The 284174-nt window shown below is 37.2% G+C and overlaps 6 protein-coding genes, 2 long non-coding RNA genes, 4 other non-coding genes and 2 pseudogenes across 21 annotated transcripts in view; 8 read left to right on the top strand and 6 right to left on the bottom strand.

Moving 5' to 3' along the window:
* The first annotated feature begins 2341 nt into the window (after positions 1–2341).
* On the top strand, positions 2342–9742 carry LOC104587036 (uncharacterized). Its single transcript, XM_010244468.3, has 11 exons — positions 2342–2638; positions 2809–2889; positions 3782–3877; positions 4031–4114; positions 4241–4310; positions 5908–5990; positions 8034–8113; positions 8205–8303; positions 8420–8528; positions 9312–9401; positions 9507–9742. Exons 1-11 carry the CDS (start codon positions 2411–2413, stop codon positions 9543–9545), a joined length of 1059 nt encoding a protein of 352 aa, XP_010242770.1. The 5' UTR covers positions 2342–2410; the 3' UTR covers positions 9546–9742.
* A 25530-nt stretch (positions 9743–35272) lies between these two features.
* On the top strand, positions 35273–81648 carry LOC104587037 (magnesium transporter MRS2-F-like). The gene is made up of 6 exons (XM_010244469.2): positions 35273–35874; positions 37724–38005; positions 46303–46431; positions 54867–55012; positions 74891–75020; positions 81284–81648. The coding sequence occupies exons 1-6, from the start codon at positions 35491–35493 to the stop codon at positions 81560–81562; spliced, it is 1350 nt and encodes a 449-aa protein (XP_010242771.1). The 5' UTR covers positions 35273–35490; the 3' UTR covers positions 81563–81648.
* A 4965-nt stretch (positions 81649–86613) lies between these two features.
* LOC104587039 (RNA demethylase ALKBH9B-like) lies at positions 86614–89597 on the top strand. Of its 5 annotated transcripts, XM_088887295.1 has the most exons (8): positions 86615–86744; positions 86837–87074; positions 87581–87699; positions 87799–88144; positions 88319–88404; positions 88544–88854; positions 88973–89044; positions 89152–89597. In XM_088887295.1, exons 2-8 carry the CDS (start codon positions 86906–86908, stop codon positions 89441–89443), a joined length of 1395 nt encoding a protein of 464 aa, XP_088743421.1. In that variant the 5' UTR covers positions 86615–86744; positions 86837–86905; the 3' UTR covers positions 89444–89597. The 5 variants fall into 5 exon arrangements, 4 of the variants coding, with proteins under 4 accessions (XP_010242776.1, XP_088743421.1, XP_010242777.1 ...); XM_010244474.3 differs by having other exon boundaries at positions 86614–86744; positions 87581–88144; XM_010244475.3 differs by lacking the exon at positions 86615–86744 and having other exon boundaries at positions 86779–87074.
* Positions 89598–100720: 11123 nt separating this feature from the next.
* Positions 100721–101779, bottom strand: LOC104587040 (putative protein phosphatase 2C 52; annotated as a pseudogene).
* A 2317-nt stretch (positions 101780–104096) lies between these two features.
* Positions 104097–199291, top strand: LOC104587041 (ARM repeat superfamily protein). Of its 6 annotated transcripts, XM_010244476.3 has the most exons (32): positions 104097–104378; positions 108322–108519; positions 108626–108807; positions 113363–113483; positions 127588–127809; positions 128244–128460; positions 128555–128700; positions 128786–128943; positions 129290–129439; positions 129517–129565; positions 130007–130195; positions 137060–137239; positions 145981–146123; positions 151790–151916; positions 156447–156596; positions 156691–156759; positions 166327–166463; positions 168438–168555; positions 171842–171976; positions 172079–172284; positions 172368–172515; positions 172637–172777; positions 172872–172955; positions 173051–173554; positions 173647–173714; positions 173834–173885; positions 187551–187637; positions 187708–187736; positions 195567–195608; positions 195695–195828; positions 198847–198926; positions 199019–199291. In XM_010244476.3, the coding sequence occupies exons 1-32, from the start codon at positions 104286–104288 to the stop codon at positions 199049–199051; spliced, it is 4392 nt and encodes a 1463-aa protein (XP_010242778.1). In that variant the 5' UTR covers positions 104097–104285; the 3' UTR covers positions 199052–199291. The 6 variants fall into 6 exon arrangements, 4 of the variants coding, with proteins under 4 accessions (XP_010242778.1, XP_010242780.1, XP_010242782.1 ...); XR_016076292.1 differs by lacking the exon at positions 187708–187736; XM_010244478.3 differs by lacking the exon at positions 195567–195608.
* Positions 199292–209236: 9945 nt separating this feature from the next.
* Positions 209237–210782, top strand: LOC104587072 (putative aspartic proteinase GIP2 pseudogene; annotated as a pseudogene).
* A 12603-nt stretch (positions 210783–223385) lies between these two features.
* Positions 223386–225081, bottom strand: LOC104587042 (uncharacterized). The gene is made up of 2 exons (XR_733543.3): positions 224741–225081; positions 223386–224003 (listed from the first exon to the last, which is right to left on the bottom strand). It is a non-coding gene; the product is annotated as an uncharacterized LOC104587042 (long non-coding RNA).
* Positions 223870–223954, bottom strand: LOC148791488 (small nucleolar RNA R44/J54/Z268 family). Its single transcript, XR_016076991.1, has one exon. It is a non-coding gene; the product is annotated as a small nucleolar RNA R44/J54/Z268 family (small nucleolar RNA).
* LOC148791487 (small nucleolar RNA Z267) lies at positions 224165–224235 on the bottom strand. The gene has a single exon (XR_016076982.1). It is a non-coding gene; the product is annotated as a small nucleolar RNA Z267 (small nucleolar RNA).
* On the bottom strand, positions 224333–224418 carry LOC148791486 (small nucleolar RNA R44/J54/Z268 family). Its single transcript, XR_016076993.1, has one exon. It is a non-coding gene; the product is annotated as a small nucleolar RNA R44/J54/Z268 family (small nucleolar RNA).
* Positions 224531–224602, bottom strand: LOC148791485 (small nucleolar RNA Z267). The gene has a single exon (XR_016076983.1). It is a non-coding gene; the product is annotated as a small nucleolar RNA Z267 (small nucleolar RNA).
* A 13851-nt stretch (positions 225082–238932) lies between the features above and the next one.
* LOC104587043 (Amino acid dehydrogenase family protein) lies at positions 238933–251479 on the top strand. Its single transcript, XM_010244481.3, has 6 exons — positions 238933–239766; positions 248510–248677; positions 249257–249440; positions 249734–249891; positions 250225–250437; positions 251070–251479. The coding sequence occupies exons 2-6, from the start codon at positions 248564–248566 to the stop codon at positions 251298–251300; spliced, it is 900 nt and encodes a 299-aa protein (XP_010242783.1). The 5' UTR covers positions 238933–239766; positions 248510–248563; the 3' UTR covers positions 251301–251479.
* Positions 251480–257302: 5823 nt separating this feature from the next.
* LOC148791484 (uncharacterized) lies at positions 257303–261242 on the top strand. The gene is made up of 2 exons (XR_016076612.1): positions 257303–257438; positions 260977–261242. It is a non-coding gene; the product is annotated as an uncharacterized LOC148791484 (long non-coding RNA).
* Positions 261243–278160: 16918 nt separating this feature from the next.
* LOC104587044 (uncharacterized) overlaps positions 278161–284174 on the top strand; it is a 6655-nt gene continuing 641 nt past the window's right edge. Inside the window, exons 1-8 of the mRNA XM_010244483.3 lie at positions 278161–278274; positions 278380–278754; positions 280672–281163; positions 281356–281502; positions 283216–283341; positions 283417–283464; positions 283629–284068; positions 284146–284174. The exon at positions 284146–284174 is cut by the window's right edge and continues 641 nt beyond it. Coding sequence (XP_010242785.1) covers positions 278400–278754; positions 280672–281163; positions 281356–281502; positions 283216–283341; positions 283417–283464; positions 283629–284068; positions 284146–284174 — 1637 coding nt within the window. The 5' untranslated portion in view covers positions 278161–278274; positions 278380–278399. The remainder of the gene's footprint in view (positions 278275–278379; positions 278755–280671; positions 281164–281355; positions 281503–283215; positions 283342–283416; positions 283465–283628; positions 284069–284145) is intronic.

Here is a 284174-nt window from a genome sequence, read left to right as displayed (position 1 = left end):
TTGAAGTATGATAAATTTGTGTTTGCAAATAGAACCCTTGCGATTAGAGGTGTAAATCGGGTCAGGTCACATGAAATTGGACCGGCCCAGCCCAGCATGGCACGACAGCCCATGTGTCGTGCCAGGCCTGACACAATGGTCCGTGCCGTGCTAAACCGGGGGTTCGTAGCTCACGGTCCAGCACGACATGACATGACGGCCCGCGTGCGGACATCAGCCCATGGCGTTGCTGGTCATGGCCTGTAGGGCCCGTAGTGGGCCACGCTCGACCTATTCGAAAACTAGTCGTTGGGTCCCCCCCCCCCCCCCTAAACGGCTAGTTTCAGCTTTTTGGAGGTGGGGTTTTACATAAATACCCCCCTAACAGCTATATAGGGGGTATTTATGTATTTTGCTTATGGATGGTAGAAAAATGACACAAATACCCCCCAACAACTATATAACAACTAGTTTAGGGGGTTTTTTGGGTAAATTTATAATAACTTTACAATGACCAAAATACCCCTCCTAACAACTAAAAAACAGTTAGTTTTTTAGGGTATTTTGGGCAATAGAATTATTTTCAATTCTTATAAATAGCCCTATGGCCCCTATCCTCCACCATTCTTCTCATCACACCAATTCAACAATTCTCTTATTCTCTTAATCTCTTCAGTCGTTCTTCTCTCAGTCTCTCATACATTCTCTGCAATTTGAGTGAACTCTGATAGTCTCATAGTCTGATTGGCTAATTGTCTAATTCTACAAGTTAGCAATTTGGGAGGCTTGGAGCCTTGAACGTTGTCACGTTGAAAGACTTTAACCGTTGAAATCAAGTTGGGATTTTGAACCAGCAATCAGGGGTAAGTCCAATAAATTAATTTCATTTTTTTAGAATTAAAAATAAAGGCCAACTCTTCCCAAAACCCCAAGTTTAATAGCCCGATTTAGAAAATATTTAAAATAGAGGATGTTGAAGGGAAGGGGAAAATAGTAGTTTGCCAAAAATGTAGAAAAGACTTTAACTATTGTAGCAAGGGTGGTACTGGCCATTTGACCAAACATTTTCTCACACATGAGAAGGAAGAAGAAATAACCCACAATTTAAATGAATTATTGAAATAATGGAAAATAAATTTTAAAAATATTGGGAGAAGTCAGAGAACATTTCTCACCGCCAATCCCACCATGGCACATGATCCATGATCTATTAACCCCTCCGATGTCTACAGGCTACAGTTCCATCGGAGTCTTGTTTAGTTGTTTTAGTGCAGGACCTACAGGTACCATTATACCAGGGTTGGCTAAATGCAGTCATGATGCATAATATATATTACAACTTTACAATTACAAGACAAAGGAGTTAGGAGGGCATGATACTTCTACATACACCGGATATTTCACCTAAAGTAGATGATGAAAGCGTGAATGCTTTCATCATAATTCATAATGTATATGTAAATTTTGTTTAAATTGTAAATTTTAACAAATAACCCACATTTTTTTTCAATTTATTGTAAGTTTTGTTTTAATTTTATTTAATTTATTTGCTATTAATGTAATTTTATATTTTCAATTTGTAACTATATTGTATTTTATATTTTATTATATTAATTTATATTTTCAATTTGTAACTATTAATGAAATATTTTCATATTTCATTCATCCAAGTATGATTGTATGAAGTATCCAATCATTGTATATTTCAATATTTGTATGCTTTGTAATTTGTATCATCATTCATTCAAATTTTAATGAAATAAAATTCCTATTTGAATTGTTTTTACTTTTATTTATTTATTTTTTATGTAATCATAAATTCGTAATCCATAAGACCATAACCATATCCATATCCATTCAGTCTAGGTCTAGCCCAGTTTGGCCTAGGCCCAAGGCTTGCTCTATGGCCCAGCCCGACACGGCCTAAGCCCACGACATAGCCTGTAGCTTGGCTCTGCCTAGGTTGGCAACATGACACGGGCCCACACAGGCCTGGGCCATAGACTATGTCGGGCCGACCCTCAGAATTTTCATCGAGGAGGGAGGCACAGCCCGCACTTTGCATGGCCGCCTACAGGCCGTGCCATGCCGGCCCGATACGTCGCACTTTACACCTCTACTTATGATGTCTGCCCATACTTGCAAATAGAACCCTTACAATGCATGTCGGGAGGTTTTTCCTTCTCGTTTTCTTTTGGACTTTGCTACTGTAGATAAATATTTTATAATGATATATATTTTGCTTTTAGTGATAAAAAATTAGTTTTTAATATTTTTAATTATGACATCACGGGTCGACCCCGTTCGACCCGGGCGGTCGAATCGCTCACCTGGACCCGGAGTGAAAAAGGGTGGGAAGAGGCAACCTTGAGTATGACTGTTTTCTCTTTCTGCATTGTTGTGACTTGTGAGAAGGAAAAGGCAGAGAACGATGGGTGGGAAGAGGAAGAAGGGAGAAAGCGATGTTGTTGGAGTCGGAGAAGGAGAAGAAGAGCAGCAGCAGCAGAAGAAGAGGCAGATGCTTCCATCGCTGATAAAGAACAAAGAGAAGAGATCTGCTGTTCATGCCAAGCTCAAGCACGAGAAGAAGCTCGAGAAGCGAAAAAAGCTTAAGGCTCGTGATGCTGCAGAAAAAAGAGCTCTCGAACTTGGCGAGGAGGTATTTTTCGTATCCCTTCGCCTTTTCTTCTTCAAACTCCAACTTTCTTTGAACCATGAAGAGAAGAGTAAAATAATATGCCCTGCTGGTGTTTAGGGTTTAGGATTTTGATATTTAGATGATTGAAGGTGAAATTTTTAATACATGTTTTGTTTTAATCTTTTATACAGCCTCCGCCAAAGAAGATCCCTCGTACGATTGAGAACACCAGAGAGTTCGACGAGACAGTCTGCAAGCCCGATGACGAAGAGGTTTGAATTCTCTGTTGTTTCTTGTTTTTCCTTGGACTAAAAGGAAGAATAGATGGATCACTTGAATGCAGAGATAATCGGAAGATTTATTGCAATGAACTAAACGGTCATGTACAACTATTATTTTCTTTCTTTTTTTTTTTTTTTTTCTGTCACAGACGATAGTGCTCTATTACTTTGTTTACGTTTGCAAACAATTAGTTCACTCCGAGGAGTTAATGGTAGGCATCTGTAACTAGAATACAAGCATCAGCACTCAGTATTAGAGAAAAAGAAGAATAATTGCTGGAAGTGGTTTGTAGATAACATTTTTATGGGAAAAATTGAAAACTTTTATCGACATTAAAAAACTAAAGATTAAGCGTCAACAATTTGGTCCCCATCTCCGTTAATAGTTAAACAATTGCTAAACTAACTGCCTATGACCACAAGTCTCTGAAATGGTATAGGATGATAATATGATAGAAAGGTAGAAATCTGAGAAAAGCGACTTACTAGAGAATAGAGGAATTTTGTAAACTCATACAGCCCAAAGCTGTTGAGCTACAAGGAAATATTACCTAACTGATATCATTTTTTTGATAAGTACCTAAATGATATCGTTTATTGAAATTTGTTGAGTCTAGTGAGGAGTGAGTTGCTTCTTATTTGTACGATAATGAACCATTTCTTTTTTGATTGGTATAAATTAGCTTCTCATGCTTCATAATAGTTGTTTGTTGTTGTTATTTATCAAGAAAAAAAGTTGTTTGTCGTTTGAATTTTATTTATTATGGAGGCAAACTTGTACTGAGGGTCATATTGTTTCTTTTCTGAAAATATCTGTTTCTTGTTTCTTTATTATGTTGTATATTCATTGCTCTTTAACATGTTAACCATGATTTATATGCAGCTGTTTGCCGGAAATGATGCAGATGAATTTAGTTCAATTCTTAAAAGGGAATGCACTCCAAAGATATTGATCACCACATGTCGTTTTAACTCTACTGTATATTCCTCATCCCTCTTTATTGATTGTACATAGCATGGAAGCTACTGTACTTTCATAGATTTCTAAAATTTCAAAGGTATTATTATATCATTTGCAAAGTCTATTTTTTGAACAGTTGCTGATTTATTGCATATTTTACTTAATTCACAGAGAGGGCCTGCTTTTATCTCAGAGCTGCTTTCAATCATTCCAAATGCCCACTATTATAAGAGAGGGACCTATGACTTGAAAAAGGTGCTGTGTCTTTGAAGTGTAGCATGTTGTAATATTGTATTACTTAATAATCTGGGTCACTGGGTACAATGTTCTATAGAAGGCATTTTTTTTATAATTTGTGTGTATGTTTCTTGTGTGACACAGATTGTGGAATATGCAAAAAGCAAGGACTTCACTTCAATCATAGTTGTCCACACTAATCGTAGAGAACCAGGTATCAGTTAGTGTTTGCCTATATCCCCAAAGATGCTTTGAATATGTTTTTTTTTTCTTTTTTTAATTTTTATGATGACCAGTAACAGAAATCAAGCTTAATTAATTAGAAATATAAAGTACAACAAGGAGTTGCAGGAATACAAGTCATAGAAGAAACATGAGCATAGCCCCTGCTATCTCACCCCATTACTTGCTTTACTACAGCTGAGCCCAAAACATATCTTGCCTAGTGGCCATAGTTTTCAAGGCGCCAAGGTGAGGCTAGGCGACTGGGGGGCGCCTAGTCGCCTAGGCGATGGATTTTTTATGTTAAAAACATAGATCCTAGGGTAGTTCCCTAGGTACCATAACCATATTTCTTTAATAATTATTCATGATTTTCATAAGAAAAGTATAAATTTCATATTAAAAAAAATATAGGGGCTGAACCCTTATTTTTGTTATAGGAAAAGAAGAAAATAAAAAGTATTGGCAGTAGTAGTAGTAGAAGAAGAATATATGGAAAAGGAAAATGTGCTGATTAGATAAAATTTTTAGTTCCCTTACTTATTGGTTCAGGTTTTTAAGTCTTTGAGGGTTCAATACAGCATTTAGCAATATTTGTGTTGATTAAACCCTAATGAATAAGAAAATAATAAAAGGAAATTAGTATATAAACACACAAAATGATTATTTTAGTTTAATAATGTCTATTTTATAATTATAATCTCAAAAAAGAATGTATAAAAACGTATTTTATAGTAGGAAGTAGAAAACTGTTAGGCGATTAGGCGAGGCGAGCCTCAAAGGGCGCCTTGTCGCCTAGGCGTTGCCTTGACAACTATGGTAGTGGCCCCTTGTTTTGCTAAGCCATTAGCCAAGCTGTTGGCTGATCTTTATGCCCACTGTATTACCAATTGCTTCTCTCTAGAATGCCAGTCAAAACCTCTTATTTCATTTCTGTAGTTCCAGTTTGCTGCAATCCTTCTTGATAGCCAGCTTATAATCACTTTAAAGTCTCCTTCTATAACCAGTTTATCAATTTTCAGTTCCTTTGCCTTTTGCACCCCATACATTGCTGCCTTGAGTTCTGCTTCATGGAGTCTCCTCCAATTGGGCCTGAGTACATTGCAAGTAGGACACAATTCCCATCTCTTATTACTCCCCCTATTCCAGAAGGACCAGGATTCCCCATTACTTCTCCCATCAAAGTTCAGCTTTTCCCATCCCCTTTCTAGTACTTCCAAATCTTTTCCACCTTTGGTTTCCTAGAAGAGGAGGCTCCCATCAAAGATGCTTTGAATATGTCCTCAGTTTGTTCAATTGTTATTTTATGGTTGTGTCTTGATATGTCATATCTTGAACTTATTAAGATGAATTTTTATATGTGAACCCAAAACCCATCACAAGGATTTAGTGTATTAAACTAATATACACCCAAATGAATGATTGATGTCATGATCTATTCTCCTATAAAATTTGTATTAGTGATCCATAGTTATCCATTTCTATGCAACTATGTATATTTCTGTGAAATCTGTTTCTATTTTTCATGTTTTGTGTTAATAATATCTTCCTTTTGGTTACTGATATTTGAAGCCTCCTTTATACTGTAGATGCTCTCCTGATCATTACTCTACCTGATGGACCAACTGCACATTTCAAGCTCTCGAATCTAGTTTTGCGCAAAGATATCAAGGTATTTCATGGACATGCATGGTCTCACAGGCATGCACTTCTGTACTTTTCTTTTGATAATTTTTTTATCAATAATGATAAACTTTTATTAAAATTGTGGAAAAGATGGTGCCCAACATTTCAAGGATTTCGAAGTGAAATCTGAATACAAAAAAAAAAAAAAAATCTTACAGCTTAAAGCTGTCATACGTAAAAGACAAAAGACAAAAAACAAAAACTTATTACTATTCTGTCTCCGCTTCTAAAACTCCAAGACGTTATACTCTGTCCACACCACTTCTAGCTGAAGAATCTGTTATATCAATTGCAGGTCTAGTTACCCATCTTAAATAGCAATTCAGGTTGACCGCTAGATTTTGTGCTTCTCTCAACCTGAATCTCAAAGGCCACGGGGCTTCCTCCATTGGGGTGCAAGTTAGGCAGGGTTAGGTCGGGTCAAGGCCAATCCTAACCCAACCTTAGTTGTTGAACCTCCAGCTGATGACTTTGGTTGGGCTAACCCAATTTCTTCACTTTGTTTTGCCCAAAAGGCATTCTCACTTCTTAACTTTCTTTATCTTAGGATTGGTTAATTAAGGTTAACTATATACAGGGACAAAGTTATGATGCTTTTGGAGTTCCATACTTATATTATACTATAAAGTTTTTACCTTTAAAATTAAAATTATTGATACATATACATGCATACATGCAAATTTATGTGATATTTATATACAAATATGAAGACATGTCAGGTTAGGTTGCCCAAGGCCTTAGCCCTAACCCAACCCAAAGTTAAGGCTGGTACATATTTTTCAACCCTAACCCTAAACTAACCTTCAATCCACCCCAGTTTTTTCAGGTTGAGTTTATGTGAGCCCGGCTCAACTTGCACCCCTAATCTCTTGTTGTAAGTCAACCTATCACTACTTGGCATATGCCCTTGACAAACAAATCCCTACATCCCCCAGCATGGCAAATTTAAGACCTTTTGGGAGAGGTAACTGTTCAGACCCTAGTGACTTGCCTTCTCCAGTTCTCCTACAGGTCCAGGAAAACTTAATAGCATGCTACAACTATGTTCTCTGAAGATTCTACCAATTCCAGATTGTTCAGGGTTCTCTAGGCAGCAGCCATCAAATTAATTTTAGTCTTCCTTCCTCTGGATCTGTCCAATGGCTCAAATCTTGATTATCTATCACTCTTCTATTAGAATGACTTGCAGTTGGACCTTTTCAAAATTGCATCCATTTTATCCCGTTTTTTAATGAAGTTGAAGATGGAAGGGGCTTACAAGCCTGTCAGTGTGCAAAAGGAGCATAGAGAGAAGCATTCTCCCTGGGAAAAAACAAAATACAGCCTAGGATCCCTATATTCGAAAGGGTGGAGGGTGGACAATCTTCATTCCTTTGAACTCCTACAGAAAATTAATGGTTTGCCTTCTCCTGCATTATGGAACTTGTGTTGAAATCCTTGGATTCACAATGACAAAAAAGGCACACACCTAGGTGAAGCATAATGGTTAGCTCATAAAAAAAATGCAGGCGAACCCCCTGGATTCGCAAATGGTTAATCCTCACGAACCCCCTGGATTTGCATTGAACACAATTAACTAGTAGGGAGTATCATTTTAATTATCCATACAATACTCCTAAAACAAATGGTTAATTCATCAGACTTGTTCCATGAACTAGTGATAAGGTTCTGAGCAAAGTCAGTAGAAATGAAGTTTTTTTCTTTTCAAAGAAAGAACATGGAAGATACTCCTTATGGTATGACATGAAAAGGATGTTAAGGATTTTGAAGGCCTGAACAGGATGCCCACAATTCGCTATTCTAAAATTGCAAGTGTGGTTTTCTCATTTTTCCAGGATAGTGAATGGGTCATACTTCTTAATTCCCAATGGATGTTAGTTTCAACTAAGTAATAAGCAAGATATATGACAGAGGATGAACTTTCTAGATGTTGACAAGCAACTTCCATTCTTGGCTTACTATTTCAAGTATGAGTTCCTGGGGTTGCAATGGGTTGAAACTAATTGTTGGAATATTTATATGCTTGCAGAACCATGGTAATCCAACAAGTCATAAGCCTGAACTAGTATTGACAAACTTTACAACACGCCTGGGTCATCGTATTGGCAGGTGAAGATATGATTGCCTGAAATGTAGTTTCATTTGAAGTATGGCTTCTATTTTCTAGCCACTTTTGTTTTTGAATGATTTAAATTATTAGGTTTATACAATCACTTTTCCCTCAAGACCCAAATTTCCGTGGTCGGCGAGTTGTAACCTTTCACAATCAGCGAGACTTTATATTCTTTCGCCACCATAGGTATGTCTCTATTTGCTGTTTACAAACATAAGGAGTTTGACTGTTCTTGCAGGAGGCTTTTGCAATTAGATATATTTACAATATGGTGACGACAAATCTTTCTTTTGTGTAACTAGGTATATCTTTGAGACAAAAGAAATAAAACAGAGCAATTCAGATGATAAAAAGTTCAAGGATGCCAAAGATGAGAAAATACCTCAAGAGAAAGTGATTGCACGTCTTCAGGTTTCACATTGACTGATCTTTTACTTTATTATTTTTTTTGGATAAGTAGTTAAAAGAATGAATGAAGATTTATCAAAAAAAAAAGAAGAAAGAATGAATGAAGATAAATTGCAAAGGTTACTGCCCCAATAAAAAAGGGTCTAAAACAGGCTGATTAAAAAAAAGGTCTAAAACATGATCTTTGTTACTAAGTACACTTGTCTTTTTGTACTAACCAGACAAAAAAAGCTATTCATCCTGTACATTAACTGTTTGTCTATGTCAAATAAGGTAGGAGATAAAATGGAAATGTTACATAGAAGTGTCCTCAAGAACCCATGTCAGACTATTTATCCAAAAAAAAAAAAGAACCCATGTCAGACTCTGTCTTGTATGAGTACATGCAACATTGTGGACAACTAAAAGTTTAAGCAAAGTCTTATCAATGACATGATCAAGTAGACATTATTTATCTTCCAAGATTGACTTGTTTCTTGCCAAATATATCAGCAAATGGCAAAGGAAACAAGGTTCCTTCATATATGATCATCAGTGCCGCGAACTTTCAGTGACCATTTAAGTATGACCTAAGGCTGCTTGGGTTGCCTCAAATCTGTTTATTTTATTTAACAATTTATATTACCTTATTTTTGCTTCAAAGTCTACCATTTTCTGAGTCAGCTTGATGAGGAAGATAATGGGCTGTAGATCAGGGATAACATTATTTTCTGTTAGCAGCCAATAATTATAGTTCAGTGACCTTACAACCATCTCCCCACCCCATAAAAATATAAACAAATGCAGGAGTGTGGCCCTCGCTTCACGCTGAAATTGATTAGTCTGCAGCATGGAACATTTGACACCAAGGGTGGCGAATACGAGTGGGTTCACAAGGTAATATATTAATTCCTTTCCAAAACTTGGTAAAATTAATTACATCATACAATATTTTTTTGACCATATACTCACTACCTACGCATGGCTTCTTGTCAACTTTAGCCGGAGATGGATACAAGTCGGAGGAGATTTTTTCTCTGACTTAGCTTGGAGAATTTTTCTTCGTGGTTCTACACTTGCATTGGAGAGAAGAGAATATTTTCAGGCTCGGAAGATTTTGTCCCCTTTCTTCCAGAGATTTTTTAATCTCTTGTGCGCTAAGTTCTTATGCGAGTCTTTGAGTGTTCTAAATTTTGTTGACCAATCTGAGATGAATAAAAGGTGATTTTCGCAGTAAATTATTTGGCCCTATTATTGTACTACTTTATGCAAATGATGAACCAATCTCATCTCACCATACCTCGAGTGGTATTAGGTGGGAATAGCTTAGAGCCGACCTTGTATGCGGTTTCAGTGATCACTCCCTGTAAGGAATCAAACCTCCTTTCCACCACTAGGGCCTCTATCTGTGTACTCGTCAGAAAAGAATTAAAACATTCATGATGCTGGAAGACGTGTACCGGAAAAGGTTGAGACTTTGATAAATTAAAACCAATGTTTTAAAAATCGACCTGGAACCAGAATCGTTATGGCCACCGGTTTCTGGGACGATGGTTTGACCATCCAGTGTGAATGGATTGCCCGTTCTGATATAAAAAATTTAAAATTAAAATAAAAAACAGCCAAAAACTGTTGAATGGGTTGAAAGGATTGACGGTTTGACTATCCGGATCAATGGCTCATTGACCGATTCAATGGTTTTGGCCGAAGATTGGGTTTGGGGGAAAATAAAACCGGTTGCCTGGATGGTTTCTGGTCCAAATGATTTGAATGTCTGGGTCAACGATGGTTCAAAAACATTGATTAAAAATTAAAACCTTTGTGAATTTCGATGAAAAGCAATGCCTTTATTAAGTTTTTCTCTTATCATAATCGAACCCTTTGTAAAGCTATGTGAGGTGGACACCAACAGGAGGTAACTATAATCTGAGCATCACCTTCAATAATAATGTTTTCAGCAAGAGAAGCCCTTCAACCAACAGGAGGTTAACTATAATCTGAGCATCACCCCTTCAATAATAATGTTTTCAGCAAGAGATGTCCCTTTAACCAACAGGAGGTTAACTATAATCTGAGCATCACACCTTCAATAATAATGTTTTCAGCAAGAGATGTCCCTTCAACCAACAGGAGGTTAACTATAATCTGAGCACCACACCTTCAATAATAATGTTTTCAGCATGACCAACCCTACTACCTGCAGAAGTAGAACTGTGGGCCACATCAACATTACTTTTAATGCAACTTGGAGAAGGGGGAGACCAATGAATAGCAGGGGCTCTATGAATGAATTGAGGGAAGTTCTTTAACGAAATTAATGAAATTCCTATCCATTTATTTGCGGTGAAATTTTCATTTGCATCAGTGATCATGCATAGGAGTACAAATGGACTAAATGTAAATTTTGGCTTTTTTTTTATTTGACTTCAGTTTGTGTGTAATAGAGCATCTATTTATTTGTTAGGAGTAAAATGATAAGGTCCCCACTTTATATGAAAGAGACTGAAGGCAAGAGAAAGGTTTATTTGCTAGGAATAAGGTAGGAAGCAAATTCATGTAATCTCTACTTTTATACGAGAGAGAACCAAAGAGGAAGGTGGTCCAAAATTTTCATCAGTATATATGTTGATAGACTTCCACAGAAAGCAGAAGGCAAATTACAAATTTCAAAGCTTAATTCTGCCTCAATAGCCTTTGCAACTGAGCATGTTTTCTGTTATTTTCTTTTTTTTTTTAATTTCTCTGACGTGATGGTTAATTCTCAAATTGTTGATAGACCTTCACAGAAGTAGCAAGGAAAATGGAAAGTTTCCAGGCTTAGTTGTGGCTTACTAGCCTCTACAATTTTTCTGTGACATGCAATTCTTCTCAAATTGTTGTTAGACTTCCACGGAGAATGTATATATAGTAAGGAAAATGGAAATTTCCCAAATCAATCCTGCCTTACTTAGCCTTCTAGAATGCACTAGAACTTTTTCTCTTAAATTCAATGGAATGCAGGGCTTTTCAAATTGTTGATGCAAAGAAAACAGAATGCAGAAGGTTCTCGGACTTTAACTCTCCCTTACCAGCCTCAAGAATCAAGGACTAATTCTGCCAATGGTCATGCCGTTGAAGGATATGTTCCAAAGTAGATTGTAGTTTTCAGCATCATCTTCCATCAATCTGCTTCCTTGATGCAGTAGGGTGAACTCTTCTCCAACAGCATTTTAATTTCTTTTCAATCTGGTGATCCTTTGGAAACATTGCTCCATTACATGAGCACATATTATATTCTGATGCAATTCTGGGCATAAATTTTCAAGCATGAGCAAGAACCAGCTCCTATTTTCTGTTCTGAATCAGAATGCTTCTCGATCAATTGAACGAGTTTTGCTCTTCCCAAGGCCACCATGTCAAAACAAGGGCAATGCCAAAGATATCTTCATGATAACAATGGAAACTTGTCAACTCCAACACTTGCTGAATGAACTACAATAAATAAATTAGCACTTAGACGTTTAATGTTAGTGCCCATTTGGGAGGGCTGAAGCGCACCAGTCATTTGTGAGCACCCACACGGACAGCCTATAAGTTATGTTTGGTGAAAAATCCAAAGTCCCAAACCGACTGTCAATCAGTCATTTGAAGGGTTATCTGCTTCAGCCTCTTTTAATAACATCCGGGGAGCTTCAAGGTAACTGAATCAGCCTAGATGAATCTTCAGTTAAACCCTCCCAAACGGTCGCCTAGTGCCCATTTGGAGGGGATGAAACGATGGTTTTTTTCTTGGCCTTCCAATTTTCATATTAGGCCCCACATATAAGTTATGTTTGGTGAAAAAATCCAAAAATAGGGGGTGCAACTTGGGTAGGTTCAAGTTAGATCTTTTTTTCAAAATTTTTAAGGGCCCCGCCCAAAGGCCCCGAGTCCAAAGCAGTGTAAAATGCTAATTCAAGGCCAACCCAAACGCCCCGAGTTCAAAATTTAGAAAGGCTATTTGCTTCAGCTTCTTTGGTTGGCCTGTCCCGGTCCTTAAAAGCAGTTTAACCAGCTTAGCTGGATTTTCAGCTTAACTCTCCCCAACAGGCCTTTGAGCTACCTTACGCATGAATCCTTGCATCTTCACTTTGCGCCTCAGATCCTTCGCTGCGATTTCTTCAAATATGGCCATCCACTATGATTCAACCATTGAGAGATTTTCAAGACACCAGTGACAGGAAAAAAAAACCTAGAAACTATGTGGAACGTCCTAATACTTGAAAGCTACAACAAGCAAATGGGCTTGAGGTGGTGCTACCTTGAATATTTTTAATTTTCTGGATACCTTAGTACCCTAGGCTCAGTTTGGGAAGAATATAAATACAAATATATATAATATTTACAAAACAATATATAAGGTTTTTGTATTATACACATTACAGCAAGGTTCAAAGTATCGGCCTATATCGGCCGATATGTATCATGCCGATGGTTTCTTGATACACCCTTACAGGGATTATATTGGGTCAGGCCATGATTCAGAGGATAGTCGGGACTTAAACCAACCCCTTTGAATCAATTTTGAAAAAATAAATAAATGAAACATAAAATAAGCACCATCGGCTTATTGGCCTGCATCGATACTTTAAACCTTACATTGCATAACACATACACAAAGATGCCAAGACAAAATAGATTCTATACCTAGACAGATGACTAAAGAAACCATAGCAAAACTCTTTTTGTAACAAATCTTAGACTAAAAGTGAGGCCCAATATATATATATATATATACATTTTTTTTTCGGGTAGGAATAGCTAGCACTGGTTGATCGGGTCATCAAGTAATAAAGGATCAAGTCACCGTGAATGAAATCGCCTTGTATTTGAAAAATAAAAGGGGGACTGGTAGGCTTCGTTTTGGTAAAAGCTTTTCAATGCAAAAATCTGAATCAGATACAAATTTGCACCTGGTTCAATTCTACATCCATTTATGATCATGATTTGCACTTTTATCTGTTGCAGAATTTGCATTTTTGTCTTATTTCCACCCATTAGATAGTGCAAATTTTGCATCTAATACTGATGAAAAATTTACACCACCTTCCTACTTTGGTTCTTCACATATCAAAAGTGGGGACTATGTCAATATGCTTCCTGCCTTACTCATAAGTAGGGTGAGTATGAGTCAGTTAAGTTTGTCTCCATGGCATGGTAGAACCTGAAATTTACCATATAGCGGTTAGTTCCAAGTTTTTGGATTGAAAGATAACCTATCAAGATCGGTTCTGGCCTTGGTGGCCTTGGTGGTTCTAGGGTCTACTTCGGACCTCAGCGAGACCTTTGTGGTGTTGAGGAAGTACAACATGAAACTTAATCCTAACAATGTGCTTTTGGCGTCACCTCAGGCAAGTTTTTGGGTTTCGTCGTCACTCAACGAGGCATAGAGGCCAATTCAGAGAAGATTCGGGCTATACATGACATGGAGCCACCTCGATCCATCAAAGAAACGCAAAGGTTCGCCGGTTGAGTGGCTGCCCTCAACCGATTCATGTCGAAGTCGGCAGGTCGCTGCATACCATTCTTTTGAGTCGTCAAGAAGCTGAAGGACTTCTAGTGGATCGAAGAATGCTAGAAATCCTTTGACAAGATAAAGTCCTACCTTGCTTCGCCCCCTCTGCTCACACGGCCTCTTCCGGAAGAGACCTAGCTCCAGCTCTATTCTAGTGTGAGAAGACAAAGGAGTGCAGAGGCTGATCTACTATGTCAGTAAGGTCCTTTGCGACGCCGAGACCAAATACCTCGAGGTGGAAAAGCTATCATTCGCATTAGTGGTCTCGGCCAAAAAACTCAGGCTCTACTTCCAAGCTCACAACATCACGGTGTTGATTAGCAAACCTCTCAAGTTTGTACTCTCCAAGCCTAAGACCTCGGGTCAATTGACCAAGTGGGTCATTGAATTGTCCGAGTTTGACCTACACTACCAATTGAGGCCTGCCATCAAAGCACAAGCCTTGCCAGATTTCTTGATGGAGTGCACGTTCACCAAAAACCTCGCCGGGTTCTCGTAAAACATGAGGGACCTCGGCTAATCTGGAAGCTATTTGTGGATGGGTCCTCTAATGCTAAAGGGAGTAGAGCAAGCCTCATACTTCTCACCCCGGACAACAACGAGGTGGAATATGCAGTAAGATTCGGTTTCCCGGTCTCCAACAATGAAGTCGAGTACGAGGCCTTACTCGTCGGACTACAACTTGCCAAAAACCTCGAAGCCGAGCACCAAATTTGGCTAAGTACTTGGTGATGAACCAAGCGAATGGGGAATACAAAGCCAAAGAACCAAATTTGGCTAAGTACTTAGCCTAAGTGCGAGAGGTCGAGAGCTAGCCCACCACGTTCAACACCTTGCCCTACAACAAGTTCCACGAGCCAAGAACATGAGGGGCTGACACCCTATCTAAGTTGGCGAGTATCTCGAGACCATCCTTCGACCACACTATGTGTGTTGAGAAGCTAATGCAACCCAGTATTGAAGAGATGCAAATGCTTCCATTCCAAGCCGAGTCCTATTGGATGGACCCCATCCTCGTCTATTTGTAGTATGAGCAACTTCCCTTCAACAAGAATGAAGTGAGAAGAGTCTAGTGGTAGGCAGCCTACTATGTTGTGCTTGAAAGAAAACATTATAGGAAGTCCTTTACCTTACCATACCTCTGATGCCTCCGCCGAGAGGAGGGCGAGTACATGCTCCGAGAGATCCACGAAAGCATATGTGGCAATCACCTCAGAGGCAGAGCCTTAGCACAAAAAATACTAAGGCAAGGATATTTTTGGCCGACCATATAAAAAGATGCCACCAAGCTAGTGCAAAAGTGTGGTCGATGTCAGAGACACTCCAACATCTCCCATAAGCTAGCCACAACCCTCTCAACCCTCAATAATCCATGGACCTTCTTCAAGTGAGGAATGGATCTCCTTGGACTCTTCCCTTAAGCCACTAGGAATAGAAAATACCACATCATCGCAATAGACTACTTCACCAAGTGGGTCGAAGATGAGCCCTTGGTGACCATCACAACCAAAATGATCCAAAACTTCTTCTAGAAGAATGTCATCTGTCGCTTCGGCATCCCCCACATGCTCGTCAATGATAATGGAAAGCAGTTCAATGATGCAAGGTTTAGAGAACAACGTGCAAGCCTCGGCATTAAACAACAACACACCTCGGTAGGCTACCCCCAAACTATATATAACAAGGATTTTATATAGTTTTTTAATGCATTACCTTAAGAAATTAATTATTTCTTTTGATTTTACTTGTTATATTTTATTTACATATATAAGAGATCTACTTAGTAATTAAATATTAGTATATTACTAAAAAGAACCCGTTCACATATTCATTTTTGGCCCATTCCTTCGTTTCTCCTTTTTCCTTAACAGTCCCGCATTTCTCCCTTACCCCTTTTCATCCCTTCCATGTAGTAACGTGGCAGTCTTCTCTTTTTTACTAGAGACCCACTCCAACTCTCTCTCTTTCTCTCTCTCTCTCTCTCATGCTCCCAGCCACTTAATCAACCCCTTCCTAAAGTTTCTCCTAAACCATCTCTCTAACCTAAAATTCATCATAAAACACCTATTAATCTAAATTACATGCCCAATAAACCATCTAAAAACCAAAAATATGGTTAAATTAATTAGTTAAACTAATTTGGGTAGTTAAATTAATTTGTGAAATGTTTTTTAAATTTTCAATTACCACTGATATTATTGAATATTATTCAGTAAATATCAACACCTAAACTATAATTTTTTGTGATTTTGGTAAATTGGAAAACTAAATCACTAAAAATGACTTGATGAAAATTACTGATTTTGGTAATTTAATTTCAGAAAGTATTGAAAATTAATTATTAAAATCAATAATTACTGAAAAATTAATAATTAATTAAAATATTAATAAATACAAATTTAATAATTAAAGAGTATAGGCAATTTTACATTTACAGTAATTTTGATATTATCAGTAATATTTTAGCTTTCAATAAATACAAATTTATTTTTTATATTTTCAGTAGTTTTGATATTTACTATAAGTTTTGAGCTATAATTAGTGATTTTAGTAATTTAATTTGGTGAAAGATAAATTATAAAACTTCCAAGTATTCAAATAAATAATTAGAAGATTTTAATAATTCCCATAAGTATTGAATACTACATTTATAATTAGCACAATTATTGAAACTATAGTTATGGGTTTAGAGGGTGTTATGTGTTTGGGGGTTGACCCCCGGGTTTTAAATTAATCCTGTCTCTAACCATGATCCCCATCGAGAAAAAATTAAGCTTGCATCCCCACCTCCCTAGTCCCCGATGGAGATGGGTTCCCCATTGGGGACCTGAATCCCCGAATTTTTTAATTAAAATTTTGTTTTCATAAAGGTATATTTATTTAAAATAAATGAAAAGTTAAAATGTAAATAATATTTTAAATATATTTTGATATATATAATATAAATAACATGAATATTATTATATATTTTATATAATACACACATATATACATATAAACACAATTTCAGAGATTAGTTAATATTCATACACCCAATACTAAACGTGGAAAAGAAAGTCATGTTCATATATTCTTTTTATTGTTTACATAGGAGTTAAAAGAAGACAATGATGATGATGATGAGGAGGAGGAGGAGGAGGTGGTTGTCACGGAAGTGGAGGAAGAAGAAGAAGAAGAAGATGATGATGATGATGATGATGATGACGAGGATGAGGATGAGCAAGATGAGGAGGAGGATGAGGATGATCAAAATTATTATATAGTTTGATCATTTGTATAGTTTAATTCAATGAAGCATAGGCATTAGCTTTCTTTGAGGATTTTCTTGAGCAAAGATTTGTTTGGGTTGAACTTATTTTCTGGTGGAAGATGATGCTTTCCAAATTATGAAGTCTCCGTTTGTTTGTGGTGTGAATTTCATTTGCAAATTATTATTGCTTCATATTTAACTTTGTCGTTTTTATTTGTGAGAAGTAAAAAGAAATGGTCCCCACTTTATAAGAAAGAGAATGGAAATAGGAGGGTAGCTTATTAAGCACTAAGGTAGGAGGTGAGGTGATGTGGTCCCCACTATATGAGAGAAATGAGGTAAGACAAAGAGGGTGCAAAATTTAAATCAGTTTTTGGGATGCAAAATTTGCACTACTAGTGAGTGAGTGGAAGGGAGACAACAAAAAATACAATTTTTTTTATCAAATAGGAGTACAAATAATAATTAGAAACAGATGGATGCAAAACTTAATCAGGTGCAGAAACTAGTTCAAATTTACATTTCAAACAAAAAAGAGATTAAGCTTCTGAATAAGGGTATTGTGGGCATTTGCTTGCAGCTTTCATGTAGGAAGACGTTCCCACATAGCTAGGTTATATATTGCACCACCGCAAAGTGGCAATGCAGGGATTCATTGGTAAGGTAGCTCATCACTTTTTATAACAATAAACGGCCTGTTTGGGAGGGTTGAGCTGAAGATCCAGCTAAACTTGTTCAACAGCTTTGAAGCACTAGGACAATCAAAGAAGCTGAAGCTGACACCCCCTCTAATGACCTTTGCCTTTGGGCCTTGGGTTGGCCTCCAATTTAGCATTTTACACTGCTTTGGACCTGGGACCTTGGGTCGAGCCCATTCAAAATTTGAAGAAAAAGTCCAACTTGAATCTACCCAAGTTGCACCCGATCTCCGGATTTTAATTTCACCAAACAAAACTTGTAGGCTATTCATGTGGGGCCCACTATGGAAAGCCAAAAAACCATTGTTTCAGCCCTTCCAAATGGGCATTAGGGGGCTGTTTGGGAGGCTTTAACAGAAGATTCATCTAGGCCGACTCAGCTCCTTTGAAGCACCCCGGATGTGCGCTATTAAAAGAGGCTGAAACAGAGAGTCCTTCAATTGATTGACTGATGGTCAATTTGGGCCTTTGGATTTTTCACCAAACATAACTTATAGGATGTCCGTGTGGTGCCCACCTCATATGGCCAGAAGCTGATGTGCCTCAACCCTCCCAAACGGGCACTAAAATTAAACATCTAAGTGCTAATTGACGACTTATTGTAATTCATTCAGCAAGTGTTGCAGTTGAGAAGTTGCCATGGTTTATCATGAAGATATCTTTGGATTTGCCCTTGTTTTGACATGGTGGCCTTGGGAAGAGCGAAACTCGTTCAATTAGCCTACAAAGGTAAGTTGATCGAGAAGCATTCTGATTCAGAACAGAAAATAGGAGCTGGTTCTTGCTCGTGGTTGAAGATTTATGCCCAGAGTTGCATCAGAATATAATGTGCTCATTTAAAGGAGCAATGTTTCCAAAGGATCACCAGATTGAAAAGAAATTAAAATGCTGATAAAGCTCTGGAGTCTGCATTGGAGAAGAGTTCACCCTACTGCATCAAGGAATTAAGTAGATTGATGGAAAGATGATGCTGAAGACTACAATCTACTTTGGAACATATCCTTCAACAGCATGAACATTGGCAGAATTAGTCCTTGATTCTAGAGGCTGGTAAGGGGGAGTTAAGTCCGAAAACCTGCCATTTGCATTCTGTTTTCTTTGCATCAACAATTTGAAAAGCACTGCATTCCATTGAATTTAAGAGAAAAGGTTCTAGTGCATTCTAGAAGGCTAAGTTAGAATTGATTTGCTGGGAAATTTCCATTTACTTGCTATATATACATTCTCTGTGGAAGTCTAACAACAATTTGAGAATGTCACAGAAAAATTGTAGAGGCTAGTAAGCCACAACTAAGCCTAGAAATTTTCTATTTTCCTTGCTACTTCTGTGGAGGTCTATTAACAATTTGAGAATTAATCATTACATGTCACAAAAAGAAAAGAAAAGAAAAGAAAAAGTGCCCAGTTGAAAAGGCTACTGAAGCAGAATTAAGCCTTGAAATTTGTAATTTGCCTTCTGTTTTCTCTGAAAACCTATCAACATATATATTGATGAAAATTTTGGATCACCTTCCTCTTTGGTTCTCTCTGGTATAAAAGTGGAGAGACCACAAGAATTTGCTTCCTACCTTATTCCTGGCAAATAAATCCTTCTCTTGCCTTCGGTCTGTTTCATATAAAGTGGGGGGACCCTATCACAATTTTACTCCTAAATTTTGTTAACAACTTTCCCTCAACTCTCTCTTATTTCCTATCAAACCAAACATAGCCTAACCAATCTCTAATGCCACTTCGTTTGTGTACGTGACTCATTGTAGCAATCTCTCTTTAGTATATACTATCTTCAATTGGGCGAAGCCAAATTGGTTCCAACCCAAACATTATTTTTGGGTTAATCATTCTATTAATGTTTGTTAGTTTTTATTATGGCTAAATATATTCTATGCTGAACTTAAATGAATTTTATTTTTATTATTTTTTTGTTAGATACACTTGTTTTGGTTTTTACTATTTTTTATACTTAATTAATTTTCATTTAAAGAATTTAAATATAGGTACACCATGCAAATAATAATTTAAAATTAAATGACTAATTTAAAACATGTACTGAAATATTGTTCATATATACTTACTAATACTTCTTAAGTTTTTTAGTATTATTTGTTATTATCTTAACTTTTCTAATTTATTTTAATATTGTATACTATTAATTATTATTTTTACTATTATTATATATCTAATTTTTATTAACTTAATATATTGGCATGGCATAATTTAGGAATGGCAATGGAGTGGGCTTGGGGGACCATACTTCCCATCCTTGTCCCCCCAATTTCATTCTTTGTAACTCCCCATCCCCATCTCCAATCTTTGTCGGGGTGAAAAATGAACCTCCATCCCCTATTGGGACAGGGTCTATTTGGGTTCTTTAATCCCCATTTTATTTAATTAAAAGCTCACTTCGAGAAAATTATTTACTCAAAAAAGGAACAATTAAGTATTCTAAATTGGTTTTCCACTTAATTATCATCATTAATCCCCAAAATAATATAGAATTGAAATTTTATTAACATATGTAATCGCATTATTATAATTATACAAAATTATTTTCAAAATTTGTCCTAACAAATTCCCTATCAAGGAAACCAAATACCCAGTTAATTTAAGTTGACAAAGTTAATTTAAATTTTAAAAAGATTGATATTAAATTTAAAAATTAAAATAATAAATAATAAATAAAAGATAAACTATTGCATTTTTCAAACAATATGTCTCTCAAAGCAATGAGTTACATATACATAATAAAATAATAAATTAAGAGAGAATGTTAAAACCCCTTAACAACTATTCTAACCGACCTAGTTATTAAAAGGTAATAGGGATGGTAATTGGTGAAAATTTTGTCCCATCTTTCACAAATCTACATTTATAGTTGTCATTATCCACACATTGTACATCCATTTCTAACACTAGTGCAATTCATCAAGTTACGTGTCAAGCCTAACATAGTATTGGGCAAAATTCTGCAATCAACAAAGTTGAAAAGTTTCCGAAGAAACCTTATGTGAGATAGTAAAACATCGAATAGAGAAAGACGTGTGGTTTTTGAAAAGCTTGTGTGTGCATTTGCTTGATTCACGCTCTTTAAATAATTTCTAAAGAGTCATGGAACAGAGGAAGGTGTTGGTTTATAAAATGTTGAACAGTCATAATTTCAAATACTATGACGACTAAAAGGGTAGTTAACAGTTAATGACTATTAACTTTGAATAGTGCATCTTGATCACATTAGATCGAATCGTGACTGTTGAAAAACCTCACACCAAAAGTCAAAGCCACCCTTCACGAGCCATGCGGGTCGAAACGACTACAAACAAAGTGTGCCTCTAAAGTGCCTCATTATAATGCACACACGTGTGTGCACGTTGTGTAGTAGCAAGCCTCCATACTCTCCTCTTTATTTATAAGGAGTGCAAATAAACTCCTATTTAAAAGTTCAAAACAAGTTTTGCAATTTTCCAATGCGGGACAAGTTGAAAATTAGTTTTAGTAAAAGAAAAATCTATTTTCTAAGACGTGTGTAGTTTTTTTTTATGTAATTGAGCAATCAAACCCCATTGGATTTAATCTCTCTAATGTGATTAAAATCCAACAATCCCCAACTTTGATTGATCAATTTCATAAATTTCACTTGATTCAATTTACTATGACATAATTACGCATACAAAAGGTGTTTTATAACTTAAACCTTCAATTAGTATAGATATCTCAGAGTCTTGTCAAAGTTATTGGTGACAAAACCTTAAACCAATTACTCTTAAGACAGATTGGAGATACCCATACACATAAAAATGTCCTATCTCTACAAGAGTTCCAAAATTTTGCTCAGCACTGTTACGACCATGTGCTTGTTTTCTGGTTTTATGAACAATCTCAATAGTAAATCCAAGCTCTCATGAGAAGCGATACTACTTCTATGTTCACATATGTGAAGTTCTACTATGTGTTCTTTTACTTGACACATTTCAAAACTTCACTAAGAATTTAATTCAACCTTTCATCATAACGAACAACATTGTTTAAGTTGCAATCGGAAATTTCTCAATGTCAATGCTAACAATCACATCGCATTAACTTGTTGTTACTTGTTAAACCCAATATTGATGTTTTCAGTTCAGGTTAAATTACCATTACTAGTGACTAAGTTAAGGGTTTTAATCTCATCTCTTTAGTTATTGTTCTTACCAATTCTCTGGGAAAACCTTTGGTAAAAGGATCAACCAAGTTTTTACTTAACCTTACATAAGTTATAATGATGACTCCACCTTGAATCAATTGCCTAACAAGTTCATGTCTCAAACTTATATGTTTGAACCTACCATTGTAGGTACCACTATAGGCTCTCAACAGAGTTGCTTCACTATCACAATAAATGGAAATTTGATGCATATGATTAGGCCAAAGTTTTATATCTAGTAATAAATTCATAATCCATTCAATCTCATTTCTAGCAACCGCTAAGGCTATGAATTTGGATTCCATGGTCGAGTATATACAACTTTGTCTCTTGGATGCCCAAGAGATCGTACCCCCACTAAAGACAAAAATCCATCGAGAGATGGACTTATTATCTCCATTACCGATAATCCAACTTGCATCAATGTACCCTTCTAGTACAGCTGGATAATCATAATAAAAGAAGACAAGTTCTAAAGTTTTTTTGAGGTACCCAATAACTCTCCCAATTGCCTTCCAATGCTCTGCACCAGGATTACTTGTAAACCGACTAAATTTTCCCCTGAACTAGCATACTCAAGTTGTGCAATTACTCTACCAGAATTTTCTAGTAGCTTTATACTAGAGTTATATGGTGTGTTATATTCTTTAAATCCTAAATGCTTAAAATTTTCAAATATTCTCTCAAAATAATGTGATTGGCTTATGCATAAAACACCCCATTGCGCCACACACACGTGCACACGTGTGTTGCAATGTGGGATAAGTTGAAAACTGGTTTTAGTAAGAGAAAATTATTTTCCAAGACGTGTACAAATTTTTTTATGTAATTGATCAATCAAACCCCATTGGATTTAATCTCTCTAACGAAATTAAAATTCAAAGCCATGGCTTCTTTCCACAATTTTTATGGCTTCACAGCATCTTTTCAAGCCGAATTTGGGGCCCTTCTTGATGGTCTGCTTGTCGCAATATGAACTTGCTATCCATTGAAATCGAGAGTGACAATAAATCCCTCGTAGAGAAAACGAATGATACTTCTTCCTCTCCTTGGATCCTAGCTTACACTGTGATGAAGATGAAATCTCTTTCAGGAAGGCAACAAATGCACTGATTACCTAACCAAGAAAGGGATTGGCGAGGTATCCTTTGCTCTCTTTTCCTCCCCCTTGATCATCTCCAGAGAATTTGGTACCCTATGTGCCAAAGATTTTCATGGTATCCCCTCTAAGGAATTTACGAGGCATCCTTGATTTGCTCTCTTTGTTTCATCTTTTTTATCCATCTACATTTTGGTGTCAAGAGGTGCTTAATTCCCTCTCTTGTTTTTCGACGTACTCTTTGGTCACTGATTAGAACCAAACACAAATTAAAGTTAGCCTTGGAGAATTGCAGTTCATTAGAGACAAGCCAAAAAATTCAGTAGATCTGGAGATGCTAGTGGATCGCATTACCATGGAGATTAGAGTTACAGCAAGTGCACGTTCAAATACAAATGTTACTGCGCCACAATTGGCTGTGAACCTGCCTGACCCTCGTTACTTTACATAATAATGGAGAATTTTGCAATTTTATGGTTGCTAATTCTGGCATATCTTTCCCTACATCCACGTACGTTAATGATTTTGGAACGTGGTGGGATGGTGGTAACCGGTAAGAATGAATCACTAATGATACGGGGAACAACTATAGGAAATGTTTTTGGACCCCTGATCAGGACTTAGGGTGGTTTCCAGGGAAATCTGAAAATCTGGGGATTGGAGACAGGGTGCGGATGTATTTACCCATCCTGCTTGACTATATTATATTACATAATATATATAATACTATTAATATATGTTAATATATATTATGTTATATGATAATATTATATACTACATTATATTATATTATATTATATTATATTACATAAAATAAAATAATTTTAGATAAGTTTTAAAAAAATTAAAAAATTAATTTACAAGTATGCAAGTCAAAATGACCTAGGCAGAGTGGAGCAAAGAGGATGGATTAGAATTTCTATTCCCAATGGGGTTCAGGGTGGGAAACGGGACAGGGCATTTGAGTTCAGGGTTGGGGATGGGGCATGCAAAACCTAGCCCCACCCACCCCATTACTAATCCTAATTATTCATTATATGGAATCTAAACATGATTATGTTTCCTCTAACCCTAATAATGTTCTTATTTTGAATGGAGAACCTCCCATAGTGATTGATGAAACTGATATGAGGAAAATCATGCTTGATAAGAAAAGCAAAAGAGCACATATGAAGAATTGCATGAAAATTTGATGGGCTGAAGCACTGGCCTACTGCAGTAACTCTTTCAAGTAATGGCTGAACTAGACTGAAGAAGCAAGTTCGATCGCATTGGGACGACTCTTGATAGAAGCTCATCTGATAATTTTCTTACACAGGTTGAGCTGGCAGGGCTCAAACCGTTCAATGGTTTGGTCAGTTTTTATTTTTTTATTTTTTTGTTAGAACGGACTATCTATTCAGTTCAAACGATTGGGCCATTCAACCCAGGAATCAGACCCCTAATCGGTTCATTGTCTGATTTGATTTTAAAAACTTTTGACACCAAATCACATCACTTTGGAAAATTGAAGGCTACTATATTGAAATTATTCCTTCCTCGAGCTTGTCTGGTGGCATCTGCTTTGGCTATTTAAAAGAAGCATGGTTTTCAAAATTAGACCGGATCGGATGATCGGACCGAAAAAACTGGGAACCAGTTATCTGACCGGTTCTGTTTTTCCCAAAAACCAGATTTTTCTCCAAAACCGTTGATTGTGGTCAGTGAACTGCTGAACCGGACGGTTAATCATTCGAATTGTTCAAGCGGTTTTAATTATTTTTTATTTTTTTTTGTCAGAACGAACTGAACATTCAAATTAAAGAGTCAGACCATTTGAAGTGGTAACCGGACCCTTGACCGGTTCGATCACCTATTCGTTTTTAAAAACCATCAAAAGAAATGGCGATTGATTTAATAAAAATTAAATTGCTGATCATGCAGTGTTTTGCTCTATTAAAAACGGTGAGGTCTGAAGTGGGATCTCATCTGCTATTATCTGCACCCTTCCTATCAAGCTCCCAGTAACTTTTTAGACGAAAGAGGTTATTGATTTTTGTGCTAGCTCAATAAAGCCCGTATGTATCTGTGGCGATCCATTTACTAGAAGCCAGACAAATTTATTAATTAGCTTGAGTACTTTTGGATGAATGTCATCTTGTTGTCCTTGGTTTCTTGGGCCCTCCATTTACTTGGTCCAACAAATGAAACCTAAGTGACTTAATTTAAAAATGACTCGATCGATTCATCATTTCCTTGCAATGGATTGCGGCCTTTCCAAAATTAATTGAACTAACTTCTGAATGCGGGCATTTAGTAAATGAAGACTCGTCTTTCTTGATTTCTCAAATCCTTTAGATTCAATCAAATTTTAAATTTTCTTGGATTTCTCTCCCCTTATCTCCCTAATTATTGAATTTAAATATTTTCAACTTTCTAGTGTCAGGAACTTGGAATGAGAACTTTATTCACTCTCTATTTCCTCGCTACCGAAATTCTAGGAACACCTGTCTATCCTACTAATAGTGATACTTCCTGGATTTGGCAAAGCCATAGATCTGGAAAATATTCGGTAAAGGAAAATTATAAGAATGAAATACAAATATTTCTTCTGAATATCACTCCTGATTTAAAATTGTCTCACAAAAATCTGGAAATTATCTATCCCTTCTCATTTCCAATTATTCTTATGGGGAATCATTAACAATTTCATCCCAGTAAAAGAACTCCTTTGTTTAGAAGATCATCAAAAACTGTGTTTTCTGCAATTCTGAAATAGAACCCTCAACCCATTTGTTTCTTAATTGTCAATTTGTTTAAGCTGTTCTCTTCGCCAATCCTTAGAATCTTCTACTGCAACATGTTTTTCAAAATTCCTAGGTTGCAGGCATTCAAAAGTTGCATAATTTAATCCCTGATCAATCTCTTTTTATGCATGTTCGGGGTTGGATTACCATGGCATGTTATTATATTTGGTTTGCTCGAAATGAAAATCCTTTCAAAATAAACAAATCTTACCTTTTTCAATTGCAAAGATTGTCAATCACTCTTTTCACCTCTCCATGGTTGCGTTTATGAATCTCAATCTCTTTTAAATCAACCAAGAGAAAGCAATTTCTCTCTTCTTATAAGTCAGACTACAGATTTTATTATGTTTACAGATGCAGGAATATTTTCAAAATCTCTATTTACCTATCGCTTCATCATTTTATCTTGAAATTTGTCTTGTATGAAAATAATTGGAGGACAAATCTCTCAAGTTAATTTTGTCATTCAATCTGAACTATTTGCTATTTTGTAGGTTTTACTGGAATTACAAAACTGGAATTTTGATGATATCTGTCTATGTTCAGATGCTCAGAAGCTTACAAGAGCCTTTACACAGCATGTGGATACTCCCTGGTCTTGCCAAGGGCTTTTGTCGAAAACCAGGATGTTACTAAGAACCTCCATAACGTTAACTTTTGTTATGTAAATAGAATGTTTAACAAATCAGCCCATGTGGTATCCCAATTAGCTAAATCTTACTCTTCATCTTCTTTTGCAAGTTCAGATTATCTAGAAGGGATACCTAGGGTTGGCGACTTTGTTTCCCTTTCTGTGTATTAATATAGGATTCACCTTTCAGAAAAAAAAAAAATTCATTCAGGCCCTCCATTAACTTTATTCCATGCAGTTTTGGAGTTAATGGTAGTAAGGGTGTCAATGGGACGGTTTTGGATTGGACCCCATCCAGTCCAAAATATTTATTAGATTGGATTGGACTTAGTCCATCCATAATAAATTTATATTGGATTGGGTTAGATTAAGTCAATATCTGGCCCATTAATATAAGATAAGAATATAGGTGTCAATGGACCAGATTTGAGTTGAAATCAATCTAAATTAAAACAAATTCGAACAAATTGGATGATCCAAACTCTAAACATTGAATTGGACCAGTCCAAAATTGTCCAAAACATTCATTGTATAGGACTGGACCTGGTCCATTTGTAATGGACTCACATTGGATTGGATCATATTGCACCAAAATCCAGTCCAATTGACACCCCTAAATGGCACAATATCTGAAAAAGTGCAATATACCCTTCTAAATCTATGCACCCGGGGTCAGCATATAACTGGAAATTTTGCGAAGCATATTGGTGACATTGAGAAAAATTATTAGATGTCCAGAAAAAAACCTACTTTAGAGGAAAGTTATTTCCCCTGAAAGGAGATTAAAAGAGGAAGTAGAACTCTGTCTGATCTGTGAAGAAACATACTAGAAAGAAAGAAGCCGCATCAATTGGGCACTTGAGGGTGATCGTTGTACATGTTTCTTCCACATAGCAGCATCGAACAATGGAAATGGCACATGGACCAGCAATGAGAATGAAATCTCAACCATTCTCACCTCCCGCTTTCAGTCTCTCTTCCAATCCAACTGGTCAGAGTCTGACTCCCTCAATCTACATATGCCCCAGCCATTACATCGAGTGTCAGATATGGATAATTAGGCTCTTATGCACATCCCAAATGATGAAGTTAAAAATTGCAGTTTTTTGTATTAGACCTTGGAAGGCACCAAGTCCAAATTGGTGTTCATGCAGCTATACTACAAAAGAATTAGAGTACTATGGAGGATCGGTCTGAGGCAGTTTAATCATCTCTAAAGCAGCAGTATGTCAGAACCACTGGCTTAGAGTGAATAAAGGTGATAGTTACGACTGCCGCCTTAGGCCTGTCAAAATGTTATATGTGTTCTTAGGCAGCGGTTCAAATCGCCGGTTTAGGTCCTACATGACCACCACCTTAGGCCTTGTTTATAGCCAACCTGGCAGTCATGCAACCGCCGGTTTAGATATATATTTCATTTTTATAATATCAAATTAATTCCAACATTCTTTTCTATACTTGAACTTTAGTTCCAACATTCATCAATTTAAAAACTGTTTAATACAAATCTCATGGCAATTAATACATAAAAAACAATTTAAATAAAAAATGCAATTTATAACAAAATTTATTAATTGAGTTATTAATTATTCTAATATCCAAAACAATTTGTTTAAATGCAATATTCGGCTGACATATAAAAGGTTTAAGGAATTTAAAAAAAAAATCAATTTCTTGAATAATATAACACATCTTCCAATACAAATCCACTTAACATAATGGTTGAACATGCAAATCATAACATATAAATTGTTAGAGAATGTAAAGTAGATGAGATATCAACAAAAAATGTATAAAAACAGGACAATGAGGGAGGCAGTCATGATAATATATCTTAAAATTTTGTAGGTAAAATTAACACCTAAACCCGTATTGACCAACCCAATATGGTAATTGTGCTGGGTTAGAATTAAAAACCATGGGTTGAAATTCAGTTAGGATTAGGGTTGAGGTTTCAACACATTGGATTGGGGTAGTCCCTGGCGATAAGCATCAATAAATTAGGAGTTATGGGATTGGATGTATGAGTTTCTAGAAATCACTGAAGCATATATCAGCAGGGTATTAAGGTCGTATAAGGGATAATGACTTCATTGGAGCATAGTTACCATCTGTTCTTGGAAGTTTATGATGGAGATGGTTCATTAAAAAAGGATGTGCACGTTCATTAGGCTACTCAAACCTCGAGGTGGAGAAAAATTCACTTGATAACTAGCCTTACCATCAAATAAGTATCATTTATATAACTAACAAATACTACCAATTTTGTACCTGTAGGTTAGTGATATTTCAAGTTGAACAAATTCTAACTGTATCTGTGCAAAGTACCTCGACCTTGCGTCTGTTCCCACTTTGTAATCTTGTCATCAGTATGACTTATTAACACTCTCACAGCATTCGACCTTGCGTCTGTTCTTTTAGTTCAAGCATGGCTAGGTAAGTTTTTTGTTTTTCTTTGTTATTTGCTAGTAGTTCTCTGCTACTAGAAGAAAACCGTGAACTATCCACTAGATTTTCCCCTTGGTTCATAGCATACCTTTGGTTTGAACCCAATGCTAAATTTATGCTCCCATGAAAGCAGTGGCTTTTCGTCGTGGAGTAGAGATTGAACCTTCGATGCTTGGTTGTAGTCTTTTATATCATCAATATTCTTAGGTTCACTGCAACCATGCCAACCATCTATGTGCATCATGCATAAACCCTGACTCACACCTTCCAAAATTAACACTCTTAGAAATCGTGTTTCTTGGAATATTTGGATAACGATAGTGTGTTTTATAAAATGTTGATGGGAGTGGGTAATGGGTACTTCCAGAATGTATTCAAATACAATTGGAGCTGGGTAGTAAGCAGTGGAGCTAACTATTGGTCTAGTGTTTACTACATTGTGTTGTTACAAGGAGGAAAGATTCAAAAAAAATGCTGGATTGGCATTTATTATTTGTAGTCAGGATTTCAGAGGCTTTTGGAGTTGCCAAGGTGCCTCAACTTTGTGCATATGCATGTCTCTGTGTCTAGATTATATAATTGCCAACTCAGTTGCAACATACTTGCAAATAGAAACATCATAATCATGTTTCAGTAAAATAGATAAAAATTGGAAAATCTATTCATGGTTGAATGGTTCTAATTTCCGAATATGTGTCTTAGGCTCAGTTTGGAACGAGTACAAACAACCAATCAACTTGGAATTTTGAGTGTTCACACTCCTAGATTTTCTCTAATTATAAGCATAAGAAATTAAATTTAATATCGGGAGACCTATTTACAAGGACGCTCCATATGAAAGGGAAACTTACTGCCTTTTCCAAACGGATAAATAATAACTCTTGAATGTGTAATGTAATAATGTTTTTTTCCAAATATTCAAAATGTCAGCATCAACATCAAAGATCAATTCCTCTGCTGCATATTTGTCCCATTTTACCTCTAACGATTTTTTCATTGATGCTTCACCTATTAAGTCTACTCCCTTTATCTTCTCTTGATAACCAACAAAGATATAAAAGAAAATATTAAAAAAGAGTAAAAGATAAGAACACAAAAAGCACCTCTAAAATCAAAGGCAGATGCATAAGAGAAATCCTTGAAGCCACAAGCTTTTAAAAAATGAGAAAAAAAATATATATAGGAAAAAAGACTCAGCTATGTTGTTCAATACTAAGACAAGAAAGGTTAAAAGCAACATACATGCAGATCCAAGTAAACAGAATTGAGTTTACAAAGTAAACTCTGTGAAATTTGGTTTCAGTGCTCAGTGGAATTTGATTCAGATTTAGTACTTGGTGGTTTATTTATGTGAATGGTGGAATTTGATAAATAATGAGAAATATTTCTATATATTGCTTGTACAGTTATAATTGAAGAGTTAATAGATAATGATAAATAAATCATCATATTTAATGCAGTAAAACGACAAATCTAAACAGAAACAAAGTATAGGGGATATGATACAGGAGAAAGCAAATATTCTTTAACAGATAAGTTTGTAGAAATTTAAAGTGGAGAAGAGACCCTCAATTACAAGTTTGTGGTGTACGTTTGTACTTATAAACTACACTTGAGTGCACAAGTAAAAAACAAAATCATAATATCTTCTTCAATTCCTTAAACATGGATGACCAATAAATCTACAAGGTTGCATACATTATTGTAGACATCCTAAAAAAAATGGTAGAATTGCTTTCCTTCCAAACCCTTCAAAAGTTGGCAAAAGGAAGAAAAGATATAGATACAAGGAAAACCAATAGAACATATACAGTAGAGGAACAATAAAGAAATAGGTCATAAATTGACTCTGTCTTCTCTCAATTTACAAACTTCACAATAAATACGTAAACCACCAAACATTTTACCGATTGTCATTCACAAATTATCTTACCTCTAACAAAAGTAGTATCTTTTAGCCAGAACTATTTATGCAACAAAGTTTATCTTCACAGTACAAGACCATGTATAACTAGTAAAATGGGCATTGGATGGATAACTTGGAATGGCAACGGGGCGGGTTCAGGGCGGGGATTACATTCCCCATCCCTGACCCCTACGGGGAATTCACCCGAATTCCCCATCTTCTCTCTTTTTATTTTAATTAAAATTTTCATGTACTACTAAAAAATTAGAAACTCTCTTGTATCCAACAGGATACAGAGAAGATATTCAGGCAGCTTAAAGGCTGACTGAACACTAAGATAGTTCCCTCAAGGCCTTAAATCTCTATAACTGAATATGTTGAAAAAGTTTGATGAAATTGACAACCATGAGATTTAATAAGCTGTAACCACTTAAAACAAAATGATTAAGATAAAACAGGTTTGGGAAAAAAAAACTGAATCAAAACTTACGGGTGTCAATGTTGGACAAGGGCGACAGCGACGGCGGCAAGGAGCGTTGCAAGAGTTGAGAGAAAGACTGAGAGTATGAGATACTAAAACTGAGAGAGAGAGAAAGAGAGAGAGAGGACCGTTGTGAGAGTTGAGGTCGGCAAGGGCGACGACGACGGCAACGATGACGAAGGTTGAAGGAAGATCTTTGAGTATCTCTTCTCTGTCCTTTGTCGAGACTCGAGTATCTCTGTCCTCTCCTCTGTCTGATGTCCGACGGGCAACGGGGCAAGTGGCGACAGTCAATGGTCGGTGAATCGGTGACGAAGACGAAGCTAGGGTTCAGTCATCTCTCTTCTCTCTATCGAAGACTCGAAATCGATTTTTAGTCGAAGGGTTTTACTAATTACTATTGAAGTGTTTTAGTGTTTTACTTTTTTATGTTTTAATCTTTTAAAAAAGTGAATAGTAAGCTAATAATTATTATAATTATATAATATATTATATTATATATATAATTTATAATTATAATATTAATCGGGGCGGGGATTGCATTCCCCATCCCCATTCCCGAACCCGATTGGGGATTCAGGGATCCCCATCCCCGACCCTGACCCTACCAAAGTACCCCCATATCCGAGCCCATTGGATCGGAGAACCCGGGTACCCATCAGGGACGAGGAAAATTGCCACCCCTATGGATAACACGAATTGGTATACTTTGAAAGATCAACAAGTGTTGCATTCCAGGAGGTTGAGCCTTTCAATTCTAGGAGAAGAAAAACAATTTTTGTTTCCATAATAAGTACCAGCTAGTGTACCCTTCAATTGCATGATAATCGTCAGCAACAATAGTAATAAAACCTCTATACCAACTCAACTTGCCAGCTATGGAAGATTTGTTCCACCATTCCATTACCTAAGGCTATTGTATTAAAGCATCAATTGGTGACTTCAACATGTAGCAAACCAATCCTAATCTTTATTGTACATAGGCAACCCATCTCAAATGACTATGGGCAAGCTTCTCTAAAAGGTATTTGTCATTCTGTTCTTAAGTCTATCTTCTCACCTATAGGCTTCTAGCAAACTAGCAATAATTCCCAATTTAACACAGTTGTACACAACATGGTACATAATTAAGCAAATAAGACAATTCAAAGCACGATCTAGTACATTATTCTAGCAAGCTATTAAAAGCTCTCATTCTGTATTATGTGATTGTTGTTTCATCCTTCTCTGCAATCTGTGTTATAAGATGTTTTCGACATATCACATTCCTTTGCATTAACAGTACGATGCTAGAAAATTCATTTCTTCAATTCTATGTCTAGTAATACTAGGGAAGCAAAAGTTAGTGTTAGAAACTGGAGAGATTTGTTGAAGCAGAAGGAGATGAAGTAATCAATGAATTGCATGAAAAGGCCAAAAGAAAGGAAGGAGAGAGAGAGAGATCAAAGAAAAAAAAAGCTTGGCATCCTAGAGATCATATCTTTACTAGGTCCTATAGATCCAAGAAAAGAGCATTCAATAGGAAATTAAGTGAAGCTACCAAAACCTTAGCATTAAAGGGAGATAAGTCATCACTAGACTCACTACTACTAGCCAAACACTTCTCATGACAGATATCCTATCAATGAGGGCTATAAAATTGCAAAACTATGAGTTATCAATGCCCTAAAACTGTCATAACTTGCCAACCATGCTTGCAATTATGGGCCATGGTGGAGGAAGAACAGGTCTTATGGTCATGATATTCATTATTGATGAAAGGGGTCATGTGGTTCTTGTTCAAACTCTCTATGTAGGAGCACAAGAGTGCTGCAAGCTTCTTTTGTTGGTGTGGATCCTCTTGTTTCACAGTTTTAGTCACCAATAAGCATTTGTTGAACCCACTGTCTTATTGGACTGTCCAACCCGAACTGGATTGGACTGATCCAATCCACTGTCTTATTGGACAATACAACCAGGATTGGATTGGACAGGTCCAATACATTGTCTTATTGGATAGTCCAACCTGAACTGGATTGGACTGATCCAGTCCATTGTCTTATTATACAGTCCAACCTGGACTGGATTAGACTGGACTAATCCATTGTCTTATTGGACTGTTCAACCCGGACTAGTCCAATCCACTGACTTATTGGAGTGTCCAATTTGTTCAATTTGGTTTTAATTCAGATTGTGTCCAACCCAAACATGGTCCATTGACCACTCCAATCTTATCTTCTATCAATAGACAGATATTGGTTCAACCCAACTCAATCCAATATAAACCATTACAAATGGACTAGGTCCAATAGAGTCCAAATTTTATAAAAAAATATTATAAGAAAAAACTACTTATGAAGCAAAAACGTCCTACCCAGATGCATGGCATATGCTCCAATATCTTGAAACAAATCATTTGCTTAGTCAAATTACATAGACACAAATATTTTGCAAATTAAATAAGTTAATTATAGAGCATTTGCCATAATGAGTTATGAGTAGTTCATTGTTCCAAAATAGTTGTAGACCTCCAAACCGTGCATTCATATTTTTTGAAATAATTGGATTCACTAAAATCAATGAATCCAAAATTCAATTCTAAAATCACTTATTTTGTGCAAATACATAGATAGGATCAAGCTAAATTATGAAAGATGAGTTGAAACCTTTTAGAGAACTGGTGCATATTGCTTAACATATAGACATTTTATCTTTTTTCACTATGGCATCTCAAACATTTTATCTAGCATTTAAAGAACCACAAACCAAATTGAACCATTTTAGTAGTTTGGACATTCAATTTATGGTTTACACATAGTCTGCTCTTTGAATTATTGAACTGCTTTATGGGCATTTTGGTTGTTCTCTTTGCATAGTTACTATTTAGTCTAATAAATTAATGGCTCTTATTCCCTTTACATTTCTTTAGCAAGTCAACGGCATGATGGCCATAAAGCATAATTTAACATGATCAAATGATAATTGATCAGACAATTTTTCCAACTGAATTGGAACGAATAAACCCCTCCCCCCTCTTTCTTTCTTTTTTTTTTTTTTTTTGATAAAACCAGAATGGGGCTACACAGAACGGGGCACATCCCCAGAAATCAAAACAAGTGATTACATTGGGAGGAATAAGAATGGAGCTGAGAGAAAGTTCGAATACTAGATTGTCCGTTTTAAAATTCTAGTTACTTAGATTATGGCATTTACAAAGTTCGAATACTAGATTGTCCGTTTTAAAATTCTAGTAATAAATTGGCATTGGGCCTAAGTACAGGATATCTATCAGTAATTTTTCCTTTAGAAAAAGTACAAATATAAATATATACAAAATATAAAATTTTATACTTTTTTTTCTGAAATAAAGGTTTTATACTCAAAATTTATTTGTACTCCTTCCAAACTGAGCAAACGAGTTCGGATGGGCTCCCACTTAACGCGCCCGACAGGCACATCCGCCCGTGCAATTGTAACATCTCCTAGGAGATGTTCTAAATACACGAGGGATGTGCCTATTGGGCACGGGTGGGGCGCCCGTTCGATAAGGCTCGAGCCTTGGAGCTTATCCAATGCACTGGATTTCTTCTGGATCCCTGAACCTAATTATATCTACGCCCAACACGCGTATCGTCAACTGTTCGCAACTGACACCAAATTCTTGAGGTAATTGGATCGGACGGTTTAGATCTTGCGCAAATTCCTTTTATACACACTTATTTATCAATTCGAAATTCCGTTAATGCAGGTATATGTGCCACTTGGATCACCACGAGATATAGCACTTTCCGAATTTGGCGGGAATCTTAAAAGTTCTCTCTTTCTCTCTCCCTTGAGTCTCTTTCCTCTTCCTGCGCCCTAGCTACACATCCCCCTTCCAGACCAGTTTTCGATTTTTACTCCATTTTTTCTCACTTATTGATCGAATTACAGATCCTTAGGGTTTAATGAGCAATCGATTTGCAACATTCCTAGTGAACTAAAGCCAGAAGGGTAAGATGAAGTCACCCAAAGTCTCTTCAGATGAGGAATTCAACCAAACCCCATTCATTCCACCGCAGACAAGGCGGAAGGGGATAGGAACCAGGACATGGCTTGTGATCTCGGAGTTTGGGCAATCTCACGTTGAGGAGGTTGGCAAGCATGTTATCATGAAGAGGACGGGGCTCCCGGCTCGCGATCTTAGGGTTCTTGATCCGATGCTTTCCTATCCTTCCTCGATTCTTGGAAGGGAGAGGGCGATTGTCATCAATCTGGAACACATCAAAGCAATAATCACAGCGACAGAGGTTTTCGTGCTTAATTCTAAGGATCCAATTGTCGTTCCCTTCATTCAGGATCTTCAGAAACGTGTTTCATATTTTCATGGGGCGCCTAAACATGTAAAGCTAGCAACATGTTTGTGCACTATCAACTCATGATACTGAAAACTTGTATTGTTTTATATATAATTGAGTTAACTTTGGATGACTGCCAATCAAGAAGATTATTTTTCTTTTATTATTTCTTTTTCTTCGAGAGTATCTCCTCCCATTTTGACTCAACCATGGAATCCTTAGTTTGTGTCATGGTGCTGCAGAGAGATCCCTCTATTCTTTTTCGATGACCTTTCCCAACAATTTTTTTTTTTCAAGTTTCACACTTTGCATTATCTCCTGGATTCAGTGAACATCAAAGTTCCAATTATTCATACTCAATCATCTGTAAAATTTTCCTCCATACCAAGTTAAATCAATAGTGAACTGATCAGATATTATTTTATATATGGTTAGAGGAGCATAGCAGAAGGATGAGATGGGTACTTTGGTCTTTCATACTGCATCCTCCGGAAGTTAATCATTCCTCTAACTACATCTTTGACACGTAGATGGTGATTTGTTTTTTCTTTTTCTTCTGAAGAAGGAAATTGGATCATTTTTTATTTTAATGAAAAATGAATGTGCTTGAGAGGATGTACAGAGGGAGACAAAATATAATATTGCAACCCTGTACAAAGAACTAGGCAGGTATAGAATTATAACTGCACAGAAATACCCTTCTAATGCCCTATCTAGATAACTTGTTAGCTACAGTGTTGTGCTCTTTAGGAATCAAGCATACTTGTTTAGGAATAAGATGAGATTGTCTCTAATCTCAATATTGTAATGGGCCAATCCTCAAGGGCCAGAAGCATAATTTTGGCCAACCTGATACTTTGATAGCATTAGCTGCTTCACCAAGAACAGTGAAAGAGGAAGAATGCATTCTTTTAACAATCTTTGGTTCATAAGAAGGGAAACCTTCTCATCCTTGGAACCTTTTTTAACCCCACTTGGCTACTGACAGCTCAAATAGTAGAATCATTATGCCTTCCTTTAGGGGGTAGGGATCTGCTACCAACAGAACACTCCAACACTGTCCCAACTGGCCACTGCGACCACACATTGGGAACATCTCACTTGTCATTCATGGGGAGATGTTCCCAGTGTGTGAATGTAATGACTTGTTGGGACAGTGTTAGTAGCAGATATGAACTCTCTTTTAGGACCACCTCTATTCTGGTTGACCCAGGTATACCATGTGAGCTGCCATCAGAATTTAGCATTATCTGCTCTAGGGACACGGGATAGGAGTGGATGGGGAAAAGTTATGAGATTATTTAAGGATCGCAGCAAGTTACATGGTGCATTAAGAAGAGTCCCTGCATATAGAAAAGTTTCTTCTGTATCATTTTCTTTGTTATTGGTGCATGTGGAGGAACCACTCAAATAATATTCAGGTTTATTGCCAGAACTACCTTGAGAAAAAGGGGGCTGTTTCAGTGGTATAGAATTTGGTTTGACCTAGTTGTTTTGGGAATTTTGATATTAATCCACAAATTAGGGCCTCATATTAGGGAAACCCTATCAATATGGTCATGTTTAAACATTAACAAATGTTTGTATTTAAAGAATAACTCAAACCTACCTTTACCTATCAAACTTGTTTGTTCTACTTCATTGTGCCCATGTTTAATACATTCTAGAAGCACTGGTATAATATATGTGGGTTGTTAAATAGCTTGTGGACGAGCAATTTTGAGCAATAACTTTAACTCCATGGAGTCAATTAGCAAGTAAATCTTCATTCTAAAACAATTTCTTTTCAGTGGAGTATAGAATCTCACAAGTAAGAAAGCATCTTTCTCATTGAAGTAAAACATTTCATAGGTCTATAATATATATTTATTGGATTTGCTTTGTTTGTTCAAAGGTGACAGAGAGCAGTGATACTGATCTGGAGGTTGCAGCCACAGCATCATCTGACACACCATTATTTCATGTTCACAGTGTATTAATAAAGCCATCCAGCCAGAATATTTCTGAGCAACTTCATGATTCACTTGGCATCTCTGTGCCTCATTCTGAAATGAAAGACAGCAGTCCAAAGTCCACAACAGATGCACCAGTAGGTGCTGGTACCAAGGTGTTACCATTTGAGTTCATAGCACTTGAAGCTTGCCTTGAATCTGCTTGTAGGTGCCTTGATTCTGAGGTATTTATTTTACCATTTAACTGCTCTTGATCACACTATCAATAATAAATCTTTTATCATTTAATCTGAGGCAACAACTAGCCAGTATTTCTTGTGCATATCTCTTTGCTCGTATGTATATATTCCTTTCTATTTGGAAAGATATTTAAAACGTGCATTTTAATTCATTCAATGCTAGGTCACATGCACATTTTTGGAGACTCTAAGACATGTTGGACTGTAGTAATAAGGGAGAAATGAAACATGTTGACTTAATCTTCCATATTAGGTTTAGAAAGATGACAGGAACTCTACAAAATTTCAAATCAAGCCTCTACGAAAGAGATTTCCAATCTGGCTTATTTCTCATTAAAAATGATTGCAAATCTTTTACTGCAAAAGATTAAATATCTTACCTAGCTTTGAAGGATTTGCTCAACTAATAAATAACTACTACTGCCAATCTTGTTTATTCCTTGATCTCTGGACCAGGGAACATCTATTTTAGCATTTAGTCAAGGAATTCAAGGTATTAGACTGATGAGTAATCAGCTATATTATTGAAACCATATAAGCCCCTAGCATCTTCATCAATACAATAACAGTACATAGTTCAAGGGGGAATCTGCAGGGTACTCCGTTACCTATGATAGTCTTAGCTATAGGGGGTCTTAGGAGGGGTAGACTGAACATGAATCTAACCTTTGGCATTTTTTTTTTTCAAAAAGTGACTGCTCTAAGACTTGAACCAACATTATACAAAAGGCAAAATATGGCTACGAACAAGATGAAGCAAGGTGACTAACCACTATTAATTTTTCTCCAAACATCAGAGAGATCCAAAAACAATGAAAAAGAGACATGGCCTGCATTTTCCTCACAGGAAATAATGCATCCATTATCCTATATGACATACAACCAGATACACCTTGTTATTTCCCCACTAATCCAAACTAGTGGAGTGAAGGCACCTGAAATTTAGTAGACATCCCAAGTCCTATCACAGGCGAGGTTCAAAGTATAAATACTCTTAGCATATTGAGAGTTTATTTATGTCAATACTCTTTTTTTTTTGGTTTGGTAAAAATTTTGAAGCTGAAATGAGGAGTGTGAAAGGCTGGTTTGTGGCGATTGTGGAAATGCTTGATGATAGCAGAAGACAGTTGTTGTATGTACCGGTAGGAAGAAAGAGAACAGGGTGGAGATTGTTTGCAGACTTACTACAGGAATTCCTGTTCATTCTGGAAGAAGGAAAAATTCCAAAAAACCTGCAATGGCCCAGTGGCCTCTGACGAGCAAAGTTACAGAGAACAATTGAAGGAGGAAAAATCAAAGAAAGGAATCCCACAAGCTATCGTCTGTAACACTACTAGAAGTCAGAGGATGTTCTTGGAAGTGGAGAATGGAGCCTGGGAGAAGAATTTGATCTTAACATCGGTCAAAAGAATTACTGATTGGGGAAGGATCTTGGAAGCGATTATGGAGAGATTTAGATTAAAGGGCCCTGTGAATATCAAGTCCTTCGATAATTCAAAGGTTGTGTTATTTGGAGTTGACGAAGACGTTGTGATTTCCACTACTGAAATGGTGGACTCTCCATATGGCTTGGTAAAGGCAGAGGTCTGGCATATGTCCTGTAATCAGAACCCTATCACTGTAGAAAATCTTGCGATTCAGCTTGTGGGTCTCCCCTTCAATCTTTGGAATGTGGAAACACTTGAAGGATTGATACGGATTTTGGGTGGAGCATTGACTGCTTATAATCTTCAAGATCTACACACTGCAAGACTCAGAATTGTGGGATTGAAGCCTGAAGATGTCCCTGGATACATAAGTCTTCTCGCAGATGGTCTCTAGTTGAAGGTCTGGGTTTTGTTGGAAATTGAAACGTCACTTTGGACGAAATTTTCTAAGGTAGGAAGACAATGATTTTCAGGAGGGATGGGTTACACGTGGAGGGGATAGAACAGACAAAAGTTTAAAGGCTATTGGTCGAAGTTCGAAGGAATTTGTAGAGACTGCACGCGGGTCTGACGAAAAGGAAATGTGCCTTGTAAAGTTTGTAATTCAAATGTAATTGAATTAGGTGAGTCTCACACGATTCGAAGGACACGTGGCGCGTCCTCCGAATGCGCGAACTGTGCCCTGACAAATCGTGTTTGGACTGAAGACGAAGTCGAATTAGGTGCAAAATTAAGGATGGCAATTTTCCCCATTTTGCCGTGGGGATCTGCCCCGAATGGGGTAAAGATGGGGATTATTTTTCTCCATGGGGATGGGGAAATTTTCATCCCTGTTAGCGGGGCAGGGAGTGCTTCATCCTTGTTAGCGGGAACGGGGCGGGGACGGGAAAGGCACTCCCTGCCCCGCAGGGACCTCAATCCCTATTTTGTGGGATCTCCACTAATATATATGTATATATGTATACATACGTTATATATGTAAATATGTAAGTATACATCTATATATTAATATTTTTAAAAAGATGGTTGAATATGTTTGAATATTTTCTAATACGATTGTAAATGTTAATTATTTTATTTTTATTTTTTAAATAAAATGAAAACAAAAACAAAATGATTAGCATTATAAAGAATCACGGGGAATGGGGATCCTCGTGGGAATGGGGATGGGGATAACCTTGTTCTCGTTAGTAAGGACGGGGATGGGGATTTTTGCAGGCTCCCCGTCCCTGCCCCGCACCGTTGCCATTCCTATGCAAAATCTTATGATGAGGCTATCATGGGCAGTGCCATGTCACATAAAGCTTTGGGACCACCGACCACAAACTTAAGGGCCTGTTCGTTTCTCTGAAGTCTGACATCTGAAAGTGTAATAATTACACTAAGAGGTATATTGGTATTGGTGAACTTTTCATTCTTCTGAACTCTGAATGCAAAGAATGTTGTTCTGAATTCTGAAAGCTATCAAATATCCATTTTGACCCCATATATGATAGTTTTTGTTTGTCTTTTTTAGAGTATCATTGGAAAACAAAAAGTTGTATGATTATACTTTAAAAGACAAGAGATAAGAGAAAACGAATAATCAATTTTATTTTAAAGTTAAAAGATTCTTCTTAAGAGATAAGAGTTAAGAGAAAACAAACATGTCCTTAAAATCTATTGAGAGGTGGCTCGAATCAATTTAAATTAAAAAAATGGGATCGGATGAAAAGTGTCACCAGGTTAAGAAAAGCAGGTCATGTGATTATTAAGGATAAAGGCGTTTGAACTAGGGGTGTCAACGGTATTCAAAAATTCGAATTCGAATTCAACACCAAAATTAATAATCGAATTCGAATAATTCGAATAGCGTGAACGGTCGAATTCGAATATACATCTTGTATCGGTTAAATTATCGAATCGAATAAATTATCTAATCGAATTCGAATATAAGTTGATTCGATTCGATAATTATCCGAATTCGATTATTATAATATAAATATAATATATTATTTATAAGTATCACCGCTTTTTATAAAAGAAACATGAATATCTTCGAAACTTGGCCAAACCGCCCAAGTGTCTATAACTTTTTTATATCATATAAAAAGAGAAATATTACTTCTGCCCATACAACCTACCCCATCTCATCTCCGCCCTTTAGTACTTATTCTTTCTAATCTCTGACCTCTAACCAGTTTCGAACTTTTCCATTTCCCTCCCTTCTACCTTCTTCCCCTCGCGTCTGGGTTTACTAACGCCATGAATTGAAGAAGCAACAGCCTGTAGAAGTCTCTCTTCTCTCTCTCCCCTCCCTCATCTCTTGCTTTCTCTACGTTATCGAAAACTTTTTATTTATTCTAGATTTTATTAGTTTTTTGTTTTTTGTTTTTATTTTTCTCCTTATTCTTCGTCTGTCGTCATCATTTATAGAAACAGGTTTGTCTCCATAGATCGTTAAAAATGAAATATGATATTTTCTTCTTTGTCTCTCCTCTCCCTCATCTCTCTTGCTTTCTCTACGTTACCGAAGGCTTATTATTTATTATAGATTTTATTAGCTTTTTGTTTTATTGTTATTTTTCCCCTTGTTCTTCGTCTGTCTTCATCTTTATAGAATCAGGTTTCTCTCCATAGATTGTTAAAAATGAAATAATATATTTTCTCCTTTCTCTCTAGTTCATTCAAAGGGAATGAGAGTGTTCGATTGTTATGTTTCAAGAATTAGGTTTAATCCATCGAATTCGAATTAACCAAATATTCAATTATCTAAGTCAAATTCGAATTCAGTTTTTACTTTTGATTATCCGTCGAATATCTAACCGAATTCGAATATAACATGATCCGATTCGAATTCGCTCCGTTTACACGCCTATTTGAGCGGCTCGACAGGAGACGTGTTACTTTTATCTGTCATCATCTTCCTCCGTCCAGGGGCTCGCGTCTCGTCCAAGTGAAGCCCCAGATGGAGCTGAAGCTCACAACGTTGAACTAGTTAAGGGAAGAAAGAAAAATTAGAGGAGGAAGAAATATAATAGAGTCTACAAGAAAATGGTGTTAGATCTTAATAGTCCAAAGTTTAAAAGAAATGTGATGCTGATTAGAAGTGCTTCGAGTGAAAGCAGAAAGAGTAAGGGAGAAAGGTGGAACTGGGTGATCTCCAAGTATGATAAGAGCGGTAAGAATAGTTTTATTGGTCAAACAGGCGTGAATCTTGTAAGTTTCCCAACTTCTTCAGCGAATGAAGAGTCTGGTTTCTGCCCTCTGGGTGGTAGAGTTTGCCAAGATATTTTGTTACTCTATTGAGCTCGAGGTTTCAAATGTGAACAAGCATGAACTTTGGAAAGCCTGTTGTATTGACTTCGGAAGTGGACTTCTCTACGGGTTTACAGAGGCTAGAAGGGGGGAAGGAGGAGGTTGGGAAAGGTCGTGTTTCTGCTGGTGATGAACATGAGAGAAAAGATGAGAATAAGGGGAAAGCGGAAAGGGGAAACAGGTGATGGTGAAGGCATCAGGACTCTGGTTTTCACCTCGAGGAGGTGACGACAAGAAGGCTAGGTGTTGATTTGGGCCGAAGGAGCAAGCCTGATGAAAAGGAAGAGAACCAGATAAGCGAGGTATCACATAGTTTGAAAAATCATAATGTAATGCATGTGACAAATATATTCTCGAGGCGTAGGACCTATGGATAACTACAAATGGGTTTATATGAGGAAAAGATTAAGAGGCAACGGGATATCTGGCACAGACAATAGGGGACAATGATGCAGAGCCAGCCAGTGGCCTCCCATTCAGGGAAGGAGCAACAGAACAATCTGAGTGATGTTGACTCTTTCTGGTAAGAGCGAGACAATGCAAAATAATGACGACGCTAACACCAAGACAGGGTGTGGGACACTATAATTTGGTGGATAGAGAGGTCACGATTGGAAAGAGTCTGGGTTTGTTTTTCTGGGGTGGTGAGGAGTTTGCTGGAAGGGCCTTTGAGGAGGTTGAAAGAAGGAAAAGGGAAGATAAGGTGAACAAAAACACTCATCGGGAAGGTGACAAGCGTTGGGATGAAAAGGATGATTTCGTGGAGGAAGATTGAGGTCTTGGTCATGGAGCAAGGAGGGATTAAGTTTCTGTTCAAGGGTGGGGTTGGATGTATTTGCTCTCATAGGGATGTGTTTGGGTTGTTTCCTTGGCCTTTGCTTAAGATTCTCTCAAAAGAATTCACATCTCCGCCCCACAAGGGTTCGCCTCACAACGCCCCACAGAACATCCCTGCCATGTATTGGGAACATCTCCCGATGATGACATCATCGGTTCCGGTACTATCGTCGGGAGATGTTCCCAATACACGGTGGGGATGTGCTGTGGGGTGGCCCCTTGTGGGGTGGAGATTTGAACTCTTTTGAGAGAATCTTAAAGTTGTTATGGGCCCGGGCGTAGGATCTCGTCACGGGTCGGTCCACGGGGAGAACCTCTAGTTTCCCCTTGCCCCTCCCTTTGCATGCTGACCCTATCGTAGTGACCTAAGGGGTGATTTGTCCAAGAGACCACCCTAACTCTCTTTTACCCTTCTCTTTGACTGAAATTTTGGATGCCTTTATTCAATAATAGTGTCTCCTTAAATAGGAGATTACAAGAGTCCTGCTCTTAGGGAGACTCCTTGATGAATAGGGAGACCTCCAACTCTATCTTGATAAGATAAGACTGATAAGATAAGATGTCTCTCTTAATCCTAATCTAATAAGATAAGATAATCTCTCTTAATCCTAATCTAATAAGATAAGATAATCTCTCTTAATCCTAATCTAATAAGATAAGATAAGATAATCTAATCTACTAACTTAATAAGATAAGAATAACGAGATAGTCTAATCTAATATGCTGAATGGATAAGACTGTTGCTGCCGAATTGGGTAGGATGAGAACACCGGATCATTGCTGCTGTTGCTCCCAATACGCGTCCACATCAAAAGTTTTGTTAGTTGCTTGGTTTTATTGGGTTTTAGTATGGGACTCTTGAGATTTTTGTTGGGTTCTTTGGGTTTGCTTCCTCTTTGGTTGATGTCTTATCACCTTCCTATTGTATTCTATTTTCTTTTTTCTATTGAATTTTTATTGTTATTCTTCAAAAAAGATAATTTGAAAGAAGACATGTTAAATAAGTTATTAATATTTAAAACAATTAAAGTGATCCTAAAAACTGATACATATCATAAAATACGCCACAATACATATTGATACTTTGAACCAGTGATTTAAAAGGCGCGCCTAGGTGCACAGGCAAGGCGCATTTTGGGCTATGTGCCTTGCCCAGGTCCTAGGCGCACCTCTTTCAAAAGGTGCGCGCCTGGTGCACCTTGCGCCTCATCCCAGGCATGCGCCTTTTTAAAATTTTGCGCGTTTTGCTTTTCTTTGAGTTTAACGGCTGGGTCAGGGGCTCCGCCCTTGGACCCCTGACCACGCCCCTCAAGGCAAGCCCAGACAAGTCTATGTTAGGGTCTGAAATTCATATTTTTCACATAAAAAATAATGATTTTACAACTTTCATTGCCTTTTAAGAAGATATTTTATTGCAATGAATGAATGAACAACATAAACAAATAGGGGGTTCTCTCCGCTCCGGTTCGCTCCCTTTGCTCGCTCACCGAAGCGAGCAATGTTTGAAAATGCTTTAGAATAAGTATTTTTTTTTATGTGAGAATAAGCATTTTTTATGTGAGAAATAAGAATTTCAGACCCTAACTTAGACTTTTTCAGGCTTGCCTCGAGGGGCGTGGTACAAAGGCGACTCAGAATCAAGAATGCAATATGTTTTACCATACATTAGCTACTTGAAACAATGCAATTAAGGAGAAAAAGTGATTGTGGGTTTTACATGCTTGAAAATGTTTTATATGTTTGCTTTTATTTTTAAATTTTCATTTGAATACACTTTATATGTTATGTTTATGTATTTTAATTTTAGATAATAGGTTTTTTAAATAATTTATTTTAAAATTTAAGTTTATATTTTTATTAACATTATGTTTAGTATTTTTAAATTTTTTTGCATTTTTTTTTAATTTTTGGCATTTTTTTTTGGAATTTTCTGACTTTTTTTTTTATTTTTTAGCTTTTTTTTTATTTTTTTGTAATTTTGCTTCTTTCTTAAAAAGGTGCGCGCCTCGCCTTGCGTCTCAGGCGCAAATTGGCCCTTGCGCTTTTTTTGCGCCTTGCGCTTTTAAAACACTGCTTTGAACCTTGATCATAAAGATTTCTGATGAAAGATATGGCCATTGTTTCCAATGTCAGCAAAGTTTCTCTGAATTCTCACCCTTTCACTTGGGGCAACATGAAACAGTCCTAGAATCCATTGCCATTAGTTCAATGATGTATTGAGAATATTATGAAAACCATTGTCAGGTTTAACCACTAATACTCAAAATTTCCAACTGTCAACCAAGCTTTCTGAAATTTCAGTGAGTTATTGGAAATTCCTTGTTGATGAAATCAATGATAAGTTTAACAATCAAATGTTTTCAGTAACCTTCGGTGCTGCTGGTGTGGCCCATGCTACAGCTTCTGCCATCGATATTTATTTTGAAATATCCCAACAATTCTTTCCTTCCATACATGGTATACAGTTGCGTTGAATGAAACCTTCTGATCTGAGCCTTAATCAAGGAACTTATATCAGCTTTTGGAGCATAGGCAATATTATATTCCCATTAGTTATTGCAAGATATCCATTTTATGTCTTTCTTTATTTATGTTAAATGTTTATATATTTCTGATTATGAAAAGGCTACCCAGTTTTACTAATTTCTTTATAGTTTTTCTAATTTTTCTCAGCAAATATTAGAAAATTCTTATCAAATTGTATGTGAACATTCATATCAGACTTCCACATTGGAGCAAGAGGCATATCCAGCTTTTGATGAATTAACATCTAAAATCAGCACTCTTAATCTTGAACGTGTGAGACAACTAAAAAGTCGTCTAGTTGCAATATCTGGCCGTGTGCAGAAGGTATATGAGAGTATGTTGTTCAATAGATTGTTATTGTTGTTGTTGCTGTTGTTACTATTGCATATTTGAGTAATTTATATTTCATTTTCTTAGATCTTTTCATTTTTTGAATTTGAAGGACTGATTTTGTTCTGTTTATTGGGTTTATTTAATGGAATTGTAATTACTGTAGGAATGTTTACTTCATACCTAGAGCAATTTTGTTTAGGAATATCAAGTCGTAGTTTAATTATAATAGAAATGTTTATTCATTTTCAGCATCTACAAACTTATGCATTCCATTTCTGCACTTAGTAAATCTTCCTCTAAAAGGGGGAAGAAAAGAACAAATTTTCATATTTAGGAAAGAGTAATTGCAAGACAGAATGGATAACTTATTCACTATTGATCTTCCTGAGGAGAATAGAGCTCTAGATAGTTGAATTTCTATGATATATCAAAAACATTTTATGAGAAAGCTTCTTTGGGGTTGTGTGGTTTATGTGGACAAATTACTTTCAATACCTTTTTGAGCCTGCCTTTTACCTTTTAGTTCCAATGGATGTTATTGTTTTTCCTCCAATATCTATAGATTAATATTTAGGATGAAATACTATATGTTTCCATGCTATCATATGCATGTTTAATCATGTTGAATATATGTTATTGGCCTTCCAGCGTCTAGAATATTTATTGTTCAACTTTGCATGTATCTTACTTGTTGATTTGTAGTCCGTAGTATAGATAGATAAAGTATCCATTTCTGCATCACCTGATGATTATTTCTAGTCATGTAAAAACACAAAAAAGTGCATGTTTTAAATATTTCTTTGGCCTTCCAACTTTCCATACTTCATCTTATATTTGCTGGTATATCCATGTTTTCATATGTATGATATGAAAAAAAGTTGATACTCTTGACACTGAAACTGTAATCCTTGTCAGTGAGAAACTAGTGATAGAAACATATAAAAGCTACTTGTTCGAGGATTCCTTAGAGTTTAAAAACAATACCATGTTAGGGAGATCCACTGCCATGGTTATTATCATAATTCCCATATTCAGTCTCCAAAGAAGGTGCACAATCTTATTGAGACATGTTAATGCATTTACCTGTGAATTCTCAATAGGAAATTTGTCTTTAGAAAAACATTTGAAAATTATTTAATTAAATAAGGCTATGGTTAGTACCAATCTTTTTCTTTTTTACTTGAGAACTCAGTTCCCTTTTGTGGTATGCCTTAAATTTAGAAAAAAGCAAAATGTATACGAAAAGCATACAAGCATTACTGGCCAAGAAGAAGCAAAGAAAGAAGGTCTGCATGGTAGAAAAAAATAAAAAAATAAAGGAATACATGGTGGGGATAGTGTCAATTAGGGCTGTTCACGGGTCGGGTTGGGTCGGTTTACAGGGGTTTTCCCAACCGACCCGACCTGGTCGGGTTACATGAGGTGGAAACCGAAACCGACCCACTGATAGGCAAAACCGACCTGGTTGGTTTGAGTCGGGTTGGGTCAGTTTGGGTCGGTTTCGGTTTTGCTCCTGTACAAAAATGATAGAGAAGCCTAGAACTAGAAGGACACCTAATTCTAATTGTAATTGCCTAATGGGTTGCCTATTTGGTGTAAAAGACTAGAAATTAGGATAGATACAATTTAGTTAAGTAAGAACTAGAAGATAGGGCTGTTCTAGTTCTAGTAGAAGACTAGTTAAGTAGGAAACTAGGAACTACTGAACTAGAAAACTAATTGGTTTGGTTTGGTTCGGGTCGGTTTCGGTTTTCACATAAGAAAACCGAAACTGACCCGATATATCGGTTTATGATTTTGCCCAACCCGAAACCGACCGGTGCTGATAAAAACCCGGCCAACTCAGGTTGGGTCGGTTCGGGTTGGTCGGGTTGGGCCTTCTTATGAACAGCCCTAGTGTCAATCATTTATGTGTTTATATAAATACATTAGTCATGTTAGAAGTGGTATATTGTACTGTGGTAGGCAGCACGACAGATTTGTCCTCCTACTTCTAGATAACTAAAGAGGGGAGACTCCTCCCCTCTTGCGGGAGCTTGGTGAAGGAAGAAAGGACCATTTGGTTAGGTGGGATTTAGTGTGTAGGTTTGGGTATAGGAAGAAAAATATGGCTTTGCTAGGTAAGTGGTTGTGGAGGTGGCCTCTTGAGAGGGAGAGGCTTTAGCATAAGGTTGTAGGAAGTATCCGTGGTTGTGCAGATAATGGTTGGGATGCTGGTGTATCTTGGTGGTCCACCTTGAACTCTCCATGGAAGGCTATAAATGAGGTTCTCCCCCACTTTTTGAGCCTCGTCGGGTATTACATTTGCTCTAGTGATAATTTTTTTTTTTTTTTTTTCTAGGAAGACATCCTGATTGGTAACTTTGCCCTAAAGGACCAATTTCCTTTGTATTCTATTTCTCTCTTTAAAAATGAACGCATTCAAAGCTTTGTGTCCCTTTCTCATTCTTGGGGTTTTAATTGGAACTTGGGTTTTAGGAGAGACTTGAGGGTTTCAGAGATTGGTTGTGTGGCCTTGCTTCTCAAGACTCTTGAACCTATTTGCTTGGACCCCTCTAAACCTGATGTGCATTGTTTAGACCCCCAACTCTTTGGGTTCTTTCTCTTGTGCCTCATTTTTCTCTTCCTTGTGTTCTGTTTCTAACCCCTAGTTATCTTTTTGTAAGGAAATTTGGTCTAGACCAATTCCTCCTTGATTCCATTCAAGAGTGAAGAAGAGAAGAGAAGAAGATAAGAAGAAGAAGAAGGAAGAGAAGAGAAGAGAAGATGGAGATCGAATTATTTATTTTGGCGGCGCTAGACTTTTCATTTAAATATTAGGGCGACAAAAAAAGAGATAAAAAATAAAAGAAAAGACATAAGTGCCCTTGCGGCACATAACTAAGATTACATCACTCCCCCTCAAGTTGGGGCGTAGATATCAATCACCCCAACTTGTCACAAAGATTATAGTATCACATGGAGTTTAATCCTTTGGTAAGGATGTCTGCAAGTTGTCCCTCAAAGCTGATGTAGGGAGTGCAAACTTATCCTTTTTCCAATTTTTCCCTGATTAAGTGTTTGTCAACCTCTATATGTTTAGTTCTATCATGGAGATAGGATTGGCTGCAATGTTGATGGCTGCCTTATTGTCACAGTAGAGTGACATAGGGTCACTGAAAGGAAAGCCCAATTCACCCAAGAGGTTCTTTATCCATAGAAGTTCTACCACACCATGAGACATGGCCTTGTATTCAGCTTCTGCACTCAATTTGGCCACCACACTTTGTTTTTTACTCCTCCAAGTAACAAGATTTCCCCAAACAAAGGCACAATAGTTACTAGTTGATTTTTTGTCATCCATAGAACCAGCCCAATCTACATCAGTGTAAACCTCAACTTTCATATGTCCATGTTTTTCAAATAGGAGTCTAGTCCCAGGGATTTTTAAATACCTAAGAACTCTGTATGCTGCCTCCAAGTATGTGGTCCTGGGAGCATGCATAAATTGACTAAGGACTCTTATTGCCAACACAATGTCAGGTCTTGTCATAGATAGGTAGAGAAGTCCGCCCACCAATTTTTGATACTGCTTTGCGTCTGCTATGGGCTCATCACTACAATCCCCAAGTCTGTGATTCACATCTATAGGAGTGTCAGCAGGTTTTGCTCCAAGCTTCCCCGTGTCTTTCAAGAGATCTATAATATATTTCCTCTGGGAGATGAAGATACCCTGATTTGAGCGGGCAACTTCAATTCCAAGGAAATAACGTAAAGGTCCCAAATTCTTCACTTCAAACTAAGTAGCCAAGAATCTCTTCAATCTCTGTATCTCTGAGTCCCATTCACCAGTGATAAAAATGTCATCGGCATACACAATTAAAACTGCCATTCTTCATTGTTCTCTCTTCACAAAGAGTGTGTGATCAGACTGGCACTGCTTAAAGCCCATCTGTTGAACTACTTTGTGGAACCTACTGAACCAGGTCCTTGGATATTGTTTTAAGCCATATAGAGATTTCTTCCGTCTGCAAACTTTCTACTCATTTCCCTTAGCACAAAAACCTGGAGGTTGGGTCATGCACACTTCTTCTTCTAAGTCACCATTCAAAAAGGCATTTTTAATGTCCTGTTGATGAAGATCCCAATCTAAATTTGTTGCTAAAGAAAGGAGAACTCGAATAGAATTCATTTTTGCTATAGGTGCAAAGGTTTCTGCATAATCAACTCCATACACCTGTGAAAAACCTTTTGCAACTAGCCGGCCCTTGTATCTTTGCATTGTGCCATCTGCCTTATGTTTCACAGAGAATACCCATTTGCACCCCACAGGTTCCTTTCCCTCAAGAAGATCTACCAACTCCCACATGATATTTTTGTGAAGGGCATTGATCTCCTCCTTCCTTGCATCTGTCCACTCAAGAATAAGTAAAGCTTCTTCAACACTCTTGAGAAGGGAAACACTGTCAATAGCAGAGAGAAAAGCACGGAAAGAGGGTGAAACATTCTCATAGGATAAGGAGTGAGCCATTGGGTGGTGTGTGTGGTGCATGATCTGACACCCTTCCTCTTAGCAATTGGAAGGTCTAGATCACAATTAGAAGTATCAATATCAATGGGTTAAGGGACATTAACTAGAACAATAGTACCTGGATGTAGTGATGGATTCAATCCTTGAGAGTTTGATGGCATAGGTTACATAGCTTTAGGATGCTGTATGTCTATTGAACTTTGTTGACCCTGGCCTTGACTTTTGTAACGCTGTCTACGAAAGACCCGAAATAGAGGAGGGTCAGGAGGAGAAGGCAACAAAACCTGTCTCTATTTCTCCTCACTTGGACTCTCCCCTTGAGGAGAAGCAGGGAAGAAGGACACATCTTCAAAGAAAGAAACATCCATGGATACAAAGTACTTTTTGGAAATAGGGTCAAAGCAACGATAACCCTTTTGGGAAAGGGGGTAGCCAAGGAAAACACAAACAATGGCTTTGGGATCTAGCTTCCCGCGGGTAGGAGACAAATCATGGACAAAACATTTACACCCAAAGACACGCATAGGGATAGGAAACAATGGAGCAGTGGGGAAGATAAGCTGCAGTCATAACAACATCCACCCAAAATCTTTTGGGAACATTCATGTGTATCAGTAACCCCCGAGCAACCTCTAGAAGATTACGGTTCTTTCTCTTTGCAACCCCATTCTATTGAGGGGTTCTAGCACAAGAGCTACGATGAAGAGAGCTACAAGTTTCAAAAAATTCAGTGAGGTCACCATGAAAATACTCTTTGGCATTGTCTAATTGGAAAATTCTAATCTCTGTTTGAAATTGTGTGTACACCATACGTTGGAATGCTTTCACAAGTTTAGGAACTTCTTCTCGAAAGTGCATAGGGTACACCTACGTGTATCGAGAGAAGTCATCAATGAAAGATATGAAGTATCTGTAACCATTCTCCATTGGAATATTTATAGGTCCCCAAACATCATAATACACAATGGAAAAAGAAACATCTGATCTTTTATTACGTAAAGGAAATGAAGTTCTACAATGTTTACTTAGCTGACACACTTGACACTGAAAATCATCTGATATAGACTTAAACATTTTTGGAAACAAGTACTTTAAAGACTCAAAGCACATATGACCCAAATGATTGTGCCACAAAGTAACTTAACTTTTATTTGACTGACTCAAAGACTCTGAGGCTGCAAGACCAACTTTATTCTCCAGCACATAGAGACAATTCACCATGTTCCCTTTACCAATCGTCCTCCCAGAGGCCAAATCCTGGAAGATGCAAGATTGAGGAAAAAAGGTCATTGAGCAGTTCAAAGAGTGTGTAATGCTACTAATAGAAAGCAGATTAATAGGCAGTTTTGGAACATGTAAAACATTGGATAGAGGTAAGCTGAATGGCAAAGATATAGATCCTCGACCAGCAATGGAGGAGAAGGATCCATCGGCTAACATCACTTTATCTTTGCCAGAAAGAAGGGTGTATTATTGGAAAAAGGTTGACTTACCAGTCATGTGATTGGAAGCACCAAAATCAATAATCCATGGAGATTTGGAGGTATCAGTAGACACATGGAATGCAGAAGCTAAGTTACTTGAGGTAGAAGCAAAGGAGGTTGAAGGAGTGGGCCCAGAATCTGCTTGTGTGAGAGCCCTACCATATTGTTCCAAATGGTCATAGAAGGCAGAGATAATATTTTCCTTGAGATCAGACCTAGGGGGGCAATCCTGAGAATTCACAATAGTTCCTCCACTCTGCAACGTGAGAGGCCAAGTTAGCCAAGGTGAATTTCTTCTGATTTGGTTTCTTGTTCTGTTTTTGAGCTGATTTCTTATTTAACTCTTGTGCCCACTTTGGCTTTCCATGCAATTCCCAACATGTCTCCTGTGTGTGTTAGGATTTCTGACAATGAGTGCACCACAGTTTTTTATCATCAACCCTTTTCTGACCATCTCCCTTTCTTGCTGAATTGGTATTACTTCTTGCAACTAAGGCAATGGTCTCCCCCTTGGGAGGATTCATGGCAGATTTTCTACTTTTTTTGGACTGGACTAGAGCATACACCTCTTGGACAGAAGGAAGGTCCTTACTACCCAAAATTTGAACTCGAATTGGTTCGTACATAGGATTAATCCCTAACAAAAAGGCAAACGCCCGCTGCTGTGACACTAACTGTTTGTAAGCTTTGGCATCATTTTCACTTTCCCAGTTAATGTTCTGATAGTAATCTAACTCTTTCCAGATAGATCTAACTCTTATTAAGGCTGCAACTTGTGCCTCTGTGGTTGAAGTTTCCACCTTGTACCTTTCTTCTGTTTCTCTTAATTTCAATAAAAATTCATATATTATCAATAAAAAAGAAGGGAAATCTTGTAATTTAATTCATTTTTTATTATAAAATGGGCATATGTAGAGAATTTGTAGAGAATCTCCACCAGTTATTTCTTCTCTCTTTCTTTCTCCTATTCTTCTCTCCTCTTCTTTATTCCTTCTTTCTTTTCTTTTCTGATCTATAAATCTATTATAAAGGACACAATCTGTCATATCTAGCAGAGATTGTAGGCCTGAAACATTGTATCAAAGCATGCCTGAATCAGATTAAGACCTACAATCTAAATATGTAACAAACTAGAGTTATATGATATATATGCTCTGGATTGAGAGGGAGTGTTAGAAGTGGTATATTGTATTTGGACTTTGGAGTAAGTGGCAGGGCAGATTTGTCCTTTACCCCCGGATTACTAAAGAGGGGATTGTTATGTTACTTAGTTTTCTATTACAAATAGAAGTGGGAAAAGGTAGAGATAAACACTATCCACACCAGTTGCTTCTCTCTTTCTTTCTTGGTTTCTCCTATTCTTCTCTTCTCTTTGCTCTTTTTTCTTCTGACCTACAACCTATAGGATATAATCAGTCTCTTTTCCCAAGTGGATGATTAAAAAATTGGATTCTGAGAGTTGTTAACTATTTCTTTATGTTTGTACTTTGGATGATTTTTTCTCATCAGGGAGATCTCTTCATATCTATTATAGTTATTACTATTTTTTTCTTAATAATTGTTTTCAAGCCTAAAATGGGGGCAAAAAAATATCCGTTCTAGAAAGAACTTGGGCATTCTAACCATTCATCTTACTAAAAATGAAGTATCATGAACAACCATAGGTGATAATGTAGGACCTTATATATATAAAAGAGAAAGACAAGAACCCCACTTCATTAATAAAACAAGGAAAATGATTTAATAATAGAAAGGTATTGCTTTCATCCAAAAAGCACATGATTATCAACATCATATTCCATACAACATGCACATCAATAAATCCTAAGTATTTTTCTTTTAAGCTGCCCTTTCTCTCTCTCTCTCTCTCTCTCTCTCTCTCTCTTTTTATCAAAATGAATATTATGTTCTATTACCTTGTATCATTAAAAACTTGTTGCTTCCTCGTGTCATATAAAATTTGACCAGCCTTTAGTGGCAATGATACTGGATAAACCAGGAATTTGGTGTAACTTTCTCATGTTTGGTTTGGTTTCCATACTCGGTTTTCCTTAAAAATTTATTCCTCATATTACTTGAACATCTAATGAAAGGTTACCATTATTGAGGGATTCCCTGATTTTAGCATCTAGTTCACAATTAATAGGATGGCTATTTCTTTGTATGAAAATTGGGGGGGGGTCTAAATTCTACAGGCTAATTCATTGTCAGTTTGTCTATGCCAATTCAACTGAAAATTTCAACAATCTTTGATGAGAATGATACAACAAATTTCCTTCATGAATGCCTGTTATGGAAGAATAGGAATAAAAATAGATTCCATTTTCTTCTGAATTCATATTCCTATACTGCATGTTTGTTCCAACATGTTGTCATTTTTTTAACAATATAAATTGTTTCTTTTTCTTTTTACTACTTTCTGTGTTCTTTAGGTGAGAGATGAACTTGAACATCTATTGGATGATGACAATGATATGGCTGAGATGTATTTGACAAAGAAACTTCTCCCTCAGCCATTGGAACAAACCTCCCCAAGGGAAGAACAAGATTATGATGCATATGACTTGATGGATGAAAGGTGACTATTATTATTATCATGTAAATGTAATATAGAAACATACAATTAGACAATCTTCTCAAAGTATTTTTATTTTAGATCATTAACACTACCATGTACTACTTGCATTGATCAATATTTCACATTCATGCCAGAATTTGATATTGTAGGTTACATCTATGCAATCTATATATGGGTTGTTGGTTCCTAGAAGTATAAAGCCACCGATCCAACTGTAGTTCTCGGTTATTGGCCCCTAAGAGGAACTGAGATAATTTTTTTAATAAAAGAAAGTTTCATTAAAATAAAAAAAAAGAGGTTCATGAAAGAGACAAGGGATAAGAATCATCATAGAAGATATAATTTTTTTTTTGTCAACCAGAAATTTTCATTAATTAATGAAGAAGATACAAGTGAGCATCCTGGAGAGAGATAAACTCTCTTAACTCTCTCCAAGTGAGAATCCCGAGCATAAGTTGTATTTGACAAAGGGAAGGGAAACTTGAAGAATATCATGGTGAAGCTCTTGTTGCTCTATTCCACAGTCCAGTAGTATTCCATCCATTGGCTGCAAGCCCATGAATACTAATAATCACCTTTGCCCACAATGTGTCCTTTTTAGTCAGCAATCTCCACAATCATTTCCCTAAAAGATCCATGTTCGTCTTCTAGATATTTCCAACACCAAGACCTCCAAATTTCTTACTTCTCACCACCTCCCAGCTAACCCTAATTAGTTTTTTCCAATTTTTCATTCCTAGAATTTTAAAAACTGACAGGTAGTACATAGGCAAATTAGCCAAAAAGACTTAATCAATGTAATTCTTCCCCCTAAAGACAAATAGCTTTTCTTCTAAGATGCTAACCTTTAGTAAATCTTTCTGCCGCTGGGTCCCAAAAACTTGCACATCTTGGATTATCACCCAAAGGAAGCCCCAAATCAATCAAAGGACATTAAGCCACCACACAACTTAAGATTTCAGCATTATCTGGTATCTACCTCTGATCCATATTAATCCCTGCAATGCAGCTTTTATCAAGATTCACCTTTAAATTTGACATTCTCTTAAATAATTGGACCACCAATTTCAAATTCTGTGTCCACCTCCTATCTCCCCCTTCATAGAACAAGATAGTATCATTTGCAAACTGTAAATGGGTGATTGGCACACCTTCCCTACCTACCCTCCATCCTTTCACTAAATTCCTAGAATCCACCCTAGGGATTTGTCTTCCAAGAACATCAGCAATCAAAGTGAAAAGGAAAGGAGAGAGAGGGTCCTCTTGCCTAATTCCCCTAAGAGCCTGGAAATGATCAACATCTTTCCCATTCACCAAAACAGAATAGTGACAAGTCCTGATACACCCCTTAATTCATTTACACCATCTGTCTCCGAACCCAAAGCTCTTTTCTTTTTGATGAATAATAGTAAGTTTATTGATTCATAAGCAATTAGAGTGAGTTCATACATCATCCCAACGAGAGGCGCGAGCTGCAACCCCTCCTTGAAACTTACAAGTAAACTAGGAAAGAAAAACAAGAATCGCCCACCACAACTGAGCCCAAAATAATTCTTCCCTATTTACCCCTTGCTTAGCTAACACATCTGACAAAATAATTCCTTGTCAACCAACTAAATTTCTTCATTTCATTCTTGTATCGCCACATAGCCTCTTCAGAATTTTTCAACCAACCCACCACCACTTTGGAATCCCCCTCGATTATTAGGTGTTGTACCCCCAGCTGGTTTGCAAATTGGATCCCTTGTACAGTAGCTAAAAGTTTTGCCCTGATGGAATTCCCAATTCCTAAAGGACCTGAGTAGAGCAACAAAATCTCTCCCTTCTCATTTCTCAAAGCACCCCCCACTCCGGATAATCCTGGATTACCCATGCTGCTTCCATCAAAGTTCAACTTAATTGAGCCTTCGGGTGGAGGAGACCGGCTTGTAATTGATTTGGCCTTTAAAGATGAACACCTTGCTACTGCTGACCAATTTCTCCAAATGTCATTAAAGGAGAATTGATGAAAGATTTCCAAGGTCTTCAGCCAATGTATTGCCCTGTTTAACACACAGTCTTTCAAATCTTGGCTGTTCCTTTCCTTATCTTGAAAAATTCTGAGATTCCTTTCTTCCCAAAGAGCACATCTCCACATAATTTTCCCTATTTTTGTAGGCCAATAAAAGGTAGAATGGTTGAAGAGCATGTGAACTTCTGCTGGTAGACTCCAACTACCCCCAAGCAACGAAAGTAGCCAAGCCCAAAGGTCTGCAGAAAAGGGACAAGATACTAATAGATGGTAACAATCCTCACCGTGAGCTCTACAGAGGATACACCAATTAGGAGAAATACAGAGAAAAGGTCTTCTCTTTTGTAGGTTGTCTAAAGAGTTTACTTTCCCATGGAAAACTTTCCAACAAAAAGCCATAATTTTTGGGGGAACTGGCTTACACCAAATTTCTTTTGACGGAAAGGGTTGGTGAGTAGGAAGTTGAGAGATGGACTTGAAAAAAGAAGCACAAGTGAAGGTTCCATTGGGTCTAGGAGTCTAAACCCTCTTATCTGGCTTGGAGGGATCCAAACAAACCTGATTAAGACACCCAAGCAACAAAGAAAGAGACTCAATTTCAGCATCCCTAAGTCCTCTACGAAACCCAAAATCCCAAGTAGGATCTAAGGGTGTTCCCAAAGGTGAGACAAATTTTGAGACCACCTCTTTTTTGTACAAAGAAATAGAAAAAAGCGAAGGGAACAAATCCTTTAATGGTGAGTCTCCTACCCAAATATCCTCCCAAAAAAGGATAGAGTTGCCAGAACAAACTTCATACCTGATAAAATTGAGGAATTGAGGAAGGGTGTTGTGAATAGCCTTCCAAGGTGCTGCTAGGTTAGCTTGCCTCGATACACCAGCATCCCATCCATTCTCTGACCTCCCATGAATGCTTCCCACCACCTCATGCCACAATCTCTCTCTTTCCAAAGGCCATCTCCACAACCATTTCCCTAACAGAGCTTGATTCTTTCTAGTTACCCTCCCAATTCCCAAACCCCCCTCTTCTTTACTTCTGCAAACAATTTCCCAATTAACCAAATGATCATTTCTCTCTTGTCCCGGCTCCCATAAGAAGTCTCTCATCAACTTCTCTAGCTTCCTAGCTTCCCTAATTGGTATCCTAAAGACAGACAAATAATAGGTAGGTAAGTTAGCCAAGGTAGCTCTTATTAGGGTAATTCTTCCTCCTAAAGAGATATAGTTCCTCTTCCATGAGACTAATCTCTTCTCAAACTTTTCTAACACTGGGGTCCAAAATCTACTCTCCCTAGGATTTGCCCCTAAAGGAAGCCCTAAATATGACATAGGCCAAGCAGAGGTGGAACGCTCAAGACACTCCGCAATAGCCTCGACCTCCCCTACCTCCAAATTTATACCTGCTACGCAACTCTTTTCCAGATTTATTCTCAAATTATAGACACTTTCAAATCCTTTTATTAGCTCCTTTAGGTTTGCTACCTTTTCACTAAGACCTCATTCACAAAAAATCATTAGGTCGTCTGCAAACTGAAGGTGGGTGACGGGGACTTGGTGTCTCCCTATTCTCCAACCCCTAATGGCATCTTTGTTGTCAGCCTTAGTAATGATCCTACTAATCACATCAGCTACTAAGGTAAAATGGAAGGGTGAAAGTGGATCCCCTTGCCTGACACCCCTGCAAGCTGGAAAAAAATCCCTCACCGTACCATTTACTAGAATAGAGTAGTGACAAGTGATACACCCAAAGATCCAACTACACCACTTGTCCCCAAATCCACCATTTCGCATAACCTCTAATAGAAACTCCCAGTCCACCAAATCATAGGCCTTTTCAAGATCCAATTTACAAATGAATCATTTCCTACTAGACCTTTTCATTTCCTCTACACACTCATTCGCAATTAAAATCTGATCTGTTATTTGTCACCCTTGAATGAAAGCCCCCTATGTTTCACTAATGATGGTAGGGAGGACTGTTTTGATCCTCAATGAGAGCACTTTAGCCAGAATTTTATAGATGCTTGTCACCAGACTAATAGGCCTATAATCTTTTGGGTGGTTGGCATCATTCTTCTTAGGTATCAAGGCCAAAAAGGTGGCATTAATTCCAGGGCTTATAGTGTGATTGTCTGCAAATTCCTTAAAGACTTTAGCTAGATCCTCTTTCAACACCTCCTAACAGTCTTGATAAAAACCCATTGTAAATCCATCTGGACCTGGAGCTTTGGATCTATCCATTAGAAAGACAGCTTTCTTAATCTCTTCTTCCTCGAAATCCCTTTCGAGCCACCTTGCCACTTCATCAATCTTGGCCAATCCACCCTTTCCATGACTGTTCTCTCACTCAAAGGCCTTCTATAAATCGATTCGAAGTGGTCCACAAATTTTCTGGCTACGTCATCCTGGTTGGTAATCACCTCCTCTCCTATCTCTAGCTTGGTCACAAAATTCTTTCTTCGTCTCCCATTTGCCAAATCATGGAAGAATCTAGTGTTTCCATCACCTTCCTTAATCCACTTGTGTCTAGATTTTTGTCTCCAATTGATTTCTTCCCTCAATAACACTTCTTCCAATTCCTTTTTTAATTGTCTCCTTAGCACTCTATCCTCCTCGGTCAGCCCATTGTGAGATTTCTTTACATCCAATTTCTCTATTCGAGAGATTAGGCCCAATTTTTGCTCCTCAATTCTACCAAACTGATCTCTATTCCACTCTTTTATTTTGGCTCTCAACTTTTTTAATTTCTTATGGAACTTGATCCCCTTCCATCTTACCCCCCTCTCCTCCTCACCCGACCACTCCTTCACTTTTTTCACAAAATTTGGATGGGTAAGCCACATATTTTCGAATCTAAAAGGTTTGGGTCCTATAGGAAAAGACTCGGTTTCTATTTGGATAGGACAGTGATCGGAGGTGACCTTGGGTAATGCCCTAGCAACCAAGTTTTCCAAACTATTCTCCCAGGCAAGGTTAAAAAGGAATCTATCCAACTTCGAGCACAAAGGGGTTTCCTGAAGGTTGGACCATGTGTAACTGGCTTGCAATAGAGGTATTTCCTTCAGTTCACAATCTTCAATAAAACCATTAAATTTCCTCATGCTTGTTGAGATTACCTGTTGGGGATTACTGGTTTCATCAGAGAATCTAGACCTCCAAAAACTCCTAACCCATCTCCCATCTAATTCCATCAGTTTGGATTCTTGTAACAGCACTATCAGGTTTTTCCCTTCGGAGTAGGTCTTTGATCGTCCTTCTCTTCCTTGCACTCCCTAACCCTCTTACATTCCAGCTAATAATTTTCATCGATACAAAATAGCAAAGGAACCCAATAAGAGGCAATATTCTCCTCATTTTAGGCCCTTCCTCCTATCCCCTCTACCACTAAATTCTAAATCCCCCTCAATGTCTGAAATTAGCCTTTCCACTTCAGATCTTTTTTTCTTATTTGTTCCTCTTTTTCCCCCCTTCCCAATTTCTCCATCCTTTCCAGCCAATGTTTGAGAAAGAATTTTACCCTTATCACACTTATTTTGGCTAGAGCATCTTTCTACGAGTCCTTCCTTTTTATTTTATTCCTCCATCATTGTACAGATCATCTCCCAAATTCTATCCGCCTCCCCCTTACTACTTCCTTCCAACACCCTCTCTCCTCCTTCCACTATCACCCTCTCTCTTGCATCAGAAACTCTTGGATGGGAAGCTGGGATATCTGTTGCAGGCAAAGCAAACAAGTCAGTACCGAAAACAGAATTGACACCCATACCTGAAAGAACGGGGGTAGGACTAGAATCACTAGAAATGACTTCCTGACAGTCGGCAAATGGTTTTAAAGCCGTTCCCCTTTTTGGACAAGGTTGTGAAGTAGACATGGTGAAAGAATCACTTCCTGACGACCTACCCACTTGGAAAACCTTTCTATGTGTTTCCGACACTGGAATGCCCGCATCCATCCTCACGTTCGATTCTTGTTCCTCTCCACCAACATCCTGTAATTCATTAGACTCAGGGTCAGCTCCCTTGACGAAGGGAGGAGGAGTTTTCACAGCTTTAGAACCAATTTCTTCACCATTCCTAGTCTTCCTGCCACCTGCCTCTTCATTCTCTTCCTCTAAAACCAACAATTCTGTATACAAACTTTCTATTTCAAGAAGATCCTTGTTGCTTTTCGGAGACAAACTTCCCAGACTTAGCGTTTCGTCTCTATCAGAATCGTCATTACTGTTTTGTTCACTCAACCAATCTTCAAGCCTTGTTCTGTTCTCATCACTGGGCTTCAGGTATCTCGGGTTGCGCCTATCTGGTGAGAGACGGTTCGCCAGGTTGGAAGGGACCCACTGTAGAGAGCCTCGAGACTGCGAATCTTGAGACTTTTTTGCGCCTGCTCTGTTCGGTCGAGAGGAAGGGTTCGGGGTTGAAGAAGATAGACGCTTTATCTCGTCTATCAACTCATCCCTCTTCCCAGTCACGTGCTTACTTAATGTGTCCCTCGGCCCATCTGTCTTATAATGGGCCTTGGGCTCAAGACTATAGTAGCCCAACTCCTTTACTTGAGAAGCCTTCTCCGGCCCATCATAAATGGGATCCACTCGATTGGGCCCTTCTTTTCGTCCCACGTGACCACTTAAAGAGTCACGCCCCCCTGTTTTAATGGTCGAACCAGCAACCTTCCCTGTCTGAAATTGCTGGTTCAGCCTTCTCCCTTTCAACACTAGAAGCTTTTTGTCTTTTTCCCCTGACACCACCTGCGCAAAGGATCTGCCATTTGTCATAACCTCTTCTTGCTTTCTCCAGGTTTGACCTTCCAACTGCCCCAAAGCTTTTTGGCTTCCCAGAATTTGTTGGCCGTTTTTAGTGAAACATCCCTTCCCATTTGAATTACCCAATCTCACAAGTCCATGTAGTGCTTCTTCTTCCTCCTTCTCCCCTCCTACCAAACGAGCCTCCTTCCACAGCCCTGCTTCAATGGAGGAAGCTAACCACACAGAGACAAAGCTCCCCTCTGTTCGTACCTCTACCTTTCGTGGAATTTCTTCTGGCTTCACACCACTTAGCAGGATTGCTACTGAATAGAGATCGCCCCAGAAAGCACCTTTCAAGATTCCTCCACACAACACAGCTATAGACTCTGCTATTTCTTGTTTCCATAGATGGAATGGCAAGCCTATTACACGCACCACCACACCATCTTCAACAAAAAAATCCTTGGAGTTGGATGTTGGATTCCATTTGAAGACTGTGAATGATCCGAACTCAGCCTGAACATTGATAGCTAATATTTCCAAATCATTCTCTAATGGATCTAGGATGGCTTTACAGTTATCGAAGGGGGTTACTATGAAAACACTCTTCAACTTCAACCTGGTTGCCAGTAAGTCAGCTACCCTCCTCCAATCATTAACCTTTTCCTTGGCTTGTATCACAAACTTACTATCCCACTCCTCTCTCTCTCTAAACCTCCCACCATTCTGCAATGGCCTTTTGTTTTTGCCATGACCACTGGCCCTTGTTGTACCCTGCTGTTACTGAAATAAGCCTTCTCCTCCCTTATGGAGGCTTTTTTCCCATTTGCTACTCTTTGAGCTAAGAACTCTTTGAGCAACCAGTCAACTTCCCCCCAGCCTTGGTTCTGTTTTCCTGCTGGTAGACACACCAGTTGCCTTTGTCCCTTACCAAAAAATTCAGCCAAAGCTATGAAGAGCCCCTTTCTATTCCTCTTACATTCAACAACATATCTTCTCCCTTCTAGTGTACTAAAATCCTGCCAGTTTATCTGCTTAACTTTTGAACAGGCTCCAGCTATGAACTTTCTCAGCCACTCGATCATTTCTAATCCTTCCAGCAATATTGTACCCTTTTTCGCTTCCCTTACCTTCAGGCTTACCTTCCCCTTGATTCTCATCTCTTCGAACAGGAGATTTTTTGCTTTTATCTTCAAGGATCTCCTCCACTGACCTGCCTGCACAAACTCCATGTCCCTCAAGTCACCAGCCTTATTTCCAGTGACAACTACCGCATGGCAAATGAAGTTTTTTCCCTACAAGTCTCCGAACCCAAAGCTCTTTAAAACCTCTAAAAGACAATCCCAATGCACTAAATCATAGGCCTTCTCTAGATCAACTTTACAAACAAAACATTTTTTTCCCACCTTTTTCATCTCTTTAACACTTTCATAAGCTATAAGAATCTGATCAATGATTTGTCTTTGTTTCACAAATTCCCCTTGATTTGGGGAAACAGTGGAAGGGAGAACATGCCTTATTCTATGAGAAAGCACCTTTGCAATAATTTTGTAAAGACTATTCACCAAATTGATGGGTCTAAAATCCTTAGGGTGTACAACATCATCCTTCTTCACAATTAGGGCAATGAATGTTGAGGTTAAACTTGGATTAATCGCACCTTTCTTAGAAAATTCATTGAAAACTCCTTGAACATCATTTTTTAGGATCTCCTAAAAATCTTGATAAAATGCCATTGTGAAACCATCCAACCTAGGAGCTTTTGATCTATCCATAAAAAAATTGCATCTCTAATCTCTTCCAAATCAAAACTCCTCTCCACCCAATTCTTAAGATCTTTTGATAATCTCGGCCACTCTAACCCATCCAGCCACACCTTACCCCTTAAAGGCCTCCTAAAAATAGATTTAAAATGGTACACAAATGCCTTTTCAATCTCACTTTGTTGGGTAATGGTTTCCCCATTCACCTCCAATTTAGAAATGAAATTCTTTCTTTTCCAAACCATTTGACAAGGCATGAAAAAATTTAGTAATACTATCTCCTTCCTTAACCCACTTATACCTAGATTTTTTCTCCAACTGATCTCCTCCTTAAATAACACATCCAACTTCTTCCTAAGGGATCATTTCAAGTCCTTATCTTCCTCTCCAAAGGATCCATTTCCTTCTTTAACATCCAGCTCCTCAATTTGGCTAATTAACTCTTGTTCTCTTTCTTCAAGTCTCCCAAACTGGTGGATATTTCATTCTTTTATTTTGGCTCTCAAATCCTTCAACTTCCAATGGAATAACATGTCCTTCCACTTAACCCTCGGCTGACTTCCTTCCCACCATTCCTTGACTTTCTCTAGAAAACCATTATGGCAGAGCCACATATTCTCAAATCTGAACGGGGTGGGGCCACTTCCTCTAAAATCTTTCTTGACAATGGGAATAGGCCAATGGTCCAAAGTCACCCTAGGTAAAGCTCTCAAGACCATACTTCTCCAGTATTCTTCCCAACCCAAAGTAAACAAAATCTATCTAACTTGGAGCAAATTGGATTAGTTTAGAGATTGGACCAAGTGAACTTATGGTATGAGAGAGGAAACTCCTTAAGCTCAAAGTCATTAATAAATTGATTGAATTTCCTCATACCAGTGTTGTTTGTTTGTCTTATATTATTGGACTCCTCAACAAATTTGATCACATTAAATTCACCCCCTAAACACCAAGGTCCATCCCACATCCCTGTAATATCACCCAACTCCTTCCACATTTGATTTCTTTCTTTCTTTTTTGATAGTTAAAATTCATTAATATTTCATTGTGGCATGAGATTGATCACTTGGAGACACTTGAATGGGAGAAGCAAAAGGATGCAACAATTTATAACAAGCTGGTGGAAAGAAATAGAGTTTTTGAATTCTTAGTTGACTGAAATCTGAATATGATATTGTAAGACAACAACTCCTCCCTAGGGAAAGTGTTACTTTGTTTCAAGCCTATTCTCTGGTGCATAGGGAGGAGAGTACAAGGAAAGTTATGCTACAAAATTCTCTAATAGAATCGGCCTTAGAAGCTATGAAGCAGAAGCATGGTGGTGATAAGGAGAAAGAGGTGAGGAAGGAAGAAAAAAGGGAAGTGATCTATGACTATTGCAAGAAACCTAGACACACCAAAGACACTTGCTAGAAGCTTTATCCTCATTTGGTGCTTGCAAGACTTAAGAATAAGAAGGGGAGTGCAAATGCAGCTAGTACTACATATGCCTCTTCTTCTTCTGGGGCTAGACATACTTCCTTAGATGCCTTGGCTGTAGTTAGAGCAGCTCTGACACAATTGGAGAATGATGCTATAGTTAGAGCTACTTCTTTTGGCATTACAGACCACCTCAGTTTACCTCTGCTCCCTTCACTTCTACCTTAGCTTTTGCAAATTCAGGTACAAGAGCTACTACTTATCATGCCTCGACTCCAATCCAGGTAACACTAATCTTCTTTGGATTGTAGATTCGGGTGCCTCTAACCATATGACCAATTTACCCCCATTATTTACCTCTTATCATTTGTCCTTATGTAGAGACAAAGTCCTTGTAGCTGATGGCTCTCTTGTTCCCATTCCCATTTCTCTTGGAGTATTTTGGTAAACCCTTAAATTCGTACTTACTTGAGTATGGGGTTATTCACCAGAGCACTTGTCCTTATACCCCTTAGCAAAATGGAGTAGCTAAGAGAAAAAGTAGACATTCTAGAAGTTGTAAGAAGCATTATGCCCAATTCAAATGTTTCTATATGCTTTTGGGGGCATGCAATTAACACAACTATGTATCTCATTAACCGAGTTGCTTCTTGTGTTCTTGGTGAAAGCTCCTTTCACCCTTTTATACCCCAACAAAGATTTGTTTCATTCTAAATTTGATCTAACTCTACTAAATGCATATTTCTTGTATATGCACAAAATTAAAAGGAATATTGCTGTTATGATCATTTTTCTAGCTCTCAATTTGCGTCTATGGATGTTACTTCTTTGACGATGTCCCTTATTATTTGGGGTTTCATCTCAGGGGTAGAGAGGTGAGAAGGGTGTTTTGCTCTTGAGCATGTCCCTTAGTTGATTCTCCTTGAGACTCTCTTCAATGCTTCCTATGATGCCTTCATTTCCTCCGACGAACATCACAACAGAACAGATTCAAAAGAACTAAGACAAATCCATAAGTCTACCACCTACAACAAAGAGGAACCAAATGGAGGGCGAGTTCGAAGTAGTGGGAAGGTGGAGAAAGGAAGTTTCGTTCAAAGCAAAGCATTACAAACTAGAAGAAGTGAAAACGAGGTCTCTGGTGTTCCTGAAGATAAGAGAAGAATAAAGAGCCACAGTGTATCTCCAAAGGAGGTAGTAGCCTGGCTGAAAGGCTTCCTAGACGTAGCTTTAGTGTCAAGGAAAACGCAAGCCTAGAAAAACTCAATCAAAATCACTGGAAAGGTGTTTGTAGCTGAACTTCGACTAAATAGGAAGGGCTGGTTTGCAACAGTCTCAGAATGGTTCGGCGAAGGTAGATGACAAATGATTTATATCCCCATGGGAAAACAAAGTAAGGGGTGGATGTTGTTCGTAAGGGAGTTGCAGATTTGCTTATGGAGAAATGAAGACAGACCAAGGAATATCCAACCCAACCAAGCACCGGAAAATCAACCACATACAGTTGGTGAAAAGGAAATTGCAGGGAAGGAAGACCAAACATACGAGAACTGGCGTAAAAAATATGTGATACTTGCAAACAAAAGAATAGGTGGTTGGGAATGTGTCGCAGAGGAGATTAAATTAAAGCTGAAAGTGGGAGGATGTTTCGCTCTTCGACCGTTTCAAGAAGACAAGGCACTTCTAGAACTAGAAGTAGACAAGCGGATGGAAGAAATACATGCACTTCCCATTCAGACTTCTGAAGGAGTAATGGTGATCAGTCAGTGGTGTTCGAATGCTAATCGTGTAGATCAGACAGAAATTTTCCACATCAAAGTGCTAGGGCTCCCATTTCATCTTTGGTCCCTTGTAAACTTCAAGAAAATCGCAGCTATGTGCGGCGGAGTCCTGGAGGAATTGGACTTGTCCAATCTCAGTGCAGCTTCGATGAAACTGGGGGTAGTTAAAGTAGAGCCAATACCAAGAACAGTGAGGTTAAAGGTAGGTGAAACGCATGAGGTAGTCTGGTTGCTGTCGTTGGTGGAGGAGAGACTATAGAAGCCTGTAGGAGGTAGAAGATGATGACGTGGCAAGGATCAAAAAAGGGGGAAGAAAGGAGGAGAAGTCTGATTGTTTTTACAAGGAGAAGGCAAATGGGCAGACTGTAGACTCGAAAGAGGACGGTCAGAATTCTAAAGAGGGATTAGAATCTGGGCCATCCATCTCAGATCAAGGGGCTACTAAAAGGTCCTATGCTGATGTGGCAGATGGAGGGGGCGGAAATAAAGGGAAAAAGGGCACCAAAATTGGACCCAGGGATTAAACCGGTCGAACCAAACAATTTAAATAGGTCACGTGACCACTTAAAAACACATGTGAGCAGGCCGACCCAAAGGCTTGGGGACGGTTGCAGGGGTCTATCATCGTCCAAATAAACCCCTGCAACCTCCTCAATTGCAGCGGTTGCGGAAAATTTTTTCAAGACCCCTCTGAAAGCAGTCGGTGACGCTGGTGTAGGAACTGCCCAGTCGGAGAGCAACTGGAAGTGGAAGCCGGTTGAGAAAACAAACTCCACAACCCCAGAAGCCGAACCCGAAATTTAACGGGTCCGAGCGTGAAGACTCTGAGGAAGAAGACGATTGGGAAGATCCAAGGCAAGAAGATGTTTGGCACGATGAAAGTAGCATCGAAAGTGTTTTACCCACTAAAACTTTCAATCTGTGGAACGATGAGATAATAGGGACGCAAATACTATTTGAAGAACCCTCTAGAGCCCCTGTGTCGGCCCCAGAAGAAGAAACAATGGTGAGACTTGCCTCATCCTCTAAGGTGGACCTAGGTGTAGCTAACAGTGATCCAAGAGAAATACCAAGGGAGACACAAGATTAGGATATTCAAGACAGAGAACCGGATATCAGCACTACCTGAAGCAAAGATACACAAGAGAAACAAAATTTAGACACTATCCCAGCTTTACCTGCCAAGGACTCTCACTCAGTTGGCTTTGATCGAAGGAAGGATTTGGACTTGTCGAATCAGGGAACCCCCTATACTTTTATCTCCCGTTCCATCTTCCTTTCCTTTGCTTCCTTTTAAAGAGGTCTCTAATTTGTGTTTGGCTACCTATGCAGGTCCTGTCAGAACCCCACATACAATGAAACTCTCAATTCGAAGTGCCACAGCCTTGGAGCCAAAGAATCTGTTGGTTGATAGGGTAGAGGAAGAGAGGGCTAGGGTTGTATTGTTAATCCTGAAAGTTCTAGAAGACCCAACCTTAGGTTTGGATTGTGCTGATGCTAGCCTAAACCAACTCACTATCCAGACAAAGCCAACCCAGAACGAGACCTTGGAGGGAACAAAGGAAGGTAGGCAGGAGGGGAAGGAGGGGTTAGAAGGAGATAGGATGGGCGGTACAAAGGCAGAAGGAAAGAAGGTTTACATGAGAAAAAAGAGTAAGCAAAGGAAAAGGAAAATGAGTGAGATTGAGAAGCTTAAGAGTGGAATAAATTATGAGGAGGAGAATAGGAAGAAAAGAAGAGGGGAGTGTTGAGAAGTACCAACCTAGGGGTGTCACAAATCACTAAGATGAAAACAGTAAGTACCAACCTAGGTGTTCACAATCAGGAATGCATTCAAGAAAGAAAAATCAGACTTTATCATGATTCAAGAAACCAAATTATCAGAGCTGAACAAAAGGTGGATAAGGAGCATTTGGGGAGCCAGGGGTTTGAGCTGGTCATATACACCCTCATGGGGAGCTTTAGGGGGAATTCTGACCATATGGAGGAATGAGGAAATGGAATGCATGGAAGAATTGATTGGCCAGTATTCAATCTCCCTAAAAATTAAAAGAAAGTCGAACGAAAGAGAATGGGCATTAACAAATGTGTATGGCCCTAATTCTTACAGAGACAGAAAAGCTTTCTAGGAGGAATTATGTGCTATCAAGGGAGTGTGGGATGGTTTGTGGTGTGTGGGGGTTGATTTTAACGTCATCAGGTATTTGAGGGAATCAAACAACCCGAAGCAGGGATTTACTACTAGCATGAGGAAGTTCAATAAGCTAATAGATTCTCTGGAATTAAGAAACCCCCCTTGCTTCAGGTGGATTATACTTGGTCAAACTTTCAATCCCCCCAACCTGTTCCAAACTAGACAGATTCCCCATATCTCCTGAGTGGGAAGAAATGTGGGGATCCTTAATAGCAAGAGGTTTACCTAGAGTTACTTCAGACCATTGCCCTATTTGTATTGAGAAAGAAATCCTAGGGGGAGGCCCTTCTCCTTTCAGATTTGAGAATATGTGGTTTGAAGATCCTACATTTAAGGCTAGGCTAGTGGAGTGGTGAGAGGCACTCAGACCTTTGGGGAGGTTGAAAATGGTAGGTTTCTCCAGGAAATTGAAGAGGCTAAAAGAAAAAATGAAAGAATGGAACAAAGACCATTTCGGAAGGGTAGAGGAAATAAAAGATAACTTGGTGGGGAGGATTCAGGAGCTAGATAGGAAAGAGGCTCTCAGAGTCATTTCAGAAGAAGAAAGAGGGGAAAGATGGAATCAAAAGCAAAAACTAGAAGAGATAGTACAAAAGGAGGAGATTTTTTGGAGACAGAAATAAAGGTGTCAGTGGCTTACAGAGGGGGATGGAAACACTAAGTTTTTTCACTCTCTTGCAATTGGAAGGAGAAAGAAGAACTTAATCCTTAGTGTGGAGGAGGAGGGACAAGTGGTAAGAGAAAGTCAGGGGATTACAAGGATTTTCATAAATCATTTTAAGGAAATTTTCTCAAGCCCGCATTGAGTGTTGCCAAAATTGCTAGAGCTGGAAGGGGATGTTCTGTCAGAAGAGCAATCTCTTGCCCTAGAAAGGAGATTTTCTCTACAAGAAATCAAGGAAGCTATTTTTTGAATGGACAGATCTAAAGCCCCTAGGTCGGATGGTTTCTCCATGGCTTTCTATCAAGTGTGTTGGGATATGGTGAAACCAGACATCTTGGAAGTCTTTAATGAAATTTTCTCCAAAGGGTAGGTATCACTAGGAGCAAATGCCACATTTATCACTTTGATTCCAAAGAAGAGGGAGGCCAAAACTCCTAAAGACTTTAGACCAATATGTCTCAATGGGAGTGTTTACAAAATTCTATCAAAGGTCTTAGCAGAAAGACTAAAAAAGGTGTTAGCCTCGATCATCTCTCCTTTCCAAAGAGCTTTTGTAGAAGGAAGGTAGATTGTGGATCAAATCTTGGTGGCTAATGAATGCGTCGAGGAAAGAGAAAGGGTAGAGAAAAGGGGCTGGTTTGTAATGTAGATCTAGAAAAAGCCTTCGACTTGGTTAATTGGGAAGTCCTTCTAAAAGTATTAGAATGACTGGATTTGGAGATAGATGGAGGGCTTGGATCAAAGGATGTTTAAGTTCAGCTCATTACTCAATTCTAATCAATGGTACAACAAAGGATTTCTTCCCGGCCAGGAGAGGAATTAGGCAAGGTGACCCCCTATCCCCATTCTTGTTTACCCTAGTGGCAGAAGTGTTGAGTAGAATGGTGGCAAAAGTTGATGCTCAAGGCCTTATCAAAGGTTGGAGGGTAGGTAGAAATTGAGTGATTGTTACCCATCTCCAATTTGCAGATGACACCATATTTTTTTTGTGAAGGAAACAATGAGGAAGTGGTGGAAAATTTGAGGATGTTGAATAATTTTGTGGAAGTAACAGGCTGAGGATAAATTGGACCAAAAGTGGAACTGTAGGGGTCAATTTGGAGGAAGGAGAACTAATAAGATTTGCGGAGATCTTGGGGTGCAAGATCAGAAGCTGGCCTATTAGTTACCTAGATTTACCCTTAGGAGGAAATCCCAAGTCAGTTGGGTTCTGGAAACCAGTTTTAGAAAAGTTTGATAGGAAGTTATCACTTTGGAAGAATAACCTTGATAGGAAGGACCACTTGATCAAGTGGGACCAGGTTAGTAAACCGAAGGAACAAGGGCGTTTAGGAATTGGGCGACAGATCTACTAGGTAAGTGGCTTTGGAGGTTTCCCTTCGAGAGCGACAGATTGTGGCCCAAAGTGATTGAGAGCATTCATGGGGTGGCTGGAAATGGCTGCGATGCAAAAGTTTCCCCTCACAGTTCTTCAACTTCTCCTTGGAAAGCAATCCATGAAATCTACCCTACTTTCCTCAATTCCATCAGGTTCGATGTGGGACAAGGTACTAGAATTTTGTTTTGGGAAGATCTTTGGATAGGGGAAACCCCACTAAAAGACCAATTCCCTGATCCATTTGCGCTATCTAATCTTAAGGGGGAAGCTATATCCATGTTGCGATCATCGTGTCCAAACGGTGTTAACTAGAATTTGGGCTTTAGAAGGGGACTAAGGGAAAATGAGTGTGAATCTTTAATTTGATTGCTAGACCTCCTAGGTAAAATCCACTTGGACCCTTCGTTGGAAGACTCTAGAATCTGGGTAGGCTCTCCAAATGGCCTCTTTTCTTGCTCCTCTTTCTTCAAAGTACTTGCTTCCCCCAACCTTCTAGGTGGGGTTTTCCTTGTGAAAGAAATTTGGTGCAAGCCTATTCCCCCGAAGATCCAAGCCATCTACTGGAAAATATTCCTTGGTAAGGTAAACACTTGTAATATGCTACAGAAAAGAAGGCCATATATTTGCCTTTCTCATGTGTGTTCATTGTGTAAGGGAAGTGGTGAGACCTTTACTCATTTAATGATATCCTGTTCTTTTTTGCATCGAATTTGGGAATTCTTTTGTACTCTCTTTGGTTGTAAGTGGGTTCCCCCTCAAAATGTGGTAGGACTCTTCAACCATGATTTCTTGAGCGAAAGAAAAGAGGGATGATAATGTGGAAAGCAACAAAGGCAGCAATTTGCTGGGTAACATGGGAAGAGAGGAACAACAGAATTTTCTTGGAAAAAAGTAGAACAATAGAGGAAGTGATTGATAGTATCAAGGTGAAAGTAGCCCATTGGGTAAAGCCCTTGGATAGCTTTCAAGTCTTCTCAGTCGCAGACATTCTAAGAACATGGTCCAAAGTAGCACAATCTTCGAGAGTAAGAGATATAGTAAGGCTGGAGTGGAAACTACCAGAAGGCAATAAAGTAAAGCTGAATTTTGATGGGTGCTTGTTTGGAAATCCAAGCATCTCAGGAATAGGAGTATTAAGAAACTCTGACAGAAGGATATTGGGTATGTTCTTAGGACCGATTGGCAATGGAAACTTGCTGAAGGCTGAACTATTGACATTACTACAAGGGTTAAAGCTAGCCAAACAACTAGGATGTAGACATGTTGAAGTGGAGGGAGGCTCAAAAGTAGTAATTTCATGGGCAACAAATAGCAGCCATACCCCATGGAAGTTTAAACATGTGATTAGGGAAGTGAAGAAAATTGCAAAGGAGGTTGAGGCTGAATTTAAATGGGTCTGAAGTGCAAATGGGCTAGCTGATGGATTAGCCAAACAGGGGGCATTGAGACAGCAATTATTTTGGGCTGCACTGTAATGAGGGGTAGGATAGAGTGATTAAAAGGGATCAACAGTCCCATCACCAAGTTGTATAAACTGCTTACAATCTGAATTTTAATAAAATACTTTTTTACTGATAAAAAAAAGGATGTTTTGCTCCTGAAGTTCCCATGCTCATTCTTGTTCTTGAAAGGGAGTTATGTAATGAAGGTGATAGTTAGAAATTTAAGGAGTTGTAGGTTTCTCAGACGGTGGAGGCAAGTTGATTTTGGTTCTCATGAGTAGCCCAAGCCCGTTACAATCTCCTCTGTGATGCTAGATTCAGATGCCACAACATCACCTGCACCTCCGACCCTATATCTTCCACCACAAAGCCTCTATGACCTTGACCTTCCTATTGCAGCTCGCAAGGGAAAGCGGAGATGCGCTACCTCCGCTACCATTGCATATCTTAGTTTCTTTCCTATGACCATCTTTCACCGTCATATAAAACCTATTTGGCATCATTTTTTGCTATATCCATTCCTAAGACTGTGCAGGAAGCTCTGTTTGTGCCTAAGTGGAAGAATGCAATGAGGGAGGATATGAATGCACTTATCAAGAATAAGACATGGGAATTGGTTGATCAGCCAGAAGGAAAGAAGCCAATTGGGTGTAAATGGGTGCTCACAATGAAGTATAATGCAAATGGCTCAGTAATCTCGGTGCCACCTAAATAGGTGTTGAGCCCCCAGTAATCACTAGTGATTACTAGGGCATACTTGTCAATCCTTAATGTTTGTATCTTGGTGCCACCTAAGCAGGGGCATACTTGTCGATCCTTGTATTTTTTGTAGTATTTTCATTTAAATAACATCAAGGAGCTGGAGAGTAGTAGTTACCACCCATTCTTTCTCTTCTCTTGGCTAAGAATCTTCACAACAAACAGATCTTGGCCTTCTTAATCAGTGTCTAAAAAAGAATAGAAGATAGAAGAAGAAAGAGAGTAGGTTGAACCAAGTATTCTTGGTTTAGTGTTGTGATACCATGTATTCTTACCTGCGTTAAGGTTTAGAGCAAAAGGAAGAAAGAAATAGGGTAAAATATGAAAACATCCACTGATGTTTCTGTCAATCATAAGAACCTCCCCTGATATTTTACTTTTACAAAAGTCTCCCCTGTAGTATTGAAAAAACCTGCAGTTTTAGTTGTTGTCTTGGATGGAAAACATTGGCTCAATGCATTAGTTTTTCAAAAGTACACATTTTACCCTTATATCAGAAGAAAGTTTATTAAAATACCACCAAAAGAACTTTTCTCTTTTAATTAAAAAAAAAAAATCTCTTTAAGTCAGATTGAAAAGAATAAAATAATTTTCTCTTTAAAAACATTGGGTCTAGTGAAGTCTAGAAGGGTAAATTTGGCATTTCGAATTATATTGAAAGATGCCCTAATAAGTTGTAAGGGTCACTTGTAAATTTAAAGTCTCCATTACTGGGACAAAGATGGAAGGGGGGTAACTGCAGGTTTTTGTGGAACTACAGGGCATAGTTGTCAAGGTGACACCTTAATCAACACAAACATTGTTAACTGCTGTGTTGAACCCATGGTTCAAAGCGCCCCCGTCGCCTTGGCGCCTTAAAAGCTATGCTACAGGGGAGGTTTTCTGTTAAAGTGAAACCTCAGAGAAGGTTATTATGATTGTCAGAAACTTCAATGGAGGTTTTTATATTTTATCCAAAGAAATAAGAGAGAGCAGACTAGATGGGCAGCAAAAGTGTTCTCAGCAGGCCCTAAAGAAGCTTTTATATTAAAAGAATAAAAGAAAGTGAAAATACAATTGTACCCCAGGTTAGTTAGGGCACAGTTAACACTAAATAAAAATAGTTTAGGCACAATAGCTTCTGGCCCAACCCAGCAATACAACAAATAACATAAGAATAAAGAGGCGTAATGACTTGATCAACCATTACAACATGGATATTAAAGGATCCTATAAACCAGCATATTTGTCCAGGCCATGGTTTGTGTTAACTAGGACGTTTTGGTATTGATGCCGTTTATCTAATAAGTGTTTTGTACAATTTTGTCTCGAAAATTGGGACAAAATCTGCTTTAAACATTTTTTGATAACTCAGTGGCTCTAGGCACAACTAGATGCCATTAGGTGCCATATAAGCCACAGTAAAAAAAATGCCCCTGAAAATGAAAAGCATCATTTATGGCACTTTTCTGATAAACAGCTCTCACATAAATCAAGACACGTTTATCAATTAAACGGCTCAACCAACCATCATTTTTGGTGTTTTCTGTTAAATGCCTATATGGTGCTGAGCTGGTGTCAGCGGTCCAAAAAACGCCGTTGATACCAAACATCATCCCAGTGATGAAAACTATACTTGCTGAATTCAGGATAGTACCATAGAGATTGCTTGTGAAAATCTCATAGAAAAATTAACATTTCTTACTGGAATTACTTATTTTTCGTTATGCTTTTTGTCATTTTCAGGGCTGAAGACTCTAGGACTGAAAATGGCAGTGACAGCTCCTCTGGTTTTAAGCCAAACATTGAAGAACTGGAGATGCTTTTAGAAGCCTACTTTGCTCAAATAGATGGTGTTCTAAACAAACTATCTACTGTATGTAGTTTCTTTTTCATTCTCTCTTATTACTGTGTTTAACTAATCCACAAGCCCATTCAAATGTTTATTGCATAATAGGGGTGCAACTGTCCTATTTACCTGTAAATATTTATTTTGGGGACAATTAGAAACTTGGGAATTTGTAAAAGATGTGAATGATTTCAGATTTACATAGATCATCCTGCAAAAAGATGTTAAGATACTTGGAGTGGATTGGTTGTCTTCTTTTGTTTTGTTTTGTTTTTTTTTGATGAATGATTGGTTGTCTTCTTTCTTTTATTCTTTTTCCTCTTTTTAGTGATAAGAATATAGGGAGAGACTTGTGATTTCTTATTTGTTTCTTCCTCCTCCTATCAAGATATAAAGTGCCTTTAGGAGGCCCTTGTTGAATTCAGATTAATGTTTGATGGCATCTCCTTTAGACATCATGACAGGAGAATTGTCTGGGGTTCTGAGACATCAAAACAGTAGAACTGTCTAGACCATGACATTATTGACAGTCTAAGGATTACAAGAAGGAAGCAGTAGCCATCTCTAACAGTTGAAGGTGATTTGTTCAGTTCAAGCAGATGATTTACCGACATTTGGCATGAAAGTAGGAGAAGAAAAAGAAATATGGACTATTAGAACTGCCATGAGACAGAAAACTGACTAAACATTGATTCAAAATCTCATTCTCTTTTATTTTGGGTGGTGGGATATTTCAAGAATTTCTTATGTTCATTGATAATTTTCCAAGGTGGGGGCTTCTTGGACAAGAAATATATAGAGACTAGAGAGAGAGAGAGAGAGTTTTCCCTGCCTTTTTAATGCTCTGAAATTTATGTAAAGGGGAGACCCTTTTTATACCTTGCAAATGTCATGTGAACTTTTTTTTGGGTCAATGAAATATGTTTTTTTTTTATCTTTGTAGAGCTTCTATTTGAGGTAGTCATCTAGTGTTGTTAGATAGTTGTATTTAGTCCAAGCTTTCAGGGATTCTTTGTCTTCATATTTTTAAGTCGTTTAGAATTGCAAGAGTTTCTGAACACCTGTAGTTAGTGATATCTTTTTGGGTTTTTTTTTTTTTTTGAAAGGTCTTTTTGGGGTTAATGTTGTGTTTTTCATTGTTAGAGGTGTATCTGTTGTGATTCTTGGGCTGCAAAACCTGTATACCACTAGTATACCTTCTTTTTCTTTTAATAAATTTTATTTTACTATAAACAAAAAAAAAGGTTTTTGAAGGTCCAAAATCAAAATTAGGGAGTCTGACATATTTGGCATGCAAGTATGAATTGTAAATAAAATAATGAACTTGAGTTGTCTTAACATCAGCATTTTCTTTAAGTGTCATATTGTTATGTTAGTTATTTTTATCTAAGCCCCACGAGCATTCAATCTTTGGATAAAATTAATTCTTTTACATTAGTCACTTAGTTGCTTCTTTTGCAGTGTTAGAAGTATATCTAATTTACCCAACTCATCCTATTGGATGCAACAAGCTTAGTACTTATCATGTACCATTTTTACACCTTTCTATGGTTGGCTTATTTATTTTTTTCTGTTTTTTTGGTTCCATGAGCCTACACAATGGGGGGTATGCCATCCCCTGTTGCCTAGAAAGACAACTCAAGAGGGGGTGAATTGGGTTGTTACCTATCCTTGGTCTTGTTTTCATTTTTAAACTTGAACCTTACCAACCAGCTGGTTGGTAAGGTCTCCTGCTGGTCTGCTGGTTATAGCAGAGACTTGGGATTGAATCCCGCCTGCGCCTGGGTTGGGGGATGGGCTACCCCCGTTTTGTAGCCCTTCAAATGATATCAGAAAAAAAAAATTCCATCACTCTTGACAACAGTGATAGCAATATTGAATCAAACTACTTTTAAGAGCAGAACTGGTCAAGATAGTGAGCTTGTTGAGATCTTTCAATTTCCTAGGTGAATCTTAAACAATTAATCATCACTAAGCACGCTACAATTTATAGTGGTTCAGCCTACCTGAACTACATCCACTCCCCAAGGAACCCCCTTGATTATTTCCACCAACTGATCTGTTTCACATCATAGGCACTGATCAGACCCTTACACCACCTAATTTCATACTAACAAAACCTGTACCACTACTCCACCCTTCTCACTCGCAGACACTGCTCTGTCCTTCACCAAGGACTCACAACTAATTAATTATGAAGGTGACAGTTACACCTGATCAAACGTAATGAAGTTGGTCTCACCACTTTACATCAAATGATAAAAATGTTAAAGAACATTACGTGGCCCTAAATGACATGATACAACAATTAAAGTGCAAGTAAAATCCCTTCAAGAATAGATATTACCATTGTAGCTCAAACCTATTTAGCAACAAATGCAAGAGGCTTGGGCTTCAAGGAGCTTCCAAAAATCTCTCTCTCTCTCTCTCTCTCTCTAGGCCATGTTTGGTTTGAAGGAAAATGTAGGGAAAGGAAGGGAAAGTTAGGGAAACCTTTACAAACCTTGTATTGGTTTCCCTGTCTTTCTTTTCCTTACCCTACCTTTTCCTTCAAACCAAACATAGCCTTAAGGCTTATGGAGCTTCACAAGATCTCATCATATTTTGGTGCAAGCTCTCTCTTGCAACCTGATTCTACCTAGGGGATAAGGAGTTTCAAATGATCCCAAAGGGCTTTTGGCACAAGCTCATTAAATCAACTAATTTTAGCATAGGAAGTAAAGAGCTTCAAAAGATTTCTCAAGGTTTTGGACTGAAGCTCTTCCAAAAATTTCCCCTGTCTGTCCTTTTTTTTCATTTTCAAAGATTGAAATTCAAAAAGTCCTTTTCCAATTTGGTCAATTTGGGTTTTTATTGTAGAGGTTCTTCGGTGATTGTTGGAGCAAAAAACTAGGTATTAAATGCACTTTTGAATCATTTAAAATTGATCGTTAAAACAGGGGAGTCATCTCCTCCTGGGCAGGGAACATCTTATTTTTGTTGATGAAATTTTAGTGAATGAGTCATCCCCTCGTGATCAGAACTCATTTCCTGACAACCTGAACTTGGAAATTCAAATTTTCTTTGACAAAACCATTCCAAATCATTTCTAAGCCCAATCCAACTATTTTCCAAGGTCAAGGGAAATTAGAGAAACCTCCTAATGTTCGATTTAACCCTTCTTGATCCCTTAATTCATGCATTTGTGTTGACTTACACGGAATACTCTAAGAAGCCGAATTTAACATTTCAGCACTTCTACTTGCTCTTCTTTTTGGCTTGGACACTTTATTTCTTGAGTAGAAACATTTCTTCTTCTCTTGATGGCCTTTAGGATGATTAACTTTTTGTAGCACTTGAACAATGAATTTTTGCAACTTAAATTGCATAAGGCTGCAAGGCTTGAATTCAGAAATCTTTCTTTTTTTTCTTGCACTTAGCTTGCTCTTCGTTGAAGCTTGAACAAGCAACACTCCTTTCTTCCTTCTCTTGCAAGCCTCTAGATTATGAACCACTTGCAGCACATTTGAATTGCTTGATCGTCAATGATTTTCACAAGAGCATATTCTCCTGCAGACCATCATGAATATACTCCAAACTTCTTGAGTTTATAATGGATACAAAGACTAAATGTTCAATTAGATCAAACCTCTTGTGATGAGTTTGTTATCATCTAAACACATATGGTATTTGACCTAAGGTCAACATGTCAAAACCCCCAAACCCATAACCCCCCCGCCCAAACCTTTGTGCAAGTGGGATTTGATCTCAAGTCTCCACTACAACCAGCCAGATACCTTACCAACTTTTCCAGCTTATTTACTTTTTTGCTTGAATGACTATTACAACTTACAGGAGCATGTTTTCCAATTACCTCATCTCATTACCATTCTAAGACTAAAATCCTTCTATGGATATCTAGTTAATATTCAGCTACTATTTATCTGATTGAATATAACAGTTCTTTTTTATTTAAGAAATCATCGCTTCATGCCAAGATATATAGGAGATGTATAACATATTTAATTTGGGGGTGGTTCTGCTACTCAAGCCATTAAGGAGGGTGAATGACCAAGAAATCTTCCATGTGGCAAATTGGTTTGGGACTCAAAATGGTTCCACAGTTCTCACCACAGAAAAGAAAAGGGGAAATCTGACTGAAACCCAATCCACAAATTTTTACTTCACTGTGCACACAACAATTTAAAACTTACAACACTCCCACATATGACACCATACCCCCCCCCCCCTCCTTGTGTTGGCATTAATTCCCCCCAATGTCACTGTTACGGTGAAGTAAAAATTTGTACAGTGGGGGTAAATGAAGATTCCCCAAAAAACTGTCATTTGGTCAAAAGAAACCAAACCTTTAGGACAATTTTAATATTAAAATATTGAACTCACAAAGAACAACATCAATTGTCAAAAACACTGATAGAAGGTGAAGCACAAGGCTCATGTGGATGGGAGTATTGAACATGTGGTCAGTCAAGAGGGTTGCCTACTTGGTAGATGGCACAAATTGGATGCACACACAAATATATGTAACTCCTAGAGCCATAGCCTACCAAACTTTTTAATAACCTAAATATATTTTGGGGTTGGTAAAAGGTAACTGTTAGGCTTCCAATTCCAGATTGTTCGAGTAAGGACAGCACAACTAAACCAATACAAAAGGTGTATTCTAGAAGGAAGCCATGCCAGCTTACTCCCTCAATCACCTAACCGAAAGAATCTAAGTAGTTACGGCCAACTGGACTCTGTTGTAAGAACAAAACCATATAATAAAGAATGAATTGAAGAGGGGGTACAGATCTTAAATATATTGAAGAAAACATTGTTGTCTTTTCAATGTGTTTAGGAAGCTATGGTTCTTTTAAGTAAGGAAATTAGAACTGTTTGACTAATTAAAGGCAAGGATTAAAGTATTGATATTGGGAGTATCCGCATCCATGGTCATGGATATGAGATAAGCCACAAATGGGTACATATTCCATGAGTTGTGTGTGTCCGCATGATACACCTCTGCATCAAGCCATATCGCACTATATTAGTGGATACGGTCCGATATGCACCAATATGGAAGCACATTTGTGCCTAGTTTGACACAATTGTATATTGACTGCTTTTGGATTGTTTTTCGTCTTTAATAAAAATTAAAAAATATAGCTATAAAAACTGAAATAAATAATTTAAGATTTAAGTTTTCCAAAAAAATTAATAAAACTAAAAATTATAAAATAATATATTTCATCAACCTTGAATGATTTATATATTTTATTTTACACATAATTATATGCTAAAATAAAGCATAGTTATTATTTGAAAAAAAAATAGTTATTATTATAAAAATGCTAAATCAATAAAATTTCCCAACAAAGTTAATGGAAAATAGAAAATTATAATTATAAAAACTGAAATGAATAATTAAAATTTAATTTCCCCAAAAAATTATAAATAATTTATTTCATCTACCTTAAATGATTCATATGTTTTATTTTACAGTTATATGTTAAAATGAAGACATATTTATTATTTAAAAAAAGTTATTGTTTATATAAATATACTAAATTAATAAATATTCCCAAAAAATTAATAAAAAATGAAATAGAGTGACAATTATTGTATGATTTTGAATGTTCTAGAGTATGGTGTTGTTGATTGTAATGTTTCTCTTCATATAACCTATTGAAGTATGCATTTTATATGTTTATAACTTATTCATAGATAATTCGGCTTTTGATTTAGTGTTATTAATGAATTTATGTGATTATGTATGTGTTTCCCTAGTGTATCCAAGAAGTTCTATATCTTTCATTCATATCCATGTGTGTTTCCAAAGCGTATCCGTATTTGTATCCGTAGCTAACTTGTCCGATACGATACCCAATACCGATACTTTGATCCTTGATTAAAGGCATTGAATTTTGTGTATTACAATATGACCTTAGGGATTTAATCTTTAGGATTTTTTGACTTATTTTGTTTTTCTTTGTTATGAAGTGGAAAGCTAAAGAATTGTCTGAACTTTTTCTTTTCTTTAAGATATGATATTAGTAGAGATTTGAAAATGAGTGACCAAAGAGAAGTTTCAGCATAGAGAAAACGGATTGTTAATTAACTTTGATATAAAATCGATATGCATCAAGATAAGTGCAGAAGTAGTGCTTTCTACCATTAATAACCAACCATGCTGGAGAACTTTGTAATGTCATATTTTCAATATATACAGTACTAACTTTTCAAATCTACCTCCATTTTTTAGTTCATTACTAATATTTTCTCTTAATGTTTGTTATGGTCGTGACAAGATGAGAGAATATGTGGATGACACAGAGGACTATGTGAACATAATGTTGGATGACAAGCAGAATCAGTTGTTGCAGATGGGGGTAATCCTCAGTACAGCAAACATGGTTCTTAACATAGGCATTGTTATTGTGGGTTTGTTTGGCATGAATATTCACATTGCCCTCTTTGATGGTGAGCCCAAACAGTTCTGGGAAACTACCTTTGGTACCATTGGAGGTTGTGTGGCTTTGTATCTCATAGCTTTCAGGTGGGGTAAGACCAAAGGACTGCTGGCATAACAAACTTCTCTTGATTAAATATCCTCATTTATGAGTTGAATGATCAATCTATTACTCGAAATAATTGGAATCAAGTTTTCATGTCTGCATCGATAAAGGTTTTTATATGCATGAACTTAGTTAACCAACCATTCTTTTACTTTTTTTTCCCTTCAGGAGAGAGGGAAGAGGATTACTCGTACCTAATAAATTGAGCTGAAGATTTGAATTATTTTCTATTTGTATTTTTGTTCCTTTAAGTCATCTATAGTGAGCCATGTCATGGAGCTCTATGCAACAGGACTCTTGCAACTTCATTCTAGAAAATGTTTTTCATCATCTCTATTCCCAGTATTTTTACCAGTCTTATTTTCTAAGTGAAGCCAAACATAGTGAATTAACAACTATCTATGGATTGCTTAGTAAGCCTTTGCTCTATTGACTAGTGAGCCTTTAAGTTTTCTGGCTATCTAACACAACTACAAATTGAGTTCTGTATTTCAAGTTTTAAATGTTGATAGACATTTGGAAGTATACAAGGTTAAAAATCAGAATCTGAACATCTCTTAAAGAGATTAACTTTGGATAATACCTAATTGATCACCTTGAACCACAGGCAAAACTTGCAGTAGTTTATCTGATTATCTCAGCATCATGTCAAACTAGATATAATAATAATAATAACTAATAGAAAGAAAATAAGAAAATATTAAATTATTTCTGAAGAAAATTGAAAGACTCCAAGTCACGAAAAATAGATAATTATCACAGCATCATGAATTCTGCATTGTTTTGGTCCCTGGTAAACTTTGAACTGTTATTTCATGAGCCATTTTTAACTAGAGAAGAGGAAGGAGATGATGAGAAGTGGAAATTGGACAATTGTGACCAACAAAAATAGGGCATCTATTCCCAAATCAATAGGTATCTATTAATAATTGGTGCCTAATCCAATGTAATGTGAGCAAGTTTCAACAGTTTTACTGATAGGGTATCTATTAATGATAGAAATTGAATTCTACAAACTTTATTTTGATTAGGGCTTCCCTTTTTGTCTTGTTAGTTGTTACCAAGGTTCAAAGTATCGATACGTGTCATGCCAATGGCTTACTGATATGCCCCTCCAGGGGTTGTATTGGATCAGCCACCGGTTCAGATGGTAGCCAGGCCTTAAACCAATCCCTCTGAACCAGTTTCGAAAAAAATAAATAAAATGTAAAAAATAATGTACCAACACAGGCCGATATGCCGCATGTTGATATTTAGAACCTTGTTTGTTACATTGTGGTTGTTGTTTCAAAGCACTGTAAAGACTAGATAGCTTTCATTATTAAATGAAGTCTTGAATTTACTCTACAGAATTCATTGCAATTTTATTTTAGGGCAAATTCCCGATTAGTAGTTTAGTACCCTGTACTTTGGGTCTAGCGTCACTTTCCCAAACTTTAAAACATGACAATTCAGTAATCAGTATCCAAACTTTCAAAACATGTCAATCTAATGTCTATTAACCAACCATTAAGTGGCATTTGAAAAGACACAGATGCCCTTCAAGTGTCACCTAATTTTCTTTATCAACCATCCAAATGTTGACAAAAAATGAACAGTCACAAATCCTTGTCTTTTTTGTTTAAGAAAGTTGGAGTCACCTAAAAGCTCACAAAAAGGAAAGAAAATAAAGAATACAGACTATGCAGCTTGGAACAAAAGATTAAGTGCAAAATCATGAACAATTGATGGGGCAGCTCTTATTCTTCTCTCAGATCCTATGTTAAGCGCCCTCTTCATCTTCCACAAGTAGGGGATCTAATAAAGGAACCTCCCCAGCCCACACTCGATGTTGCTAATGTTGTTGCCGCCGAGACCACCTGGAGCAACGTTAAGGAACGGGTAGGCCTTGAAGCCTACATTGGAGACGGCCTTCATTTTGAAAGGGTAGACGTAGAAATAGAAATACTACAAAAGTAGGGTGATATGCTCTGGGTGGAGCTGCTTTTTATGCTGATAAAGAGATGGAGACACTTGAGAAGAAAGGTAGAAATACTACAATAAGTATTAAGCATGGCATTTTGTCTGTACAGTAAAAATATATCATTCACTAATTTGCTCTTTTGGGGGGGAATGGTCATTAATTGCTGATATTGGCTAAACCTGCTAGGAACAGGTTTTATAACATGGACTGGTAATAATCAATCGGAAACAACTTCGACAGCTACCCATAGGGCGAGCTCTTCACGTCTCACCTGGAGGATTTCCCCGGCCATGGCATCTTCAACGTTCTGTAAGGTTCAGCGAAAGACGGCAAGCTCCGAATTCAGCACAAAATCGCTTAGGAACTTTGCCATGGACATTGTGAATGAGGATGTCCTCAGTAGGTTGGTTCCTCTGCTAAGAAAAGCCAGTGAGCAGAAGCTTGTCGTTGGCATGCAAGATATCAGCGTTTTGCATTCGATCACGTTTGTAAATTAGCCTTTAACGTTGATTCAGCTTGTCAGCGGCGACAACACTGCCTGCATCAGTTTTTAGTTTTGATCCATTGGCGCCATGGATGTGGTTATCGTTCATTCCTAGATGTCATTTGTACTGATGGCTTATTAACACTAGTTATTAAATTGACATGTTTTGAAAGTTCTCACACTGAATTGTGGCATTTTTAAAGTTTGGCTACCAAAATAACATTAGGCCCCAAGTACAAAATATTAATTGGGAATTTTTTCTTTATTTTATGTATTCAAGAGTTTATTTATGAAAACAAAACAGATATCTTGTTTCATATTTCCACTAGTTATAATAAAATTGGGGAATCTGACATACAACTAACCAATGAAAATTCGTTAAAATTCATAGCTCACGTTTGAAAGCTTTGACCAATCAAAACCATCTTGTATTTTAGTGAATTTTCATTGGTTAGTGTATGGAGAGAGAGAAGCAAGATGTATAAACTCAATCGTCGAAAATGTTGAGTATTTTTTTGTGCTTTACAAGAGTTATGATAGAGTTTGTTTTTCTTCTCCTTAACTCCATGTACAGATGTACTCCCCAAATTTGCAACTCATGGTGGTCCTAAGGTTGAGTGCTATCTGTTCAATTAAACAACATTGTTTGTAGAAACGCTGTATATGTTTTCCTTTATTTTATGTTTAATTTAAGATTAGTTCGTTGAAAACTGAAAAGTATAGCCATGAGCCCATGATGATGAAGAAACAATCAAATAGAAAAACTGGATATATAACCTCACTACTTTTGTCATTGCTCCAACTCCCAAGCTTAAAGATGTTTATAATGGGTTTGGAATACCCATTTATTTTCTATAAGCTGCATGACCATGACCGAATTGCTCTACTCATTTGAGGCCAGTTCAATCCGATCCAGTTCGACAGTTCGACCATGGCCCAAACCTTTACCCATTCTGACACCGTTTTTATACTCAGAAGTCGGAATGAACCAGTAGAGGGTTTGGTCTAACTAATCCAGGACTCACTATCTTTAGCCGGTCCGATTCTCTTGGCCCATCAACTTTCCATTACATCACTTGGGAACTCAGGATTAAGTGGGCTTATCATAGAGCTTGAAAGGAGATCAAATCAGCCCCCACAACGTTTCACAGTACATCCCTGCTCTGTATTAGAAACATCTCCTATAATAATATCATAAATGATGATGTCATTATCGAGAAATATTCTCAATACACGGGCGGCGGGATTGCTGTGGCACATTGTGGGAGGCAATCATGTTGGGATTGATTTGAACTCCCAAGGCAATCGGATCGGCTGCCCATAGAGCATGCCCCACAGCCCATTCCCTCCATGCAATGGAAACATCTCCCATGCTTGTCAAGGGGAGGTACTCCCAATACATGGATGGGATTGGCTGTGGACCATGCTCTGTGGGCAGTAAATCCCGTCCCCCTCCCAAGCCACTCAATGGGAGTCATCCTAAGTGTGGCTCTCACAAGACCCTGTTCACACCGTTCCTGCAAGGCCACAACCTGTTTATAGTCGTGCATTTAGAATATCTCCATATTTGTATGACTTTTTATGAGAGATATTTCTGATACGAGTTCGAATCTATTCCTTAAAGAGCATGCCTCACACCAATCTTAGAGCCAAGTATCGGACGTATTGTATCAGTATCGTTAGTGTCCGATATGGAATACGCTACGATTAGAAATGTATCTTGTTAGTCGTGCGTATTGGGCTGATACGGGTGTGTATCGGTCTGTATCGTACTGTATCGGTTGATACACATCGATACGGACCGATATAATATATATATATATATATATATATATATATATTAATTTACATTACATAAATCATATTTATTATTTAGAAAATAAAAACATTGTTTATAAAATATTTAAGAATATAATCTTAACTTGAATCTATCAAATCTACTAATTTACATTTATACCAAAAAAATATTTTTAATTAGAAAATTATAGGAATAAAAATATAATAATAGAATAATCATTTTAAAAATTAAAAATTATGAATTTGTATATGATATGTATCTTAGAAAATTTAATAGATTTGATATATTTTAAGTTAAGATTATACATTTTATAAATTATTAATGGATATTTTAATTTATATAGATAATTCAATATTCGGTTGACCTCTTTGTTAATATAAAGTAAAAATAGTAAAATAAAAAATAATTGATATAATAATTAAAATATAATAGGAAGTATATTTTACATTTTAGATTCTTGATTGATATGTTATCAATAAAATTATATGATATTTATGCATCATATTATATTAATTATAATATATTTTTTATATATTATTAAAATATACATTTTTACGTATTTATATATTATTTATGGTTATTTAACTTAAAATTTAATATTATTAATATATTATAAAATTTTTATATATTTCCCTAATATATTCATATAATCCGAATCCGTATCCATATACTACTTTAATCCTTACTTACGACATGTTACATCAACATCGAGGACATCACGAGTATTTATTTTCATTATTTATGGGGGAGATGTTTCCAATACAAACGTGGGATGTGGAGGTCGGTGTGAGGGTGAGGCGCGTTTGGTGAGGCCTAAAATCCAACGACCATGACAATAATTAACGATCGGTCTTCAGTCCTACCAATCCAGATTAAACGAGGTCATACGCCGTTGTTTCACTAAATTCTACCACCTTCTACATCAAAAACCGTTAGAGCTTCGCCCCTGGTTTGTGAAAAAATCAATCGCTTTTCTCTGATTTTTGCCTCCCTCTCAGAGCATCTCTATGGATTTTAGAGCCATTTGTCTGTTTCTCTCAGGAGTTCTTCTTTTATATCAGAAAGAGAAAGAAAGATCGAGATTGCCCTTGCGAAACTTGGTTGGAGACAATGACCACCCATGATTTTTCTGGTAATATACTCGACTCCGTCGGCGACTCTGTTCTCCTAATTCTTCAGCAACTTGGGCGAAAGGAGATCGTCAATCTCTTGTCTGATGGATTCTGCAAACAATGCAAAGATTTGTTGCACCACCGCATTCAGAATCTCTCTCAAAATGGTAACTAATTTTTTACTCTCTTTGATTTCCTTCGTATGTTATTTGATGAGATGTTTCTCTCTCTTTTTTCTGTAATCTTCGATTCTGTTGGTGAATTACAGATTTAGTTTCACGGGTTTTCTTCTTTTTTTTTTTACTTTTTAATTTTAACAATAGCTTCAGTCGTGCATGGTTGCGAATAGACTCATTGGGACCCTCTATGTGTGCCAAAAAGCTTCTAGTATTTTACTGTTTTTAATCAAATCCGAATATGCTCCGGGGATTGCACTGCTTCGTTAACAGTAAAGTTGTTGTTGCTATGTGCTAATGAGTCTGTCGTCCATCTTAATCCCTTCTTTTTGATTGTTTTCTAGCTTATTGAAATAATTCGGTTGTGACAATTTATGTCTAGTGACTCTGGGCCCGTGTCCTGATTTCTGAAAGATTCGTTTGGTTCTGTGTTCATATTTAAACGAGCACTTGATTAAGTTCAAGGAACTTTGATGCAACCCTTTTGAAATTTGTAGGAAGAGTAGATGAGATCTCCTTGCCCGACTGTGGCGATTCTGAGAGTTCGATAGCATTTGGTCGTGAGGATTCATCAAACTTGTACTTTCCGGATATCAACTCTGTATCTCCAATTCAGGTGTCTCACTCTAACCATCATGAAAGCTCAGACCCAAGTGAGGAATCTCCCTCTTCTGCGAGGTGCCATGCGCATGTCACTGATTTCTCGCCTGTGCAGGAAAGCAGCCACAGACAACAATATTCATTTGATCACCCGGGTTGCGAAGTAACATGGGATGATGAAGAATCAGGTGAAGCCTTGGTCATGGTTGACAATGCAGTGGAAGGTGATGAGGTGATACAGAAGGGTCCTAGTTTATCGAGGGAGCAGAGAGAACGGATAAGGCTGTCACAAGTTGGCAGAAAGAAGGAGTTTGTTTATATTGAGAAGATTCGTGGAAAATCTGTAAATATACTTCAAGGGCTTGAGCTTCACACTCGAGTTTTTAGTGCTGTGGAGCAGAAGAAGATTGTTGATTATGTCTACAGCCTACAGGACATAGGACGGAAGGGGCAACTTAAAGGTACAGATATATAATGCTCTCTGATTCTTTCTCTTTTGCTCTGAGTTCCAATTTAAAATGAACCAACCCATCCATTTTATTTGAAATTTCAATATTTTCATTGGCTCTTCTACATGAAATCAAGCAACAAATTTCGACTCATTCTGTTTTTACTTCTTATTGGAAAACTTACAGCACGTACATACTCAGAACCAAGAAAATGGATGCGAGGTAAAGGTCGTGTCACAATTCAATTCGGATGTTGTTACAATTATGCGGTGGTAGGTTCAGGCTCATCAATTCTAGTCGCAGATCTTACATGTTTTTGCTTAGATTTCTGTACTACTGTTAAGTCTTGTTATTCTCTTTTTCTTTAGATTACTCTGAAGCATCTCCTTACTGTAAATCTCCTTTAATCAGGATAAAAATGAGAACCCACCAGGTATACTACGAGATGAAGAGGTTGATCCCATTCCTCCCATGTTCAAGACAATCATCAAGAGGCTAGTTAGGTGGCATGTCCTGCCCCCAACATGTGTGCCCAATAGCTGCATCGTAAACATCTATGATGAAGGAGACTGCATTCCTCCTCATATTGATCACCATGATTTTCTGCGTCCCTTCTGTGTAATCTCATTCTTGAGTGAGTGCAATATCTTATTTGGTTCAAGCTTGAAGGTTGAGGGCCCAGGAGAATTCTCTGGTCCTGTTTCAATACCTCTGCCTGTTGGGTATGTTATAATCCTGCTTCTCCCTGAATTCGGTATCCTTGCATTTCAGTTGTTGATGCACCTGATAGGAGTTGGAGAACAGAAAATTTAGTTCGATGGCTTTACATATTCTTTGCAGGTCTGTATTCATCATGAATGGGAATGGAGCAGACATTGCTAAACACTGTGTTCCTGCTGTCCCCACAAAAAGGTAGCTTTCTTTTTTTCTGTTTTACAACAAAAGAGAGTTCAGACTTTTCTTTCATGCAACCTCTATATGGCATAATCCTCTTATATCTTACTACTTGTTCTCTGCAGAATTTCCATCACTTTTAGGAAGATGGATGATAGCAAAGTACCAGACAACTACTTCCCAGACCCAGAGTTGGAAGACCTCCAGCCTCTTGTATATGCACCTCTCACAAACTCATCTGTTCAGCAAGATCAACATTCCCATCAAGAACAACATAATATACAGCTCCCTGAGTATATATCCAGGGTTATAAATGAGACAAACTGCAGCCCCTTTCACTCGGGAAAGGAGGCATTCCCCCCATTTGGCAGTTTGGGCTTGAAGAATAGACCCGGAGCAATTAAGAACAGATCATAGCGATGAGATTCTGATTTTCCTTTTTCTACAGCTTCACATCTCCTTTGTTCTTCATGGATGATCGTTAATGATGAACATTTTCCATTCTACATTCATATATGTGAACCGAGTGGTTTCTATAAAAGACCAATGTCATTATAATTTAATGCCTGAAGATCCACTCTGTGACTGAAATAGTTAACGAGATTGAGTTGGTAACCAGAATCCAAAGGAACAGAACAGATTCATAGTCCTAAACACGTTTCATATCAACTGATCTGAATGGCTTTGCTCACCAAACCTGTTAATGGCCAACAGATTCAGATTCCTACCCATTACCACCTCTATCTTAGATGGCTTATTCCCTCCAAATTTCTGAATAATTTTAATTCTATATAGTGTTCTTAGTTCATAAGTAGAAATTAAAATTTCAATTATGTAAAAATATTGTAAGATCATGGCTGTGATTTAGTGTTTATAATTGCAAAACTTATAATAACCGAGTAAAACTTATTATCAAATAGATGGATTATGTTGAAGGGAGAAGAAAATAATAACCGGGTAAAATAACCCATTTTAATTAACCTTAATTTATCAATGTAGCTGTGACACCGTATCAATGGGAGAGTCCAATTGGCCCATATGGCCCCACTGTAAGCTCAAAAGAAAAGTCCCCTGTGCAGGCTAGACGTTGGCCACTATGTACAGGAGATGGTCTCAGTATGCGGTTGTGAGGAATAAATCTGGACTCTCTCCAACTTTCTCCTTAGGCCACATCAGCAAGGTTTTGTCCCAAGTTTGGATCTCTTGGCAACAAATTGCGTTCCAATACCTTTTCAACATAATTCGATAGCGCATATCTCATACATGACAGGTTCCAGTTTTGTTTTATGGTGGATTCCAGGGAAAAGTGTGATATCGAATCATGTTGAAAGGGTGTTGAAATGTATTTTGTTACCTTCCCATTTCCCCTTCCATGAAAGAAAATCACGATTTGTTTTTTAAGAGACTTTTCCTTTTTCAATTAACTCTTCCCCCTCTCTTGCCCATAGATTTCTCTTCATTAGATTTGGATAAATGTGTTTCCTTTAGAGTACAAATACAAATATGTACAATAGAAATACATATAAAATAATGCAAAATACAAGGTTTTGCACTATATATTTGTATTTGTATTCCATCCAAACTGAGCCTAAGGCTGCTCCACTTGGTAGCAAGGCCAATTTTATTCGCATTAGTGCGAATGTATGAAAGTGCAAATGAAAAGAATGCAAATTCTGGTCTAATTTTGTTTCAGGTTTTTCTTTATTCTGCTTCAAATCTTATTTTACTTCATTTGTACTGCAATTAAACAAAAATAAGATAAATTTTGAAACAAAATTAAATCAGACTTTACATCCAAATCATTTGCACTACCATAATTTTACACCAGTGCAATTTTATTTGCATTGCAACCAAATGCAACCTAAAGCACAAATTTCTCATTCTCCATTCTTGGATGATGGAGAACGTTTGCTTCCATACTGAACAGTGGAAGAAGATGATGCCCATGACATCTTCACCCACGAAGCCTTCGCCTACATTAGACTTTCCTAAGAGAGTTTATATAGCTGAGGTAGCATGGTTCAATTGCTCCTCCAAGAACTGAGATTGGTTTTACATACTTTCAATTATTAACCTTCTGTACTGCAACCACAATCCTGCGATAAGGAAGAGGATTGTAATGAAATCCCAATTAAAAAACGAAGTGTGACTACAACTTGTTCCAGGCTTCTTCCATCTTAAAGGAGGCTGCAGGAGCTGACAAAGAGGAGATTGGGTAGGTGATTATATTCACTCCTAAGTAAGCATAACTACTGCTCTTCCTTTGGAACCCACTTGCCTATTTCGCAAGAATTTTAACTTCATCTTTCGTCTCAGCATATTTATATTTTCTCCGGTTTGATTCTTTTTTGTTCTCTGTTATTTTTTCATTTTGGTTCTATGTATAAATTATAAAGACGATGTTTGAAGTTTGAAGGTGCTCACGAGATTCCCATGGATGGTCATGGGCCATTCAATGGAGTTCAAATCAGCCCCCCACAATGTCCTATGGCACATCCCTGCCGTGTATTAAGAACATCTCCCGATGATAACATCATCATTCCTGGTATTATCTTCGGGAAATGTTTTAAATACACGACAAGAATGTACTGTGACACGTTGTTGGGGGCCAATTCGGTCTCCATTCGCATGTATATACTTTTTGTTATCCTGGGCACCCCACCAAAAATCGCTTTCCCATTGAACTGATCTCTTTGCAACATTTAGAAGAACATAGTCTTATAGACTTAAGGTAATTGGGAATTGTTGAAACTATGCTCTTCAACGTGACTGTTCTTCCTGCATGAGAGGTATCTACCTTTTCACCCCAAAAGGCGGTTTTTAATTTTATCTATCAATAATTCACATTCAGCCTTGAGGCCTTGGGATTCTTGTAGATAGCAGCCAAGGTATTTTTCATGTGGTGGCATCAAATGTACATTTAATAAACCTAGGATACGTTGTAAGTATTGTTACTGAATAGGATGAAAGACTTTTCAAAGTTAACCATCTGTCCGGACCATAAGACAAATTTGTGAGAATATACAATGATTAAGAAATTTCACAAGTATCACCATAGCCAAAAAGGAGAGTATCATTGGTGAACAAATGATTCATTTTAAAGCTATCATTCCTGAAACGGATCCCATAGAGATCATGAGCATCTAACTTACTATGAAGCTTATGTGATATAACATCTATGGCCAAAATAAAGAGATATGGGATAATGGGCATCCTTGCCTTGGTCCTCTATGTGGAATAAAAGAGGTTGAAGTATGACAATTAACTAGAATAGAGGACACTAGAGACATACAGCAGACAACAAGATCGCAAAGTTGGTCCGAAAAACCTCTAAGTTGGAGTACTTTAATAAAAAAACCCCATTCTAATCTATCATAGGCCTTAGAAAGGTCTGTCAAATTGCAATCGTTGTTGCAAATTCCACTCATTTCCCTTTCATATTATATGACACTTTGATGTATTTCCCATCAGAATTAGTAAAGTTAAATCACTTAATTATAATATATATATATATATAAGTATCCCTTTTTAAATTAACTTACCGAAGACTTCTTCCTTTTTTGGTGATGATCACTAATGGGATAACTGAAGTATTTCCTAGTGAGAAGCAATAGAGGTATTTTTGGGTCGATTGGGTTTTAAGAGGAAATGGGCAAGAAAAAGAAAATAGAGAAAGTTTATTGGGGTATTTTGATAATTTAACGCTTTCTTCCATCTGACTTAACAATTGAGGGGGTATTTGTTGCAACATAAAAGTTTAGGGGGTCTTTATTACAAATTAAAGTATAAGGGGTCTTTGTCACTGACCCCATAGGAGCTCTTTGTAATTTACACTTTTTCACTACGAACTTCAGATTTATTTAGGAATGTAAAAATGTCTAATATAGTTTGGGCCAAGTGGCCAACACGCACCCAATCATCAAATGAATTATAACGAAGTTTCCACATAGCTAGAGTGTGGGCCTATTTGATGAGTCCCCAATTTTTAGGTGATTATATTTTTGGAGGATGACATGGCATCCAACATGTCTCCAAAAAAAGGATGATTCCAAGAAAAAATAATCACCTTTTGGTACCAAACAAATTGCTTACATGGCATAAATGATACCAAACAACAATTTTTGGTAATTTAAAAAAATCACCAATTCTAGAAATCATGACTTCTGGATAATTAAGGAGGAATCATCATCGATACCAAACATCACCCAAATGGCTCCACCTCCACAGAGGGATCATCTTCTCGTCATTCATATTGACTATTGCAGCTAGATAGTTCCCTTTGATAATAATTCTATCCTCCGCAAACTAAGAAACAAGTTCCACCGTCTAAAGCAAGTTGTGTAGTTCTGAGCCTTCTGGATTTGCTCAACCATAGTCGTTGATCTTGCTCTGAGAAAGTTTTCTTAAGGCTATGTTTGATTTGAGGGAAAAAGTAGGGAAAGGTAGGGAAACCTATACAAGTTTTGTAAAGGTTTCCCTTCCTTTCCCTACTTTTTCCTTCAAACCAAACACAGCCTAAGTATCAAGTATCAACCTAAACACAGGTTGTAGCCCCTGTCCATCTTTGCATGCCCCATCGAAATAGATCGTGATCGAAGATAAGGGGGGTTATGATCTCATTAACAGGTAACTGTGCCACAAGTTTCATCCAACTAGTCATCTTATCCACCAGAGACTTAATTCGGTGAATGATAGCTCAAGGTGATGCATTTGCACCATTGAAAAGGGCATTATTACAAGTAGACCAAATCGACCACAAGTAGATACACTATATCTATAATAGATTGAAACCATCTTCATTCATCTAAAATGTTACACGTTCGGATTAGTTCATGGATCTAGTCCAAGATTGAACACTTTCAGATCTTCAGCCTAGAAGTACTCCAAAAAAAATAGTTCTTGAAATTGAGTAGAGCCAAAAGAGGTGCTCCATTGATTCTTCTTGGATCTTACACCATGGGTCTTTCCATATGTGAATCTTCCTTCCATTGCCTACTCGTAAACAGCAACCCACTCTCAGGATCCCCTTAACCTTGCACAAACCTTTCCAGAACATCGAGCCATGAGACTTCACAGTCAAGTTTAGAAAGTCATCCTTTACACAATATCTATTAATTGAACTTGGCTTAAAATAAATCCCAAAAATATTTTGAAGATGTAAAGATTTGAATCACCACCTTGTTGGGCCTAGTGGGCATGAAGGGCCCTTGTCGACCAGAGGTGAAAACAGTTGTAAAAAGCTTGTAGAGATGCTGGAGTGAACATCAAGATGGTCATTGGAGACAATATTTTCACTGCAAGAGATATTGCCATCAAATGTGGGATACTTGAACCTGATGAAGAAGCGAACAAAGAAGACAAGCTCACCTTTATGGCATTTATTTTCTGCATTATTAAGCCATCAGGGCCCATACTAGGTGGGTTGTGGCTAAGTGCCCCAATTTTCATTTCTTGGTATTATTGTCAGACATTATGACTAAGTACATTTGCTGTAGGTTGTGGCTTAACATTTCCCTACCGTCTTTTGTTATGTTCTAGCTTTGTGTCTTTCCTCTTAAGGGTATCTTGTTCTGCTATATGTTATCTTTTAGCTTGCATTTGGCTTGTAGATGGGACAAATTCTCTTTTATCTTTGCTTCATTTAATGCGATCAACATTTATATTTCAGACAATTGAAGCTCTCTCATCTGTTCCAACTCCTGAACTAGCATTAAGATTATTGGTTGGACCCTATGTCTTGCTTATTTATATTGGTTCTATCCTTGGTATCCAAGCGGCCAATGACTGCGATCTTGAACCTGCTGCATATGAATTCTTCACTCAAGCTGGGAACTATGCCCTTTCCCTAGAAATTGACCCTTGAATCTTTATTTCTTCTATTAGATGCATCCAGTTTTGTTCACATGTTATTTCCCTTTTCTTTCCTAGGATTCTAAAGCACAGGTGACTGCAATACACCTAATAATAGGGACCCTTCAGAGAATGAATATACTTGGTGTAGAGAACAGGGATACTTTAACACATAAGGCCACTGGGGTAAAAATTTGAGCATTCATCTGTTTCCCGAGGTTTGTTATCATATTAACAAAATCCAATGATATTACTGCATGGGCAGTATTCAGTAAAGCTTTTGAAGAAGCCTGATCAGTGCAGAGCGGTTTATGCATGCTCACATCTCTTCTGGGTTGATGATCTGGCCAAACCAATTTTGAGCTGAAAAGCTTGTGCAGGCTGCATGTTTGATATGCTTTTGTTGGACGAAACAGCTTTAGATGGTACTATATCTGCATGCATGATGGGATACTGACCAAGCCTTCTTTTGTTTATTCTTTTTATTTTTGTGCAAAATGACAGTTCCCAAGCTCAAACCTGTGTCCTCGAGCTTGTAAGCCTGAGGTTTTACCATTACTCAAAACAATTGCATAAAGTGGTTGATGTTTTAATTCTCTCTCTTTAATCGTTTTTTCCCTATCCCAGAGTCATACTTTGCTTAAAGCGTGCTTTAAGAATTGCGAATGCTGCTAAACAGATGGCTATGGCTAATGTGACACGGGGTAGCAATGGACCTGTCACACTTCTTGTTATTCTTTTAATATATTTTGCTTGTTCTGTTATAATGGACTTGGTAATAATCCTGCTCTTATCTTATTTCAGGTACCTCTACTTCTTTAAAAAGGCCAATCCGCAAATTTCTAGTGCAGCAATCCAGGACCGGGTTAAGTTAATAAAAACCGAGATGCAAAGTGATACAGCAACACCAGATCCATCTACAAATGCTTTCTTTTCCAACAGCCTGCGCTGCATCCAGTTTCAGAAACAAAAAGGTGGTACAGTGGGCGAAAAATCTGAGTCCATCAAGGTGTAATGCACAGAAAAAGAATACGTACGACCCAGATGTAAAAGTGAGAGAAAACAAGGTCAAAATCATTGTGAAGAAAACATTTCTTGGACAAACCAAGAATTTATCAAATTGAAATTAAGATGAATTTGTGATTCAAATATTTTGAACAATGAATGGGTTTTTTAATTTTATTTATAATTGATTTTTTATTTTTTATTTCATTTCAATTTAAGTGAATATAGAGAAAATAGGTTATTTGAAGCAAATTAGAAAAAATTAAAAAAAAAAAGTTAATATGAAAAAAAATATGGCTTTAGCAGCAGTTGTGATTGCCGCTAAAGATGTTCTTGACTATGGCTAAAAATACGCACCAGACTTATAGCGGCAGTCAGTTTATTATTAGCGGTAGTCGCAAATTTGTACCGGTAGCCTTAAAAACTGCCGCTATAACTTTTAGCGATAGTTCTTTTAATGGTTGTTTGCCGGCTGCCGGTAACGTCTCTAGTGGCAGTTTTAGGAACCTTTAGCGGCAGTTTGGACTACCGCTAAAAGTCATTTTTCTTGTAGTGATTCTCATTTATATTTAAATCCTCAAAATACCATTTTCTTGTTTATTTAAATGATTAATGCTTTGGTTAATTTTCTAAATATAATATTGAAGCCCTCTCAGCTGCTTTAATAGATCCTTGTAAATTTCTAGATGGATTCAATATTTAGATGAAATGGTAGAGGTTCTTCATAGCTTAGGTAACCAATTGGACTTCACGGTGCCAACAAAATCTTTACAACCAATTGGACTTCCTAGGTGCAATAAGATGTTTACAATAGTTGGACTTCACATGGGTGCTAACAAGAATTTCCCGGACAGACTCAACCAATACAATGTTCAATCACAAAACACTCAAATGCAAATATAATACATATATAAACAATGAAATCATATTATAAAACCTCTACAAAGGTAGGTATACAAATATAGTACAAACTATTCAAATGTAAGAAAAAGCACAAACACTAATGGGGCATTGAACCGTAAGAGATTAAGGCCATGTTTGGTTCACTGCTCTGGGCCTCATTCTCTAAATTCTTGCTCATTCTAGGCAAGAATGAAAAACATTCAAGTGTTTGGTTACAAAATTCTTACCAAGGGCCACATTCTTTTTAGAATGAAAAATTAGTTCCATATAGCACAAAAATTGAGTAGCCTACAGCATAAAAAATAATCATGCTCCATCTTGCTCATTTCATTCTTTGAGGAAATTCTGCCTACAAAACTGTTGCCATAGATGTTTACTTTTGCAAAAGCACTTTTACAAAAGTACTTTTATGAAAACACTTTTATGAAAGTATTTTTACATGAAACCACTTTTACAAAAGTAATTTATGGAAGTACTTTCACAAAAGCGCTTTTACAAAAGTACTTCTATAAAAGCATTTTTATGAAAGCACTTTTATAAAAGTACTTTACTAAAGCACTTTTAAGAAAGCACTTTAATAAAATCACTCTTACGAAAACACTTACAAAAGCACTTTTATGAAAGTACTTTTATAAAAACACTTATGGAAGCACTTTTATAAAAGTACTTTTATAAAAGCACTTTACTAAAGTACTTTTACAAAAGAACTTTTATGAAAGTACTTTTATAAAAGCACTTTACTAAAGTACTTTTACAAAAGAACTTTTATAAAAGTGCTTTTATAAAAGCACTTTTACAAAAGCATGTTTACAAAAGTACTTTTATGAAAGCACTTTTACGAAAACACTTTTAGTGAAGTACTTTTAGGAAAGCACTTTTATAAAAGGACTTCTACGAAAGCACTTCTACGAAAGTACTGCTACAAAAGCACTTTTATGGAAGTACTTTTACGAAAGCTCTTTTATGAAAGCACTTTTACGGAAGTACTTTTACAAAAGCACCTTTAAGAAAGTACTTTTACAAAACATCTATGCCAACTAGTAAACATTAATTGTTGGAGACCTAGGCTGGCAGTTTGTGAATACCGGGACAATTTTCTTTTTTTTTTTAAAGAATGAAAATGAGCAATATGACACTTGTTAGTCTGAAAAGAATTCATTTTTAGGAAAAAAGTGTTTGGTTCATAGCAATATTTTCTCATTCTACCTACTTTTATCCATTCTTGTCCATTTTAGAATTTCATCTTGGGTAAGAATGAGAAAGAATGAGAATTGAACCAAACATGGCCTTAAATGACTCTTAGAGATAATCAATGAAGCATAACTAGCTCTTACAAGTTTTCTCTAAGGATGATTTTCTTAGCTCATAATTTATTTACTTAAGAATGCTCTCTTTTTATTGCCCTCTATGAACTTTTTACTCTTCATCACAATCTACTTCCTTAAGATTTTCATCTCAAACACATGTACTTAGCATGAATCATGCTTAAAGGGAATATGGTTATTATAGATCCATTTAGAAGACATTAATCCATTCTTACCAAAAGAAGAAAGAGCCATTGAGCCTTCAAATGGTCAAAAAACTTATTGTATTTCATAAAGTGGTTAACTAGTTTGAACTAATAGTTGAATGTTTCAACCTTTTTAGGAGTTAGTTGTCGACTAATAGCTTTGGGTAACTACCACTCACAAGAAAGAATATTTTCTCTCTGGTAGTCAACTACTACCTCTTGGTAGTTGACTGCTACAACCTTTCTAGGAGTTATAGTCGACTAATGGCTTTAGGTAGTCGACTACTACTCACAAGAGTGAATCAGGAAGCCAACTACTAATCACAAGAGATAATCTTTTCTCTTCAATAATTGACTACTTGGTTTACTTAAGTTCTTGGTTGTCATGGATAGTTGCATATCCCTTCTTCATTAGTTGACTACTAGCCAAGTGTGACACACTAAGCTCAACTGTCATGGGTAGTTGATTACTAGCTAGGTATGACACACTAGGCTCAGTTATCATAGGTAGTTGACTACTACATGAATAGTCAACTACTTAGTAACACTAGTCTCAACTATCGTAGATACTGCATTGCGGGCACTTTAGTTGTGACACCTAAAGTCTAGAAATCATTAGGCCTCTACTGTTAGAAATTTCAATTAGCTTAGATAAAGCTTGGGGAAAGCCTAACCACCTAAAACTAATTTTACCATTGGTCTCTAAGGTCATAGTAATTTAGAGGTTAGTCATAGCTAAGCTCAATATTGTGTATATTGCAAATGATTACATCAAGTCCTAATTAAATAAAACAAATGGAAACCACTAGAGCTTGATATCTTCTTCTTCTTCTTGTTATCATTATAGCATTTATTTCTTTTCTTTTTATGACTTGGAGAGTGTTCAATCCATCATTTCGCTTTAGTTGCTCATTTATGCCTCAAGTTATCATTTGTTTCATCATGTTATTTGAGTTCAAGTAATGATTCATTTTCTGCAACTACACACTTATTTTTCCACATTGTTAGTACTCTCAATGAGTTTGCTATCATCAAAACATATAGGGTCAACAATTAGTTATGATAGATAGGAATTTAAGGTTTCATTTGGTTTTCTTGGTTTATTGGAGAAAAGAGTGGATCATTTCTATGTTTTAAGATGGAGAGAGATATTCATTTTCAAGTTTGAGTGGATTGTTTTTGTTGGATTTTTGAATTATGATGAACTCCGAACTAAAATTGTTGTTGCAGTTTTGTGTAATGAACTTGAGTTTCTAAGGGTCTTAGTGGATTAATATAAAGGAGGTGCATTTTTATCCATATATTTTGAGTTTTTTCTAGTAATTTTCTCCATGTATCTAAAAGAAACATATTTAAATAAACATGTTTTCCTATGTCAATGAAATGATTCTTATTATTTTACCTGGTTGCATTTAGAGAACATGGAGATATTTTTGTGTCAATTAAGGTTTAAGAGAAAATGGGCAAGGAAAAGAAATAAGAAAAGTTTAGGTGGGTATTTTGGAAATTTAATGTAGTTTATCATCTGAGTTAATGGGTAGGGGGCATTTCTCGCAAAGTGAAAGTTTAGGGATGTAATTGTCTCTAATCCCATAGTACAAGAGGGTTTTTTTTTTTTTGTAATTTACACTAAAAAGTGTTACTTGACATATAGTACTATATACTTAACAAAAAAAAAAAAAAGAATCTATTAAACCCGATAACATATATGGCTATCTAAAATGTGATTCTTAATGTTGTTAAATGTTTTTTAAAGAATAGTTTTTTTTTTTTTAATTTAACTAATCTTGACAGGGCAGGTTTTGGTTCCAAGGTTCCAAAAACCTGTAACCAACCCCTACAGCTACAGGGTAGGTTTTAAGTTATGCATTCGAACCAAACTTAATCAACCCATGCTCACCCTAATTGTTTGGAAATTGACTTAAAGTACCCCAAGTTTTATGACAATTGACTAAATCCTCTTACTGTTAACATTTATTAACGCAAAGATGAAAAAAACTATTTTACTCATTATTCTTCTTTAAATTTTCAAAATAAAACATTTCCAGAAATTAATAAAATACAGTTTAAACATTCACTTATATTTATTAGTATTAAACATCAACGGAATAGGAGGAGTTGGGGAGGGAGGCCACCATGTCATCGTCATTCATCCATTGATTCCCCATATATATATATATATATATATACAAACTTTCAAGTTTGCAAGGGTTCAAATTTTAAACCCAGAAAAACAAACTCTCCGATTTCAGATATGCAAGAGTCCAAAGTGATGATTAAGGCTCCATTTGGAAGGAATATAAATACAAATATGCAGAGTACTATAGAAAATAATACAAAATACAAGGTTTTGTACTCTACATATTTGTATTTATACTCCTTCCAAACTGAGCCTAAGCGATTTCAATCACTGAAACTGCTCTTCGTTAAAATTTATCATCTATCTCTTGTTCCTGAATCTCCAGTTCTACCACTACAAACTGCTTCAATGAGAGGTCACCAAAAGCTTGGGACATTGCCAACACCCCTCCAACTCTCCATGTTCTTGCTCACATAACAACCCCTCCAGTACTTTCAATTCTCTTCTGCTCATCAATTCAATTTGGTTTATGATCTTTAGATAGAGGTATATCTTTTCCTTCTTTTGATGCAACTGCTCGTGAATCTCCAACATATAAATGGCTGCCAACCAAAACTGATGCTGAGATTGTATAACTATCATCCTTGCAAATATTGCTTTGAGCTTCCAAGAAGTCTATATCAGTCTTTTGATATGTTTCACTTATAGTCAATTTGGTATTAGTTATTAATTGTAGATGCCTCGTGAGATTCTCAAAAAGGCGTTCCTTCAAAAACTCAACAGCATGAGAACCACCATGACGATCAAATATCCCAAGCAAACAATTTGTTTTCCCACCAATCTTTGACATTTTAACATCATACAAGTCCTCCATTCTAGCTCTCTTCCCCCTAAAACTTGAATAGCCACAACTCAACTCCTTGTCTCTGTTTCTTCTTCAATTTTGGGTCTCAGTATCAACCCTTCATATGGGTACCACGTCTCAGAAATCTGAACCACTCTTCTAGTAGTTAACACATAATACAAATCCTAATTATAACCAACTTTCAACGACTCAACCTTCTTAGAGGGAAAAAAAAAACTTAGCGAAGTTATTGTTAATATATAAACTCTAATCCTAGAGGCTAAAGATTTTTATGGATCTGAATCAAATCAGTATGTGAGAAGTGATAAAAGGGTAACTGGATAAGGAGGTTGAGCATATTACAAGTCATAGCATTTGATTAGCAGTTGGCATTTAAATCTTTGCCATGAACTTGAAGGGCCTGTCTGATAAGCATTTTCATCCACGCTAGCAGCTAACTGCTACTGTATGTTTAAGTTTTTATTAGAGAATATTGCTGTGAAAATTAAAACGCTAGCTTTTGTTCTGATTTAATTACATTTTGAATATGGCTAGCTCCATGGAAAAGTATCTCGGTGATGGTGGGCTTGAAACAGCTGGTGGGTACACTGGATTTGTGGGGTCTCTAATGCTGGCAGATGATTCAAATGATGGATTTGGAAGTGGGAAGATGAAGTGTTTTGGGATCCGGATGTTTGGAGACTTGTGGAAGAAGAAGGGGCAGAAAGCGGTCATACCCATGCCTCTCTACTGTTTGACAACGGCACCGGCATTTCACAGCTTTGCGTTTCATGGTGGGTACACCATCTGATGTGCATCATGCTTATACAAGGATGTTAAGTTTTTAATTTGAAGAATAATAAAGGGCAAATTGACTATAAAAGGATAATATTGGATTTTAAAAAAAATTATATATCAGGTGGTATCACATGTGCATGGATTATGATGGAATCATCCCTTAAATAAGCTGAAACATCAAAAAGTTGTTTCCTCCAACAGCTCTTGGAGTTGTTGTAGTTCAAATAATGTGACGTTTAATCAGCTTATTACATGGCAAGTTACAGACATGATTCAAGGGGATGGGAGTCAATCCTCACAAAATTTGCACTCACACCGTTGCACCACACTTATATAGCAGTGCATTTGGAACATCTACTTACATTTTTCATACATGGGAACATGTTCCCGGGCTATAAGTGTTGTGAGGATGGTGTGAGTATAAATTATGTGAGTGCTGAATCTGGATTTATGATTCAAATATAATTTTTCCTATAATGCTTAATAGCATTCATCCATACCAAACGTGTATTAGGATGAAACGAACACGCTATGCATGGGGTGGTGTGGCGTGTTTATTTCATCCTCGATTTTAACTTAAACTTCCCATGTTCTCATATTTTGCATAATTTTATGTGGACAATGAATTCTTTAGTCATCCAATATGTACTAGGGGTAAGCATGGGTCGTTTCAATTGGGTTTCATGGCAAAATTTGGAATCTACCCTATAGAGTTTGGTTCTATGTTTTTGGGACTGGAATCTATCCTGTGATGGTTGGTTTCGGCCTTGGTGGTTCTGGGGCCGGTTCCAAGGTCTACCCGTGGAACATGTTCTTTCCTTACTCCTCATCTTTCAAAAAAAAAAGAAAAAAAAACATGTTCTTTGAAAACTTGATTTTCAATAAATATAATATATAGTTTAGAACTTATATTATCTTTATTGATTAAATTGAATAATTTAATATGTAGATTATCATTATATAGTTTAAAACTTATGCTTTAAATTTAAATTTTGTAAATATTACCTTTTACATTACTTATTATACACATTCAAATATTAAAATGAAAAGAAATGATCATATAATTTAAGTAACTCAATGATCTAGTGAGATCATGACCTTTGTAATCATGAGTGTTTGGATTATATCTTCACATCATCAAAAGTATTTTGGGGTTTATTTCAAGACAAATTCGGTTCTAAGGTAGGTTCCACCAAAATCAATTCCATCAAGACCAACCAAGATTGGTTCCATTTGATTCCGAGTAGAACCTACCTATTTGCTCATCCCTTATATGCACCACCTGGTAAGAGTGTCAATGGACTGATTTTGGATTGGACCCTAAAATCAATTTGGATGGATTGGACAGACCAACAAGACATATTGGATTGGACCTAGTCTGTCCATAACAAATTTATATTGGATTGGATTGGTTTAAGCCAATATCTAGTCCATTGATATAAGATAAGAATATATGTGTCAATGAATTGGATTTGGGTTGAAATCAATCTAAATCAAAATGAATTTAAACAGATTGGATGGTCTAGACATTGAATTGGACCAGTCCAATTGATCCAAAACATTCATTAGATTGGACTAGACCTGATCCATTTATAATGGACTCACATTGAACTGAATCGGATTGGACCAAATCCAGTCCAATTGACACCTCTACCACCTGGCGAGTTAACAAAGCTGCAACCAGGTCGGTTCAGATCATAATAGCCATATCCGACAGATCCAGCCATTAAAAACTCGAATCCGAATCTGAAGACTGAAATCTGATCTAGGGAGTTCGGATTAGATTTGAATATGGTCGGACTTGTAAAAAATAAATTTAGAGATGAATATGATATATTGGATTTATTAATTACAAATTTGGTATATATATATATATAAATGGATCATCCGAATGTAAAATAATTGGATAGGATATCGGATTGGGGTTCCGGAATGTCGGATTCCATTGAACAGCCCTACAACGTTCCAAGTTTCTTCAAACGGGCATCTCCTGTCACGTGAGAGAGAGTCAGAGTCAGAGTCAGAGAGAGAGAGAGAGGTGTTGCGCGTGCCCGCGCGTTCCAAGCCTCCAACTACAATCTACAGGCGGGAAACCTACCGCTTTAACCCCTCCCCCCTTTCTCTCGTTCTCTCTCTTCTGGTGCTGTTTGAGTAACTTTAGTTTCTCTCACAGAAGCAGCTCCACTCCAAAGTAGTCAAACTTCGAACAATCTAAATAGAACCCTATTCCGATGTTTACATGGCAAGAGAAACCTAAGTGTGCTTAGCAATGGTTTCTGCAGAGAAGGTTGTATCTGATATTGGCAAGCGCCTTGCTCAGCAGACTCGCCCGAATAAAGATTTTCTGGTGAAATTGCTCAGAGTAAGTGAAATTTCTCTCCGTTACCTTTCAGTACTATTGTTTAATTGTGTCAATTTCTTGGTTAAACTTTGTTTCTGACTCGAAAACGGCACCACGTCGATGATAGTATCATGGCTCTTGATGAATATGGTTGTTCTGGGGACGTGTTCGTTGATTTTTCATGTTTTCCAATGGGTTTTTGTCAATTTAACCAAGGAACTTGATCTAAGAACGCCCCATCTTTTTTTGTTGCATCTCTCTTAATCGTTACCTTTTATTCTGTGCCATTGTATAAATGGAGTCTGTATTTTGTGTTTCTAATTAGTAATATATATTGCTAGATTTCTTGGAATCAAATGTCTCTCTATGTGCTTGACTTGTCACAGTAATATGTGTTAGACTGACAGCCTTTGCCTACTTGCTAACTGGAACAGATCCAATAAACAATGGGTCACAGTATTATGTCTAAATTGGAATAATAAAATATCAGAGTCCCCTTTTGGGAAGTTCAAATGGTTGAACAACTGTTACATAGAGGCGTTCAAAGTGATGATTTGTAATTTTGGAGAGTTGATGCAGTGCGCACTTTGGTAAATCCACCTGATTCATAATGTAGTTCCACATGCATTTTGGAGAGTTGGATACAAGTTGGCTCTTGGGCACGTGTCAACTTGTGAGTCCCCTCCAAAATGTATGGTGTTTTCAATATTGCTTCTCTTGTCTTTTTGATGTGACTTCGAGGGGGGTGGGTTAGATGGCATCCTCTCATCTATCAATTTACTTACTAGAGAGTACACACATTGGTTAAGAAGTATCAACTATCTGGGATCTTTGGTTCATCATATGCAATTATTAGTGGATAAAGAGCCAAGAGTACATGTTATGGATAGGTATAAGCAACACTTGGATGTCTTCTTAGACAAAATGATCAAACTTTATTGTGAAGAATTACAGCCTAGGGTGAAGTTGGGAGTAAACCATCATAGAGATCCACTCAGGGATGAAATTGCAAAGTTCACAGAAAAAAGTTGGTGATAGAAAGGTATAATAATCATGGTTTTAAAAAACGACCCGAAAACGGAACCGTTATGGCCACTGGTTTTCGAGTTGATGGTCCGACTATTCGGTTCGAATGGACGGCCCGTTCTGACAAAAGAATTAAAAGAATAAAAAACAATTAGAAATAAAAATGACCAAAAATTGTTGAACAGGTCGATGGGTTGACGGTTTGATCGCCTGGGTCAACGGGTTGTTGAGTTTTTCAACGGTTTTTGGCCAGGGACCGGGTTTGGGGTAAAACAGAAACGGTTTCCTGGATGGTTCCCGGGCCGAATGGTCTGACCATCCAAGTCAATGACGGTTTAAAAACCATGATAATGATTGACCCTTGAATTATTCAGCAAGAGTTCTGTTGAAAACTGCAAAAGTTTTTGTTTTTACTTGTAAAATAAAATTCCAAATGGTAGAAGGTGACTCTAAAACAGTGGTGTGACGGCTGAAACATAGTACTGGCAAGGGCGACCACCGAGTGATTTAAAAGGCTTGCCTAGGCACATAGGTGAAGCGCATTTTGGGGTATGCACCTCGCCCAGGTCCTAGGCACACCCCTTTCAAAAGGTGCATGTCTGGTGTGCCTAGGCATGCACATTTTGAGACAAGCAAAGCAACTGGCAAGGGTGATCACCTAGTGATTTAAAAGGCACACCTAGGTGCACATGCGAGGCACATTTTGGGGTATGCACCTCGCCCAGGTCCTAGGCACACCCCTTTCAAAAGGTGCACGTCTGGTGCGCCTAGGCATGCGCCTGATGCGTCTTGTGCCTCAGCCCAGGCATGCGCCTTTTTAAAATTTTGCGCTTTTTGCTTTTTTTCTTTTTTTTTTTTTTGAATCTAACGACTGGGCGAGGGACCCCTGACCATGCCCCTCGAGGCAAGCCCGAACAAGTCTATGTTAGGGTCTGAAATTCTTATTTCTCACATAAAAAATAATGATTTTATAACTTTCATTACCTTTTAAGAAGATATTTTATTGCAATGAATGAATGAACAACATTGGCAAATAGGGGTTTTACTCCGCTTGTTCATTCATTCATTGCAATAAAATATCTTCTTAAAAGGTAATGAAAGTTATAAAGTCATTATTTTTTATGTGAGGAATAAGAATTTCAGACCCTAACATAGACTTGTTTGGGCTTGCCTCGAGGGGCGTGGTACAAAGGCGACTCATATAGAATCAAGAATGCAATATGTTTTACATCACATTAGCTACTTGAAGCAATGCAGTTAAGGAAAAAAAGAGATTGTGGGTTTTACATGCTTGAAAATGCTTTATATGTTTGCTTTTATTTTTAAATTTTCATTTGAATACGTTTTACATGTTATGTTTATGTATATTAATCTTAGATAATAGGTTTTTTTTAAACATTTATTTTAAAATTTAAGTTTATTATTTTTTATTAACATTATGTTTAATATTTTTTGATTTTTTTGCATTTTTTAATTTTTTTTGAAATTTCTGACTTTTTTTTTGATTTTTTAGCTTTTGTTTTTTTTTTTTGTAATTTCGCGCCTAGCTTAAAAAGGCATGCGCCTCAGGCGCAAATTGGCCCTTGTGCTTTTTTTGCGCCTTGCGCTTTTAAAACAAGAAGCCTATGAAGATCCTTTCTTATAGAAGTTCCCAAAGGATTTTTCAAAGATAATGTTGATCATTTTTATTGATTTTCATGGGAGTATTTCTAATTGCAAAAGCTACTACCAGAACCTAGAGTGATGAGATTGTATTCTGAAAACATTACGGATTACATGTCCAAATGTTCAATTCAACCTCCAAAGAAATTTTATTCTTAGATGGGAGGGCATTATGAAGTTTGAAGTGATCTTACATGCATATTAAGGTGATAGAATATCAACATTCAAGCAACTAGTAGAGGCAGGATGGTTGAATTGAGGAAAAAGAGGTCTGAGACAGTCAAACTTTTTCTTGATGCTTAAGATCATTAAAACTCAAGCTTGAGTTCTAAGGAGGGATTGATGCAAATCATTTAAAAGGGTGTTTTGTCTTTTGACATCTAGGGGTGAAATAGGAATCTTATTTAAAGATTTACATCAAAATGGGGATGTTAAATAAAAGCCAGATCACTTAATGCATGTCTTAGCATGTATGCCTTCTAAACCTTTAAAGAAGTTTGTTGGGTCAAGGGTCAGGTCTAGAAATCAGAATAAATCTGTAAGTCTCATATATGATTAATGACTTAGAAGATGTAGTCATCTTCCAATTCTTTGAATGAGTTTTGTGATGTTTCCAAGGTAATACTTAGCTACTAAAGAATGCATCTGGACCTAGGAAACACAACAGTAATGTATGTCTAGAATCTCCCTAGAGAGTGTATATATGGGGTTTTATGAAGTCATTTGCAGTCAGTCTTCTCTTGCTTCTCTTGCTATTCTGCTTCTTCTTGAATGTTATGTTCTTTCTTTCTTTCTTTTTTGCGTGTGCGGATGAATTTACAGTCCTTTGATGTTACTCTGCTCAACATGCCTTCCAGAAAATTTCATTCCACATGATGGTAGGTCTTTTCCAAACCAACTGGCAGATGATGGGCTTTTTACTAATTTGCACAAATCAATCCAGAATTACTGAAAAGGGGAAAATTGGAAGCTTATGTTTGGTTTTAGTCATTATGGCTCCAAACATTTCTTATGGGGAGAAAACTATGAAATCTCCTTGTGAATATTGGTGGTCACCAGGAACAGAAGTCACTGTTATTCCACTACTGTCTTGACACATACATAGTAGGCTTCACATGCTTGGTTCTTAAAGTTTGTGTGAATGAAGTACGCAAAAATGAGTATGGTGTTGTATATGATTAGAACTGTTGCTTGATGTTTTAAGAGGCTGCATTGATGTTGTTAACAGGTTGTCTATTACTTATTCTAATTACTTTATTTATTTATTTTTTTGTAGCAAGCTGCGAGTGCTTTATCAGAATTAAGTCAGTCTTCGTCACTGCAGCATGCAATAGAGCCTTTAAGTGATTTTCTTGTCCAGAAGAGCCTGCTTCAGCATAAGGATAGAGACATTAGACTTCTTGTAGCCACATGTTTCAGTGAAATTATTCGTGTCTTGGCTCCTGATCCACATTATAGTGATGAAACATTAAGGGTAATGGGTCATATTTTGATTCATGTTGCTTGCTTAACCTTCTTCATATCTATTCTTGTTGTGTATCCCAAGATATATTTACACAACGTTTTTGGTTTTGATTCAGGACATTTTTAAGCTTATTGTCAGTACGTTTGTGGAGCTATCAGATACCACAAGCCCATATTTCACAAGGAGGGTCAGAATATTGGAGACTGTTGCTGCACTCAAATGTTGTGTGTTAATGTTGGACATTGGTTGTGAGGATTTAGTTTTGGAGACATTTAATATCTTTTTCTCTGTTGTGAGGTATGGCTTGAACTTCTGGCATCCAAGTACAGAGGAAAAAAATGCATTATTTGGTTTTCTGTCAAATTGGAGGATTTATTTGAAGGACAATTCATATTCTTTGATGTTTGGTTTATAGCAAAACACCTATAAGGTGAATCTTTTTTCATAACTTGAATAGAAACCTAGGAGAACAACCTCAACTAACTTTTGGACAGAAAAATAGTAATGCAATTTATCTGATGTCTCCGAAGAGACATCTAACTTCATAAAGCTCAACTTTGATGGGAGCTTCATTGGCAACACGGGATTGGCTGGAATAGGGGGAGTCTTCAGGAATTGAGAAGGAAGAGTGGTGGCCTTGTATTCAGGTCCTTTGGAGCATGGGGACGCACTGACAGCAGAAATGGGAAGCTTATTGCAGGGATTAAAACTTGCCAAACAATTTGGGTTCCACAATCTAGAAGTGGAAGGGGATTCTCAGGTGGTCATTTCCTGGACAAGATGCAATACCCAAATCCCTTGGGTTTTCTGATACAAATTTTGAGAGATTGAGAGCTTAAATGTGTCTTTCAAATGGGTAAGAAGAACAGCAAATGGAATGGCAGATACTCTAGCAAACCAAGGGGCTTTAAGACACTTCTGTAATCTTCAAGCTTCATTAGTAAAATTTCTTTTTACTGATAAGAAAAAAGTATTTCAGCCCTTGGCAGTTGAGGCATCATATTGGAGAGGCTAAGGCCTTGACACCCTTGGCTCCTGGAGTGAAACAACTTGTTCTTATGGATTTTCTTGGTTTATATGACTGATAGGTTGGTGGGGTTTGGTGGGCTGAGTTGTAGTGGGATTTATCTATCATAGTTTGATTTACTTTGGTGTGCTGGGACATGCACACACATATTTGGGTTGTTTGTTGAAGCAGTGGCTAGTAAGATCCAGGCCTCCCCTTGATAGATAGGTGCCAGAGGTTGGGCAAGTGAAGTCTTCAAAAGAAAATCATTTGTTTGGATAAATGTTTTTGGAATTCCACTACATGCGTGGAGTACCCAAACATTTAGATTGATTGGTGACACTTACGGGAAATTTGAGAGATTTGATTTTCACAATAAACTGCGGTTTCAGGTTCAGTTTGCAAGAATACTGATTGAAGTTGAAGACCTCAGTCTGATCACTGCAAGAATTGACTTATCTCATGCAGGAAAGCATTTTGAATTGAGGGTTGTGCCTGAAGGAACAGACCCTATGTTTCCCTTCACAAAATCACTAGGGGAAGAGAGAGCTAATAGGGTTTCTTTAATTGAAGATTAGAGGATACAGGGGGGTGGGGAAGAAGGACAGGTTGAGGCGAGTTGAGGGAGGAGGGAAATCAGGGATGAAGATGAAAGATCAGGAAGGGATAAGGGCAAGTTGGTAAGTTTAGAAGGTTAAAAGGATAGGGCAAGAAGAGGCTTTAATTCTACTCCTGTGGTTGCTTTGTAGGAATTGCAGACCGGATTTTCTCATATTTTCCTATCAAAAATTCTAAAAAAAAAGCACCCAAAAGATTCAATTGCCCTTCAAATTATTACAAAAAAGTCTAAAATCTAGCAGGGTCTCACCCATAAGTTTGGAATGCTTGGTGTGTTGTGATCATAATTATCATCTTTTCATTAATTAGTATAATTCAATGTTTCCAAAAGAAAAAAACTCTAATATTTTCCTTGATCAAAATATAGTCTTCTTAGTGGTAGAAGGCCGTCTATTCGCATATATGACCAATGACATCACCAAGCCTTGCCTGTTGTTCAATCAGCAGAGAAGGATCAAGAGATTTCTTTGTGTAGGTGATTCTATTAGATGGAGGAGAGAAATGGAAGAAGAGCTCTCCTCAACAGTGAAATGGAGGAGATAGACGGATATCGAAGCTAAGAAATTCTGTTGGAGAAGACAAAATCAATGGAAGGTGGATTTTAAAAATTAGGGAGGAAAGAGAGCTACCATCTTAGTAGTTGAAGAGGCGATTGGATGGTTGAAGGACTTTATGGATGGAGCAGTATTCTCCATCAAAAAACAAGGATGGAAAAGTTCAATGGGAGTAGCTGATAATAAATTTGAAGCGGAAATAAGGAGGAATGTGAAAGGTTGGTTTGTGGCGGTTGTGGAAACATTTGGTGATAACAGAAGACAGTTTTGTGTGTACTGGAGGGAAGAAAGAGAACATGGTGGCGCCTGTTTGCAGATTTGTTGCAGGAGTTCTTGTTCATTCTGGAAGAAAGACAAACTCCAATAATTTGCAACGTTCCAGTGGTCTCTGACGAGCAAAGCTTCAGGAAACAGCTGAAGGAGGAAAAATAAAAAAAAGGAATCCCAAAAGCTATCGTCTGTAACAATATCAGAAATCAGAGGATGTTATTGGAGAAAGGAGCCTGGGAGAAAAATGTGATTTTATCATCCGACAAAAGAATTACTGATTGGCGAAGGATCTTGGAGGCGATTGTGGAGAGCTTTAGACTAAAGGGCCATGTGAGTGTCAAGCCCTTCAATGATTTGAAGGCTGTGTTATTTGGGCTTGACGAAGATGTTGAGATTCCCACTACTGAAATTGTGGACTCTCCAGATGGCTTGGTAAATGCGGAGGTCTGACATATATCCTGTAATCAGATACCCATCTCTGTAGAAAATCTTGAGATTAAGCTCGTGGGTCTCCCCTTTAATCTTTGGAACATGGAAACCATTGAAAGATTGATACAGATTCTGGGTGGAGCGTTGATTGCTTATAATTTTCAAGATCTGCACGCTGCGAGACTCAGAATTGCAGGATTGAAGCCTGAAGACGTTCCTAGATGCATTAGTCTGCTTGCAGATGACCTCTGGTTGAAGGTCTGGGTTTTGTTGGAAGCCAAAATGTGTCTATGGGTGAAATGCTCTAAGGTTGAAGACAATGACTTGCTAGAGGTATGGGTTACGTGGAGGGGATATGACAGACAATGGTTCAAAGACTATTGACCGAAGTTAGAAGGAAGTTGTAGCGATTGCACACGGGCCTGACAGGAAGGAAATGCCTAATAAAGTCTGCAGTTCAAATTTAATTTAGGCGAAAAGTCTTATGTTGAGGCTATTATGGGCAATGCGCCAGTGCCACGTCACCAAAAGTTTCTGGACCACATAGTTTTAAGTATTCTGGAAGATGGCCAGAACCGGTTTGAGCTAAAAAATCGGGACTGGATGCAGGTCCTGGTCAGGTCAGCAATAGTAGGTAATGTGATTACTTGAGTAGTCATGTGACTCGAGGGGAAGGGCCTATCAGCGGCTTGATGGGAGACGGGTTGCCTTGTCTATCATCGCCTACACTGTCCAGGGGATCAGTTTGAAACTTGCGTCATGGACAAATGCAGTTCCAGATGAAGATGAGGATCGTAATGGTGAAATGGTTAAGGGAAAGAAGAAAAATCAGAGGAGAAAGTTAAAAGATTACAGGAGAAAGGCCTTAGATATTCACAGACCAAAGATTAAGAGAATTGGGTCAATGATGAGAAGTGCTCCGAATGAGAGCAGAAAAAGTAAGAGAGAAATGTGGATTTGGGTGACCGCCAAATATGACAAGCGGCAAGAAGAGTCTCATTGGTGAAATAGGCATGAATCATATGCGAGCAGCCCAACTAATTTAGCGAATAAAGAACTTGATAGTTGTACTCTGGGCGGCAGAGGTGCCGAGGTTTTTTGCAACTCAGCTGTGTCCGAAGTTTCAGATGGGAGCAGGCAGGACTCTAGAAAGTCTACTGTTTTGTCGTCAGGAGTGGATCTCCATGGGTTTTCGTATGGAACTCTTGAGATCTTTGATGGTTTCTTTGGGTTTTTTCCTCTTTGGGTGATGTCTTATTGACTCTTATCACCTTCCTATTGTATTCTATTTTCTTTTTTCTAGTGAATTTTTATCTTATTCTTCAATTTTTTTTTTCTATTGAATTAGTTCAAATGTGATAAGAAAAGAGAAAGAAGAGAGAAAGAGAGATGGGAGAAACATAGAATGAGAGAAATTGGTGAGAAAAGAGAGCTTAGGGCCTGTCGCCCAAGCATTAGCATTTGTACTGTACTAGTTGATAACCACCCTGTGCTCAGTACAGAGCAGCTATACCTACATATTTTGTTTGGGACCCATAATCCATGCGGTAAATTTATGCTGTTTTTTTATTTGATTTAGGAGACCAAATTAGGCTTGATTTGTAATTAACAGCATGCTTTATTTAAAAGAATGGGACCTACACCAATATAATGCATTGAAAGTCTTTGTGCTGTTTTTTTAATTTTAATTAGGAAACTAAATTAGATTTGACTTTTGTTTTAAAGATCATCATCATCAAAGCTTTATCCCTACTCTGCCATTGTTAATTTTTCTTACACTGCTGGTCCCCAGCTGGTTAAAGGAGAGTCTGAGTTAAAATTTATTCACCCTTTTATGAGTGGGATTCTAACCATTTGTTTGAAGGAGAAGCCCTCTTGTTTACAACCCTGTGCAGCTGTTTTTTAATTTTTATTTAGGCTTTTGACAAAGTATCCTTTAGCCAATGTTAGTAATGGTTGAATAATTGTTGTACAGAGAACATCATCAACAGAGTGTATCTGAAGCTATGTTATCTATAATGACACTTATTTTGGAGGAGAAAGTTTCCCAACCTCTTTTGGATGTGATTCTGCGAAGTCTTCTGAAGGATGAAAAGGTATCCATTTAGTGGCATATTTTTGTTATTCACATCCTGCTTTAGATTCTTGATCTTTGAAACAGAAACTTATTTATGATCTATCTATTAGAAATGTTTAGGGCTGTCAATAGGTTGGGTCCGACTTGGTGGACCCAAACCGATTGGTTTGGTCCTGATATATTGTCCCGATTATTATTGGTTTGGAACCGCTTCTACCCAGTTCTGAACCGATTCAGACCCGACCTGAGCTATATTATATATTAAATGTATAATATATGACATAAATTAATAATATATATATATATATATAATATTTTCAACAGGTTTATTATAATTGGGTCCATTGGGTCAGGACCCAATTGTCCCCAGAACCGATTGGTTCGGTTCTGGGTCTAAAATTACAGATCCTATCGGGTCTGGTTCGGTTCTGGGTTCTTAGTGTTTCTTGTCAGGTCGGTTCTAGTTCTACCTGGACCTGACCCAGACCCAACCCATTGGCAGCCCTAGAATTTCGTTTTTTTTTTATACATTCACTTAGAAACTATTGTCTGGCTTTCCTTGCTGTTTTAAAATTTATCATGCTGAACATTTCTTTTTAGCAAGATTTTTAGAAGAAGCTTTTTGATGTAATTTTTTTTTTTGGATAAGTAGTGAAATTTTATTAATAGAATTCAATAAATTCAAACAACACAAGCATCACTTAGAGGCATGGGATGCGACCTCTCCCATCATAATAAGAAAGTATGAATTACAAGTGAGCCCAATACAATTGATCCTTATTCACTCCTTGCTTAGGTATTGTTTCAGCCACTCCATTAGCTTACCTCCTCCCCCATTGTATCATCAAAGTCATGTTTCTTGTTAACCATTTTACCTTTCAAAAAAAAAAAAAATTAACTTGTTAATTTCATCCCTGTAACTCCAAAATTATAAACTCCGGTTTCTTCAGCCATCCCACCACCAGCTTTGAGTCACCTTCAATCATCAAATTTTCCAGATTCAGTTCATTCGCAGTCTATATTCCTTGTATTGCAGCAAGCCGTTCAGCTCTAATAGAGTCCTGCACTTCCATTGGATCCGAGAACAACACAATGACATGTCCTTTGTTATCTCTCAGAAGTCAGAACCCTCCTATTCCAGAGGTACCTAGGTTGCCTTGACTATTCCCATCAAAGTTCAATTTCATGTATCCTTCACGAGGCATCCACACTTAATTTGCCCTTTCCTCTTTAGAAGAGCTTATTTCCACCACATTTTCCTTCACAGCTTCCTTACTTCTCTCCTCTAAAAAAATCTTGCATTCCTTTCTTCCTTGATAGTCCAAATCTATGTTGCTGTCTTACTTTCCTTTCTGCTATTGTGTATGATATGTTACTCCTGGTTTCTTATAAACATGCTTGATCAAAATGTTGAAGTGGTGGGGCCTAAAGAGGGGTCATGTTGTGTATTCTTGCTCTACTAAATACAAGATTTCAGGTCAATGGAATGATAAAGGAGGGCAGTGAAATCCTGCTGATTCCTCCTTCTCCCTCCCCTTGGCTAAATAAATTTGAATTTCTTGGTAAGTAGTTTTAGCTTTAACAATTTTATAAAGCCAGATCATTAAGTCTTTTTTTTTTGTAATAAGTAAAAAAGGAATTTTATTGAATAAGAAAAGAGATAATGAGGAACAAAAAAGACAAAAATACCCAACCCACCACTTGTTTCCATTGCACACTCCCCTCAACCAACCAAAAGACTCCTAAACCCAATAGAACACAACTGTAAAACAAAACCCTCTATCATTCACCAATCTGTGATAGAACTTTCATTATTCATCGGGTACTTCAGTTCTAATTCCTGAAACGATTTTCTTGTGTTATCTTCCCCTCCTAAAACATATAAACCCAACTTCTTGTCACACAGTCAGTTCATACAAGAGAGCTCAACAAGTTTAGGGTGAAAACAGAATCAATCGATCCCACCCTAGAGAGTCAGAATATATTTATATGAAATATGTATATTTATAGAAAGGCTCTTGTGGGGCAAAGAAGAGAAAATAAGAGAGAGAATTTACAAGATAGTGTACAACAAGGACTATAGTAATAAGGTGCAACATCAGGATTCTTTGCACTCCCCCTCAAATTGATGTGAGTGCATTAGCATCAGTTTGCCCATAAGAAATAGATGCATGGATCTCGTCATGGCCTTGGTGACTATGTCAACAATCTATATTTTTTGAGGCCACATGAGAAGAGAGATAGAGGTAGCAAGAATCTTTATAGCACGGTTGTTGTGTACATGCAGAGGGATATGTGTAGAGATAGGATGACCAAGTGTTATGGGCCCGCGAATAGGATCTCGTCACGGGTCGGTCCACGGGGAAAACCTCTTGTTTTCCCTTGTTCCTCCCTTTCCTTGAAGAACCTATCTTGCCGCCCTAAAGGTGATTTGTTCAAGAGATCACCAACTCTCCTTTGCTCTCTTTCTTGCCTGAAATTTTCGATACCTTTATTGAATAATATCAGCTCCTTAAATAGGAGATTACAAGAGGTAGAATCCTACTTTTAGGAGGACTCCTTGCTAATCTATTACTCTATCCTATTAAATTGATAAGATAAGACTGAAATGATAAGATAAGATAAGATTTCCTTAATCTATCCTACTGAACTGATAAGATAAGATAAGATAAGACTCCCTTAATCTATCCTACTGAACTGATAAGATAAGATAAGACTCCCTTAATCTATCCTACTGAACTGATAAGATAAGATAAGACTCCCTACTAATCCATACTACTGAACTGATAAGATAAGAATACTGAATAGATAAGACTCCTACTAATCCCTGCTACTGAAAGCAGATAAGGTAAGAATACTGAATAGATAAGATAGGATGAGAACACTAAATTGCTGCTGCTGAGAACACTAAATTACTGCTGCTGCTGCACTAAATTACTGCTGCTGCTGCCGGCGCCCACATCACCAAGGTCTTTAAGTAGTGATTTAAGCCAAGCAATTTCATTGCACACTGACGACATTGCCCTGTATTTAGCTTCTGTGGAGGACTGGGAGACAGTTTGTTGTTTTTTGCATTTCCATGAGATGAAGAGAATCACCCATGAAAACACACCACCTAGTAGTGGAGCAACGAGTTTCGAGATAGCTTGCCCAATCAGCATCAGCATAGCCCTCAAATGGATAGGAAAAGATGAGGAAAAGAATAGTCCTTGTGATAAAGAGCCACAAACATAATGGATAAGCCGATGTACAACAACCAGATGGGGTTGACTTGGAGTAGAGACAAACTTACTGACAACCTGAAATCTGACTGACAACCTGAACCGCATGAGAGATGTCAAGTCGAGTCATAGTAAGATAGATAAGGGACCCCATAAGTTGACAATAGATGGAGGCATCAGTGATTAAGGGACCTTCTGATTTGGATAATTTAACATTCAGCTCCAAGGGAGTATCAACCTTGCTTATTATCAGTAAGGCCGGCCAACTTGACAAGATCCGAAGCATATTTGTGTAGGCAAATGAAATATTCCCTATGATTTCTTTGGACTTCAAGTCTTAAGAAATAGGTGAGAGAACCCAAGTCTTTCATGTGAAAGGATTTGTGAAGAAGAGACTTGAGGTCTTGAATTCCTTCTATACCATCTCTAGTCAACAACGTGCCATCCACATACAAGAGGAGAACTGTAATACCCTGAGGCCTTTTCCGAACAAAGAGAGAATGATTAGAATCACTTTGATTATACCCAACATCCACAACGACATCTATGAATTTCTCAAACCATGCCTGAGAGGCCTACTTCAGCCCATAGAGAGATTTCTTCAAGTGACAAACAAGAGATGGATCACTACAGTACCCCAGAGGGGATTTCATGTACACTGTTTCCTTTAAATGCCCGTGTAGAAAGGCATTTTTCACATCTAAATGATAGGCCAAGAGTGCACCACAGAGAGGGATAAAAGAACATGAATTGTAGTGATCTTGGCAACCGGAGCAAATGTTTCCTCATAATCAAGCCATACTCTTGTGTATAACCCTGAGCCGTAAGACGGGCTTTGTATCGATCTAAGGAGCCATCGGATTTCAACTTGATAGAATAAACCCACTTGCTCCCAATAAGAGAGCCATTAGAAAGAACTGGGATAAGGTCCCAAGTGTCATTCTCATGTAAGGTTTTTTGATTTGAAGATAGCGATCGGGTGGTCTAGAAACACGAGTAGAATGTTGCAAAGGAATAGATGGAACAATAGATAGGGGCGAGCACTATTCGGTTAAAACCGAAAATTTTGGTTTCGATTTTTTCATTTATTTGGTTAAATCGGTTCGACTAATTTGGTTTTCAGTTTTGGGTTTTAGAATTAGAAATTCGGTTAACCAAATTAACCGAACTTTCTATTATTATATATAATATATAATATATTATATATTTATACATTAATATATAATAAAATGAAATTTGATTTCATAATATATAATATATTATATGTTATAGTATATATAACAAAGTATATATTATTAAAATTCGGTTTTAACCAAAATAACTGAAAATTTCAGTTTCGATTTTTATTTTTTAGTTTGCTTTTTAACTGAATAAACCAAATGCTCATCCCTAACAATAAAAGAATTTGAAACAGAGGTATCACTTACGGGGTTATCGGTTGCGGGCTGAGGATGTGGACGGGGAGGAAGGGGGGTTCGTAGGTGTAGGTGCTGAATCACAAACTCACTTGCGAGAGAGGACGAGAAGATTCTTCACTGCTGTTGAAGGTGGGGCATCCTGTGAATCAAAGTTATACAAAACAGAAACAGAAGGTGCAAATAACTTGGTTACTCTTGAAAAAAAGGAAATATGCTCAAGAAAAATGACATTCCGAGAAATACGGAGGCGATGCATAGAAGGATTGTAGCAAAGAAATCCTTTGTGGTTGGGACTATACCCCACAAAGGCACTCATAACTGACAGAGCTAAGAGTTTATAACGTTCCTAAGAGGGAAGATATACATAATATAAGCACCCAAAAACATGAAGGTTGGAGAGATTGGGAGGACAACCAAATAGTTTTTGATGAGGAGATAAGTTAGCCAGAACAGATGAATGAACACAATTAATTAGATGCACAGCTGTACTAGCTGCCTCCACCCAAAATAAAGATGGTGCATGTGACTCTTGAAGAAGAGTTCTCACAACATTGAGGATGTGCCCATTCTTGCGTTCTGCCTAACCATTTTGCTGAGTATGAACTAGTACCAGCCCAGATACTAGGGGGATCTGCTCTTCCATCTTTAGAGGAGGTGCTTGCTCGTCTTCGGAGGGCTTCCATTGGATCTATGGATTCTAATGTCTCAGATAAATCAGCATTTGCAGTGTCGAGAGGTCGAGGTGGCAAAAGTGGGGCTTGAGAAGCCCAGCCTGGCAGGAGTGGTAGTGGTGGATCTACACATATCCGTGGTGGTGGTCGTACTGGAGGCAGAGATTCAGGGGGAGCTCGTGGTAGAGGACGTGGCTCGGGTCCACGGAAGTGTACTCATTGTGGTTTGGATGGACATACTATTAACTACTGCTATGACTTACATGGTCCTCCCTCGACGTGGGCCAACCATGCCATGACTAGTGACACCAGTTTCAGCTCTAGACAGGAGAACCGGTCAGCTGACCCGATGCCTTCTACTCCCTCAGATGGTCCAGGCAAGGAGATGGTGAGTGTTCCTCGGGATGAGTATGAAAGATTTGTTCAATCCAAGTCGTAGCAGAACACAACTACCTTTGCACACTCAAGTATGGCTTGTTTGGTATTCACACCCAACCCCTGGATTATTGATTCTGGAGCCTCCGATCACATGACGGGAACTCCAGGTGTGTTTTCATCTCTCACTCATTGCTCAACATCACAATCTGTTACTCTTGCTAATGGCTCCACATCATCTATCTGTGGTGTTGGTAATGTTGACCTAGACCCTGTATCCCTATCCTCTGTTTTATATGTACCTAAGCTTCCATTTAATCTTATGTCTGTTAGTAAGCTGACCAAGTCCCTTAAGTGCTCCATCACATTTTACCCTTCTATGTGTGTTTTTCAGGATCTCAAGACGGGGATGAAAATTGGTGGAGGGCATGAAGCCGGTGGACTGTATTATCTTGATGGTGGTGGACGAACGTCAACGGCCCTTCAGTCATCCATTTCTCCTCTCCAGTGGCATTGTAGATTTGGTCATCCTTCGCTGAGAGTGTTGCAGTCCTTAGTCCCTTCATTGAGTCAACTTTCTGTTTTAGATTGTGAGTCATGTCAATTTGGGAAACACCATCGTGTTCCCTTTCATTCTAGGGTCGATAACCGTGTGTCGAGTCTTTTTTCTTTAATTCATTCAGATGTTTGGGGTCCTTATAAAGTGATGTCATATAATGGATACAAATATTTTGTTATTTTTGTTGATGACTGTTCAAGAATGACGTGGCTCTATTTAATGAAAGAAAGAAGTGAATTATTTGCCATCTTCCAGAAATTTTATGCTGAGATCCGCAATCAATTTGGCGTTCACATCAAAATTTTCCGTTCTGATAATGGTTGTGAATACTTGTCTTCATCTTTTCAAGAATACTTGGACCAACATGGCATTATACACCAAACTTCATGTACCTACACTCCGCAACAAAATGGGGTTGCTGAGAGAAAGAACCGCCATCTTGTAGAAACGGCACGCTCCCTCATGCACCACATGAATGTTCCCAAAACCTTTTGGAGCGATGCAATGCTCACCTCTTGTTTCTTAATTAATCGGATGCCCACGTCTATCCTTGATGGTCAATCTCCTTTTAGTGTCTTATTCCCCAACATGTCTCCATTTCCGCTTTCTCCTCGGGTATTTGGGTGTGTCAGTTTCGTTCATAATTTGGGTCCCGGGACTAACAAGTTAGATGCGCATTCCCTGAAGTGTATCTTCCTTGGCTATTCCCGAACTCAGAAAGGGTACAAGTGTTATCATCCCAGTTCTTGTCGTTCCTTGGTATGTGCTGATGTTACATTCTTCGAGTCTACTCCGTTCTTCGTGGGGTCCGGTGCTGCTGCTTCCTCCACATCACCACCTCCTCTTCCTCTTCCTGTGGCTGATCCACCTCCTCTGGTTCCAGTCATGCCTAACGTCCTTGCCTCCGGTGCCACCGTCTGTTGACCGTCCACCCATCCGTCACGTGTATACACATCGCCCGCGTGTACCGGCTGCTGCTCCTCCAGCTTCATCACCGTCGACAGATCCAGCTCCAGCTCCGACACCAGCCTCCGACCTAGATCTTTCTATTGCCTTCTGGAAAGGTAAACGTGCTTGCGCCCTTCACCTTATTTCCAATTTTGTTTCACTTACCCACCTCTCCGCCTCCCATTGCCAGTTCATCTCTTTGTTATCCTCCGTGGTTGTTCCTAAGGATGTCCAGGAAGCCCTTACCTCTCTAGAGTGGTGCCGTGCTATTGGAAGAAGAGCTCTCTGCTCTGCATCATAATCACACTTGGGATCTCACCGCTCTTCCTCCTGGGAAGCAAGCTGTCGGTTGTAAGTGGGTGTATAGTGTTAAGTACTTCCCAGATGGTCATGTTGAGCGCCTGAAGGCGCGACTGGTTGCCAAAGGGTACTCCCAAACCTATGGCATTGACTACACAGAGACATTCTCCCCGGTTGCTAAGATAGGGTCAGTTCGTGTCGTCATCTCCCTTGCAGCTATGTATGATTGGCCTCTTCATCAGCTAGATATCAAAAATGCCTTTTTGCATGGTGATTTGTTCGAGGATGTCTACATGGAGCAACCACCAGGGTTTGTTGCTCAGGGGGAGGATGGTAAGGTATGCAGACTTAAGAAGGCTATTTATGGAGTTAAACAGTTCCCTCGAGCATGGTTTGGTAGGTTCAGTGAGGTGGTCAAGAAGTTTGGTATGAAACAGTGCCAAGTTGATCACTCTGTCTTCAGTTTTGACTCTTCGGTAGGCAAAATAATATTGGTGGTGTATGTGGATGATATCGTTGTGACTGAGAATGATAAAATGGGCATTGACAGATTGAAGGCATTCCTATAGAAACACTTTCAGACAAAGGACCTTGGCAAGTTGAAATATTTTTTGGGCATAGAGGTAGCAAGATCTAAGCATGGCATTAATTTGTGTCAGAGGAAATATGTGCTTGATTTACTGGAAGAAACAGGGTTGTTGGGTACTAAACCGGTTGAGACACCTATGGAAACAAATACGAGGCTGAGCAGTGATATAGGTGAAGTATTTGAAGACCCTGGCAGATACCGACGACTTGTAGGCAAACTAAACTATCTAACCATTACTCGGCCAGATATTTCATTTGCGGTTAGTGTGGTGAGTCAGTTCATGCAGAAACCTTTGGTCCCACATTGGAATGCAGTGCTAAGGATTGTGAGGTATTTGAAAGGAGCTCCTGGTCGTGGTTTGCTGTACAGGAGTGGTGGAAAAGTGGTAGTAGAAGGATACACCGATGCTGATTGGGCAGGTTCTATGTCTGATAGACGATCTACCACAGGCTATTGTACCTTTCTGGGGGGTAACTTGGTAACGTGGAAAAGTAAGAAGCAAACAGTTGTGGCAAGAAGCAGTGCAGAAGCAGAATATAGGGCCATGGCACATACTGCTTGTGAATTAGTGTGGCTGAGGAACCTTCTACAGGAGATAGGATATGACATCAGTACTCCAATGAAGCTCTATTGTGACAATCTGGCAGCGGTTCATATTCTCTTCCAATCCGGTGTTTCATGAAAGAACCAAGCACATCGAAGTTGACTGTCATTTTGTAAGAGAGAAGGTGCTGAATGGGGTGATAGAAACTGCATATGTTAGTACGGGAAACCAGTGGGCAGACTTGTTTACAAAAGGTTTGAGTCGGGGGAGAGTGGACTACATATGTAACAAGCTGGGATTATATGATATATACTCACCAGCTTGAGGGGGAGTGTTAGTGGTGTTAGTGAAGGGGTATTTCGGTCTTTGTACTTGTTGAGAATGTTGATGTGTACTGTTATGTTAGTTCGAATGCCTCTTACTTAAAGAAGGGCACTTAAGTCTTTTCCAATAAGTTAATAATATAATAACAAGTCTGGCCGAATCTAGGGATAACTTTTTCTCTAATTCGAACCAGCCCTTCTCTCTTTTCTTTCTTCTTCTTTCTTCTCCTACTTCTTGCTATTTACTTTACTTTACAGTCAACGAACAAGACAAAATTCTAGGGCAGGTCAAACTTCAATAGTTACAACATAAAAGAGTGGTCCCAAGAGTCAAAAATAGGAAAGAAGATGTAAGAAACATAAATCAGTCTCTATAGATTAAGCGGGCAGTTTTGGGGGCCGGGGGAGGAGAAAAACTAATGAGAGACTTTCTCTGGGAGCCGGGGGAGGAGAAAAACTAATGAGAGACTTTCTCTGGGAGCCGGGGGAGGAGAAGAAGGCCCATAGGGTGGGGTGGGAGATGGTTTGTAGGAGTAAGAGGGAGGGAGGTTTGGGTATCGGGAATTTAAGGAATAGGAACTTGGCTCTTCTGGGGAAATGGCTTTGGAGGTTCTCATTGGAGAAGGACAAACTTTAGGTGAAGATAGAGGAAAGAATTTATGGGGTTGCAACAAATGGATGGGACTCTGGGATTCTGGCAAGGAGTACAAGAGCATCTCCTTAGAAAGCTATTCTACCTTTGTTCTCTCCATGGATCAGGTATGACTTGCACTCAAGCAATCTCATTAATTTTTGGGAACATGTTTGGATTGGGGATTCCTCCCTAAAAGACCAATTCCTAAGCCTTTTTGCTCTTTCCACTTTTAAAAATGAACTGGTGTCTTCATTCATTGTTCCTTCTAATTCTATTTCTGGGGTCAACTGGAACTTGGGCTTGTGAAGAGAAATCAGGGACGCAGAGCTTGATGGTATCTCATCATTGTTATCCATTCTCGAAGGGGTGTTCCTAGAGCCAACATAGGCAGATAGTAGAATTTGGACTCTCACCCCCTCTGGTTCTTTTACTTGTGCCTCTTTCTTTAGCGCTCTCACACATTCTTCTTCTATAGGCTTGTCTTTCCCTGTTAAAGAGGTGTGGTGTCATCCTATACCTCCTAAGGTTGGGAGTTTCTGTTGGGAAGCCTTTCTGGAAAGAGTTAACACAATAGATTTACTTCAAAGAGAAAGACCCAATAGTTGTTTTTGTCCTCACTGGTGTCTCCTCTGTAAAGCCGATGGTGAGTTTGGATATCACTTACTAATCTCCTATTGGTTCACTAACATCATTTGAGAGTGGTGTACTTCTTTGTCTGGGTGCAGGTGGACCTTCCCTTCGAATGTACAAAGCCTATTCACGTGTATGCCGTTTCGGCCAACAAAAAGGGCCAAGTTTATGTGGAGGTGTATGAGGGCTGTAGTCTGTTGGACTATTTGAAAGGAGAGAAATTCACGAATATTTATAGATAAGGAGAGAAGTTTGGAAGCAATGCTAGAGGTCATCCACATTAGGGTTATACACTGGCTGAAAACCTTGGCTTTGTTCGCAGAATTCTCAGTTGATGAACTACAAAGAAAGTGGAAGGTGATAGCAGAACGTGTTCCAATGAGGAAGGCCTCAAATGTTTGTTGGATCCCCCCACCCCATGACTTTGTTAAACTGAACTTTGATGACAACAGCTTGGGCAATCCAGGGCCATCCGGAATAGGAGGAGTAATAAGAGATGAACAAGGGAAGGTGTTGGCTATGTATTCTGGACCAGTTGGGGTGGGAGGTTTTTTGAGAGCTGAGATTCTTGCAACTCTTGAAGGGGTACAAAGAATCAAAGATATGCATATTAACAAGTTGATCATAGAAGGAGATTCTGAAGTGGTGGTAAACTGGTTGAAAGAGGATAGTCTTAGACTTTGGAATTACAGTAATGAAAAGAGGAAATCCAATACAAGTGGGTAAAAAGAAGTCCGAACTTTTTGGCAGATGGTCTAGCTAGACAAGGGGTGAACAGACATTCTATTTTTTGGGTTGTCTTGTAATTTTTTTTCTTTTGATGCTTAATGGTTGTTCTTGGGAGCTAAGATTGTTTAGCCCCCTTGCCCTGTAATTTTCTCATATTTTTAATATTAATTCAATCCACAGTTATTGATCAGAATAAAAAAAAAGATTAAACGGGTAGTTTTTTTAATGGATAGATCCAAGGCTCCAAGCCTATGGATTTTTATCAGAATTGTTGGGAAGTACTGAAAGATGATCTTTGTGATGTCTTTAAGGAGTTTTCAAATAACCATATAGTCAACCCAGGAGTTTAATGTCACTTTCTTGGCTTTAGTCCCTAAGAGTCTGATGCTAATCACCCGAAAGGCTTTGAACTAATCGTTTTGGTGAGTAGTATTTAAAAAATTATAGCCAAAGTCCTTTCTTTGAGGATTAAAGAGGTCCTCCCTTTTCTCATTAGTCAAACGCAAGGTGCTTTCATACATGGAAGACAAATAACTGATTAGATTTTGGTTGCTAATGAATGTGGAGGAGCTGAGGAGATCTAGGCAAAAGGACTTTCTTTGTAATTGGACCTTGAAAAAGCTTATGATTGGGTGGACTAGGAGTTTTTATTAGGTGTTGAGAAGTAGAACTACATCTCTTTGGGAGGGCGTATTACTTTGATTAGGGCTATTCTTTTCAATTTACCAACCTAGTTCCTCTGCTAGGGAAATGGTTGTGGAGATTTGGGCAAGAGAGAGAGAGAGGGAGGCTTTATGGAGGAGGGTGGTGGTGGGAAAATATTGAGTGACAAGGCTTGGGTAAGAACCAAGGGAAGTAAGAAGTTCTTATGGGGTAAGTGTTTGGAAAGGAATCACGGGCTTTAATCAGGAATTTAGGAGTTTGGTCAGGCTCAAAGTGGGAGATGGCTCTAGAGTTAGGTTTTGGGAAGATTATACTGGCTGACAGAACAACAAATCACAATGGATCAGTGTTATGAGTGGAGAGGGGAGCAGCTGATTTGGAATCCAAAATTCAGAAGACCTTTACTTGACCAAGAAGTGGAAGAATGTATCTTACTACTGTAAAAATTAGATGGTACCAGCATCTCTAGGTCCACTGAAGATGGCCTATGGTGGAAAGATTGCAGAGAAGGAAGGTTCTCTGTGAAGTCATTCTACAATGCATTAACAAGTCAAGGTATGGAGTCAGACCAGATAAAAGGTGTCTGGGGTAACCCAGTACCCCCAAGGGTAGAATCCTTCACTTGGTTGGTAGCACATGACAGAACCCTTACCACTGACCGCCTGAAGTTTAGGGGATTGCAGTTAGCAAGCTGCTGTTACTTATGCAACATGGAGGAAGAAACAGTCCTTCACTTGTTCTTCTCATGCAGTATAGCAAACTTCATTCAGAAGTTCTTCTCCTTCTTATTCGGATTGAGTGTCTTCCAATCTTTGTCTCCAGCAAAGATCTTTTCCAATTCCAAGTGGTCAAAACTCAAAGGAAGTAAGAAAGATAGAATACTATGGAGATGTATTCCATCTGCAGTATGCTGGTCCATATGGAAAGAGAGAACCAGAAAGGTGTTTGAGGACAAGTCGAAAAGCATTGAATATCTGGTAGCAGCAGTGGGCAACCTGATTTCAGATTAGGTCCTTAGGCTTCCAGATTTCGAATAAGTGAACAAATCTTGTTGGAGAACTTTTGGAGTACTCTTGAATTGCATCCTTGTAATGATTATTCATTTTCAGTTTGATCACTAGTTTGTATTTGGTTTGTCAAATTGACAACCATCTGATATGAGATGTACTCCTTTTTTAGTTTAATGAAATTTCTATTTACCCTTAAAAACATATTGAAGTTGATAGACATTTCATACGGGAAAGAGTTGCATCTGGAGATGTTTGCCTACCGTTTAATGCCTCTGAAGAATAGTTAGCTGATGTTTAGACTGAAGGAGTTCCCAAGGCCAAGTTACAACAGTATGTAAGCAAGATGAGCATGATTGACATCTATACTCAGCTTAAGGGGGAGTGTAGAGATAATGGGCCAACCACCTGTTCTTTGTATTCTTTCTTTTTTATATTTATGTTTTATTATTGTATCTTATTCATATGTGCCTATTAGCTACGTGTCTTTATATTTACCAAGCTGCTGCCCTACTAAGGGTATTTTTTTTTTTTGTAAATTAACATTCTTTTTAGTAAAAGGAATCAAATAACGATTTGGGGACTGGAGAGAGCTACGATTTCTCTCTTCTTCCACCTTCTCTTCTCTCTTGGTCTGATCTTCCTCATTTTTTTGATTAGTCCACCTTTTATTGCTGTTTTATTTTCTTCTTTTTCAAGCCATCAAGGTGAGGCTAGGTGACAGGGGGGCAGCAATCGACAGCCATCTTTCACTATTAATTATCTATAATCTTCATAAAAAAGTATAACCTTCATACTCAAATATAGAAGAAAATAACATATTTGTGGGAATAAAAAAGAAGAAAAGAAAATGCAGAAAATATAGGGGCTGACCCCTGTTTTTATCCTAGGAAAAGAAGAGGGATATAAACTCACAAAATGAATATTTTAATTTAATAATATGCATATTATTATTATAATCTAAAAAATATAAGAAAAATTTCATAGTGCACTGTACAAAATATCTGTGTTAAAGTGAGGTGACCCTCCATGGGTGTCTTATTGCCTAGGTGTTGCCTTGACAAGTATGGGAAAATTGATTACCTTGAAGATATATAGAGTAACCACGGACATGTGTGATGGAGCAATGATCGGTGTTGGAACACCTTGCATATATCAGAGTTTTTAGTTGCAATGGTGCTTCATTAAGGATTACTTTCTTAGTCCATATTCTTGTCTGATTCTTCTATGATTGTAGTTTCCAAATAACTTTAACCTTAACTAGCCAATATATGGCTGCTGTTTTGTTTTTCTTACTCTAATAAATCTGCTTTCTTTCCTTCTATGGTTATTTCTGTTTGTTTGTTATGTTACATTTCTTTGGTCAAGTTCATATTGAATTGCCACCAATTTAACTAATATTTCTTTAAGTGCAACTTCAAGGAAATGCGGGTATCTTAATGCTATCATGAATAGGATTGCTCTATGTTATATTCAAGGATGCTTTCTAACAAGAAGGTTTATTATTTGCAGGCTGCACCTATTGCTTCCTTTAGGCTTGCTGTTTCTGTCATTCAACAATGCACTGACAAGCTAGAGCCCTTTGTTAGAGGTTTCTTAACATCTTGCATTCTGGACAGAGATGCTGTAGGGAGTGATCTTAAAGATTTTTATCATGAAATTATCTTTGAAATTTTCCAATGTGCTCCTCAGATGCTTCTTGCTGTTATCCCAAACTTGACGCATGAACTATTAGTATGTTGTCACTCTTTAATATTTGGTGAAGCCATTAACTAATATCACTTACCGACATATGGTCCATTTTTCTAAGAAAGTGTAAGAGTGGATGTAATGGACTCTTCTTGGGGGTGTTTGGTGCAGTGGCGTTGCATTGCTGTGCGTTTTGGGTTGATCAATACAAATTTGTAAGAAATGTGTGTTGCCATGCCATACATGAGTGTTACTTCAGATAAAAAAATGTGTGTGAGAAACATCAAATTTGACCTTTTATGTAGAAATAGCAATTTTATCGATCAACTCAAAATGTTTTCAACCCAAAATGCAACAGCAACACAACACCATTTACCAAACACCCCCTTGATTCTTTTGCAGAAATTTTGTTCTGAAATGCGTGTCTTTAGTTGTTTCTTTTATTGCCAGTTCCTTTAGTGACTGTGGTTTATTGGCAGACTGATCAGGTTGATGTCCGTATAAAATCTGTCAATTTGCTTGGAAAGCTTTTTGCACTGCCTGAGCATCATGTTGCACAACAATATCGTCAACTCTTTTTTGAGTTTTTGAAAAGATTTTCTGACAAGTCTTCTGAAGTTAGAATTGCTGCCCTACAATGTGCTAAAGCTTGCTACATGGCTAATTCCTCTGGGACAGAATCACTTGAAGTCCTCAGTAAGCAATCGGGCACTAACTTTGCTTTTTTCTGGTGCAATTAAATGAGGGAGGCATTTCTAAAACATGCTTCACATGTTGTGACTTGTTGCAGCTGCCCTTGAAGGACGACTATTGGATTTTGATGATAAAGTGAGGATTCAGGCAGTTATTGTAGTCTGTGATATGGCGAAATCAAACCTGAAACTCATTCCTACTGAGCTTATTTCACGGGCTGCAGAGAGACTTAGGGACAAGAAGGTGAATTTGGTCTCCTAACCATTTCTTCTCTAGGTTGTTAATTGGAATTTTTGTATTGATTTCAAGTTATCTCTTTTGCCATTAGGTTTCTGTTAGAAAGATTGCCATGCAGAAGTTGCTAGAACTTTATCGGTATTACTGTAGCAAGTGTTCAGAAGGTCTCTTCACACTCAGTGAACACTTTGAACAGATTCCATGCAAAGTTTTGATGCTCTGCTATGATAAAGATTGTAAGGAGTTCCGGTATGGTTGTCTACACATTTTGTCTGGTTAAATCCAAGGATTAAAATATGGCCGATGCTCCTTGTTTTTTCTTTTTTTTTTCTTTTTTCTTTTATATGTATTAGAGGGTCCCACCCATCATTCTTTAATGTTTTAAAGTTTTTAAAAAACCTTTGTATCGGTGTATCCAAGCACATCTAGGTACACCAACACCTATACGATACACCCCGTATCAGGCGTATTGTATTGATATTTTAATCCTTGGTTAAACCTATATGGGGTGTATTGTATCAGTATTTTAGTTCTTGCTTAAACCTACTGACATTCTTGTAGTTGGAGTCACAATTTGTTTTAACAATTTTCTCAGGCCTCAAAGCATGGAGCTTGTGCTTGCTGAGGATCTATTTCCGGCTTCCCTTTCCATTGAGGAGAGGACAAGACATTGGATCTCTTTGTTCTCACATTTTGCACCTCCTCATATAAAGGCATTAAACTCCATTTTGTCTCAGAAGAGGAGGTATTGATACTCAACTGGGGCTCTAAATAGTTGTGCAAAGTTTTTTTTCTTCATGCATATTTATTTCCTCATTCCAGGTTGCAGATGGAGATGCAAGTTTATTTGACCCTCCGAAAACAAGAAAAGGTATATCATAGTGCTTTTCCAATTGGTAGAAGGTAGACAAAGAAATGCTGAAGAATGCATTTTCTGTCTGAAATATTATATATGCATGAATTTATTTCCTAAAGCCTCTGCTTAATAGGGATAACCATTTATGGTATGGACTTCATATAAGGAATTTATTCTTTTGGTCTTGTTCTTGAATTCTGAGTTATTTTCATCATGGTTTTATACATCCCATGAGGGCTTTGTTTTGGGTATGCATTAAACATTTCTTATGTGTTCATATTGTCTAAGTTGAGCAGCATTGCAACCCCTTTCTTGTAGTGTTCCTTTGTATCTTGTTGGAAGGGTACTTATGCATATGATAGAGGTAGATTTGATATGAATAAATGCATATCCATGTAATCTATGTATTTCTTATATGTATATTAATTTGACAGCATGCATTAATGGATGTTTCAGGAGAATGATTTGGAAGAAATGCAAAAGAGAATTAGAAACTCATTTGTGAAAATGTCTGCATCCTTTGCTGATCCAACTAAAGCAGAAGAATGCTTTCAAAAACTGCACACAGTGAAAGACAATAACATTTTTACATCATTGCAGCAGTTGTTGGATGGAGGATCAATTATAACTGCAAAATTCACTATAGTGAGTTGGTATTTGAATGCATTTGTGCTCTCTTTATGCTCATTGAAATTTCATATCTGGATTGGATTATTTGGGATCATATCTGGAACTTAATAATTGTATTTATCAATCAAATTTCCCTTGTATGGTTCTCTCTCTCTCTCATTTAGTAAGTAGTGATATTTATTCACTATTGGGAAAGGTTGACAAATACAAGAGTAGAAAGACATAAAAATGATGGATGGGGTGCCAACACAAAAGATCTCAATGACCCCACCCCTTTACACAGGTTTTGTATTGTATTTGTCATTGAAATTTCCATTGTTTGCCCGTCTTCTCTGTCCATTAATGGTGAAATTGACCAACTCTTGAGAAGAGGTAACAAATACAAGAGGGGAAAAACGAATACACAAGAAAACACAAAAGGGGTGGGGGTGAGCCACCACAAAAGACCTTGATGACCCCACCTCTTTCCAGATATAAAATAGTAGGGGTGCTCATAGTTTGTTTAACCGAACCATGGGCTTATTTTCTGAACTGAACTGGTAGCACTGGTTTTTGGAAAACCATGAATGAAACTGAACCAAAACCAATCAGTTAACTGGTTGATTGGTTCATGTCTTTGGTTTTTTGTTTTTCTGATATTTATAATATAAATTATAAATAAATAATGTAAATACTATATAATATATTATATTATAAATAGTAAATAATATATTATATATTATAAATATATGTTTATAATATAGATAATATAAAATATATGAGGCTAGGCAATAGGGGGTGCCTTCTCGCCTAGTTGCCTAGGCGGGTACCTAGATGTTGCCAAGGTGATGGATTTTTTAAGTGAAAAACATATATCCTGGGGTAGTTCCCTAGGTTCTGTAACCATATTTTCTTAATAATTATCCATAATTTTCATAAGAAAAATATAAACTTCATGTTAAAGTATAGAAAATCGGCATATTCATGAGAAGAAAAAGAAGGAAGAAAAGAAAGTTCAAAAGATGTAGGAGTTGAACTCCTATTTTTGTTATAAGAAAAAGAAGAAAAGAAAAGGTGGAAGAAAAATAAGAAGAAGAAGATGTGAAAGAAGAAAATGTGTTGATTAGACAAAATTTTAACTTCTTCCTTATTGGTTCAGGTTTTGAAGTCTTTGGGGGTTCAATACAACAATTATTGATTAAAAAAAATACAAGCAATGTCTGTGTTGACTAAACCCTAACAAATTAGAAAATAGTAAAAAGAAATTAGTATATAAACACAAAAGATGAATATTTTAGTTAAATAATACCTATTTTATAATTATAATCTCGAAAATTAAGAATATAAAAGTATTCTATAACACAACATAACTTGTCTCGCCCAAAAGAAATTTCGAAGTTCAAGTTTGCAACACCGAAGAACACAATGGCAGGAAGGAAAATTAGTTCAGGAGAAGGAGAGTCGGCAAGAGAAAGTATCCGAGGCTTAATAGACCAAATTTTAAAAGGAGTGGAATAACAAGGAGAATCTCGACTATGGTCAAGGAAAGAAAAGGAGGAAGATGGATTTGGGTGATCACCGAGTTTGACAAAAATGGTAGGAAGAGGATAGTAGGTGGAACAGGAGCGACTTTCGTCGACTACACATATCCTTCCGTGACTAGTGATGCCGGACATTTTTCTTAGGTCGGTAGGGATCTTGATGGGATTAGTGGTTCCTCCAAGCCCGGGGTATATTCGGTGTGAGGCTGGAAAATTAGATTCAACGACACCAGGAAAGCTTGTCTATGTGGAATTAGAGAGGCTGAAAGGGGGGGAGGAGGCCGTTCAGAAAAGGAATGTTAGTGCTGATGGTGAGCTGGAAAATGAAGGTGAGGTTACAGGAAAGGAAGTTTCAGCTGGTGGAGAATCCCCTGAAGGACAGGGTGAAAACTTTGTAGAGGACTGCTGGCTTTACGAGGAGGTAAAGGGTGGAAGGTTGGGTGTTGATTTGGGCCAAGGGAGCAAAATTGAGGAGGAGGAACAAACTAACAGGATAGTCTACAAGAAATTACGTAGTCTGAGAAACCATAACATCGTAAATGTGACGGAGATTTTCTCAAGGCTAAAAATGGGCTTGGTGGGGGCAGGACCTACAAAAAATACAAATGGGTGTACAGGAGGAAAAGAGTGAGAGGCAATGGGACATTTGGTACTGATCAAAGGGAGGCAATGGAGCAAGTTCAGTCTTTGGTCCCTCTTCAGATGAACACCAGGAAAGCAAGCTGAGTGGGGTCGGGCATGACTATGGTGCAAACAGGTTGCCGTAGAGTAGTGATATTACTGATGAAGATTCAGGTGGTGTTGTTCCCCAGAAATTAGTGGAGAGAGAGGTTATGATTGGGAAAAGTTTGGATCTGTTTTTCTTGGGGGGTAAGGGGTTTGCTAGGAGGGCCTTTGAGGAATTTGAAAAAAAGGAAAAAGGAAGAGAAACTGAAGAAAAAAGTCCATCCGGAAGGAAGCAAGGGAGGGTTTTTGATTTGGGTCAGTTAATGGGCCGGTGGTCCTTGTTTCAATGGGGATCTGTTTTGGGTATGTTCAGGGTATTGTGCTCAGATTTGGTTGGGTTTTTATGTTTGTAAGCTGTGCGATTTTCGGCCATTTTGGGTGTATGAGGGTGTGATTGCTCTTTGGTGATATCTTTTCACCTCTAATGTATTTCATTTCCTTTTTATTTTAATGATTTTTTCTTTATCCTTGAAAAAAAAGACATACAAAACTACTTGGAAATTAGGTGAGGCAAGCGACAAGGGTGCCTTGTCACCTGGCGCTCCCCTTGACAACTGTGTCTAAGCAAGGCTAGGCAAAAGCCACAGGGCACCCAAGTGCCTAGGTGACACCTAGGTGATGGAATTTGAACATATTAGTTTTATTAAATTTTTACTTTTCCTACACATTTTAAAACTACTTCATTGGTTTTCTATCCTAACTAGAAAGCATGTACACTAACTATTAACACTAGAATCATTCAAATGCGTTTAAATTTTATATAAAAATATTAAAGCATAAATTATTATCAATTTATCATGTATTCATGTTCAACATTTAAATATATTATTTTCAATAAAAAGGAGTCAAAACCAACTACACTAAAAGAATAAACTAATAAGTACTATAATTATTTTAAGTTCACATATTCATACCTTTGAGGTGAATGTTGAGTATTGTCCTCCTTGAGTGCCATCCCTTCTCTCATAGCTTTGCCTTTAACAAAACAAAAAAGAAAAGTCCCTAATAAATTAAACAAATAGGAGAAACATTAAAAATTTACAACAAATGAACAAAGAATAAAATGTCCAAATTATCCAATAATAATTAAATTCAACCAATCAAACCCTCAAGGTCTAAAGGAATCAAACACATACCTTGATTGAAAGTTTGATATTTAGGCATTTAATAGGAACTACGTAGGAACCAAATCAAGCAATGAATAAAACAATAACAAAAAAATGGCAATACCAACTCATTTATTTAGGAACCTAAATTAAACAACATATAATATAAGTGCAAATTCATTGGACAAACAGAATACATGCAAGAAAAAAACATGAAAACATAATGAATAGAGGGGAATGATTATGATCCAGTCCCACAAGCAAGTCGTTGTCCATTTACTTAATTTTTACTACTTGCTAGTAAAGAAATTAATACAGATTACAGCCTTTTGTTTACAAAACAGGGGGTGGATCTCCTATTTTTTCACAGAAAAATTTAAAGAAAAACAGGGGATGAAGCCCTTGTTTTTTGTTCGAATAAGAAGATGAAGAGGTTTGAAAGAAAAGAAGAATAAGAAAATAAAAAGAAAAGAATGAAGAGAAAAAAATATAAATGGATCAAAACAAAGGGGGAGGAACCCTTATTTTTGCATTTGAAATTGAAGAGAAGAAAAAAATCTGGACTTTTGCGTTTGGGTAGTTCGGTTTGTCTGGTCCTTTGGACTTGGATGCTAGAGTTTGGGTGGAGGGCGGGCTGAAAAAATACTTATTAAAGATAGGCACCTGCCTAGTACTCTGGGTGGGCACCTTATGATAAATTGTATAGTCGACTGGTAGAGGCGAACCTAGGAAACTGCCTAATCGCCTAGGCATCGCTTTAACAACTATGCTTCTTGTCTTACAGTTTGAAGTTAAAGATCTTGGCCCTTCGAAATACTTTGGCATTGAAGTTGCTTAATCTGACAAAGGTATCTTTATTTCCCAAAGGAAATATATTTTTGACTGGTTGCAGGACATTGGGAAATTGGGATATAAAGCAGCCAAAACTCCTATAAATCCAAGTCATAATCTTGGGAACTGTGAAGGTGAGACTGTCTCAAATGTTCATCAGTATCATAGACTTATTGGGAAGCTTTTATATCTTTCCATGACTATACCTAACATTGTGTTTGCTGTGATTCGGTGTTTTAAAAGTGCAAGGCATAGGGGTCAATTTGCACTTGAGGCGCAAGGCGAGGCACGTGCCTTTTTGATGCAAGGCGCAAAAATACAAAAAAATGCTAAAAAAATAATAAAAAGTCAGAAAATTCAAAAAAAAATGCCAAAAATTAAAAAAATAAAAAACTATTAAACATAACATTAATAAAAAATATAAACTTAAATTTTTAAAATAAATGTTTTAAAAACCTATTATCTAAAATTAAAATACATAAACATAAGATGTGAAGCATATTCAAATGAGAATTTAAAAATAAAATCAAATATATAAAACATTTTCAAGCATGTAAAACCTCTAATGTCTTTTTTCACTCAATTGCTTTACTTCAAGTAGCTAATGTAATGTAAAACATATTACATTCCTGATTCTATGAGCCGCCTTTGTGCCACGCCCCTCGAGGCAAGCTCAAACAAGTCCACGTTAGGTCTTAAATTCTTAGTTTTCATACAAAAAATAATGATTTATAGTTTTAATTTCTTTTTAAGAAGACATTTTATTAGGATGAATGAATGAACAACATTACCAAATTGGGGGTTCTTGGAGCTCCTGTGGGCGTGGCACGGGGGACCGGGGGCAGAGCCCCCGGCCCAACCGCTATGTTCAGAAAAAGAAAGAAGCATCAAATTTTCAAAAGGCGCACGCCTGGGCTGAGGCGCAAGGCATGTGCCTTTTGAAAGGGCTGCACCTAGGACCTAGGCGAGGCGCATACCCTAAAATACGCCTCGCCTGTGCGCCTAGGCACGCCTTTTAAATAACTGCTGTGATTGTACTGATTCAGTACATGCACTCACCTCTCACTTCAAGGCCGTCAAGAGGGTTCTACCTACTTAAAAAGGTACTTGGGTAGATGTCTTTTCATTACTAAACATGACCATACCAATGTGGAAGGCTATGCTGATGCTAACTGGGCCAGTTCTATCGATGAAAGATGGTCTATCATTGGTTACTGCACCTTTGTAGGAGGAAATTTGGTCTCTTGGTGGATTAAGAAGCAGTTTGTGGTAGCAAAGTCAAGTGCAGAAGTTGAGTTTAGGGTTATGTCTCAAGGAGTTGCTGAACTGTTGTGGTTAAAAAATCTTCTTTTCGAGTAGTTTGTGGAATTCAGGTCCCATGTCATTATATTATGACATTAAGGTGGCAATCAGCATTGCTCACAATCCTGTTCTCCATGAGCGAACCAAACACATTGAGATTGACACTTCATCTGTGAAGAGTGGAAATGAGTGAAATCTGTATACTGTTTGTTGAATGAAAGGAGCAAGTGGCTGATGTTTTTACATAAGGTCTGACTTCCTAGCGTCATGAAGAGTTATGTAACAAGTTGGGTATGCTTGATATCTACAACTCAACTTGAGGGCGATATCTACAACTCAACTTGAGGGCGAGTGTTGTAAGGTGGGTTTTATTGTATGTTTTAGGTGTAGGGGCTTTCCTTTAATTTTCTTATTCTCAGGGACCTCTCTATAGTATTCAATATTTTAATATAAAAGGATCAGAGGTATCTGCCACTGACATAAGACGTTATTCTTCTAATTTCTGTCTTTTCTTCTTCTCTTCTCTTCATTCTTCTCTTTCTCTTGGTTTTCTTTGATAGATTGTGGTGTGTTATTTGGTGATTCATTCTTTCCTTGATGTGCAAGAAACAATAAACTGTTTCCAAATCCTCTACTGAAGCTGAGTATCAAGCCATACTTTCTGTTTGCCATGAAATTATATGGCTTAAGGCCTTACTTCAGGAGTTGGGAATAGATCATCTATCTCCGGTGCCCCTCTTTGCTGACAATTTGAGTGCAATAAAGATTGCTACAAATCCAGTTTTTCCGTGAGTTGACCAAGCACATAGAAGCTAATTGTCATTTTATTAGAGATCAATACATTGCTGGCCACGCAACTTTTCCAAATTTCTCTTCTGGACTCCACTAGCCGACCTCCTTACTAAAGCAATGACATGAGCTAGTCATCATTAGACACACCCATGAAATCTGTTTTATCTCTTGTACGACTTATCCCTGACACTCTGAACTTTGACTTCTGTGCCCCAACAATGGTCAATTAAGGCCCAACTTTAGGCTGTAGTCAAAGGCCCCTTGAAGCCATTTTGAAGCTCCACAAAGAGCCACCAATCATAAAAATTGTTTTGCATACATGCTCCTTTTTTTCTGTGGCTGTGATTGAGTGCTATTTCTCCTACACAAGCAATCTCACTTCTGGAGGTTGTGTTCTTGATATGGTTAATATGATCTTTTTAAATAGGATAATAGGATTATAAACCTTTTGTAGTATCATCTTTTTGTATGTATTGACACTGAGATTTATCTTGCTTATTCCTGGTCCATAGAAATTTAAGAACCCTTCTCTCACTCTCTTCCTCCCCTCACTGCCAATTGTTTGTGTCAATTTCTAATGATGCTACTAACTTGCTTTTCAGGATAAGTTTCTCAAATTGATGGGTGATAAACAGTTGCATAATGAATTCTTGAGAATGCTCTCTGCAAAATGCTTGCATAATATATTTAGCTCGGACCATATACATTGTATTCTGGATTGTCTTGCCAGGAAAGATGTTGGAAATAAACATTTGGAGGCATCTTCAGTCAACCTTCTCATGGTAAGAGCATTAGTTACTTAGCATGCATGATATGATTCACATACAAAGCAAATAATTGATAATTATTACCAGTTTATAGTGTTGCATGTGTACATAATGTATAGAAATGTGACAATTCCACAGTAATGCTGATAATGTCTCTCACCACATGTTTTTTTCTTTTTGTTATTCATCATCTTTTAATTGTTGTGAAGGTTTCAATTTTTTTTTTAACTTTTAAATTGAGTATTTGTTATTGAGAATGAGTGGGTTCTCATAACTGGTCTAAAGTTTGTTTTTTTGAATGAATAACCTTCTATTTAAGTGGGGTTCAAATTTGTCAAATTTCTACATGTCAACTTTGTTATTTGATAGATTTCATAGACAACTGAAAGTTACAAGTGGAACGGGCTAGAAGAGCTAGGGGTAGGCCAAAGAGGACATGGGTAAATGTAGTAAGAAATGATTTAAGCACTAATAATTTAATGGTGGATATGATTTTAAATAGAGTGGATTGGCGAAACAGGATTCTTGTAGCCGATCCCATATAGTTGAGATAAGGCTTGGATGATGATGGTGATGATTAGACAACTGAAAAAGCGTACTTAATTTCTTTTGGAGAATATATGATTTTGTCCTTGATAAAGAAGCTGACATTTTGTTTACATAAATAAGTGGTTACACTAAGACAATGTTTTAAAAGGTGTGCCTCCAGGTGAGGCACCCTCAAAATGCCTTGAGGCGTATGCTAAGAGGCATTGATGCCTCTGAGGCGTATGCCTCAAATGCCTTTTGCATGTGGTGTATGTCTCTGGTGTGCTTCATGCACGCTTCATAGTTCATACAGAAAGAAAGTAAAGAAAGAAAGGGAAAGAAATTCACTTGCTCACCTCTGCTTCAATAGAACCTCCCTTTCAGATAGCATTATGCATCTTCATTCTTCTTCTTCTTCTTCTTCTTCTTCTTCCTCCTCCTCCTACGCCTCTTGCATTCTGAACTATGCCTCATGTCATGTCCCATATTTTAAAACATTGATTAAACCTACCAATTCTGGCCTGGGCTTAACATTTTTTGGTGTGTTTTTATTTGGTGGGGGGGGGGGGATTGGGCTGCCTGGCCTTAAGGTGGGTCCTGACCAGGTCACTGAACCTGCAAACTTGTTGGTTAGGATGTGTATGCAGTATTTGTTTTTTTGGTAGAATCATTTTACATTTTTGTTAACCATCGAGAAAGGTTAGAAGATGCAAAAAGGAAAAAAGCAAAAGGGAAGAGAACAACAAAGGGTGACATCTAAAGAATAATAATCCATACAAAGATATAGGGCGGAGTACTCTTAGACCTATTCAGACAGATTGCAGAAATTCCAACTAGAAATCCCAAGAATCTCACCAACTACAAAACCAACCATTCCATAAACCATAGTCCTTAGAAACAACACCAACAAAACCAAGAAGGAAGCTCAATTTAGTTTTTTAGGTTACATTTGGGGTGTAAGCTAGACTATCAATGTCTAGCTTTATTGTTTCTTTAGAATTTAGAATTTTGTTTTTCATTTGTCATATGCTTTTTCCTCCTGTCTTAATAACATTGGGAAAACCACAGAAGAATTAAAACAAAAGAAAGTAGTAGCAGCTACAACTGGTCAAGCAGCAAGAAGAGGAGAAAAAAACTAAAATAGATAATTGACTTAGGGTTGCTCAAATCTTACAAGATCATAGAAGTTTCTCTCTAAGAAGAAAATAGAATTCAATGCCAAAATTGCTTTTCATGTCATTATTCACATCTCTACATATAAAATTCTCAAAGGCCCTACAAAACAGAAGACAAATGTAAAACTCCTATTTGTACCTTTAAAGCTTACACTCTAGTGGACTGGACCTTACGTTCAAATGCTGAAATAGCCCCAAAATCTGTAATTCTATGAATTTCGTAAACTGACCTAATCTCCACAGAGACATCTCTTGGACCTTATTTGATCCCTCTTAATTTAAATAAAAAATAACAGTAAACTCCCTTGGCTTGGTCCCTTGGTCCATGTTCTAGTGGTCCCCACTGGTATGATCAGTTTAGTTTAGTCTCTTCTCTCTCTCTCTCTCTCTCTCTCTTTCTCGCTCGCTCGCTCGCTCTCAGAAAAAGGTCACTTATTTTCAGTTGCAGAAGCAGAAACTAGCTTCTATCCATTTATCAGATGATGCTTTTCTATGGTTGTTCTAAGTGTATATTGTATAAACATAGGTAGCACTTGGAAGACTTATAGAACCATCACATATCCAAAGTCGAGGTCTATCTACCACTCAGATGAACATATACGAGATGCTGAGTAGATCCCAACATCTGAAACTGGTTATTACTGAAAACCCAGTCAAGCGACAATTTTTTTTTTTTTTTTTCAAAAATAGGAAAATGGGCTATCCAGTGGGGTATCTCTCCAAACCCCCAAGTCCTGTTCAAAGAGAAAGAGAAAGAGAAAGCTGTTGAACTAGAGAGTCTAAACCCTCCTAGTTGACCATAATCTCTATTATATTAAAATAAGGGTGCAAAGTCAAATAACTTAAGTATGGGACAAGAAAAATAAACAAACAAAACAGAATTGCCACATCACTACACTACCTAAACTATAATGAAAAGACTAAGTTATCCTTACTCGATCAACTCTAACACTCCCCCTCAAGCTGGATAATATATGTCATAATCCCAGCTTGTTACATATATGGTTCACTCCCCTTGAACTCAAACCTTTTGTGAATAAGTCTGCCCATTGATCACCTGAACTCACATGTTTTGTTCTTATCTCTCCACCAAGGACTTTTTCCCTCACAAAATGGCAATCAACCTCTACGTGTTTTGTCCTTTCATGGAAAACCGGAATAGATGATATGTGGATTGCAGCTTGGTTGTCATAGTACAATCTCATAGCTTTGCTCATTGAGAATCCAACTTCTTGCAGAAGATATTTTAGTCATACTAATTCACATGTGGTGTGTGCCATGTCCTTGTTTTCAGCTTCATCACTACTCCTTGCCACAACAGTTTACTTCTTACTCTTCCACGTCATCAAGTTTTCTCCAAGAAATGTGTAATAACCTGTAGTGGATCTCCTTTTAGACACTGAGCATGCCCAATCTGCATCTATATACCCAACTATCTCAAGTCTTCCCCCTGGTTTGTACAACAACCCGCGACCTGGAGCTCTCTTCAAGTACCGTACAATTCTAAGAACTGCATCCCAGTGAGGTACTTGGGGGGTTTTGCATAAATTGGCTCACCACACTAACAACAAAGGAGATGTTTGGTCTGGTAATGGTTAGGTAGTTTAGCTTCCCCACTAACCGTCTATATCTTCTAGGATCTTCAAACATTTCACCTGCATCACTGCTTAACTTAGCATTTGGTTCCATGGATTTTTAGCTGGTTTCGCACCTAACAATCCCGTTTCTTCTATTAGATCAAGAACATATTTTCTTTGGCACAAATTTATACCTTGTTTTGACCTGGCAACTTCTATACCCAAGAAGTACTTCCCAAGATCTTTTGTTTGGAAATGTTCTCGCAGAAAGGCCTTTAGTCTGTCAATCCCTAATCTGTCACTACCAGTTATATATCATCCACATAAACCACTAATAAAATCTTTCCGGCTTCAAAATCATAGTTGAACACTCAGTGGTGGACTTGACATTGTTTCATTCCAAAAATTTTCACCACTTCACTAAACTTCCCAAACCAAGCACGAGGAGACTGTTTCAGCCCATAAATTGACTTCTTGAGCCTACACACTTTACCATCCTCCCCCTGAGCAACAAACCCTGGTGGTTGTTCCATATAGACCTCCTCCAAAAGGTCACCACAGGGGAAGGTGTTTTTAATGTCAAGCTGAGACAAAGGCCAATCAAACATAACTGTCAAGGAAATCAAGACACGAACTGAACCAATCTTAGCCACATGGGAGAAGGTTTCCATATAATCCACCCCATATAACTGAGAATAACCTTCAACAACCGGTTAAGCCTTCAACCATTCCACACTACCATCTAGTAAATATTTAACAGTATACACCCATTTACAACCTACAACATGCTTACTAGGAGGAAGAGTGGTGAGCTCCCACGTGTGATTGTGTTGAAGAGTAGAGAATTTCCTCTTCCATTGTTTGATGCCACCCCGGTGAAGTAAGAGCCTCCTGGACATCCTTGGGTATAGATATAGAGGACAACAAAGAAACAAACTAGTGATGTGAAGTGGAAAGGTGAGACAAACATAATTGGAAATGGGATGGAAGGTACAACTACATATACCTTTCCATAATGCAGTGGGGAGATCAAGTTTAGAAGAGGTAGGCAACTCTGGGACAGGAGCAACTACAAGATCCGCAGACAACGTAGAAGTCAGAGGAGGTGCCGGTGTCTATCGATGAGTATACACGTGCCGGATCGGTGGTCATTCAGTAGGAATCTGCATTGGAGGAGGTGAAGGGTTAGGCATAACAGGAACAACTGGGATGGGATCACCAACCGGAAGAGGAAGAGGGATCAATGGTGAAGAGGACGGTACATCAGGGCCCAAGAATGACACAAACTCAAAAAAGATGACATTAGGCCTGACAAATGACTTCTGAGTGATAGGATTGTAAACACTTATACCCTTTCTAGGTCCAAGAATAGCTAAGAAAGATACACTTGATAGAACGTGCATCCTGCTTGTCTAAACTAGGGCCCAGATTATGAACAAAGCACACACACCCAAAGACCCTGGGAGTTAATGGAAAGGGAGACAAAGTGGGAAACAAAATAGAAAAGGGAGAACGACCATGAAGAATGAAGGAGGGCATCCGATTAATGAGAAACAAGCTGTAAGCATTGTGTCACTCCGAAAACGTTTAAGAATGTTCATATGATGAAGGATAGACCAAGTAGTCTCAAGAAGATGGTGGTTCTTTCGTTCAACCACCCCATTTTGTTGAGGGGTGGATGCACACGAAGTCTGATGAATGATGCCATGTTCCAAATATTGTTGAAAGGAAGTAAGAAATAATTCACGACCATTATCAGAACGAAGAACTTTTATTGGAACACCAATTGCGTACGTATTTCAGCATGGAATTTTTGAAAAATAGAAAACAACTCACTCATTTCTTTCATTAAATAAATCCATGTCATCCTTGAACAATCATCAATAAAAATGACAAAATACTTGTAACAGTTATATGACTCAACTTTAATTGGTCCCCAAACATCTGAATGGAGTAAAGCAAAAGGACTCAACATATGACTATCAACCCCAGACTGAAGGAAACCCGATGGTGTTTCCCATACTGGCATGACTCACACTACAAAGAAGATAAATGACTCAAAGAAGTAACTAGTAGCTTGAGAGCCTTGAGAAATGGATGTCCCAACCGACAATGCCATTGGAGAGGAGTCAAAGGAAGTTTGAAGTGCAACTGAAGATCCACCACTGTCAAGATAATGCAATCCACCGGCTTCATGCCCTCCACGAATCTTCTTCCCCGTCTTGAGATCCTGAAAAACACAAGATCAAGGGTAAAAAGTGATAGAGCAATTAAGGGCGTTAGTTAATTTACTAACAGACATGAGGTTGAATGGAAATTTAGGCACATATAGAACAAATGATAAAGAAAGCGATGCAGTGTCAACGTTACTAACAACACAAATGGGGGAAGAAGAACCATAGGCCAGGGTAACAGTTTATGATGTGGAAGTTTTAGAGAGGGAAGAAAACACACATGGAGTCCTGGTCATGTGATCAAAGGCTCCGGAATCAATAATCCAGTGAGAAGGTTTGGATGCCAGACAGGTCATACCTGAGTGTGCAAGAGTAGCAGTGTTGTGTTGTGAAGTGGCTTGAAGGAACCTCTCATTCTCATCTCGTGGTACACTCATCATCTCCTTCTCGGAAGCAGATGTAGATGTGGAAGGTGTTTGATCTGTCTATTGGTTATCACTCACATCACCACCACTAGCAACTGCATGATTAGCCCATGTAGAGGGTGGGCCATGTAGATCATAACAGCAATTAATTGTATGTCCGTCTTTGCCACAATTTGTACACTTTCGAATAGTGTGCTCTCTTCCTCTACCATGGCCTCCCCCTAAGTCACGACCTCCACCACTTCCACCACCACGACCAAAACATGGGACTACTACGGCCTCCTTGAAATGTATGTCCTCCCCCTCTAGTGCCACGCCCACTTTTTCTCGCTACAACAAACACTTGTTTGTCAGACGTTGTGGTACTCTCTGTGGGTTCGAAGGAAATCCTACGAAGTCGAGCAAAGACCTCCTCAAGTGTAGGAAGAGCAGAACCTCCCAATATTTGTGCTCTAGCCGGTTCATATTCTGATTTCAGCCCCACTATGAACCTTGTTACATCAAGTTGCTCCCTTTGTTGTTGCTGAATTTTAACATCTGAAGTTAGGAGATGATAGACACTAAGTTCATTTATGAGGTTTCTCATACTGGCATAATACTCTTCAAGGGTTTGATTTCCTTGCTGCAAATTAAATACTCCTGATAGAGTTGATACACTCTCGTAGTATTATCTTGTCCTGAATAGAGCTTTTTTTGGCATGTTCCCATATTTCCTTGGCTGTATCTAAGAACATAAAGTTTACACTTATCTTGGGTTCCATATTGTTCCATAGCCATGTCATAATTTGGGCATCCTCTTGTTCCCAATCATCAATCCCTAGAGAGTCGACTGATGGTTTATCCTCCTTCACATGTTTCATCTTCCTCTTGGCCTTGAGAAAAATCTCCACCGACTTGGCCCATGGCACATAATTTTCACCATTAAGTTAAATTGATGTCATCAGCACACCTAATTCTGCTATTCAATCAACACTGCTGCAATCTGCACATCACCTTATGGCACTTTCTCAACCAGCCACCACAAAAAAAAAAAACTCAGGCACATTCAACCATCTCCTTCATATAAAAAACTGGTTGCTCACACCACTACTGTTAACCGCACTATTTCTCACATCACCATTCAAAGACAGAAAACCCCCTCTTGAAACTGCTCAGTAGAGGGTCTGTAACACAACAAACACCACCACACAACCACTAGGGCTGTCACTCATGGTGACAGCAATCTGAGAACTACTCACTTAGGGCTGCCGCACCTTCCTAACACCTGTAATGGGGATTGCGGCTGTCCTGGACTGCCAAAAAAGGGTTGCCGCAGCCTTCTATCTGTGTAACTCAGATTGCACCCCAGATAAAAGGAGAAAAGAATAATAGAAGAGATCGCAGGTCCAGGAACTTGAGATCACAGCTTTCCTCTCTTTTATTTAGGGCTCTGATACCATGTTTTAATGGTTCAGATAAGTCCTGTTCAAAGAGAAAGAGAAAGAAGAAGAAGAAGAAAGCTGACCATAATCCCTATTATATTAAAATAAGGGTACAAAGTCAAATATACCCCTACTTAAGTATGGGACAAGAAAAATAAAAAAACAAAACAGAATTGCCACATCACTACACTACTTAAACTATAATGAAAAGACTAAGTTACCCTTACATGACCAACTCTAACGCCCTCTAACCCTGGTGAAGGTGGGAATCTAATCTAGGTCTCCACTACAACCATCTAGAGATCTTACCAGAAAGCCAGTTGGCACCTTCCTCTACAGTCAACCTGGAATCTTCTTTCAATTGTGCTTCTTTACCCGGGAGTAGTCATGTAATTTTATTTGCATCACTTAAATTCTCTGTTCAGTTTCTGGTTAAGAAAAATAGCCTCCACTGCTCTCACCATCACCCAAACAATGTTTCATTGTTGTTCCCTATGATTTCTTTTACCACTCCTGCCTTGATCTCCCTTTTTCTGCTTCCCTAGGGCTTGAATAGGGTACAATCAACCAAATAAAAGCTGCTCAGAATCTACTCCAGTTTACTTACCTTCTATACATTCACTACCATCTCCCTCCTCATGTGTCAAACAACCACCTTCTTTAGCCTGCACCTCCTTAGATGCTTAAATTGTTTCTGACATGCTCTGCTTTTCTTAGGTATTTACATGTAATTGTTTTCTGATTTCCAATTTTAATATTTTTCTATTATGGTTTTGTTTGTTTCACCATGACATAAGCTGAAAAGTTTTCAACATATGAAATTTTAATTATATATCTGCTTCTTTTAAAGCCAAAATTTGTCTTCTACCTATTTTACATGGAAAAGAACACGGCCTAAAGAGAGACTGAAACGAAAAAATGGTTTTGAAAGGACTGAACACAATTCACAATGATGAAAACTTTGAACAAGTAAAACTGGGCTAAGGTGCAACTTTGTATATATTTAAAATGTTAGTACTATATATTTTAATAGACATAATATGAAAAATTTTGAGTAAATGAAACAATTTTAGGCCAAGCTTAGCAAAAATGAGCCTGAGCTGAACCTAAGCTCAGAAATTAGTTCATGAGCCTGAGACAAGCAGGGGAAAGCTTGGATTATTGACACCAAAGATAGCATCATGTTTAATGTTCTACTTGGCATGATTATTGTTTTTTTAGAGTTAAATTAGAAGAGAAGGTAATGGATATAATGCCATACAACCAACTAATGTGCCATGTGACTTATCTTTTATTCCACCCTATTGACTGTTATAATTGAAAATGAAACTAGCTATTTATATTTTAGTTTCTATTTTTTACCAGTTGCTTCATTTTTCTGTGAATGCTGTTGTATAAGTACATTTCTTAGTTGTAAAATTCTGTCACTTACTTTGTTCTTTCACATTGTCTGAAGACTGTTTTAAGCATTTTTCCATCACTACTAAGAGGAGCAGAGAAGCAGTTTCAGGCATTTTTATTGGAAGAGGATAACCCATTTCAGGACAAACTGCTTCAGGTTTTAGCAAAGGCTGGCCCTCATATTTCTATCAAGTTTAGGTACTCAAGTCAACTCAACTAAGCCTTGTCCTAACTATATGTTGTTGGCTACTGGCTACATGAACTCTGTTCTGCCATTCTGCTCTGTTCAGTGCCAGATACTTTTGGTTTCCTGTAATTCTGCTCTACTGTTGTGGATTTTAATGAGCATCCTAAGATTGTCTCATTTAATATGTTTTTTTTTTTTTTCTGTTTTTAGATGATAACTGTGTGGAGAGTATTGGTGTAGGCTAATATTGTAGCCTGTGCTGCATTGTATCTTTTATTACTTTATTTTTTTCTTTCAGCCCCTACAAGGGCTTTCTTGTAATCCTTTTGGCCTATAAGGGCCTTCTTGTAAATTCTTTAAGCTCATGTGGGTTTACTTGTAAAGCATATTCAAAGGAGAATTTAAAAATAAAATCAAACATATAAAACGTTTTCAAGCTTGTAAAACCCACAATCACTTATTTTTTTCTGAATTGCATTACTTCAACTAGCTCATGTGATGTAAAACATATTACATTCCTGATTCTACGAGCCGCTTTTGTGCCACGCCCCTTGTGGTAAGCCCGAACAAGTCCATGTTAGGGTCTTAAATTCTTAGTTCTCACACAAAAAATAATGATTTTATAGTTTTAATTGCTTTTTAAGAAGATATTTTATTAGGACTAATGAACAAACAACATTACTAAATAGGGGGTTGTTTGTGTGAGAACTAAGAATTTAAGACCCTAACATGGACTTGTTTGGGCTTCCCTTGGGGGTCGTGGCACTAGGGTTTGGGGGCTCTGCCCCTGACCCAGCCACTAGACTCAAAAAAAGCAAAAGAGCGTCAAATTTTCAAAAGGTGCACGCCTGGGTTGAGGGACAAGGCGCACACCTAGGCGTACCAGGCGCATGCCTAGGCGCACCAGGTGTGCGCCTTTTGAAAGGGATGCGCCTAAGACCTAGGCGAGACACCTACCTTAAAATGTGCCTTGCCTGTGCACCTAGGCACGCCTGAGGTGTGTCTTTTAAATCACTGATCCCACAAGACCAGAAAATAGTGCAATGATACTCCCTTCTTTGTTTCTCACACCATTCCTATGCCTGAAGGGGTGCTGAGAAACCATTTGACACAAGCTCCATCTTTCTGGGTATTTTTCTGGTTTCACACCATTGAGCTTTAAGGCAGCTAAATGAAGATCACAAGAAAAAACACCGACCAACCAGGCATTTTATATGGATGCCAAAGATTCAAAAATTTCTTTGTTGCACAAATGAAACAGTAGCCCAATGTTATCTTCAACACCAGCCTCTTTTGAATTAGATATAGGGCACCATTTTGAAATTGTCACAGAACCAGAGCTAGATTTGATGCTTACTATGTCTAAGTCTTTCTTATTATCCTGTAAATCGATTAACGCCTTACATCTTTCAAAGGGGGATAATGGATCTTTATAAGTTTGACTCCTTCAAACTGCTTCTACTACTAGCTTCCAATCTAGTGGTTGCTTCTTATGTTGAACCACCCACTTCTTTTTCCACTCCTCCAAACCTTTGTTAACAATAATCCTACATCTCTGAATACCCTTTCCAATCATCATTGAAACATCTTTGTGGGCCTTCTGCATCTCCATTTCCTCATCTAGTTCTATATTAGAGACTCGGGCTTCTTATTATCCGTTCTACTTTAAAAACTCTCTAAGAACTGTTGGTATCTCCTTCTATCCCTCACCTTTCCTCCTCTGGTTCTCCATGAATCTTTATCGTTAGATTTTCTCTCAACTTTAAACTCTCTTTCTTAATCTTCGTACTCCTATAGGTAACTTTTCTTCTTTGAGATAAGGCTTCTCCCACAAACCCTAAAACTATTCTATTGCTTATTTTCCCACTAGCAACACCATCGAAATATTCATCCTCCTTACCTTCAAGGTGAGCTTACCTTGAGTTCTGAAGCTCTCTAACAATAGAGTCTTGGCTTCTACTTTCACCACTAGTCTCCATCTCCTAGTCTTCATGAAGTTTTCCATCTTCCCTTACAAAAATTTACTTATCAGGAACCATTAACTAACTCTAATCCCACACGTAGTCTTAAGTTCAAGGCCCCACATCAACTTTTGTTTCCCAAGTCCCCATTGTTCTCTATCCCTGTTCATATTTTTGGTTGCTGATGTTTCATCTAGGATTTGTCACCATCTCGTTGTAAACTTGACCTGTGTTCCATTTCATGGTGTACATTCATTTCTATGGATGTATCCTTTGTTGAGTCTCAATCATTCTCTCTTGCTTCTTAAGGGGATAATAGTACTCTGGAGGAGAAGAATGTTCTTGTTCTTTCTATTCCTGTTCCATTTGTTGTTTCTCCTATTCCGTTTGTTGCTTCTCATCATTCTCGTGTTTGTGCCCTTGTTCAATGTGTTTACACTCGGCCTAGATCTTGTTCTCGTCCTACACATTGTTAGTAGGAGCAACAGAAATCACTAGGTGAAGACGTACTTGAGACTGCATCTCCTAAGCCAGTGGACTCTCAGGAGGTAAACCTGAAGAGTATTGCATGTCCTGTTGAACTAGGTAATGTTTCCTTAAGTCACCGTAATTGTGATCTTGATCTCCCTATTGCTATTCGTAAAGGTAGTCATTCATGCACTACCATGGTTTAAAATGTCCCTAATTTTCTAATATTTCCATGGGTAGCAACACTAAATTTTACTCGAACTGGCATATTCCCCAATGAACACTACTATCACTATGCGGAGTACAAGAGATAGTTTCCATGACATACATATTCCCTAGTGAACACTACTAGCACTATATAGAGTGGAAGAGATAGTATTATAAAATAAATTGGTGATAATATTGTAGATATGTGGGGTAACAATGTTATTGTTCACCTAGCTTACATGATTACCACTTTGAGCTAGCTAATATTCATTTCAAGCATGAAGTTAAATATTAGTTTATCTTTGTCTAATAGATTATTTAGTTGATTTATTACAACCATTTACATTTTTTGTGAGTTGAAAATTTTCTTTAACTCATTCTATCATGAAGCTCCGAATCCTAAGGTTTACAAGGCAACTTCTGAATGTATTCTTTTGTTTACAAACTTAGTTTCTTAGCTTTGTTTACAAACCTATTCTTCTTTTATCATTTCATAAAATATCATTCTATATTTTGCATATTTACAATGTTTTCACCACGTCTACAATTTTTACAATATTTCCATATGATATTTTTGACATTTCCAACATGTTTCTTATATTTGGGCGACTGAAATTTTAAACATTGTGCACTACTTAGCATCCTATTAGCCATTTCACCACTTGTAGCAACTTGTCTCCTTCTCATTGTTGCTTTCTTTCTTCTATATTTTGTTCCTAAGTCTGTTGCAGTGGTCCTAAACTCTCCTGAGTGGAAGAATGCAATGTTATAGGAAATTGATGCTCTTTGTAAGAATTGCACATGGGATTTGGTTGACCTTCTTGAAGGGAAAAACTTGTGGGGTGCAAGGTGGTGTTTGTAGCGAAGCATCATGTTGATGGTTTAGTGGAAAGGTATAAAACCAGGTTGGTGGCTAAGGGCTTCTCCTAGACATATGGTATTGATTACATGGAGGCGTTCACTCCAGTTGCTCAGATGAACTCTATTTGTGTTTTTCTCTCCCTCGCTACTATATTTAACTGGTAGTTACATCAATTGGATGTTAAGAATGCCTTCTCAGATGGTGGTGTTTGTAGCGAAGCATCATGTTGATGGTTTAGTGGAAAGGTATAAAACCAGGTTGGTGGCTAAGGGCTTCTCCTAGACATATGGTATTGATTACATGGAGGCGTTCACTCCAGTTGCTCAGATGAACTCTATTTGTGTTTTTCTCTCCCTCGCTACTATATTTAACTGGTAGTTACATCAATTGGATGTTAAGAATGCCTTCTTAGATGGTGATCTTGAGGAGGAAGTATACATAGTTTAACCTTTGGGTTACTTTTTTTTCAAAGGAAATAGAGGGAAAAGTATGTCATCTCAAGAAGTCGTATGGCCAAAAAAAACTCCCAGGGTTTGGTTTGGTAGGTTCAATAATACAGTCAAGTAGGTTGGCTTTAGATAGTGCCAGAGTGACCTTACTCTGTTAAGAGAGAAGGTGTTCTAGTAGATATACTTATTTTGCATGTGGATGACATTGTTATTACAGGAAACTGGGAGTCAAAGATACAAAAACTAAAGAATTTTTTGGGATCTCAGTTTGAAGTTAAAGATCTAGGCCCCCTAAAGTATTTTCGTGGGATTGAAGTTTCAAGGTTAGACAAGGGCATCTTTATTTTCCAGAGGAAGTACATCCTAGATTTCCTACAAGACACTAGTAAACTCAGAGTTAAACCAGCAAATACTCCAATTGATGTTAATCACAAAGTTGGGGAAGAAGGTGGTGACCCCCTCTCTAACATGTGACAATTTTAAAGACTTATTGGGAGATTTCTGTACTTGTCTATGTACAGCAAGGATATAGCCTATGCAATCGGCGTGTTAAGCCAGTATATGCATGCTCCAGAACCATTCATCTTGCTGTAGTAGAAAGAGTCCTTAGGTACTTGTAGAAGTTCCTTGGTAAAGGTATTCTCTTCACCAAGCATGGCCCGTTGAGGGTAGGGACATTTATTGATGCTGATTGGATAGGTTTAGTCAATGACAGATGATCTATCGCAGGTCATTGTACTTTTGTTGGGGGGGTAATTTGGTGACTTGGAGAAGAAGCAAGCCATGGTTTCTAGGTCTAGTGCAGAGGCTGAGTATAGGGCCATGGCTCATGGGGTGGTTGAAGAATACGCTAATGGTGTTGGGAGTGGAAGTTCAGCATCCAATGTCATTGTATTGTGACAACAAGGCAGTGATTAGTATAGCCTACAATCCTATGATGCATGAGAGGACAAAGTATATTGAAGTAGACAAGCACTTCCAATTTTGAGAAGATTGAAGTGGGTGAAGTTTGCATTCTGTATGTTAACTCTGTTGATCAATTAGGTGATACTTTCACCAAAGGTGTGGCAAGTACCCAGCATGCTAACATTTGTACCAAGTTGGGAATGATAGATATATACAGCCCAACTCTAAGGGAGTGTTGTTAGGACTGTTGATGTTAATATATTGTAATCAGGGGTACTTATGTAAATTTTTTTGAACCTGAGGGGTACTTGTGTAATTTTTCACACCTTTTAAACAAGTCAGTCTGGGTGCCGCCATGCACAATTTTCGCCAAACACTCTCTCTTTTTCCTGTCGTTTCTTCTTTTTTCTCTTCTCTTTGAATCTAGAGATATCTCTTCCTTATTGTTATGATATGAACAGAAATATGCATTGGTGATGTTAATTTATTAATTATTACCTTCTTTTGTAGGATGTAGGTAATGCGTGAATATTATTTAATATGCAAGGTAGTGAGCATGCTTTTTGTTAATGTTTAGCACGTAGAACTTATGAATTGGGACTCCACTTTGCTTGTTGACATGGTTAATTGCAAAAAGCTTCAAATGTTTGATTGTTTGCCTTTGGAGATATTGCTTGGATGCTTTATTTTTTGAAATATTTGTAACCGAGGGCATGTGTCTTATACATAATACATATTTTCAATTTATCTTTTATCTTTTGCACATGTATGTATATATAGCAAATCAGTTTCAATGCCAATAATAAACACATTGGTCTTTGCAGTGATATTTATCATCCATTGGAGAGGTTATGTTTGGAAGGTACTCGTGTGCAGGCAAAATTTTCTATTGCTGCAATCGCGTCATTAGCTGGTCCTTCTGATCAATTAGTTTTCCCTAAATTGTGCAAGGTACATTTATGCCCAAGTCAACTGTTATCTTCCATAATTTATGTTTGTTATCTGTGGCTCGTCAACTGTTATCTTCCAGTGCTGATTTAATTTTTCAAGGTGTGGTCTGTGTTTTGTATGCTTTGTGGTTTCTAGTATGCATCTTGCTAATACAGTTCTATGCTAATGGAATGATAATCTATTCCTCACCTATAACCTGAGCTTGGTGAGAAATGGAACCAGGAACTAATGCAAAACATTGACATTTGATTGTGGCTGTAATGGGGAAGGGTTCTCAAGCCTGTTTGGAAACAGGTAAAGAAGTTAGTAAGGAAGTTACTAGTTAGTGTTATGAACATCAAATATGTTTAAATGAAAATACTAAATGTCAATTTTGGGAAAATATAGATGGATTAGTTCAATAAAATTCCAAATGGATTTTGATAATTTCTATAGGATTGCTAATTAGTGTTCTGGGCTCAGTTGTAACTCTAACTTCTATTCATGGGGGCTCAAGCCTCAGTTGGGGAGATAAGAAAGTTTATCTCCTCCGTTGTAATTAATATTTCTGATTGATTAATGAAATGTGCTATTGATAAAGAAAAAAAAAAAATCTATAGGAGAGGATCTCTTAATGGTTACATTAGGAAAGGAATATGATAGGGTGCATGGAGGCTGTAGGTTTTGGGAGAGAAATGAACATTTAGTAATATTTAAAAGTGGATCAAAATTGAGAAATATATTGTTTCTTACTAGGAGAACAAAATGTAAAATATACAAGGACTACTAAAGTTGCTACAAGGGAAAACTTAAACACAGAATGTAGGTTAATGGTTTTAGATTTTCTGTTAAAAGAGATAAGAAAATATATGAAGAATTAGTTGGTGGAATCTAAAAGTAAAAATTATTACAATACAAGAATAAGTTAATAATAAAAGGACATAAAATTTGGATAAATTGACCAATGATATGTAGCTTGAAATGGCCAACTGTATGACAATAGAAAAAGAGGTTTATATGAAAAAATTAGCAAAAGAGGTTTAAGTAAATCAAATTGAAATGGCATGCCATTAAGGAAACTAGGTGATGGAATGAAGAGTTACAAAAATGTAATTGGGGCCAATTTATAAGATATGATGTCTTATCTGGTAGGTGGTAACGGAACAAAATTCTGGGAAGATCTTTGTGCAAGGAATTGCCTTCTAGGAACAAGTTTCCTTCCATTTATTCTATTTCTCCATGTAAACATAAACCAGTCTTATGTTGTGGTTCACTTTTTGACCAAAGCTTAGCTTGGGATCTGTTTTAATAAGAGGACTGGGGGACTTTGAGACATTTGATGCTCTTCCACTCCTTGATTCCTTGGAAGGTGTCTTCCTTGAGCCCTCTGGCCCTGATTGTAGGATTTGCACATTGAACTCTTTGATCTCCTTCATTTATCATTACTTTTCTATGGCATTGGCTTGAGACCCCTATTCTCAATTAGTTTGTCATATGAGTGACATTTAGTAGAGGCCTATGCTGCCTAAAATTAGAGCATTTAATTGGGAGGTTTATCATGATAAAATAAATGCTTGTGAGAATCTTCAAAGGGGACCCTACTTATATCTTTTGCCTTATTTGTGCATCTTGTGTGAAGAAAATGGTGAGAATGCTTTTTCATCTACTAATCTCTTGCCAACTTGTGTTTGCCATCTGGGAGTTCTCTTTATTTGGATGCAGGCGAACTCTCCTTGGAGATCCCAAAAGCTTATTCAGCACATCCTTCTTTTCTCTTAAAAAAAGAGGTAAAGTCATTAGGAATGTATGGGGCCAGCTGTATTTTTCTATGTTTACCAAGAGAGAAATGCAAGACTATTCAAAGAGAAAGCTTGGAGTGAAAAAGCCATTATTTATTGAGAACATCACTGTTAAGGTTGCACATTTGGTGAAGATTATGGAAGTTTTTGCACCTTTGACAACTGATGACGTCTTTCATAACCAGCAGCAATTGGCTTCTTCCTCTTTGGCAAGAACTATGCAATTCATATCTTACAGTTACCACCCCAAAACTTTACAAAATTGTGCTTTGTTGGCTGCAGTCTAGGGAGTTCAAGTCCTTTTGCAGTAGGAGGATTTTTAAGAAATTGGGCTGTATTACAACTTACAATGATTAAGAATTGCCAAGTCCCTATACTATGGGAACATGCTTGAAGAGGACTAGCATTGTTACCACTGGATGAATAAGAAGGAACCGGGTGGGTTCATGGAGGCATAGACACATGCTAAGGGAGGTTAAAGAGTTGGAAAAAGAGCTGAAAACAAATTTTAAGTGGGTACTGTGTTCTGCCAACAGCATAATGGATGGACTAGCAAGGGAAGGGGCAACTAGAAGTTAGTTGTACTAGTGTCAAGTTCCCCAAGGGTGGGGGGGGGTTGTAATTGACTAATTTAAGTGGTGGCTAGCTATCAAATAATGGTGCCTGGCACTTTGTAGATGCAAAAGTTTAACATTTTTTTTTTTATAGTTAGAAAACCTTTTCTTTCTATTTAAAAAGAATGAATAGTGAATACATGTTTTGAGGCCCTAATATATGTAGGCGAAGACTACTGTCTATTCCCAAGAATTGATCAAATTACAGCTGATCCAAAAACATTTCTTCCATATATACCCCTTCTTTAGAAAAGCATTAGCCATGGCATTTGCAGATCTCTGCGTCCATTGCAAAGGTGTGCCTTACTGTCTTGTCAGCCATTAGTTTCTTCAGTGATTGGTCTGTATTTCCAAAGTACTTTGCTGTTGTTCATTATCCAGCAAACCACTACTTTGGTGCCTCTTTCAACTGCAATATTTCTGAAATTCATCATCTTTGTGAGTCATCATCAATACAGACAACAAACACCTCTGCTCTTAGTGGATACCAACTTCCAATAGGACCTGAAAATAAAGCCAAGGCCAATCCAAAACTCAATAGTTACTGATCAAAAAAATGTAATTGGGGTGGAATGAACATGGTATGTAGTTAGACAAAAGACTAAAAATGCAGGAAACTCTAAAACATTGAAAGTTGCAAAAGATGGTGCTAAAAAAGGCAATGCATGAAGCTAAGCTTAATGCATATTATGAATTTTATCATAAGCTATGCACCAAAGAGGAAGAAATGGAATTTATAAATTTGCGAAGATGTGAGGAAGAAATGGATCATGTTTGACACATTAAAGATGAGTATCAAGGAATTTTGGTAAAAGATGAGGAAATCAAGAAAGGATGGTTGAACTCTTTTAAAAATTTTTTAAGTGAAGTACATATAGAGGGGGTAAACTGTGGAAGGATTTGTAATTCTGGTATATCTTGAAATTATAGGTATGTGCAAAATTAGAAATTTTTGAGGTGAAGGATTCTTTAAAAAATAAAAAGAAGGGAAAATCTTTAGGAATTGATGTCATCCCGATACAAATGTAGAAACATATGGGATAGGTAGGCTTGTTATGGTCAACTAAACTATTATACAAGATAACGGAAAATATAGAAAATGCCATGTGGGTGGAGAAAGAGTAATTGTGCAATTTGTGAGCTACTCTATGACACTTTGGGAGAGAGTGATTGTGCAAAGCCTATAGCAAATAATGAGTAATTTGGAAAACTTGTTTCGTTTTATGACATGGAGATCAACCATGCAAGGTATTTCTTTTATTGAGGTGATCAATATAAAAGTTTTAGGAGAAGAGAGATTTTCATACGAGGGATTTAGAGAAAGCATATGATAGAGTCCCTAGAGGGAAAATACGAGGATTTTGGAAAAGAAAAAGGTATTGAATTGGTACATTGACCTAATTAAAGACATGCATGAACCTATGGTGGTGCAATGACCATTTTTAGAACATGTGGGCTTATACTTGGACTTCATCAATGGTTAGCAGTTAGCCCTTATTTGTTTGCACTAATCATGGATGAATTGACCGAGCATATTTAGAGGAGGTCCTGGAGATTAAGAGATACCACTGTTGTAAAAGGTTCTGGAGGCTTGACTCCATGCAAGATGCTAAGAAAATGCATGGAGGCACATATTGGAATCATATGCTTGAGGTGTGTGTCTCTATATGCATCTATTGTGCTTTATATAGGTGTATGCCTCATATTCTCTTACCTTTTAAGCTATTTTTTTTTATAATAGAAATGTTATAAATAGAATTGACACAACCATTTTATTGTGTTCCCCATTATATATTAACATAACACAGAGGAGGAAAACCCTCCAAATGTGTTTATTTTAATATTATAATAAAATGTTAAAAAGAGAAGTGGAGGCACCATAGCTTTGATTTCTTTTAATGCATTACATTCATTTGAATATGAGATAAACACACTTTGTTTATGTTATCATTGTGCAGTTTACGTGAATTGTTAATTCTGAAATGGGATTTGCAACTTTATCAGTGATATATTGATGTGATTTTTATGTGTTTTATTTACATATGCACATATACATGCGTGCATACATAGATACAATGTATAAACATGCTGATTTTGGACGAATATTTAATTATTTTACTTGTGTAATGCATGTCCAGAAGCTTGTAGATTCTCTTCATACTGGGCAGAATATACCAACTGTTTTTCAGTCTTTGGGTTGTATTGCACAATATTCTGTATCAACATTTGAGGCTTGGGAGAAAGAAATTACTCTATATATAGTTGACATGCTATTCCACAACAACAATGTAAGTGACAACAGAACATCATTAGGAAGATTTTTTGTTTTGTACTTAGAAGCCTATAATCTATGTAAATGACCAATGTGAATGTGCTGTACAGTTGCATGACTCAGATGATCTAGCCTTGTTGGATGAAGATTCTGGATGCAGTGCTTCTTGCAAACTAAAGGTGTATAGAAGGAAGATCTCTCTCTCTCTCTCTCTCTCTCTCTCTCTTTCTCTCCCTCTACCGTGTGTGTAAACATATGTCTCTTGTATGTATGTTTGGTTTTTGGATGCATTTGGATTTTATGCTTTTAATTTCTTTTTTGTTCATACTGGATGATTAGAATTTTATTACTTATAAAGAAAAGCTAGGAGTTACAATAAAGCAAGTGGAAGGAAGTGGCTGGTGAGTTGAGGAGGAAGTGGTTGATTCTGCTCCTTTCAAGGTGATCTATAGACAAGACTGGTCCCCACATGCAAGAGGCTTTTGTAAATCTGAATTTTGATGGTAGCAGTGAAGATAATCCAGATCCTCAGGTATTGGAGGAGTATTCAGAAATGAGGAAGGAAAAATTGTTGCTCTATTCTCTGGTCCAATAGGGGTGGGTGATGCCTTAAGAGCTGAAATTTTTGCTGTCGTGGAAGGAATTCATAAAGCAAAGGAATTGGATATTTGCAAGCTTTCAATTGGGGGAGACTCTAAGTTGGTGATTAGCTGGTTGCAAAAGGAAGAAATTGTCTATTTTGGGCTTGTTTGTAATTTGTACTTTTTGGGCTTGTTTGTAACCCCATTGGAGGTTACTCTACAATGGGGTGGGAAGAAATTGTCTATTTTGGGCTTGTTTGTAATTTGTACTTTTTTCGAGAGAGTTAAGAGAGTTTACCTCTCCCTTAGGTAACTAGGTAACTAGGCAACAAGGCACTCCCTTTTCACCTAGAACTAGTTGGTGATCTCATTGGATGGAGTCTCGCTATGACTCCACACTAGAGGGTTCTTGCGAGGGACCTATACTGAGCAATGGGTATCCAAGAAGGCACTTGGGGGGAAACACATAATTGCATAAGGAAACCATGATGGGTTGTACTTCATGCCTGCATGGGCATATGTTATTCCAGTGTCTCCTAAAAATGTGTCTAACAACCTCGTGGTCCCTAAGACACATGCCTATTGAGGAGAAAAAGGTGGGATTTGCTCCCTTCATGTTCCTTTAGAGGAAGAAGATTTTGGATTATGCAAGGCCATGCATGTAGCATGGCTCCTCGATTCTATAAATAGGAGGCGAGGACCCTGGTGAAGGGACCCTTTTCCCTTAGCCATTTTTGCTTGTAATTCCCTTCTATTGCTCAACTTTTCCCAGATCTCTTCCCTTAGCTCTCTTCAGCTTTCGGCATCCTTAATCTCAACTTCAGAACCTACAGACCATCCTCATCCATCGGCTTACGGAGAGTACAAACTTTTCGTAGAAGGGGGAGAGCTCTCTGGAAATAGTTCCTTGTGCAATCTGTTGGTGCATTTGGAGGGAAAGGAACAACTGAATTCTTGAAGACTTTTCTTGCTAATTGAGAATCTTTGTGGTAAAGTCAAGAGCAATATTGTTAAAATCTTATGATTTACGACACGGTTCACAATTTGAATCATGAATCCCAAGGGTTTCAATTTGAATGAGTAGAAGTTCAGGACTGTTATCAGTCTTGAACCCTAATGGATTTCAGGATAAAAAATAAGAAGGTAAGAGGAAAGAAGAGGAAGAGGGAGGAGAAGCAGTAGAACACAAGAGTTGAAAGGAGGAGCAGAAGCTTAATGTTCTGCTGCCGCCACTTTAATTAATATTTATAGGTTATGCTCATTACATGGAAAGGACAGATCTGCCCTTAGTCTTTACATAAACAAATCAAAATAAAACTGAAATAATAAGTAACAAATAACAACTGAAACAACTAAATAACCAATAGCTAACCCTAGGAAGACTAGAACACCTTCTACCCTACAAGTACAGTGGGACCGTAGCAGTGGGGCCCACATCAGTGTTCTCTACACTCCCCCTCAAGTTGGGAATAAATGTTTATCATTCCCAACTTGGATAGATCTGCCTCTAGCTTCTTCCGTGGTACAGCTTTGGTGAGGATATCTGCCAGCTGCATGTTGGAGGTGATGTATGGGAGGCACACTTCTTGTGATGAGACCCTCTCTCATACAAAGTGTCGATCAACTTCAATATGTTTAGTTCTGTCATGCTGCACCGGGTTGTGTGCTATATTAATAGCCGCTTGATTATCACAATACAGCATCAGGGGCTTCTCATACTCAATACCCAACTCCTCAAGTAGTGATCTCAGCCAAAGAATTTCAGCCACTCCATTAGCCATTGACCTGTACTCAGCTTCAGCACTGGATCGGGAGACAACACTCTGTTTCTTACTCCTCCAAGAGACCAGGTTACCTCCCACAAGAGCACAGTATCCAGAGGTAGACCTTCTGTCATCAACACTCCCAGCCCAATTGACATCCGTATAGACTTCCACCTTCATGTGGTCATTGTTCTTGAACAGTATACCTCTACCCGGGCATCTCTTCAAGTATGCTAGTATTCTTTCTGTTGCTTGAAGGTGCGTGGTTCTAGGAGAATGCATGTACTGACTGACAACACTAACGGCATAACTGATATCTGGTCGAGTGAGGCATAGATATAGGAGCTTTCCCACTAACTGCTGGAATATAACTTTGTCTTCAAGCAGCTCCCCACTCTCTGCACTAATCCTGTGGTTCTGTTCAATGGGTGTATCTGCAGGTTTGACACCCAGCTTTCCAGTTTCAGCCAACAGATTTAAAGCATATTTCCTCTGAGAGACAAAGATCCCTTGTTTAGATCTAGCAACCTCAATACCCAAAAAATACCATAGTGTACCCAGGTCTTTCACCTCAAACTCTTGAAGGAGTTGTTTGAGGGACTCAATCTCATGGTTGTCATTTCCTGTCACCACAATATCATCAACATATACTGCAAGTAGTGTCAGTGACGACTTCACCCTCTTGATGAACAGTGTATGATCTGACTGGGCCTGTACATAACCGAACTTCCCAAGAGCTAGTTTGAATCTGTCGAACCAAACTCTAGGTGACTACTTCAAACCATACAATGCCTTATTGAGCCGGCAGACCTTCTTACCTGCCTCTATATCATAGAATCTAGGAGGCAACTGCATGTAAACCTCTTCCTGCAAGTCCCCATTCAGGAAGGCATTCTTAACATCCATATGGTACAAAGGCCAAGTGTAGCTTGCTGCAAGAGATAATAGAACCCGAATGGTGGTCATCTTGGCTACCGGGGCAAATGTCTCCAAGTAATCTATACCATTAGTCTGAGTGAACCCTTTTGCAACTAGCCGAGCTTTGTACCTCTCAATGGAACCATCCGCATTGTGCTTCATAGTAAATACCCACCTGCATCCAATTGGTTTCTTTCCTTTGGGCAAGTCAACTAGCTCCCAAGTATTATTTTTCAACAGGGCATCCATTTCAACTTGCATTGCACCTCTCCACTCCAGGACTGATAGGGCTTCTTGCACTGTTCTCGGAATAGGGACATCAGCAACGGAGGTGAGATAGGACCTGTAGAAGGGAGATAGGCGATCATAGGACAAAAACTGGGAGATGCAGTGGGCTGTAGATGTGGTGCAATGCCGTTTTCCTTTACAGAGGGCAATGGGAAGGTCAAGGTCATCTGCAGAGGGTGAGGTAGCAACAATGGAAGGAGTCTCTGTGGGCCCTGGGACTGTAATATCTGGACTTGGAGCCACAGAAGAGGTTGGAGCTGGCCGGGACTGCTGATGATCGGGATCAACCTGCCTGCATCGCCTGTGATAGACTCTCAACTCCCGATCCCTCTAACCACCCTCGCTACTGCAGCCCTCATCACCAACTGGAATAGGTAAGGGAACAACCCCAAAAGTATTAACCCTGTCCTCATTGCACTCCCCCTGAAGAAAACGACCCAAATCTCCATGCTCACTACTCTCCCCCTAAGGAGAGACCCGAGAATAGTAGGGTGTCTCCTCAAAGAAAGTGACATCCATGGATACAAACTTCTTCCCTGAGACAGGATCATAACAACAATAACCCTTTTGAGTTTGTGCATAACCAAGAAAGATGCATTTGGAGGCCTTGGGTTCAAACTTGGAGTGATGGGGACCGAGAAGTGAAGGGATGAAAGATCCATCGTATGGATGCCCAAAGATTGCGGAATAAGGGGGCAAATTTCAAAAATTTTTCTCTCCCTTCAACTGGGAATCACATTCCCTATTTAGAAAATCATATTTTCAAGGATCATTCTTGAACCTTAAACTGAACCAGATCTGAACCAAAAGGAGTAGGAGAGAATTATACCTGATACGGAGAAGTAGTATCTCCCAATGGAGGTGTTCATGCCCAAGGAAGGATCCAAAGACTGCTCCCACTGAAGATGGCGCAGTGCAGGATGGAGCAGAATCAACAGTGTTCTTCTCCAAGAACTCTGTCCTTCGCAAGAATCAGCAGGATGGTACGTGAGCACAGCTTCCTTTCAATCCTTTCTCAAAGAACTGATGTCAAGATCCAATCTTGACTTCTCCCGCAACTGGAGATCGAACTGGCAAACAGGGCGGCAAGAACAGGGAGGCGGCAAGAGAGTATTCGCAGGGTGCAGAATTCTCTCTTCTTGTTTTCAGCACTGAAGGAAATCTGATGTGTGTATCTCTTAGGCTGCTGCCCCCTTCTTTTGTTAACCTAAAAGATCAGCTCCTAATCCAATTAGGAGCAGCTTATCCAAATCATATTTGGATAAGATTTCTCTTTAGGTGATAGGGATAAACCCTTATCTTATCTGCAGATTAAATTAGCTTTCTCCTAATCTCATTAGGAGGTTTCTAGATCTGAATCATATTCAGATCTGGACTCTCTGAGTGGATAGGATTAAGACCCTATCCTATCTGCTAATCCATCTCAGAATTCGCCCCTTTAATTAACTAAATGAATAGCCCAGTTTGAAATGGGCTTTAGGCCCATTAAGCTTATGTGCTCACTTAACCTTCCTAACTGCTGCCCAGTTGGGCTTCCTTGTATGGCGTGGGACCCAAACATTGATCTACACATCAGCCACATGGGTTCGGCCCAGCCTTTGTTACAAGGTCTGGCCGAATACACTGTTAAAGACAGTGCACCCCCTGAAACCCATCGAATGGGCTCTATGGGCCCATCACTTACCCTAAGTGGTCCCTGGGCCAAGCCACCTTGTAACACCCAGGGACTGTGGGCAGATGCAAGATTAGCCCATCAGGTATTATCCTCAATGGTCTTACACTTAACCTCTCAGCTCATAATGATCATACACTGCCCGACAAGAGAGGACCTCTCCCTCGGCTGCAAGGAACAATGTTGCACTCTTTACTTGTATGGATCCCGGGAATTAAAACCTTTTTGCAAACATTTTAGAAACCATAGTATATACTTTTATATCTCATATAAAATATACTTTGCAAAAATAAATCTCAATGGTTGAAATCGGCTGCCGGCAGTCTTGGTTTCCATCAGTGAGAGTGCATCCCCGATCATTACCTTTGTCCGACAAAGGGGCTGATCCTGTCACTATGATCACCCACTCAGATGAATTCTCGGACTGTCCCAACATACCCAGGTTTTGACCCCCGCTAAGGATCTCACTGATTGGTACATCAAAGACAACCCGATCCGACACCTAGTGCAGTATCATAATCGAGTCTAGGGGTCGGGTGTAACTTTCCAGTTTTGCCCATCAATCTCCAAGGTCCAGGGCAATACTGGAAATCTGGTCCAGTTCATAGATTCAATTAATCCTACACTGTATGTGCCTAGGGTCTCACCCTGGCAGCTGAGACAGGCCACCCCAACCGACTTGGTGGCACCACAATGTCAGCCTTGTCAGGATAGGTCTCTCCAGACCAACCCACTGGCTGTGAACATTCTAAACTAACACGAGTCTCATTGAGTGTCCAGTTTAAGGGTATTACACAGAAACATACCAAGGGAACATGAATCAAATATGCACTTTTATTCATTTACAATAAACTCATAAAGTACATCATTCTGATTGAAGCTAAGGGCATACAAAACTGTCTAACAAGAGGCTGAACAAAACAGGTACAACCAAATGTTTTGAGGGGAATAGTGAACAACTCCTCATTGGGGTATAGAAGGGAAAAAGGAGGTTTCATATCAAGAACCCGGGAAGGAATCCGATTAATAAGATATATCGCCGTAAGGATAGCATCACCCCAGAAGCGAATAGGGACATTGGAGGTAAACATAATACTTCTAGCCACCTCCAAGATGTGCCTATTCTTCCTTTCTGCAACCCCATTCTGCTGAGGTGTATGAGGGCAAGTGCTATGGTGGATAACCCCATGATTAAGGAGGTACAATGCCAATGGCTTAGCAAAGTATTCCTTTGCATTATCAGATCTAAGCACTTTGATCCTGGCATCAAACTGGGTTAGGATCATTTGGTGGAAGTTTTGGGTCAGGCAGGCACCTCATCTCGTGAACGCATAAGATAAATCCAAGAAAACCGGGTGTGGTCATCAACAAATAACAAAAAATATCTATACCCACCCATAGAAGGAATGTGATATGGCCCCCAAACATCAGTATGCACAATATCAAAAGAACTATTATTCCTTTTATTACTCAATGAATAAGAGTTTCTACAATGTTTAGCAAACTCACAACTTTCACACTTCAACTGAGATGACTCAACAGAGTCAAACAAAGTAGGAAACAAACTCTTCAAGGACCGAAAAGATAAATGACCCAATCGGTTATGCCAAAGCATAACCGGACTCACAACCTGAGAAACAAGTAACTTCTTATCCACTGACTCTTCCCGACGAGAACTCTCCCCGAGCAGATAGATCCCATTCGTCTCACGGCCAGTCCCAATCACCTTCTTCGTCTCCAGGTCCTGAAAAACACATCGGTCAGGAAAGAAAGTTACTGAGCAGTTCAAATGTTTGGTAATACTACTAACGGAAAGGAGGTTAGTATCCAGTTTAGGAACATGCAAGACAGAGGACAAGGATATAGTATCCGACAGTTTGATGTCACTCTTGCCAGAAATAGGGACAAGAGAGCCATCAACTATAGATACTTTATCCCTACCAGAAGATAAGTAATAAGTAGTAAACAAAGAGGGCAAGCTAGTCATATGGTCGGATGCACCTGAATCTATTACCCAACAAGGTTCAGTAGTACCTGGAGCGGAGGCATGGTAGGCTGAGGCTTGAGTACCTGAGTGTGCAAAGGCTGATGTGATCGGGGCTGACGATGACTGCGATAACTGAGCTGAACTGCCAACTTCCTTCTCCAATTGTATTAGAGCAGCCCGAACTGCAGCTAAGGTCTCTAATGGTGTGCCTCTTGTGCCAGATGAGGATGTTGAATCAGTAGTCATAGCCACATGAGCATTACCCTTTTTATTTCTCAACTTTGTCAGGACCAAATGTGAATGCAGCTTCCAACATGTTTCTTTTGTGTGTTTAGGTTTCTTGCAATGCTCACACACCACGTCCCTTTTATCTTTCTTCTTTCTGTCCCTCTCCGAATCACCCCCTGTTTTGGGTTTGACAGCTACCAAGGCAGGTGTAAGCGGCTGAGGTTGCATCATGACTTTCCTCTTGGTCTCTTCACTGTGCACTAAGGAGTATGCCTGAGAGAGGGTCACACTATCTTTGGTCAAAATCTGCTGCCTCACAATATCATATTCTGAATTCAGTCCTACCAGGAACTCAAACACTTTGTTTGTCTCGATGTGCTTTCTATGTATCTGAGCATCTTTGGGACTCTCCCACTCAAGAGTCTCTAAGTGATCAATCTCATGCCACAGGGACTTCAAGGTAGAGATGTAGACCGACACCGGTTTCTCTCCTTGTTTAAGGGAATTCACCTCACATTTCAATTCATATGCTCTGGCAACATTAAGGGGTTGGGAGTAAGTCTCTTTCATCACATCCCATATCTCCTTGGCTGTCTTTGCCCATAAGTAATTTCGGCTGATATGGGGCTGCATAGAATTACAGAGCCATGTCATAACCAAGTAGTTTTCTTGGACCCACTTGGTATACATAGGGTCTCCCTTGGAAGGTTCTGCCACATCTCCCAAGAGATACCCTACTTTGCCCCTTCCCCCAATAGCCATCATGGTTGATTGGGCCCATTCCAAATAGTTTGATCCATCAAACTTTACGGTTGTAATCTGAAAACCTGTCTCAGAACCACCACCATAACTACTGTTCCCAAAACTGCCTTCTGCCTGATTCTTAAACTCCATTTCGGTCAAGAACCAGAAGTCTCAAAATTAGGTTTACTACAGTCAAAACCAGCACTAGGACTACCAACCACAATCACAAAATCAGTATAGAACCAATCTGTACTCACGGTAGATGTGCATGAAACATGTATAAAACTGATCTGAAATCAATAACCACACACAACAGCAACAGTCCGAACTGTTTTCACCCCTTTAGAAGTGTTCGAAACCCCAAAAGAAAACTGAAAAACAGTTTGAAGAACAATCTGATATGCGCTGAAGCCAATTTGAGGTTTTAATCAGTCCTAGAAGCCGTACACTCTAGACAGTACCATACGGATAAGGTTTGTATTAGGGTTAATATGAAACCCTAAAACTAATCAATGTTGAGGAGAACTATTAGGGTTTGCTGCAGGGATAAGATCACAAGGTTCAGTCCAATACTAGGGTTTGCCGCAGGGATAAGACAAAACCCTAGAGAATAGAGAGATAAAACCCTAGAGTGGTTCGGCCACCCTTGCTGGATAGGTCCAACCTATCTTCTCTGATATTACTTCTCTCATAAAATAAAAGACTTACAATAGGATGCAGTTCGCTGCCTACCAAGGTTACCCGAACCCTAACCTTCTCTGATTCTTCCTGATCACCAACTCGCTGCAACTGTGGCACTTCTTCAAACAGCTGCTAATCCTCTGGAGATCTCCAAGAACCAGTCAACGAACTCTGCTTTCTCAGCTTCCAGCCTTAGATGGTTCTCATGTGGCGGCTGCACTAGACTCACATGAGAAACCCTAGCTCTGATACCAAGTAGAAGTTCAGGACTGTTATCAGTCTTGAACCCTAATGGATTTCATGATCGAAAATAAGAAGAAAGGTAAGAGGAAGGAAGAGGAAGAGGGAGGAGAAGCAGTAGAACACAAGAGTTGAAAGGAGGAGCAGAAGCTTAATGTGCTGCCGCCACTTTAATTAATATTTATAGGTTATGCTCATTACATGGTTCAAGTCCCGGCGACCCTCTGAACATTGTCTGACCCGATACAACCCCTGTAGGGGTGTATCGGGAAGCCATCGGCACGATAAGTATCGGCAGATACGGGCCGATATGTGTCGATACTTTGAACCCTGCTCATATCATGCGCTTTCATCTTGTTTTTGAAGCTAAATGTCATTTATCAAGACTTGTGTATTTCCTAATTTAATTAAAATAAGTTGAGCAGATTTTTTATAGCATAATTTGTTACATACCATTTTACATATTTTAAAAGTATTATTGCTATAGAGTACATTTAAAAGTATCATGCAGTATTATAGTCTCCAACACCTGTATGCTAAGCAATTATGTGTATCTGGGTATCATGGACTATTTATAATTATACTTTGGCTTTGAAGTGATACTTTATTTTGTTCCTTCTGGTTTAATGGTATGCACTTTACAGATTTGTGGACTGAAAGCACTTGTGAAAAGTTTTTTGCCACATCAAGGAGCTCATGTCAAATATGAAGTTAGGGAACTGCTGAATATTTTATTGAAGATGCTACCTGAAGGTGATATTTCGGGTGATATCATCTTAAGGTGTGATATCTAATCAATATGCAAAGTTGGATTCTTTAACTTTTTAAGTTAGCAGCTCACTGTCATAACAATTTATTGTTGTTATTCTTCATTGTCAATTGTAAAGCTTCATATTTATTGAAAAATAACCCAAAATTTACAGCCAATCTCAGCCCTTGTACAACAAAAGAAAAAGGTTTAGCACTAGAGGAGTTGCCATTTCCAGTTGTGCCTGTACCAATCGCTAGCACCTCTAAAAGTTCCTTTAATACCTTGGGTGGTAAACTTCTGAAAGAATGCATTCAATCTTCTTGCTCATATATAATTTTAATCAACATTTGCATATATAGTGCACCCCTTTTAGTGTGCACTTGCACATTAGTCCAAAGTTTTTTGTGTCATTATGCTAGGCCTGATTGTCTAGCCTTGTTGGGCCTGGCCTGCAAATTTCCGGGCTTGGGCCTTGCCGCCTTGGTTTTGTGTAAAACCTGCTCCAGCCCAGAAATTTGCAGGCCAGCCCAGGGCCTAATACTTCGGGCCTAGCCTGGCCAACCAGGCTTGGAATCTATCTATCTAATATATATATATACTAAAACAAGGAAGTTAATCTTTTTTTTCCTTTTCTTGAATTTTTTATTTTATATTATTCCATGTCATTTTTTGCAGACAACCAATAGATATAAAGAAAGATAGAGTAGATTTTCTTATGTCTAGCCATGTGACACCACCATCCCCTTTACTAGAGTCTCACTCCAATTCCCTTCTATTCTCTCCACTTTCCCAACAAACCCATTATTCTCTCCTAAATTATCTCTAATTCCTATTTATCCTCTCCCCCACTTTCTCATCTATATTTATCTAAAGAAAGTTTGAATTAAAGAATTATTTAAATATTATAACGAAATTATGTAATAACTTTAAAATATTTATGAAAAACACAAAATAATTATAATAGATTTAATAATATTTGTATTATTAATAATTTTATATTTTTACGAAATTCATAAAGAAATTATGTAATAACAACATAAATTCTAATTTTACAAATTATTCAATTTAATTACTGAATAATATTTTAAAAAATTATTTAAAATGTATTTAAATAATAAAAATTAAAATGTAAAAAAATGTTATTGAAATATTTAAACAACTAAATATATTAAATAAAAGAAATACTAAAAATGGCTAAATAATTATATCACAAAATATTTAATATTATGTAATGACTCTAAAATAAGTAAAGCTTAAATAACGAAAATTTTAAATATTTAAATAACTAAATATTTTAAATAAAGAAATATTTAACATAACTAAATTGTAAATATTTAAAATAACGAAATTAAGTAATAAATTTAAAAAAATTTCTTAAAAGTAGAAAAATTATTATAATAGTTTTCATAATATTTGTGTTAATAATATATATATATATATATGTATACATGTAGGGGTGTCAATTGAACTGGATTTGGTCTAATCCAATCCAGTCCAATGTGAGTCCATTACAAATGGACCAGGTCCACTCCAATCCAATGAATATTTTGGACCGGTCCAATTCAATGTCTGGACCATTCAATCTGTTCAAATTTGTTTTAATTTAGACTGGTTCCAACCCAAATCTGGTCTATTGACACCTATATTCTTATCTTCTATCAATGGACCAGATATTGGCTCAATCCAACCCGATCCAATATAAATTCATTACGGATGGGCCAGGTCCAATCCAATCCAATAAATACTTTGGACCATTAAGTCTGGACTGGTTCAATTCAATATGTTTGGTTGGTCCATTCAGTCCGTCCAAATTGATTTTTGTTTGGACAGGGTCCAACTCAAAACCGGTCCATTGACACCCTACATACATGCATGCATACAAATTATGCACTCACTGATTAATATTTCCACAATTTGGTTATGTCTAATCTGCAACCGTTTGATCAGATTGTAGAGGCAGGTTGTTCGTATGGTTAATTTCTTTGTGGATATTATGCAATGCAGTGAAAATGACAAGGCTCATATCAGACTAGCTGCTGCAATGTCAGTTCTCCGGCTTGCTAGAAGATGGGATTTTCATATACCACCTCAGATTTTTCACATAACTGTTCTGAAAGCTATGGTATGCATATCACTGTACTGTTGTTCATACAAACAAATAACATGATGTGTCTAGTAATCAGAATAGTAAACTAAAATATGAAAGGTTTATTGGTTGCTGTTCACAAGTCATTTGAAATAGATGGGTACTCTACATGTTGTTTGGGACCTGCCTGCAAAATGTATATTGAAAGCTCCAGACTTTTTTGGTCTTTCTATTTTTCTACTTTTTGGCAGCTGCCAAATTGTTCAAAACAATAGAAAATTGTGTTTGTGTCATATGTGCTTCTTTAGTCCTATAAAGGCCAGATGCTTGTAAGATTTGTTTGGTACTTGGTCTGTAAGGGGCTATTTATATCTGTGGCCATCAGAATCCCGAATTTTAATTGACTCTTGGGTCTAGGTGACTTTGGTCTTATGGATCTCTTGAAGCATAAGACTTTCAACCATAAATATATGTAAATATTTAAAAATCCATGACAATAGGTAGTTAAACTGGTTCCTTTCTGAAACATAATGTAAACAAGTAGAATTCTATCTTCAAGATTGCTTATCATCTTGGAGAAGGTTTCGGGAATTGTAGTTTCTTATATTTTGCTATTAATGCACCTTAAATCAAGATGATATGGTAAAGCCCTTTAAATCTTCCATTTTCAACTGGAATTGTTGGCTGGTGCATTTTATAAAACAAGAAGCTGGTACCTGGTAGTACAATGGACAATTTCTACAATGGATTGTCTATGTTGATAGTAAAATGGTCAGTCCTTCTAAACCCCTCCTTTTCATGCATTGTAAAGCAATGGAATTGTCCTATATTCCTGTTATCTTTTATAACTCATGTTTTATAATTGGTCAAATTGAATAGGAAACTCTAGAATCGTTAAAGCTGTTTATCTTCTTACTGTGTTAGAGGTAGAGGAATTGATTGATCCTTTGAAGCATGGACTACTATCAAAGGCTATTTCTTGATGATATTATATCTATATTAATTTGCATTGGATGTTGAACAATGAAGTAATAATTGGTTCTTAGAAATTTTTGATGCCTTTTTGTTATAGTACCTATGGAGATTTTTTCAAAGTGTAGATATGTTGATATGACAAAGGCATGCTGTAGAACAAGAATTTGTATGAAAACTAAGTACCATCGTGTGGGATACAGAACCTGCCAAAAAGTAACATTGCAAGAAGGTTAATGTAGAACAAACCTAGGGATGGCCAAATCTCTCGAATGATGTGAAATGGTTAAAAAATGAAAAATAATGATCAAAAGAGGAGTGCTACATAGGAAATTTGTGAGAGGAGTTCCTTATCCCTAGTCAAGTATGGGGTCATAGGCCTTCAATGGTGTTACACCAAAGAAAAAATGTTTCAGAATTTCACCCTTGTAAAGATTCCAACGAAAAAAACAAAGTTATTCTTGATTTTGTCAATCTCTTTTATGACGATCTGAACCTTATATAGACTTTGCTAACCTAGAGGTCCTGGACTCTTAAACACTCTGAACTCTCATACTTATGGATGAAACATTTTTATTGGTAACTTTAAAGATTTATTAAATATGACCAAAAGAATATTTTATAATCATAGAAGTGCCTAGAGCCCAGATTTTAGGTCAGCATTTGCCACCTAACCCTTCTTTTACATATTACATACAATCAGTAGGAGGTAACTCCCCAAAATAGCTGATTGCTGGCCATTACTTGTTTTGCTAGTGCATCATCCCACCCATTGGAAGACATGCGTAGTCCACATTAAAACTGCCCCATTTCCCTTGACAGCTCTCTTATCTTCCTTGAAGCATGTTGGTTCTGCCATGAACCATGGTTATTACCCTTAAACAAGCTCATAACCACCCTAGAGTCACATTCCACCACCATATTGCTCAAGTAATACTAGTATATCGACATTGCTGCCAAGGTTTAAAATGTTGGTTTCGGTGGAAATATTGGTTGTCCAAATATAGGAAACATGTTGGAAATATTGTAAAAATTATAAACATGGTGGAAACATTGTAAAATATGTGAAGAATGTAGAATGATATTTTATGAAATGATAAAAGAAGCATAGGCACACCTTTTTAAATTATTATCTTATTCCAAATCATTAAACAAAGCTAAGAAACTAAGGTTATAGACAAAGAATATGTTTTGAAGTTGTCTTGTAAACCTTAAGGTTCAAAATTACGTGATAGAATGAGATAAAGCAAATTTTTAACTCATAAAAAGTGCAAATGGCTCTAATAGGTCAACCAAATAATCTATCACACAAACAAAAATTAATCTTTAATTTCATGTTTGTAATGGATATCAAGCTGGCTCAAGTGGTGATCATGTAAGTTTGGCAAGTAATAACATTGATACTCCACATATTTAAAATATCGTCACCAACTTATAATACTATCTCTTGTATTTCTCATAGTGCTGGTAGTGTTTATTGGGGAACATGTTGATTCCAGTAAATCTCTTGTACTTCACATATTGTTGGTAGTATTCACTGGGGAATATGTCATTCCAATAAAATTTCGTTTCGCTACCCATGGAAATGGGAATATGTTGTGGAAATATTAGGAAATTTAGGACTATTTTAAACCTTGATTATTGTTTCTGAACACCCTAGCTATACTGGAGTTTCCAAGATTGCCCATACTATATCCCTTAAAATTTAACTATATGACATAAGATTGGGCTCTGTTCATTCCACAGCCATGGGTGCTCTGCTAGCCAATGAATGTTTTACAATGTGCCACTGTCTGGTGCATAGTTTTGAAGGCTCCAAGGCGAGGCTAGGTGACAGGGGGGTGCCTTGTCACTTTGGCACCTGCCTAGGTGATGGACTTTTTTAAGTTAAAAACATCTATCCTAGGGTAGCTACTTAGCTTTCTGTAGAGGTTTTCCTTCAATTTCCCTCTAATGAAACTCTGGAGTAATTTTGCCTATTAGCTTTATGGAGAGAGTAAATTTTCCCATTCCATGAGTATGCTAATATTTGCCATCATTTTTAGTCATGTGTCTTTCTAAATATATACACATATTGCCAATCTATTAATTATCTGATTATTTTTCTCATGTAATTTGCATTAAAGGTATGCAATAATTATTGTTTTCAATATTCATTATCATTGAAAACCATGATTTTTGCGTTTCTCTGCTTGGTTGTTGTTTGTTTCCTAATTCAGTTTGAAGTTCAAATCATTCTGCCTTACCTAGCTACACTTTGTACTTTTACCAAAAACGAAAGTTACACTTCTTTATATGATACTTTTAACTTGCTTACTTTTGTAACCTGTTATCTTCTGTGATATTTCAGGATCCCTCATCTCTTGTACGAAGATCATTTCTAGATAAAATACATAAGCTTTTGAAGGAACATGCTATTCCTACCAGATATGCATGTGCTTTAGCATTAGGTGCTTCAGATTGTCTTGAAGATATCCGAGCTGATGTATGTTTGTCTTTTAGATGTATATTTACTCTTTTGTCAATTCTGCTTTTCTTCATAGTTACCACTGTTTTCTGAAATTGATATGCTTTTTGCCTGTCCTAGTCTTTGAAGTATCTAGCCGAATTTATCGAGGATTACAGTAAAGAGGCGAGGATCTGCCAAACTTCTACAGTTCAGGATTTAAAAGGAAGAACAATGACAGTTTATCCTGAATACGTGGTGGTCTTCCTTATCCATGTTCTTGCTCATGATGATGGTTTCCCTTCTGATAACAATCAAAGTGAAGAAAATTTTGCTCAGTTTTGCAGGTAGTAAATGCATTTGTCTGGTTACAGCACATAAATTCAGGAATATTAAACCATAATAATGTTTTTTTCTATTTTTTGGGCAGCCCCTTATTTGTCTTCTTGCAAGCATTAATCAATGCTAGCTCCATTGATAGCAGTAAGAATGTTGTTAGCGATACCGTCTCATATCTACTAAGTATTCTTCATGCTGTTAAGAAGGCAGAAGATGCTGTCGATATTCATAAGACTCCTGTACGTGTTTTAGATCCATGTTTTGAAAAGAAAGATATGTTTTGTAGATCTTCTATAGGAAAACTTTTGTTTCATGAGCTTTGCTTCCTATTTACTAATAATTGCATTCTTTGTATTACAGAAGCTGCATATCCTGGCAGACATAGGTCTTTTCATTATAAAATCATTGAGTCATAATTGCATGTTCTCATCTCAAACTTCAGCAGTGGTCTTGTTGCCATCATCTTTCTACAAAGTTGGCATCGATGTTAAATGTGGGAAAGTAAGTTATTTAGCAGATTAAATTTGATTTCTATGAAAAAAAGAAAAAAGTCATCTGTCTTTGTCCAAGGCTTAGTATTATTTGTCATCTGCAGGCTAATTCAAGTTGCCTTGGTGAATGCTCTTTTGGTAAAAATTTCATTGACAGGCTCCTTCATATGTTTGAACCTCATACTCGGGTAGCTTGTTAGTGGCCTTTTTGACTTGCAAATGGCTTAGACAAATACCTCACAGGTTTGATGTTCTAATAGAATGTTTCTTTTTTATGTTTCAGCCTGCTAGCCCTGTTGCTAAACGTGGTAGGAAATTTAAAGACGACAGCATGCAGGCGGATGTGATAAAGTGCAATATGATGAATTTTCCATCATACAAACAACCTAATTCTTTGGCAAGGAACAAAGAAATAACAGAGAAATCTCAGGTGCAAGGAGGAGAACACCATAAAACCGTCAGGCAGGAAAGTACTAGAACAAAGATAAAACAGGCACATTCTCCAAATAAATCAAAATCAATGGGAATGACTAGTGAGAGTTCTATTAGTGAGAATAAGAAGGGATGGTCTGAAATCACTGAAGAAAAATTGGGGAAGAAACATCAAGTTTCATCTTTTTCTTGCTCATTAGCTACAGAGCATTCATTATCAGAGTCACAGGCCTCTGCCCACAAAGGTTTAAGAAACTGCCACTCTTTGGAAGAAGCTGAGATGGAAAATAGTGGTGTTCTTTCTGATCATTCTAAAATTTCAAAAATCAATAGTCAGGAGTATTTGTCATCAAAGGTAAACAAATCCCATGCCCTTAGTATCATTGTAAATGTTCCCTTGGTGCATAATTTAATCTCTGAATGGACAATAATTTATGTAATAAGTAGGGAATTAGAGGTAAAGGTGAGATGCTAATTGGACAGCGAGTCAAAATATGGTCTCCAGTTGATAAATGGTGAGGATCAGTAACTGAAGGGGCCAACTCTGTTTTAATGTTAACTAGTCTACTCTATTTGTTGTATTGGAATTATTCTAGTTTCTATACTCATAATTATTGTGTTGGATTTCTTCTAGTTTCTATTTAGGCACTGTCAATGGGTTCAATTGTCAAAACAGTACTCACAAGGTAACTCACTGCAATAATGAGTAATATTTTTATTTGTTCTTTAATGCTTTGGATTCTTGTTACCATTCACAACATTGGAAACATCTCAATTGCTATGTTGACAATACATTTGGTCACTATAGAAAACTAATCTGTTTACTTTAGTGAGTTTCTTTTTCTTGATTCATGACCAATGCTTTACTGCCAACATAAAATTTTTAACCCTTTTGTTCAATTCTCTGTTCTCCGGTGCTTTTTATCTGAATAAAGTTAATAGATTAAAACCATTTCTTGAGTTGTTTTGCCCTCTTTTTTGTCATGACTTGCTAGCTTTACATCCCTGTGACTTTGTAAGGTATCTAGCAACTACAGAACCCTTAATGCAGTACACACTAGATAAATCCTGTATTTTACCTTCTCTATGTTCTATTTAAATCCTGACAGATAAAACTATCAGATAAAATCCTAACACCAGGACAGGGTGTGGGACTCTCCAGAATTTGGTGGATAGAGACGTCAATGATTGGAAAGAGTCAGGGTTTGTTTTTCTTGGGTGGTGAGGAGTTTGCTAGAAGGGCCTTTGAGGAGGTTGAAAGAAGGAAAAGGGAAGAGAAGGTGAACAAAAAAGTTCATCGGGAAGGTGACAAGTGTTGAGACGAAGATGTTTCAAGCCGAGAGGCAAGGTTCTAAATATCAATACGCCCGATACGCCGGTAGGGGCGTACCGGTACTGCTTTTTTATTTTTTAACTTTTTTTTTCAAATCCGGTTCAGGGGGGCCGGTTTAAGGTTCCTCCACCCCCTGAACCTGTCAAAACCCTGATACACCCTCTGTAGGGGCGTATCGGGGTGCTCCCGATACAATACGTATTGGCTGATACGTTTCGATTTTTTGAACCTTGCTGGGAGGATGAGTTTATGGAGGAAGATTGAGGTTTTGGTCGTGGAGCAAGGAGGGATTAAGTTTCTGTTCAGGGGTGGGGTTGGATGTATTCACTTCCATGGGGATTTTTTTTGGGTCGTTTCCTTGGCCTTTGCTTGAGATTGGTGTTTTGGGTTTTAGTATGGGAGTCTTGAGATCTTTGTTGGGTTCCTTGGGTTTGCTTCCTCTTCGGGTGATGTCTTATTACCTTTCTATTGTATTCTATTTTCCTTGTTCTAATGAATTTTTATTTTTATTCTTCAAAAAAAATGTCTTCTTAAATCTCATTTTCTACATGAAATTTTGCAGAAAGAAAAAGGAAAAATTTTTGTATTGATGGCTTGTTTGGGACTTCTTGTTATCAAGATCAGAATCAATAATCCTGATAAAGAGGTCTTGACAAAGAGGGGAGAGATTGATAGTGAGATATGATGGAACTTTGGACAAGGAGAAGGGGCAGGAGTTGGATTGGCAAGCACTGCCTTGACTGGAACCTTTTGAGTCACCTTCCTTTAATTGACCGGGACGATCTTCTCATAATTAGTTGTCATCATTGATATCACATCCTTTAGATTGTTGAGGACCTTATGCATCTCGATTTCAACTTGTCCATAAGACCCTTGAATCTGGACATAAGTCAAGCTATGGGCCTCTATTCTATCAAATAGTCCCTCCTTGACTCGACTATGACCTTGCCCTCAAAGTTGGTAGTTGGTTACTACCAAACAAAGGCCATATAATCCTCCCAAGTAGCGTCCTCCTTAGGAAAATGCTTCCAAGCCACCAAGACTTTAGTGAACCTTCTCCCTCAATAGATCCAATGGTAATGCAATATCTCTAGTTGTTGAGGTTGTAGATCCCCATTTGCATTGAAATTGGAGAGAGTAATCAAGATGGGAGTATTGTTTCCCACATTATGCTTCAGTAAAGATACATGGAAGACCTGGTGTAGTTGAAAAGTAGGAGGTAGAGCCAAATGGTAAGTTACTGGACCAATGCACTTTATAATACGAAATGGGCTGAAAAAGCAAAGAGCCAATTTGGGCCTGTTGCACCTTGCTACCAAGACTTGACAATAAAGTTGTAATTTGAGTTAAAACCATGTCCCCATCTGGTAAGGACTACCTGTGTTTCTGGTCATATTGCACCTTCATCTGCCCACTTCAAATGATCCTTTAAGGACTTTAGCATTTCATCTCTCTAAAGAAGCTACTCTTCCACCTAAGCAATAATTGCTGACCTGTTTTCATAAGGGAATATGGATGGTGGGTCTCATCCATATAAAGCCTTGAATTGGCTCATTATGTTGTACCATAGCTTGGCCCATGACAACTAATCTACCCACCACTTGGGTCTTTCTCCTGTGAAGCTTCACAAATAAGTTTCCAAGCATCTATTCACAACCTTAGATTGCCCATCAGTTTGGGGATGATAGCTTACAGTGGCCCATCTTGGTACCTTGAACCTTGAATTACTCAATCCAAAAATGGCTCATAAAGGTCGAATCTCTATCTGTGATAATAGAAGGTGGTGTGCCTTACTGTACGGTAATCTCTTGCACAAAAACTCTTGCTACTTGAGCTGTGGAGTAAAGATGAGAGAGAATAGCAAAATGACCATACTTGGTTGGTCTATTGACCACCACCGTGATAATGGACTTTACTGCTATAATCGGCAGGCCTATTGTAATATCCATAGTTATTTCATCCCACACCTGTTCAAGGATGGGGAGGGGCTGAAGGAGACTTGCAGTTGCCTAAGTGTCGGCCTTATTTCTTTGGAAAATAGAACATTGTGTTACATAATGCATTTGTAGGTTTGCAGAACCCCTAAATGTCTACTAAGTGATGATTCATGAAAATAGGTGCAACACTTCCTTGAGAAGAGATCCAGCCACCAACACCAAGCAACACTTGTGGAACAGATTTGAGCTCTTTAGAGTGTACCTTGGAGCAATGGTGGGTCAGCTTGCAACTCCAATCTAATGTGGGCCAAGGAACTATGGTTCCGGGTTTCCTCTTTGAGCTTCTTAGCAAGTGAAAAAATGAGCCTAGATTTGAGCAACAAAGACAATTCATGGGCCTTGGAGAGGGCATTAGCCACTCGTTTGTTGGGCATGGTTTATGCTCCACCTTATAGTCGAAATCCAGCAACTTATATAGCCAACATTGTTGGTCTAGACTATGAGCCTGCTGTTCCAGAAGATATTTCAAACTTTGGTGGATGGTGCAGATGACAAAAAGATGGCCCAACAAGTAAGATCACCATTTATGATAGATAGAGCAATGACCATAAGTTCCCTGTCATAAATAGACTTTATCTAGGTTTGAGGAGCCAAGGCCTTGCTGAAATAGGTGATGGGCCTTCCCTATTGCATAAGAACAATTCTGTTCCCGTTCTTCAATGCATCACATTATATGATGAACTCTTTAGAGAAGTTGGTAAACTGAGTGTGTGAGGGGAGGAAATGACCTTCTTGAGAGATTCAAAGGCCTTTTGAGCCTACTCCCCCCACAAGGAGTTCTTATTAAGCACTTGGGTTAGGGGGTCCGTAGACGGTCCATAATGGGGAATGAATAGCTTGTTAAGCCCAAGAAGCCCCTAAGGCTTTTGACAGAATTGGGCTTGGGCCATTTAACCATGCTTAATCTTCTCTAGGTTGGCCATCACCTGTCCAGTACACACAATGTGACCCAAGTAGTGTACACAAGTCTTCCTGAAAAGACCCAAGTAGTGTACCTGGTTCTCAACAAACCAGGTGTCACCTTAAGATATTGCAAGTGAGAAGGCCAATTACTACTATGTTCCAATATGTCATCAAAAAGCACCAAGATAAATGGCAAAAAAAAAAGGATGGAACACATCATTCATCAAGGACTAGAAGGTGGAGGGAGCATTGGTCAGACCAAATGGCATGACTAGGAACTCATAGTGCCCCTCATGTGTCCCGAATGCTGTTTTATGGACATCTTCTGGGTGTACCCAGAAATTATGGTTGTTAGCCCGTAAGTCTAGATTAGAAAACATAGTGGCTGCTCTTAGTTCATCTATCACTAGGATTGGAAAACGTTCTTTAATAGTGATTTGATTTAGGGCCCTATAGTCCATACAAAACCTCTAAGTACCATCCTTTTCTCCGGACAAGAACGGGGGCCAAGTATGGGGTAGAACTGGACTGAATCAGGCCCTTCTCAAGCATATCAGTCACCATCCTTTTGATCTTTGCCTTCTAAAGGAGCATATACGGATAAGGTTTAACATTGGCTAGGCTTGAACCTAGCATGATAGATATTCGGTGGTCTTGGGTTTGGGGAGGTGGTAAACCTTCTATCTCTTGGAATACATCTATATACTCCTAGAGAAGTTGTTGTAACACTACTTCCTCAGGTGGGGTGTTAGTGGGAAGTTGCTTAAACGGTAATTCTGGGCTGGAGAGCTTCAGGCCCATGTACAAATATTGGGCAGTCCATGTTTTGGCAAAGTTTAAGTACAGCCTTACAATCTTCTTGTTGGAGTGCTCCCTGTAGGGAACCTTGCAACTAGTAATTGCGGCTGTCTAGTGAAAAGGCCATAGTCAACTTAGCCCAAGTTGCCACAACCATTGTATATCCAAAATCATATCTGCTCTGCTAAATTCAAGGGATGGAGATCCACCATTAGCTTAATTCCTTGGACTTGGAGCTCAACAGCTCTGTACAGCCCTTCACACCAATTTGTGCCCTCTTGTAGCATGGACCAAGAAGGTTTCCAGGGGTTAACTGGTAGACTGAGTTGCTTGCCAAAATATTTGTGATAATGTTTAAAGAACTACAACTGTCTACTAGCATTGAAATGGACCTCCCTTTGATCATCCCATAAATTCCTGTGGTCTGGGGGGGAACTGAACCAGTTAGAGCTTGTAATGAGATTTTTGGTATCTCATTCCCAACACCATCAAGTCCCTCTCCGTCAGCTCTAGGAGATGTATCTTCTTCAACATTTGCCTCATTAGATTGCAACAAATACAATCTTGGGTTTTTGCAGCGATGACCTGGGCCAATCCATTTGGGGGCGGCTAAACCTGGAGTGGTGGTTCAATACCGGCCCAATTGGCCTGTTAAACCACCTCAACCAATTCAACCTCTTCTCATGACAAGTGATACTGGCTGCAGCCATGACTATGGTGACTTCAATTCTAATGTCTTCCCCCAAACCTCCCACAAAACAACCAACAAGAGCCTTCTCAGGCCACCCATACCCCAAGAAGCAAGTCTCTTGAACTTGTTTTGTTAGTCCTTCACATACCCCATCTGTTTATGCTTAGCCAAGGCCTCGTCAAAGTCTTCATAGCTGGATGGCCCAAACCATGAGTATATTAGCTCCGTTGAAATCAGAACAATTGATCTGAGGTGGGGAGTGCCAGTAACATTGGTACCATAGAATGGCCTCCCCTTGAAGGTACACAAAAGCTAGTGGCACTTGTTGGTGGCTGTAATGATTTATGGAGAGTGGGAGAGAGAGAGAGAGAGAATGAGAAGAGAAAGAGAAGAAAAAGAGAGGTACAATTGAGAGAAAATAGATGCTACTGGCTGTCGCCAGTCTTCTATTTATATTAACTTAATAAAGGAACAGAAATTACAAGTATGCCCCTGGTGGCACATCTTAGAACTAAAAATAATAAGAAAAAACAAGTAACTAACTGACAGTATCCTAAGAAGTCAGCCTACTAACAGCAGCTATAAAGTAACAATTAAATAAGCCTTACAACACTCCCCCTCAAGTTGGGCTGAATATGTCTATCATGCCCAGCTTGTCACATAACTCATTGTGCTGCGAGCATGGAAGTCCCTTTGTGAGAACATCAGCAAGTTGTTCCTTGGAGTTGACATAAGGAATGCAAATTTCCCTTTTCTCCAATTTTTCCCTTATGAAGTGTTTGTCCACCTCAATGTGCTTGGTCCTCTCATGTAGGACAGGGTTGCTGGCGATGTTTATTGCAGCCTTGTTGTCACAGTAAAGTGACATAGGACTATGAACAACAACTCCAAGCTCCCCTAGAAGATTCTTTAGCCAAAGGACTTCAGCCACCCCATGTGCCATAGCTCTATATTCAGCTTCCATGCTTGACCTAGCTACCACACTTTGTTTCTTGCTTTTCCAGGTCACCAGATTTCCTCCCACAAATGTGCAATACCCACTAGTGGACTTTCTGTCATCCACAGCTCCTGTCCAATCAGCATCTGTAAAGACTTCCACCTTTAGGTGATTGTGTTTACTGAATAGTAGGCCTGTTTCGGGATATTTCTTCAAGTATTTAAGAACTCTCTCTGTTGCCTCCATGTGTGGTTTCTTAGGAGAGTGCATGAATTGGCTTAGGACCCCAACGGAATAGGCAATGTCTGGACGGGTCATTGACAAATAAATCAGCTTTCCCACTAACCTTTGGAACTATTTCACATCTTTTAGAGGTTCACCAACACAGTCACCTAACTTGTGGTCTGCATCCATAGGAGTATCTGCCGGCCTTGCACCTAATTTGCATGTATCCTGTAATAGATCAAGGGTGTATTTCCTTTCAGAGACAAAGATACCCTTTTCTGAGTGAGCAACTTCAATCCCAAGGAAATACTTCAGGGGGCCTAGATCTTTCACTTCAAATTTAGATGCAAGGAATTGTTTCAAGTTCTGTATCTCTGAGCTCCAACTTCCTATAATGATGATATCATCCACATATACTATCAATACAGCAATTTGTTCCTAACATCTCTTCACAAAGAGTGTATGATCAGACTAACATTGTTTGAAGCCCATCTATTGAACTTCCATGTGAAACTTACTGAACCAGGCTCTGGGAGACTGTTTTAAGCCATAAAGAGACTTTCGCAGCTTGCACACCTTATTTTCACTCCCCTTGGCACAGAATCCAGGGGGTTGAACCATGTATACTTCCTCCTCTAAGTCACCATTCAGAAAAGCATTCTTTATGTCCAGTTGATGCAATTCCCAATCAAGATTAGCAGCTAAGGACAGGAGAACCCTAATTGAATTCATCTTAGCCACTGGGGCAAAAGTCTCATCATAGTCAACCTCGTATACTTGTGTGTACCCTTTGGCTACTAATCTTGCTTTGTACCTTTCAATTGTTCCATCTGCCTTGTGCTTAACCGTGAACACCCATTTACACCCCACAGGGTCTTTCCCCTTTGGAAGATCCACCAATTCCCAAGTTTGATTTTTGTGAAGAGCATTAATCTCCTCATTCATGGCATTTGTCCATTCAGGGCATTTTAAGACTTCTACAACATTTCTGGGAACAGGGATGCAATCATTTGCAGATAGGAAGGCACAGTATGAGGGGGAAATGTGATCATAGGAGACAAAATGGGCAATGGGGTGTTTGGTAGTGCATGACTTGACTCCCTTTCGTTGGGCAATAGGAATGTCAAGGTCATCCACAGTAGGAGCAGGGTTAGGGGGTGGACTTAACTCCTGGGAGTCTAATGGTATCGGTTGTTCAGTGTTTGGTTGCTCCATTATCTCTATCACACTGCTGATCTCTACGACGTGTACGTTGGAAGACACGGAAGGGAGTAAGGTCCGAAATAGAAGGAAGAGATACCTGGACCTGCTTCTCCTCTTCCACACTACTACTCTCTCCCTGAGGAGAAGAAGGGAAGAATGGCTCAGACTCAAAGAATGACACATCCATAAACACAAAAAACTTACGACTAACTGGATCAAAGCACCGATACCCTTTTTGAGAGGAGGGATACCCCAAAAAGACACAAGGAATGGACCGAGGGTCTAACTTACCTCGGGATGGAGACAAGTCATGGACAAAGGCACGACAACCAAAGACTCTCATGGGGATGGAAAATAAAGGAGACTGAAGGTACAATAACTGATGAGGGGCCATGTAGTTCAGCACCTTGGAGGGCATGCGATTGATGACATAAGCAGCTGTAAGTATAGCATCCACCCAAAACTTTTTTGGAACATTCATCTGTAACATCATCCCGCGAGCTACCTCAAGGAGGTGTCTGTTTTTCCTTTCTGCAACACCATTTTGTTGTGGTGTTCTGGCGCATGAGCTCCTATGAATAGATCCGTGGGAGGCAAAGAACTCATTGAGCTCCCCATGGAAGTATTCCTTTGCATTATCAGATTGGAAGATCTGTATTTCAACATGGAACTACGTAAACACCATCCTCTGGAAGTCTTTCACTATCTTTGGAACTTCGTCTCTACTACGCATAGGAATTACCCATGTATAGCGAGAGTAATCATTGATCAATGTGATAAAGTACTTATATCCGCCCTCAGAGATTACATTGGTAGGCCCCCATACATCAGAATACACAACATGAAAAGGAACATTTGATCTTTTCTTACTTGAGTGAAAAGTTGTTCTACACTGTTGGCTCAACTGACACGTTTGACACATGAACTCTGACACTAAACATGACTTAAATAAAACTGGAAACAAAGACTTTATTATTTTGAAAGAAGCATGACCTAAACGACTATGCCACAAAAAAATTTGACTCTTATTTGACTGACTATGTGACTCTGAGGATGACACCGAGAAACTAGCTTTTGAGAATGTAGAGACAATCCAATAGGCTTCCTCTACCAATCGTCCTCCCAGAAGTTAGGTCCTGAAAAACACGAGTCAGCAAAAAAGGTCACGCTACAATTCAAGGAGCTTGTAATGCTACTAATTGAAAGCAAATTTATAGGAAGTTGAGGGACATGCAATACACAATTCAGGTTAAGGCCATTGGGAAGAGATATGGATCCTTGGCCTGCAATGGAGGAAAAAGAACCATCTGCAAGTCTCACTCTATCCCTTCCTGACAAAAGGCTATAAGACTGAAACAAGTTCGGCTTACCGGTCATGTGGTTGGAGGCCCTTGAGTCAATGATCCAAGGGGAATCCGTGGGAGTGACGTGGAATGCAGAAGCCGTATTACTTGAAGTAGATGCAAATGAAGTAGAGGAAGTACCAGTGACTGAACTGTCCATTTGCCGCAAAGCCCTACCATAAGATTCCAGGTGCTCTCTGAAGGAATTCATTATATCTTCCTTGGGGTCAGACTTATTAGGGTGGTCCCGGGTACTACCGGCGACCTGAGTATCTTGGGTTGCCACATGTGTTGTGTTCATTTTCTTCTTACCTTAACCTTTACCCTGTTCTTGATTCTTTGTTGCCCACTTGGGTTTACCGTGGATGTCCCAACAAGTGTCACGTTGACGGGTTGTCGAAGCCCTCAGATTTAATTCTAGTTCCACTCTACGAGTAAAATTGTAGTAATAGTGGTACCAGGTCGAATCCCACAGGGAGCAAGTAATTAATTTCTCAGCCAAGCGCACAATTTAAAGAGTGGGAATTTCAAATAATTAAATTTCTAAACAATTAACACAAAATAGCAAATAACAATTAACAAGGAAAATTTCAGTCTTACCAAACTCTGATCCAAGGGTTCAATTTGAGTCAATTGATCACTGATCCTAGGCTAAAAATAGCGATCTTGCAATTCAAGCATTTAACTTTTAGATTTATTAGGATAGCTATAATAAACCTTATACCTTCCTAGTTTAGTTGACCAAACCTAGCATTCAATCAACACTTATCATTAACCGACTGGGCACGATAGCATTCCATATCAATTAATGATAGCAATACATTTTATGAAAACAGTTAAAACAAAATAAAAATAATTGAGATAGCTGCAATTATTAAATTTTGTTCCGTTGATTCCCTTTAGGTCAAAACATGCCAACACATTGGTCAAAGGCTATCACGAACAATTGACCCACAAAGATATTGACCTAATTGCTACTTGTACCACTATTCGTGACAATTACAGATCACCGAATCATGGATAGCCGTAGGAAGATCAATATTAATTAATTTGTTAGATTAATCATCAACTTCCATAAAAATATGCAGAAGAATAAACAAATACTTGAATTAAAGGCAAGAATTTAAATTAAGCACATAACCTCACGGTGACACAATTGAACCAAAAATTCCCCTTGAATCAGAAAAGAGAAGCTCAGCCACTCATGGTTGTCATCTCCTTGCCGCCGCCTTCCTCTTTTTCTCTTTCTTGCTTTGCTTCCAAGATGGATTGATTGATTGATTGATGCCCAAAGTTAAGCCCCCCCCCCCCCCCCTTTATATAGCTTTAGGAGGAGGGGTTGTTTCCAATTCCTTTTAGGAGTTCATTCTCAAAAATAGAAAGTCCTAATTAGTTTTGATCTAACCCTATCCTATCTCTTATCTAGTAATCTCAATCTTCTTTATCTTTCTAGGATTACATTTGAAATTTAAATCTGATAAGACTCTTTATTCTTGAATTCGAGTTGGGCTTCTTTAATAAATTGGGCTGCTACAAGGCTTTTCTACAAATTGGGCTTCAGCTATGAACTGGGCTTCTCTACGAATTTGCTTCATCTTTGGGCCCGATTTTGACCTCAATGCAGACCGAATCTGTCAAAACCCAGAACATGAAAGTTGTGGAGTTCTCCCTTATCTTTCTGGTGCATCTTGAATCATCCCAATCGGAATCCAGATGTGAGAGTTATGCCCAGATTACTGAACGGTGCCGAAACTGTGCAAAATCATCCGATTAGCCTTGTTTCCCTCATGCTGCCTTCTTGCTTGCCCTGAATCGAAATACAAGAATAGTGAGTCCAATTAGGTACTAATTAAGTATAAAAGATTGAATATTGAGGGATAAAAATATGATAATTTTTATTCTTATCACACGTGTATGTCGTGAATGCCGACAGTGGGTACAGAACAACTTATCTTTATCATTAGTCTTCTTAGTGTCACTTTTCTTTCCCGTGAAGTTATTATTCATTGCAGCCAAAGCAACTTGCTGCTCCCCCTCAGCTGTAACCATTACATTCCGCCTGCTTTCTTCCGATTGAACAAGGGAGTATACCTCGTGAACCGTAGGCAACTCTTTGCTTCCTAGGATCTGTACCCTCAACGGTTCATATGCAGGGTTCAGTCCCAACAAGAAAGCAAACACACGTTGCTGAGAGACCAGCTTCCTGTAGGCCTTAGCATCATCATCATCATGTTTCCACTCTATAGCCTGATAATGATCCAATTCTTTCCATATGGAGATAAGGGCTGAATAATATGAAGACAAACTATAGTTTCCCTGTTTACATGTTGAGGATTCAGCTTGTAACTAGTAAACCTTGGCATAATGCCTTTGCTCAGAATAGGTAGTTCTGGCTTGTTCCCAGATATCACTAGCGGTGTCTGCCCACATAAAGTTCTTCACATCAAGTTCCATGGCTGCGAGGAGCAAAGACATCACCATATTGTTTTCTTGGTCCCACCTATCACGTTCATCCGTCTCACCCTTGGGTTCTTTCACCTTTCCATTAATGTAACCAGCTTTACCCCTTGCTGTTAGATAGAGTTTTACGCTCTTAGCCCACTCCAGGTAGTTCAGACCGTTTAAAGGGGTAATTGGCATGGGAACAACCATGTTTTCACCTCCCATATCCGCTGTGCTGCAGGTTGGTGTATCCCCCGATGAAGCTGATTCATAATTTGCCATCGGATACTACTGAAAAACAATCCAAACACCACCCAACTACACTGCAGCCACAATCAGAATACCAACCCTCAAGGAATTTACTTCTAGGATGTGAGCAAGAGAACAAAAAACACTATTGAAAACAACTCTGAGAAGGTTCAGTCAACACAACCAGTCATTAAACAAGCCCGGTAATCAGTTCAACACCACCAAGACAGACATTACTATCAGTCTGACTGTAGTTCATACAGTCTAACCATCAAACATCCAAACAAATACCTATATAACCAAGGAATGAGCCCTACACACCATCGGCCAAAGAAGACTGAAACAAAAAACACACCTGTTCAGCACTTGTATGAAGGTGCTAACCTGAACTTGACTTCACGGCATCGAACAGAGGAGGAAGGGAGTCTGTACCAGCATCGCCCTTCTCCGACTAGGGTTTTCTTGGTATTACAACCAAGGAAAAAAAAAACCACAGAAACTGCCGCCAGAAAACTGCTAGGGTTTCCACAGAAACTGCCGCCAGAAACTGCTAGGATTTCCACCAGAAATCTACTAGGGTTTCCCTATCTTCCACGTCCAAAACTTTTAAAGAAGGAGACCTTGCTCAAAACAGGAGGGATCGTAGGTCTTTTACAGCCCAGAAAACCTGCTCTGATACCATGTAATGATTTATGGAGAGTGGGAGAGAGAGAGAGAGAGAGAGAGAGAGAAAGAGAAGAAAAAGAGAGGTACGATTGAGAGAAAAAAGATGCTACTGGCTGTCGCCAGTCTTCTATTTATATTAACTTAATAAAGGAACAGAAATTACAAGTATGCCCCTGGCTGCACATCTTAGAACTAAAATAATAAGAAAAAAACAAGTAACTAACTGACAGTATCCTAAGAAGTCAGCCTACTAACAGCAGCTATAAAGTAACAATTAAATAAGCCTTACAACAGTGGCCAGGTACTTCATGAATCTCAAAATATCTTTCAACTGGGATCATCGTTTAAAAACAATAGGGAATATACTTTCAGTGGTTTGCTGAAGTCAAAGTTAGATCATGAGTGCTGCCCTGATTAGAACCTTCTGAGTCACCTCCCTTTTAACTGAAAGAGACAATCTTCTCATAATTGGTTGCCATCATTGAGATCACCTCCTTTAGATTTCTGAGGACCATATGCATCTCAGTCTTGATCTTGTCCATATTACCCTCGACTCCAGACAATAAAGTGTTCAGCATCTTCAACCACCGGAGCTTCCATTACTAGTGGATGAGCTTTGATACCAATTGGTGAGATACTACTTACCTCAAGGGTCCCTTCAAGGTAGACCCAACCTCCTGAAGGAATGAAAAGGGGGAAGGAGAAGAAGGGAAGAGGAAATTGGATAAAAAAACCCTTATGCCCCTGCCAATTCTTCTGTGTGCTATATATATTGTTTAAATGAATTAATGCTCACACAATACATGCTTAGCTCTTGATGTGCGGCTGACGGGCTTCCTAATGTAAATATACTTAACTGGAGGATGTGCATGCACTGAAGAGTTAGGTGCTTCATGGACTGCTTCCTGAGCATGGGCCTGAAGTTGATTGTGGCCCATATACTGATCCTGAGTCAAGCCTTGGGCCTGGATTCTATCATCTTATTACCCTTTTAGAGGCTAATTTTTCTCTGTTTTCTGAGACTGCAGTTTTCTTGATTATACTTAAGTGATGATAAGGAAGTGGTCTGCATTATAACCTATATATCATCTTCTTTCTATATTTAGGAGTTACCCCTTTATTCAAAAGTAATAGAGTTTTACCAGTTCACTTTTACCTGCTATAGCTTCCTTGAAATGAATGCCTTTATTTTAATACCTCCAATGATGAATATATATTACCTTTACTGTTCTTGCACTTCATCAGAAAAATATATAAAAATTAGTTTTCTTAATTTTTTGAATGAGGTATTAGTTTTGTGTTGTTTAATTATTCTTCCCACAAAATTTTGCATTGTCATTTGTATTTTGCCCCCTTCCAGTCATTGTGATCGAGAAACATAATTCTCTTCATTTGGGATTTTTTTGTTAATAAAAAGTGAATTCTTTTGAGATTTTATGGTCTTAGCTATGATGTTTTGATTTACATCCTTTGCTGGTTTTATTTTATTTTATTTTATTATTTTGGTGTATATGCTTGAGTTCTCCTTGCCTAATATGTCTTTTGACTTTGACGTGATTGAAAGGTTGCTTATGATAGTGGGGAAATTGAAATGTTGCACTTGGCCAATGAGAGTTGGGAGATAGTAAGCAATTCTCCATTGCATGAGAAGGTATGCTTAGGATAATCTGATTGTTTTTGAATATTTGCATTTGTCTTACAAGGGTATTTTATCAACACAGGAAAAGGACAAGTTTCATTTAAGGCATTGGTAAGCCAGCTAATACTCTTAATATTTTTTTGTTGTTTTTGATTGTCATGTTACTATATCTTGCCATCCTCGTGTTATTCTACTGGATGTTCTCCATGGAATTTGCTTACTGTTTGTATGGTGTTGAATCATCATCATCATCCAAGCCTTGTCCCAGCTATATGTGTTGGCTACATAAATCCTGTTTCACCATTCCATTCTGTTCAGTGCCATATCATTTGTTTGAATAATGGCCATGGTGTTTTGCAAAGGAAAGAGAAATAATGAGGAGAGAATTTACATACTAAAGTTAAATGGACAAATTCTGCTCCTGCTTGAATAAATTTCCGGCTTATTTCTAAGTGGTTAATTGTGTATGGAATAATGAAAATTATGATTATAAGTGATGTTTCCAACTTTCCATATGAAACTTGTGACGTAATTGAGTGTGGATTAGCTGAATGCAGATCGCTGTGGAGTGATAAAGTTCAGACTTGCACTAGATTTCTGTTAAAATTAGAGGAAGATTAGAGGAGATAGAGGAGAGAAGAAGAGAAGAAGGAAAGAAGAGAAGAAAAGGAAGGTGAAGAAGAAAACCGGTTCGAACAAGAGAGAAAAATACCTCTCTCTAGTCGGCCAGGTTATATTTATGTTTCTATTAGAATAAAACAAAAAGACTATTATGTCCCTACTTAAGTATGGGACACATCAGCTTAAATATAAATAGGACTAAATTACCCCTATGCAGTTGACACCAACACTCCCCCTCAAGATGGTGAGTATATATCATATAGTTCCAGCTTGTTACATATGTAGTCCATTCTTCCCCGACTTAATCATTTGGTGAATAAGTCTGCCCATTGACTTTTTGTGTTAACATATGCAGTATCTATCACTCCACTAAGCACCTTCTCTCTCACAAGGTGACAATCAACTTCTATATGCTTTGTTCTCTCATGAAACACTGGATTAAGAAGAGATGTGGACTGCAGATTGGTTGTCACAATAAAGCTTCATTGGAGTGTCAATGGAATATTCCATCTCCTATAGAAGACTCTTCAACCACACCAATTCACAAGTGGTATGTGCCATGGCTTTGTATTCAGCTTCTGCACTTCTTCTTGCCACAATTACCTGTTTCTTACTTTTCCATGTCACCAAATTACCCCCAAGAAAGGTCCAATAACTTGTAGTGGATCTTCTATCAGATATAGAACCAACCCAATCACCATCGGTGTATCCCTCTATTTCAAGATTTCCTCCACTCTTGTATATTATGCCACAACCAGGAGCTCCCTTCAAATACCTTACAATCCTTAGAACTGCATCACAATGTGGAACCTGAGGTTTCTACATAAACCGACTCACCACACTAACTGCAAATGAAATATCCAGTCAAGTAATGGTTAGGTAATTTAGCTTACCCACCAACTGCCTGTACCTTCTAGGATCCTCAAACTCCTCACCCATGTCACTACTCAACTTGGTATTTGGTTTCATAGGTGTTTCAGCCAGTTTGGCACCTAACAATCTTGTCTCTAACAAATCAAGAACATACTTCCTCTAGCATAAGTTAATACCATGCCTAGACCATGCTACTTCTATCCCCAAGAAGTATTTTAATTTACCAAGGTCTTTTGTTTGAAAGTGCTCTTGCAAAAAGGTCTTCAGCCTATCAATCCCCAATCTATCACTGTTGGTAATGACAATGTCATCTACATATACCACCAATAAAATCTTCCCAGCATGTGAATCATGGCTGAATATTGAGTGATCAGCCTGACACTGCTTCATACCAAACTTTATCATTTCAATGAATCTACCAAACCACGCATGGGGGGACTGTTTAAGTCCATAAATGGCCTTCTTTAGTCTACACACCTTACCATCCTCCTCCTAAGCAACAAACCTTGGTGGTTGTTCCATATAGACCTCCTCAAGAAGATCACCATGTAAAAAGGCAATCTTGATGTGAAGCTGAAATAGAGGCCATTCATACATAGCAGCTAGAGATATCATAACACGAACTGAACCAATTTTAGCAATAGGAGACAAGGTCTTTGTATAGTCAATACCATATGTTTGAGAGTATCCTTTGGCAACCAGTGTAGCTTTCAACTACTCTACACTACCATTAGGTAATTACTTAACAGTGTATACCCACTTACAACCTACAGCATGCTTACCAGGAGGAAGCGTGGTGAGATCCCACGTATGATTATGAGCTAAAGCAGAGAGTTCTTTCATTGCATGGCACCACCCTAGAGAGGCAAGGGCTTCTTGGACATCCATAGGGATAGAAATAGAAGGCAACAGAGAAACAAACTAGTGATGGGAAGCAGAAAGGTGAGAGACAGAAACATAATTAGAAATGGGATGAAGTGTGCAACCGCGTTTACCTTTCCGCAAGGTTATAGGAAGGTCATGGTCAAAAACAGGAGGTGGGGCTGCTGTGGTAACAACTGTAGGATCTTTCAACGATGACGAAGCTAGAGGAGTTGGTACATGTTGATGCATATACAGTTGACGGATGGGTGGCCGGCCATTCAACAGGAAGTTGCACCGGAGGCAAGAACTTAGTTACAACTGGAACAAGTGGAATGGAATCCTCAACAGGAACTAGAAGAGGAGGAGGTGAAGAAGAAGAAGGGACACCACCTGACCTAGAGAAAAAATAGAGTAGACTCAAAGAAAGTAACATCAGGACACACAAAGGAACGTCGAGAACTAGGGTTATAACACTTGTACCCTTTCTAGGTTCAGGAATAGCCAAGGAAGATACACTTAGTGGATCGTGCATCTAATTTGTCCATTCCAAGTCCAAGTCCAAGATTATGAACAAAGCATACACACCCGAAAACCTTGGGAGTAAGAGAAAATGGAGACAAGGTAGGGAACAAGGTGGTGAAAGGAGAATGACCTTCAAGGATAAGTGTGGGCATCCAGTTAATTAGGAAGCAAGATGTAAGAACATCACTCCAAAAATGTTTAGGTACATTCATATGGTGCATAAGGGACCGGGTAGTTTCCAAAAGATGACGGTTCTTTGTCTCAGCTACCCCATTCTATTGTAGGGTGTAGGTACATGAAGTCTGATGGATAATGTCATGTTGTTCCAAATACTCCTGAAACGGTGTATAAAAGTACTCTCAACCATTATCAGAACGAAGAATCTTAATGTGTACACCAAATTGGTTGCGAGTTTCAGCATGAAATTTTTGGAAGATGGATTCATTAGGTAAGGCTACGTCATCCTTGAATAATCATCAACAAAAATAACAAAGTATTTGTAGCCATTGTACGACATTATTCTATTTGGACCCCAAATATCTAAATGCACTAAAGAAAATGGCTCGACATACGATCATCAACCCTAGGACTAACAGGAACACGATAATGTTTCCCCAACTGACACAACTCACAATCTAGAACAGAAAGATGACTCAACGATAGAATAAGTGATGGATGACCAAGTCTATAGTGCCACTAAAGAGGAGAAAGGGATGTCTGAAGGGTTTTTGTCAAACCACCACCACCACCATCAAGATAATATAGTCCACCAGTTTCATGCCCTCCACCAATCTTCTTCCCCGCCTTGAGATCCTAAAAGACACAAGAAGAAGGGTAAAAGGTGATAGAGAAATTAAGAGACTTGGTTAGCTTACTAACAGACATATAATTAAAATGGAATTTGGGAACATACAGAACTGAGGACAGAGAAAAAGGGTCTATGTCAACATTACCAACACCACGAATGGAGGATGTGGAACCATTAGCAAGAGTAATAGACTATGATGTGGAGCACTATGAATGGGAAGAAAACACACCCGGAGTCCTAGTCATATGATCGGAAGCTCCAGAGTCGATAATCCAGGAGGTGGGTTTTGATGCCAGACAAGCCATACCTGAATCTGCAAGAGTAGCTATATTCTGTTGAGAGGTGGTCTGGATAAACCGCTCATACTCATTACCTGGGATATTTATCATCTCCTTCCCGGAGACATCTATAGATGTAAAGGGCATCTAATCAGCTTGTTGGATATCCTGTCTTGAACTACCATCACTGGCCACTACATGATTTGCCCAAGTTGAAGGTGGGCCATGGAAACCATAACAAAAGTTAATGGTGTGCCTTTCCATACCACAATGAGTACACCTCCTTGGACCATTACCGCATCCTCTACCATGAGCTCCCCCTGAATCCCGGCCTCCAACACGTCCACCATTACGACTATACATGGGTCCACCACCACCACAACCATACATGAATCCATCCACTACTACCACTACGGCCAGGCTGAACTCCCGTATCTGAATTCGTCCCCCTTTTTTTCGTATATCAAGCTTCTAAATCACTTTTCACCACACTCCACACTAGTGGAACCACCTACAGTCACAACATTTTTTTCCAGCAATACCACTCACTGATTTCTTCACTTTCAACACCACAACACATTGCACACTAGTGGAACCACCTATAGTCACAATTTTCAGCAATGCCTGTTGCTGATTTCTTTACTTTCAGCACCAGACAACTACCTGAATACACATCATTGTCACGGGGGTAGTCTTACAGCGGAAGAAACCCGTGCGGCGTCCAGGCCAAGGCAGGCCAGGACAAGCCTGATGTGTGCTTGGGGCTAGGAGTTGCTCGATGAGATGGCTCCACTGAGTTCATTAGCACTAGATCATGACCTCAGTTCGCATGGTCGGGGCTCTCTTCTGGCTCTAGCCGGTCCATGGGAGGCGCCTCTTACGTGCTAAAGGGGGACAGCCATGATGAGAGGCGACTGGGCGCCGATGAGAGGGACTCCTATATGCCGATGATGTAGGCACCAGATGTGCCGATGGTGCTAGGCAACCGCTGGGCCGAAACACACCCGTGCGCTAAGGGCAATGAGATAGCTCGATCAGCTTGGGCAAGGGGCTGGCGAGGTGTAGGGACATGCTTAAGCCAGACCCACAGGCCAAGCCTCCCTTCAGTGAGCGGAGGCACAGTGCCAGTCTATGCACTGTCCCCATGAGCATGTGTGCGCCCATGACGAACCCTGATAGCCATGCTAGCCATTAACCAGGGCCGACCCACAAGGAATGTTGGTCTAGGAGTGCCAAGGTCAGGCACCCAAGGAGGTTGACCACCCCTCCTCAAAGAATGCGTTAAGCTTTTGGTGATCTGCCTAAAGAAGACGTGAGTTTCCCCAATAATCTTACTGGAAAAAATGACAATGATGTCCCTTAACGTAAGCCCGCCAAGCGTAGGCAAGGCTAAGTCTGTGTTAGACCGTGACATCATAGCACTAGCAACTCACCAATCCACACTGAAACACACATATGTCCCACCTATTTGATCACCAAAAAAACAGCCTAACACTCAGCTGTTCACTGCACCACCTGAAACAGCCCCCTTTGTACCATCGATTAGAGGGTTTCCTACAAACACCCACTAAACTACTGACAGGAGGCATGAAAACCTCCAAAAGGAAAGGGTGATCACTCCTTTTCAGCCATTTTTCCTATCTCCAACTGATAATAAGGAAAACTGTAAAACCCTAGGCTGAATGGCAAGAGAACAGAATTCTGGGCAGATGTAGCTCTGATGCCATGATAAAGTTCAGACCTGCACTAGAATTCTGTTAAAATTAGAGGAAGATTAGAGGAGATAGAGGAGATAAGAAGAGAAGGGAAGAAGAGAAGAAAAGAAAGGTGAAGAAAACTGGTTTGAACAAGGGAGAAAAATACCTCTCTCTAGTCGGCCAGGTTATATTTATGTTTCTATTAGAATAAAACATGAGGACTATTATGTCCCTACTTAAGTATGGGACACATCACTTAACATAAACATTACACATCAGCTTAAATATAAATAGAAGGACTAAACTACCCCTATACAGTCGACACTAACATGGAGTGTGATGTGGAACCAATTATGGCCCTCCACATCGTATTTACTCCATGCCATCTCTTGTGTGCAAGTTCCCAAGTGTGACAAACACCTGATGGGAGATGTATTCAAAAATTTTTTTTCTTTTTAAATTCTTTATTCTTTTATTTCTTTCATTTTGTTATTTTTTTTTCCTGTGAATGACTCATTCCACCATGTTCTCTTGGCCGCCATTAATGGATGTTTAATAAGTGTTGCTCCATTATATTTTGAAATACGTCTTAATAGAGTGTGGCTACTGTGTGCTCAAGAAAGGAGAGAAGAGGATAATGGTGGACATTGAGGGTTATTGGTGGGGGAGACTCCTGATGTGACTTGTGACTGGGACAGAGAGGTAGAGACGAAAGCAAAAGGAAAGAGGGGAGAAGAAGGGATAAGGTTTACAAAGAAAGAAAATAAGAATTTAGAAATTAAAAAAAAAGGAAAACAAAAAAGGATTTTCAATAATATCCTGTCAATTGTCATTAAGGAGAACTCACACATGGAAGATGACATGAACATGTAAATATAACGTGGAATCCTGTAATTGGTTCCACAACCCGCTCCACAGCTATCTGCAGCTAATCCGAATCTGATATAATTGTCTTGATATATACTACTAGACTTTTACTATTTCTCAATACAAAATAGTATGAAATAGAAATATGATGATGATGTATGTCAGCATGGATCATATTCAATATATTATAGGGCTTATTTATCAAAAAACACTGCCTAACCAGCACCCACTTAAAGTGCTTAGGTAACAAAGTGTTACCTTGTCACCTGGTCTTGCCTTGCCACCTTGAGAACTATTATTTTGTGCTACCATTTTCTTTGTTTTTCATTCCCAAATGGATCATACTGCAATGTTGTGGCCCCAAACAGTCATTGTTTCAAATTGTACTATTGTATGTTCAAATGGTTAAATTGGACCAGTGGGTACAACTCCTAATAGAAGACCTAATGCCCTATTATATGTTCATTAGATTTACTGAGTCCTATTCAACATCTATTGCCCTACAATCCTGCCTAAAGATCTTTCAGTCACATTATAAGCATAATGGTATAAAAATGCCCCGCATAGAAAAGTCTAATCACAGATGATAAGCTTACAAGGTACAAGAGTGGTTTTAAATGAGCACAAGTAAATAGAATTTCCAACATTCAAAGACTTGGAAGCTTGTACAAATGCTTATGGCTTCTCAATGGATTGGGTTATGGTTAGGAAAGGATTCAGCACCTTGAAAAGAAGGGATTTTATGTTTAAATGGATTATTTCTTTAGGTAAAGGGGGTAGTGCAATTTGAAGTCTATATTTGGAGGTTTTGTTGCCTCTTTCTTTATATTAATAAAATTATTTGACTGCTCATAAAAAAAGATATCAATGGTATGGAAAATAAAATTAGTATCATCATGATCATAAGGGTTTTCAATGCTAGCTGCCAACCTGATACAACCCTCCTTTATCTGTGCTCGGGACCAGCTGTCAACTTGACACAGCCCAAATTTTTGGAATGTATAACCCTAATATCCTAAATTTATAACTCATGGTTTCATAGATCTAACCTAATGTCTTTACATTTACCTAAAATTTATCCAAGTGTAAACTAAATTACTTAGAGGTGATGGAATAATGTACAAAAGCTGAGTTGAATATAGTGGTTCTTAGAATCTAATATTTTGATGACTTGACTAGCTTCATGCATCATGGCTTCATAGACCTAATGTAATGTTTACTTAGAGGTGAAATAAATAATGTACAATAACTGATTTGAATATATTTGTCCTAGGATCTGATGTTTTGATGACTAGCTTCATTTCTTAAATTACAGATGATATTATTGAAGGTTAATGAAAAGTATTTTAGTTACCTTTCACATTGACAGCCATTGGACAGAAGAATTCAATCTTGTCATTCTGTTCTGCAGGAAATGCCTAGAAGGATGTAGTGAAGCAAAGGCTTCATATTGGTTAGAATTTAGAAATGATTGGTCCAGTTACTCTGGCTTTTGTAATGCTACTCTGTTAAAATGAACTTTTGGATGACTTATTGCAGTGATCCTGGAGTAGACTCTTCAATCAGTCTTGAGGAAATTGTTGATACTTTTGGTGATAAAACTATTGGGAAGACAAGTTTACCAAGTGAGAGAAAGGAAAGCATTGATAATGGAAAAATTCCTTCTTCTGCAGGTATTATTTCTAGCATTACTTGTTTATAGTAATTTAACATTACACTTTGAGCTTTTATCAAAAAAAAAAAAACATTACACTTTGAGCTTGCCTTGTGCATCTTACATAAGAGAGACATACTGTTATCCAATCAAGGATAGGTTCTTCCATGAGAAAGAAGAATTTCTCATTGATGGATTGATGTAGGACATGGAGAAAGTCTCACTATGGTGAATGTGGTGGGAAGAAGAGGTTGAATTAAGGATCTGAATTATAAGAGAAAGATTCAGATTTGAATAGAAAATAGCAAGAGAATAAAAGGTGTGCTCTTAGAAGGAGAGAGAAAAGGTAGAGAAAGATACACTCTCACCTCTAGACCAAGGTTTAAAATATCAATACGCCGATAGAGGCGTATCGGGCAGTATCAATAGCTTTTTTTTTAGTTTTCTTTCCAAATCTGGTTCAGAGTGGCCAGTTTAAGGTCCGTCCACCCCATGAACTGGCTGGAACCCTGAAACACCCCCTATAGGGGCATATCGGGAAGCCCTTGATATGATACGTATCGGCCTATACGGCCCTATACGTATCAGAATTTTGAACATTGCTATAGACAACCTCAAATAAACTTTTCGTGATATTAAACATGAGGGCTTAGATCTTCATGTATAGACTCCAATTTTGATTAGGAAATAAACCTAAAACAAATTTTAACTATAAAACTTAGGCAACCCTATAGGGAACCAACCCATTGGAACCAAGGATCAAAGTATTGGTATCTAGGGGTGTAAACAGATCAAATTTGAATTGAATAAGGCAATATCCAAATTTGATTCAATATCCGATGGATATTGAAAATTAATATTCGAATTCAAATTAGATTAAATATTTGATTTAATTTAAATTCAACCAATTAATTATTTTTGGTAATTAATAAATATATAAATAAATATTTTATTTATATAAAGTATATCAATATATAAATTATTTATATAATTTAATTATTATATATATTTATTATATATAAACACTTAAATACTTTATATATTATATATAAGAATTAAATAATTGGTCGAATTCGGATATTTCTCAATCAAATCAGGTCACATCCAAATTCGACCGATTACGATATTCAAATTATCCAAATTCGATTTGCTTATGTCGAATCTTGAATTTGAAATCGGATTTTCGAATATCGTCGACACCCCTATCGGTATCAAGTATTGTATTGGACAACTCGAATACAGATACAGATATGCTTTGGAAATGCATGGTTACAGACAAAAAATATAGAAACGCTTCGATACGCTAGGGAAACACATACAAATTCCATAAATATATTAATAACACTAAATTTAAAATCAAATAGCCTGAAATAATGTATAAATACATAGGAAATGGATATTTTAATGGTATATGTGAAAAAATATATTACAATTAATATAGTGTGATGCATAAATATCATATAATTTTAATGATAATGCATGAATGAAGAGTCCAAGACACATAACATATGCACATATTATATTGTAATTATTTTCTATTTTACTATTTTTTTGCTTTTTTACATTAACAAAAAAATTCAACCAAATATTAAATTCTCAAATGTAAATTAAAATATCAATTAATAATTTATAAATATATATATATATATATTCAATTCAAAATATATGAAGTCTGTTAGAATTTCTAAGATACATATATACACAAATTTTTAATTACTAATATAATTATGAGATTATTAATATTTTTGTTTCTATAGTTTTTCTAAAATTAAAAACCATTTTTGGTAAAAATGTTAATTAGTAGAGTTGATAGATTCTATCTATTATATATACTAAAACGGGAAGGGTTGGGGTCTGGGCAACATGGTCATTTTTACGTGTAGGAAATGGTATTCGCATGTAAATTTGATTCAACCGTGCTAATTTTGCTCAAATGAAGGTCCATTTCATCTTTCACTTCTCCTTTAAACAATCTAATTAAAATGAAGGTCCATTCTGAAATATTTTGTAAACATTTTTTATTTTTGTAATATTTAATATGTTGTTTTTTAATGTAATGTAAATTAAAATATTAATTAATATACATATATATATATTAAGTATTAAAATAATTATTCTATTACTAATATTTTAGTTGCATAAATTTCTTGAGATTAAAATCGTCTTTTGATTTTAATGTGGATTTGATAGATAATTTTTTCAATTAGTTTATAAAATATGAATTTTGAATATTATTCTTTTTAATTTTTAGTTGGAATTGTTAAATATAAATATGAATTATTTATTTGGATTACATGTATGTAGATACTATATCTAATAAAAGTTATTTCATTTCAATTATTGACACAAGGATTAAGTTGGTCTAATGGTTTAGGAGTTGATTTGAAATATAGGTATTGGGCGTGTTCGGAGACTCAGGTTCGAATCACTCAAATGTCTAACTTCAGTTTTTAATAAAAAGGCATGGTGTATCGGTCCGCTGTGTCGACCCGATACACCTTGATATGCACTAAATACGCATTATTAATCTTTCAAAGCTAAATTATTGTAAAGATACGTAAAATTACTAAAAATAGCAAACACCCATTTCTTTTGATTTGTCATGTCGATTTTTTCATTGTAACAGGGGCAAAGGTATTGCTGAGATATTTGAACCTGAAAAAAAAAATTCTACTCATTTTACATTGAAACTGGAGCCTGAAGTGGTTAAATACTCTTCAGGTTTTCAATTAATTTAATATAACTTCTGTTTGCTTTTAAGAGAAAAAATAAAGGTGCAAACTAATAATGGTCTATTGAATCCCCCCACTAAAAAACATGATGAAAAAATGAAATAAAACAATCACATTTGTGATTCCATTAAAACCAAACATCTTTTCAATATTAGGTATTATAGAGCACTCATGTATCAGAGAGGCAACATGGCATCAGAACTTGCAGAGTTACTTGGTATTTCTGATGTAATAGGATAGAGGTTCTCCAATGCTTTTCTTTTTAGTATGTTTATATGAACTATGCCATTTGATTATTGGGCCAGGGAAAAGAAAGAAGGGTCAGAAACTACTAGTTTCAGCTGATACACCGGCATCAAGAGTAATTGATGCAAATGAGAATGCTGTAAGCTGTCCTATTACCTCTTTTAACGTATATTTTGGTTATTAACACTTTATCTTCTCTAGTCCTATTTGCTTATCTGGTCCTACTTGCAGATTGCTCGGAGGACACGTAGCCGGAAAGTTTGAGTAATATTTAGGTCTTTCTTTTTCTTCGCTTCATTTTTCTTTTCCATGGCCAACTAGTATTGAATTTTGAAACAGCTCCCTTACATAAATAGAACAATTTTCCTTCTGACCTGCCTCTGTAAATTTCTTTATATGTTTTTCTTTTTTTATGTTGTTATCTGCTGTATTTCTGTAGTTTCCTGAGGTGGAGGATATTGTAAATAAATGTTTTTTTTTTATATAGAAGCTGGTTCCTGTAAAGTTCTTATTAGCTTTTACATTAAATTACATTATTTAATGGTGCGTTGTCATATCCTTTTATTTATGGGTTTTCATCCGAAATTCCTTCACTTTTTTGGGATTCTCCGAGTTATACCTCCTGTCTCCAAACACCTCCCCCCCCCCCCCTCCCCCTTGTCAGATTCTCCGAGTTATTTCTATTTCATTTGTTGAACAAATGAGAAGGTAAACGGAAATGGAGTCATAATTTTAACATAGAAAAATTAGTAAGGTTGACTGGTGTCAGGGTTAACTTTGTCATTAAATAAAATATTAATGATGCATGTGAACCACTTCGGTCATGATCATTAACAGTGACCCAAGGGATGGTATAGGAATGGCAACGGGTAGGGTATCCATGCAAATTGCTCTACCCATTTCTGAATTTGTCTATGTATTCCTGATTCTAAATCCTTCAAACTTTTTCTTTCAATATCTCAAACCTGCCTATCTCAAACCCATTAAACCCATCCCAACCCGTTTCACCCGTTAAACTCTTTGACCAAATGTTTTTTACTAAAAAACAATTTCTTAATGCTTAGTGCGACTTGAACCCAGATCGATTAATAGTAGTGCCAAATCTCTTGCCTTGTGTTATTTATTAAAGTAAAATAGATTTTATTTACTTTTGTGTTCATCAAAACAATCAATACATGTATATGAGTAACAATTCCAACTAAAAATTAAAAGAAATAATATTTAAATTAGCATTTTATAACTAAATGAAATAAACAATCTATCATATCCAAATTTACATCAAATGATGATTTTAATCCCAAGAAATTTATACAAATAAAATATTAATAATAGAAAAATTATCTTAGTACTTAAAATTTATAAATTTGTGATGATATGTAATATAATAGATTCATATTTATGCATCCTGGGTATCAGGTAGTAGATACCCTAAAATCAAAATTCCAACCCATCCCAAACCCTATAGGGTTTTGATAAATGGGTCCTATTAGGGACGGTCCCTACCTGGAGCTGGAGATATTGAAAAAGTAGAAAGATCAAGAAAATCCCAGAAAAGTAGGGGAGTTCTAAGATTCGAAAAAAAAAAAAAAAAAATTAATTTTGATGAGCAAAGCAAACTTTCCATTACTTACCTAACAAACCTGTCCTTTATCTTTTTGGTGCATCATCTATCCATAATGATTCAGACACCAGATTTAGCTTTTTGGGCAACCAAGGGAGTGTTGGGCAATGTTTATGATTTTTTCTCTAAACAAACATCTGCTACATCAGCAACTGATTTGGCAATTGACTCACTTGAACCAACATAGGTTCATTTTGGGTAGCTTTTCATGATCCAAGCCTCCAAGGTGACCTACTTGATCCAGTCAACGGGTCACGGGTTACAAGTTATAATTCATGTCTGGATTCATGACTGGGTAACGGCTTACTGGTCTACTCAGTCGGTTCAATAACAGTTTGCAAACCATGTGTTAGACTAGTAAACCCAAAAACTCAAAAGATCCTAAAAACACATCAATTACATTGAATCCAAGCTTAAATTAGTGCAAGTTATCACTTATTCACTTAATTGTTTTCTTTATAAATCCTATTGGCATATAAAAATTACTAATTCTAATGGAGTCTAGCAACAGACTGACATCATTTGCGCAAGCATGCAACCATTCGTGCGTGTGACCTTTTCGGCTTCTTCCTTTTCTGCACATGAAAAAAAAGTTAAAATGAATTCAATCTTGTCTCCTTCAAGACAAGCCTTACGCCACTTTACCTATTTTCTCTGGCCAGATTTTTCCCCTCCTAAAGGCTGTGTTTGAAAACAATGCAAATAGAGTGTAAATCCTGGTTCAGGGTAAATTTGCACTCAGGTTCACTTTTGCCTGTGTTTGGCAACATTGCATTTATGCATTGACAAATAATAGACCGATACATATTTACATTGATAATAAGATGTAAAAGTACATCAATAAAAAAGAAGTAAATTTGCATTCAAGTGGACTTTTGATATATATATATATATATATATATACAGCTAAAAGTCTGTTTGATAAGGTAAATTTGTCAGTGCAAAACTAATTCAATTTTGTAATTTATATGAACTGTTTTACACTCTACATATTTGCATCATTTCCAAATGCAGCCAAAAAAGTAAAAGTATTGAGTATAGTTTGGGAAGAGTGCAAATGCAAATATGTAGAGTATATTCTGGTATATACAAATGTAAAGTTGTTTTAGCTTTGCAGTGATAAATCTACTTTCTTGCCAAACAAGTTTTAGTTGTAATGGATGCAAACATGAATCCTAAAGCAGAAATATGCCTTTTTTAACATTTGATGAACATTGAACAAATGTACATTGATTTTTTTATGTAAAATTCCTTCTCATTTTGGATGCATATATGCCATAAAAACTTACCAAATACTAGCAAAATTGAACCAGATTGCATATATGCACTGAACTGGCATTTTCACTCTTCCCAAATGGAGCTTATGACAATGGTCATAAATTCCATGACTACTGCTAAAGTAGTTTATTGGCAGCACACGTTAATGAACTTCCATCCAAACATTTTGACAGTTTTTTATAGGTTATGGTGGTTTGGACCAGTGTTCCAATACTCAGATCAGGCCAGATAGTTGGACCATGCAAACTATGAACCGGTGCCCTTTTTTATTCTCGGTTAAATGACTGTTTTCACAAGTTAATGGACTAACTTCCCGATTAATTGGAAAAACCGTAACCAATGGAGAATTCCATTTTTTGTCCGGTCCAAGTCTTACAACATTGTTTTGGATCGTTGACATATATCCAATTACACCAGCGGTTCAAACTTGTTAAATCTACATGTTTTATTGGAAAAATCTGAAAATTATAAAAATAATAACTTGTTTTAAATGATTTTCATTGTAGGAAATAAGTATACAATGGGTTTATCAGTAATCTATTAAACTAATTGCTAAAATAATAATTTATGCCACCAAATTGAATTTTTTCTTAAATTTAGGTAAATTCTAAAAATAATAATTTATTTTATATATTTTTAATGATTTTTATAATAAGAAAAAATTATAACATGATCTGTCAATGATATATCAACCTCGTTGATCTAACAACAATTTATGTCTCTTTGTAATAAATATTTAGTAAATTGAAATGAAGATACAGTATTCATGTAACCGACCCCATATACTAGGGGCAAGGCTAAGATAACACATGCTTAGGCTCCTATTTCAGGTATCTCTCCGCATGTCAGTATATATGGAGTAACTCATTTGTCAAGCATAGCTAGGGATGACAACGGGATGGGTTCATGGAGAGTTCTGTAAATTTTAGATCCTACTCGTCTCTCTAAACCTTCCAACCTGTACCTACCCCAAAACCCATAGCAAGTTGGATTTTGAAAATCCAAATCCTTCCAACCCTATTCTTCCTGCATTCAAGGGTAAGGGTGGGTTGGGTTTAGAACCCACATCTAATTTCTCATTATTTCTTTTTATATATAGGCAATAAATAAATAAAATAACACAAACAAACAACAAATTTTCCAATTAAGACATGTAAAAAATACATTAACTATTAATTAGCATTCACATAAAACTGAAAATATTATTAAATTCAACACTTAATACATAAAATTTAAGAAAAATTATAGATTAATACCATGTATTTTGGGCCTAGTGTCACCTTGGTCCCCAAACATTAAAATGTGTCAATCTAGTAAATTTCCAAAATATGCCAATTTAACACCTGTGTTAGTAGTTCATCAATCATCAGATATATGTATCAGGTGAGGACATTTGCAGTTTAAAATTTTTAAAATATCAAAACTGCCCTTCAAAAAACATTGTTCATCATCTTCTACCTTGAGACTCGAATGACACATTTCATCACATGGGCCCACTGATATGTGCGATTTTATTTTAATCAAAGAAGGATCGAGGAATGTAGATTTCGCCGGGGGAATTGTTGTCTTCCCAAAAACCGGCGTCCATGGTCCAAAGCCGGCATCCCATTGCGTTGTCATACAATGTGCCATAAGCAACACAAGAACAGTTGCTCCAACACAGCTCGTCACAGTCAACCAGTCCCATACTTGTATTTTCCACGTATCCGCTCACACACCCCCTGTTCTGTCGCCGCTTCTGCACTCCACCACCGTCTGGTTCACACACCTCATCAGTTTAGCCTTGTTGCCGCAGGAGCTATGGGGTGGACACTAAATTCTTAAGCTGAGATACTTATCATCCAATTCTTAGGATTTACACCGAGTAACCCATAACCAGCTCTGGCATGATTTGTCTTTACCTGTTAATCTGGATAATCAAACTGGTTATTCCACTTACTGGAATTACATTTCTGTTCTCCGTTTTATGTTTAGGAAAACACTGAAGATGATTTCATCAGAAAATTACATAATACTTACAGAAAAAGAATTTTTTTCTACAATTCTAAGATTGACTTATTATTTGATTAAACATGTTTTATGCAATTTACGAAATTGAAACCATCTCTGCAATGTGCAAACAAGACACCAATTTAAGCTCATTTCCAACCAGTATTTCAACTTTGAAGACATGGGCCTCCGGGGTCTCCTTCCAATGGATACGGGCATTGACGAAGACTCTGTCTCGTCTGAGAGTTGAGGGAAGCAGAGAGCACTGGTTGAGGGGAAGTTCTTGAACGGATCCCAAACGTCCAGAGAGAAGGGATCGAAGACATTGCTTCTTCTGCCACCGAAGACATCTTTCTTTTTTATTCCTGCTTGAAACTCCGAATAAAACTGAAGATCGAGGGCATCTTAGTGCAGATAAAGAACCCTTCTCTATAGTTTTGGTTCATTCTCAGATGGCTGATAAAGAAAATTAGATGACACTTAAAAGAACATTTCTATCCTTTCACATTCACATGTTACTTAATGGTGATTAACAGTTTTGTACTAAATTGACACATTTGGAAGTTAAAGTAATGGATTGAGGACAAAAGTGACACTCCCAAACTACAAAGTATTAATCTGAAATTTTCTGTAAAGTTTATATGCTTTTCAACAATATGCGAGTTTTTTTTTCTTTTTTTTTTTTGCAGGAAAATATTCATGTTCTAATATCAATTCAAAGCTACATCATAATGATCTAGAACATGGTGTCTTTTTTATTCACCATGAAAACAAGCTTTGTGCGCTAAGAGGTGAGCTAATTTGTTTTTTGTACGGGGGATATACATAAATTCTATTGTCTGAAAGTGCTGGGTCTTGGCTTGAGTGGTACCCCAGTGAAGTTGATCCACCCATGAGCAATCAAGGGAATGGTTCTTGAGTTTTTTGACCAGTCCTTTAGTATCTAAGTAGACCAGTAAATGATTGCAATTGTGACGGATTGCTGATTCCAAAACTTGAATTAAAGCTCTAATTTCTGCATCATTGCTCCCATTTGCTTTGCATGTTATTCCTTGCGCTTCTAGGATTGTTTTTTATTCTGAATTCTTGACTACATATTCAATTCTTGCCTGACTTGTTTTTTCATCAAATGAATCGTCTATGAACAAGGTAAATGAGGGAGTGACTGGATTCGACCTTGTGACAAGGTGTTTATTCTCTTTTTTTGTAGTTTCTGAGAATTCTTAAAGGATGTTGCAAGCTGATTCAATGATTTTCAAGGGGTGAATTTTTTTCTTTTGGTTCCATGCTTCCCATAACTTGTATAGTATCACCTAAAATTTGGAGAGCATGTAGCTTTTCTCCATTTTGGAGAGATGTCCTAGTAATGAGTAGAACTATTCTGTAAGGTACTGATGAAATGGTTTGTCTCTAGTGTGTTCTAGGTTTACTCCTATTTGAGCATGGCACCAAATTGCTCTAGCTAGAGGGTAGTGAAAAAACAAATGGTGAAAAGATTCAATTTCTTGTGAACATATAGCACATAGTATGTCTTGCTCTTAGAACCAGGCCTTGCATTTTTCTTTTGTTTTGGTACCCCTACGTATTGCCTTCCACATGAAAACTTGGGATCTGTATGGGAATTTTTATTTCCATAATAGCTTCCAATCAAATACTTGATTTGAAGACGAGGTGGAGGCTTGTGAGAAGGATATGTATGCTGATTTGACAGTGTATCTACCTGAGTTGTTCATTTTCCAAACAAGGGTATTTGCTTCTAGTTGTGAGTTTACCCTTATTTCAATTATATGGTTGATCGAATATGCTATAAAGTGTTGTTGGAGAGCTTGTAGATTCCATGATCCATTTGAAAGTAGCAAATCAAAAAATCTTAAGTGAGTTCGATCTTACAAACCATTATTTGATAGTTGGGGAATCCCTCCAGGTAGTGTTGGAATCCATGGATCATGCAATGCATCAATACTTAATCCATCCTTGATCAGCCAGATCACTTCCGCTTTGAGTTGTTTTATGATTTTAACTACATGTTTCCACTAGAGAGAATCATGGGCCTTTGGTTCAATCTAAAATGGGATGTGGTTTCTGATATATCTTGCTTTGATGTTTTTGGCTAGGAGTGTGTTGGGGTTGGTGAATATGCGAGTTGGGAAGAATAGGGTTTATCCTAATACTATAATTCATCTCAATGGGACAACAGTTGGAACTTAAACTTGGACCCATCAAATGATTTGTCTGAATTTATGACCCTAACATAAAGATGGCTTTTAATGGTCCTCAATTAGTCAGTTGTCAGTTCTCAACAAGTTTTTTAAAACAGTTGACCAAGTGCTTAAAAACGGTTGAGTCAGGTCCTAATTGATTCATGACAAAACCAGTGTTTTATTTTAGGGTAAAATACAAAAACCTCCCTTAAAGTTTCTAACAATCATAAAAACTTCTATAGTTTCGCTTTAACAAAAATCTCTTTTGAACTTTTAAAGAATTTGACAAAAACCTTCCATCCATTATTGATCCAAACAAAAAACGTTAAACTGATACATAAATTTTTACAAAATACCCATTTTACCCTTTTATAAAATAACTCATATTCAAGGTGTCCAAATGAAAATTTTTGCCATATCAGCCACTATGAGCCGCTTGTGAATTTCGCCCCTTAAGTATCCAACTCCGCTAAGATTTCAAAAGCAGCTTTCTTCTCCTCTTCTCTACTTCCTAGAAGTCTCTTGCTTTTATAAAAACTTGAAAGCATTTCGCTATCCTTGTGAGCTTCATCGCATTTTGGATTACATTTGCTCGTAGCTAGAACTAGAAGTCGGCTGATAGGCTCCAATTAATAACTAGATTCGTATACAAATCTGTAATAATAACCATTTCTGCTTATCTATAATTCAGATCTTCATAACAGTGTTGCCATTTCAAGCTCTCTTGACCATGCCATGCTGGTACCTTGAGAACTTTTATACAGGTTGAGGTTCGGGCTTTCCTTCCCATGAGATTCAATCAATGCAGAATTCTGAATTACAACCCCCCGTTAGCACTTATGCTCTCATTCATTTATTTCACCGTTAAATCTCTATTCCATTTTCATTTTCACTCCTATTACTTTTGTAGTAAAGTAAAGATTTCCTTGATTCTCTTTCTTTATATAAATTAACACTTTTTAGTAAAATAAAGATTTCCTTGGTTCTCTTCCATTATCTTCGTCTTACATCAATCCAAATTTTCTTTCAGGATCCATCTTTTTTCCCTTAATTTTCATCCCAAGAAAATTGCAAAAAGAAAACTCCAATTCGCCAGCAAGAATCATTTATTTCATTCGATTATCAAGGTATCATTCTTTGTTTTTTTTTTTTTTTCTTTATTTCCTTTTGCTTGATTTAAAACCATTGGGAAGACTTGTGACACCAGAAATAAGAAAAGGAAAGAAAAGAGAGAGAAAGAAAGAGAGAAAAAGAGAGAGAAAACTATATAATGAAATGGCAGAAATATTACAGGGCAAATGCTATTGTTATTATTATTATTAATTGGATTCACATGGCAATTCACGTGGGTTCTCAGTTGTCATGATGTGGCATTTTTTCATTGAAATGTATAGTATAACATATGAAAAGCATTATATATATGTATGAGTGAAGTGAGGATTAAAATTGTCATTTGTGTCAATATAAGCACTTATAGAAAAAATAACTTAACAAACATCCCAACTTCAATAAGTGCTTAAAAGCATAATAAGTGATTTAAGAAGTGGGTCACCAAAAAGCCTTAAGTGACTATTTTAACAACCACTTAATCATCAAACATGGTCTTGCTTAATTTAAAACCATTGGGAAGACTGTGACACCAAAAACAAGAAAAAGAAAGAAGAGAGAGAGAGAGACCTGTATAATGAAATGGCAGAAATATTGCAGGGCAAATGTAGTTGAGCGATGGATCTCTGACCAAGATGTAGTTGCAAAGAGATGCCAAGGGAGAAGCAAGAGAGGCTTTCAACGGGAAAGTCTTCCATAGTAACAGCAGCCTCATCTCAAGAAATTCCTTTAACAATTTGGGAATCCTATAACAGAGTACAAGGAGTATTGCAGAGACCAACAGCCATAGTAAGAAGAAGAAAAGTGAAATTTGTATTGGCCCCGCCCTAGTTGGATGGGTCCACCAAATCAATATGATGGAACATGTGCCTATTTATATATTGCCCTATGACGTTAATTTAGTACCCATTTTATTTTACAAAAGAGTAAAATGGGTATTTGAAAAAAAATTGCATCCGTTTAATATTTTCTGTCTAAGTTAATAATAAAAAGGGGTTTTTGTTGAATTCTTAAAAAATTTAGTAGAGGTTTTAGTTAAAATAAAATTATATAAGAGATTTTTATGATTGTCAAAAACTTGACAGAAGGTTTTTATATTTTACGTACCTTTATTTTATCTAAAAAACAGGGTTTACTTGAGTGAAGGTTCAATCGATTGGCCGGCTGACATCCAAAATAATTTGGTTTTGCATGCTATCTGCAGCAGGAATCAAACCCATGCTTCTTCCACCTTACCAAAAAATGGATCATCGTTACTTGATGCAACTTACTACAGAATTTTTTTCCCTAAATCAATCCAATATTTTACCCATTCTGCAATTTTTTTTGCCTTCTAAGCAACAATTTTCACTTGCAATCATTATAATTCGGAACCACAACAATAGAAAAGCAATCACTAAAATTAAATACAAAATGGTTTGACCAATCCAACTCTGGACAAACAAGGTTTGAAATTTTGGTCCAATTTCTGGCCCGGCCTTGCACAGTTGCACTTCATGAGCACCCCAATTGTCATCAGCTTTTCTTCACTCACACAATGAGAACCCGCATTGAACCTGAGCATAAAATGCAAAGCTTCTTACTGAACATTCCTAAATGAGGAAATCGTCTCAGAATCTTTGATGTATGTAGTTATGTACTGATTTTCCTTGCAGAGAGATGAAATGATGCATCATCTATAAGGAGCTACGTTTCACTCAATGACCAAAATACCCTTTCAAACTAGAAAGGAAAGATCACCAATTTTTAGGTTTGTTTTCATGGAGTGTTTGGAGCAATTAGCAAATCCCATTATTGATTAACTGGCGACTCAACTGTGGGCTTCTCCCTAATGAAAAAGAAAACAAATAATAGGGGTGTTTTTGTCCTTTTGAACAATGGTTTGGGGTGTAATCTCTTCATCTAAGAAACCCGGCCTTTTATCTATTTTTTACTGCATCAATGGCCAACTTGAAACCATGAAAATGGTTTTCGATCTCTAGCCATCCTTGTATTTTTTAATTAAGGATCTTTACCCTGGTAATTAATCTCCATATAGTTTGAGTGCTTTAATGCATTTTGTTTACTTCAAATAAATTCCAAACAACACTTTTATTTTCGTAGTTAATGGTCACGTATCTCGTCATGCAAACGGTTAAAAGTCCAAATTATTAATTCTTATCATTGCCATCTGGCAAACATCCCGTGAGTAATTTATAAAGGAATCAGCACACAACATCTATCTCATTCTGATTATCCCAATCCCAACTCTGCTTTCCTTTGCAAACGGTTAATGGCTGCTTCATCTCTTCTTCGTCTCTTCTCTTCTTCTGTTCTTCTTCTCCTCCTCCTCATCTCTCCCTCTCACTCCCTTCGCTCTTCCAAACCTCGTTCACTAGTCCTTCCAGTCAGAAAAGATGCCTGGACCTCACACTACCTCACCTACATTCACCAGAGAACTCCATCTGTTCCCGTAAAACTTGTCGTCGATCTCGGTGGCTCGTCCTTATGGGTCGACTGTGAGTCCAACTACGTTTCGTCCTCCTACTTCCCAGCTCGTTGCGGTTCAACCCAATGCTTGCTTGCTAATACTACCCGCTGCTACAGTTGCACCCGCGTCCCTGGTCCTGGTTGCAACGAAAACAGTTGCAATCACATACTGTACAACCCAATTTCTGGGGTGTTAACAGCTGGAGAGGTAGCCAGAGATGTCGTCACCCTCCAATCCACAGATGGCTTCAGCCCTGGACCCTCCACAGCTTTCCGCAGCTTTGCGTTCATATGCGCTCCAAGAGACATCTACGTCTTGAAAAACCTCGCCGGCGGTGCAAAAGGAATCGCAGGCCTTGGCTGGGCTCCTCTAGCTCTGCCATCCCAGTTGGGGTTCCACAGAAAATTTGCTCTTTGTCTATCGCCGTTGACGGAAGAGAATGGCGTCGTCATCTTCGGTGATGGGCCGTATGTGTCTGGGACGAAGCTCGTTTACACTCCTCTGATCACCAATTCTGTGAACAGAATGGGACCCTTTTTCAATGTCTGGGAACCATCCTCCGATTACTACATTGGAGTGACATCAATCCGAATCAATGGAAAGCCTGTGGCTCTGAACACATCGTTGCTTTCCATCGACAAAAAGGGTTTTGGGGGAACAAGGATCAGCACCGTTGTTCCCTACACCACTCTGGAGACCTCCATATATGAAGCTGTAACCGACGCTTTTCTCACTGAAGCTACTTCCACCGGATTCATCAGGGAGGCACCCGTTTCGCCTTTCGAGGTGTGCATCAGAGCAAATGTTCCAGGGATTGGACCTGATGATCATGTTCCTAAGCTTGATCTTGTCCTGCAGAGTGAGAGTGTGTACTGGAGGTTCGAACATCGGAACTCAATGGTGACGGTTGGAGATAGTGTGTTGTGTTTGGGAATGTTGGATGGAGGTTTGAAGCCTGAAACTTCCATTGTTATCGGCGGGCATCAGTTGGAGGACAACCTTCTGCAATTCGACCTCAGGGGCTCCAAGCTTGGGTTTAGCTCATTGCTCTCCTCTGCTGCTACGTGTTCTAGCTTCAACTTCACACGTAGTGCTGCTTGGCATTAACTTTAGGTCCTCATATTCTGTGACATGTTTCATTTATGTTTTCTGGTGTGCGTCATTGCTTGGTCATGTGAATTTCCACAGGACAAAACCCACATTTTTAAATGCTGTATGTGATTAGCTAGTTCTTCTAGTCAGCTGGTGTCATTTGCCAAGCTACATTCAATGTTGTATGAGTCAATAGTAGATATGGAACACCAAGATCTCTGGTAATTTATAGTTCTATATATGACCTATATAATTATAAACCTTAAACCTTCCATGAGTTTTCTCATAGTTATTAAAGCACCCCCCACCTTTCTGAAAAGACACCAAGTCACTAACCTCCCATGGCAAACACAAAAACCACCACCCTTCACTTATTACTCTTGTCTGTTTGTTGCCGTCAACATCTCATTACATATGACACTAAAATTCTTAAGTCAAAAGAAATAATCACTTAGGTTTAGCTTAAAAGATGAGGAAAACTAATCCTCCTAATCAAATATATCAGCCAATAACTTCTATGCATTGAAATTTTGTAAAAGAAGATATCCAACTTTGGATTACATGGCAACCTCTAACTGGGCCCAAATTTTAAGGTGGCATATCTAGAGGATAAGCTTTAGTACGATTATTTGTTTTGGTCTGCCATAAAACAAACCCATTAGAGTTACGCCAAAAATCAGGTGCTCATCCACGAGTTGGCATTTTTAGCATTACACCATATTCATATATCAAAACAAACATGTAAGGGTATTCTTGATATTTGATATTTTAATTTTAATTTTTTTTTTTATAAAACGTTTTTCTCAAGTCGAGTTCGAGTTTACGAACTTTTAACTCGAGCCGAACTCGAGCTCAAGCCTCATACTACTTTTTGGCGAATCGAACTTGAATACCTAGCTATTTGGTTTGGTTGGGCTCAAACCCACCCCTACTTGATTCTAGGTTTCTGCTACAAATTAGCTAGAGACCTTACCGCTCTTTGGTATCATTGGGATGATAAGGATTAAAACATTGGTTGGAACCTGAGTGTAGCCACTTTGTACATAACAAAATGCCAAAGGTTAAAGTGGTATCGAGCCTATCCCTCCCAAAACGGCAAGACCTAGATAGTTGGGGTAAAATGGCTTTTAAAGAAAATGATTTTCTTTTTTAAAATGGATACGGGCATCCCTCCCCATATCCCTAGACCACCCTAACCTAAGTGAAGGCAAGACTCGATCTCAGGTCTCTGTTAAAACCGGCTAGAATGCTAGAGACTTTGGCCCTATTTGGTACATCTTTTCATGCGGGCTGTTGGCTGTTTAGAAGCTCGGCAGCCCACGTTTTGGTCTTTTCCTGTTTGATTGGGAAAATATCTAACCGCCAAAAGCCACAGCCCTAAAAAGACGTCGGAAGCCCATTTCAGACTATTTTCAGGAAGTTCCAAATGGAGCTTTTTGCCTTTTTTTTTTAACTCGTCTTCGTGCGAAAAGACGCACGAATAGACCCGCCTTAACCAAACGGTCTTCAAGTTGCTAAGATCTGGATGCAAAAGCTCATATCATCTTTTAACTATCAGACCTTCCAGAAAATCTTTCAAAAAAGACTTGCTAAATGGCCCATTTATTAGTAGGCTAGTTAGCAACTTCACAATATGGTTAATTGCTAATTTTCTAGCATTATTATTGCCACCACCTACAGATTCATTTTAGTAGTCTTGAGTTCATCTATAAAGTTTATATAAAGCAAAGTATGCTACATCACATGATCTCTCTTTTCTCTAAAACCCTTTTTAATTTTCTTTTTTTTTTGAATTTTTTGTTTTTTCCCTCCTTTCCTCCTATCTATAACTCTTCCAACATGACCTATGTCCGCACATCCCCTATAAGACTGGGACTAGGGGTGATCATGGGTCAGGCCGGGCCAGGCTTTGCACTTATGATAAGGGCTATACATTAGGCCCGAGCCCGGCTCAACCCGGGGTTCCAGGCCTGAAACATAAGCCCTAACTCAGGTCCACACGGGCCCGAGCCGGGCCTGATTTTGGGCCAATGTCTTTCATATATAAAACATTACATACCTATAATATTTTATATTGAATGACATAGCATGCATATAAACTTATTTTATACATTATATAATATAAATTGTTACATATAATATAAATTATATATGTCATGTTATAATATTTATATATAAAATATATAATCTATTGTAAAATAACATGTATATATATATATACATTATACACAAAATGTGCAAGTTTAAATATATACGGGTCGGGCTGGACTTGAAGTATTAAACCCAAGCCCGGCCCTAAAATTTACGGGCCTGATATGGGTTCAAGCCTGGGCCAGGCCGGGCTGAAATGGTCACCCCTAACTGGGACCCGTCATAAGAAAACTGAGACCCACCATATATGAGATGTGCAAAAATTTGGAATGGTTTTTTGTCGGGAGATCCGGCCTCCGTTCCAAAAACCTCCCTCTACCTCAATATAAGGGAAAAAGTCAAGGGATGAATCCATGTTTATTGAAACATTTCACTCACAGGTTTGAAGAAGGAAAAAAACACATTCCACTCACAGGAATTGTTTGACGTTTGAATTTTAAAGGAAAAAAAAAACAGGTATGTTAAAGTTGCGGAAACCATCTCATTTCAAGTTTTTTACGCTTTGAAGTTTAATACTGAGCTTTCCATACAAGGATTACTATTCTCCATAAATGGTCCTCTCGCAAAGGTGCAAAACTAACAAAAAAAAGGAAAAGAAAAAAAGAAAAAAAGAAAACAGATGATTGTGTGATTCATGGGTGGAGTGTTGTTTAACCAACTATGGATGAATAAAAAAATGGTCGTAGAGTGAATGAGAAGAGCATCCGGTCAAATCCCATTCGAATGGTTAGCCTTGGGAACTGTTTAGCAGGTAGCCTTTCTAGTTTTGATATAGTCTAAGTTTTACAACATTGGGTAAAAGTACCAAATTCTGGTTTCTAATCAGTATACTAAATTTTCTCTTTAGCTATTAGAATCACTTCCATTGCTTCTTCTCATACAGCATAAATACTTCCACTTAATACAATGAAACTCATTTGAATGGTGCTGTAGTTTCAGGCACATTTCCTAAAATACTATTCAGTCAGTGTCTACATGCTATAATCGGGTTTACTACTAACATATATGCCTCATTCGTTTTTGGGTAAGTTATTTATTCGGATAAATGTAGTTACTTAGGTAAGTTTTTTTTTGGGAAACACTTAGCCAATTAAGTGTATTTATCCATGTTCTTTTATTTTCCAAGTAAAAAAGAAAATGACCATTTTAGCCATAAAAATCTATTATTAAATGGGGCATTTTTATCCCATTTAAGTGTTGAAATCTTTCCCCCCAACGGAAAAGTTATTTACCCACCTAAGAGATGGGTGTCACTTACCCGGGTAAATGGTACCTAGGAAAATAAACTTTCTCTCGTCCCCACATTAATATGAAAAAAGAACAAGGTACTATTGGTCAATGGGAACCAAAATCCCATTGACCAACTTTCCCCCTTCTCAAAATCCAAAAAAAGAACGCCCCCATAATTGTAGTGCAAATTCCAATTGTGATCTGTTCCTTGACATGATCCAAATAAAGCTGAGAAAAACCTAAAGCCAAAATTTCAAAGGAGAATGACTGGTCAGCCCAGGGGCAGAATTTGTAGATTCAAAGTATTATCGGGGTAGGTGCCAGTATGGAATTGATATCAATTCACAGGCGGACGTTGGTGCATAAAATGTGGGTTATGGTCCTTTTGAATGTTTATAACTCTGTAGTGTAAATCAAAAATCTGCATTGGACAAATCCATACTTCTCCGAAATTTCAATGGTCTATGGTGATAGCAGAGGGTGGACCCTTAATCTTAACACTAAGACAATCGCAATTGGGCCAGCTAGTTGCGATTGGATATCGCAATTGTAGAAAAGTGTCATCGCAAGTACGTAGAATTGCAAGTCACTTGGACATCTTAATGCACATTAGGTGGAATCGCATGTTACTTGGTCATGCGATAGGCTAATATCGTGGGTTGCATTGAATTGATCTCATAGATCGCAGTAGACTGGCATCATAGACTGATCTCACAAGTCTAGACTCATAGCGAGATCTCACAGGACTTAAAGATTTGCTTCTTAGGGCAGGTTGCATTGGGTTTATAGTCAACCAAGGCCCAACCCTAAAATGTAAGCCTAATCCCAGCCCAAAAGGTAAAAAAACAAAGCCTTGAATCCAAGCCCAACCAGAGCACCAAAATCAAGCCCAACCATATAAAATTTTGAGATGGGTCGATCTGGGCTTGGTGTGCTATGTTTTGCGTTTTCAGTACTTGCCAATCATTAACTTATTCTTGGGTCGAACAGAACCTCAACAATAACTCTGAGTTTTAATCCACCCATTTTTTATCACTCGTACTACATATGCGAGAACTTGATATCACTTATCCCATATATGGTACCTCCATAAGACCATAACAGATGGGTCGTTTAAGTCTGATAAATACCGGCTTAATATTAAATTTTAAAATAAACATTAGTTTTATAATTATTAAATCTAAAAATAGTTACAATAAAAGACCAATTTAAATTGTATTTAAAAATAATAAAACAATAAACAATAAAATTAATAAAATAGTTTTATTAACTTAATATCCATCTAAATTCCATTTAGAAATAATCAAATAATAAAAATAATGAGAATTAGTCTATTCATAAAACTAATTATTAATATTTGAACAAAAACAATTTAATTAATTTAAATCAGTAAAAATAAAAATATTAATAAAAGTAACAATTACAAATACAATAATAACTTTTATTAATTTCAAATTCATTTAAATACCACTTATAAAATAATAAAAATGGATTATACGATTTTATAATAATTATAATCAATTATCAAATCTTATAATAACTATCAAACTTTATTATTAATAAAAAGTTACAAATTAAAATACATTCAAGTTTCACTTAAAAATGATAAACAATTATAAATTATAAAAAAATAAAAATTAATACAAAAATGGTAAATAAATTATTAGTTTTAAAATTACTCGATTAATTTTAACTCCATTTGAATATCTTGGACTAATAACTAATTAATAGAATTAATAAAAATTAGGATAAAATATAAAAAGCTCCCCTAGGTTTTCTGAGAATCATAAAAATCTCCCCTGTATTTTGATTAAAACAAAAACTTCCCTTATAGTTTTGAATAAATAGATAGTTACCTCCCTTTCATTACTTGGTGGGACGGAAAATGCTGACATTTTTCATTTGTTTGTTTTTAAATGCCACTTTTACCCTTAAGGCTATCGGCTAAGGTGTGGAACCCAATATAACTTTACCCTTTTATTGCTCCTCTCTTTGTTTCACTTTCCACTCTTGAAGCTTTTTCATTTTTCAACTCAAGAAAGCAGGCAATATTCACCCACAGTAAATCATAGGCAGAGGTTGGTCACTTCAAAAAGTTCAAAGAACACATCATGGTTTTCAAAACCGTTCTAGACCAGATGGTCGGATCAAAAAAAACTAGGGATCAGTTAGGTGATTGATTGTATAGCTGAACTGTTCAAACCATCTAACTATTTTGACCATTTTTTTAATTTTTTGTTAGAACGGGCTATTCATTCGATTTAAATGATCGGACTGTTTGACCTAGGAACCAGACCCTGACTTTTTAATGATGATCAAAGGTGAGGTGATGTTGTCAGGATCATTTATTCATATATATGGTCCACCTATTTAGGATTTTTCCAATGGTGGTTGATGTCATTTAGTGGGATTACTGATGTACAGTAGTAGTTGTAGTACTCTGCTGCATGCATGGTGTCTTTGCAATTTGAGATAGAAGCGGCAATGTAGACTGGTGTTATGGACGCATTCGTGGGGAAGAAGTATCGCCGCCGGCAGCAGTAGTAACGTGGGACCCTCATCAGATTATCTAGCTAGCCACAGTTCATCGTACCTTATCCTTATCTTATCTGCTTTCTTACTCTTATCTTATCTGTTTCAATAAGGATTAGTATAGAGTTTGATTTATCCTAGGGAGTTTTTATCTTTCTTGAGTAGGGAGTCTTATCTAGGAGTCTTATCTATCTTATTTGTAAGCAGTTTAGTTGGTCTTATCTAGGAGTCTTATCTATCTTATTTGTAAGCAGTTTAGTTGGTCTTATCTAGGAGTCTTATCTAAGAGTCTTATCTGTAAGCAATTTAGTTATCAAGGAGTCTTCCTACAAGGAGGACTCTTACCTCTTGTAATCTCCTATTTAAGGAGCTGAAATTATTGAATAAAGATATCAAATTTCTAGTCAAGAAAGAGAGTAAAAGGAGAATTCGGTGATCTCTTGGACAAATCACTCTCTAGGACGCCAAGATAGGTTCAGCTAGGAAGGGGAGAAACAAGGGAAAACAGGAGCTTTTCCCCGTGGACTGACCCGTGACGAGATCCTATGTCTGAGCCCATAACAACTGGATTTGCAGGTGTATATGTAAATGAAGAAATTACAAAAGGTCTGTTAAATCTTCAAACACTAATTGCAAAGTAGCATAGATCAAATGTGTTTGGGTGCCCCTTTGTCAATGGAAAGAACACAATAGTTGATCGAACATATGGCAACCAGTGAGAAATCTGGTAGGTGAACTAACCAAAACAACAAAAAATGATGACTAATGTTAATATCTTGCAGGGACCAAACAACGGAGGTTAAAGCGGTGGATAAATCTTGGACTGGACTGGATGAGAAATGGTTGAATCATGGTTTTTAAAATTGGACCGGACCAGACGGTTGAACCAAAAAAACCAAAAATCAGTCTTTCATTTTTCCCCAAAACCGAATTTTTCTCAAAAATCATTGATTTTGGATAGCAAATCACTGACCCAAGCAATTAATCATTCGACCCAGGAATTGGACCCCTGACCGGTTCATTCTCCAGATCGGTTTTAAAAAACTTGGGTTGAATTACTATGGGGTTGTGACACTAATTGCAAAGCGGCACACGAGAAGGGATCCTCTCTTTTATAAGTTGAACATTCGATCTAAGTCTGGTGTAGCATGCCAAGATGAAGACAAACGTTAATGGATGATTTCTCAAAGGTCAAAGCCTATCACGGCTAGGAGGGAATGAATCAATGGGCGATAATGTGTAATTAGGGCAATTTTGTAACTTCCTTGTCTCTCTTATTGACCAAATGACGAAAGGGAGGTGACTATCAATTTATTGATAAGTATAGGGGAGGTTTTTATATTTTATTTTTATCCTAAAAATTAATACAAATTTGTATAAAATATATAATAAAATAAATTTGGAGAATAATTAAAGAAGAAAACTATTGCACTAGCTTATTATATATCATACAATTTATTGATGAGATTCAGGCCCAGTTGGGAACGAGTACAAATATAAACATGTACAATATAAATACATACAAAATGTAAGGTTTTGAGCTCTACATATTTGTATTTATACTCCGTTCAAACTGAGCCTCAACAAAAGCACTTACAAGGATAACTTATTCAGCCATAGGGGGCATCATCACAGCAATAAGTGTGAAGCAGTATTTACACCACCAAAAACGCAAAAACAAATGCAAACTGATGTTGGATTGTGGTTGTCAACCAAAGGGTTCTGATAAATACATTATCTTGTTTTGCTCCTAGAGATGTTTTTCATTATACCACATTGAGCGACGATAATTTATATATATATATATATATATATATATATATGAATAGGAAATGAATGCTCTCTGCATCCAGGAAATGGAATCTAATTCGTGTGAGTAATTATTATACTAATTTAATAATTTAATTATTACAGTAATAATTTAATACGTGAGAATAATTATTATACTAATTTAATAATTTAATTATTGCAGTAATTTAATAATTATTGATTATTACAGTAATTTAATAAATATATACTTAGTGATTATAATTAATAATTACTGTTATTATGAATATTGTTAATAACTAGATATTTACTTTAAATTAAAATTATAAATATTGTTATTAAAAATACTGTTAATAAATTTAGTAACCCGGTTTTAATAATTACTGATTATTATAGTAATTTAATAAATATATAATTACAGATTATAATTAATAATTATTGTTATTATAAATATTGTTAATAAATAGATGTTTACTTTAATTTTACTTTAAATTAGAATTATAAATACTGTTATTAATAAACACTATTAATAAATTTTGTAATTATTGTTATATAAAAAATAATTAAAAATGTTATTAAAAGTATTATTATTGATTATTTAATGAAATATTATAATTACTGACTATTACTGATAAATACTATTAATTTAATTTAATTTTGGTAATTATTAATTTAATGAATATTATTAATAAATCATATTCATAAATTTAATAATTACTGTTATATTAAAAATAACTAAATAATATTATTAAAACTATCATTAATAATTATTTAATTAAATAGTATAATTACTTACTATTATTGACAAATGTTGTTAATAACGTTTTGACAACTGATGGTTCGATCGTCCAGTTTGAACAAATGACCCGTTTTGACAATAAAAATTACAAGCAAAAAATTACAGTACCGTTCTGACCACCAGTTTTCGAGTCTACGGTTCGATTATCCAATTCGAATGGATAGTCCGTTCTGACAACAAAAATTATAGGCAAACAAGTGAGTTTGTGAGGTCCATTAAGTAGTATCATACGTGTTATGTCATTCAAACGTGTGACTCATATGACCCGAAAAAGGAACCGTTCTGGCCACCGGTTTTTGGGTTGACGGTTCGACCATTCAGTTCAAATAGATTGCCCGTTCTGACAACAAAAAATTACAAGCAAAAAATTACAGAACTGTTCTGTCCATTGGTTTTCAGGTCAACAATTTGATTGTTTGGTTTGAACGGACGACCCACTCTAACAATAAAACTTACAGGCAAAAAATTGAGTGTATAAGATCCATTGAGGAGTATCATACATGTTATGTCATTCGAGCGTGTGACTCATCGAACGGTCAAACCGATTTTGGGTCAATGGTTTGACCGTCCGACTCGAACAGATGGCTTGTTCTGACAACAAAAATTAAAAACAATAAAAAAACGACCAAAACCATTCAACAGGTCAACAAGTTGATGGTTCGAGCACTCGGGTCAATGGGTCGTTGACCAATTCAACAGTTTTTGGCCAAGGACTGGTATTGGGGTAAACGGAACTGGTTGCCTGGACAGTTCCGAATTAAAAAAAATGGACAACCCATTCTGACAACAAAAATTGCAAGCAAAAAATTGAGTGCGTGAGGTCCATTAAGTAGTATCATACGTGTTATGTCATTCAAGCACGTGACTCATATGACCTAAAAACGGAACCATTCTGGCCATTGGTTTTTGGGTCAACAATTTGACTGTTCGGTTCAAACGGAAGGCCCGTTCTAACAACAAAAATTTTAAAAAAAATAAAAAAAAATAACCAAAAACCATTGAACAGGTCAACAGTTCGACTGCCTGGGTCAATGGGTCATTAACCAATTTAATGATTTTTGGCCAGGGAAAATTAAAAAACAGCCAAAACCATTAAACGGGTCAATGGGTCGATGATTCGACCACTCGGATCAATGGGTCGTGAATCGATTCAATAATTTTTAGCCAAAGACCAAATAAATGGGTCAACGATTCCATTCCAGCCCTGCGAAGCAAGCGCCTCCGCTAGTACATGATTATTCGAATAAAGAAATTGATTTTATCATTACCAATATTACAATTTACTTGTTTAATCCATCGAAATTGAAGGACAATGTTCACCCTTGAAAATCCACCCTCGACCCCAATATTCTCTTTCTCAATAAATCTTAATCCCAATATCAGCTTTCCACCCAAACCTCGACCTTTAAATGCTTCCGGACTTCTCTCCTTTAAATGCCTCCTGACTTCCATGTCCGTGAAGAGTCCACGAGCTAGAAAACCTGACATTCCAAGTCATTGTTTTGCTTACATGGGGTAGTAGCTAATGTATAAACTAGAGTATCCTGACTTCTAGATTTTAAACAAAATATTTAATATAACTAGATTTTAAATAATTAAAATAACAAAATTATGTAATAAATTTTAAAATTTTCTTAAAAGTAAAAAATAATTATAACATAATATTCAAATTAATATAAATTTTATATTTTACAAAATTAATTATAAAATTATGTAACAATAAATAATTAATATTTTAAAATTTAAGTAATGATATTACTTAAATAACTAAATAATATTACAAATAACTAATTTCACTTATATGAATTAATAATTATAAAAATAACTTTCAAAAAATAAATATTTATTAATAATAGATTCAAAATCTTAATCTATATTTATTATGTATTTATCTATGCTAAGTGACAAATATATGTTCAATAATTATGTATAAATTTGTTTTTGTTTTGTTATTTAATAGAAAATTTTCAATAATTATTGGAGATTAAAATATTGTTATTTAACTTTTTTAAATTTAATTTATTATACTTATTGTATATATTGTATTTTTGTTATAATTTATTCATTAATATTTATTAAAGATATAACTATTATTTAAGATTAAATTATTTATTGACTAATTTAATATATTTTTTATTATTTATTGGATTTTAGTAAATATTATATTGACTGTATTTTATTAGTTATTTATTATATTTTTATTATCAATATACTTTCAATAATTATGCAATTTTGCTATAAAGTTTAAATAATTATTGAAAAATAAACTATTTTTATTTATTACTTATTATACTATTAATTTAATTGAAATTAAGCTCATTCATGGATGACGAGTTAGTTTGGCTTGGTTTTAGGATATTTGGATAACCAAAAGTGGCCTATTCAAGTAAGAGACTTGGTTACAACCAACTAACCATTAGTGAAAACTGATCAACTCAGCTTGTATTGGTTTGGGTCAATTTTCAATTTGGTCCATTGGTTAAAAAATTTAAACTTAAAAAATTAAATTTTAATTTTAAAAAATATAATGGCATTAGTAAAAAATAAATGTAAAAATTAAATTTATGATATAAACTATTTTAGAATAAGAAATATGAGAATTTTTTCACTTTCTCGTATTAACAATTACATAAAAATTATAAAATATTAATATATATCTATGGTTAGATCGTTCGATTTTGGTCAAACTACAAATGGCCAGAAAAAAACCAATCAAACCTAGTCAAGTTATGACCAACTGGGACTAAGTTGATATTATTATTTTCATCTTGTAAAAATATTAAAGTGTACAGAATATAAATAATTATTAATTATTAAAAAATTTTAAAAATATAAAACAATTATACACTATTACTTTTTCTATTGTTTAACTCACTTTAACAAATAAGCAAACTATAGTTAGAGGTGTCAACTGGATTGGATTTGCTCCAACTCAATCCAATCCAATGTGTGTCAACTTACAAATGGACTAGACACAATCCAATCTAAATCTAATACAAACCAAATCCAATCCAATCCATTAAAATGTAAATTGATGGATTGGATCAAATCCAAACAAAATGAAAATTCAAAATTTATATAATAAAATAGAATATGTAAAAAATTAGAAAACTATATTAAAATAAAGAAAATCTGAAAATTACAAAAATATACCCTTCCAGAATTGAAAAAACACTTTTATACAAATGCTTTTACAAAGACACTTTTTTGTAATTATAAAAGTACTTGCATATAAACACTGTTGTAAAAATACTTTTATAAAAGTGAAAGGACTTCCATAAAAATTCTTTTGTTAAATTGATTTCATGTAAAAACTTTTATAGAAGTGCTTTCATAAAAACGCTTTTATTAAAATGCTTTCATAAAACTGCATGATATAAAAATGCATTCGTAAAAATATTTTTGTGAAACTACTTTCATAAAATTACTTATGTAAAACTACTTTCATAAAAATATGCTAACTTCAAATAAGACAAAAGTTTAGCCTCATGATTTTGAACTTGGTTCAGATCAGATTTAGATCGAATCCAAAAATATATCAATTCACACCCCTAACTGTAGTATATCCATAGTCTTGCCGTGATGTATATTGTCCACAGTAGTGAAACATGCTGTATCCACTGCACATCCGTATCTTTAATAGACCCGCTCACCCTGCCACTTTAACTTAAAATGATTACACCATATTCTGCTCCGTTTGATTGGAGATAAGAGCCATCCACAAATATATTGGTTGTGTTATATTAACAGAAGCCTCTTGGAAACTGAGAGATATTTGTAGAGGTTAGGATTTCTGTAATTGAACTGTCAGGCTTTATTATTTTGTTATAATGCACATTCAGGTTCCTTGAATACTAAAGCCCCCCTTGTGGCCTTGCCAACTGCTCTTTCCATTGATGAACTATTTGATGGAGAATCTTGAGTTGTGTTTGTTCCGTGATTCAAATGCTTCGCCCGAGACAAACATTGGGCATGGCTGATCCTGTTGCTGGAAATAAGCGAGTCTATCCCCAGTTTAAACTGGCACCCCAATAAGCTCTCCGAAGGAAGATTTGAAATTTAGACCCCAAATCTCAACCAAATTTACTTGTGTCACATAAGTTGAGAGTTCAATGGATGAAAACACCTTATAACCTGACTTGCCAGTATTTTTGTAAGAACTTGATTTTTTCCACAGTAATTGGTCCTGTCCTACATGTCCCAAAGCATTATCCCGTAAAATGCTTGTTGCAGTTTCAAAAAAGAACTTTGCCAGTTGCCCAAGAAACAAATAGAGTTGCAAGAATCACCAGATTAATGCAATTCTGGACGGGAAATAAACTTAATTCATTCTTCTGTAACTCTGTTTATTCTACAATAGACCTAACTGGAGATGGAAATGCCTCAGAGGTAGTGACAATCTACTAAATAATCGGTCATCTTTTGATCCGATAATACGTGCATATGCAAATCCATCACAGGCAAATCCAACCAACCACAACTTTTTTGAATATAAACAAGAAACAATACATATAAACATAAATGGAGGACCATGTTAATGTATTCAAGAATTTACGAAACTCATCCAAAATGACATTTTCTTTGCATAAGAAACGGGCCTCAGCGGTAGTGACAATCAAATATCATCAGCTCTTGGTCTGATAATACGTGCATCTGATGCATCATTGGCACATACGTTAACATGTATTAGGAATCCCTAATCCATTTCATAATTTAGTACATGAGAATTAGGTCCCAAGAACAGAGATAAAAACAAGAAAAGAAATGCAAAATCAATTTTGTTTTTGAGGTTTGAAGCAAGTAAGCATGGAAAGGATTCCTGCCGCATAAGCTGACTTACAAAAATATGCATCAGAGAGATTCCCATAGACGAGTCATCATACTTCTAAAGAGTGCTGATGTCCCTGTCTGTTCTATCATCACTTGCACGAACCGAATTCCAAATCACCGGTTATACAAGACCAATTGGCAGAAACAAACTTTCAAAACAGTAGAGTAGCAGAGAGGAAAAAGTGGCCTCAGATTAAGTTCTTTTCATAGTAGTAACTCATAGTATATTTAAACCCAACATAGACAGAGAAGCAATACAGTTAGCAAGAATCTAACAAAAAGAAATGAATAAGAAAGCAAATAAAAGAATCGAGTGCCTCAGATTAAAGTTTTTTTCATGGCAAATACTCATAGTATATTTAAAACCATCATAGACACTCGAATCTAAAGATAAGCAAGAGTAACAGAAATGGAAAACCATAGATATGGTTCAAAGAAAGCAGTAGTAAATGCAGGGCTACTCGAAGCTATTCGATTTAATGCATCAGAGAGATTCCCAAAGAACAAGTCATCATGCCCCAGAGGAGTTCTGATGTCCCTGTCTGTTTTATCATCACTTGCACTAGCATTTGTTCTCGCTCCTATTTTCCTAACACCGTCTTGCTCTCCTTAAAAAATCTACCAATAACATAAATGGCTCCAAGCTATTTTCTTTCGTTTATTAGGAAAAAACGACTAAATGCCTCAGACCGGTTTCTTTTTTCACATAAAGTATTCAAACTACTTTTAAAACCATCACAGGCATGGCATCAAAACCATCATCAAATCCAGCCACGTTCCCCAACGGGGACTGGATGGAGGGATTTTCCCTCCGTTGAAGCAACGAGCAATGCAAGAGAAAGCTAAATGAAAGCGATTATCTTTAGAAAACGATAGTACAAATTACCTGATTGAAATTAAAAACCATGAGAAAGAAAGGAAAGACCGAAATGACTGGATCAGCAGAGAAGATAAGAGCTAATTTACAGTTCAAGAACCCCCTCCCAAAGTATAAACAAGATGATGGAAACGGCGCGAGGAACTAGACAACCGAAATGGTTAACTATTAGGGTTAGGGTTATGGTTGCGGCGGGAGCCACTGGTAGATCGAGAATTTATAGAGAAAACCCAATCTTGGGCGACTGCGCAGGAGTGCAAATCGGGCGGACTGGGCCGCTCTTGATCAACCGAGGCCTAAGACCCTAGTAAGGGTGTCAATAGACTGGCTCCCCGTCCGGTACAAAATCAATTTCGAGGGATAGGATGGACCAACAAGACATATTGGATTTGATTAATTCGGTCCAAAATATTTATTAGATTCGATTGGACCTTGAGTTTGGGTTGAAATCAATCAAATCACAATGAATTTGAACAAATTGGACGGTCCAAACATTGAATTGGATCGGTCCAAATTGGTTCAAAACATTCATTGGATTGAAATGGACCTAGCAATGGACTCATATTGGACTGAATCAGATTGGACCAAATCCAATCCAATTGACACTCCTAGACCCGAGGCAAGGTGAGATCCACATTAAAATTTGATGCATTGGAGACAGGAGTTGGATTTGGGTTTGGATTAGTTGGGTTGGGATGAGTTTAAACTTTAAACTATCTAAGGGTTAAGCCCAACGCAAAAAACATAAAAAACCCAACTTTTTAAGCCCAGGCCTAGCCTCAGCCCGTATAACATTGCGAATTTGCAGGCTATGTTGATTTGGGGTTAAGTTGGGCCCGCCCAAGATGCATTTCTAGATTCCCAAAGATGATTAAGGTATTATATTCATACACAATACTTTTTTGGGTAATAGGATATAAGGGCAACTTTTGGGGTTTAATATCAATAAAAGTAATATTTTAAAAAAATTTTCAAAAATAGGTTAACTTTTTAAAAATAATATCAATAAAGGGCAAAAACATTGTTCATCATTTTCTTCTTGCCATTTGTTCACCAGCGCCACTGTCCACCGTCGCTTGCCACCTCCGCCTTTGGCAACGTTGCCAGAGGTGGCCAAAGGCAGAGGTGACGGTGGCAGCGCTGGTGGTCATTCCTTTGCCTAGCGCCGCCACTGCCACCTCTGTTTCCACCCACCTCCGGCAACGTTGCCGGAGGCGGAGGTGGCGGTGTTGGGCTGAGAAATGACCACCAGCACTACCGTCGCTACTTCTTCCTCTGGCCACCTCCGGCAACGTTGCCGAAGGCGGAGGTGGAGATGGGCGTAGGTGGTGGCGGGCAGCAGTGAACGGCGGTGGCAAGCGACAACGGACAACGGTGGCGGACAACGGCGCTAGTGAACAAATGGCAAGAAGAAGATGATAAACAGTGTTTTTGCCCTTTATTGATATTATTTTTAAAAAGTTAACCTATTTTTTAATTTTTTTTTTAAAATATTACTTTTATTGATATTAAACCCCAAAAGTTGCCCTTATATGCTATTATCCCTACTTTTTTTTGGTAAAGGGTTTGACTATGATATGGAAAAAACATGATATGGGAAAAAACTTACCAATAAACTAAGATCATAAACGCGATAATGATTAAGGTGTTATTTATCAAAATTTATGGGTCATACTCGATACAAGGCATATCAAACAATACACTATAAAAATTGGAGGCAGACGTGATTCAACGAAAGATGCTACTCTCCTCATAGAGGGCCCCTCACAACGATCTCACAGGCACATCCCATTGTGTATTGGGAACGTCTCCCATAAATAATAACACACAACTACGGGAGATGTTCCCAATGCATGGCGGGATGTGCCTGTGAGGTCGGTGTGAGGTGTCATGTCACATGTGTGAGGAGCAGATCCGGTCTCAGGTAGTACACCCATTCAAACAAAAACACCAACTCCCAGCAATTTATTGCCTCATTAACACCTAAACCAACATTCATTTTATGATAATAAATTAAATCCATTAACTTTTGTTCAATTTAATGTCCACAACCAATTTAAATAAATAACATATAATATATTCAACCACCCCAATTATAAATTAAAAATAATAATATTTAAAATTAACATTTTATAAACTAATAAAACAAATAATCTATCAAATCCAAATTTAGATAAAAAAATGATTTTTAACCTTAAGAGATTTATACAAATTAAAAAATTAGTAATAAAATAATTATTTTAGTACTTAAAATTTATAAATTCGCACATGATATGTATCATAAAAAATGTATAAATTATTAATTAATATTTTAATTTGTATTAAATAACAATGTATTTATTATTTACAAATTATTTTTTTATTTGTATTTGACGCAATGCACCATTAATAACTTCCCCTTGACCCCTTTTTCCCCAAAGTGTTGGTTGTGGGATTCGATTCCGCAACAATGCTAGAATAAACCAGCTAACACACCAATGAGCCAGCCCTCGATTGGTCTATTTACAAACTATTCAAGAACATAATATAAATAAAATCTATCAAATCCACTAATACACATTTATATCAAAACTAGAATAAACCAGCTAACACACCAATGAGCCAGCCCTCGATTGGTATATTTACAAACTATTCAAGAACATAATATAAATAAAATCTATCAAATCCACTAATACACATTTATATCAAAAAATGATAATTTACAAATAAAAATATTAATAATGGAAAAATTACTTCAATAATTAAAAATTATGAATTTACATATGATATGTATCTTCGAAGTTTAATAGATTTGATATATTTTAAGATTATAAATTTTTGTAAATTATTAATTGATATTTTGATTTACATTTTATAATAACACACTTATTGTAAACAAAAATAAAAATATTATTTACCAAACATTTGAGAATTAAATTTTTATTTGAACTTTTTATTAATTAAAAATCTATATAATATGTGTCTTGGGTTGGGTTTTTGATTAATGTATTATTAATAAAGTTGTATGATATCTATGCATCCTATTATAATAATTGTAATGTATCTCTTCATATATACCAATAAAATATATATTTTCTATGCATTTATTCACTATTTATGGTTATTTTGACACTAAATTTAATGATATTAATACTTATAGAATTTATATGTATTTTCATAGCATATCCAAGTGTTTTCATATTTTTCGTCTATATCCATGCGTTTCTAAAGTGTATTCATATCCGTATCCAAGCTATTCGATACAATATTCAATGACGATACTTTAATCCATAATGACTCCACAAGGCCACGAACACAAAGGGAATCAAACTTGTAAGCTCATACAAACTTTGGAGACACCATTATTTCCAGAATTGCCCCAATTAATAATTAATTGGGATAATCAGGTCTGACTCAATAGACCCAATTATTTTGACAGATGTATTTATATATTTATTTAAATAATAACTTAAAACTTAAATTGTAATAATATAGCCTTAAATTGGCAATAAAATAATAAATTATTTATATGTTAATAAATTAAGTGTTTTCTAACTAATGTCATCTTATATATAATAAAACTTATCACTCCAAACATAAAATATGAATAAAATATATAAGAAAACTAGGAAACCCTTAGATATGTTTAGGGTCCATTTAATTTGTTGGTATAGGGGACTAGAATCGGGCCTATTCCTAGCAAAATGGAATATCCCATTTGAGGGAATGGTCATCGTAGTCTTCCTCGTTGGGCTTATTCCAAATAATAAAAAAAAAAAAGAAAATGACTTAATGCTATTGTTCTTTACCCAATGCCAACTCTCCTTGGTAGGGATGTCAATTGGATTGGATTTGGTCAAAATCCAATCGAGTCCAATGTGAGTCCATTACAAATGGATCAAGTTCAATCCAATCCAATGAATATTTTAGACTATTTTGGACCAATCCAATTCAATGTCTAGACCGTCTAACCTGTTCAAATTCATTTTGATTTAGATTGGTTTCAACTCAAACCTGGTCCATTAACACATATATTCTTATCTTATATCAATGGATCTGATATTGGCAAAATCCAACCTAATCCAATATAAATTTGTTACGGATGGACCAGGTCCAATCCAATCTAATAAATATTTTAGACCGGATTGGTCCAATCCAATATATCTTGTTGATCCGTCCAAATTGATTTTGGACTGGACGGGGTCCAATCCAAAACTGATCCATTGACACCCTTACTCTTTGGGAGTCATGCACATCTCATGAAATCCTATTCCAGTTCTTATTTGAACCAAATAGGCAAAAAGAATGAGTGATTCTAATTTCAACTTTAGCGGATTGGTCCAATCCAATATATCTTGTTGGTCCGTCCAAACTGATCCATTGACACCCTTACTCCTTGGGAGTCATGCACATCTCATGAAATCCTATTCCAGTTCTTATTTGAATCAAATAGGCAAGAAGAAGAATGAGTGATTCTAATTTTATTTCTAGGGGACTTCGATTCTAGTTCTGTTTATGATTCTAACTACAAACCAAATGAACCCCTAATAAACTAATCTTTTGGGTACAAGGAAGAACCAAAACCATCCAATTATTAATCGAGACAAAATCATGATGCTAGAACTAGCATAATCAATTTGGTTCGGTTTGGTTGTGCAAGTTGAACAACCCATTGGCAGCCCTAGAATGGACCTATTAGGCCTAGTAAAAAATGCATAGTAAAGATTTCTAGAATTATAATTAAAACATAATAATAAAAGCAGATACCGTTGCCTTTACAATGGGAAAATCACAAACTAATGAGCATGAAAATGCAACTTCGAACTTTTTTACTAGCCATTTTTTGCTCAATTAGCAACCCAAGAGGTGGTGAATTGGATGCCCTCACTTTCTTTTGCTTTAACTATGAAATACCTAAGGGTCCGTTTGATTTGCAGGAACAAGGATCTAAAATCAAAATCAGAATGGTCCAATTCTGATTCCAACCATTTGGTTGGGCTGACTCAGAATCCTATTCCCATTTTTGGTGGAATGGCATTCCCCCATTTAAGGGAATGACCATTCCTCCCCCTCCCTTAGGAATGATCAGAATCAATTCCAATTGATTCTAAATCTGATTTTGATTCCCATCTGGATCAAACATGCAAGAGTAATACACCATTCCAATTCCAATTTTAAAGGATTTTGCTTCTTTTTTTTTTATGATTCCTACTATTAACCCAATGAACCCTAAATTTGGTTCAAGCTTAACCAACTATTTCAGCATAACATGTTGAATCATTAAGCAGAGAATGCAATGGTATTCGCTAATCATTTAAAGCACACTAAACCCTATTAATTCCACTTAGGCTGTGTTTGGTTTGAAGGACAAAGTAGAGAAAGGAAGGAAAATGTAGGGAAATCTTTACATATCTTGTATAGGTTTCCGTACATTTCCCTACCTTTTCCTTCAAACCAAACATAGCCTTAGGTTGTTTGTAGGAACTCATTAAAACATTCACAACTGATCAAATTATGCAAGTGATTAACAATTCATTCAAGTATTCATAAATTGATTAACTATTTGAATTTAAAGACATGGTTGAACTCATCAAACCTCATTTGCAAACATGAACTAAATTACTTAGGGAATTTTGTAGTGAGGATCAAAACAAGAGCAACATAAAGACACCTCAATTTATACAGGTTCAGCTCTTTCCAAGCCTACATCCCTTCCCTACAGTCACCACCTCGAAAATTTCATCCACTAACCAATTGGCTTAAGGTGCCAGCCAAACTATGTACATCAGAGTACACTAGATTGCTTTAACGGGTCCCATCTAAACCCTTTACCTAGAAGACTCAATGCCACACCTTTGCCTTCCCTCCAAGTAGGGTTGTTCATGGGTCAGGTTGGGTCAATTTATTAGTGTTTTTTCAATCGACCCGATTTGGTCGGATTGCCTAAAGATTAAACCGAAACCAATCCTTTATTAAGTAAAACTGACCTAGTCGGTTTGAGTCGGTTTGGGTTGGTTTGGATTTCAATTGACCCCAAGCTTTCACATGAACTCAAAATGCATATTTTCTGGAAATATATTTAAAACCAAAATATATATGCAAATATATCGGAATATATATTTTTTAATTTCTAAAAATATATATTTCAGAAATAAGTAACTAAAAAATTAATGCTAAAAATAAGTAACTAAATTAGTAAGTAACTACAAAGAAATAGGACAGAGACAACCTAATTAGATAACTCGGTTTAGTTCGGTTCGGTTTCAATTTTCATGTACCGAACTGAATTATCGGTTTACCCATCTTTACAACCCGACTGATGGTGAAGAAATACCAACTGACTCAGGTTGGATTGAACCGGATAGGTCGGTTTGATTAATTTGAATTTATTTGTGAACAACCCTACCTCCAAGAAGACTCGACGCTCCTAAATAGCCTTCACGGGTCCTATCCAAACCCTTCACTATGCCTTTGCCTTCCATCCAATAATACTCGGTGCAACCAAATAGCCTTAACGGATCTTATCCTAACCCCCCATGGATAGCCTTTACGACTCCTATCCAAAACCCTTTACACACCAACAAAACACCCTTGTTCTAGTTCTTCCCTTATACTTCTTGTTGGTTGTTACACAATGAAGTGCTAAGATATAGCTCAAACTATTCAAGCATATGTATTAACTAGGTGTGTTTGTTAGTATACAACCTTATACAACATTTTTCTTTTATTTATTTTGTTAAGACAATCCTGTCCATTCATCTTTTAATATAAATATATATATATATATATATATATATATATATAAATATTTTGTTGGTTGGACCAACATTTTCAGATCAACCCTAAAAGCCTTGGAGTTCTCTTGCTTCTCTCTTGTTTGTCTCTCTTTCTGTGGTTAACACATTAAACCTGACCCAAATCAGCTGAAGATAATTGCACCTGACAAAACGATGATTAAGGTCTTCCTCCTCCATTTGGCACACCAGGCAAATTGGAGATGGAATTATATGTCGATGTTCTAAATTATACACTATGGGTAACTTATTAAAGGTGAGTAACCAAAGGAAAAACTGGACTCAATAGTGACAGGGGGCCTTCCATACATTCCTACAACCAGTAGAAATGTGACCAAATTGCATTCTAGAGAGAAACTTATAAGCTGATTTCACTGTGACATTTCCATCCTTCGTAAAACCCTGATACCATTTGTCTAGCATATAATGGAATTGAGTTATAGGAATGGCATATGTTGCTTGATCAAGAATATGATCTAGGAGAATAAAATGCAATGAAGTTAAGTCCCAGTCAAAATTCTAAATATAATTTGACATAGATTGGGGACTATTCAAGGGTAAGGGCCCATGAATTCAGAACTCTCCTCAAGAGGTGTGGGTAAAACCCATCTATCTGTCCAGAAATTTGTTTTTGATCCAGATATTATTTGTTTCATAAGACTGATTTTTAGAATGTTAATCCCCACCAAAAAACTCTTCCAACCCCATGAGACCCCTAAGTTAGATTCCATAGAGAAGTTTGATATTGCATGAGACTCCAAGCTACTTTGATTAATTAGGAAGGCTTGGTTCATTAATTGGGTCAGACAAAGATTCTAATTGGTTCATTAATTGCATGAGACTCCAAGATGTTTATGAGTAATAGCTTCATTTATGATGCCAGACAAAGATTCTAAAGACAATGCAAATATATAAGGTGACAAAGGGTCACCTTGCACTTGCTCATTGATGATAAGTTGAAAAGAGGCAGTAGTAATAGAAGACATGATTAACCTAGATTAACCTACTCTAATGAGCTGGAAATTTCATTGTTTCGAGGGTGGATTTTATGAAATTCCAACTCAACTTATCATACATGTTCTCTAAATCGATTTTCAATCCCATGAAACCATTTTTTCCTTTTTTTTTTAATGTTTGAAACAATGCAAAACCTCATGCATTAACACTAGGTTATGTTTGATATTTTTGCCTAGAATAAAAGCCATCTGAGCAGGGTCTATTATCCTATGGATAGATTTTTTTTTTTTTAAATATATTTGCAACAATCTTTGTAACAACCTTATATAGGGTGTAACATAAACTTATTAGTCAGAAATGAGCTACAACTTCAGGATGGGGCCTTTTAGGAGTGAGCACTAAGTATGTTTGGTTCAGCTCAAAAGGCATAAACCCAGAATTAAAGATTTCAAGAATGGCTTGTGTCACTATAGGCCCTATAGTATGCCATCGATTAGCCAAACACTTTGTTGTCAGCCCATAAGGGCCAAGGGTTTTATTTTTGGGGAATTTCCAAAAGGTTTTACAAATTTCTTTTGTGGTAACAAGATCAAACACATACATATATTCCTCTAAGATGGGTAGACCTCATCCATCACTAGTTTCATTTTGAACTACGACTACTAGGTGCATCATCGTTGTCCAATTCGATTAGTTACTCCTTACTTTCTTTGTTTTGCATCATGTTGTGGTTCTTTTAAATGCAAAGGTATCTTTGAAACCTCTATTTTAATCAAGGAAAATGGATTGAATAAGTAAGTACTGCCATAACCATAACCATAGTAATAATTGGCTTTTGGTAGATAGTAGCTTCAATCCGAACTGTATAAAACTAGTTGTGTCCAACCAAAATTTAGTTCAATTAGGTGCTTCTGTTTAGAAGAAATAGAAATTATTTTTGATGAATGGTATGGAGACTACAAACAAATATATCTGATACTTTTGAAAGTATTGTAGTACCCTCAATTTTTTTTTGAAGTTATAAAGGCTTAGTATTTTGCATGGATTTAGACATCTTTAGAAAGAAAGTGACTAGTATGAATCATGATAGGATGTAGAGAATTGCACAAAATATGAAAAGATGGACAATCTACTTCAAATAAAAAACCATTCAAACACACTTATTAAGCTTTAACTTGCATGGAACTGATCATTTACCCAATAAACCTACTAAATGCTTAATGGATGCTATCATTTGGTTTTGAGAAAACTCACCTGCTGTAGATGGCCTATGACTATATATAGCTTCCATCAAACTATAATGCAATCCTCCTTGGCATAAATAAGGTAAGGAAGAAAAAGGGGAATTGGAGAAAGAAGAAAAATTGTTAGAGCAAATACTATAACTTGCATGCCTCTCTTAAATGCGAAAGGTGCTGCTTTATGATAAAATTAGAAATGTCCAAATCACAAAAGACATCCACATGGGGATGATATTACAATGAACTCTTTAATATAATTTCTTCCTAAGGTACCCCCATTCCTTGTACATATTATACACGAAATATTCCAAAACTTTCCCTTAAGCTAACACCAACTAGCTTACCTAAAAGAAATGATGTGTCTAAGTAGTAACATAATTTATATTCCAAAGATTCTCTTGAAAAAAAAAAAACTTAAAGATTCTATTGTGTCGAAACACTTACACTTAAACTATACGTACAAGATCCAATTGTCTTGGTTTGAACCATGGTTTTCAAAACCGGATTTGACCGAAAAAATCGGGAACCGGTCACTTAATTGGTAATGTTTTCTCCCAAACTTGCTTTTTCCTCTAAAACCGTTGATTTTGGTCAGCAAATCGCTGAACTGGCCGATTAACCGTTTGAATTGTTCGAACGATTTTGACTATTTTCTATTTTTTTTTAATTTTTTTAATTTTTTTATCAGAACAGGCTGGCCGTTTGAGTCAAACGGTAACGGTTGGACCATTCGAACTGTTAACTGGACCCCTGACTGGTTCGATCACTGGTTCGTTATTAAAAACCATGGTTTGAACTCATGGAAATGCTCTCAACTCTTACTCATATCAAGACAAACTTCAACTGGTTACATGGTACTCATGGAGGTTCACAAAAAAAAAATACTTCTGTCATGTAGGTAGTAAGCAACACTGCTGTTTGATAAGGTGATTTTCATCACCATTTTTCATGTATGTACTGACAGGTAAGCACCACATAGGATACACATCAATCAACCGTTGGGGGAAATGGTTCATGCATCAGTGGGGTCCCGATTTATAAGGCATGCCCGATTTTTCAATAAATGCCTGAACCAAACATTCATACATATGGGCATCTGTTGAAACGCCTATGTGAATCCGACATGACACCGTTTTTTGTTAAAAACAGCCATAATTCCAAACATCCCCTTATTGAAAACCTTTTGCAAACATTTCATGATACAGCTATTATGCATCCAATATACTTTCTAGAATCAACTATATATATATTCCATTAAAAACAAGATGCTTACTTTGCTTCAAACATACTCCCTAATGGTCAAACTCAAATATGGAGTTCGAATGGACTGATTAAACCATAATCCTCCTAAAAGACATTTACATCCCAAAGAAAATTCTTACGCTCCTTCAACAGACACCAAAAATAACCATTGAAAAGAAGAAAGAATCCATTCTCTCTTATTGGGGAGCCATAGAGGCATATACCTTAGACTCTTTTAACAAGTGCAAGGTAGGTTGGTTATAGAAAAAAAACAATGGCTGAAAAGAGAAGCTTAAAAGCGAAATTGGATGAGTACAAAAATGACTAGAATTAAGCTGATAAAAAAAAAGACTAGAATTAAATAATCAATAGTGTATAGTCAAATTTAAAATAGGAAAAAAAAGAGGGTAAACTAAACTTGGACTTGTGATATTAGGTTAGTAAGACCAATCAATTTCTTCTGACTTCAAAGGCTTGTAACACAAACTAGTATAGAAATTAGGTGGAAGATCAATGCCAAACACAAAAGATCAAGGGCCTGTTTGGCGTGTCTTTTTGGAAAGAACTTCTAGTAGCTTTGATATGCAAAAGACGCATTGAGTTTTTGCATGAAGATCTGAGCAGCCCGAAATACGTTTAGTAGATGTGTGCCTTTCCACGTCTTTCCGTACGAAATTAAAATGCAAAAGACATAAGAAGCTTCATTTGGAATTTCCCGAAATCAGTCCAAAATGGGCTTCTTGCATCTTTTGACGACTAAATCTTTCGTGCACCACATGAAAAGAGACAAAAAATCGGTCTTTGCAACTTGTAAACAACCAAAAGATCGCATGAAAAGACAGGCGAAATAAGCCCCAAATTAATAAAAGACGACAAGAACAAAAATAACTAGATTAAAGAATGGATGATTAACATAACTAATGGATCTGGCAAGGTACTAATACGTTAATTAACATAACTAGTGGATCTACCAAGTATATTCAGTACATTAATTAATGAACCATTGACATAAGAAACTTTATCATATATATTTGTAGTGAATGTGATGAAATCCACCCCATGTGCAAGGCTTTGAATTTAGTCCTTACTCGCAGTGGGTCCAAGCTAGCCTCCATGGCCATGCTTCAGTATTCTTAAGGCTTATTTCAATCTAGGTGAAGTTTATGAATAAGTAGCGGATCAAGATTTCAATGAAGTTTGATCGTCAGTTTAGCATAGTTCAATCCTTGTTGACGCAAGTGGAGCTTAGAAAATTGCCCTTGTTAGTTTCAGAGGGTTTGATTTCATTGTTTCACTTTTATTGGATCAACTGACCTAGATTGAGGTTTTAATTGAGGGGTTGATTTCATAAGGTCCTTGGCATCTCTACGATAACCCCATTTATAATACTTTACTGTTTTTATTTCTAGCCTTATTGTTTATTTATTTTTTATTTTTACAAATCAAATATACATTTGCTGCTACTTTTTTCTCATCCAACAAAACCATGACCTATTGATCATCCAACATCAATGATGTTGGGCTTCGCATGAATATCATTTACAATTTATACATGTATACCTCTTTTCTCTAGAATTAATTTTTATTCACTCTCGTTGAACACTTGGTTGTCAATTGGAAAATGACATGGTCCAAGTAAGGTTTATAATGGGACAAATGAACATGTTTATTGCTTTTATTTCACCATAATTCATAATGGCGTGGCAAATAAGATGGCAACAAATATGACACCTAATGATGGCTGTAGAGTAATTGACTAATTCACAACATGGACTAAAGTCGGAATAAGGGAAATTCATCATGGTGATGGACGGACATAGAACTTCATCGAGTTTCAACAACATAGGGTGGAATTATATTAGGTAGCATTTCAACCACATCTACAATAAGGATTATGTACATACTCAACTCAAGAACAAATACAACACCATTAGGAAGCGCCACCAGCATACAACAAACTTATTAATCTTGTCTAGGATTCGGTCCGGGCTAGGGCTCTCGAGAAGTCTCCAACGTTCCCATCCGATCAGTAGAAACCTTTCTTTTATGAGTAAACAAAAGAGAACAAGGTCTCTTTGTTTTTCTCCAGAACATCGAGAGAGAGAGAGAGCACTTTGAATGGTGAGTTGGTGACTAAGGTCATCTCAATTTGATCGAGAGAAAGAGAGATAGAGAGAGAGAGAGTTTTGAATGAGAAGGGTAATTTTGTCCAAAAAGATATGAATACAATTTGTATCCCATACCTATATAAAGACCTTGTATGTTAATGCTCCTATATGATATTTTTCACAAAAAAGTAACCTTCTTCGAAAAGTGTAATTTTTGTTGTCATTAGGGGCAAAAAGTTGCCTTTGTCTGCTAGAATAAATAGATAAATAAAGTAAAATGAAACATTTGCTCCAACTTGAAATGAAAGATGAAAAACAACCCCCTAAAACATCTGTTATCACCAAGATTAAATCATAAATAATTTAATACTTGAAAAGAGAAAAAGGAAAATAAAATTTGAAAAGAAATTCATTAATAACTTTTCTTACTTGATGTTGGGCATTTGATACATGACAAAACAACCCCTAACACGTATTGAAACTGATCATGTATGGATTGGAGGCAATGTCGATGACCTCCTTCCGTTGGAATCTCCTCTCTATCTTCTCTACATTTTCTTAACTCCTTGTTATTGGTGGCGGAAGGTAGAGAAAGAAAATAGGTTTACAAAAACATATAAAACCAGCTAAAAGAGGAGAAATAGAATGATTCTTAGAGAGATGTGAGTGGAAGAGAAAACTAACATGAAGGTTAAGGAGAAGGGAGATAAAAACCTAAAGAGAAAGAAAATAGGTTAACAAAAACATATAAAACCAGCTAAAAGAGGAGAAATAGAATGATTCTTAGAGATATGTGAGTGGAAGAGAAAACTTTGTTCTCCAGGTTCGGTACTATGGAAACTACAATCAAGTTCGAAAGAGTAAAGTATTAGAAAGTTAGAAACATTGGTTGTATTTATATAGGAGGCATTTTTGGAATAATAAATGTATATAGCTACAGTTATCCATACCATATATGGACAAGTGGGAGTAGTGCCCCCATTTTACTATTATTTTTAAAAAGCTGCTCATCCAAATAATTCTCCGATATCACATCCTCTGCATCGTGGTTGCAGAAAAAAATCTGCAACCTTCGAGGAACAACCCACCACGTCACGTGTTGTAACAGGAGAGATCGGATCTGCTCCTTACACCTGGCACCTCACACGCACATCATTCATGCATTGGAAACATCTTTCATACTTGCTAGTTATTTATTCATGAGAGATGTTCTTAATGCACGATGGGTGTGCCTGTGAGGAGCAGGTCTCATCGTGTAACGGAGGGGTGGAAAGGTCATAGTTAACGGCCGTTTTGACCGAAATGAGGAGATCAGATCTGTTCCTCACACGCACATTCTATCATACATTGGAAATATCTTCCATACTTATTAATTACATTAATTCACGGGAGATGTTCCTAATGCACGGTGGATGTGCATGTGAGGCGCCCATTTGTGAGAGCAGATCCCATCACCACCGTGCATTGGGAAACTAATTTATTATTTTGAAGAGATCAAGGATGGAGTTCTGTCATTTTGGAATTAGATTGCCATCAAATATTTATGTGACAGTTAAGAAAATTTTCTTATGTTTATGAAAAGAGCATCATGTAAGTTTGCCCATTTAGTGGCTCAATTTGTTGCTTTGATAATTTGAATTTGAACTAGTCTTTGTTACCGTAATGAAATGCTATTTCTATCCATTAATAAAAATCCAAGTTGATTATTATCTGGGAATTTGGGATGCATTTGACGATAGTTTATTATCTTCTAAACATCCATTGCTCTTTACGATCTTTTAGCACAAAAAAAAAAAGAAAAGAAAAAAACTTCAGACACAACGTCTAAGGTGGTTCTTAAACAAATGCTATTTAACGGACTTAGGGAGAGAAAAATGTTTGTGGTCCTCAAGTCACTGGTGGTTGTATTTGCAGTGGTTCAGCGATGAGTGTTGGGTTGAAGAAGAATGAATGATTTGCTCTAGCTTCGGCCTATTTTGTTTTAGATTATCACAAGTTGCTTTACCAGAGAAGGAGAATGGAGGAGGGGAGAGAAAATGAAGGCAGTGGGTTGCCGATTTGGAGGAAAAGGGAAGAAGAGGTGGCCCAGTTGTGAGTGTGTACCGGTGGCACAACCATCTCCGATGAACGATGGAACAAGAAGAGTTCAGAGCAGAGGAGGCATGACGAGCTAGAAAAAGAAAGAGGGAATCTAATAATGATAAAAAGGTTTGGTGGATATTCATTTCAGTCGAAACGGCCGTTAAATATTCCTTTCCACTATTCCATCATGTTACGTTAAATGACGTGGTGGATTGTTATGCAAATTTTTTTCTACAACCACGATGCAGATGATGTGAACTCCTCCTGTCTGTGAATGCTCTAAATGGATATTAACCCCCTAAAATTGCCTTATAGGCAAGAAACCCAAGGGGATATTTGTCCCAAAGCGAAAGTTTAGGGGTTTTAATTGCAAATAAAAGTTTATGGGTGATTGTCGGGGTCTTCCGGTCTTTGTAATTTACCTAAAAAAACAAAAGAAAAGACCCTTTGCTCTCTTCTCCGGCTGTCAGACTGTGGTTACTAGTGCATAGAGAAGCATATCAGTTTATTGGTGGTTCGTTTTGAAGACATGGTGCTACAGTTGGAGTTGGGCTATTACGAATTTTGACACTCTTCTGATCTTCTCTCATCCCTTCGGTTAATAGGAGGCATTGCAGACGGGAATATTGTTGGTAAGTTGAACATTTTTCTCTTTATTTTTTTGTTGTTTCTTGGATCCTGTAAGCACTTTTTCGAACTGGCCTTTTTTCTGAAAATCGAGAGGTCTGAAATCCATACAGATCGTTGATCTTGTTGGGTACTTGGAATTTTTACGGGGCTTGAGATTTTTTATTTCCCAAATGAGGGTTATATCCTTGTGACCTGATTTACCACTCCGTTGCTCAGTAGTCGCTACTTTAGGTGATAGTCTTATCCTCCAGTACTTCCTGCTGAATGTTTTTGACGTATCTCGTAAAATACAAGAATTCCACCACATGTTTGTGAAAATTCCTCTTTATGCGGAGGGGGACGATTATTTGAGCCTATCATCGTCCCCTTCATTACCCCCCACCCTAAGCACAAGTCTACGAAGCTGATGAGCGCTGAACAGACCCAGAATTTTAGCAAAAATAGTGGGAAGTAGAAAGGAGCAAAGTTGGATTGGATGTCAATATTAATGGAGAACTCCACTACCACGCGGTGTTCATGGACCTGTCCGTTAACCGATCCTATGCTTTCTTTTTCTTTGAAATACTGAACTGATACCGAACCGAATCAATTTGGTTAACCAAGGTCTGTCTTTATCCAATTTATCCATCAATTGGATAAAGACATTCTAGCTTCTGATGTCCTAGTTAGAGATAACCAAGGTATATCCTTTAATCTCAACTTCCGTAGAGTTCTGACAGACATTGAAGCCCAAGAAGTTTCCTCCCTTCTCCTCTCTTTAAATGAAGCCTTTCTTTCTTCTCACCCCCTGATAAACGTATCTGGTCTTTATCTCCCGACGGCATTTTCTCCACTAAATCCTTTTTCACCCACCTTACTTCCAGATCTCCTCCTGCCTTCTTGGTGAACAGAATTTGGCCTCGTGTGGTACCTCTCAATATCTTTTTTTTTTCTTTTTTATTTGGGAGGCGGTTTGGGAGCATATCAACACTTGTGACATGATACAAAGAAGAAGATTAGGATATTGGTACCCCTCTCCCTACATTTGTGTCATGTGCATGATGGATGGTGAATCATCTAGTCACTTGCTAATTAATTGTAGGTGGCTCGTTCTCCTTGGCAATTCTTCCTTGATATGATGTTTGGTTCTAGTTTCTATTGGGCTCCTCCCAATCATGTGGCAAACTTCTTTAATCAGTGGCCTTCTTGCAAAATGGGTTCAAGAGGTAAAATCCTTTGGAGAGCCTTAACAAATGTTGTCATGTGCATAGTTGTCAAGGCGATGCCTAGGCGGGTGCCTAGGCGACAAGGCGCTCTTGGAGGCTTGCCTCACCCAGTCGCCTAGCAGTTTTGTGCACTGGGTTATAAAATACTTTTATAATTTTAATTTTTGACATTATAATTATAAAATAGACATTATTAAACTAGAATATTCATTTTATGTGTTTATATATTAATTTCTTTTTATTATTTTCTTATTTGTTAGGGTTTAATCAATGCAAACATTGCTAACTGCTGTATTGAACCCATGGTTCAAAGTATCGATACACCTTTGTGTATCAGTAGAGGTGTATTAGTACTTGTAACGATACTCCCCCTATTTTTTTTTTATTTTTTTGGTTTTCAATTTCATTTATATATATATTATTTAAAAAATGGGTCCTCGAAAACACCTATAAAGTGTAAACAGGTGTATCGAGACCCCAAAGATACAATACGATACACCCGATACAGTGCGTATTGTATCAAAATTTTGATCCTTGATTGAGCCCTCAAAAATTTCAAAGCCTGAACCAATAAGCAAGGGAAGAACTTAAAATTTTGTCTAATCAACACATTTTCTTCTTCTTCCACCTTTTCTTTTCTTCTTTCCTATAACAAAAGTAGGGGTTCTGCCCCTATATTTTGTGAATTTCTTTTCTTTGTTCTTTTTCTTCTCATAAAACGTTGATTTTCTAGACTTAAACATGAAATTTATACTTCTCTTATGAAAATTATGAATAATTATTAAGGAAAGATGGTTATGGAACCTAGGGAACTACCCTAGGATATATGGTTTTACTTTAAAAAAAAATCCATTGCCTAGTCGCCTAGGCGACTAGGCGACTAGGTGACAAGGTGCCCCCCTGTCGCCTAGCCTCGCCTTGGCGCCTTGAAAATCTAAACTGAGAGGGTTCTGTGATTTGGGTTTATAGTGGCCCAGTTGGTGCTGTAGATGCTTTAGAAGCTGAAATCAAAGCTTTGGTGATGGGTCTGAGAACTGTTAGATCTCTGCAGCTGAATTCTTTTCTCATTGAGGGGGATTCCAGAAATGTTATTAATTGGGCCTCCCATCCAGAAAAGGGCCCTTGGAGGTTGGGTCATTTCCTCAATGAGATTTCTGAAATAGCCTCTTCTCGGCATTGTGGCTTTAGATGGATTACAAGGGAGCTGAACTCAGTTGTGGATCTTTTGGCTAAATCTGGGGTGGATAGGAATTTTTTGTATAGTGCTAACATGTTCCCCCCTCCCTTGATACATGCGGTCTATGGAGAGCTAGAAAAAGGAGGGTGATTAGAGATGTCTTGAGAAAAGAGAGGCTAGATTTATTGATTTTACAAAACAAAGATTTTGGAGGTTGATAGAAGATGGATTAGGAGCATCTTGGATATTAGAGGTTTGAATTGGGCCTTTGCCCCATCTTGGGGGGTATCCTCATGATCTAGAAGAATGAGGAAATGGAATGGTTGGGAGGAATTAATTGGATAGTATTTAATTTTAATTAAAGTTAAAAAGATATCTGATGGGAGGGAATGGGTTTTGATGAACGTCTATGTCTGGGTGGTGACTTTAATGTAATGGGATTTATGAATGAAACAAATAACCCAAATCAAGGCATAGCCACGAGTATGAGGAAGTTTAATGCACTGGTGAAATCATTAGAATTAAAAGAGCCTCCTTTACAAGCTGCTTTCACTTGGTCCAATTTCCAAGAAATCTTAGTATGCTCCAAGTTGGGTGGATTCTTGTTCTTGGTGGATTGGGAAGAACTATGGGGAAGCTTGGCATTGAAAGCACTTCCTAGAGGATCAAAGCTAGGAAAGTCTTTAAGCTCTGACCATTTCTCTAGTTCTTTAAGCTAGGAAAGTCTTTCTAGGGGTCTTGCCCCATTTAGGTTTGAAAACAATGTGGCTAGAAGATCTTGTCTTCATTGACAAAATAAAGGAGTAGTGGATAGAAGATAGAGTCATTTTTGAAAATAAGGGTGTGAGTTTTGCTAAAAAATTGAAGCGATTGAAAGAAAGGATCAAAGCTTGGAACAAAAAGGAATTTGGAAGACTAGAGGAATCCAAGTAAAGGATCGCAAAAAGGATAGAAGAGTTGGACTTGAAAGAGACTCAGAGAGAGTGTAGTGGGGAGGATCAAACAAAAAGGTGGAGGCTGAAAGTAGAATTGGAAGAGATCCTAAATAAGGAGGAACTCTCTTGGAGGCAAAAATTGAGATGTAAATGGCTCTTGGAAGGAGATGATAATACAAAACTTTTTCACTCTTTAGCAAATGGGAGGAAGAAAAACCTAATTTCGAGCATTGAGGTGGATGGATAAGTAATAAACAAGGAAGAGGAAATAATTAAGGTGATAGTGGACCATTTTAAAGCACTTCTAATCAATCTAGGGGAGAGAAACTTGAGCGTCCTAGAACTAGATTGGACAAAGTATCTCCTGCCCAATCCCTAGTTGCATAGAAATCTTTTAGTTTGGAAGAGACTAAAGAGGTAGTGTTCTCAAATTTCAATGGAGAAATCAGAAGCTCCTGGTGCAGATGGTTTTTCTATGGATTTTTATTACGGTTGTTTGGAAATAATCAAAAGCTCCTAGTAGCAAATGAGTGCATTATGGGAAATAGAAAGAAGGGAGAGAAGTGTTTGAAAGTGCACTGTTTCCCCTTTTCTATGATATGGTGGATTGATCTTTCCTAGTTAACATGTTGGAGACAATTGGTTGGGATATTGGTGGATAAAATGGATGAAAGGTTATATTAATTAGTGCACGTGGATAAAATGGATGAAAGGTTGTATTAATTAGTGCACGTGGATAAAATGGATGAAAGGTTGTATTAATTAGTGCACTATTTAATCCTAGTAAATGGTGTTGCTAGAGCCTAGACATTTCTTCTCGGTAAAAGGAGGTTTGAGATAGAGAGACCCCATTTCCCCTTTCTTTTTCACTTTGGTGGCTGAAGTTTTTAGGGGTTGTGTAATGTGGGCACGAATGAGGTGTCGCCTAGACGACCATGGGGCGCCCAGGTGACCATGGGGCGCCCAGGCGACCATGGGGCGCCCAGGCGCCTAGGCGCCTAGGTGTTGCCTAGACGATGGAATCTATAAATTTAAAATCTATAGGTTTTTATACTTCCTAAAGGACCTAAACTATTTTATAAGTCATATTTGCTTACTAGCTACACATTACACTAAGCATAATCAATTCAGCATAGCATACAATCAAGTTTCAAAATTCAGATTTTCAAAATAAAGCATAATGCAAATCAGAAAATTCAATATTGCAGTATTCATGTATTTCCTAAATCCTAAGTAAGCAAGCAACCATAATGCAAATCAGCAAATATTGCAATATACTTATATACAAATAGAAATTAAAAAAAAAATCAGCCATACAATTAAAACAAAACTGATAAAAAAATAAAAGAGCATTAGAGTAGTTCAGCCATGTAAAAAAACATTAATGAAACAAAATAAAACTTAAAACATTTCAAATCTCAAATTTTAGATTCAGCATAGCATACAATCAAGTTTCAGTTCAGATTTTCAAAATAAAACATTTCAAACATTTCAAATCTCAGATTTTCCAAAAAAAAAAAACAAAAGAATGGACTCAACTCAAGGAGTCAAGGGGCGGATGACTGTTGGACTCATGGCCTCATGGGGCGGAGTGGAAGAAGAAGAAGAAGAAGAGTGGAGAGAGGACTGACTACTGAGAGGAATAAAGGGGCTCTGCCCCTGATTTAAAAAAAAAAAAAGAAAAGGAGGTTTGGCGGAGCCCCTGCTTTTTCAACTGAAGAAGGCCGAAGCTGAGGTGCGATGGAGTTGGGCTGGGGCTCGGACGCTCGGTTCGGCTCTCCTCCCTCTCCAATCGAACAAAGAGAACCATTTTGTCTTAATACTAAAACCCTTTTGTCAAAGGGTTTTCTTTAATCTTAATATTAAAATGATACCATGTTGCAGATGTATTTTAAAAGAATACAACCACCAATAAAATATCAAACCAATAAATTAAAAAAATAATAATGCGCCCGCCTAGGTGCCTAGGCGCCCGCCTAAGTTTCTGGGCGGGCGCCTAATATATAAAACTTGGGGCGTTTGGGCGAGGCAACCATAAAAAACCGCCTAGTCGCCTTGACAACTATGATGGGAACTTGGGGATGAAATAAAGGACCGTTTGGTGAAATGGGAGCCGTTATGTAGATCAAAGGAACAAGGTAGGTTAGGTATTAGGAACCTAGTTCAAAGGAATACAACCTTACTAGACAAATGGTTGTGGAGATTTTTGGAGAAAGTGATAGGCTATAGCACAGGGTCATTGGAAGCATTCATGGTGTTATGGAAAATGGGTGGAATGCAAAGGTTGCTCCTTTTGTTAAACCTCCCCTTGGAAAGCAATACATGAGGTTGCAGGTGGGCTCCCCCACAAGATGTGGTAGGTCTTTTTAATCCCAACTTCCTTAGGCGACCAAAAAAGAGAGGGAGAATTATATTGAGGATAGTAGTGATATGGACAATTTGGGAAGAAAGAAATCAATGAAATTTCAATGGCAACTTCACATAAGGAGGAGCTAATAGAAGGCGTTAAAGTTAGAGCTGCACATTGGGTTAAAACACTGGAACTCGTTTGTGTATTCTCATTTAATGAGAAAATGAGGTCTTGGTCAGTAGTGGTGCAGGTTGATAAAAGGAAAGACAAATGTGATTGTGGAAACCTCTAGTTGAAAATATAATGAAACTACACTTTGATGGCTCTTCTATGGGTAATCTAGGGAGGGTAGTGCATAGGGGAGTGTGTTCAGGAACCAGTTGGATTTGGTAGTGGTCATGTGTTTAGGACCAATTGGCATTTGTGACTCGGTTAGAGCTGAAATATTGGCATTGCTACAGGGGCTAAAACTTGTAAATCAGCTAGGCTTCTGAGAGATAAGTGGAAGGTGACTCAAAATTAGTAATTTATTGGACAAGACAATTGAATCCAGCACCCTGAGTTACATACATGAATTCAGGGAGATAGAATGTCTTTCAAGGGAACTTGGTACCACTTTTACCTGGGCTCGAAGAACTGCAAATGGAATTGCAGATGTATTAGCAATAATAGGGAGTTAACTGACTTCAATTATTCTGGGCCAAAATGTAAACCTTGGTTCTTGGGTTTGGTTGGAATAATCCAATTTTGTACTAATCCTTTAATTCTATTCAAATTTAATAAATTTCTGTAGCTGATAACAACAAAAAAGAAGGGAGACATTATCTCCATGAGGTTTGGTGGCTCTAACATAGCTTTTGAAAGTTCCAATTTAAATAGTTTGCAGAAGGAAGGGTCTTTGGAGCCATGTGGATCAGTGGATGGCACCAAAATACAACCGGGTGTTGTATATGTCAAAAGAATATGAGCAATGGATGATTAACAATGAACAAATAATTTCATGGATTTTAGGATTCAATAGAGACAAGTCTAACCTTACCCCTACAGAGAAGGTTTTCAACCCATCATCGACCTAGCTTGTCCAACCAGTCAACCTACACTCGATTGGGAATTTGGGTTCATTTATCCCCTACATCACTTGCTAAAAATCCTTGGTTGAGTCAAACAACCCAATGACCCATCCAATTAAGCCATTGAACCATTTGATCCAGTCAGTGGGTCACCAAGTTGCTGACATTAAACTTTTTTTTTAACCATAACATCATTTATTTTGAGGCAATTTCATCCAAATCCTAAAAACCTAATATCCTATGTTTTAAAACTAATATCCTAAATCTTTTATTTTCCACATTTTTCTGGTACTTTTAACTGTTTTTGTCATTAATAACTATAATTCTTACTCTCTACACCTATTTTTATTAATATGATGAATATATAATAGTATAGACATGCCCATTTTCTTTTATTGTTTTCTGTAGAAAATGGTAGAAAGTAGCTAAAATAATTGTTCTGTTGATTAGGTGCTAATAAGGGGTCATTGGTTGGTCTAATGGTAAAATCTCAGGATGGCAAGCATGAGAATGTGGGTTTGAGTCTCAGAGAAGCACAAAAAATGCCTAAGATTTGGAATGTATCTAATCTACCCCTCCCAAGATCCCAGATAGCTAGGACCAGAATTGGATATGGACTTTTTGATTAGGTGCTAATAGCTCAAATAATTCACATTATCCTAAATGGGTAATTATTATGTGTAGTTTCTAATTTGACAATGTTAATTTGTTTATTATGTATATTTACTAAATAATGCACGTTATCCTAATTGCTAATTGGTATTAGTGAGGTTTACAAGCCTAAATACATTTTCTGAAGATAAATATAGGATTAAATAACACCATTATCATTACTTGGTGGTTGTGTGCTGGTTTTTATTATTTTATCTAAATATGATATCATGATTAATTTGGGTTCAAGAACAGTCCACTCTAGGCAATCCGAATCAGGGATGAACCAGGCTGTTAGATATCAGGAAATAATGGATTGCATGGCCGATCATCATTTCTCCCTCAATGGGACTGTGGATGGACTGTCCTCTTTGATCAAGAGTCAACAATCTGTCAAACATAGTTAGCTTATACTGACAGAATATTTCTCAGATGCAGAAAACTCAGTGATTTAAGAAAGAATCCATTATTAATGTCAACTATATAGGTCAAGCATATAGACGAATATGCTCCACATATATAGGTCATGCATATAGGCCATGCCTATGATGTGTATTGCCTCAAAGTACTGCCCCATGTTCTATAGAAAGTTGTCAAGCATCTTGACATCTTTGGCCCATTAAACCTTGGAGGCTTGGGTGCCTTCACTCTAGGCATGCCCCATAGAGCCCCACTCTCCTCATGTGCCATGGCCTTCTTACACAAGGCCATGTCTCTCCTCAGCTCCTCTAGCTGAGCTAGGGGTGCAACTTGGGCAGGCCCAGGTTGGGTTTTTGTCAAAATTTGAATGGGTCCAGCCTGAAGGCCTGAAATTGAATCAGTGTAAAATGCCAACTCAGGCCAACCTGAGTTGCACCCCGGAGCTGAGCCTGGATGGTGGACAAGTCCTCCCTCGACTTGGATTCTAAAGCCCCATGGTGCTCTTCATGCCTGGCTTTGTTGAGAGAACCTAGCACTCTCTCCTAGAGGTCCTCAAGTTCCTTATCAAGGTCATCAGCACGTGCGCTCTTCCCCCATACTTGTCATGCATGCTAGCTAGGCTGAACTCCAGCTTGGCAAATCTAGCTTTCCAAGCAACAAGAATGTCCTTTAACTGTCCCTCACCTTCTGGTATTTGCCAAGTCTATAGACTTGTTGAATACATCAGTTGCTGAGTGTAAGGTATTCATAATAAACCCTGACTATATGGCTATTGTAGAATAAAACCAGTAGTTTCTTCAAGACAAAGAAGAAAAGCTTTATTGCTATGATTTCATTTGTTCATGAAACATTACTTACTACTGATAATATGGATTTTTATGTCTATATTTTCTTAGTTAATCTTGTGATCATATAATTACTTTTATGCTTGGTGCAGAGACGAGTAACTAGTACTCAATTTGCTTGCTTCTCTTGCAAATAGTTGCTGTTTATGGCATCGATATTGGATCACCAAGCCTCCATCATTGATGGAAAGGCCATTGCTCAGACGATCCGATCTGAAATTGCTGCTGAAGTTTGCACTCTCTCTGAGAAATATGGCAAAGTAACCAAATCTATCACTATTTGTTTATTCATTTCAACTGTTATCTGCATCTTGGTTCATGATCCGATCTTTAAATTCATTCTAGTTGATATTTACACACTGAAGAACTGATCTGACCTTTGATTTTCCATAGGTGTAATTCAATGTTTTTTTTTTATCAGTATAGATGTAATTCAATGTTATTAGTCCATTTTCCTGAAATGCCAAACTGAATTAAGAAACAGAAATTATGTCGACACTGATTAGTTTCTCAACAAATCTTTAATCAAATATTACCTGGGATTTCTTTGTTGGTCTATTTTGAAAGATAGTTAGAACATTGTCCATATCTTGCTGACTGTTTTTTAGTGTGCTTGATTAATATTTTTTTAGTGGACTTGATCTAAGATCTCCTGGGCATCCTTTTTCAACATCACTTTCTGTGGTCATCTTACATGGTTTTGGAGACCTTAATGGTAGAGCTTACTGGCAGCTCAATTTTTAAATTTAGCATGCAAGGAGTTTTTCTTATGAAGTTTTACTTCAATGTAGTTGATTTGAGGATAAGAGCTGTAATAATTTGTCAGCTGATCTTCTCAGGTTCCGGGGTTAGCTGTTGTCATTGTTGGCACCAGGAAGGATTCTCAAAGCTATGTATCTATGAAGAGGAAAGCATGTGCTGAAGTTGGGATTAAGTCTTTTGATGTAGATCTGCCAGAGCAAGTATCTGAAGCAGATTTGGTTGAGAAAGTCCATGAGTTAAATGCAAATCCTGATGTTCATGGTTGGTTGTTTTTAACTTTTTGGACTTTCCATATTTTTGATATCAGGGGATTGACTTTTACCATTATAGAATTCACTAAAGCTTATTTTTGTCTTGTTTACAGAAACTAATAAAATGTATTCCATTTTATTCTATACAATTAATAGAAACTGGTATCTTTTTTAACGTATATTACTGTATCTCTACTCTTAGCAAACATACTGCAGGAATCCATGGCCTTTTCAGTTTACCTGATTCAAATGTTCCAATTCCTATTTAACACCTAATAGAAATGTATCTTGCTCTATTGACAGGAATTTTGGTACAGCTGCCACTACCAAAGCATATAAATGAAGAGAATGTCTTAAGTGAAATTAGCATTGAGAAGGATGTTGATGGGTTTCATCCACTGAACATTGGCAAGCTTGCAATGAAAGGGAGAGAACCCCTGTTTCAGCCTTGCACCCCAAAGGTAACATCCTTGGTGCCTTTTTGGGAGGGCTTTCATGCAGTGACTTCTGGGTTGCAACTTGTAAGGTACACCCCACATGGAAAACCGTGATGCTATGTTTGGTGAAAAGCCTAGAAAGCCCAGAAACGCTTACATTGAGCTGAGAAATCAACTTTCCAGTGAAGCTAGTTTTGGGTAGCCTCTTTGAAGCGGTTCAATCGATCTTATAAACATGCTTGGTCATTTTAAATATTGATTTTATTTCATCCTTTCAGATTTCTATTGTATATGCATGTGCACTTGTGTCTGTGTTTTTGGTTTTTGAAAGTTTGGTATATCTGGTTTTCTTTACAGGGATGTCTTGAGCTTCTACACCGCAGTGGTATCAGTATAAAGGGAAAGAGAGCAGTGGTGGTAGGTAGAAGCAACATAGTTGGGTTGCCAGTTTCACTGCTACTTATGAAAGCAGATGCAACTGTTACTATTGTTCACTCACATACCCATAATCCTGAAAGCATCATTCGTGAAGCAGACATTGTTATTGCTGCAGCAGGACAAGCAATGATGGTAACTAAAGATATCATTCAAAATAATAGAGTAGTCTCTATATCATTCACCTTTCATTTCTCTGAAGAATTCATCTTTATAATTCATCAACTTGGATTGTAATTGTGCTTTCAAAAACATTCATACTTTTAGGGTGCAACCATTAACCTTGCTAAAATTAGTATTTGCCTTTCTATGGTGGTCCAATAGAATGGATGCTATTTGTTTTAAAATAAGGAAATGTGAGGTAGCCAGTGGGACAATGAAAATGGAAGTACCATAGCAATTTGATAGTAAAGCAACTACTTCCATTGGAAATGGCTTAAGAACATAGGAAGCAGAAAAAAAATGTTCCATAAATTGAAGTATTCATGATCATCAATCAAGTTGAAATTTGTCCTAGTGAACTCATAGTTGGGAATTGGGACATACAGAAATGAGGTGTCGCCTCCTTTTCCTGCATCCAAAGCCCAGGTTATTCAAATATTAATTAGTAGTGGGTAGCGTCCCCTAGATTTTTGTCATTTATAAATTATTTCTTGAATCATATTTGCCATAGGATCATTTTTCATTCTCATCAATCCTGATGTTATGTTTACTTTAAAAATGACATTGGGCTCATATACGATTCTTTTTTCACCATTTCCCATCAGATCAAGGGTGATTGGATTAAACCTGGTGCGGCAGTTATTGATGTGGGGACAAACGCTGTTGATGACCCAACTAAGAAATCAGGATATAGGCTGGTCGGCGATGTGGACTTCCAAGAAGCATGCAAGGTAGCTGGATGGGTGACTCCAGTTCCAGGAGGTGTCGGTCCAATGACTGTTGCTATGCTACTTAAGAATACCCTGGATGGTGCTAAGCGTAAGATAGAACAGTAAATTGTTCTCTTCCGTGGTCATTTCACAATACAATGTTATACAATCTAAATCTTATTTTTTGTATTAAGCATTCCACTTTTATACTTTGTGCAATAAAACGAATAAATTCTTTTATGGTGCAATAGTTTTGTATCAAGCATTCTGCTTTCATGCTTTATTAAACTATACCTATTTTGCTATCTGAGTATTAACATCCCTGAAAGTTCCTGTCATTGTAGAATTTGTATAAATAGCTATATATATATATATTGTTGAGATTACCATAGTACTATACTATTATATGTTTGTTGTTTTATTGGTAATCACTACACTGCTATATGTTAAACTTGATTTTCAATAATAATAATAATGATGATGATGTTCAAAACATATCATTATGATTTAAACTTTGTAAATATCAATTTTTAAATTACTTATTATATAATTCTAATATTAAATTGAAGAAAAATTATCAATTTACTTGAGCGATAACAGATTGGGTTCAAGGCTAATTTGAGGTCGGTTCTATTTAGTTTTGGGTAGAACAGACCATTTACTCAGTATTCTTAATAATAATGCAAAAATTTGAATTAATCTGAATCTTTGAGTCTAAGAAATAAGAACATTTGAACGAAAGGAAGTAGAGAAGCTAGGCCAACCCAAATCCATTCCAAAGTATTCAAGTTGGGTCAAGATTAGGATTTGGGGTTCAACAGCTCAGGTTGGGTTTTAGTGTTGATCTCAACCCGACTTGACCTGGTTCGACTTGCCGATCTCTTAAAGAGGAATAAGAAATTTAATGACAAATTAACGAGGGGAGAGAGTAAAAGTTAATTATAGAAAGAAATTTGAAATTGAATTTAGATAATAGCAATTAATAACAATTAATAAGAGAAAATGGTGCTAATGAGGGATAATAGCAATTAATGAAATTTTACATTTGAATAGAGTAAAAGTAGTTACAGTACTGGTCAAGTTTCCATATCACAACTTATCAAAAGAAGTTGGTGGGACAAATTCAGAGATCCTCGTTTTCGGTAGTAACAGGGATGGGGCTGACGGGGTTGGTATGGGGCGGGGTGCATGTGTTTGGGGGAGTTCGGCTTCGGTCAGAGCAATGACCGTTCGAATAGCTATTACAGCTTTGCATTGGGAAGATGTTCGTACATATGTGCTTTATTTTATGAATTGATATTTTCAATGGAAGCCGGTCTCTGTTTGGGGACATGCCTAAAAACTGTCCTTGCCCCATTGCCATTCCTACTCGGAATATATTGGGTGGCATAGATTTTTTTTAGGGTTTTTTCCTTATTTTTATACATCCATTTTATTTATATTTTATTAAAAATTTATTATGAACCAGTCAGGGTCCGGTTCCTGGGCCTAACGGTCGGCCTGTTCTGACAAAATAATAAAAAAAATTAAAAAACGGTCAAAACTGTTGAAAGGTTCAAATGGTTCAACTGCCTGGATCAGCGGTTTACTGACCAAATCAACATTTCTTTTGCAAATATCCGATTTTGAAAAAAAAACGAAATCGATCACCTGACCAGTTCCCAGTTTTTCCGGTCCAACCATCTAATTCGATCTGGTTTTAAAAATCATGAGCCACTCAAATTTCTTTTAGGGCTTTTTTGTCTTTCTTGCCATCTTCCTTCACTCGTTTTTTGCCTCCTCTGTAAAGAGAATCCTAGGAAGGTTTTTATTATTCTCTTTTGTTTGACTCTAAAAGAACCAACGTTACAATTTGTGGCCAAGGCAAAATATGGCCATGGTGCACATGATTGCGTGACATGGTACATATTTCTATGGGTCTATTATAGATAAGGATCTTCGAGGATTTGGACCCAATAAATGTAATATATTTTTTGTAAGAAAACCTGTAAATTTATGGGCAGTTATGCCATCGTCTTCCAAAGTGTGAAAATGAAGAACTTCTCTATTCATTTTGTCCTATTTGTCTTTCTCTTCATCACTGCTGGTCAATTTTTCTTCTCTTCCATTTTTTTATTTTATTTTATTTTTTATTCTGTTTGGATGCATTGCAAAATGTTTTTCTTCCTTTCTCTTTAATTTTGCTTTTATTTGGCTAAGAGTACAACTTAGGCTGGGTTGGGGTCTGGAATTTGACAAATTTCCATTTGCCCGAATCATAACCCAAGCCTAATGTAGTTGAAATTCTTTAAGGGGATATTTGAAAGTGTGGATAGTTTGTTTTGGTCCATAAAATGCCCCCATTAATAGCATTCCTTTGATGCTACATCACAGACTGGTCCACTCTATAGTGTGGGATCAGTCCACACCAGGGTCAGTGTGGTGTGATTTGAACAACACCACAATAGGGCCTAATGGATTCAAATGCACTATACAATATCTTGTCCAAAGTACCAAACACTCCCCTAAATCAGACAATAACCCAACACTCTAACCCTACTTTTGGCTTTTACATATCGAGGGCCTGTTTGGGAGGGCTGGTTTGATGATTCAGCCAACAAGCTGATCGATCCAACTGCTTAATTTGAAACACTTCGGATAAGTTATTCAAGCAGGCTGAAACCGATAACCCTTGGGCTCTCCATATTTTAGCTTATATATAGGCTGTTCATGTGGGGCCCACCTCAGAAAGCTAGAAGCCCCCTGTGCTTCAGCCCTCCTAAGTTGGTACTAAGAGAGAGTGCTTATGCATGCCAAGTATGAAAGCTTGGGACCATGCTGATCCATTAATTCATGGACTTGTTTCTTCTAAGCTCATCATGTCTAGGTTTTTCAACCATGGTGTATTATTTTGGCATCAGGCTGTATTTGAAAACCGATACAAACACCCTTTTTCATTTTGTTAATTTTGAATGGTTAACAAGAACTCCATATGTTGTGTAATGTCTTATTGAGAGATTGTATTTTGAATGCAGGGAATGTGTCATTGGCAGTAGGCCAGAATTGCCCGAAGCCTGGTCCAAGAATGGGAGAATGCATTAACCACAATTGCAATGACACATGTGCCAAGGGAGATTGTGAAAACATAGTGAAATGCACATGCATCATTCCTTGCTGATTCAGATAACTTTCCTAGGTTTTCTTTCTGGTCTTATGTGTTAATGAGATGGAAGCTGGAATCAAATGAAGCACAACTTATGTCCTCTTCTTTTCTTTTATTGCTGTCTTTTTCCTTCTCATTGTTCCTCATCTACATAGAGGTGGATTTAAGTCGAGTCAAGCAGAGTTGAATATTAGATTGTTAGAAAATTATAAGGCTTGAATTCAGACTTGAGCTTGATTTGAGCTAAAAATGTGACGGTGAATTCCGCACGATTCAAAAACTCATATGTTCTGAGTTCGATGATGAACCAAGCTTATTTGAGCTCGAATTCAAACTCAACTAGAAATGAGAATAAAGCACATTTAAACTGAAATGCGTCTTAATGTGTTTCTTCTGCATATAGATACAAAGTTGGTATTAGAAATTGGAGGCGTTGCAAAATCCTTCATATATGAACTATAAATCAATTGGTTTGCCATGAACTAATGCTCATTTTACTAGTAAATAAACGCAAAAGGTGCCAACTGGTTGATTGGTACAAATGGGATTTCCTACTCGCTTTTCTTATCCGCCATGAATTGCTATTATGAATCGAGAGATGTGGGACTGCCTTGACAATTCAAGGCAGGTAAGAAAAGTGAATAAAAAATCTGGATTCTGGTTGGTAAGGTCTCTTGCTACTTATAGCAGATGGGGGCACTACCCCCATTGTTGTGTGTGCCTACTAGATCCAGTCCTTCTTCTAATAACAGTCCATAAAGGTATCTGCCACCTAAGCATAACAAATGTATTTGTCCTTTTTGTCTGTTTGATGGGGTGTTTCCAGAAACAACACCATAAACAATCTAGTGTGACATTCTTGCTTTATGTTAGAGTGCCATTAAATTGATCTAACGGTCTAAAATGCCTGTACACATCTATAATGGCTGAAATTGAGATTCAATAGTTGATCTTGCATGCAAATCAAATATAAAGGCTCATATCATTTGATGATCACATCTATCCTATAAAATTTGAACTACTCAAACCATTGACAAAGGAAAATCCTTCTTATTTCACATATGTCCTTCATTAAATTAGAAAATAATAAAATGATTTTTATTTGCTAATATAATAATTAGTATAATTAAATATAAAAGCAGTGCATTCATGATCTGCGATACACCGGATCAATTATTAATGCTTCCATGTAAGAGCCCACATCTGTGTCATATGAGCTTTTCATTTTAGGAAATGATGGGCGCTTGGACGAAACGAGAATTTGAAACTTCCCCAACAGTTATTTTAGTCACTGGCATTAACATAGTGATATTTTTCTAGAAAACCCAAACCAAACATCCTAAAAATCACTGGTAAACAAGCTGAATTGAACCAGCTAAAAACTTGGCAAATATCAGTTAGAAAATGTATTTCATTTTTCAGTCCCAATCTGATTTTGACTTTTGACGTTTTGGCCCTCGGAATCTAACCTGTCAAATTTAAGGCCCAGTTTGAGAGAGCTTTTGTGTCGATTAAGCTGCAATTAGGAGTGGATTTGAGTCGAGTTGAACCGAATATTTGGTTATTCGAGTTCAGTTTGCTAAAATTGTGTTAGGTTCGAGCTCAAACTCGAATTCAACTTGGTTCAAAGTTTGCAAGTTCAAGCTTAGCTTGGTTCGAGCTCGATTGTAAGTTATGTTTTTTTTTTCTAAATATTAAAAATTATAAATATAAGAATATTTTTATTTTACATACAAAAAATTAAGAATTATAAAAATTATTTATTAATATATATAAATATATACATAAAAAATGTTTTTATTTTACATACAAAAATAAGAATTATAAAAATCATTTACTATTATACATAAAAAATAAAATATTTATATATAATAATATATTATATGCATATAATAAAAATTATTATATTTATTATACTAGGCCCAATTAAGTTTACGAGCCTCATGAGTCGAGCTTCACTATGCTCGAGCTTGGCTCGATTGGCAAATGAGTCTATAGTCTATATATCAAGTTCAAGCTCGGATCAAAGCTCGGTTTAAACTGAGCCGAATCGAGCTTTTCACGAGCCGAACTCGAATAACTTGTCTAAAGCTCAGCTTGTGACCACCCATACCTGTAATGCATGAACCCCTTTCAGAAAAACTACCTCTAATAGAAAATTGATTTTTCAGCTCATGTAAATGCATCTTTAGATTTTTTGTTTTTTTCCAAACATGTCCCAAAAGATACTAATTTGGGCAAGATCCATTTTAATACCACACGGGTCCCATAAGTGATGCAAAACGTGAACCATACAAGGGATCATTAATATAATTGATGCATGGTTCTCGTCTAGACGTAGTCATTAGGGTGAAAGGAAGTGAGACAGGCCCATCAACAACATCCATAATAAGATGTTTATGCATTAAATACTTTACTTCATTTAGTCATCTACTGAAGCATGGAAAACGTGAACCTATTGAGTATGCACCATCCACATTAGAGCTTAATGGTCTGTTCGTTGAAACAGTAGACAACAATCATAGCACAGAAGTTCTCTTCAGGTTAAAACCACTAAAAGGAGAGATTAATGCATACTCAACAGTCATAGCACAGATGTTTATGGATTAAATGCATTAATGTTTTGTATTTATATGATTGCAAAATCGAGAAATATATTTAATGAGGGCATTTATGATAAATAGTTACCATTAAACACCACATCAGCAAAATGCCAATAAACAGTCTCAAAATGAAGCTTTCTAAAACGGGAGAGGTGCACAGAAACCAAAGTTTACTTTTACAAACTTCCATACACACAAATGCAATTAATGAAACATTTACTGATGGAACACCTATGTGGCATCGCCAATAAACGTTTACTCCATAAACATAAACATAAATATTTTCTGTATTGAGCTGTAGCCCCTAAAATCCAAGTAAATGATTCCAATGCATGTGAATGTACATTGGCATTGGCGTGGCTACCATACATAAAAATAACAACTCTTCGTCCTAAAATATTCTATATAACTAAACAAGTTACTTCTAACCATACCCAGTCTCTCCAACTCAAGCAAATATAATGAAGAACATCCCTTGTTTTGTCATCCTTCTTTCCCTGCTATTATTCATCACTGGCAGTAAGTTTTTATTGACTCTCTAGTTATCGTCCTTTCTGTTTCTTCTTCAGATATTATGGGCATTGATCTGTAAATTAGTGCCTTTCCTAATGTGAAGAGTTCAGTTTCTAAAGATTTTTCTTTTACAGAAACAAGATGGATTGATGTAACTATTACAAGATCGAATCATGTTTTTGATGGGTTAAAAACAAGGATTCTTTTCTTGAGAATGATGTATCGATTATAGATATGGTTAATTGAAAGCATGCATCCAATCTCTACATGAACTTCATTGTTTATGTATTTCAGTTTTAGAAGATTTTCTACCATAGGTAAGACAATACTTGCAGTAGTTCAGGGCTACCAACTGTTTTTCCTTTTCTAATTTTAACCCTTTTGCCTATGTTTAGTTTGATAGAGAATAAGAGAGAAGCAGAGAGTTGAGGAAATTTTCTTAAATAATTTGGAAGTTTCTTAAGAATTTACACTGTTTCTCTTATTTTCTACCAAACCAAACACATTACGAATGTAGTCAAGGTTTAAAATTTCGTAATGTATAACTATACTGGCCAACACACTACAATTTTTAATATTTAACTCCACTCTTCTCTCTCTCTCTCTCTATCAATTCATGTATTTAAGACAAATTTTCAAATTCAAATTTGTCTTATTCTTAATCTTTCTCACTAATTCCTAAGTAACCCCTATAATTTACACACTATACTGGCCAGTACAGACACACCATTCAAATTAAATTTTTCTTTTTGGTGGTTTTTTTGTCAATAAATGTTAAATTTGGTTATTAAAATTTATATACCAATACATATTAAGATAAATTATATTCATTTTTAAAAGTTATGGTATATACATACACATTTTAATTCCTTTATCATTTTTCAATGGTTACCTATTGTGCCTTGATATCTCAAACTTATTTCTAGTCATATAAAATTTGTACTTATTGTTATTATTTAATATATTTTATGATTTATTCAATTTTTGTAGAGTATTCACGAGTATCTTGATTTTTCATCCATGTGTATCCAAATGTATTCTTGTATGCTTCTTAAAACTACTTTTCAATACACTTTGCACTTTCATCCCTTGGAACATTGAATCACTTGGGATTTCCTACTCACTTTTCCTACCCGCCATGAATTGGAGCCACACATCTCTATTATGAACTGAGAGATGTGTGACTGCAATTTATGGTGGGTAAAGAGTGGGTGGAAAAAGTTAGTAGGAAATCTGGGCTATGATACTAGCAGGCTGATCTGGGTAAACCAGGTAAGACGGTTGCACGCCATCCTAGCAGAGAAGTTGTTTTCTAAACGTTAGCAATTTAACCATCCGTTCCCAAGTTGAGCTGTGTTTTGTTTTTTATTCAAATTTGGTAGCAAAGCTTGACTGGGTGTAAAATATGTACTGGTGGTTTAGGTTAGCTTTTTTTCGGTAAAGGGTTTAGGTTATTAGCTTTTGCTTGTTCATTAAGGCCGTCTTTGGTTGTAGTGCAATTTTATTTGCACTAATATAAATGTATGGGAGTGCAAATGAAAAGAAATAAATTATTGTTTAATTTTGTTTTGGTTTTACTTTATTCTGCTTCACATCTTGATTTAGTTCATTTGTACTGCAATGAAACAAAATAAACTAAGATTTAAAACAAAACTATATCAGAATTTATACTACCACAGTGTTGTATCAGTACAAATTTATTTGCATTGCAACCAAACATTTCCAACTTGATACAAAATCAATACTGTTCTTTCCCATTTTGCATGCATGAGCAGTGCAAATTTAACATCCCAAAACCTGATGCAAAATTTGCACTAACTTCTTCCCTCAATTAGGGCTGTCAATGGGTTGGCTTTACCCGACAACTAGAACCAACCGAACCGATTATAACGGTTCTAGTTCCACAATTTTGTCCCGATTTATAATTGGGTTGGTTCTTGTTATTGCCTATCCTGTCCTGAATCAATTTAGACATGGAACTAATTATTTTATTAAATATATAAGATTTTCTTAATTTCTTATAATGGTAAATTTTCATAGATAATATTACTTAAAAATGTTTAATTTATTAACATATAAATTGTTGGAAAAAGGGGTCACTGTAACTTTGGAGGAGAAGCTCTGAGGTGCGTCTGAAGACACTGTCTTTAGAACGTTATTTGACCCCACTCAGTTTCACTGAATTTGCTGTTGGCTTACAGGCAAATTCGTTCATAAGATACAACAAAGCCTTGGGCGAGAACCTGCAACCAGTAAAGTTGAATAATCTCCAAAGAAACCTTCTGTGAGACTGTAGCAGACCAGACTGAGAGAAAGAGATAGTGAATTTCGAAATTGTGTGTTTTTGGAGTCTGATTCATGCTCCTTAAATAGTTTATGAAGAGGTATGAAGAAAAGGTAGGTGTTGGTTTAGAGAAGGCATCTTGAATAATCACAAATTGTGACTGTTCAAAAAATAGTTAACAATTAATGACTGCTAACTTTGAATTGTGCCTCTTGATCACACCCGATTGAATCGTGACCATTGATCTCATCAACGGTGTGAGCAAAGTGTGCCTCTAAAGCACATCATTGCGCCGCACAACACGCGTTCACATGCGTGCACGTGCCCATACTCTCCTCTACTAATTCTAAGGAGTGTAAAAAAACTTCTATTAAAATACTCAAAACAAAGCTTATAATTTTCCAATGTGAGACAAGTTTAAAACTGGGTTTTGCAAGAGAAAAACTAAATTTTCAATCAAATGTGTAAGTGCAATTTCTCATGTAATTGACCAATCAAACCCATTGGATTTTAATCTCTTTAATCTCTTATGAGATTAAGACCCAACATAAATGATATAGTATTTTCTATTATTTTTATTAAGGTCATATTATCAATTTTTAAATTTTAAGTTATTTATTTATCTAAAAATATATAATTTTCAATATAAATGGGTTTGGACACGAAGGACCCAACTATGAACCGGGAAAGTTTTGGATCTGTTATTTTGTTTTGATTAGTAATCCATTTGGGACTGGGACCAACCTGTCCCGACACAGACCCAATCCATTAATAACCTTAACCTCAATTTTCTCTCATGCAAAGTGAGGACCACATCATCTTGGCATCCTACCTTACTCTCGTACTAAAAAACCGGCCTCCTACCTCTATTCTCCTTCCTTTAAAGTAGAGTCACTTCATTTTACTTCTCACAGGCAAATAAAACGGTCAAAATTAAGCAAAAAAAAAAAAAAATACAGAATTTACATTCAACCCTTTTGCACTCCCATGCATTTGCAACGATGCAAATGAAATTTATACTGCAACCTAATACAACCTATGGAGTATATTGATCATTCAGGACGCCAAGTTGTGAGAGCACTGGTCTTAATTACTCTTTAATCTTTTTATTTTCTTTTGGAATGATAACCATTTGGATTATGCCATATGGTCCAATATTGTTTTGACTGATTTGTTACGTTATTCGATAAATTACTTTTTATTCTTAATCAAACACGATTAATCAGCATATTATTCTCACTTTTATTCTTCATCAAACAGGCAATGCATTGGTAGCAGAAGAAGCGAAAAAATGCACCTCACCTTATCCCAGCGTGGGTCAGTGCATTGAAGAGGATTGCAACTCTGCATGTGCTAGCAAATACAACCTTGGCACCGGAAAATGTGAAACTTGCGTGGAATGTGTTTGCAGTTACCCTTGCTTAAGCATATAAATTAATTTACCATTTCTGATCATTTATGTTGCATGCAGTATGAAAACTATAATCAAATAAATTAAAGCATAAATAAATGTATTTATTTCTTGAGCTGAAGTTGTCAACATCTGCTGCAGATTTTGTTTAATTAATTTAACGGTCCATACCGTACTTTATATGATAGAGCATGGAGATTTTGGCATCCTAGGTCAATGATCACAAATTAGACATGCAAGAAATGAAAGTTTTGTATAAAATAAGGTGAAAATCGTAATTAATCAAACAAAATTAATTAATGCAAATTTGAAATGGATACAAATTTCACATCTCATAAGGATCGATTTGATTTGCAGAAAGCTTCCTATGCATCTCCAAGTTAGACTCTATCTTAAGAATTGTGTTGGGTTCTTTCTCCTCTTCACATGGAGATCGGACATGCTCATGTATTGAGATCTCTTGCCCACCGCGTAAGTAAATAAGTTTGCAAAGAAGATAAATAAAGTAATTCTTGGTATTTTTTATCAATGAGAAAGAGATAGAGATAAATTGTCTTGCCTTGGTTACATATTAGTAGATGGTGGGATCTTTTCTCTAGGAGTGTAATCATGATTTTTTCTCAAAGGGGGCCAAAAGCTAATAAACATGGATTAGGGAAGGCAAAAGTTAATAAATAGGGATGCAGGGTCAAAATGTAAGTGGGAGTTAATTAAATCGGATTATGGAAATTTTTGAGGTATAGGGTAGGTTATGGCTCCCTTCCGCCACCTTGGTTCCACCCTTCCATTCTCCATGATCTCTTGGCTTTTTCTAGAAGTTTCATTTGTCTTGGAGTTACAACTCTCTTATTCCATCAAATTCTTAGTGGGTTTCTTAGCTTTTTAATAGTGTTTTCAGAGGGTTTTGGCTGATGAGATCTTTCTCGTATTTTGTTAGTTAAAATACATCTTGGTTAGAGATTGTTTTTGTGTATCCAAGAGAGGTTTTTGTCTATTAAAATTGTTACCCTCTACTTGAAACTAGAGCATGTTTTAATACTTTGAACATTGATTCAATTGATTTTGCCACGTGATGCTTAATATTTTGAGGTTTTATATATTTTTCTTCTTTTTTAATGGGCGGGCGAGCTAGGTGCTAGGCACTAGGTGGGAGGGCTGGGCACTGGGCGGGTGCCTCATGCCTGTGCACCACACATGTTGGGTAGAGCGTGCCCATGAGGCCACGACTTGTGTGCATGGGCGCAGGTCCCTTTTGGGACTTTTGTTGAACACATGGGCCTATGCCTTTCATAGGTCTACTCACTTTTGAAAGTGATCCCACATTCGTCCATTTCAATTAATCCACTCTTATATTGGAAAAAATAATTAAAAAATACATCTGAATAAAACAAAATAAAAAAACATAAAAAAAATCCAAAGAATTTATAGTTGTACCAATATATTAGGGGTGAGCATGGGTTGGTTTGGTTCGGTTTCATGGCAAAACCTGGAACCTACCCTATAAGGGTCGGTTACAGGTTTTTAGAATCAAAACCTACCCTATGAAGGTCAGTTCTGGCTTTGACAGTTCCGAGGTTGGTTCCAAAATCTACCCATGGAAAAAATGAAATATATAGATTATGATAATATATTAATATATGATGAAAAATTGTCACTATGATTTAAATTTTCTAAATATTACCTCTTACATTATTTATTATACACATACAAATATTAAACTGAAAACAAATGATCAAATCACTTAAGTAGCTTGATGGTCAAGTGAGACCATAGCTTTGGTAACCATAAATGCTTGGGCTCAAATCCTCAAATCTTTAAAAATATTTAGGGGTGGGTTTATTTATATGCAAGTTCAGTTCCAAGGCTGATTCCACCAAGGCCAACCAAAGCTGATTCATTGGGTTAGTTCGGATAGGGTAAAGCCTAGACCTTGGAATCGACCAGGGTAAGGGTCAGTTTCAAGAATTTGGAACTAGACCCTACCCTGTAACAAATTGGATAAGATCAGGTCAAGGCCAATTCAAGGTCAGATCCATTCGGTTCCAGCTAGAATGTACCCATTCGCTATTGGTATTCCAACATTCCAACTTCCAACAATGATGAACAATCCAACGTCTAGACAATGAAAAAAAATAATAAAAATTAGTACAAAAACCCAAACAATATTGAATTCACGGTAAAAATTAAAAAAAAAAAGGGAAAAATACCGACCAGCCCAGCTCAGAGTTTACTAGTCACGAAATAAAGGGGGAATGCATCCTGACCATGAATTGATGCTAAATTCACATGCATGATGTGGTTTATAGGGGGAAGAGAGGGGGTGGTTGGAATTCTGCATCGTATGTATTCGTACTTTTCCCAAAAAAAAACCCTTTTTATTGCTGCAGGCCTTTACTATCGTACTGTATGCATAGTACAAGTGTTGTGTACTGTGTAATAACTGTAGTCTCGTTATTCAATATATGTTATATTCAATTCACTTATACCGAACCACTCTTCAAGATTTAAAAAAGTCAATTGTAAAATTCAAGAAGTAGATAAATAATCAAAGTTTGCAATTGAATAATTGATTCATCATCTATTATATTCAATAATCAATTCAACGGTTCTGGTTTTCGTTTGGGTCATTACTCCTTTGGGATTTAGGAATCTCAGATGTAAAAAGAAAATTAATATTTTCCCAAATGTTAGCAGTTCTTCATAGTTCACTCACACTCACTATTAAAACTTCAAAGTACAAGCTCCACTGATTTAACCACAAACTCAATTGACACTTTGAGTCTTTGACAATTTGATGGTTTAATGTTAGAGTCTTGAGTCTTTCAGGATTTCTTTACACAACCATCGTACCAGGCTTTAACTTTTGAAGTTCTTTTTTTATCTCTTGAATCTTCCTTTATTTTAATATATTATAAGTAGGCAAGTTCAATAAGGCAGTTTTATTTTTACTTTTTATTTTATTTTATTTTTGTTTTTCCTTTTAATTTTAAAAAAAAAAACATTACTAGGTTGTAAATGTATTCACCGGTAGGAGTGGCAATTTTTCACCCAACCTGCTCATTTACTTGGTGGGTTGGAAATGAGTTGATCACCCAACCTGCCCATTTAAATGGTCTAGGTTGGGTTGTGGATAACCATTGGGTTAAGCAATACAAATATAAGTATTAACTCAATCTTTTTTTTTTTAATTTTCTTCATTTGAACAAAATAATTATAATTAGTGCATTAATTTTCTATTAATTATTGACTAAATTTTGTTTTGTCTCGAATCAACACACTTCACCCAATTCGACATAAATCGAAATCAACTTGACCCGAGTCTAGACCAGCTCAACTTGGTCTAAATATGAACAGACCCAATCACCTTGGTTCGATTTGTTTGGGTTGGCCAGCCCGGTCTAACCCGACCTTGGATAGGTCAATCCGGGTAGACCCGAATCCAAAATGGGTCCAAGTGGGATAGTTCGTCCCTCGCTTGCTTTGCCCAGTTTGGGTTGCCCGGTCTAGCCAATATTCGCACAACCCGACCCAAATCTGGACCAGTCCAATTTACTTCTCTTGGCCCACTTCGAGTAGTTCGGTTCAGTCCCAAACCTGTGAACAAACCTGAAATGGGCATGTCCAAGTCAATCCACCATTGACTGAACCGGTCCAATCTGGTCTAACCGGACTAATCCAGATCTAAACGGTAACCTTTGATGTGATTAGCTCGAAGACAATCCAATTAGATAGTTCAAGTTGATCTGACCAGTTTGAACATAAGTGGTTTGGTCAAACCCGAAATCCGAACATAGTCAAATGGCTCCGCCACTTGTGTAAATATAAATTAATGGTTTTGAATGGGTTAGATTGGGTTAAAGCAAGTTTGGGTTGAACCCAACACATTTAGTTTTATATAACTAGGTCATTAATATAGGTTGATGGGTTAAATGGATTGGTCTAAAACTCAACCCAAACCAAACCCAACCCAACCTAACCAATTGTTATCGCTATTCACTAGGATTTTACTCAAATTATGGGAGGACCAAAGCCCAACTGGCGCCCCCCTCTCCCCAGTCCTCACTACTACATATCTAGGGTGTTAATCGGCATTTGATTGTTCAAAATTGATAAATTAGGGTCTTATTTAGATATTTTGCAACACAAATACATAAGTAAAAGCATAAATCAAGAACCTACCTTTGCACTATAGAAGCAGGTGTCTTCTATACAAATTTAATCTCAAAAATCATCTACACTTATAACATGTTAAAAATGACAAAAAGATTAATCGAAAGTAAAAAAAGAGGAAATATTGTTGATCTCATGGATTTGGTTTTGTAGGTAAACTGAGTATAGGAAGGGCCCTGTGTCCCGACCACACTTGGTGGACATTGGGTATCACGTAGTGTAGCTGCTCGATTCCACTCTTCGATCAAGTACAATGCATCACCGTCATTGAACGGAACGGGATCTATTTTTCATGCAAGGGCGTTTCACAGGCACATCCACCGTGCATTGAGAACATCTCCTGTGAATAATAACTTATAAGTGCGAGAGATATTCTCAATGTATAATAGAATATGTATGAGGTCAGTGTGAAACGTCCTGTGTGAGGAGCAGATCCAGTATCATACAAATAGGAGTGGATTTATATCTCTACTCCACCCCAAAGATAGAAAAGAGAGAACTTAATCTAATATATATATTTTCATTTGTAATCTCACACAAATAGGAGTGTACACGGGTCAGGTTGGTTCAATTGCAAGCTTTTCATATCAACTGAACCGATCTGATTGGGTTAACGAATAGAGAGCTGAAACCAACTGATGAAAATCAACGTAAACATGAAAGATATTGAAACTGGCCGATGAAAATCAACGTAAACATGAAGGATCAAGTTGGGTCAATTTTTCAGTTTGATAGTCGGTTTGGGGTGATGACCATTGAAATAGCCAAAATCACATTTCCCTAAGAAATTTAAAGATATAAGGACAGGGATTTGAGTCAAACACTGTCTAATAGGCTGACTCTAAAGGTTTGCTTTACAAAGTGTGTTTGTAGACCGGTTTTATAAGTTGTTTAATAGGTTGGCTCTATAGGTTACTCTAATGTTTTATAGGCTGTGTTTATTGGTTGAGCCCAGATTTCCTACAAACTTTTCCTACCCACTCTCTATAGCCGTGAATTGGAGTCGCACATGTCTTAATTGATAACAGAGGTATATGGCTCCAATTCACGGCGGATAAAGAATGGGTAAGAAAAGTGAGTACAAAATCTCGAGTATTATAGATTGGCTCTTTACTGAAAAGGAGTTTAGTTTCTATTTTGGGTGTATAACTTCAAAATCAATGCCAAAAAGTATGTATAATGAATTTGAACTGCCCAAATATATCAATTTATATATAACTCATAATCGGTTTGATTCAACTTCAGTTTTCAAATTTATAAACTAAAACCGAATTGACCACTTGGATTGTATGTTTTACCCACCCGAAGCTGACTGATAACCTTGAAAAAATCGATCAGATCAAATAGGTTTCGTTGGTTTGACTGTCTTTATAACAGCCCTACATAAAAAAAATAAAAAGCAAAGTAATAGTAATTTATGTAGGCTGATTTTTCTACCAATTTCCCGGTCAATTATATTCCTGAATGGATGGGGCTCTTTCTTAGAAACATGTAGGGGCTAGCAAGGAGATATAGGATGCTGATGTGGCTATATGAGAGGGTTGAAAAGCAAAAGGGCAAGGTTTTTAAAACCGACAAGTGTTGGCACTCAATTTTTGTTCGGTTTGTCGTCTGAGCATCCAATTCACCCCAAATCCCTGATCAAACCTTTTTGATCCATCCAAAACACCAAAAAACCCAATAAACGTGAATTTCACCCCGAGAGCCCTCAAATTCATCGTTAAACCTGCTCGATACTAATCCGATAATGCCACCCCTCACTTACACCTCAATCATTATATTAAGCACAACCATCAAACCTGTGACATCCCAAAAAACCTACCAATGAAATTTGAACTCAAGATTCCTTTGTTCACCTGTCCATCAAATAAAGATTCTATTTTGACTATTCTCTCACCCATAACCTATATCCACTTGATCTGAACACATATAAGCCAATCAAACTTTTCCAATCACCCCAGAATACCAAAATACCCCTACATATAAAATTCCAGCCCAAAACACCTTCATTTACCCTTGATCACATAAAAATTCCATTTCAAGGTTCCAAATTGACTGAATTACAAATCTACCCGATCCAGGCCCAGCTGGCTCACTCTGATTGTACTAGTCATCTTAGATTACCCAAAAACCCTACCCTGAGAAATTTCACCCAAAATTGCCTTTATTTTCCCCTTCATCACACAAAGATTCTATTTCGAACCCTTTCCAGATTTGCCCAATCCAGGCCCAATCGGGCCAATCTAACCTTACCAATCCACCCAAAATGTCTAAAAACCCTGTCCCATGAAATTTCATTCAGAACTACCCCGTTTGCCTCTTCATCCAAAAAGATTCCATTTTGGCCAATCATACTAGCCCTCATGCATCAAAACCCTTCTCAACAATCAGACCCATCTTAACCCCCTAATTTTCTGACCCAAATATCTCCACCATTAAATCAGAATCCCCAGCTTGACCCCTAGACCCGGTTTGGCCTAAATGTCCCAAAATTACAAAAATGCCGCTGAGTTTCCCAGAAATCACGAACCTACCCCTGCACCCTATTATTTAACCAAACCTGCATTCTTATTAAGGGGGGACTGTTCACCTCCTCTTTCGTTCGAACAGGGGTGACGGCGGCGAATCCACTCCAATCATCCCAGCGACAGAATCGAATCAGCGGTAGCGGCAATTCCATTCTCTTTGGGCTCCCTCTCCCTCCTCCTCTCGACAAAACCAAATCATCGCCTCCTTTCTCTAGACATCGAATTGAGGTAGCGAACCAGCGGTGAACAGAACTTCCAATGCTGGTAATAGCGGCAACCTCCTCTGATCTCTCTTCTCACTCAACCTCTCCTTCATTCTCTCTTTCTCCTCTCCCCTGCTCTTTTTTTTTCTTCCATCTCCTGGTGTTAGTCCTCTCCTCTGCCACTACCGCACCAACCAAACCGCCGCTGCAACTCCTAGCAGCGGCGGTATTCGTCATTTGATCTCTCTTCTCCTTTATCTTTTCCCATTTCTTGTTCTCTTGTCATCGCTGTAATGTTCCCCACCGTTGCCGAATTCCTCACTTCCAATCACAACCGATCTAACTGACTATAGTGGACACCACTTGGATTCGCTCCCCTTCAGTATCAAGTGAAGCCTCCACCATAGGTGATTGTTTCTAAGTAACTCCATCAAGCTCCTATCCACGAACACCGATCACAAAACCAATCTCCTTCGTCTGTATTACTCAGTCATCATCGTCGTCCAAGACAAACCAGCCGAGACAAGGAAATCCTTCCCAGTTACAACATCGGTTTATCAGGCCGACATATTTCAGATTTGATCAGGAGGAGGTTACGAGAGGAAGCACTATTCATTCTCTTCTCCGCGCAAATCAGCGGTTGAGGGATTACAGAGCAAGCTCCTGTTTTGGTAGAGCACCTATGTAGCGTTGGTGCTGAGACAGAACACCAGAGGCAAGCCAGTTGGGTAAAGCCGAACTAAACTATATCTGTTTATTGTTTTTTACAGGGAGGACTCGAGGTTGGGGTGTAGACCGATGCAGTAGATTCCATCAGATTCACTCTCGTAGGTCTTATTCCCAACCCAATCCGATCTGAAATCTATTGCCTGCTCCAAGTTTAGTTAAATTCCATATTTGCATCTAACTGTTATGTTTAGTTCTTATCTCTGAATTGTAGATCTTTTTTATGCTAGTGATGTTCTAGTTGTTCGCCTAGATCTTGGTTTCTCTTATTTCTGATTTCATTTCCACTTGTTATAGGTTAGTTTGTTAATATTAATTCTGTCTTTCTATGATTTTGTTTAGAGTAAATTCTGCAACTGTTGTAGTTCTTTAACTGTTGCAGTTACTAATCATTTCGAAATGAAAAATAATAAAAATAATAAAATAAAAATCCATAGAATTCACCTTCGTATTGGCTTCCCTTGTTATTTGTTTTCGTCATTATCATGTTAATTGATTAAGTGTATATTGTGCTTATGCTAATTTGGACCTCATGTGGGCTCCACCTATTGGATTCGAGAGGGGTGCTTAACCCCTTCCTTGCCCATCCGAGACCTTTCTAGACTGGTTTAACCGATGCCTTGGGTTATAGGAGTCACTATTGAACCAAAATTGTTTTGAAAAATCATTTTCGGACGTGTCATCACCTCCATTTTCCAATCTGATGGGTGGCGACTCCATTCCTACCCCAAGTGGCAAGCGAGCCTGGTTTTTTTGATGCTCACAATAAGGAACCATTCTGGAGTCTATTTTTTGATTCAAATGGTCTGATTGTTCGAACCGAACAGACGGTCCATTCTGACAAAAAAAAATAAAAAAGTAAAAGAGTAAAACAAGACAAAAAACCATTGTCTGGGTCAATAGGTTGATAGTTCAACCACCCGAGTCAGCGATTTGTTGAACAAATCAACAATTTGTCCGAAAAACAAATATGGGGTGAAATAGAAACCGGTTCCCAATTTTTTAATCCAATTGTCTGGTTCGATCCGATTTTATAAACATTGGAAAACGGAGAAATGAGACTCAATGAAAATTGGGAAGGGATATAAAAGAAAGGAGAGAGAGTTCATATTCAACCATCATATCGAGCGTAACACAGCCCACGTGCCACCTTGCCAGACCGGGCCACGAGCAAAGTGGCCCGATTTACACCTCTATCTATATAAAGTATGGTAAGAGCTATACTCCACCAATATTGCATGGAGTGAACCTTATAGATTCCCTAGTGATCGTGATTAGTCCTACCAAATGCTTCTAGAACACTACATATATAAAGATACTTTATGGTTTTATTTGTTATTAAAAAAAAACTAAAGTACAAATTTTCTAGATTCCAAATATTCTCTATAGCACTCTGCTTTTTTTTATTCGAAATCAAATACACTAATCCTTGCAAATACACAAAATTAGATAAGATCCGGACATAAGAGGGCTGACACTTGTACCGATCCTTCAATATAAAACCAGAAGATATGGATATGATCCAAGGAGGCAGTTCAAGACAGGGTTTTCTCAAATGAGATTGTGCACAGAGTTGAATTGGAAGCCCTTATTTATAATGGGGCTTCCATCACTCAATGGTACAAAAGTATAGATAAGGGGAAGACTCCTTCTTATCTGAGAGGATCAAAGGACAAGTGTCCCATAAGGTAGGATTCGCTGCCCAGTTTTCTCAACTACCTTGCCAAACATTGACCACACCAAGCAAGAGTCTTGCTGACATGGCTTTAGTTTGATTAAATGTAAATAGGCCTAGAAAGGGAGATTAGTCAAAGATATTTACCCATTGCTGTAGGCTAAGCCACCAGCCATAGGATTTGTCCATACACCAAGGTTATTCTGAATCGAGGGCACCTGGCTACTCAAATCAACATCTCCCACTTGGCCAAGTATGTCCGAGATCACAACTAGCACTTAAGACCCATATTGTATTTATGCCTTTTGAAGTTTTCACTTATAATAGGCTTAGTAAAAGGGTCAGCCAACATATTTCTAGAAGTGACAAACTCTACTTGGATCTCTTTCCTTTGGTAGACATCAAATAAATACCTGTACTAAATCTCTCTATGTCTTCCCTTGGGGCCAATTTCCCTGTTCTTTATGGTTTGAATGGAAGCTTCATTGTCATTGTAAATTAGAGCTGAGTTGCAGCTCATGCCTTCCACTTTAAGTTCTTTTAGGAACCTTTTGATCCATACACCTTTAGAAAAAGACATAGCCTTGCTTTTTGTAAATTTAACAACACAACCTTGCTTTTTGCTGGCCCACGAAACTGCTCCTCCTTCTAAGAGAAAGACATAACCAGTTGTTGATTTTTTATCATCAACATCTCCTACAAAGTCAGCATCACTATATCCTATTAGTTCCAATTCACCACAAAAGTAGGTTAGCTTAGTATTTTTAGTTCCCTAGAGATATTTAAAAATTCTTTTTATTGTATTCCAATGAGATAATCCTGGGTTACTTTGAAATCTGCTAACCAAGCTAACAACAAAACTTAAATCAGGTCAAGTACAGAGCATGGCATACATGCCTACAGCTTGAGCATAAGGTTTCTTAGACATTTCTTCATTTTCTTGTTCATTTGATGGGCACATTTCTTTTGTTACTTTTGTTCCCATAATTATTGGAGTGTCAGCCGGTTTGCATTCATCCATTCTAAATCTCTTAAGGATGGAGTCTCTGTATCTTTCTTGTGATAGGGTCAAAGTTCTTGTTTTCCTATCTCTCTCTATCTTTATTCCAAGAACAAAAGAAACACCACCTAAATCTTTCATTTCAAATTGAGAGTTTAAAAAACTCTTTGTCTTTTCTATTAAATACATATCGTTTCAAGCAATCAAGATATCATCCACATAAAGAGATAATAACACAATGGAACTCTCACTATTTAGGACATAAACATAGTGATCAAAAGTATTAGGAACAAAACCAAGTTTTTTGATTGCATTGTGAAAAGTATAATACCACATACGAGGAGATTGTTTTAAACCATACAAGGACCTTTTTAATTTGTATACTTTTTCTTCTCGTTCCTTTATTACATATCCATTTGGCTGTTGCATATAAATTTCTTCATTAAGTTCACCATTTAAAAAGGCAGTTTTTACATCCATTTGGAATAGTTCCTAATCAAAATAAACTACTAAAGCAAGTGATATTCTAATAGACGTGAATCTAGCAACTGGAGAATATGTTTCTTTAAAGTCAACTCCCTCTTTTTGTGTGTAGCCCTTAGCTACCAATCTAGCTTTGTACTTTTCTATTGCTCCATCTGATTTTAATTTCCTTCTAAGTATCCATTTATAACCTATAATTTTCTTACCCTTGGGTGGTTCAACTAAATCCCCCACCTGATTTCTAACCATTAAATCAAACTCTTCATCTATGGCTTCTTTCCATTTTTCATGATCAGTAGAAGTCATTGCTTCAGTAAAATTTAAAGGATCAGTTTCATAATCAATTATATAGTTAGTTTGGAAAGTGCAAAAGTCTTTGTATCTACTAGAGTGAATTCTTTCTCTTTGAATTCTAGTGATTGTATCAACTTTAGGTGGTTTAATAGTGTTAGGACTATCAACAACCTTTTCTTTTTCTATTTCAAAGAAGTCAACTAATTGCTTTGGATCATTTGGGTCAATTTCGTCTTCTAGGAATTCAGCATCCCTGCTTTCAACTAGTTCAATTGATCCATCAGATTTGTGTCTCACAAATTTATATATCTTTGATGTTTCAGAGTATCCTATGAAAGTTGCTCTAAAGCTTTTAGAGTCTAACTTATTTCTAAGTTGATTTGGTACCCATACAAAAGCAAATGATCCCCAAATTTTCAAATTTGTAAGATCAGGTTTTCTTCCCGTTCAAAGTTCATAGGGAGTTAGTTTATTTATTTTTGTTGGGACTCTATTTAAAATATAGACTGTTGTGGCTATTGCTTCCCCCCAAAAATGATTTTCCAAGTTTGAATGGCTTAACATGGACCTTGTCATATCTAGGAGGGTTCTGTTTCTTCTTTCAGTTACCTCATTTTGTTGGGGTGTGTAAGAGATAATCAACTGATGTAAGATTCCATTTTCTAAACAATAATCATTAAACAATTCAGAGATGTATTCTCCACCCCTATCACTTCTAAGTATTTTTATTTTCTTTCCTATTTGGTTTTCAACTAAGGTTTTGAACTCCTTGAATTTTTCTAAGACTTCAGATTTTTTTATTTAGCAAATAGATAAAACCGTATCTTGAGTAGTCATCTATAAAAGTTGCAAAATATTTCATCTTCCTATGGGTTTTCACATTGATTGGTCCATAAACATCAGAATGTATTATTTCTAAAGTTTCTTCAAATTTTTTAGCCTTTTCAAATGGTTTTCTATGTATTTTTCCCTTTAAACAAGGTTCACAGGTCTTAAAGTCTATATTCATTTTTGGTAATAAGTCATTGTCACACATCCTTTTTAATTTATCCTCATTTACATGGCCAAGTCTTAAATGCCATTTATATTTAGTGTGTCTTGGAGCACCACAGTTGAAACAAATCACTTTCTTCTTTCCTTTATTAAAGTTAGTCTTTTTGAACCACTTTCCTTTTCCCTTCTGAAATTTAGGTTGAGGCTTCTCACCTGATTTAGTTGGTTCAAAGGGAGTGAGTTTAGTAACTAAGGCTTGAGAACTATTCTTTTTATTTCTTCTCTCAGCCTCAGCAGCAAGTAACATGGGGAGATTCTACATAATGATGTTTTGGCCAGAGAGGTTAAGAGATATCACTACTTGTTCCAAGATTTTGGAAAACTATGTAGAATTATAGAGAATTGTACTTTGTCCGGAATGGAATTTCCTACAACTGCTAATTCTTTAGCTATTACTATCATTTTGTTAACATTTTCAACAATAAGATCATCTTCTTTTATTGCAAAACCATAAAATTTTTCTATCAATAACTAAATGTAAGATTCAGTAACCTTCCCATAAGTTTCAATAACAACACCAAACATATTTTTGGCATATTTATGTTCTTCAAATAACATTTCAATATCAAGTTCCATAAATGTAAGAATAGTAGAATGGTATCTTATTATCCTTTTCATACTTGTTATATTGCTATGAATCAAACAATTTTTTCCTAAAAATAAATTATTTTCAATCTAACAAGTGTCCTATGTTGCTCATTTTTATTCTTCAAAAAAAAAAAAAAATTGTGTCAGCATTCACAAACCGCCAGCCTAGGTCTCCAATAGTCAATGTTTACCAATTGGCATAGATGTTATGTAAAAGTACTTTTGTAAAAGTGTTTTTATAAAAGTACTTTCCTAAAAGTGCTTTTATGAAAGTACTTCTATAAAAGTGCTTTTATAAAAGTACTTTTATGAAAGTGTTTTTATAAAAGTACTTTTATGAAAGTGTTTTTATAAAAGTACTTTCCTAAAAGTGTTTTTATAAAAGTACTTTTATGAAAGTGCTTTTATAAAAGTACTTTCCTAAAAGTGCATTCATGAAAGTACTTCTATAAAAGTGCTTTCATAAAAGTGTCCTATGTTGCTCATTTTTATTCTTAAAAAAAAAATGTCGGCATTCACAAACCGCCAACCTAGGTCTCCAATGGTCAATGTTTACCGATTGGCATAAATATTATGTGAAAGTACTTTTATAAAAGTGTTTTTATAAAAGTACTTTCACAAAAATGCTTTTATAAAAGTAATTATGTAAAAGAGCTTTTATAAAAGTGCTTTCATAAAAGTATTTTTATAAAAGTACTTTCCTAAAAGTGCTCGTGAAAGTACTGTAAAAGTGCTTTCATAAAAGTGCTTTTGTAAAAGTGCTTTAGTAATGTACTTTTATAAAAGTGTTTTATAAAAGTGTTTTTATAAAAGTACTTTCATAAAAGTACTTCCGTAAAAGTGCTTTTATAAAAGTACCTCCATAAAAATATTTTCATAAAAGTGCTTTAATGTAAAAGTGTTTTCGTAAAAGTATTTTTTTGTAAAAGTGCTTTCACAAAAGTAAACATCTATGGCAACAGTTTTATAGGTAGAGTTTCCTCGAAGAATGAAATGAGCAAGATGGGGCATGGTTGCTAGAGACTAGTCAATTTTTGTGTTATGAGACTGATTTTTCATACTAAAAAAACATAACCCTATACAAGAATTTTGTAACCAAACACTCTAATGTTATTCATTTTTGCCCATTCTTACCTATAATGAACAAGAATTGAGAAAACAATGACCCAAAACAATGACCCAAGCATGACACTATTGACTATATTCTCTTTACAAAGCATCTAAAAATGGAAGAGGCAAAAATTCTGCTTGCCATTAATCGAAACCCGCAAATATTATATTATGATAATCTTGCATCCATAATTTGTACATATAGGTTTAATTATAAAACAAAGATAGAACCGTTGTTAGTTAAGATAAAGTGATAATCTGGCTATATTCTCTAATATTCTTGTGCCTAATATTGATAGAACAACAATGCTAAGATAAAGTGAAAGTTTTATCTTTTTTTAAAGAAAAAAAAAAGTGAGAAAATATATGATAAAGTAAATGCCAAAAGTGGTAAAGTGATAAAGGCAATGCTAAGATAAAGTGATAAAGGTGCCTATATTTGGTTATAAGGTGTGATTCCTGTGCTGCCACGTGTCTCATATTACAGAATGTAGGACCCACAGTTTGATAGGTCTCATTCAACACATGATGTACATAAAACTAAGTAAATTTAATTAAACAAAATATTGACTTTTACTAATTAACGATCACCAGACCCTTACTATATTATATGCCCCATTGTGTGACATTCATATTTTATAATGCCCAAGTAAAAGTATATTTATTAGGGAAACCGGGTCAATTTCAGCATGCCCAAGTAAAAAAAAAGAATAATTACATGGAAAATTTCAGCATGTTTTTGAAATTATATATTAGTCATATTAAATAAAATGATAGAAATGCCCCATTGTGTGACATTCATATTTTACCAGTCCCGATACACCTGTTTAGCCTTGTTCTTTTTAACAAAAAACCAAATTTTGATAAAAAAACAAAAAAAGACACATGGTTTTAAGTACGATATGCCTCTAACGATACACAGGGGCATATTGATACTTTGAAATTTAGCTAAAATAAGGAAAATAAAGTACTATATCCAGTGGATAAGTCAGCGATTCAACTAGTGACATTAGTTATATATATATATAGGGGTGTCAATCTGACTGGATTTAGTCCAATCCAATCTGATCTAATATTGGTCCATTTACAAAGGATTGGACTAAATCCAATCCAAATCTATACAAACTGGATTGGATCCAGTTCATTTGAAATGCAAATAGATTGGATTGGGTTCAACCAGGTCCAAACTAAATGAAAATTCAAGAAATACATGAAAACCCAAAAAATGTGCGCAAGCCAAACATTCTACTTAGTTTTAGTAGTGATTGATGTGAATATCTCAATCTTAAAGCATAGGGGTATAGAAGCAAATAAGTAATAAGTTCCCATTCTACTTGAAATTTTAGTAGTTGGAGGGTCCCACCATCTGTTCCAAAATTCCAATCTGAAGGCTATCAAATGCATTGCCTTAGTTGTGCTTTGGGATCGCAGATCATCCCACTGAGACGTAAGAGTAACTAAGGCACCGATCATCCTGATCATAAAGTACATCAGTGCTGGCACCGAAGCATTTTGTTCTTCTTTAAAACGTCTGAAACATAGTTTGAAAATCCTGTTTGTTTCAAAAGTATTGCAGCTGAAAGCCTGGTTCCTGTAAGGCAATCAACAAGTAAATTCTATGTAAGGGATATCAGTACAACACCTCAATAATGTAGGCATGAATGTCATCATGGTTCAGTTTTTCTGTAACAAAATTTCACAGAGCTAAAAGACGAAAACAAAATTTCATCATGGTTCAAATATCACTAACGATGCCATTAGAGGTTCTGCTCTCCCATCTTCGTCTTCCTTTCTCAGCAATTTTGTTAAGACTTCCAGTCCCGGCAAAGCTGTAAAGCTCCAAAGACGAGCACAGCCCAAAAGTATCTTCAAATACCACTAACGGTTTTGATTTTGACTTTGAATCTAATCTGTAGGGTTTGGCGAGATGGTGATTCAACTATTGGGTTTTGGTTTTAGATCGATTCACCAATAATAATATGGACGGTTTTATTTTGGGTTGGCCCAACCCAATAAGTATAATGGATTGTCCAAAACCAATTTAATAAGATTTAAATCGGTTTGGATCCAACCCAAAACCGTCCAGCCATATATATATATATATATATATATATATATATATATATATATATACTCAAAAAGTTTGTTTAAATGATGTCTATCTAACTGTTTTAATCAACTGAAAACAATGGTACAAACTGCAAGTTATATCTCTAAGTTGAAAAATATTGAATCCACTAAGTTTTGATTATTTATTATGTTACATAAATTTTTATAAAATACTGAAATCCACCAAGTTTTTACTAGCAGAAACGTACACATCATAATCTAATAACTCTAATTCTTGGGTTGGTTTTCTAGACTCCTGAATAACACCAACCTTGTACCAACGTGATCAGGACGAGCTACATAGACAAAGATGAGATTGACTATGGGAGTCTTGATTTCAACACATCTTTTCAACAATAGATGTAGATAGGTAATTAAAAGTTAATTATATTCTTAGGGTCTGTTTGGTTTACAGGAATAGGGGTCTGGACCAACTGTTTGGTTGGATAGAATTAGAATCCTATTTCCATTCTTGTTGGAATGACATTTCCTCATTTGAGGGAATGGCCATTCCCTGCCCTCCCTTGGGAATGAAATCCCATTCCTATGAATTTTAATTCTTATTTCAATTCCTGTCTGAACCAAACAAATTATGGGAATGGACTATTCTAATTCTGATTCCAGAAGATTTCGATTCCAATTCCAACTATAAATCAAACGGACCCTTATTTTCCATCACAGCATGAGTTATCTACTTATCTTCATTCAATGGCATCAATGTTAACTTTAATATGTCACTCTTAGAAATTCGAAGTTATTTCTGCTCTTCCCTTTTCCTTTTTGTACCCAATAAATTTTACTTCAAATTGAAAATATGCAATTGTGGTCATTCAATCTCTTTAAAACTTTGCTGAATGGAATCCTAAAAGGATGGATGCCTTGCAATGGTGGGTTTCAATTCGAATTCCTTTCACGTTTCAAGAGGGCATCAAATGGCTCTTAATGATAAGAATGCTCTCATTTTTACGCTGCTCTAGATGGAATAAACAGAAGGCACCTAATTGCTAGTAACAGCTTTCAAATTGCCTTTATTCCTTCACTCCCTCAAAAGCATCTTGCTTCAGGCTATAAATACTGCATCTTTCTTAACTATCAACCAGCTGAGCTTTTCAGTTCTACATAATTTGGAACCGACTCCGATAGCCATCCAAGCTTGCATTTCTACACAAGCAAGAGAAACTTTAGACAGTAGTGAAACCTATCTGCTGGTAAAGCGTCTCGAAGCTTTTATTGTCACCATCTTGTCTTAATTTCTTGTTCTTGTTTTTAATTTATTTGATATTCTTGATCATCAACTGCTCCAATCTCCTCAGCTTTTTGGAGAAAAGCCACCATGTCATCGCTGTCAAAAGCCATGGTTCGTGAAGTTCTGACGTACGATAACTACGACGACTGGAAAATTTTGATGAAAAACTATTTGGTGGGAAAAAACCTCTGGGGCATTGTTGATGAAACAGAACGTGAACCACCTACTGATGATCCAAGTTATGCAGCCTGGAGAGAAAAGAATAGTAAAGCTCTGCATGCGATCCAAATTTCATGTGGAACCGATATGTTTTCCCATGTCAAGAAGTTGAGTTCAGCCAGAGAAGCATGGAAATGCTTGGCTAATGAGTGCATGTCAGCATGGGGCAGGAGTAGGAAAATTACAGAGACACTTTCTTCTCAATCTCAGAAGATGAAGGAAGGTAAGGTCACATAGTTTAAAGGGCAAATTAAAGATTAATTAGGCTGCATTTGGCATTCCTTATTTTAATTTAAGGACTTATCTACTTTTTTCTGTAAAAAATTCAATGTTTAACTGCAAAAAAGGAAACAAGTCTTCAAAATAAGAAATGCCAAATGCAGCCTTAGTACCCTGGACATTGGGGTTAATCTCACTTTAGTATCCAAATTTGAAAACTTACCATTGCAATACTTGACTGTCAAAAACTGCTAGTTTGGTCCAAAATCGTGAATGACCTTAAATGGTGCGTGAAAGGACACAAATGCCCCTTCAAGTTTTGAATAGGTGAGAGAAGCATAATTTTGAAATGGCCAAAATAATTATGTTTAAATCACTTTTCACTCTGATTTGGCACTAGACCTGTTCATGGGCCGGGTGGCTCGACGGGCCAGCTCGGCCCTCGGACGGGCTTGAACAGGTTTTTTGGCCCGCAGGCTTAACCTCAGGCCAAAAAGCCCGGCCCGCATAAAATTCGAGCCGGGCTCGGGCTTTGCCAAAATAGCCGGCCTGACCTATAGTTAAACCTAAGTAAAAACCTTATGTGATGTCCATTTGAATAAATTTTTTTATTTGAAAAGTTGTTGATTCACTTGTAAGCCCATTGTTCATTTAAATAGGGGAAAAAAACATCTGAATTAAAATAGATAATGTTCATTTGAATAGAGAAAAATTCGAATTTCTTTTATTAGGTCGGGCTTCGGGCTTTGGACTTCGGGCTTTTTATCAGGGCCGGGCTCGGGCCCAAGTTGTAAGCCCGTTGGTCGGGCCGGGATCGGGCACGGGCCTAACATTTTTCTGTTAATAAAGAGTAAAAGCCCTGCCCGAGCCCGACCCCGACCCGGCCCATGAACAGGTCTATTTTGCACCATTAATTGTTCACTTTATGCCCTAACCTTTATGCCGAAGAACCAGTGTTTCCTGGCAGAAAAACTACATGGAAAAACATTGCCAGAGAAGATGATGTTGTTGCCGGAGAAGAGAGATTTAGACCACCATTGTTGTAATCCTTTTTTCAGTTACTCAATCCATAACAAGGGGGCTAGACTGTGTAGTTGTTGCTGGAGAAGACAAATAATTCTTACCGTGGCCGGGGAAGAAAATTGAGGTAAAATGATGTCAAAAGTATTAAAAAGGTAATTTTAGCATTTTTAAAAAATTTAAGTGACACATGTAGTCACGTGAGAACTGACAGACTACTAACAGCATATACTAAATTGCCAATTTTCGAGAATTTAGGTAGTGCAATGGCAAATTTTGAAATCCCAATAGTAAATTGGAACTAACCCCCCAAAGTAAAGATACTAATTTGCAATTTACCAAAAAAGCTGCAAAAATGGCCACAGCATTTTCGATTGTGACGCCAATAAAATACTCGAATTGTAGTATCACATTTGGTGTCAACCTACCTTCTGATTTTGACCCCAATTAATAAACCATTCTTGCATAGCCGTTTGTTTCTTTGAGTACAAAATACCAGAATGATCTGCTTTGATTTGATGTCTAGCATGTCTGTTCTTCATTGGGGAGTCTGCTATTAATGCGAGAACGTAACCCAAAGCTGCCATCCTGAAAAGAATGCCAGAGGTTGGGTCTGTATCCAACCAATTCCCAAGAGCTGTCAATTAATTGGGTGTTAACCCAATCCAATCCAAATCCAAACTCAATCTGCTATACTGATTTGATCCAATCCAAAATTGAAATTAGCAAACCCATTTGCCTCTTTCACCAATGCCATATGAACCTGTAGGGAGGAACTTGGGTTTTGAAGATTAATTTGCTTATTCTGATAGGCTCAATACCAAGAACAACTGGGCTCAGTTCTATCTTCTAAAATATGTATGGATGAAAGAGATTGAGTATATATATATATTATTTGCAGTGCTAGGTGATGATGGTGGTGAAAGCTTGAGCAAATATCGGATCTTATATAATGCTGCTTTCTATGGTGACTGGAAAACGGCCAAACGGTTCATTGACAAGCACCCGGAAGCATTGACTGCCGGTATTGATAACTGGTCGAAAACTGCTCTTCACGTTGCCGCTTTCTTTGGAAACACTAATTTTGTGGTAGAGTTGGTGAAGATCTTACCACCAGAGAAACTGGCAATACAGAACCTTGTTGGTTCTACTGCTTTTCACCTTGTCACTGAAGGAGGGACCAGAAAGATGGCGGAGGCAATGCTGGAAAAGAACCCTGGATTGTTCCATATCCGTGACTTCAATGGAATCACCCCACTCCTTTCAGCTGCAAATTTCTGCAGAAAGGATGTACTGCAATATCTCTATGGTTGTGCTACAGATGCATGTCTAAATTCAACTATAGAAGACTCTGCAGCACTTCTTGTTCACTTGATTGCTGCTGATTGCTATGGTAAGCCACCTCTAACTCTCCATCTTTACATGACTAAAGCTCTGAGCTCCTCATAATCTCCATTTCCACCCCTATTCGATCTGCAGAGTTCAAATGACTAACTACTGCTACTGACTCCCCTTCTCACTGCGAATTTTGAACCCAAGTAGACCCAGATATATATTATTCTAGTTTATGCCTTTGCAATTTTAGGCATGGCTTTGGATCTTTTGCATCGCTGCCCAGAAGTAGCCAGTACTCATGTAAATGGGGAAACAGCGTTGGATTTTCTGGCAAGAAAACCTTATGCATTCAAAAGCAGAAACCGGTTTGGATTTTGGCATAGGCAAATCTATTCATGTAAGTATATTCCTTTCCCAATCTTAATTTGCATTGTGTTTGTTACTTACCTGCTTATTTCATGCTTCTCTGAGCATATAAAGACGCATGTGCATATGTGCTCACTGCTTGTATTCGCTCTCTTTGATGATCTCCTCCTAATTCCCCATTTGAATATAACACCATCACCGCTTTTCTGTCTTCGCCCTTTGTTATAACAGAATAAGAAAATAGTAGAGAAAGTAATAAACAAAGATTAAAGTGTGGATGGGGGAGAAGGGAATAGGCGGTACTCAGGCTCAGTTTGGAAGCAGTACAAATGAAAATATGTACAGCGTAAATAGATACAAAACATAAGGTTTTGTACTCTACAAATTTGCATTTGTACTCCTTACAAACTGAGCCTCAGGGTTTTGCCATGGTTGGGTTGATGCATGGAAGATGCTCTCCTACAGAGGCGATGAAATTGGAATGGTGGGCAGAGTCAGCGTGGAGATGCAAAAGACAACCAAGGGAAGACGACTCTCTCTGACTCCGTGGTCACCTGAAAGTGATAAGGTTTTTGCTTCGAACTGTTATCAGAAATGGTAGCTATGTCTGCATTTGGCATTCCTTGTTTTAAGGACTTATTTCTACCACTTTCAGCTTTGAGCTGGGAAACGTTTAACGAACTAGGTGATGCTTTGGAGGTTCTGCAGGGGTCGACGACAAAGATATTCTAAGGTGGAAGGGGCTTGACGGGGAAATTGTTTCTGATCAGAGTGGTTTTAGAGGGTCCGGTGGCTTTAAACTCCAGGGTGGGGCGAATATGTAAGGTCACAGATTTTCCAAAAGAAGCTAGGCGTGAAGAGTGTGGTTCATTAAGGAGCAGGTTGAAGTAGCAGCGGTGACAGTGGAAGTATAGCTAGTTATGCAAATTTTGCTTGGGATCTCGATATTTTCTTTCGGGATTGAGAAGAAATTGCTGGTAATTTACTTGTTGTACTTGAGCAGAATTGTCCAATGGATTAACGTTTCGCAAGTATTTCTAAGTAGATATTTCAACAGCCCAATAGACAAGAAAACACACTGAAATTTCGGAGTCTTGTCTCTAAACAGACTGTTGGGTTCAGGTCAATATCTACTGGGCTGTTAAAAAACAGTTGGAAAGGCTATTTTCAGTGCAGAAAGACCAAAGCTTCATTTGAACCTTTCCAATTTTCAGCTTATTTGATCTTTCCGCATGCTTGTTTTTGGGTTTTTGGATCTGATACCTAACGGAAAAAGACCATTTTTTTATCTTTTGAACTTGCTGCAGACCGAAAGACTGTCAAATACCAACTAAAATTCTTCCAATCTAATGGATAGTGATGATGATCTAGTCTACTACATTGGTGGTATTCCAGGATTTAATAAGGATTTGAGGGATTGTACTTCGTTGTGTTGGTAAAAGGTCCCAGAGGTTGCAAGAGTACAAGAGGTGAGGAAGAGGAGGAAGGGGAAGGAGCTGCAGATCTCCCTAGTTTGGAGAGTTTTGGGGGTCCTATAGCTTTTGGTTGGGTTGGGCCTTGGGCTTGGGATTTTCTTTTGTGTTTCTTTCTTTTCTGGCTTTTGGTTTTGGCCGTGGGCCTTCCCTTGTAGGTCCCTGTAATTTCTCTTATTTCTTTTTTATATTTGATTTTTAATTTACTACCAATCAATAAATAAATAAATAAAACTCCTTTTAGTGCTTTGACCACCCAATATATTTGACAGGGGTCCATGTTGAACTACCTACCCATAGCCATACTGACAAGAAATTCTACAAGGATGAGGAGGATTCTCTGGAGGAAGAACAAGTCTCCATTAATGGTTCCCACCAAAGATCCAGTACCCATTTAGGTGAGTTATATTATATTACAGTATGCATGCATTGAAATGATTAACAAATCCATATTAATCCATTTTTATTTGCAGTGCTTTGCTACATTAATCAGCTACTTTGGATTGTTCTTCAAAGAATAGGTAAAGAAGGTGTTCATTAATTTGCTTATATATAATGTTTTCTAAATCTTTGATGACTAATCCCAGTTCTCTGGCTTTACTCTTACTTTGCTACATTATTTATCTGTTGTTCTTGTTAATTAGCTAACAAAGTTAACTATACTCCGACCTGTTTTTAACTGCAGTACCAAGTATTAAGTCGGTCCGCAAAAGCAAGCTGATGCATTTGCAAGCTCGCGAACTTGTCGAGCACCTCTTTAAAAATGTTCTAATGGCCGTAAAAAATGACCACAAAGTTGAGAAGTTGCTTGGGCCACCACTAATCGCAGCTACTGAGTTTGGAATTGTTGAATTTCTAGAAATGACTCTTAAATATTATCCTCGTTTGATTGAGTACCCAGATGCAAATCTCCGTTGTATACTTCATGTGGCTGTGCTGAATCGACAAGAGATGATTTTCAACCACCTGAAGAAAACAGGCCGACATTTAGCACTCAGAACATTTGATAGAGATATTTATTTGAACAACATTTTGCATTTGGCTGCAAAGCTAGCACCTCCTCAACAACTCAACTGCGTCTCTGGTGCAGCTCTACAACTGCAGAGAGAGCTTCAATGGTTCAAGGTGGATCTGCACATTTCTTTCTTTCTTGTTGGTAGAAACTTCTGTCTTCTTAAACATTTTTTCATCATTAATTCCAGGTTGTGGAGAAGTTGGCACCTCCAAAGTA

Source organism: Nelumbo nucifera, chromosome 5, assembly GCF_055504915.1.
Source record: "Nelumbo nucifera cultivar China Antique chromosome 5, China Antique-T2T, whole genome shotgun sequence".
NCBI lineage: Eukaryota > Viridiplantae > Streptophyta > Magnoliopsida > Proteales > Nelumbonaceae > Nelumbo > Nelumbo nucifera.
Note: the sequence above shows the minus strand (reverse complement) of the source record. Positions and strands in the feature narration are given on the sequence as shown.

What these genes read in the sequence shown, in the direction of transcription:
- LOC104587037 (XM_010244469.2), top strand. Translation starts at nt 35,491, where the DNA reads ATGAAGTCACCCAAAGTCTCTTCAGATGAGGAATTCAACCAAACCCCA. An exon ending in TATCTGGCCGTGTGCAGAAG is followed by an intron (nt 46,432 to 54,866) that starts GTATATGAGAGT and finishes TGTGTTCTTTAG; the next exon opens with GTGAGAGATGAACTTGAACA. An exon ending in TTCTAAACAAACTATCTACT is followed by an intron (nt 75,021 to 81,283) that starts GTATGTAGTTTC and finishes GGTCGTGACAAG; the next exon opens with ATGAGAGAATATGTGGATGA.
- LOC104587039 (XM_010244474.3), top strand. Translation starts at nt 86,906, where the DNA reads ATGACCACCCATGATTTTTCTGGTAATATACTCGACTCCGTCGGCGAC. An exon ending in TCAGAATCTCTCTCAAAATG is followed by an intron (nt 87,075 to 87,580) that starts GTAACTAATTTT and finishes TGAAATTTGTAG; the next exon opens with GAAGAGTAGATGAGATCTCC. An exon ending in GTTGTTACAATTATGCGGTG is followed by an intron (nt 88,405 to 88,543) that starts GTAGGTTCAGGC and finishes TCCTTTAATCAG; the next exon opens with GATAAAAATGAGAACCCACC.
- LOC104587041 (XM_010244476.3), top strand. Translation starts at nt 104,286, where the DNA reads ATGGTTTCTGCAGAGAAGGTTGTATCTGATATTGGCAAGCGCCTTGCT. An exon ending in CTTCAGTCAACCTTCTCATG is followed by an intron (nt 137,240 to 145,980) that starts GTAAGAGCATTA and finishes CATTGTCTGAAG; the next exon opens with ACTGTTTTAAGCATTTTTCC. An exon ending in GTCAAAACAGTACTCACAAG is followed by an intron (nt 173,886 to 187,550) that starts GTAACTCACTGC and finishes CGTGATTGAAAG; the next exon opens with GTTGCTTATGATAGTGGGGA.
- LOC104587043 (XM_010244481.3), top strand. Translation starts at nt 248,564, where the DNA reads ATGGCATCGATATTGGATCACCAAGCCTCCATCATTGATGGAAAGGCC. An exon ending in TGCAAATCCTGATGTTCATG is followed by an intron (nt 249,441 to 249,733) that starts GTTGGTTGTTTT and finishes CTCTATTGACAG; the next exon opens with GAATTTTGGTACAGCTGCCA. An exon ending in CAGCAGGACAAGCAATGATG is followed by an intron (nt 250,438 to 251,069) that starts GTAACTAAAGAT and finishes ATTTCCCATCAG; the next exon opens with ATCAAGGGTGATTGGATTAA.
- LOC104587036 (XM_010244468.3), top strand. Translation starts at nt 2,411, where the DNA reads ATGGGTGGGAAGAGGAAGAAGGGAGAAAGCGATGTTGTTGGAGTCGGA. An exon ending in CACTAATCGTAGAGAACCAG is followed by an intron (nt 4,311 to 5,907) that starts GTATCAGTTAGT and finishes TTTATACTGTAG; the next exon opens with ATGCTCTCCTGATCATTACT. An exon ending in CTGGGTCATCGTATTGGCAG is followed by an intron (nt 8,114 to 8,204) that starts GTGAAGATATGA and finishes TTAAATTATTAG; the next exon opens with GTTTATACAATCACTTTTCC.